The following is a 208,963-nucleotide window of genomic DNA, read 5'->3' as shown; positions in this document are numbered from 1 at the left end:
GGGACCCGCGGCCAGCCGCAAACACCTGTTTGTTGTCAACCATGTGTCTGCAAGCTGTACTCTTACCTCCATTATGTGTATTCCAACACAGGGGAGACGTTTCTGTAGAAAGTCGCCTGCCTACAGTCGGAGGATGAATACGCCACTGCAGTGCCTGTGTTATTCTGAATTACGATGCAGGCACGCCGAAGCGAACTTCACGTCGTAATTCGGAATAACACAGGCACTGCAATATCGTATCGTTGTATAAACCCGTCGATAACTGCGTTTGTAACAAAAATAAATTTGTTGATCAAAATGATTATCGATGGATACGTTATGCAGGAAATACGCTAATGAGCGAACACATGACCACCACGGCAGTCCGGGAAGCTGAATGCCGCCAGGTACCGCTTAGTGTGTGTACATATTGTAGTAAGTGTGAGGTGTCGAGATGGCTACTATTGGCGAGAAAACTGCGCTACTAGGATATTAGTTGAAAAGACAAAGGCACCACATCAGCTGGGGGGGGGGGGGGGGGGGGGAGAGTAGGTGGTGGTTGTGAAGGGTGGAGAGGGGGGTTACGCCAGGGGGGGATTCCTTCGAAATGGAGAAAGCTGCACCCCTATACTCGGATCTGAAAATCGCAACACCAAGGAGCAGTTCTGCAACTGAAACGTAAGTTTGGAGGCGTCTTTCTGCTTCAGAATGATGATGTCTGATGATGTCTATCCAGATTTAAGAGCAGTGCCAGTCGCACAAGAGTGTGGCTAGCAGCGCCTCTATGGGGATGCAAATCAGGTTTCCTTTAAATACTTTCTGCAACGGTCGTGAGCGTTAATTACCTTTGAAACTGTCCGCCCCCGGTTGCTGAGTGGTCAGTGCGACAGAATGTCAATCCTACGGGCCCGGGTTCGATTCCCGGCTGGGTCGGACATTTTCTCCCCTCAGGGACTGGGTGCTGTGTTGTCCTAATTATCATCATTTCATCCGCATCGACGCGCAAGTCGCGAAAGTCGCGTGAAATCGAAAAACTTGCACTTGGCGAACAGTCTACCCGACGGGAGGCCCTAGGCACATGACATTTCATTTATCTTTGAAATTGGACTTTGCCAATTGATGTTTGTCACTGGGGCTGAAAGAGGTTGTGTATTAGGGCTACAAGAAGGTCCATGTTCTTTCTGCAACGTTACAGGAAAACTTGGCCGAAATGTTGCCACTGAACATCATTGTTGCCACAGGTGGTCACGACGATCTACTACGGAACCAATAAGATTGGACTCCAAACGGCCACGTGGAACTAGAGAGAGGAAAAACAATTGTGTTTGGCGTATAGCTCTGGCGTACCGTACTGCATCTGCAGCGGCAGCTTATGTGGTAGTTGGCACCACACTGACACAATGAACTGTTACAAAGTGGTTGCTTCAAGAACAGGTCCGAGGTGGATGCCTTGTAGCATGCATTCTACTACCCACAGATCAGCGACATTGGAGAGTTGAGTGGTGTGAAGCGAGAACTCAGTGGAGCGCAGCAGGGTGGAGGTGTCGTGTGTTTCCTGGTGGAGGCTGGTTCCACCTCGGTGCCAGTGATGGCCGGGAGTCGACTAGGAGGAGGCGACTTGAGAGCCTGCAGCCGACCCGCCTGCCTGCTAGACACGCGGGACCCACACCCGGGGTTACGGTCTGCAGTGTGGCTTCGTGTGAAGGCTGGATCACTCTCGTGGTTACTCCATGCACCCTGACTGCTAAGTTGTACGTCAGTCTGGCGATTCGACCTGTTGTCCTCAGAAGCGACCTCCGAGTTCTGCTTTGCTGCCGTGAGGCGATAAGCGAATGAAGTGTTTACTGAACTCTGCATTCCGTTATAAATTCCCCAACGTTATTCTTATGCACTTAATGATACCAAGGTAATGCTGTTCCTTATCTATATAAACGATTTCGGAGACAATTGATGAATCGTCTGAGGTTGTTTGTAGATGGGCTCTGAGCACTATGGGACTTAGCTTCAGAGGTCATCAGTCCCCTAGAACTTAGAACTACTTAAACCTAACTAACCTAAGGACATCAGACACATCCATGCCGGAGGCAGGATTCGAACCTGCGACCGTAGCGCTCGTGCGCTTCCAGACTGAAGCGCCTAGAACCTCTCTGCCACTTCGGCCAGCTTGTTTGTAAATGATGCCGTCATTTACCATCTACACTCCTGGAAATTGAAATAAGAACACCGTGAATTCATTGTCCCAGGAAGGGGAAACTTTATTGACACATTCCTGGGGTCAGAAACATCACATGATCACACTGACAGAACCACAGGCACATAGACACAGGCAACAGAGCATGCACAATGTCGGCACCAGTACAGTGTATATCCACCTTTCGCAGCAATGCAGGCTGCTATTCTCCCATGGAGACGATCGTAGAGATGCTGGATGTAGTCCTGTGGAACGGCTTGCCATGCCATTTCCACCTGGCGCCTCAGTTGGACCAGCGTTCGTGCTGGACGTGCAGACCGCGTGAGACGACGCTTCATCCAGTCCCAAACATGCTCAATGGGGGACAGATCCGGAGATCTTGCTGGCCAGGGTAGTTGACTTACACCTTCTAGAGCACGTTGGGTGGCACGGGATGCATGCGGACGTGCATTGTCCTGTTGGAACAGCAAGTTCCCTTGCCGGTCTAGGAATGGTAGAACGATGGGTTCGATGACGGTTTGGATGTACCGTGCACTATTCAGTGTCCCCTCGACGATCACCAGTGGTGTACGGCCAGTGTAGGAGATCGCTCCCCACACCATGATGCCGGGTGTTGGCCCTGTGTGCCTCGGTCGTATGCAGTCCTGATTGTGGCGCTCACCTGCACGGCGCCAAACACGCATACGACCATCATTGGCACCAAGGCAGAAGCGACTCTCATCGCTGAAGACGACACGTCTCCATTCGTCCCTCCATTCACGCCTGTCGCGACACCACTGGAGGCGGGCTGCACGATGTTGGGGCGTGAGCGGAAGACGGCCTAACGGTGTGCGGGACCGTAGCCCAGCTTCATGGAGACGGTTGCGAATGGTCCTCGCCGATACCCCAGGAGCAACAGTGTCCCTAATTTGCTGGGAAGTGGCGGTGCGGTCCCCTACGGCACTGCATAGGATCCTACGGTCTTGGCGTGCATACGTGCGTCGCTGCGGTCCGGTCCCAGGTCGACGGGCACGTGCACCTTCCGCCGACCACTGGCGACAACATCGATGTACTGTGGAGACCTCTCGCCCCACGTGTTGAGCAATTCGGCGGTACGTCCACCCGGCCTCCCGCATGCCCACTATACGCCCTCGCTCAAAGTCCGTCAACTGCACATACGGTTCACATCCACGCTGTCGCGGCATGCTACCAGTGTTAAAGACTGCGATGGAGCTCCGTATGCCACGGCAAACTGGCTGACACTGACGGCGGCGGTGCGCAAATGCTGCTCAGCTAGCGCCATTCGACGGCCAACACCGCGGTTCCTGGTTTGTCCGCTGTGCCGTGCGTGTGATCATTCCTTGTACAGCCCTCTCGCAGTGTCCGGAGCAAGTATGGTGGGTCTGACACACCGGTGTCAATGTGTTCTTTTTTCCATTTCCAGGAGTGTAGTAAAGTCATTAGAATATCAAAACCAATTTGCAAAACGATTAGAAAAGATATCTGTATGTTGCGAAAATTGGCAGTTGACCCTAAATAATGAAAAGTGTGAGGTTCTCCACATGAGTGCTAAACGGAATCGGTGAAACTTTGGTTAGACGATAAATCAGTCAAATTTAAAGGCTGTAAATTCAACTAAACACCTAAGAATCACAATTAAGAACAACATTAATTGGAAAGCACACATAGGAAATGTTGTGGGTAGGTGAACCAAAGACTGCGTTTTATTGGCTAAAGATGCCACAGATCTACTAGAGAGACTGCCCACACCACACTTGTCCGTCCTCTTCTGGAGCGCTGCTGTACGGTGTGGGATCCCTACCAGACAGAATAAACGGACTACATCGAGAAAGTTCAAAGAAGAGCAGCACATTTTGCATTATCGTGAAACAGGGTAGACAGTGTCACTGACACGATACAGGATTTGGGACGGACATAATTAAAACACAGGTGTCTTTCGTTGCGGCAGAAACTTATCACGAAATTTCAATCACCAGCTTTCGCCTCAGAATGCTAAAATATTTTTTTACGCCGACCTACACGGGAAGAAACTATCATCATCATAAAATAAGGAAATCAGAGCTCGCTCAGAAGGATATAGGTGTTCGTTTTTTCCGCACGCTGTTTGAGACTAGAATAATAGAGGATTATCGTGAAGGTGGTTCGATAAACCCTTTGCCAGGCACGTAAATGTAATTTGCAAAGTATCCCTGTAGGTGTAAATATAGATTAAGGGTTTACTACGAGTGATATTACGGACTTAAAAGGCCGTCTATGGTTCTTGCACTTTGTAAGTAGCCTGTTTATGTTTTTATATTGGTAACGCCACATAGCGCTCGGTATGAAAATCACTGGCTGTGCTGTGTGCAGTCTGTGGCTAGTTTGCATTGTTGTCTGCCATTGTAGTGTTGGGCAGCGGCAGCTGGATGTGAACAGCGCATAGCGTTGCGCAGTTGGAGGTGAGCCGCCAGCAGTGGTGGATGTGGGGAGAGAGATGGCGGAGTTTTGAAATTTGTAAGACTGGATGTCAATTATGACTATTAAGGTAAATACATTGTTCGTTCTCTATTAAAATCTTTCATTTGCTAACTATGCCTATCAGTAGTTAGTGCCTTCAGTAGTTTGAATCTTTTATTTAGCTGGCAGTAGTGGAGGTCGCTGTATTGCAGTAGTTCGAGTAACCAAGATTTTTGTGAGGTAAGCGATTTGTGAAAGGTACAGGTTAATGTTAGTCAGCGCCATTCCTTTGTAGGGATTTCTGAAAGTCAGATTGCGTTGCGCTAAAAAATATTGTGTGTCAGTTTAAGCACAGTCGTGTATAATTGTTCAAAGGGGACGTTTCATATGTCGACCCTTAGCCGAGGATACCTCACTGGAATCTTCAGATTTTTTTTTCTTCTTGTAGTTTGTGTAGTTGGTGTAGATTTTGTTTATTGCTAGCGCGTAATTGTAGAGAGAATCTCCTTTGTAGTTGCAGCCTTTCATTCTTGTACAGTAAAACAGTTGTGGCATGCATGTAGATTTGCACCAAGTATTTCGCAGCTGCGCTTGCAATTAACTAGATATTATTTTCAGTGCTATGTTAATGTGTTCTCTTATTTTTGCTCTTCAAATTGTGCTTTTCTGTGTTATCGAGTGAAATATTGTGACAATAATGGCGTGTGAAAAACGTAACACTAGGCTCCAAAGTAAATTGAGAAATGACAGTGAAAATGAAAGCAGTGTGTTAGCGCCACCGTGTAATGAATTAACTAATGTTCAAAGTAGTAATTTGGTAATTGTGCATAGGGAAATGGAGCGGGCGGCAAACAATGGCGTAGGCAGTGAAACAATTAGTGAACAGGGAAGCATTATCGATCGATCGGTCGGCAACAGCTTGCCTCAGGAATCCGAAATGACAGGACACAATTTCGCAAATACTGTAGACTTAGGTTTTGGGTCCTCACCGTTTTCTCAAATGAGTCAAGACACATTTTCTGCTTGTCAAAATGTGAATGTTGCCGGTGAAAATGCACTGCCAAAAAGCATAGAGAAACAGATTCCAGACACTAATACATTATTATTGCAATTAATGCAACAAATGGAGCAAAATCAGAGACAAATGGGACAAAGGCTTCAAAAGTTAGACACAATGGAACAACACCAGAGACAAACACAGCAACAGTTAGACACAATGGAACAAAATCTTCAAAAGTTAGACACAATGGAACAAAATCAGAGACAAACGCAGCAAAAGCTTCCAAAGTTAGACACCACGCTTGAACAAACACGTGAAGATTTAACTACTGAGTTACATAACATCGAATCGAAATGTCAAAAAGTCTGTAATGACGTAAAAACACAAATTTGTGAGCATTTCCAACCTATTTTTTCGCGTCATGAAAATGCATTACAGAATCACGAAGCAGCCATAAAAGAACTGCAAACTATTGTTCATGAAAATCACGACACCTTGCAAGCTAAAATTGACTCAGTTGCATCTACTGATTCGGTTACGCAATTTGCAAAAACTCAAGAAAACTTAAAGGACACAGTAGATACTATTTCAACACAAATGGACACTCTGAAACTTGGTTCAGAAAAACACACTGAGGAAATAAGTACACTATCAGAGAAAGTAGCCGAACTTTCGGATCAGTTCACTAACTTATCTGCAAAGATAGATGATGATCTGAATGACATAAGACCTGTAGCCATCACTGACACAGAAGAGTATGAACAAATTAGAAAATTCAAACAAAATCAAAATCAAACCAATACACAGTACAAAAGAGAAATCCGGGAAGTGCAAGATCAGTTGACTAAGGTAATACAAAAATTACATATTTCAGAGGACACTCGCGCTCCAGTACGGGAAGAGGGACATAGAAATACGGAACAACCACAAAATAATAACACAGGGCATTTGGGAAATTATGAAAGAAATTGGCAAGGCGCATTGGACTTTGAGATGGAACGGCCGACACGACGTAACAATGAGCGATGTGCGACTCGCCGACACGATGATTTCGACTATCAGCTGTTCATTACTACACGTAAATTCAAAACATTTAAGAATTCTGCGAACGACATTCATCCACAAGCATGGCTCCATCAATTCTCTCATTGTTTTCCTCCCAACTGGTCGTTAGAACACAGATTAGAATTTATGTGTGGCTACTTAGAGAATGAACCAGCTGTAAGAATGCGATTGGTCATTCACGATTGTCACAGTGAAGGGGATTTTTATCATGCCTTCCTCTCAGCATATTGGTCTCAAGCTACACAAGACCGAGTAAAACATAGCATCATAATGATGAAACATTTCGAACAATCTGAATTTTCCAGTCTTGTCAAATATTTTGAAGACATGTTGCATAAGAATCAATATCTTTCAAACCCATACAGCCCTTCAGAACTCATCCGAATTTGCTTACTGAAATTGCCTGAACACTTAAGAAATATTATTTTGGCAGGACGTTGCAAAGACGACATTGAAGCTTTTCAGGGCCTCTTACAAGAATTAGAAATTGACACAGACAGTCGTGGGATGCGAAAACAGGAAAACAATCAACACAGGTCACATCCGTCACAATTCCGTGACGACAGAAACAATAACTGGACACGACAAGTCTATTCTTACAACGCAAATCGTGAACAAAACAGACACCACCCATATGACAACCACTGGCAGAGTAATAATAGTTACAGAGAAAGATCGCATTTCCGAAGTAGTGAATATGACCGAGATTACCTTAGAAACGGACAATTTGGCAACCAGAACTATTATTATCACGGGAGACAGAATAACTTCAGACGCAACGGTCCACCGTGCAGTGATAATTCAGGGAGAAATTCTCCACCACTTAACCGACAAGAAAGAAACTACAGGAACTACCAACATGACGACAGACGAGATAATCATAACGACAGACCTGAATTTCATCAGAACTGGCGGGATTCAAACAGAGCAGGGCACTTTCGACAACGTGAATTTGTAGAAGCTAGGTCTCCTAATCCCAATAACAACGCGCGTCAACAAAGGAACAGACAATGACTCGCACCGCAGGCAGCCGCGTGCGACGGCTGGCTCAGAGAAAAATAACATAGACGCTAACCTTGAGAAAAATTCCAGTATTCTTTACCGATTGATACCACATGATAATTGCGTTAAAGTTGAAACTCTGCATGCTGGGAAGAGTAAAGGTGTACACTACATTTCACATGTAAAACCGTTTATTGAAAGATAATCTGCTTTTTAACTTTGTCTTTCCCATAAAACGTTTCACTTCACATTTCTAGTATGCATTGTCAGACTTAGAAACTGTTACCATGCAACAATGTTTGAAGTTAAATATCCAGTCAAGAACCAAGAGAAATTATTTAAACACAAATTACGAATGCATTGTTATTGTGAACAGACGACAAAGTGTTATTGTGTGTGTACATTCTTGCTTGTTAGTTGCACGATTACGTAACGACCATAAGGCTGACATACTTAGAACATGTACCTGTACTGCTAACGAGATTTTAATGCAACATTTTGGTTTACTTGAAAATACATTCTGGATTTAAAGTACTTCCTGTGAAATACCAGATGACACAGTGGTTAGTTTATGTGACAGCTACACGATTTTATCACGTCGCTACTAATGAGTGACAATTTACAATGTTGCTTTTGCGGTGTATCTGTTTTATATCTGCACAGTTTTTATGAATTCTTCTGTAAAGTAAAGCATGTTTCAGTAGTAACTTTTGTGGTATAGCTACAATGAGACAGCCTTTTCAGTAGCACAACAATACGTTACAACACTGTACTTTCTTCATTACGGCAATAAGCTTAATAAGTAAGATATCTATATGCAAAGCATTTCACTTTTGTTTATCATGAGGTAAGTACATTGACTTCTGCAGAACTTAGCTTTCGGAGGACAATAACTACGACACTTCCACAGAGATTATCCTACAGCAAAACGCACATTTAGCGCTACAGGACACGTATTTGAGTGATTAATTTTGTACTTAAAACATTTATTTTTAAAGATATTTGAAGTACAATGATACAAAGGTTTTCTGTGATACATTTCATTCCATTGCTGTTATCTCTAACACCTGAGGGTATAATTACATTAATCCTCAGGGGGGTACACGCTTACTTTGTGTACCATGTGTTTGGCAAGCACAAAGAGCCCTAGCTAGTATGGTATTTGCTTATACAACTTTACACATCAGTACCATATTTCTCTAACACATAAATTACACAGCTATATGATCATTTAACTGAGAGAGACAAACATTTTTTTTACTACATCAGTGACAGATGTTTATGTAATTACACCGTTGGATAACTTCACACTTACGAAATTGTATTTTGTCTGTACTGTGTGAACCCTTCATATTTTTCGGAACCATTGTGATACTATGAGAGCTTTGAATGATGTATTTGGTAAGGGAGAATGATTTTTAAGGTACGTTTGCGGTAGATGACACTTCTGACATGAGCAGAGAATTTTCTCTAGGTTTTGAAATTATTGCAGGAAGCTACGACGTTTTTGAGATTTGGCTGAGTTTTTATGATGTTATTATTACGATGACGATGTGTATTATGCTGTAGACGTATGTTTATGATTAATAGGCTGATGCTATATGAGTCTTTTGATTATGCTACGTATCTGTTATGATGAAATATTGAAGAAGTGTCGACAAATAAGGTAAGGAATAATGAGTAGTGGTTAGGGACTCTGGTTTGTGAAAAAGGATGTTGGAAACCAAGAATCGTACTTTAAGAGTTATGAAATGTATGTAAATGCGTGAATGTATTACAATACCGACTAAAATTTTTTGGACAATGTTATATTCATAGGATTTTGTTTCTACACATTTGCAACGCAAATTCTTGACCTGTGAAATATTTTTATATGAGACTGTCACTGTAGCAGAAACTGCTGTCGTAAATATTTCCGTAAGAAAGTTAAGTGACCACCTGCACGTAATGCATCGTGGGCACCCAGCTGTGTCAGACGCCTGGAGAAAAAGCCATTAGTGGTGCCTTTTCAGCGGCACAGGCAGAAAAAAAAAGGGGAGGCCATTATCCTCGCTATTGACATACCTTTGTAGAAAGCATCGCAAATACGACACGCTCACACTTGAAAACATATGATTATACTGTGGAGCTCTTAATGTATGATATTTACTAAAATGGCTAATGAAACGATGAGAAACATTTCACGGCTATTGTCTTGCTAGTTGAGAAAAATGCCATATGGCTTGCTTTATGTATTTATTTATTCGTTTTGTTTAATATCAAGTTTCTAGCTGCAGCAGCATTGGTTAAAATAAAATTTAATAGATGTACTAATATAAATACTTTATGCCTACAGATCCAGTAAATGATTTTATGATCTATTCAAAAAAACGAAGGAGCATAAAAAGACGTTTCCCTTCACAGGAATTGCATACGGAATTTTCTTTTCAACTACTTGGTAACTTTTTTGGTAGAATAACTTCTTGTGGTGCACCACTTTAATTACATAGACATTAAGATGTGAATATACATTTCCCTTGTCTGCATTATTGTCTTCAGTATAATGTTTTTTTCTGCTTGAGCAATGTCATGTTTAGACATAAGTTATTTCATTTGCTGCTGCTGTTTGCCAGGCATAGTGTTACTGAATTTGACTTTGTGTTACTCTTCTAAGCCAGTTTTACTACGGATTTATTTTCCTTGTTTGCTGCACAGTGCCTTATATTAGTTGTAATATTGCAATTGCTTTGCCTATTTAAATTTTTTGTCATTGATGTTTGTGTTAATTGTTTTGTGCTGCTGCATTGCCTCGTCCCTCAGTTTAGCATCTGAGCTCAGTAGATTTAATTTAGCTTAAGAGGGGGTAGCCTATAAGAGAATAGGTTGCGATCACTTTGAAGAAATGCATTGAGAGGTTATACAAGAAAAACAGAGAAAGCATGCTTGCATAGGATTTTTTTGGGTGGAGCAAATATCGAAATAAGACGAAAGATCTATGGAATGAAGTTTTGGGTTGGACTGCAGTACCAAATGTTACACTGAAAACGAACCCTGTCCTTTCCTTTTGTGTTATCCCACTATGTATTTGTGTACCCTTGTGTATTTGTTTTCTTCCTGTCTCTGTGTAGTTCCATAGAATTTTTTTTTCTTCTAATACTAAGCTACATTCACTATGATGAGGAATACTGTTATCCTCAAATATAATTGGCATTAATAATATGTTACTTACCTTGTAAATATGCTTAGATATTATTTATTCTGTTTTGTTTTAATGCTCATGTGTAAAGTTGATGTTTCAAAAGTCATTCTGATCTTTTATGTATGTACTCATGTCATAATTCCTGTAACACTGATGTATATGTTATTTCGATTCTTTTGTAAAGCTTGTACTACAAATGTTATCTGTATTTTTATGTTCTTTAATGATGTATTTTGTACCTTGTAATTGTATTCTTATGTTATAAAATTGTAATTGACACCAGTTCATCATATTATTAACTTGTAAGTTCCATTTCACTGCACACATTTCTGTTGGTCATAGTATATGGACAATATGTGAGAAGTAGGGACTGTTAGTGTTTGCACATGTGTTAATAATTCAGCAAGGGACTGGATAATAGCATTGCTGGTTCTAAGGACAATTCAAAAAAGTTTGTGAGTGCACAAGTGGTGGTTATGAACTAGCTATATTATCCGCAAGACTCTTCAATGGTGATTGTGCACCTGCACAGTCACAACAGATGGCTGCTGGCCATCTCTACAAGGACTACAGTGGGTCTGCATCTTTGATGACCCACCAATACCATTATTTCTACAAGGACTACAGTGGGTCTACACCTTTGCTGACTCACCAATACCATTATTTCTACAAGGACTGCAGTGGGTCTGCACATCTGGTGGCCCACCAATACCGTAATCTCTACCAGGACTACAGTGGGTCTACTCTGTGATGACCTACCTACCAATATTCTTCAAGTTCGAATGACTCTGCTGTGGGTTTGCTCTGTTGTGGCCCATTACCTGTCTGCATGTCAAGAATCAGCACTGTCTTTCCGTTGGAAGGACAACACTACTTCTTCAACACTGCATGGAAATCCACTACTTCCATGTGCATTTTATTTTACTGCACAGACTTTGAGAAAAACACTGCAATTTTACTGTAATGAATGATCAGGACTGTCTTTATGGACTGTAAGAAAATTTTAGCTTTTGACCAACATTGTATTAATAAGTGTGTGCATTTGATATTGTTCTTACTGTAATTATGAAAAATTTTTTCAAATCTGTATTGGCCAGTGTCCAAAACAATTTGTAGAATTTTTGTGGGGAGCATGGGGGCTATGTAAGTAGGCTGTTTAGGTTTTTATATTGGTAACGCCACATAGCGCTCGGTATGAAAATCACTGGCTGTGCTGTGTGCAGTCTGTGGCTAGTTTGCATTGTTGTCTGCCATTGTAGTGTTGGGCAGCGGCAGCTGGATGTGAACAGCGCATAGCGTTGCGCAGTTGGAGGTGAGCTGCCAGCAGTGGTGGATGTGGGGAGAGAGATGGCGGAGTTTTGAAATTTGTAAGACTGGATGTCAATTATGACTATTAAGGTAAATACATTGTTTATTCTCTATTAAAATCTTTCATTTGCTAACTATGCCTATCAGTAGTTAGTGCCTTCAGTAGTTTGAATCTTTTATTTAGCTGGCAGTAGTGGAGGTCGCTGTATTGCAGTAGTTCGAGTAACCAAGATTTTTGTGAGGTAAGCGATTTGTGAAAGGTACAGGTTAATGTTAGTCAGCGCCATTCCTTTGTAGGGATTTCTGAAAGTCAGATTGCGTTGCGCTAAAAAATATTGTGTGTCAGTTTAAGCACAGTCGTGTATAATTGTTCAAAGGGGACGTTTCAACTTGCTTGCATAAACTGTGATAATAATTAATTTAATGCATGAAACTTCCTTGCACATTAAAACTGTGTGCAGGACCGAGACTCGAACTCGGGACCTTTGCCTTTCATGGGCAAGTGCTCCACCAACTGAGCTACCCAAGCACGAGTCACGCCCCCTCCTCACAGCTGTACTTCTGCCAGTATCTCGTCTCCTACCTTCCAAACTTAACAGAAGCTCTCTTGCAAATACAGGAAGTTTGGAAGGTAGGAGACGAGGTACTGCCAGAAGTACAGCTGTGAGGAGGGGGCGTGAGTCTTGCTTGGGTAGCTCAGTCGGTGGAGCACTTGCCCGCAAAAGGCAAAGGTCCCGAGCTCACTCATCAAACAACAGCGGACAATTGATACACTCGTTAATATTTCTGTCAAACTGATTTCATGGCTAGTGCATGTCCCACTAAGGTCTCGTTTTCAAGACCCAACGTGAAATGCCTTCCCCTTGTTTTCTAACACAAGATTTACTAAGAAGATAGTAATAACTCAACATTATTGTAAAATGAATAGAGCACATCCACAACTCAAAATATCTACAAAAATAATAACAATAATAATAATACCATAACTACTAATGAGTAAATTTTCCATAAAATAACTTTTTTTTGCTAATTTTTCGCTGTAAATGACTAGATCGTACAATCAATGCTTATTCCCAATCTATTCTGCCATACGTACAGATGTAGTGTACAAAGACTCAGAAAAAGCTAAACTGCAACAATAAACAGTGGATTCAGACCATTATCTTTCTAAAATTAAGTTCAAAGTCATCCCAAACAGGAAACACAGCATGAAACAAATTAAGGGTCGGAAGTATAGCACAGAAAAGATATTAAAATCAGATGAATTCACAAAAGCAACAGAAACCATTCAGACACAAAGCTGGGGGGATATCAAGGAAAACCTCATTACTACAGCTGAACGGATAGCACCTAACAAAAAAAGTAAAAAACATGCCTGGTCGTCGCTGGAATGTGATGCCCTCATTGAAACGAGAAAACAGGCATGGCAAAATTGGCAATCACAGAAAACAGAAGAAAGTAGACTGAATTTCATTACAGTTAGAAAACTGGTAGATAAAAATAGAAAAAGGATTAAGAAGACACATGAAAACAAAACTCTCCTCCAAATTGATGAAGAATTGGCTAAAAACAACACAAGGAGCTTTTACAGAACTTTCAAACAAAGGTTATCAAGATACAAAGCACCCACCCTCCAATTTCGAGATGTAAATGGGACCATCGCTCACAACAACACGGAAAACTGCAAAATACTAGCAGGCTACTTTGAGAAACTCTTGAATTGTGAACCCATCCTTGAAAATTTGAATCCATTCCAAACAACCGTGAGAAGCCGGATTCAGAACCACCGACGACTGAAGAACTACAGAAGGTCATCTCAGAACTTAAAAACAACAAGGCGTCCAGAGAAAATCAAATAGGGGCCGAACTATGGAAAAAGGCTGACAAAAATGCAGTTACATCCCTAAAGTGTGTTTTCGATCAAATCTGGAAAGAAGAAGAGATCCCCGCAGAATGGAGAACAGCTCTCATCCACCCTATCCACAAGAAAGGTTTGAAGACAGACCCCAACTATTACAGAGGAATATCACTGCTGGATATAACTTACAAGATTCTTTCTAAAGTCCTTTTGAACAGGGCAGAGCCGCAATTGGATCCGCAAATCGGGGAATACCAGGGAGGTTTTAGAAAGGGTAGATCATGTTCGGAACAAATACTAAACCTCAAAAACATCATGGCTTACCAAAAATCAAGGACAAAGACATACGTAATCTCCTTCATTGATTTCAAAAAAGCATATGATTCGATTGATAGAGAATCTCTGTTATCAGTCCTGGAAGAAATGGGTTTGGATAAGAAAACAACTAATATTATAAAAGCGACCCTTACGAATACATTTTCGAAAGTTAAATTTATGGGCGAACTATCGGAACCCTTTGAAATAAAAACGGGAGTGCGACAGGGTGATGGGCTCTCACCGTTGCTGTTCAATTGTGCGCTTGAGAAAGTAGTCAGAGAATGGAACACAAATATTAAGAGTGGTATAAGACTGGATTGCAAAAAGAAGAACCTTAAAGTAAATTGCATTGCTTTTGCAGATGATATGGCCCTGTTTGCTGAAACAATGGAAGAAGCACGGGAGCAAATCCTTGAACTAAAGAAACAAGCAGCTAAAATTGGTCTTCACATCTCCTCTGAAAAAACTAAGATATTGACAAACATCAACCACTCATGTAAATACCTCAAAGTTCAAGAACAGAAGATTGAAATAGTAAAAGAATTCAAATATCTCGGAGAATGGATTACTTGGAATGCTGGGGAAAGCAAAGCAATGGAATCCAGAAAAAATAAACTTGAATTGGCCTTCCAACTAACAAAAAATACAAACAACAAAAAATCCCTTTCATAGGGGTCCAAAATTACACATTACAAGACAGTGATTAAGCCAGAAGCACTGTATGCAGCAGAAACACTTAACATGAATTTCAAAGGCCAAATGGAGAAACTTGAGATAAAGGAAAGAAAAATTTTAAGAAAAATCATTGGGCCAAAATTTCAAGACAATAAGATTATATACATTAAAAATGAAACTCTCTACAAGAAAATTGAAAAACTTTCAGATTCTATGCGAAAAAGGAGAATAAATTTTTATGGTCATCTTCTCAGAATGAATTCCAACAGATTAACTAAACAAATCTTTGACTTCTTCCGTAACCGAAAAACGAAGCCCAACTGGTTTAAAGAAACTGAGAAAGACCTAGTGGAATTAAATATTTCAGAAAAATTCACTTATTGATCGAACTGCTAAATTAATTACTAAAGATGAAAACATAAGGTTCCAAGACAAATCCACACAAAAGTCCAAATCCTTCATCTCGGAAGAAGAGAGGAGAAGAAGATCAGAAAGAATGAAGAAATACTGGGCCCTAAGAAAAGAACAACGCACAAAGAAATGATTGATCCAGCGTACCCCAAAGAGGGTGAAACGAAAGAAGAAGAAACAGTGCAAGAAACAACTAACGAAATGTGACTGACAGACTCTCGAAAAATATATATATAAAGAAAAGCACCAAATGAAATAATTACCTGGACAGTGCCGTAACAGAAATATAAAAGCAAAGAATGGATTGTCTCGTCTTTACAAGTAAAACGCAAACTGTAATTGTAAAACGAAAATTGTTATTTTGTAAATAAAAGTCTATATACGTTCCAAAAAAAAAAAACTTCGAGTCTCGGTCCGGCACACAGTTTTAATCTGCCAGGAAGTTTCATATCAGCGCACACTTCGTTGCAGAGTGAAAATCTCATTCTGGAATTATTTTATGCCTGTTTGTTTTTAATGTTGTTGCTTTCTTTTTTCTTACCTCAATTTCTTTGCGATATAACTTGTGGCTATTTAATTCGCGTGAGCTGCTATGAAATTTTATTGTATGTATGTCTATTATCTTTCTTTTCTGCGATACATTCTTTGCTTTACGAATAACCCTCATTGCCTTCAGATGTAGCGTCTGTGACTTACATAAGACGTCGGTCAAAGCCGTAGAGTAGAAAAATCTCTGCAGTGTGCACTGCGTGATGCTCACGTTGTCAACATTAAGCAGAAATTATCACGTGATCTCGGCATGACTGTTTTTAAGAACAGTTCATCTTGCCCATTGAGTCCTGTCAAAATGTTCCACAATGCATTTCAAATGGTGGCATTCAGTCAAGTCGTCAACAGACCGTCACATCTCGTCACATCACGGCAGGTCAACGATATTCGGGAAGAAAATGTCGACAGTTTCATTGTCTGCTAACATCGTAAGTTAACCTATTTTGCCGCACTCACGCGTGTTATAGTAGTGGATATTGTGCTTTGTATCTTCTTAATATTTCTTTTATTATTGTGCTTTATTTTCGTGGCAAATTGTAAATGTTTCATGCCGACTTGGAGGTTTTTTGCAATGGATGTTTTTACACAAGCAGTGTGAGATATCCGAAAGCCACAAAACTATTTAGGTTTGACAGTAACAGGACAGATGCTCACTTTCCCACAGCACAGAAATGTCGACGTTTTGAAATGTTGTTTCACGTCTCAGCACAAACGAAACCGATCAAGAACATACCTTATGAGGTTTTCTTTGGCCATTAACAACTTTGTTTCCTCAGTTGCAATACTGCACTCTCACACGGACTAAGCGAATTGACGTGACATGACGTGACAGACAGTGTGAACACACGCTGACGTGACGGTGCAGTGAGACGACGCCCGCTCATTTTACTCATCTAAGCTGAGAGAAGAATTTATTCCAGGTATCGAATGCAAATTGTTATGGTGTCTACAAAACGCCTGTCCCAAATACACAGCGCATACGAAGGGTCTCTGCCGGTACTAAGGATATGGCGGCATTCCAACTTTGTGGGACGTTTTACGGACAGACCTACGCCGCCCCGAGGTCACGTGCGCACTGTGGCAGTGTGTGTCGACAACAGAAAATCAAATCCGTGCATCCGAATGCTCACTCTGTGGTCGAAGCGGAGGGTGAAATGGGACACTAGAATTTATTCATTGCTTTTTTACCGTTTGTGTGTCATTAAATGAGGCGTCTTCATCGTCCTTGCGCCAATGAAATTCGTATCCTTAACTGTGCAATGCTGTCACGTTATGTTGGTTTCTCATCTCCCTGGAACCGAAATAGTAGAGACTGCACGAATTCGAGCTGCCGATACTTTGATTCATTTCACTGTCGACTTTGGCAAAGGCAAATTCTCGTACTTTTCTGTAGTATGGTACATATGACACATGGACATGTTTCTCATTTAAACCTGTGTATGATGTGGGTATTCCTTTTGCCATGGTGTCACATTTTCATGCTATGAAGTGCTGTTTACACCCTGTAGACACAGAAAACACTGATCTTCCAAAGATGTATTTGTAAGTGTATTCACAGAAAACATAGTTATTCCACAGATGTATGATTTTATGTACCTATGATCTTCCTGTGAACATGTGTCATCGTACAGGGACATACAACGGATGCTATTCATCTTTGGCCATCAGTCAATCAGTATCTCCCATAGTATATTTTCAGACCAAATTCCCCAAACATGTAACGACTGTACTAATGTTCATTCTGTGGCTCGATTATTTAATGACTGGAAAACATATTTGCTACCTGTTTGTCATATATTTAGACGATTTTGGATTTTCTGCATGCTGCACATCCATTTCAATAGATCTCAACGATGACTTCACTTAATGTCTAATTATACCGAATGAATGTGATAATGACTTAAGAACAAAACCATGATATTAATATAGGACAAGGAAGTCTGTACAGTCAGAAGGCGGAAGTATCATTCAATAGCTGTGATCGTCATTGATTAATGCTGTGTTTCATTTCGGTGATATGTAATTTACAGCAGTGAGCATCATTTACCTGTGACCTCTTACACACTTGTGCATCCTATTATCTGATAGGTTCGCCGACGACGAGTTCATCTAGCAGGCTACACATGTGCAATATCTCGCTAGCAATGTCAGGAGCTATTGTTGCCAGTAATTGGTCACAAAATACACCAGCGTTTTATATAGCAATTTTAATCAGTAATTCGAACGATACAAAGTCTGGAACACCTGCTATCGAAAATTACCTGGAGTGATGAGCAAAATCTGGCATGTCGATTAATACCCGCAGAAAAACAAGAGTTTAAATGCATTAACGTTCTTTTAGGATGTTACAGACTCGAAACTGTAACATATCAACTAAAATAGTGTGCAGACTTAAACTACTGCTCTTCTTCCTTTTCCCTTATCTCGGCATTTCTAACTAGGGCTCAGGATTAACCCATTGCAGCTTATACGTATTATGGGTATTTTATGCTGTACTACATTGTTGTCAGTAAATTTTTCTCAAACTTTCCCTTGAAAGAACTACTCGTGACAATTCAAACCTATTCGTGAAAAATGCGTGTTTCTCCTAACTCATACATATTTTTAAAGCATCATATCTAGGAACCCATAATGGAGAGCAATAATCGTAGATGCAAGTTTGCAGAAAAATGCTCTACAAAATTTATTGACACTGCTTCTACCGAAATTTCCACTGGAAAGTAGACATATAGGGAAAAACATTTTGTCGCGATTTCGGCTGGTTTTTCGAATGTGACCACATGCACACGTCCGCTCTAATGTCGAGACCTTAGATTTTACAGCAGGGGTAAGTTAATATAACATACTAAAAATCTGGAACTGCCGGAATAAATGCGATCGCGGATTAATGGCATTGAGCTACAGGTTGCTCGGAATTTCCGGTTACAAACTTCTAATACTTGCAGAGGGGAGTGGGTACATAATATTTTGAACAAAAACCCGTGGCCGAAAACGTACGGTTTGTGTTCAGCTGTTGAATTCATCCACTTCTACTTGAGGAATTGTATTATGCGTTGTTGTGTGGTCTTCAGTCCAGAGACTGGTTTGATGCAGCTCTCCATGCAGCTATCCTGTGCAAACTTCTTCATCTCCAAGTACGTATTGCAACCTACATCCTTCTGAATCTCCTTAGTGTATTCATCTCTTCGTCTCCCTCTGCGACTTTTACCCACAGCGCTGCCTCCAATACTAAATTGGTGATCCCTTGATGCCTCAGAGCATGTCCTGCCAACCCATTCCTTATTCTAGTCAAGTTGTGCCACAAATTTCTCTTCTCCACAGTTCTGTTCAGTACCTCCTCATTGCTTATGTGATCTACCCATCTGATCTTCAGCATTCTTCTGTAGCACCGAATTCCGAAAGCATCTATTCTCTTCTTGTCTTAACTATTTATTGTCCATGTTTCACTTCCATACATGGCTACATCCATACAAATACCTGCAGAAACGACTTCCTGACACTTAAATCTATACTCAATGATAACAAATTTCTCTTCTTCAGAAACGCTTTCCTTGCCATTGCCAGTCTACTTTTTATACTTCGATCATCATCAGTTATTTTGCTCCCCAGATAGCAAAAGTCTTTTACTACTTCAAGTGTCTCATTTCCTAATCTAATTCCCTCAGCATCACATGATTTAATTCGACTACATTCCATAATCCTCGTTTTGCTTTTGTTGATGCTCATCTTATATCCTCCTTTCAAGATACTGTCCATACCGCTCAAATGCTCTTCCGGGTCCTTTGCTGTCTCTGACAGAATTACGATGTCATCGGAAAACCTCAAAGTTTTTATTTCTTCTCCATGGATTTTAATTCCTACACCAAATTTTTCCTTTGTTTCCTTTACTGCTTGCTCAATATACAGATTGAATAACATCAGGGATAAGCTACAATCCTGTCTCATTCCCTTTACACCCACTGCTTCCGTTTCATGCCCCATAACTCTTATAACTGCCACCTGGTTTCTGTACAAACTGTAAATAGCATTTCGCTTCCTGTATTTGACCCCTGCCACCTTCAGAATTTGAAAGAGAGTATTCCAATCAACATAGTCAAAAGCTTTCACTATGTCTACAAATGCTAGAAACGTAGGTTTGCCTTTTCTTGATCTATCTTCTCAGGTAAGTCGTAGGGTCAGAATTGCCTCACGTGTTCCAACATTTCTATGGAATCCAAACTGATCTTCCCCGAGGTCAGCTCCTACCAGTTTTTCCATTCGTCTGTAAAGAATTCGTGTTAGTATTTTGCAGCCATGACTTATTAAGCTGATCGATCGGTAATTTTCACATCCGACAACACATTCTTTCTTTGGGATTGGAATTATTATATTTTTCTTGAAGTGTGAAGTCTTGAAGGCCTGTCTCATACATCTTGATCACCAGATGGTAGAGTTTTGTCAGAGCTTGCTCTCCCAAGGCCATCAATAGTTCAAATGGAATGTTGTCTACTCCCAGGCCTTGTTTCGACTTAGGTCTTTTAGTTCTCTGTCAAACACTTCACGCAGTATCATGTCTCCCTTTCCATCTTCAACTACGACCTTTTCCATTTCCGTAATATTGTCCTCAAGTACATCACCCTTGTATTGACCCTCTATATACTCCTTCCACCTTTCTGCATCCCCTTCTTTGCTTAGAACTGGTTTTCGATCTGAGCTCTTGATATTCATACAAGTGGTTCTCTTTTCTCCAAAGTTCTCTTTAATTTTACTGTAGGTAGTATCTATCTTCCCCTCAGTGAGATAAGCCTCTACATCCTTACATTTGTCCTCTAGCCATACCTGCTTAGCCATTTTGCACTTCCTGTTGATCTCATTTTTGAGACGTTTGTATTTCTTTTTGCCTGTTTCATTACTGTATTTTTATATTTTCTCCTTTCATCAATTAAATTCACTATTTTTTCTGTTACCCAAGGATTTCTACTAGCCCTCGTCTTTATATCTACTTGATCCTCTGCTGCCTTTACTATTTCAACTCTCAAAGCTACCCATTCTTCTTCTACTGTATTTCTTTCTCCCGTTGTTGTCAATTGTTACCTAACGCTCTCTCTGAAACCCTCTACAACCTCTGATTCTTTCAGGTTATCCAGGTCCCATCTCCTTAAATGCCCACCCTTTTGCAGTTTGTTTAGTTTTAATCTACAGTTCATAACCAATAGATTGTGGTCAGAGTTCACATCTGCCCCTGGAAATGTCTTACAATTTAAAACCTGGTTCCTAAATCTCTGTCTTGCCATCATATAATCTACCTGAAGCAGTCCAGTGTCTCCAGGCCTCTTCCATGTATACAACTTTCTTTCACGATTCTTGAACCAAGTGTTAGCTATGATTAAGTTATGATCTGTGCGAAATTCTACCAGGTGGGGTCCTCTTTCATTCCTTACCCCCATTCCATATTCACCTACTACTTACCCTTCTCTTCCTTTTCCTACTATCGAATTCCTGTAACCTATGACTATTAAATTTTCGTCTCCCTTCACTATCTGAATAATTTCTTCTATCTCATCATACATTTCATCAATCTCTTCGTCATCTTCGGAGCTAGTCGGCATATAAACTTGTACTACTGTGGTAGGCGTGGGCTTAGTGTATCTTTGTTACAATAATGTGCTCACTGTACTGTTTGTAGTAGCTTACCCGCGCTCCTATTTTTTTATTCATTATCAAACCTGCTCCCTATTTGAATTTTGTATTTATAACCCTGTATTCACCTGACCTGAAGTCTTGTTCCTCCTGCCACCGAATTTCACTAATTCCCACTATATTTAACTTTAACTTATCCATTTACCTTTTTAAATTTTCTAATCTACCCGCTCGATTGAGACGTAACACATTACAATTATTGGGTAACAGTTCGAAAGGAAGCATAACGAAACATCCACTTATCACTATAATACATTAGTTTGTATCAACACACTACACCCTTCCTTACACGTCGGTGATTATATACAAGCATCGGAGTCATGCTGGCTTTCATATTCTTTGCAGCAACACCCTCATACTGAAATTTTTAGATCGCTATTTACAGCTCCTCTCAAAATACGGAAAGTAAAGAGCTGGCCGTAGAAGCGATTTGCTTCACGGTATCGAAGATGAAGAAGAGGTCACAGCTCTTAAGGTAAGTGCTTTAGAGCACACGTTTGCTAAGGCTTTTTTGTTTCGAATGATTGCCGCTGGAATATCCGCGAATATCGAATGTCCCTCCTGAGACACCCTCTGCATTTGTGTCTGTCAGGTATATTGTAGCGCAGAGATCCAACACAAACAGTAGCCTGGCAGAGTCACTTCAGGCTATACAATATAGTTGGCGGCACTGCTGCACCAACTGGTTGTCACCAACCCGACACCACAGCACCACAGCTATTGATTCGTTCAGCACAGCGTTTTCGAATTCAGATCATTCGTGTGCCGCGCAAGGTATGATGAAGATAAAAATGTCGTCAGCGTCAAAGTAGGTGCCATCAAATTCGTACCTTTTATTTCCCGATTCGCATATCGGAAAAACCCAAGCCACAAAAGGCAATCGATATGACTAGAAAGGCATGCTGTTATGGCATTGACGACAACACATCAAAGTTTTCTATATTGTTTGTGAAAGACAATCAATAGTTACTGTATTGGTTCTGCCTATGAAGGTTGTAATGTATACTGACTATTGTGGAACAGGGAGAAACAGAGAGAGAGACAAAACGCTAAAAAACTATCTGCTTTTCGAGCACATATGTGATTCATACATGTTAAATGGCGCAAGACAAATGTCACGAACGACATACGAACATTTCAACTCATTTCCCACCTGATCTGGAGGCGAGTAACTCACACCGCAAAAATTCGCAACTGCGACTGGTTACCATCACAGCTGTCTCCGCTCTCCTGCTGACTGGTGAATTATTCTTACCTTTACGCCGAGAAAACTTCCTTGTCCACACTGAGAACTGAAATTCAAATCTCGTGTTACCGATTTCTTTAAAAGAAAACTAGTAACTTTGAATTCTCTTTTTATGCAGGTGTCTATTACAGAACAACCATGACTAAAGCCGAAAAGGAGTAAATAAGATTTTAGAGCCGCGTTTGTCGACCTTTTCCACTCTTTGGCACACCAACTTACGTTTCAAACTTTTGTGACACCCCTGCATATGACCACTTTATGTAGGTGCAGAAAAGCGAACACATTACGTTCATACAACATGCTTGTAATAATGATGAGTGATTTCTTACAAATTCAGCTATTCCAAGAAATGGTTTGGCGATAAATTTTTTGTTGTCAAAATGTTTTATCTGCGGACCACGGGAACAAAAAGGACTCTGCCCGAACACGCTTTGAAGGCACAACGGTTCCGACCGGCCGCCGTGTCATCCGAGGCTCACAGGCATTACTGGATGCAGGTATGGATGGGCATGTGGAGAGCACACCGCTCTCCAGGCTGTTGCCAGTTCTGGTGACCTGTGTCGCTGCTTCTCACCCGAGTAGCTCCTCGACTGGCCTCACGAGGGCTGAGTGCGCCCCGCCTGCCAACAGCACTCTGCAGACCCGGACAGTGACCCACCCAGGTGCCAGACAAGCCGGACAGCGCTTAACTTAGGTGATCTGATGGGAACCTGTGTTACCACTGCAGCGAGGCCGTTTGCTGGAAGACCAGAAGGCGCTGAGGATCCTACGACACACCTGACGTGTATTTGTGTATATCGCGACATGTTGCATAATCGTTCTAAAAATGTGAACTTTACTATTAATCTCTTTGATTAAATTAAGTTGTTCCTATGCGTTAATGATCTGCCAAATAATGCTGTTCATGAAATGGTCTCTGTGCTCTGATAATTTTCGTAGCAAACAAACAGATCGTGAAATGAAAATATCTCACCTGGTAATTTAACTGCTTGGAAACGCAGTGCTTGGTGCTCTCTGCAAGCCAGTTGCGAATTTCTGACTACAGTTGCTGAGAGTCCAGTGCAATGCTCCAGACAGCAAGTAAACTATTTCACACACACCACTGAGTGAGGCAGTCCTTAAATGAAAATGACTTGGATCGAGGTTGTGGACAATGCTCGTAGATGAAATGTCCCTTTAACCACCTTTTTTAAAAATTATCTGATGTATTATTACTCGTACGCAGTTCATATTACAAATTTATTGACGCTGACAAAGGACGAAACCGATACCAACCTCTCACTCTCACAAACGTTAGACAGATAATCAATAAACATGAAAAATACCTCACAGTGAAAATTACAGAATCTTTAATGAAAAATCTGAAGTTCCCTGATGTGGATGTCTCATTCAACAGTGAATCTAGCTACGTGCGACTGCGGTGTCACTAAATAAGTAATGTTGCCTTCATTCCCCCTCATACTCTTCCCTGATCTCATTTCATTCCAAATCACTAGTCAAATCTTGCTCCCCTGTCTCACAATATCCAGCCACAGTTCACTTTAACTCAGACGCACCCACGGCCACCTCCACGCCTACTCTGCCACGAGTCCCCTGCTCGGCGCCTGCCTCGCTACCCCTCTGACGTCACAACTCCAGCGATCCTCGCTGCCAGCAGACTCTGGCCAAAGACTGCCCGTGAAGAATAACAGACTCAAGATTGTCGTTTGGCGTCTCAGACACACATAGTACGTATAAAGTACTGAAATGCAAATGAAAAACTCACAGAAGGTCGGAAGAAGAGTTTTAAGGAAAATACTGGGAGCTAAAAGAGATGATAATGCTGAATATAGGTTAAGACCTGAGTGCTGTACTTGAAAACTGAAAAACTAAGTGATGTAATGTAGAAGAGAAGACTACAGGTTTTTGGAGGTATATTCGGAATGGACAACAACAGACTAACCAAACGTATATTCACATTACACTATAGCTACAAATCCTAGCCCACATGGTTCATAGAGAGTGGAAAGGACATGGAAAACGCTGGAATTACAATACACACAACAGAAAACAGAATACATTTCAGAAAGTCAGTACAAAAGGCAGAATTTCAGGAGGAAAAGAAAACAACTAGACGAGAGTGGACTCAACAAGAAAGGGAACAACACTCTAAAAGGAGGATGGAAATCTGGAAACTAAGGAAATCTAATACAATGAAGAGTAGCCAAAGTTGATTCATCGTACCCTCCAAATAGGTTATTCGAAAGAAGAAGAAGAAGGAGAAGAAGAAACTTACAGTAGACTTATTTCACAATCTATTTCGCTATCCCACAGCCTCTCCAGCCAGAATTTTGCTCGAGGATGTTTACACATGTCAAAGATGGTACTGAAAAATTCGTCTGCGTAATATTACACGAAAATAGTAGTAAGCTAGGAAGTGGTATAGTATACTATAAAGAAATATATAGCGATAACAGAATATGCAATATATACATGTTAAGTGCGTATATATGCACTATAAAGAAGTTTTGTAAGTAGCAGTGCTTGTCGCTCATAAATTAATTTGCAAAAATCATCGCACATTTCGCGCTCAGCTGCACTCCAAATATAATGCTGATTACACTGGTGCTCAGGTGTATTTAGAATGCGCTACATTTCGTTTGAAGGCAGTGTGCACAAGTTAAAGAAAATTGTCCACTACATTAGTGTGCACTAGTTGTTAAGTCATTAATTGTGGGAAAAATGACACTGACGGCATTTTTCTTTGCCGTTATTCTGCACAAAATGTCGTGAGACTGGCTGAGATTACGTCGTCTTTTTGTCGTAGCAAATGTGTATCGAAGCAATGTCTTTTCGTGGTTTTCGTACACGAAGCTGCTGGCACGAGTGTTCACAGTACGCTGTGTAGCTCATGCTGGAGTGTCTTCCAGCACTCACTCACAACGCTGTAATATCTGACCAGGTGAGAGCGTCGCACCCTGACTGTGTGGGAGGCGGCTGAGGGCGGACTCGGTGGGTGCCGTACCTGTCCATAATGAACCCTGTGACAACTCAGAGCCAGACCGCTCACAAAAGGTACTTCCACGTCACTTTAACAAAATGTCTGTGAAGCCACCTAAAATCACGATAATCGATTTGGCATGCCGTCGTAAGGAAAACGTCCATAATACGTCCAACTGTCTCACAGTGCAGAGAATATCTCTACTCGAGTCCATCGATGTGCTGTTTTCGCAAAGTACGTGTATCCTGTTACAACACAGTCAAAGAAAATAAATCTTTTACATTTATCTAAAACTACATAAATTATGGTGAACTCTCAGATTAAAAAACAAATAATAACAAGCATTTCTTACGAATATTCAAATTACGATATACATTGCTGTGTCGGCAGTGACATGTCAGACAGAATAATCATAATGGAAATCGGTTTCACGCTGTGAGAGAAAAGAAACATTAAAATACAGTAACCACTACACGTACAATGCGTTGTGAGAATATCAATAGGCAAACATTGCCGTCTGCCTTCTTACTGTTCACACGAGCATGCGTCTGCCACTCGTGTTGTTATGCAAGCGTACAATACTGATTTCTGCAGCGTGTATGTTTTTACATACTCGAGTAGATGCCCATAAGGATACAGGCTAAAGGGAGGGAAAGGAATGAAATGTGAACAATATTTTACTTCTGTAGGGAAAAAAAAAGAAATTATTACATCTGTCTTTTGCCTCTGAGTCACAAAACATAAAGCAAACGAAAATGTGTTCATGAGACCTTAACCTATGCACGTGCCAATTACTTATAACTGCCCCAAATGCAAAATTTAAGTGGTATCAGGAAGAGTACGTAATATCTATGAAAAAGTAAAGTCAAGGTGCAGAACGAAAACAATTAAGAATTTATCTCTTTCCGATGAAGTCTATTATCTAGAGGCGAAAAAGAATGAGATATTGTATTCTCCTGTAACTGAGAAAAAAATACACTAGCGCAAGCAAAGTCAGAAATTCATCAAAACAAGTACATCGTAATAAGCGTCTTCAAACCTTCTCATTGCTGTTCACAAAAAAATGCATATTTTTGAAACAATGAGTTTATCTTCCTGTAAATTCATAGCCTTCTATTATCGTTTTGCAACAGCTTCTCTCAAACCATTAAAGTAATACTCGTCAGAGATACACACCAAAACATAATCAACAAAGCATGCAACAAGACGAAAATCATCGTGTAGTCCGTGACAATACCTAACATCAATATGCCACTTCATGTCATAAATAATAAACGTCTGCATAATAATCATAAAAAGATCACTATTCCCACTTCCTATTATCTCATCGTATTCTCATTATAAAAATCTATAAATCATTCCTACACATACTTCATCTATAATGAAGCCTTAAGTCTTCGCTTCACATACGACACCTACAATAAAATTCTGACAGTGAATGAAGAAATCCTGGTTATATCTCAGTCTTTGAGTATCTCAGTGCAAGACGCTTAAATTGAATATCTCCTCCGATTACTGACAGTACGTGTTATACCTGTGAAAAAATATATACTCTACCTGTTTTATCAGTACTGTCTGGAATCCGATGTTGCATACTTCTGTACGTTAGCTTGTAAGAGAAAATGCTTTATGACGCGCAAAATTCGATTTATTGTTTCTCGTGTTGCTTTTATCTTCTGTGATGCCTTTGTCATTGACTAAAAAAATCATTGCTGCCTTCTTTTACGTAATCTCTGCTTGTAAAATGATGTAGTGTAAAGGTCGGGGTGAGTTATGTTAGAGCATGACGTGATGTGTGCTCTGTTGTATCTATTACATAAAAATAATGACTGTGAATATTAACATACAAAGTGGTTGTACTTATAGTACTGTTTGAGAAAAAATTGTTATTTTCATGTACACATACATGTCAGTGAAAGAAAACCTGTAGAAAAAGGTTAACTACTACTCGCAAACGGTTGACGTCATAAGAGAGTGAAATACGTGTTGTCAGGACATAAGTGTTATATATTAGTATGGTGTAGTCATCTCAAGGAAGAGTAGAAAGTCAAATAATTATACAATGAAAGGTTTTATATTGGTGAGGTGATGGAAACCTCTGGAAACTTTCGTTCTGAGTGTTTCAAGATGTACTACGTTCGGAAGTGGGATTCGTCGACTCCGAAATCGTCCGTTATACAGGAATACAAATATTTGACACCTGTTCTTTGCTTTAGAAGACAATGGGTGCGCTCGAACTAAAACTTTTTGTCCAACTTTGAATTTTCTATTGTGACTTACGTTCTTTATTAGCATTTTCCTTTTCTCAGCTGCCTTTTTTGTATTAGTAATTGCAATGTCAATCAATTCACGATGACGTAAACATTGTGACTTGGGGAGAGAAACAAGTTCTTTTATTTTGTCTGGCGGATTTTTATTCTTCAAAAATAAATGTGACGAGAGCAAAGTTGAATCATTAGGAATTCTATGAACGGTGTGCTGAAATATCTGTCCCATTCAGTGTGTTGTTTGGTTCGTCTGTTGCTGCTTCACAAGTGTCTACCTTGGCTTTGATTCTTCACCTGTATTGGCGAGAGCAAAAGATGTGTCAGTGAAAAATTGTGTATACCATTGTGTATTGTTTGTGCGTGGAAAAAGCTCCAATCTGTTAATTTCCTGTTACTCGATGGAAATGCTCTGCTGAAACTGTACTGTTAATCTCTTGAATTAAACAAAGTTGTCCCTGTGCTTCAGTGGTCTGCCAAATAATGTTGTACATGAAATGGTCCCTGTGCGCTGATCATTTTCGTAGCAAACAGATCGTGAAATGAAAATGTCTCACCTCGTAATGTAAGTGCTTGGAAACGCAGTGCTTGCTGCTCTGCGCGTGCCAGTTGCGAATTTCTGACTGCAGTTGCTGAGAGCTTACTGCCGATGCTCCAGCCAGCAAGTAAACTGTGTTGTACAAACCACTGAGTGAGAGACTCCTTTAAATAAAAATGACTTGGACCGAGGATGTGGACAATGCTCTTAGGTGAAGTATGCCCTGACAAACAGTTTTTACATTAACTGATACATTATTAATTCTATGAAATTTATGTTACAACATGCATTAACATTGAAAAAGGACAACATTGATGTCAAATGCTTACTCTCACAATTGTTAGAAAAATAATTGACAGACATGAAAAAACCCTTACAGTGAAAATTAAAATATCTTTAATGAAAAATTTCAATTCCCTTCACATGGCTGTCTGATTCAACAATGAATCTAACTACGCGCGACTGCAGTGCCACAAAATAAAAAAATGTTTCCTTTATCCCAGCAGCGATGACAAAAACGAGCACGCCTTCCAGCGACACAGTTGCCCTGAGGAAAGACTGCGAGCGAATAATGATAAGCGATTCAGAAGTGTCTCTCAGCGTCTTAGCCATACGTAGTAGGTACAAAATCCAGAAGTGCAAATAACAGACTCCCAGTAGACCTGTCCAGTGACAGGTTTGTCCTCCTGCTCTTTCTCGGCAGGTTAAGCTGTCTGTTTTGGCTGCCACCATTTACTCTGTCACCTGCTGGGCTTTAACTCCAAATAAAGATGAGCTACTGGAAAACTGGCGTTGAGAAATGGGCAAATAAGTACTTCAGTCTTTCATCTGGCAAGCGATTACATCTTATTAACGATTTTAATATTACATCCTGGAACCTGGAATGCTGTCTACAGATTCCTGTATGAAATGTAGCAATGGGCTTGTTCGCCTTCTTTTTATCAGCAGGTTAATGAGCATCCGATGGGTGCCGCCACAAATTTCTGGGTAGCATCTGGCTACTCGCTGCTGCTGCTCATACGGGAAACAGCCGCGCTTCAAGCGGCCAGGAGCGGGAGAAGGCACTGCTCGTACGCGAATTCAGCTCTGCGCATGCGCACGAACGCGCTGGCAACTGCTCACAGGAACCTCGGGCTTGCTACGTAGTCGCCGCCGCGCGTGCGCAGTGACTCCTGTTTGCTGGCGCTGCCTGGCAGCTGCTCAGACGGACGTAAGCAGCCGTAGCAAGACGAAAGGCCGCACAAAAAATTGTCGCCAGAAATAGAAAATACTCTTTTCCGTTACAGATGTGACACAGGCTGAACTTAATTTATCAGCATATGACGCGGAATGTACAAAGTAGCTGTTTAGCGGAAGAGTGGAACTGTTTTCTGGCAACACTTCGATGGTTAATTGTGGTTGTGAATGGCGGTAGCTTTCTAGTTTCATTTCTTTCAGCTAAACACATATCTGCAAAGAAGAGGGATTTGCTTCCTGAAAGCGGAGGGAAAGCGTGATGCATTACAACTGTAACAACACTCATGTTGCCACTTTTCCAGATGTCGATGAGTCTTCTGTCACTACTTTGTCTGTGGGTGACGTTGACCTTTCCACAAGACCTGCACTTTCCAGCCGATTGACTCAGGTAACAATGGACACTGAGCCACCCAGAGTGATAATGTGTATTACCCTGTATAGAAATGTGGGTGCAGATACTGACTCCAAATCCGCCTCTTCACGCCTCTCAATGAAAGCGTTCTTTTAGCGGAAATTCAGAGACTGCTTTCATTGTTCTCAGTATACTCACTGTGAAATACGATCGGATTCTTTACATATCAAACGAAACGTACCAACACCGAAATTCGAATTATACACTTTTAAGACCTTCTTCTCGCTACCTTCTTTATTATCTTTCTAGACGTGAATTTCTGCGATGTTTTGGGAGCGGATAGTCCAACTTGGTGAAGCTACAAATTCTTTCGCTCCTTATATCGTTAGCAATATCAGAAACCATGTCATACAAGATGGTGTTTCTGTCACTGATTGACTTTTCTATTGCCTCATAGGAATAGGTCCAAAGTGTGTATATTAAACGTCGTGATTATTAACGACCGGATTTCACGTTATTCTGCATCTCCCTATTCATCGGATTGCTTTCCACCAGGGCTACCAGTATGTAAGCATTCCTTACCACACACTTCTCAGCACGTTCTTTCATCCCATACAGCAACGCTTTCCGTACTTGCGGCATGGAAATTTTAACTCTTAAATTTATTTCGGAAACATTTGCTGGTCATCTACGTCACTATCGTTGGCCGTTTCTTTACGAGAGTAACTGCCTGCGATTTCTTCACTTCGGAGAACCAGCAGTCGGTTTTGTGGAGCATTTCAGTCCCAACGAACCACATACTGCACCACTTAAACGCTCATCTGAGAGGTTAACAACTATTTTGTTCTTCACACAGTCCTTACAGGTGTTTGCCTTTGATGCGTGTTTCATTTCGATGCATTCAGTTGGCGCCAATCCTAAATCTCCGTAGCAGGCTGCGAAACATTCACGGCACTCACTATGACCTGGGTGGCGAGACTGAACGCGAAGAATTTTTTGAACACGAATGACGCTCATGAGGTGATGGTACAGATTTATTTCCTACTGGGAGTTGTGTAGCTGTGGCTGTGGATAAATGACGAAACGTGTAAGCAGTGGGCGTGGTGGGAATTGTGTACGACGTGAGATCGACTTAACGGCACTACTTTGAGTTCTGGAGGACACGGTGTGTGTTTTGCCGTAACCTCTCACACCTCACTACAGCCGGCAGCTGGGTACAGGAGTGCGCTGTGTCGCCTCTACAAAGGGGGTCCAGCACCACGGCGACGGTGTGGAACATTGCGTGCGACGTGGTACGACATGATTAATGCAGTTACTACCGCAATATTGGGTATAAATAGCAGAGGAAGCGAAAAAACAAGACTAAAGCCAACAGCCGCTCGCCATCCAGAGTAGCTTAACTTGGGTCGGCGGGCGAGAATCGGTGTATTCAAAGAGGTACGGCCGTGTGGGCGTCTCTCCACACATACAGAATTCACAACTGTCGGCCGAAACCGGGCAATATGTTATGCAAGGATGGCCGCCCTGCATTGTGTAGGATGCGGCAATGAAGTTACGTGTGTAAGTGGTGGGGAAGTGTTGGTCTGTTTCTACTGTACTCCACTCCGTTCCACCCCCGATTGGATTCAGGAGTTGACACTGGCGCTAAACTGGAGGCACACGCTTTTTGGAAAATGCCCATAATGCAGAAATATCTCGTGTTGGCACTTAAATGAGAAATGGAAACGCGGTGTCCTATTTGCTGTGCCAATTTTCATGTACTTTGGGTCATAAATCTGAATGAACCTGTGAATTTGACAATTGCACTCAACCTCTGTAGTATCGGTACAACCATATTCGTTGTAGGTCTGTTGCCGACAGCACGGGTGTTGCTTCCTTTCACGGCAGTAGCAGGCTGTGTGTGTCGGGCGGTCTGGCTGTGTACTCGGCTGGAAGCTGGCCTGCCGTATGCTGGAAACAGCGTTAGATCAGGGGGATTTTGTAGCGACATACTTCGAGTAATGAAAACATGTCCGTATTTCACATACTTCTGTCTAGTTTGTTATTGTTATGACACTGCGTATGGCTGACGTTTGCAGCAGAAATTTCATATTGCAACATAACGTTTTGTCTCGTAAGTGAAACAACTGTTATCAAAATAGTGTTTAGTGTTAGTGCACCGTATACGGCCATTAGGTAGATGTAACCTGCTGACATACAACTGCGAAATTATTGGTAGATCGGGGGAAAATATCTTTGTAATTTCGTGACATTAACTGCCAGCCGGACGCTGGTGTCTCCGACCACGGCTGAATTTTGAATTGTTGAGTAGAACTGGAGCTCGAATCGCCAAAGACTGTTGCAGATTTTATATGCTAAGTGATAATCCCGATTTATTTTGAGCCTCCCCGTCGCGTGGCCGGTCTTCTCTCTCTCTCTCTCTCTCTCTCTCTCCCCCTCTCTCTGCTCGCAGCGCCCCTACCGCCTGTTCCCGCCACGCCCGCCGCTTCTGCGCATGCGCGGCCCTCGGCCGGATTCGCTGCCCACATTCCGCGTCGCGCCCCCACCTACGACTTTCCCCGCGGCGTAAATGTCGCCCCCTGAACCTACTTGTACGTGGATAAAAGTGCCGTAAACGTGTTTGCCTAAACCACCAGACCGAATGTTTACGCAGGTTTTCATTGCGTACACAGTAACCTAACATGTTACAGGTGTGGATCGCTTCCCACAAAGAACTGTTTCTTTGGCTCGAGTTCCATGTTGACATTCGGATCTCGGACATTTCTGTACTGTTCTCGCGTGCGCCGAGGCGCATTTGTATGGAAATCAGTGCCTTAAACTCACCGCTGTGATCCTACAGCTTACTGTACGATGCTCTTCAACTTCTTCCATTGATACCCACGCTTTTAGTACTGCAGAGGAAATTTTAGTGCTGACTGCTCAGGTAGTCTGAAGCCTGTTTCTCGTCGCTCTTGCTAGGCAGAACGACCTTCCCACCTTTCTTTGTATTCCTGTTTACAGTCGTCTTCAGTGATGCTGTAACGGCCTTGTGATCGCCGATTCCCAGTTCTACCCCAACACATTCGAAAAGTTCGAGTCTCTTTGTTACCGGCAGGCCTAAGATGTTATGTTCACCAGTCGCTTCTCAGCTTAATGGCTCGAGGTAGTTTTTGGGTAAAGCACTTGGATCAATTTATTATGATTCTCTGGGCCTACCACCATTCTTAGCCACGTCAGTCTCCCTGTATAGATGGCAGGATAAAGTTTGCACCTAAAACTATAACATGGCCAGCAAATTCACGCGAAATATTCTCCAGGTTCCCCTCAAACTGTTGCGCCACTTTTGCTGCTGAGTCTATGGAAGCATCTCATTACCACATTTGAGCCAACCTTAACACTTCTGTTGATACAAATTATTTTACATTCGGGATTTTCATTGATTTCTCTAATGAAATCCTACTTTTCACTGCTTTAAACACCAGCGATCGACCTCTCTTTACGACCTACGTTTCGACCGGAATTTAGAATCTCGTTGCTACTGACTTCGCGCTTCACCCAGCTTTCCGTCCCTACTGCTGTGTGACCATTGTTACTGCTTATAAGCGAGACTAGTTCTGAGAACTTTCCGTAGACGCTGCTGCACTTAACTAATACCATGTTGAGACAGTGAGAACAATTCAAGGCCAAGTTCTCCAGATTATAGCGTGCTGCATGCGTGACGGCGCTGGATCGGTTGCAATAAACACGTCACGAGTTGCGCGGATTCTGGGAGCAATGGCCGCCCAACGTCGGTCTGTTGCCAAAGGACGAAAGACCAGACAGAGCTCTTAACAGACGAGTAGTCCAAAGGTATTTCTCGCACCGTCCCTGAGGACTAACCTGGCATGGCCTTTTACTTACCAAATATTCTAGAGTCCTCTGTTCCAAATCATTGATACATGGGAAGCATGCCAGTACAAACGGCAGAATTTCAGCTCCGTTCTCGATTGGTTCCTCAGTTACAGTAAGCCTAGCGTGAGAATGAACCTTGTCCACTACAGTTGTGAAGCAGCTTTTTGGAAAAGGAGGACAATGCAATTTCATAACCTCAATACAGTTCAACAGAACTGTATAAAAATTAAATTTTGAACGGAAGTACGTGAAGGATGCGCTCGGCACTTCCGCTAATCGTAAGTGGAACTGATACTTTGAGCTAGAACTTATGAAAGCTGTTTACTCTTGTGGACGTGAAGTTTTTCACTCGATTTCAAACATTCTGATGAGACTAGAACACATTCGCGACTGCAACAGGAAAAGGCTGGAACACCTGTGGTACTCAGACTTACCTCCGTCACACACCAGAATGGCTCTGAGCACTATGGGACTCAACTTCTGAGGTCATTAGTCCCCTAGAACTTAGAACTAGTTAAACCTAACTAACCTAAGGACATCACACACATCCATGCCCGAGGCAGGATACGAACCTGCGACCGTAGCTGTCTCGCGGTTCCAGACTGCAGCGCCTAGAACCGCACGGCCACTGCGACCGGCACACACCAGAATGCATCTGTGAAGATATCATTTCAGACGTTTCTGATCGGTAAATTGTTTCAGAAAGGTGTTATTTGTCAATTTTTAAGCAGTTTGTCACAAACTCAGATGCGTTAAATTTTATGTTCATTTGCATTATAAATACAAAAGCAGTTCTGGTACAGTCATTGTTTCCATGTCTAAAGATAAGGATTAACAGTATCAAGGGCCAACATTTTAATCTGAGTCATTAGTTTTGTAGACTAGTTGCGTATATAAACTACATTCAAAACGGCCTGCTCTCTCGCAAGCAAATTGTTTGATGAACTGGCTACAGGGGATTTCGCATCGTGTAGCGTGTCCTTCACATACATTTTTATGCAGTTCTGCTGCACTGTGTTGAGATTTACGCATTTCGGTATCAAATTTCAACAATTTCTCAGATACCACACAGACACTTTAAACGACGAGTTTAAATAAATACGAACACGTTTCAAAAGATATCTCTTTACTTTTATCACAAAATATATGCTGTGAATGCCGTTGTGTTTGGTGATGGGAAGAACGCAGATGGAGTTCTGGGCTGTTTCCCTTGTGCTGAAGCGTGCCGTACCGTTGTAGTGGGCCTTGTAATACCAGAGAACAACAGACGAAGGCCGTTAAAGGAGCGATCCGAATTTTCGGCAGTCGCCGTTCTTCAGCGCGCTCTAGCGCCGTCACCGCTCGCTGTCAGAAAATCAGACCCGATTGGTGCGTTTTGTAGAAGAGTTTGGCTGCTGTAATTTTGTGCCGGGTTTCAACTTCGAGAAACGCATAGTCTTCTTGGAACCGACCAAAATCTGAGAGGAGAGTCAAAATTTTGAGGCTTTCTGGATCTTTCGTTGTAAAGCCGATCTCCTACAATGCACCAAATACGAAATTCGGATTTAGCATCACAAAACACGTAATTATAGAAGCGCTGAGAAATGATGTTCCGCAGTTTCGTTATGGGACAACCTCCAGTTTTCTGCGCTTCATTCAGTTGCAGAGGTGAAAACAGACATACACACAACGTTGTATTTTAAGAATCTGCCAATGGAAAGACGTCTAAAACTAAACTCTGGAATATTTGTAGTTATTTAGCTCTTTTACTTTGTAGATTTTTCCACTTTCTTCGAAGGAGGTGCGCTCAACAGCGATAATGTTAATTATTTTTCCACTTCAGCTCTAAGACATTTTTTTGCACAATCAGATATCCGTTGCGTCATTTGAATTACATTACAGTTACGAAATTACGGTTGAACCTTTCTTCACCTGATTGTTCTGTAGTCTCCTAGAGACTGTCGCAACATGTAAGAACTGTTCTATAACTGGCAATGGGAGAAAAACAGAATATTTTTCCTAATATCAGCCTTTACTGTGCAGCTGTCAGTAAACATATTCAGGGCTCATAATATTTCGTAATTATTTTCTCATGTAGGGTGTGGGTCGTGCAGCACTGCATTCAGACTCAGTTCTGGAGACGTATTGTGCTGGAACAGCTGGAGGCTGTCAACCACAGACGTATCAGTAAAAACACGAAATGTAGAAATTACCCCAAAACTAATAACATAACAAAATATTTAAAAGATGAAACGATGTAAACAATCATGGTGGCAAGGTGGAAAATGTGTTTTGCATTATAGCACAGCACTGTAGCTATCAACGCAGCGCGCGAAATCACAAATTCTCCAGTTCCTGCATGGTGAGTCGTTTCAAGTATTTTACTCGTAGTGTGTAAACGAATCGCACCAGGGAGCGTGCTGACATGTGTAGTTGTGAGTAATTCATGAAAGGGTGTGTTGCTGTTGTGGTTTAGTGAAGCATAGTTATACTTGGAATCTTTCATTTGTCAGTCGTTAACTTCAGTTCCTCTTTTTTGGTTTTTGACAGTTCTGTCATTTACTAATACTAAATAGGTTGCAGAAGAAACGAACCTTCCGTCCTCAGTGGTAGGCCAACATATTTAATTACCACTGCCCACTGTCAGATAGTGTAATTGTCGGGATATATCTGTGAAAATACATCATTTCAGAAGTTTCAAATCGGTAGATGATCTGAGACAGGTGTTACCTTGTGAGATTTGGAACAGTTTTACACAAAGTTGGATGCGTAAAATTTTGTGTTCATTTGCTCTGTAATTACTGTAAAACTGCTGGTACAGAGATTCTTTGCGAGGCAGAAGATAAACATTAACAGCATTCAGGGCCAACATTTCAACCTGAGTCATTTGTTTGCAATCAAATAGCATTTGTAAGTTTCATTGAAAACGCCATGCTCCATCGCAGGCGAGTTGTTGGATGTGGTGGTCAGACTGGATTTCGCATCGTGTAGCGTGTGCTTCACATACTTCCGATCAAAATTTAGTTTTAGAACAGTTCTGCTGCCCTGCTCTGAGATTAACCTATTTACATATCAAAATAAATTTTACCAGTTTCTCAGTACCAACCAGACATTTACATACACCAGTTTAAACAGGAACACGTTTCAGACTATTTGGCGTCCGGTTATTGAGCGATATGAGCAGTGAATTGCGGCGTGTTTGACGATGCGAGGAAAGGGGAGGGAGTTCTGGGCTGTTTCCCCTCTGCTGTAGCGTGCTGTGCCGTTCCAGTGAGCCGCAGTAGCAGACAACACCAGGTGGAGGGCGTCAGGCGCGTGCCGAACTTTCGGCGAGATGCACAACATGGCTCTCTGTTACCTCCACTAAGAGCGTTTAATATCACGGCGGAGGCGTGTAAGATTGTGTCTGATATGGAAGTCATAGTTGCACACAGAGCAACGAAACGTCAGCTTACATGTGCCACATGTGGGGAAGATGTGGCAAAAAGAAGCACTCGAGTTAACTGCGATACTTCCGCATGACGTTTCTCCTCTGTTTTCAGTACAACTGCTGTTTCTAAGAAACTCATTTAAATTGAAAGTGGCAGCTATGGAAAGTTTTAAAAAGAAAATATCGGTAACGAGACGGTCTGTGTGGGTAGGTGCCACGCATCCATTTGCCGAGGATTTGCCAGGATTACAATGGGCAGTTGAACTTGCTAATAACCTGGACTGCGGGAGCAACACATTGAACTAAGGAGCATTCAGAAGTATTTGAAATTATTGGCTGCAATAAACATATGTAAAGTTGTACTTCAAACCAGATAAACATATGTTTCAAGTAGTAGTAAGAAGAGTCTCGCGGAAGAATGAAATCAGCTCAGAAATGTTGGGATCCTATTTATGCAGGAAGTTGCAAAGTAGCAGAAAATATTGGAATATCACCTGAACCGAATGTAATGATTGATGAAGGAGAGAAACGGCACGGCAGAAGAAAACGCTTTGTAGATGAAGCAGCAGGGGACAATTTAAACCATAGCTCGACGAACAGTTTTCAGCTAAATGTTTGACACGTTATTACACAGCTGTAGGGAACTTGACTGTAGCGCGTGCAGCCACACGCAACACGGACACATTCCGTTTCCCGTGGAACTACGTAAGCGAAAACGATTCCCCGGTCCAAGAGCTTGTGGGAAACGACGAATCTTGCTACAGTGTAGACGTTAATAACGACGGTCTCGGAGAAGAAATTTTACTGTTGAAAAGATTCGTGAAGGCAATGTTGTGTCTGAGCATTTCTTCTGCGCCTTGTCAGTACTCTTTGTGAGTGAAGTGTGAGTGACGGCCTCACGGACTGTTCTGCCGTTTGCCTGCTGGCGCCTCACAAGCAGAGAGGCCGCTGACAGTTGTGGCAGGAGTCACGGACTGGCAGGGAGCGGCGAGCTGCGTCAGCTGCGGCCGCAGGGAGTGAACTGAGGCGACAGCAGCTGAGTTGACAGCCGTACACTCTCCACTACTATTACTACTATTTACTCGATGTATGAGTGAAGGTAAGTGTAATTTTATTACCTGTAGTTGCACGACTTGCGTCACCGTCTCAGCTTTGCCGTTGTGACCGATGAGTGTCGAGACTGGTGTGCGTCGTTGCGAAATTGGTTTCGTGTGCTGAAACTCGGGCCTCGGTGTTCTGTCTCCAATACAACTAGAATTACTTTGCTCGTTGCAATCTTTTACCTCAAGTAGAGACAACAGTACCAGATAGAGGATTTCCTTCACATTTTGTAAGCGTGTCATGTTGTGGTCTGATTGTGTTTAGTTAAATGTAGACTGACTGTATGGTTCCAGATGATAGTCGCATTATGTGGTGTGAATACTGCTACTATGTCATTGTTATTGAACACAACAGGTACGGTAGAGTAGAATGTTTGCTGAATATGGAGAAGTAAACTGAATCTGATATCAGGAGCGAAAATTCTGGCGATAGAACTGATATAGCGTCAATCTCGGTATGTTGCAAATTAGAATAGTGTGATGTAGCACCTTGTAGAGTGGTGTGAAATACTTTTCAGCGATCAGATATTATAGAGCAGTTGTGATTGTTCACAATGAAGTGTTGACTTTTGCCATGTTTAGTCTGGAAGTGTACTCGAGACATTTTTCTTGACAGAAGGATTGTCCGTTGTTACCTGAATTATTTTGCTGTTATCTGGTGTTGTCTCAGTTTTGCTACAGCGTTGCTTAGAGTATTTGTGTGCTGTATGCTACTCGAGGAGGCCTGAAATTAGTGAGTCACGATAGGATTGAGTTTTTTGCTTCTTTATTTAAAAAATATGACGATTGCTTTTCTACAAATTGTTTCAGTTCCTGTTTTTTTGCACAGAGTTCGCTGGACGGGCTGCCTCATGACAGCATCTCCACCAGCCGCCTCCTGTCGTACTGCCTGGCGAGGTCCAGCGCTGTCTCCCCACCAAGAGTTGTGGCCCCCCTGTCGGCCCCCGCGTCGAGCAGCGCAGCCGCCACTTCTGCGTGGCCATTGAGTGCCGCCCAGTGCAGCGGCGTCGCCCCATGGTCAGTCCTGGCGTCCACCGCCGCCCCCGCCCCCACCAGCAGCCTCGCCGCCTCGACGTCTCCCCTGTGCGCTGCCCAGTGCAGGGCGGTCCAACCCCTCCACTCGTCCCTCGCCTCCACGTCGGCCCCTGCGGCGATCAGCGCCCTCAGCTCCCCCACTGCCCCCAGCTTAACCGCCTGGCCCAGCCTCCTGTTCCTCTCCTCTGCAGAGAGGCTCCTGCACAAAACACACAAACTGCCACTCTCTGCTGCAAACACACAGCGCACAGAATGAGGAAAACAGCCACACGAGGAAACAAGTGTTGCGAATACAAATCTGTCCTGAAACAAACCTACCGTATTCCCCCTCCCACAGTACAAAACAGTGCACAATTGTGTGTATGTATTAAATTACAGTACATCTGTTCTATCCCCCTCATAAGAAAATCTTCATTCATCGTCCATTACAAATAGCATTATACAACCTCTGAAAGAATTACATTGTGACATTTTGTCGCACTCATTCCTGCAAGTCAGCTCGTTTGCTCTCGGCACGCTACACCTAACCAGTCGCTCACCTCCACTAGAGAACAGCCTTCTTGCAGCTGATACTGGTCTCTGTCTGCAGCTTCACTGCCAGACGTCACACACAAGAAGAATCCCATCTCCTGGTTTTCAAACAGACACTTTCCTGGTACGCAGGCAAAAAAATTTCACTGCAGTTACCGGCAGTTTTCTTCATTCACCCTCACCAAACACTGAAACTTTGTGACACATAGACAACAATTAATTCAAAACGTGGGAGATAAACACCAACTCGGCAACACCACCCCCTAAAAAAAACTGTGTGTGTGTGTGTGTGTTTGTTTGACATTTTATGGCCTCATAGCACATGTATTTAACATGTGCTATCATGCTCAAAATCATCTGAACGATCTCAGTTGTCGTCCATCTTCATGTTTTTGCGGCGTAAGGACTGTTCCATAAAGTTTCTGGCGTGCAGCCGCATAAATTAAGTGGTTCGGTCCTCGGGTTTAAAAGGACGGACCAAGTGCAGCAGCGTCACTCACCACAGCTCACTCTGGAGATGGCGGGACGGTGTTCGGCCGAAATATTAGGAGAAGAGGATGAATTTATGCGGCTGCACGCCAGAAACTTTATGGAACGATCTGAATTGTGTTTCGCCTGATTTGTAATCCGTCCTCATAACATTGTTCCTCTGCTCTGTTTTCGGTACAGTCTTTGCCTGTACAAAATGTTCACTGCATGAGGCCACAAGAGACAACTGCTCTGTGTCATTATCGGTTTCCTCCTTTAAATGACACGACGAAAGTTTTTTCACTGCGCTACTATCCGGGAATGCAATCTAACAAGTAAAGACGAAATATCTCAAGTATGGTTTCAGTCACAAGTAACAAAGAGTGTGCAACTTCAAACTCGAAATGATCTGCCATAAAGTTGTGTGTTTCCCGGAGATTCGAACGCAGCACTTAATCGGATGGTTAACTGAGCGCAATCAAACGTTAGAAATCGTTATTTTTAACCAGCAACGAGATGATAGACTAAACCCAGGAGACGAAAGTGTTTTGTGTTATGGGCATTCGAAACCAACCCCTATCGACACGGACCTCTAGTCACGCGTAGACGTTATATAATGATTTACTTCATAAGCAGCGAAATGTGCACATGTCTGTATTGTAAATACAATTATGAAAATTTTCCGCTGACTAGGAATCGAACCCTGGACACACAGTTGTTGACTACATAGACACGTTAACTGTACTATCCTCTTTCACGAGTAGCTGTGAGTGGCATGTTTGAAACTGACATGATAGGACGAAAAGCTGCGTGTCTGACTAGGGAGTCGAATCCAGAACCCACCATTATTGTTGATAAAGCGCAGAAAGGCATTAAAAATCATAATAATATCTCACATGTATTTTCGTGTGGATGTGATGCAACTTAAAGTGCCATGACAGCATTCGAACCCCACAGACATGTCTTTTGTGAACGTCTTTATAGCTTTGCAAGCAAGTGGAAACAATGAAGCAGTGGAAATGCATCACTGCAAACTGATCAAACGCGACGAAAAGGGAGATCTGAGTGCACCACCAATATTTTCTACATCTCAGGCTGTGATAGAGTCAAGTCCCCTGTGACCTGGCACAGCGATTGGCTCATTCATTAAAAAAATGGCATAAGATAGATAACTGGTGACTGAGTTTCGACCCGGCATGACTTCCTCCTCTGTCAGGGCCCAGTCTGTACCGACTCTCCTCCAGGTTACCAGATGTGGGAGAGCTGCTACTTCTGTTGGATGAAAATGACTGCCGGATGTAAAAAATTCTACAAATGGTTTCACTTATGATTTCAGGTGTGCCGCAGGGGAGTGTTGTAGGACCGTTGCTGTTCACAATATACATAAATGACCTGGTGGATGACATCGGAAGTTCACTGAGGCTTTTTGCGGATGATGCTGTGGTATATTGAGAGGCTGGAATGATGGAAAATTGTACTGAAATGTAGGAGGATCTGCAGCGAATTGATGCATGGTGTAGGGAATGGCAATTGAATCTCAGTGTAGACAACTGTAATGTGCTGCTAATACACAGAAAGAAAGATCCCATATTATTTAGCTACAATATAGCAACTCAGTAACTGGAAGCAGTTAATTCCATAAATTATCTGGGAGTACGCATTAGGAGTGATTCAAAATTGAATGATCATATAAAGTTGATCGTCGGTAAAGCAGATGCCAGACAGATTCATTGGATGAATCCTAAGGAAACGCAATCCGAAAACAAAGGAAGTAGGTTACAGTACGCTTGTTCGCCCACTGCTCGAATACTGCTGAGCAGTGTGGGATCCGTACCAGATAGGGTTGATAGAAGAGATAGAGAAGATCCAATGGAGAGCAGCGCGCTTCGTTACAGGATCATTTAGTAATCGCGAAAGTGTTACGGAAATGATAGATAAACACCAGTGGAAGACTCTGCAGGAGAGACGCACAGTAGTTCAGCACAGACTTTTGTCGGAGTTTCGAGAACATACCTTCACCGAGAAGTCAAGCAGTATATTGCTCCCTCCTACGTCTCGTCAAGAGACGGTGAGGATAAAATCAGAGAGATTAGAGCCTACACAGAAGGATACCGACAATCCTCCTTTCCACGAACAATACGAGACTGGAATAGAAGGGAGAACCGATAGAGGTACTCACGGTACCCTCCGCCACATCATCTAACTTAAAACTAACTTACGCTAAGGACGACACACACGCCCATACCACAGGGAGGACTCGAACCTCTGACGGGGGCGAACGGAGGAAAGTATCGACACCAAGGCATCAGACGTGACGAAAAGGGAGATCCGAGTTCGAATCGCAGTCCAGCACTGATATTTTCCACATCTCATGCCGAAATAAAATAAGAATCAGCTGCCCAGTGATCTTGCACGATGAGTGGCACATACATCAAAAAACAATCTCGCGTAAGAAAGCATACTGGTGACTGACTTTCAACCTAGCATGATTAGGCGTCTGTCATGGCTCTGTTTTGAAATTTGTAAGACTGGATGTCAATTATGACTATTAAGGTAAATACATTGCTTGTTCTGTATCAAAATCTTTCATTTGCTAACTATGCCTATCAGTAGTTAGTGCCTTCAGTAGTTTGAATCTTTTATTTAGCAGGCAGTAGTGGCGCTCGCTGTATTGCAGTAGTTCGAGTAACGAAGATTCTTATGAGGAAAGTCATTTGTGAAAGGTATAGGTTAATGTTAGTCAGGGCCATTCTTTTGTAGGGATTTTTGAAAGTCAGATTGTGTTGCGCTAAAAATATTGTCTCAGTTTAAGCAGTCATGTATAAATTTTTCTAAGGAGACATTTCATATGTCGACCCTTAGCCGAGGATACCTCACTGGAATCTTCTGATTTTTTCTTGTAGTTTGTGTAATTAGTGTAGATTTTGTTTATTGCTAGCACGTAATTGTAGAGAGAATCTCCTTTGTAGTTGCAGTCTTTCATTGCTGTACAGTAAAACGGGTGTGGTACGCATGTAGATTTGCAGCAAGTATTTCGCAGCTTGCAATTAACTAGATATTATTTTCAGCGCTATGTTAATGTGTTATCGTGTGAAATATTGTGACAATAATGGCGTGTGAAAAACGTAACACTAGGCTCCAAAGTAAACTGAGAAATAATAGTGACGACGAGCATAGCTTACCAGCACCGCTGTGTAATGAATTAACAGACATTCAAAGTAGTAATTTCGTAACTGTGCATAGGGAAATGGAGCGGGCGTCAAATAATGGTGTAGACAGTGAAACAGGTAGTGAACAGGGAAGCATTATCGATCGATCGGTCGGCAACAGGTCGCCTCAGGAATCGGGAATGGCAGAACACAATATTGCAAACACTGTAGACTCAGGTTTTTGGTTCTCACCGTTTTCTCAAATGAGTCAAGACATTTTCCGCTTGTCAAAATGTGAATGTTGCCGGTGCAAATTCACTGCCGAAAAGCACTGAGGAACATGTTTCAGACACCAGTGCATTGTTATTACAATTAATGCAACAAATGAGACAAAAGCTTCAAAAGTTAGATGCAATGGAACAAAATCAGAGACAAACACAGCAAAAGCTTCAAAAGTTAGACATAAAGGAACAAAATCTTCAAAAGTTAGACACAATGGAACAACACCAGAGACAAACACAGCAACAGTCACATGCAATGGAACAAAATCTTCACACCACGCTTGAACAAACACGTGAAGATTTAACTTCTGAGTTACATAAAATCTAATCTAAATGTCAAAAAGTCTGTAACGACATAAAAACACAAATTTGTGAGCATTTTCAACCTATTTTTTCGCGGCATGAAAACGCATTACAGAATCACGAAGCAGCCATAAAAGAACTGCAAATTATTGTTCATGAAAATCATGAGACCTTGCAAGCTAAAACTGACTCAGTTGCATCTACCGATTCAGTTACGCAACTTGCAAAAACTCAGGAAAACTTAAAGGACACAGTAGAAAGACACATGGAGGAAATTAGTTCATTATCAGAGAAAGTAGTTGAACTTTCGGATCAGCTAAATAAATTAACTACGAAGGTAGATGATAATCTGAATGACACAAAACCAGTAGTCTTTAATGACACAGAAGAGTGCGAACAAATTAGGAAATTCAAACAAAATCAGAATCAAATTAATACGCAACACCAAAGAGAAATCCGGGAAGTACAAGATCAGCTGACACAGGTAATACAAGAATTACGTATTTCAGAGCACACTCGCGCTCCAATACGGGAAGAGGGACATAGAAATACGGAACAGCCACAAAATAATAACACAGGACACTTCGGAAATTATGAAAGAAATTGGCAATGTGCACCTAATTTTGAGATGGAACCGCCGACACGACGTAGCAATGACCGACAGGCGACTCGCCGACATGATAATTCTGACTATAAGCTGTTCATTACTACACGTAAATTCAAAACGTTTAAGAATTCTGCCAACGACATTTATCCACAAGCGTGGCTCCATCAATTCTCTCATTGTTTTCCTCCCAACTGGTCATTGGAGCACAGGTCTGTAAGAATGCGATCGGTCATTCACGATTGCCACAGTGAAGGAGAATTTTACCATGCCTTCCTCTCAGCATATTGGTCTCAAGCTACACAAGACCGAGTAAAACATAGCATCATAATGATGAAACATTTCGAACAATCTGAATTTTCCAGTCTTGTGAAATATTTTGAAGATGTTGCACAAGAATCAGTACCTGTCAAACCCATACCGCCCCTCAGAACTCATCCGCATTTGCTTAATCAAATTACCTGAACATTTACGACATATTATTTTGGCAGGATGTTGCAAAGACGACATTGAAGCTTTTCAGGGACTCTTACAAGAATTAGAAATTGACACTGATAATCGCGGAACGCGAAAACAGGAACACAACAATTACAGGTCACATCCGTCGCAATTCCGCAATGAAAGAAGTAATAACTGGACACGACAAGACTATTCTCACAACACAAATCGTGACCAAAACAGACACCACCCGTATGACAACCGTTGGCAGAGTAGTAATAACTACAGGGAAAGATCACCTCTCCGCAGTAGTGACTATCACAGAGACAATCAGAGAAACAGACAATATGGGAACCAAAATAATTATTATCGAGGGAGACAGAATAACTTCAGACGCAACGGTCCAGCGCGCAGTTACGATTCAGGGAGAAATTCTCCACCACGTGACCGACATGAAAGAAACTATGGAATCTACCAACATGATGACAGACGATATGATCATAATGACAGACCTGAATTGCATCAGAACTGGCGAGATTCAAACAGAGCAGGGCCCTCTCGACAAGGTGAATATGTAGAAGTTAGGTCTCCTAATCCCAGTAACGACGCGCGCCAACAAAGAAACAGACAATGACTCGTACTGCAGGCAGCCACGTGTGCCCGCTGGCTCAGAGAAAAATAACAGACGCTAACCTTGAGAAAAATTCCAGCATTCTTTACCGACGTATACAACATGATAATTGTGTTCAAGTAGAAACTGTGAGCACTAGGAAGAGTAAAGGATTGCACCACATTTCACACGTAAAACCGTTTATTGAGAGATAATCTGCTTTTTAACTTTGTCTTTTCACTTTACATTGCTACTATGCTTTGTCAGACTTATAATCTGTTAACATGCAACAATGTTTGAAGTTAAATACCCAGTCAAGAACCAAGAGAACTTATTTAAACAGAAATTACGAATGCATTGTTATTGTGAACAGATGACACAGTGTTATTGTGTGTGTACATTCTTGCTTGTTAGTTGCACGATTACGTAACAACTATAAGGCTCATATACTTAGAACAATTACTAATACTGCTAATGAGATTTTAATGCAACATTTTGGTTTACTTGAAAATACATTCTGGGTTTAAAGTACTTTCTGTGAGATACCAGATGACACAGTGGTTAGTTTATGTGACAGCTACACGATTTTATCACGACGCTACTAATGAGTGACAATTTACAATGTTGCTTTTTCAGTGTTTCTGTTTTATATCTGCACAGTTTTTCTGTATTATTCTGGAAAGTGAAACATGTTTTAGTAGTAAATTTTGTGGTATAGCAACAATGGGACAGCCTTTTCCATAGCACAACAATACGTTACATTATAGTACTTTCTTGATCACGGTAAGGTACGTAATAACTACGGTATCTATACGCAAAGAATTTCACTTTCGTTTATGATGAGGTGAGTACATTGACTTCAACAGAACTTTGCTTACAGAGGATGATAACTACGACACTTCCACAGAATTATCTTATAGCAAGACGCACATTTAGCGCTACAGGACATGCATTTGAGTGATTAATTTTGAACTTAAAACATTTATTTTTAAAGATTTTGGAATTACAATGATACAAAGGTTTTCTGTGATACATTTCATTCCATTGCTGTAATCTGTAATACCTGAGGTTATAATTACGTTAATGCTCAGGGGGGTACACGCTTACTTTGTGTATCATGTGTTTGGCAAGCACAAGGAGCCCTACCTAATATGGTATTCGCTTATACAACTTTACACATCAGTACCATATTTCTGTAACACAGAATTACACAGCTATCTGATCATTTAACTAAGAGAGAGAAACATTTTTTTTTACTACATCAGTGACAGATGTTTACTTAATTACACAGTTGGATAACTTCACACTTATGAAATTGTATTTTGTCTGTCCTTTGTGAACTGTTCATATTTTTTTCGGAACCATTGTGATACTATGAGAGATTTGATGTCGTATTTGGTAAGGGAGCATGATTTTTAAATACGTTTGAGGTAGATGACACTATTGAAATGAGCAGATAATTTTTTTAAGGTTTTTACATTATTGCAGAAAGCTACGACGTTTTTGAGATTTGACTGAGGTTTATGATGTTATTTTTATGACGACGATGTGTATTTTGCTGTTGAGGTATGTTTATGATCAATAAGCTGATGCTATATGAGGAATTTGATTATGCTACATATTTATAATGATGAAATATTGAAGAGTCGACGAATAAGGTAAGAAATAATGAGTAGTGGTTAGGGACTCTGGTTTGTGAAAAAGGTTGCTGGAAACCAAGAATCGTACTTTAAGAGTTATGAAATGTATGTAAATGCATGAATGTATTACAATGCCGACGAAAATTTTTTGGACTCTGTTTTATCAATAGGATTTTGTTTCTACAGATTTGTAATGGAAATTCTTGACCTGTGAAATATTTTTATATGAGACTGTCACTGTAGCGGAAACTGCTGTCGTAAATATTTCCGTAAGTTAAGTGACCACCTGCACGTAATGCGTCGTGGGTACCCAGCTGTGTCAGACGCCTGGAGAAAAAGCCATTGGTGTGTGCCTTTTCAGAGACACAGTAGAAAAAAAAGGGAGGCCATTATCCTCGCTATTGACATTCCTTTGTAAAAAGCATCGCAAATATGACACGCTCAAACTTGAAAACATATGATTATACTGTGGAGATATTTACTAAAATGCCTAATGAAACGATGAGAAACATTTCACGGCTATTGTCTTGCTAGTTGAGAGAAATGCCATATGGCTTGCTTTATGTATTTATTTACTCATGTTGTTTAATATCTAGTTTCTAGCTGCACTGCAGCAATGGTTAAAATAAAATTTAATAGATGTACTAATATAAATATTTTATGCCTACAGATCCAGTAAATAATTTTATGACCTATTCAAAAAAACGAAGGAGCATAAAAAGACATTTCCCTTCACAGGAATTGCATATGGAATTTTCTTTTCAACTACTTGGTAATTTTTTTGGTAGAATAACTTCTTGTGGTGCACCACTTTAATTACATAGACATTAAGATGTGAACATACATTTCCCTTGTCTGCATTTTTGTCTTTAATGTAATATTTTTTCTGCTTGAGCTATGTCATGTTTAGATATAAATTATTGCATTTGCTGCTGCTGTTTGCCAGGCACAGTGTTACTGAATTTGACTGTGTTACTCTGCTAAGCCAGTTTACTACTGATTTATTTTTCTTTTTTGCTGCTCATTGCCTTATATTAGTTGTAATACTGTTGCTTACTTTGTCAATTTGTATTTTTTTTGTCCTTGCTGTTTGTGTTAATTTGTTATGTACTGCTGCATTGCTTCGTCCCTTGGTTTAGCATTTGAGCTCAGTAGATTTAAGTTAGCTTAAGAGGGGGTAGACTATATAAGAGAATGAGTTGCGATGAATTGGAAGAAATGCATTGAGAAGTTATACAAAAAAAGTACAGAAAGCAGGTATAGATAGGACCTTGTGGGAATAATGATGAACGAAGGGAGATCTCCAAGAAAAAAAAGGTTTTGTTTGCAAAATACTGCAGTACCAAATGTTACACTGAAAACAAACCCTGTCCTTTCCCCCTGTGTTATTCTGCTTTGTGTTTGTGTACTCTTGCATTTTTGTGTTTTTCCTGTCTTTATGTGTTAAGCTAATAAGACTTATGTTGTAGAATTTTTCTAGTACTAAGCTACATATACTATGATGAGGAATACTGTTATCCTCAAGTATAATTTGCATTAATAATACGTTATATACTTTGTAAAGATGTTAGACATTATAAATTCTGCTCTGTTTTAATGCTCATGTGTGAAGTTGATGTTTCAATAATTATTCTGATCTTTTATGTATTTACTTATGTCATAATTCCTATAACACTGATGTATATGTTACTTCGATTCTTTTGTAAAGCCTGTACTACAAATGTTATCTGTATTGTTATGTTCTTTAATGATGTATTTTGTACCTTTGTCATTGTATTTTTATGTTATAAAATTGTAATTGACACCAGTTCATCAAATTAAGTAACTCCTAAGTTACATTTCACTGCACACGTTTCTGTTAGTCATAGTATATGGACAATATGTGAGAAGTAGGGACTGATAGTGTTTGCACGTGTGTTAATAATACAGCAAGGGACTGGTTAACAGCATTGCCAGTTCTAAGGACAATTCCAAAAACTTTGTGAGTGCACAAGTGGTGGTTTATGGACTTGCTATATTGTCCGCAAGACTCTTCGATGGTGATTGTGCACCTGCACAGTTGCAACAGATGGCTGCTGGCCATCTCTGCAAGGACTACAGTGGGTCTGCACCTTTGATGACCCACCAATACCATTATTTCTACAAGGACTACAGTGGATCTACACCTTTGTTGACTCACCAGTACCATTATTTCTACAAGGACTGCAGTGGGTCTGCACCTCTGGTGGCCCACCAATACTGTAATCTCTACCAGGACTATAGTGTGTCTGCTCTGTGATGACCTACCTACCAATACGCTTCAAAATTTCGACTGACTCTGCTGTGGGTTTGCTCTGTTGTGGACCAATACCTGTCTGCATGTCAAGAGTCAGTACTGTCTTTCCATTGGAAGGACAATACTACTTCTTCAAGATTGCATGGAAATCCATTACTTCCGTGTGCATTTTCTTTTACTGCTCAGACTTTGAGAGAAACACTGCAATGTTACTGTGATGAATGATCAGGACTGTCTTTATGGACTGTAAGAAAATTTTAGCTTTTGACCAACATTGTATCAGTAAGTGGGTGCATTTGATATCTTTGTTATTGTAATTATGAAAAATTGTATCAAATCATTATTGGTCACTGCCCAAAACAATTTGTAAAATTTTTTGTGGGGAGCATGGGGGCTATGTAAGTAGGCTGTTTATGTTTTCTTATTGACAACGTTACGTAGCGCTCTGTATGGAAATCACTGGCTATGCTGTGTGCAGTCTGTGGCTAGGTTTGCATTGTTGTCTGCCATTGTAGTGTTGGGCAGCTGGATGTGAACAGCACGTAGTGTTGCGCAGTTGGAGGTGAGCCGCCTGCAGTGGTGGACGTGGGGAGAGAAATGGCGGAGTTTTGAAATTTGTAAGACTGGATGTCAATTATGACTATTAAGGTAAATACATTGTTTGCTCTCTATCAAAATCTTTCATTTGCTAACTATGCCTATCAGTAGTTAGTGCCTTCAGTAGTTTGAATCTTTTATTTAGCTGGCAGTAGTGGCGCTCGCTGTATAGCAGTAGTTCGAGTAACGAAGATTTTTGGTGAGCTAAGTGATTTGTGAAAGGTATAGGTTAATGTTAGTCCGGGCCATTCTTTTGTAGGGATTTTTGAAAGTCAGACTGCGTTCTGCTAAAAATATTGTGTGTCAGTTTCAGCACAGTCATGTACAATTTTTCAAAAGGGACTTTTCAACTTACGCTAAGGACGACACACACGCCCATACCAGAGGGAGGACTCGAACCTCTGACGGGGGCAGCCGTGCAGACCGCGTGGCGAACAGTGGAAAGTATCAACACAAAGCCATCAGACGTGATGAAAAGGGAGATCCGAGTTCGAATCTCAGTCCAGCACCGATATTTTCCACATCTCATGCCGAAATAAAATAAGAATCAGCTGCCCAGTGATCTTGCACGATGAGTGGCACATTCATCAAAAAACACTCTCGCGTAAGAAAGCATACTGGTGACTGACTTTCAACCTGGCATGATTAGGCCTCTGTCATGGCCCACCCTATAAGGACTCTCGCGCAACATGTAGCAAAGTGACGTCTCTTATGTCCGTTTGGAACCACAGTGCAACACTACATTTTTCGAATGACGTCACCAGAGGTGAAGATGTGCTGTTCGTACTTCTTAAATTGATTGCCTTATGTGAGAACCTAGCCCCGACCATCACAAGAATCATTCCAAATAAACACCTGTCTGCACAGAGCATTGGTTCATGACTGTGTCGTAATGAAGGCCTTTCCACACTAATGGAAAATTCCGATTCCATGGAGGTCGATTAAAACTTGTTCGAAACGTTTCTTTGTTGGTCCATATCGACAGTCAGTGGGCAGCTTGGCTACCTAAGGCGTGCTCCTGACTTGGTTCTGTTATCGCCGAAACAAGATCACGTTAAGAGGCAGCTGCACGAACGGGCAACACGGTATAGTGCGCAGATTTCTGCAGGATGTGCCTTTCCACTTGCGGTTCTACGCTCATAGTATTTCGGGTCTATTCACAAATTTTTGTAAACCGAAAGGCTAGATATTGAACATACTCTCGTCTTTGGTTTCGAAATTGCATTTCGTCTCGCATAATTGCATTCCTGCAGAATTTTATGGGGAGAGTACTGAAGCATGTAAGCAACCAGGATAGATTATACCTAAAAACTGGACAAGTTTTTGTCAAAACTTAAATCGTGTTTGCAGGTGCTAGTAACATAATAATTGGTTGGATGAAAACGTGCACTTTTGAAATGCAGCAAACAGCTGAAGTATTGTTCTGCGAGGTGATTAAGGCCCACCTGCCAGGAAGGTGGAAATAAAATAAAATCTGAAACTAATAACATGTTTTAGTCTACCGTACTCAGATCAATGTATTTTACTTTGCTTGATAGCTCCCGGCCACAGAGATCAATTTCCTTTTCGTTTGAAGTGACAGCAATAAACGAAGAGGGGACAGCAAACTCACTAAACGTAAACGCAGGCCACGTGGAGATTAGCCACCTCCCCAACATAACTCACAAGGAGACGGTACGACGACGTGGTCGGGGATTTGTCCGAAATTTTGCGTGGTCAAAGACACCTAACACCTCACGTGGTTAAAATATTAGGACGCACTACTTGGAAAATCCCGAGAAAAATCGGTCCAAAGTTTCTAAGGTGCCTTATGAGTATAAAATGTTGGTCCAGTGCCGAGCCGCCATGTGGTATTATTTTGTGAATAGGAAATTTTCTACGAACTCCAGACTACATTCTATTAATCTGGCTGATTCCCCTTCGCGTACCACTTGCAACCTGATTGACACAGATGAACATCAATTTGTCTGTGGAAATGCAAATAATATATGGTTGTCCCTCAGAAGAAAATTAGCAACTATGCAGAGAAAACCGCCGTATTTGATAACGCCAACGTGGCTTTTATTCCCGGAAGAAGAATTATACCCCACCTCAAAGAAAAATGCCGTCAACTGGTTGAAGGGACACGCGGTATTTTACCCGCTGTCCAGTAAAAAAAGGAGCAAAGGAGATTTTTGGACGTACATCTCCGACCGGCATCACAAGCTACTACGCATAAATAATTACTATGATACATACACCAACTTCCTCAGAAGAAGCATCATGTGAACTCCATTTTCGATTATGCGATTCAGAATATGAAGAAATGAGAGACAACTTAATCTTTGAAAAACAAATATGATCAAGTGACGAATGTCACTATTTGGTTTAGGCCTTGATTTCTTCTAAAACATCAAGGAACCTGTAATTAATTTTCGTTAGTTTTATTGCGCTCGATGAAGCAACAGATCTTACAGATACAGCCCAAGTTGTGATATACATACGAGGTGTCGATAACGCACTGTGAAACAGAGGACGTTTTGGACTTAGTACCTTTGCAAGGGACTACTACAGGTGCGGACTTACTCCAAGCTGTCGAGCAAGCGATTGATGGTGTCGGTATGGATTGGAATCTGTAAGTCTCAAATGGTTCAAAGGGCTCTGAGCACTATGGGACTTAACTTCTGAGGTCATCAGTCCCCTAGAACTTAGAACTACTTAAACCTAACCAACCTCAGGACATCACACACATCCATGCCCGAGGCAGGATTCGAACCTGCGACCGTAGCGGTCGCGCGGTTCCAAACTGTAGCGCCTAGAACCGCTCGGCCACCCTGACCAGCGGTGAGTCTCAGTGACCACAGATGGAGCACCATCAATGCAAAGCCATCGGAGAGGACTCATAGCACGGATGCGCCAAAGGCTAGGACGCACAAATGAGACGTATGGATTCATTGCATTCTGCATCGAGAGGCGCTTTGTGCAAAATCAGTAACGTTAGCAAATGTCATGCACATTGTTGTGCATACTGTAAACTACCTGAAGACACATGGACATAAGCATCGCCAGTTTCGGCGGTTCTTGCAGGAATTAGGAGCGGAGTACGGTGACATAGCTTACTATACTGAAGTACGCTGGATCAGTTGAGGTAAAATGCTGAAAATATTTTTCGATTTACGTTTGGTCATAGTAAAATTCTTACATGAGAAGGGAAAAAATGAACCTATGTTGGAAGACCCTTGTTGGATATCAGACCTTGCATTTCTTGTGGACATTACGTCTCACATGAACAGCCTGAACGTCAGTTTGCAAGGTGAAAATAATTTAATTTCTGACATGTTGGAAAAAGTAACTGCCTTTGAAAGGAAACTTGCGCTTTGGGAGCGCCAGCTAATGACAGAAAATACTGCAGATTTCGCGACTCTTGGACTGGTGCATGAAAGTGCTAGATTTCAAGAATACGTGTCAATAATTGGAAAAATTAAGGAACAATTTCGAGCACAATTTGCAGATGATACGAGTTTGCCTCCTGCCATTCGCCTCTTTGCTCGACCGTTCTCGTCGTCAGTTGATGATGCACCAAATGACCTACAGATGGAACTGATCGACCTACAGTGCAATACAAAACTGAAGGACAAGTTCTTTGCAGTGCGAAGTACAAAAGAATTCTACAAAAATTTTTCACAACAAGAATTTCCACACCTGCACAAAGATGCCGCGAGACTTATGTCTATGTTCGGGTTGACATATATTTGTGAAAGGTTTTTCTGGCTGATGTAAATGAATAAATCAAGGTTTCTATCAAGCATAAGTGATGAAAATCTTCACAACTGCTTGCGTTCGTCAATGAGCTGATCTTTTATGCCCGATATTAACTATATCATTTCTCATGACCAGTGATAAATGTGTTTGGATTTATTCCTTTCATAATAAAAAGTTATTGTTTACTAACTGTGCATTATTGCATCATTCTGCTCCATGGTACATTATTATCAGGAAAATTGCTCATTAAACCGATTGTTCGAATGTATACTTACATTTACGGTTTTTTTTTCTTTTTAATGTGTGAAGGGCTACGCTCAGCTGATGTCGATAAACAATAACCTTCATCTAATTGTCGGTTATTATGCATATTTTAGACGGAACTGATACTAGTATTGAAATAGCAGGTGATCGAGAGGCCTGCGGTTATTATTCTGTTCAGAGGTCAGTGAGACAGAAATTATGTGGGTGTAACTGAGGGCACCGAGAATTAGTTATAGGAAACCTTGCATTAGTTTAATGTTATTTGAAATCACGAATAAGGTTCGCTGGAAGTCGCTGACTGCTCTCTCTCTTAAATACTAGATCAAAAACATTACGCGTATTTGCGTGCCGTCAGTCAAGCTGCCTTAATAAAAACGCACGGTTGTTAACTGTATTACTTTTCTTACTGGGTTAAACTGGTAACATAAAAGTAGAAGTCTCAATGAGTAGATTGTGACAGTATTTTAAATGTTTTAATACGCAAAATACCTTCCCATGGTTGGCTTGCAAGCTGTGGAAAGAGCACTAGAATGCGCTGGTACAGAGTACCCCAGCAAGTGGATAAAGCGACATCTATGCATAGAAACATGCACTACATGAATGCTGACGGCTGCGGAATGCACGCTGTGACCCGGAAGTTGCACATGTGCAGGAGCACCACACGTGTGCAGAATTTCTGGCCGGCCCTGAGAAAGCAGAATTTATTACTATCTTAGAAAGCAACAGTAGATCATTTTTGGTTAACCCGGACTGGCTCAAAATTTTGGATACTGTATTGCAACTCTGGATCATGATCCATTCTTTGTGGAACCGTATTTGGTACCTTTTTCTAAGAAACAGGCTGTGCAGAATGAAACAGATAAGATTATGGAATGAGGAGTGATATAATACAGTAACAGCGAATATATCAGTTCACTTATCATTGTAAACAAGGATGGAGGAGTACATGTGGCCATTGGTGCACAAACTGTGAACAAAGTAAAAAGAGAGGTTCACAGGCCTGAAAATCTGGACAAAATGTTGCAAAAATTTCATAATGAGGTATTTAACCAGCTTCAACATGACTGCTGGCTATTGGCAAATCCCATTAAGTCTAGAATCGCATGGATATAAAGCAATCCTGTTTACCGGGAAATGTTATCGATACAAAGTAGTTCCATTTGGACTGAATACCTCTCTGGCAGTGTTTATTAGAGCTCTGGACTGTGTTAGGAGAGGAGTTGAGTTCCAGGTTAACTATTTATGTAGATGATTTATTTATCTCCAATGAAAACTGGCAAAAAAGCTCCAAACTGTTGCTTTTCAAGCAGGAGGCATCACTTTAAAATTATAGTGAACATGAACTTGTAAAATTAGAAATTAAATTCTTGAGCCATATTATTACTACTACCGGCATTAATAAGGACCTCGAGAAAGCTATGTGCCTTAGAAAAATTTCCCCCACCAAAAAATAGGAAACAGTGGTAAGCCTTTTTAGGTTGGTGTGGATTTTGCAGAAAATTTGTTAAGGGGAAACCCTTCAATAATCCACACTTGAACAATCTATAAAAAGATTTAGTGCTTTTGTTTAGACAGATGGGAGTCAGCAGGATTGTGAATCCTTAAAGATTAAACTTTGACAGGATAATGTTTTATATCACCCAGTACTGTCAGAGACTTTCAATATGAATACTGACAGTAGCACCTATGGGATTGGTATTGAAATTTTCCAGGAGATAAGTGGTACAGGAAATTTAGCTCTTAGAACTATAGCTTTTGCCAGCAGGGCATTTACAGGAAACAAAAGGAACCATACCATATCAGAGGAGGTAACCTTGGCCATATTATGGGACCTAAGGAAATTTATAGATTGGTGGGGTTTTAAGATCATCACACATTGACCACAAAGCTCAAACATTCCTTAAAGGTTGTTGCCTTCTAAATGGCAGGCTCACCCAATGGGCTTTATACCTGCAACAATTTAATTATGAAATCTGCTATGTAAAGGGTACAAAAAAATTATGTGGCAATGAATTGTCCCAATGGTACAGATGAAGTACCCAAGGAATGCAATGGAGATGGAACTTTCCAAATTAATTACATGAAGAAGATCAGGCTGAAATGAATTTGAACAGATTTGCAAAACCATGCGATATCATCAAAATGAGCAACCAAATTGGAAGAAATCTGTATAAGTAAATTTTGATTTTTAAAACTATCTTGTATAAGAGGAAAGGCTTCATTACTCAAGAATGGATGGTGTGTTGGCCTACCCAATTTGATACAGATGTCAGATTATTTTCACTAGCATTGGGCCAAAGGAGTGTCTAGATAAACTGGCTAGCGTTATAGTTATTGCCAATAGTATGAGTCGAAAGGTAACTGAACGTATTAGGTCTTGTGACATCTGCCAGATAGCTAAGGTAACCAATAGAACTAATCATGGTCCAATGCAGAACACGTTACCTAAAGATACCATGGATATACTGCCTGTGGAGTTGTATGGACCCCTCCCCACAACTTCTGGTAATTGTAAATGTATTTTAGTGATTTCGGAAGTATTTTCTAAATTTATAAAATTGTATCTCCTGAAAAAGGTGACAGCAATGTCAATATTCGATAGGATGATTCAGTATTTGAGAACCATTGGAAAACCCAGTGCAGTACTGCCCAATAATGGCCCCAATTTATTTTCAAAACCTGGCAAGATGGAATGGAGCAGAATGGTGTAGAAACTAAATATATTAATGAAGACCTTGCCTCATGGGTTTACTGAGTTCACACCTGGGGAAATTCTGCTCAGTACTAAGAGCAAATGTTTAAATGAGGAAAAACTAGAGTTCCCACCGTTTACAGATTTGGGATTAGCCCGGAAGAAAGAATTGGTAAAAGAAGAAACAAAGCCGAAACGAGATCTAAAATGCACAATAGCAACCTGAAGTTTGCCATGTTCAAAATTGGAGACTGTTTTTCTGAAGACCCATGAATAATTAAGTGAACTTAACCACGAAATTTCTAAATTTATGTATATATAATGGGCCATTCACAGTACAAGACACACCTCACAACAATGCCTACTATTTAATCTACCCAGAGTCGAAGAAGATCCATGATGTCCATAATGTAGTGGATCTGAAACTGTATGTGCCTAGGAATGAATACATGAAGAAATCATACCAGACTAAAAATGTATATTATGCTGTAGATGAAATAATGTATCTATCTTATGAAGCTACTATACTGTATTTAACTGTAATTTATGTTCTTATAAAAATGCTGTTACCTATGTAAAATTGCTGTTACTATCTTAGAAGTTCCAGATTCTAAAACCTGTTGTAAAATATGTGATACCCTGTACTGAAAGGGCTACAAGCAAATGTTGCCAAATTGAAAAGGAATGTGGAATGCCTTTAATACAGAATGGGCAGCATAGAAGACTTGCCAAAGTGGGGAAAAAAACTATGTCTGTAATAGACTGCTAAAACCCAAAATGGGCAGCCAATTGATTAATGTGATATGTAATTTGTTAATGTTGTCAAATGCAGTGCAAGATGCTATTGCAGGTAGCAAAATTATTTTATTTTCATATCTGTTAGTGTTGTATGTGTTTTGCTACAGTTTTCAAAGAGGGACTGTGTTTCAAATAAAGGCAGTAAGAAAAGAATAGTAGGTTCAGTTTAAATATGTTTGTTTACATAAATATCAAAGAATAGACTACTATTATTAGAATCAGCATTGATAGTTTCCTCCTTTGTAAATTCGAAATCATGCTATAGGATGTGTTGCATGTACAATGTCAAATTGCTTGTGATATATGTAGGGGGTATACTTGTATGTGTATACCTACATTTCTTGAATGCTTACAACATGCTACTGAATATTCTTGACAATACAGATAAATTTTGCTTACTACTCAACTTACCGTTTCACAAAATGAGAATCAGATGTGACAGGTGTACATAATTTAATAATGTTGCTTATATCTTGTTTTGGTAATGAAGTGTATACAGTGTATAGTGTTTCAATGTGTTTTGCAATGTATTCTTTTCATGCTCAACTCTGGATAAAGTGATTATTATTTTCGACTGCTTGGTACCATTAAGGTGTTATTGATGTTTGCCTAGCAGGAATCTTCAATGAACCCTGGGGCATATGTAACATCCATTTTTGACCTACTTTGTATTGATATTTCTATTTGTAGAGTTGCTTATGTAGAGTGCTGTATCTGTCATATGTAGAGTGTTTTGCCTGTCACGGAAAGTCTTTGACAATGTATACATATTTCAGTTATGTTAACTTTTTGAACAATGTTCAATTTATGCTTATGAATGTAAATAACTACTGGAATGATTGTTATATAATGTACTGTAAATGACTTGGTCCATAGTTAGGGAACGCAGGGTTGAATGTAAAAGATGTGGGGAAGCCCTACAGCTACGGAAGTAGCCTGGCGGAAAGGAAAAGGAGTGGTTAGCGCAAGCTGAAATGTGTCCTTTGCAACGGGTAAGGAATGAGGCCTGACCAGTGCTGTGGTTAATATCTCGCTAGCAGTAGCGGAACATTGTAGTTCATATTCTTGGAGTGTTGAGGCAGAGGAACTTAAGAGTGTTATATATGGACCTCGGATGCTGCATTTGGTAATACCATTATCATGGCATTGTTTTCGGCCCTGCAAAAATATAATTCAGAAGATCTATAACAGGGCGAGGCCAACAGTACTGCCATGACTACATCACTGCCATATTATCAGCCACTGCAAATCAGGCCACCAGTGACACCAGCTTTCCACCAAATTGTTTATATTTGGCACTGTAAATGAACTAGGTATTTGTGAAATTTGGTTGATTTTAATAACAATCGTGGTGTTGCTAAAATCTCTATATTACACCTGTGATTATCCCAAATCACAAACCTTGAGAATCCTATCCTAGTGAATTTAATTCCGAGTGTGCTAATTTATTATGAAAAGACTATTAAGCAGCCGTAAAAATAGTTGGGATTGCTTTCTAATGTGTGGAGTTATTGTGTTTCAAGTTCAGTTTAATAATTTGAGAAATACACCACTTCCAGTGCATTTTTAAATCGATCTCCACTAATTTTCTTAAATACTTTGCCTTACTTAAAAGCTGTCCAAAAATAGTAAAGTTGTTAGTTAAAAGAATAATAATACTGATTAGAACTGAAAAAGATTATTAATTGTTGCATTTATGCACTTTGATCAGAATTACAAAGTTTTATTACTGTTCATTCCATGAGAAGGTGTTTGAACTTGAATTTAATGGTGTTGGCATTTGCCCACCCAACTATATATTGAGAAGGTTAAAAGACTACTTTTCAAAGCACATTTGTTATTTGAAGAGTTATAGTTTGTTGTGCTTCACTTAATGAATAATTATTGATGAGAATACTCACCATTTTCCATACACACTTGTGAACATTTGTTAATGAGCATGGCTGTTCAAACCATGAAACTAAGGCCCTCATGTACTAAACTAGTTAGTTAATGAAACAAAGCAAAGGTCCCTCCACAGCCAATGTAGTTAGATTTGCATTCTGTTTAATTGCTTCAAACTGGGCTCAATAAAGAAATATTTACTGCATTAGCTACTTAAATGCAAGCTGGGTAACGTAAAGGTATAGAGACCGTGTACTAGCAATGATGTTATATGGTATGATCATAATAGACCTCCTGATTTAAATCAATCATTTCATGCTCTGCCCTGTTTAGTATTGCTATTAGTTTCATGTGTGTTGGTGACTGGTTCTATTAACTGCTGCATCTAGTTCATTCAAGGCAGGGCTTAACTTTTAAACTTTTAGGTGCCGTAAGGCACCCCCTTTTACCACTCCCCACTGGCCACAGAGAGAGACTTGTGATAAGACTTACAATGAGAAATTCTTTCTTAAATACAGTTCTGAAATTCAGGTTTTTAAACCATAATATCTTATAATCAAAAACATAACACCACAAGGTGCCACCATCTGCCGTACCAGTGTCACTTTGCTCCATAGTTCTGCTTCACATGTATTGGCACCAAGTCATACTCACGACATCACGTTTTCAGATGCTGCCAGCCACAACGTTCAAACAGTTTTTTGTAGCTGCTCTATGAACGTGTGTTCAGTATTTATCAACAAGGCATTTAGCAGTTAATGACTGAGATATTCCTGCTCCAGCTGGGTCTAGTACAATTTCGATTTCCCACGTCTTCACGCAACGTTAATTCTGTGAGCATTTTGTACCATAGCAGCCGATCATTGCGTCGCGCCTGAGTTGATAACAATGCAAGATAAAGTTAAAACATTCCCCCTCCCCCTTCCTCGCCCTGAGGCTGCCATAATCTTCCTCCTCTCCTCCCCACATCATGTTACACTGCCATGGGGAAAGACTATATGTAATGTTCTTCAGTCAGATTTTGTCATTTGAAACTTTCATGATAGTGAGTGAAAAAGAAAGCACAAGGTTTACTTATACAGGTAATAAATAAATTCCCTTCTGAATGTAAAATGTAACTAATAGATTAAGAAATATCTATGACTTAACTTTTGCACTTGTAAAATAATTAAGTAGTTCCTATGTTACTAGCCAAAGGGAAAGGTCTTTACCATTTAATTAACATGAGACTCAACGTGTAAAAATTGAACTGAAAAACCACTATTGTTCCCAGAATGAAATTTCCACTCTGCAGTGGAGTATGCGCTGATATGAAACTTCCTGGCAGATTAAAACTGTGTGCCGGACTGAGACTCGAACTCGGGACCTTTGCCTTTCGTGGGCAAGTGTTCTTTATGTTATAATAATCAGGAAATGATAAACTCGTCATAGAGATGACAGATTTGTTCTTTTCCATAAGTCCATAGTGTCTTAACTGAGAAAAACATATTTCATGAGTAGCCGCTGCAAACTGAATATTTATTTATTAAACCACAAACAATCAAAAGGGACCTGTTATTATAAATGTGAACACATTTTCTGCAATCTGACCGAAAAATGTTTTACATGTAGAATATATCTTGTAGGAAAAGCAATCAACGCATTTGGCATTGAGAGAGAATTATTACAAAAATAAACATGCACTTATATTAAAATCAGCTTCACAGTGAAGTCTACAATTTCAGTCAAAGTCACACTTATAACAATCATCCATCTTTGGCGAATATTTTACAAAAATGTCAAAGCTTCTTGAGTTCCATTACAGCTCTGTTAAAATTACTTTTTCATTTCCAATAACATACTGTGTATATAAAAAAATTGGTTTGTACATTAAACCATTATTTAAACAATTTTACTTCAGCGGGCTGCACGAAGATGTTACACTGTTTCAAGCAGCAGTTCAAAACTTCAAGAATCCCACATCTCAGTAGATTTTTAGGTCTATTTGCCGTTCAACAATTAAACCGCTAATGACCAATAAACTGAATCGGTCAGATTGAGTATTGATCTGTTAACTCATTTATGATAAAATTACAGATGATTCCAAATCAAGAATATCACATTAATAATAAATTGTACTGAGCATTAATTTTGAGATTACAGTTTTGTAGTTTGAAATATGAATTTAATTTCCCTTCACTCATAAAATAAGTCCTGTCAACATACAGTATATATCTTTGACCTAAGGGTATACAACTTTGTTTAAATATTTCCCTTTAAATTTTATTACACTTTCAACATAGCGTATTAACTTAAAATGACAAACATCTGTTGTCCTGACAAAAGTCAGTGGCATATGACCAGTCAGTTTATACAAAATATACATTGTGTATTTATTGTTAAAAAGTACCTTTTTAGGATGTATTAATAACTGAACTCCTAGTTTCAACTAAGTTCATACTCAGTGGCTCAAATAAAGGAAGAAAAAGTAAGCACTGTGAAATTATTTCAAACACAATCAATGGAGATGGATTAAGAAAAACATTTCCATAATACAGAATTATCCTCATTATACACTATCACTTCGTGCTTTTGACTGTGTAGGAAGTGCAGAATGATATCCCTTTGCCATCCAAGACACCCATTTTCATATCTAGCTACAGATGGTCCCAGAAGTCTGATGCGTAATGAACTACAAACAGTGCTGATGTAGAGTGAAGATCTCAGTGGTGTCATAATTAAGTTCATTGCAGAAATGCCACGTTCACACTCTGCAATCGACACTGCAATGCTGTTTATTATTGATACAAAATTTTTGAACATTGGTGGCTGTACAAGAACAGTTGGCATTTCTCCGCTTAGTACTGGTTTCAGACCCCGTTTGTACTCCCTCAAGTCCTTCATTATTTCAGAGGGCTATTAATCTTAAATCTTTCACACTTTCGATAAATCTCATTTTCTCCGTAAGTGATCGATATGTTTGTAGGCCAGAATTAGGTGAATGGCCTTCACGTAATTCATAACTTCATCGTAGCTTTCAGATGCATTCACTGTTGATAGCAACCTGGATGACAAATTATTTGCCAAGCTGCGATAAAACTGTTTATCAGGAATCTTAGAAATATTTCTTCTTTGAGAAAGTTTAACACATTGAAAGTTCATATTTTCCAGTGCAATGTTAGCTACATTTGCATGTTGTCCCATTACATCAACCAGACTTTCAAAAACTTTTAATAAAAGTGTAATGTCGTTGTGAGCTTGAACAAGGTTAACACTTGATCTTTGAAGCTGTAGGGATAGATCGGCCAACTCTTCTAAGGCATCAGACATTACAGCTAGGTTGGAGATGAAAGATGTAGATGACAATGTATTACAAAGCCCTTTGTAAGTAGACCGTTGTTTTGAATCTCGTTTCGTGTCCTCTGATACTTCTAAAAAATGACTGTACAGAGCCCTGCAATCTTTCCACACAGCTTTTACTGCCAATAAACTGGAGGCCACCCAACGAGTGTCAAAACACATGACCAATTTTTAAATTTCTTGCTCCAAACCTTTAGCAGCAACTGCCAGCTCACTGCTGTTTTTCAGAGAGCAGCTGAAGATATTTCTAACTTTATCCATGAATATTTTAAAGTGATTAATTCCCACCACTTCTTCTATCATGTCGTGCATGGTGAGTTCTGAACGATGATTCAAACAATGCCAGATGAATAAGTTTCGAAACATCAGCTTTGCAAGGTCAGACTTTTTTCCTAACATGACAGAAGCTCCATTGCAAGTCAAAGCGATTAAATGGTCTTTCAAAAACTCACAGCCTAGTCCTAGTGATTCTAACTGCTTTAAAAGTTCTTTCAAGATATCAGATGCTGTTGTGTCATTTAGCTCAAAAAGTTTCAAAGAAATTGTCATGGTGTTTTCCCTTTTAACAATGTTCTGAACTATACAATCAAAGCTTTTTTGTGTGAAAGAGAAGGGGCTTTATCCAAAAGAAGTGAAAATTTGGAGTCACTTTTTATTAAATTATTTATTAGATCTGATGTCATCTGGTCAGAAATATGAATCACTATATTAGATCAAGCAACATTTGAACATAGTATTCGGCCCATATCCAAACCATTTTTAATTTGGAGATCAATTTCTGACTCAAACTCATAAAACAGTCTAACTTTGCTTGCTTATAAGCTGTCCAAAAACACGCTCAGTAACAACTTCTTGTTCCTTTACCTAGTGTAGATACATTTCTACAAACTTGGCCTTTTTTTAATAATTAACCACGGGGTTTTAGCTTTATAATCTGTACATTGTTTGACAGACCGACAATCTGGCTTTTCATCATCATTACAATTATCAATACTGTCTATAGATGTTTTGTCTGTATCCATATCCACCAACTTATAGAAATTTTCATTTTGTTACAATGACATAGGAGAAGGATTGTCTGCTTTGTTGTTTGCATCGTCTTCTCCAGCCACAGCTGATGTCACGGATTCTACATCTAAACTGTGGTTTTCATTGCTCTCACTAATGTTTTGTCTTTTAGGTTTAAAGAAGTCACTAATTTTTGTAGAGATATACATTACTATTAAACTCTCCTGTCCACTCAGTCACAATGTGTAAATAAACACTACAAACAAACCGAAACAATGCTGTCGGTTCTGAGCAGAACAACAACTGAACTGCAAGCGATTGACCTACATAGAGTGACTGAGTAATATCGTTGAACTTCAATTCCTAAAGTGCCTGTTGGATTGTCTGTTGGCTTCTCTGTGAGGCAGCAATGGCTAACAAGGTAAACTGATTCAAACTGAAAAAGCCGTAGACACGACCTGTCTGAATCGTAGACTACAAAGACTGAATTCACAAACAGACATACAGATAGGCAATTGTAACGTGAGAACCACTTATGGGATTTACATGTTTCTTTCTTTAACTCACAGACATATTCATTTACTATCTATTAGTATATATTTCGCTACTTTAGGCAGCACAAGAAATAAGCTGTGGCTATAATTGTAAGTCAAGTCACAAAAAAGTCAGCTGCCTTCGTGCTCTCTTACAGTACGCTGCATAAACTATTAGAGGAAAATCATTTGATTTTTTAATGAATTGTAGACCTCAAAAAGAACCACGAAAAGTCAGCAAGAGCATATGTTTGTCTTTCACAGTTGAGTCACACTCACACTTTTTCTGCTTTGTGGGTGCTGAAACAGGTGATTTCAGAAGACAAAAATCATAATTATTCTTCAACCTTAATCTTTTATTTAGGTACATCTTTTTGAGCTCTACAGTTTGGTACCACATAATGTGATGTAATTCTTATGGACTACATAATGTATTTCAAGAGAGCATGCTGGCGGAAAACATTTTTACTTCATATAGCTCATGACATTTAAATGGCTGAACAGACTTTCAGAAATATATCTAAGAACCGTCCTGATTAAACCAGCTGTCAAGTAAAAAAACGGCTTTAAAATTGGAACTTTCGTTTGAGAACTATGTTGGGGCAGACAGACAGACAGACAGACAGACAGACAGACAGACTTATGGGTCAAATATATACATGTCCGTTCTGCATCGGGAGTTCAAATTTGCCCCCTGTGGGAGCTCCTCTCTACTGTATAGTGTCAACCATGTTCTAACAAGGGTGCGGGCAGATAAAGACAATGGTCAAGAGTGCCGTGGACAAAGGGATGTATCGGATCGAAAGACTGCCAACTTTTAGTCGTGTCTGTTCCATACGCACTTTTGATTTTTAGCTGTGACATAAATTGCAAATGGAATGAAATGATTTCATGAAAGCAAATTATAAAGACGTTCACATTCAAACACGGCTTACATTATTTATTTCTCATTGACACACACGAGACGTTGCCTTGCTACTACATCGCTGAGGTTGTTAGCAGTTGTAAACAAAAGGCGATATGTACCAATCACAACTCTGGAATGATACTCACTCACACACTCACACACTCACACACTCACACACTCACACACAGAGAGAGTACCTCCTGCCCATCACATCACGTTGGCAACCCATTGTCACGTTCACTTGTTCTGGTGCAGCGGAAAATTATAGTTACGTTTTGATTTAATACTATTTCAAATCTCCAGTGCTGTACTGTAAAAAAGGGAAAAAAGGGAGAATTAGAAGAAAGGGAGTTTCTGGGAGGTGCCAGAACGTGTTCTGACTGAAATTAAGCCCTGATTCAAGGTACATGTTATTGTGGGGATATGCTGCTGTTTGCTATCTCATTGGCCATTTGTTTGACTTCCAAATTAGTACTACATTTATCTGCAAGGCTACGTTTCTCTGTTGTAATGTGAACAGATATAAAGAAAGAGTTTTGTGTGTGTGTGTGTGTCAAGGAAAGTTAGGTTAGCCTTAGCACTGCCTTCTGCTTTATAACATTGTTTGACAAGAATTCCTGATTAGGCTGGTGACTAATTTTAATACATAACTAATATTTAATTAATAAGACTTGCTTTCGTGCTGGAGAACATCTGTTCCTCACTCAAATTTTTAGTGTTGGTTATACTCCACTGGGGTGTTTTGGAAACGAATCCCAGTCTGTTTGTCCTGTTCCCATTAGGCTATCTCACAGTCACAACTTTCTCAAAAATTCCTCTGAGAGGTTTAATGTAATCACTGACTGCCATTTATGGTGGTCGGTGTTACCATTACAAGCACTCCCTTTGGAGGAGCGCTCCTGAACCATTCCACCACACGTGGATGGCTGACTTGCTGCAAGGCTATGCCCTGTGTTCTGTGACATTTGTGCGGTTGCTTCGGTATCTCAGCATTTTCAGCTCTTAAGGAGGGAGGCAGAGCTTTAGCTGGTAAAGACATTTCCAGCTGGAGTACATCACAACCAGACACACACTCTGGAATCAGGTACTGAATTGTAAGGTGTATCCAGGAACAGATGTGCACTCAGATCACAATTCAGTTATGATAATCGCTGGTAGATCATCAGCAGTCGGCTTATCTTTGGCGCGTCCCCAGGCATGAGCATCTTTGCATTTTCGGCTGGGGCGCGCGGGACGGCGAAAGGCAGTCGTTTGGGGCGGCCGGTGAGACTGGCGGAGTTGTGGCTAGGGCGTAAGCACATGTGTGATGTCTGTTACGCTGGGGCTGTTTGTGAATAGTGAAACTCCTGCGGCGGTTACTGGTTGCCTGGAAGGCATTTTGTATAAATTGTGCCAAGCCTCACAGTGAGAGAGGAGTCCGGAGTTGGTGTTGGCCTATATGTTTGTACAAATTGAGGTGCCTGTGTGAGAAGCACGGCGTAGGGCTGTCGGTTGCTTCCTCCTTCTGGGAGCCATCGCAAGCAGATGTTCGCTCGGAATGTGTACAGTTTGTGGTGAGCATAGTGTGAACAAGTTCCCATGGGATGTGCTCCCGGCCTGACTCTTGGCCTATGTTATTTGTGGGCGCCGACCCCTTGTCTGTTACTGCTTTCGGGTGTCTAAGATTTCACAGCAAAACTGTGATTTTGGGGCATTCTGTGTTTCTGGCTCAGCCTCCGCCTAGAAAGGGGAAAGATTTGGAATTCCTTAATGCTGTAGTTTAAACATATAAAAATATTGTATTTTATTCCTGTTTAATGTCAGACAGATTCAAATGTAACTTCATTTATGTATTTGAAATAAATGTGTTGGATTGACCTTAATGAATTATGTGCAATCGAAGTAAGGGATCCAGTCCTTCATTAGTGCTTAACAGTGGCGTGTGGTCCGGGTTGTGACCCCTGTGCTTGGACCAGTTCGTGAACTAAATTTTAAGAGAATTGTTATGAGAATTCAGTGTGTAAATAATAGGATACTGAAGTACACAGGAATGGAACGGGAATTTTAACTTCTTTGAGGCTCTAGACAATGCAATAATAAATGGCAATCACGAAATATTCACATTTGTCTGCGCAATCCATGAGACAGGAGTCATAACAACAGACTGCCAGAGAAACACCATCCAGGCACTACAGAAGCAACCAAGCACCTATAAGTGCAATAGCTAAACAGCTCATGAATAGAACTTATTGAAAAAATAACAACAACATGCAGAAGAACGGGAGACGAAGGTGACAATCTGTTTGAGAAAACTGAATTTGGAGTAAAGGATCGAGGGATAGTGGAAGGGATGTTCAAGAAAAATCAAGAGATCTTTATTGGATTTGCAGATCTTTACATGACATTTGACAACATGAAACAGTGAAAGTGCATGAAATTTTTAAAAGGTACATATAAGATATATGGAACAGCAGGTAACATAGAATATGTACAATAATGAACAAGAATTGGTATTCTGAATTAAAGATGGTTAAAGATAAGGATGCAGGTAATCTCCACAAATGTTCAGATGAACACTGAAGAAACATTGGTGGAACTGAAGAAACTTATAGCAATTTAATTAAAACTGAAAGTGAAAAGGATATCATTTATAAAATTCACTGGTGATATTTCTGTGTTCACTGAAAGTCAAACTGAATCACCAGAATTGGTGAATGTAATAAACAGTTGAATGAGTACCAAATCAGGATTAATGAATGGAAGAAAGAGGAAAGTATTGGGGTGTGGCAGAAATAACATTGGTGGCAAAGTTAACAGAATTAAGGACCACACAGTAGACCACTTGTAGGGACTCTGGTACACTTGATGCTAATTTACACTGAGGGTCAAAGCACGGTTGTTATAAGAAGTAATGTAGCATGGAATAACAGGAGATTCCTCGCAAAACAGTTACTAATATCACAGATAGGCCTTAATTTGTGTTAGACATACCTGAATGTATGCTTGGAGCATAGTACTGCATAAAAATTAATCATGGATTATGGAAAAACAAGAGGGGAATCGGAGCATTGTAAATGCGGTGCTATTGATGGATGTTTAAACTAGGTGAACTCATAACAGAAGAACTATCGAACATCTCTCAGAATAGGTGAGGATAGTGTGATATGAAGAAAACTGTGACAAGTACAAGGGTCAGCAGAGTAAGTTATATTTGAAGGCATCAGGGAATAACTGCTGTGGAACTAGAGGTGGTTGCTGAGGTTAAAAACTGTAGGGAAAGACAGAGATAGGAATGCACGTAATTGTGGACTCTGGGAGCTCATGGCACTGCAAATCTGCTGCTCAGACAGACAGGCACATTGTCAACAGAAGGCAGAGTTTCCCCTTTGCATGTCTGTGGTTACCGAGACTGGCTGTTACAGCAGAGTACAGTGGGGCAACCAAGGTGGTCCACACCCTGGCAAGCTGAGGCTCTGCTGACGTTTGCTTCTGTTTGGTGATTGCCGAGTATATTTCTTGTGACTAACAGAAACTTTATAGCAAATCACTGGGTTCTTTCTCCTCTCTCATTCCTGACAAGCACCAAAAATGGTCTCATAAATGTGTGTGTGTATGAGTCTGACCTCTACTAGGCCATTACAATACATCTAAAGTAATAGACATTTATCTCATCTGACAGTTTACACATTCAGTGCACTCATACTCTCCCCATCACTAAATTTTCTGGGCATGACATTGTCTGAATTATTGAAACTTCCTGGCAGATTAAAACTGCGTGCCGGACCGAGACTCGAACTCGGGACCTTCGCCTTTCGTGGGCAATTGCTCTACCAACTGAGCTACCCAAGCACGGCTCTCATTCTGGAAACCTCCCCCAGGCTGTCGCTAGGCCGTGTCTCCGCAATATCCTTTCTTTCAGGAGTGCTAGTTCTGCAAGGTTCGCAGGAGAGCTTCTGTAAAGTTTGGAGGGTAGGAGCCGAGGTACTGGCAAAAGTAAAGCTGTGAGGACGGGGCTTGACTCGTGCTTCGGTAGCTCAGATGGTAGAGCACTTGCCCACTAAAGGCAAAGATCCCGAGTTTAAGTCTCGGTCCAGCAGACAGTTTTAATCTGCCAGGAAGTTTCATATCGGCCACACTCCGCTGCAGAGTGAATGTCTGTCTGAATTATTGTTGGCATTGGTTTGCTGGTCTTGGTGAATAAGACACTGAACTGTTGACAATAACTATTTTTCCTACCAACCTATTCTTAACTAACCTCTCTCCCATGATACTATGATCTAGTCATGGGGATACCACCTCTGATTGTATGTTTTGATTTTATTCCCAGTTCACTTTGCTGACCCTCATTAAATCTAGACTGAGCATTTACACTTTGCTTTTCAGTGTTTATATCTTACCTACCATATAATGGTGTGTGTGTGTGTGTGTGTGTGTGTGTGTGTGTGTGTGTGTGTGTGTGTGTGTTTTGAGGGAACTCACCGCATTTGAGAGACAGTGGCCTCATCAGGTCGAGGAGTTGTGGGCCGCGCAGCAGCAGGTGTCTGGTGAGGTGCGCTGGCAGAGGTGGCGGTGGCAGCGGTGGTGGTGGCGGTTCTGGTTGTGGTTGTGGTGCTGGTGGTGGTGGTCCTCGGCTCTGTAACGACTGGTGCACTGCACATACAGAGAGGCAGGGTGTGAGCTGAATGGGCGTGTCCTCGTGGGGATGTGGAGGTGGCTCACTATGGCCAGCACTGCTGAGGGACCATCCACACTGGGGATAGGGCTGCAGTTAATACAAATGAATTACCAGTAAGCTAAGCTAATAACAATCAATCGTACCATCCGAGCTTTCCATGGCAGTCGCTCAACCCCATACAACAGGTAGTTCAAATCTAGGTGCAGCCAGAAGGTACATACAACGCCCAATACTTGCACAAAACAATTACAGAATTACTGGACACGTTAGCTCAGGTGCTATCGCCATCAAAACTATCCAAACGGCCTGAATTCCACTCCACCTAAATTGTATGATGATGATGATGAAGTGCCATATTCCTTGACAGAGTGTAGGGGGACGACGAATGCACCCACATAATGTTACTGTCTTGCAGTTCCTCTGATCTCTTTTCGATATGGGCATTTCATGCTACAAAATGATTATTACAAGACCCCACTTGAAGCAACTGATTTGTAACACTGAGTCCACAATCAGACTAATATCACGATAATGTGAATATCGAAACCTGTTATAATTAGATGGCAGCTTGTAAACTCAAGTTTATTGCAATAAATGACTTTTGGAAACTAAGTTTCAACTTGAAATTAAGTGACGAAAACATTTGTATTAAGACTACCATCCAGGATTCCAATTGAGCACCTATTGTCTCTGTTAACTAAGTATGAAAGATCTTAAATATCATTTCAGCCACATGTAAGCATGTGTGTGTGGGTGCATGTTGAAATGTTGAAATGACTTGGCATTGTGTTCGATGATTCAAACCTAGCAACTAATAGGATTGTTAACTAAGTGCAATAATACAATACATATCCAAATATAGCAAAATGAGAATCTGAACTGTCGAGAAAAAGTATTTTGTTCCTTTACTGGGATCTGAATCCACCACCTCTCATTGTTTTCTAACCACAAATACATGTTAAAAATTTGCTTAGTTTTGCTGTAGCAGGATGTGCCAATATATGAACTGGAAATAACCTAACAGAACATTCTGTGTAGGTTGGGAATCTATCCCCGCGTGCTGCATGCACCATCGTTGTTGACTGCACACAAGATGATGTTGATTATCGAATTCTTTTTTGCCACTTGCTAGGAGGTACATGTTTTAACTTTTCAAGCAATCATTTAAAGTTGTGTGTGACAGACTTGAAATAGACACCAGCTGTCATAGCTGACAAGACATGCAGAGGCGATAAAAATTAAAATTGCTTTTCCCCTCTGGTTTTATGTGCACGACACAATGAAAATCTTTGCGGACAACCATGAATACAATGGATGCTAATAAATATGGACATATCCGTGGGAAGAATTTCTTAACACAAAAGAGCTTCATTACACCAGATGTGTACTGTTACATTCTGAGGACTCACATTAGCCTTTGATTTTACGTTTTTTGTCAGGACCAAACATTTTTGTTTTATGAAGGTAAAGTCAAATAGTTCAAATGTCCATCCAACCATCCTGTTTTAAGTTTTCCTTTATTTTCTTAAACTAAGCAATGCAAATACTGTGACCATTCCTTTGAAATGGCACGATCTATTTCCTTTCTAACATTTGAGAGCTGTAGATTCTACTTTGTCTCTAATGGTCTTGCAGTCGATGGGATGTTTGACGCTTAATTACTTCTTTCTTTCTTCCTCCTCAACATTTCCTATTGAATTAAAGTGCCGCATGATGGCTAATTGGTCACATTTCATGACATTTGGCAGTAATCGATTGAGCCATACTGGTAAACCACCACATCAAAACAAACCAACTGCAAATGAAAAAATTATTTCCTGACGTAATTTCTTTGACACACTTACCACATACACGCACAAAATAATACAACAGAACAAACACATTTCCAGAATACAAAAGGACTCACAAGCTGAAAACTTACAAACACACACTGACAACACCACACAGAAAAGAACCAGATGGTACACCATGACCTACACACATAAGCAGAGCCAAAATAAAAAAATACCACACACACACACACACACACACACACACACACACACACACACACACACACACACACACACACACGCGCGCGCGTACACAAACAGATCACAGATACTTCAATAATTACACTCTAAAGTTTCGCAATAACATTCGATCTTTGGTAAAAACATTTGACAGTCAGCAACAGAAACCAAAACATTGCACTGAAACAATCTTTCAGTTCATAGTGCTGTGGAGTGTGGGAAAAAACTGCAAATTGTCATTCATAAGAAGAACACCACCAAAAATGCAATGGGAGTGTAATATGTAAGAAATTGTCCACACAACCTGTAAGTACAGTTCAAAACATTACTACTTAATAGGAAATACCAACCACCAGAACTGTTTATAACCTATAGGCACAGTGACAAAAATGTAAATTAAATAGCTAACATATGTTCATATTCCAGGCCATTGATAACGCCTTGCAGAAAATAAACTTTAAACGCGTATGGCACTAAAATTGTGTTTTATTCAGTTGCTGTCAGATGGTCCATAAGTAAAAATTATCAATATACTGTGATGCACAAAATACTTCATGCAGCATTTTCGAAGGTTTAAACAACAATCCTTATGACCTTCAAGTGTACAATATTCAATAAGTCACTCAAAGATTATTTTATAGCTACAAATAAAAAATTATGGTTGATAAATATACTTATTCCAACCTGCATGACAACACGTCAGACAAAAGTCTATGATATTATGCATGAATCTACTTGTTTCAGTTAAATTATGGGTGGTCCTTTTAGGCTACATGCATCAATGTAGTATGCTACATGAGGAAAAATTATGGACTTTCTTACGCACTTGCAAGGTACATTTTTAGGCCCCCTTTTTCCACATGGAATTTATATGGAGGGATTATCTGTGCTACATAAGCTACATTTACTGAAGACAAGCCTCATCTTTGCCAAGATTGACGGCGTTAATAATAACATAAGAAATTATAATAATGAATGATCTCTTCAAAAAACTATTATAGTGGATAAACATGGCTGCTTAGTAGCTTAATACCACTTCAAACTAAAAAATAAATTCCTTCTGAGATTATAATAAAGGGAAACCACTTCAAGAATAACAATGGATGCATTCTCAAACAACAGTCACTGCCTATGATTGACTTCCTTATATATCAAATGCATCTCTTCTTTTAGTAAAATTATAAGCCTCTATCACAATAATAAAGAACTAGAAAATAATTAACGTTCCTTGACACAATGCCACACTACTGCAGTTATAAATGTGACAATGATCCCTGGAGAACATTGTGGAAGTTTGATTGATACTTGTCGCTGAGTTTATTTTGTACGATCTAGTGTTGGTGTAACTTAAACTCTTACAAGATCACAGCAGCTCAGGTGGGAGAAAACACTTCCTGCACAAATTTCTGTAGCCTACAATAATGCCAGTAGTGCAGCTGACAATTATGTGATTTTATTTCAGTGATTACAAAAACAACTCTAAAGTACACATTAGGTAGCTGAGGCAACTAGTGGCCATTGATATGGATTAACAAGGAAAAGAATGTTTTGTAAAGGTTGTAATGAACCTCGAGGGAAACAGAACACTCATCCAGTGAGGAGCATCCTTCGTTAAAGGCAAAACAGTGGCACTGCATTGAAAGTAGTTTGGTGGTCTGTTAAAATTGCTCTACCTTCATTTTCTTAAGCTCTGTGTTCGAGTCACTGATCAGCCAAACACTTAACAAGTATTAACAGACCCTCTTTGCCTCCGGTGACTTCTGTTGAACAACATAAGGTTCCACTTTCCTTCCTAATCTACAATAAAGCCGACGGTCATTCACTATCTGCTGGAGGAGAGTCGGTGTATGTTGGGCCATGACAGAGGCAGACGTCCGGCTAGTGGAAGCTCACCATTAACCTTTCTTGCACCAGAAATTTTATTTCATTCCTGAAACAATTGTCATGTAAAGTCACGGCAAACTTATTTGAACTTGCAATATTGAAAATGTTGGTGCTGAACTGGGAATCTAACTCGGATATCTCTTTCTGCCATTTTGAACACTTTTCGGACAATACAGTTCCATCGTTTTGTTGGGTCCCTAACATTCCATAGTTATCCAGGTTTCAAAGAAAGGGGAAGGTCTGGTTTTAAATACTGGTTGGGTACAAAAATTTTCACTGTGTGATTTCAAGTTGTAGCATTCGCACTGCAAGTAATATGTGGAAAGCAATAATGATTTTTAGCATTTGTGCTTGCAACGTCAACAATAACAATTGGTGCCAATTTTGACTATGAAACAGGCAGAGAACGTTTTATCCTATTATTTCAGATTTATAAATTTCACTCCTAGTGGCTGGTGGATAAGTATTTGACAGGTGTGTAGCCAGTGGTGATAGCATATACAGGGTTAAGAGTCCCAGTCAGCACAGAACTTTTCCTCGCATAATTTCTAGTTCAGGCATGAGCATATTTCACTGGTGGTGAAATAAACCGACGCTGTGTATCTATATGTGGCTAGAAAACAACATGATATATGCTGGGTTCGAAACGCAGCGGGGGAATACTTTGTTGTATAATCATTTCAGTTTCATCATCCCTCTAGCGGTGAAAAATTTTGATACATAAAATTATAACATTTTATTGTGCTTCATTCACAATCCCTGCCCAAAACAAAACTTTATGCCCCATCATATCAAGTTTGAAAAAGTGCATATGATGTTACATGTGGTTAAAATGATAGTTAAGATCTGTAGTGACCGGATTGGAGTCCTGGATCCCAGTCCATTACAAAAGCATGTAGTCTGAAGCTGAATCTTGCTTTTTGAAATGTCATTTATTGTAATTAACTTGAGTTTACAAGCACTGAGGACCACCATCTCTGGTAAAGGGATTTCTGATATTTACATTACTGTGGTATTGGTTTTCATATGGACGATAATAGACAAAGTGCAAGAAAGTTATGTGGCTGCGTACAAACCAGGTGGAATGCAGTTCAGGAAATTTGGCTGCTTCTGAGCATGGTAACACACGCATATAAATTTGACAGGCACGACACTCGTCTGATTGTGAAACATTTCGATTGTAATTAATGTGATACTTTGATCGTCAGACATCGTTCAAAGCCTGTTTTAAAAACTGGTCTTTGAAAGGTACAGGTAACTAAATGGTTGACAGCGTGTTTCAAATTGAGCTGGAGAAGGAATTCAGTACAGCGGATAGTAAGGCACGGTGAAACCCATGATTTGACAACAGAAAGAGGCTGTGGTTGTGCAACAGTTACATGTCATAACAGTATTACCACATTCATCTAAATTTCATTCATTAAATACGGTTGACAGGAATTTAAGTATTTTTCAAGTGAGCATCCTCACCTTGTAAGCACACATGAAACCATGGGGTAGTTAAAGTAAGCTGTGTCATTCCCCAGTGATGGAAAAACACACACTACTGTGTGTGTGTGTGTGTGTGTGTGTGTGTGTGTGTGTGTGTGTGTGTGTGTGTGGGGAAGGGGGGTGGGGGGGGGGGGTGATGAGCAATGTTTGTGATTGATGATGTAAGTTGTGCTGTGAACTTGCTACTGAAATAAAATTATGTTTGTCCTCCACATACAGTAGGTATGAATGGTAAATTCCGTAAGAATTTGATGTCTATCTAGAAGGGCTGGCATGGATACAAGGGGGAGTAGGATGAACATGGGATAGTGAGACATCCTCCCCAAAAAATGGGAAAACACTATATCACTTCACTGTGTGAAGTGGACACTGTATGAAGTAAAAAATAATTCTGCTTACACCTGGTTTTATACATCTTATTTTAATTATTGTTAAAATCATAGGCACCTGTGGTGTATAAAATTTGAGTGTGACACTATGTATAATTTTGAGAGGTTGGGGGGGGGGGGGGGGTGGAATCAGTGAAAGACAGAGACAGTTCCAGAACCAAACATTGTGTATCTGTCTGTAACTGACACCCAATAGTGTGGGAAGTATGAGGCAGTCAACTAGGTGAAGATCACGACAAGAATCTATTATACATCATCAAGAGAATTTTTAAAATATACACAAAGATTACTGCTAGTAAAAAGATTCCCGTTAACAAAAATTTTTTCAAACATAAGTGCTTGAGTCATTTCCCACAGCGTGCATAACGAGTTTGGAATAATATAATGCTTTAAATTTTTTTCAAGAATGTAAACAATTGTAATATGTTTGTTGTTTAAACAAGGAATTTTGATGTTAATCTTTATTGAATAAAAGAGAAAGACACTGAATGATTTACAACACTGGCTCTATGTTCATTACAATTGGTTCAGGGAATGCACAGTGTCATCTCGAGCACAAGATTTCTGATATGTCAAATAGCACATAAAATAGTACTACATCATCATCATCATCATCATCATCATCATCATCATCATCATCATCTAAGACTGATTATGCCTTTCAGTGTTCAGTCTGGAGCATAGCCCCCCTTATACAGTTCCTCCATGATCCCCTATTCGGTGCTAACATTGGTGCCTCTTCTGATGTTAAACCTATTACTTCAAAATCATTCTTAACCGAATCCAGGTACCTTCTCCTCAGTCTGCCCCGACTCCTCCTACCCTCTACTGCTGAATCCATGAGTCTCTTGGGTAACCTTGCTTCTCCCATGCGTGTAACATGACCCCACCATCTAAGCCTGTTCGCCCTGACTGCTACATCTATAGAGTTCATTCCCAGTTTTTCTTTGATTTCCTCATTGTGGACACCCTCCTGCCATTGTTCCCATCTACTAGTACCTGCAATCATCCTTCATATCCGTAACAACCTTGTTGGTAAGGTAACCTGAATCCACCCAGCTTTCGCTCCCATACAACAAAGTTGGTCGAAAGATTGAACGGTGCACAGATAACTTAGTCTTGGTACTGACTTCCTTCTTGCAGAAGAGAGTAGATCGTAGCTGAGCGCTCACTGCATTAGCTTTGCTACATCTCGCTTCCAGTTCTTTCACTATGTTGCCATCCTGTGAGAATATGCATCCTAAGTACTTGAAACCGTCCACCTGTTCTAACTTTGTTCCTCCTATTTGGCACTCAATCTGTTTATATTTCTTTCCCACTGACATTACTTTCGTTTTGGAGATGCTAATCTTCATACCATAGTCCTTACATTTCTGATCTAGCTCTGAAATATTACTTTGCAAACTTTCAATCGAATCTGCCATCACAACTAAGTCATCCGCATATGCAAGACTGCTTATTTTGTGTTCACATATCTTAATCTCACCCAGACAGTCTATTGTTTTCAACATATGATCCATAAATAATATGAACAACAGTGGAGACACGTTGCAGCCTTGTCTTACCCCTGAAACTACTCTGAACCATGAACTCAACTTACCGTCAACTCTAACTGCTGCCTGACTATCCATGTAAAGACTTTTAATTGCTTGCAAATGTTTGCCTCCTATTCCATAATCATGTAGAACAGACAATAACTTCCTCCTAGGAACCCGGTCATATGCCTTTTCTAGATCTATAGAGCATAGATACAATTCCCTGTTCCACTCATAACATTTCTCCATTATTTGCCGTAAGCTAAAGATCTGGTCCTGACAACCTCTAAGAGGCCTAAACCCACTCTGATTTTCATCCAATTGCTCCTCAACTAATACTCGCACTTTCCTTTCAACAATACCTGAGAAGATTTTACCCACAACGCTGATTAAAGAGATACCTCTGTAGTTGTTACAATATTTTCTGTTTCCATGTTTAAAGATTGGTGTGATTACTGCTTTTGTCCAGTCTGATGGAACCAGTCCCGACTCCCAGGCCATTTCAATTATCCTGTGTAGCCATTTAAGACCTGACATTCCACTGTATTTGATGAGTTCCGACTTAATTTCATCCACCCCAGCTGCTTTATTGCACTGCAATCTATTGACCATTTTCTCCACTTCCTCAAACGTGATCCTATTTCCATCATCATTCCTATCCCATTCTACCTCGAAATCTGAAACATTACTGATCGTATTTTCACCTACATTGAGCAACTCTTCAAAATATTCCCACCATCTGCCCAAGGCATCCACAGGATTCACCAGCAGTTTTCCTGACCTGTCCAAAATACTTGTCATTTCCTTCTTACCTGCCTTTCGAAGACTGCTAATTACACTCCAGAACGGTTTTCCAGCAGCTTGACCCAATGTCTCCAACCTGTTTCGAAAGTCTTCCCAAGATTTCTTCTTGGATGCTGCAATTATCTGTTTGGCTTTGTTTCTTTCTCCAACATAACTTTCTCTGTCTACCTGAGTTCTAGTATGTAGCCATTTTTTATACGCCTTCTTTTTCCTTTTACAGGCTGCCTTGACTGTGTCATTCCACCAAGCTGTTTGCTTCCTCCTACTTTTACACACTACTGTTCCAAGACACTCTTTAGCCACTGTGTCCCTGTACCTTGTCCATTCCTTTTCCAATGACTGTAACTGACTACATTCAACTAACTGGTACCTTTCTGAGATCGCTGTTATGTACTTTTGCTTGATTTCCTTATCCTGAAGTTTCTCCACTCTTATCCTCCTGCATATGGACCTGACCTCCCGCACTTTCGGCCTCGCAATCCCAATTTCACTGAAGATTAAATAATGATCAGTGTCATCAAAGAATCCCCTGAATACACGTGTGTCCCTCACAGCCTTCCTGAATTCCTGATCTGTTATTATATAGTCAATGACAGATCTGGTTCCCCTGCCTTCTCAAGTATACCGGTGAATGTTCTTATGTTTAAAAAAGGAGTTTGTGATTACTAAGAGTTGTTTCCCGTTCCTGTTGGCCTCCATATCTTCTCCAAATTTACCCATAACCTTTTCATAACCTTCTGTTCGATTTCCAATCCTGGCGTTAAAATCGCCCATGAGCAGAACACTGAAATACTACATAAGTATTAAAATCTAAATGAAAAATAAATGATCATTTATCAGTGTTAGTGGCTATTAGACTTGTATGAACATATGTAACTGTAAGATGGTGCAGAAAAATGGTAACTCTGGTCGCACAGCCACTTTAAGCGTCACAGACTATCAGAGATGGAACAGCAACAACAATGGATGGGATAGATTATGTCATAAGGTGTGCCACAGGAGAATGGAAGCCTGTAGTGTTCACTGGGTGGCTATAGTAAAGCCATAGATCCACTGAAACACACACACACACACACACACACACACACACACACAGGGGTGGACACCTGTTCGTCGAATACACAGTAAGGCACGGTATTCTGTGTGTCACAGATGGGAACGTATCAAAGCACTGCGTGAGCTTTATGTAATGCTGAGTACAGAGGCGAACAAAATGAGGTGGGAAGACTCAATTTTATGGGACCAGCTGGAACTGCTGGTAGGTCTGGCCTGTGATCCTGCAAGGTGGTCTCAGGCTGCAAGAGGTGTGAGCAGACAGACACTGGGGCACCGATGCTTACTTCACCTGGTTTTCTGAACATCTTCCATACAAGCCCTCCCAGCAGAGCATTCTTTTATATAATGTGCCTTTAGAGCAATTAACATCTTCCGTGTACTGTCTGGATTTGGAGAGAACTAAGAATTGTCTTGGAATAGTTACTGGCATATGGCTTGCACGTGGAAAGAAAGTGACAGACAACTACGTAACAGCCAAAGCTGTAATACTAAGGTGTGAATAATCATTACTTGGATAGTCTCCTTTACTACACAAAGAAAATTCCACAGGTCAACATCAGCAATATAAAATTGTAGATAAGTTGCCGCCCTCCTCTAATCATTCTGCAGTACACTACCTTGCTCGAGGTGTCGGCTGTAAGTGACTTACTCAGTCATCATCTTCATGCAGTGTGGCACTATTCAAAGGTGTCTCATTGTCATCAGCCACAGAGGCAATGGACAACTTTGGAGACCACTTCATGGGAACAGGGCTACAGCAACCAGTACAGGCTGCCGGTTGCAAACTACACCCATCACGGCGTCTGAGCCTGTGCTGGGCAATACAGCTTTGTGTCCACAGCAGTCTGCCTCATGCTCTATTCACACAGTGAGTGTACCCTCTGTCATGACAGTTGATGCTAAAACCTAAACAACCACTTTCTGTATACATGTAGTTTAATATAATGCCCACAAACTGGCTGTTTGATGATTTTTGTTAGCTAACATACCTGGTAATGAACACTGTTCAGTTTAGGGGTTCACTGAAACGAGGGTAATGATAGCATTGTGAGCTATCGTGAAATGACTGTCTATGATGGTGTATTTTACAGCAGACACACATCTACGAAAATTCAGTGGGAAAAATTACACAGTTGGAAATACACACACCTAGAACCGAGAGACACTAATCAGTGGGTTGTCTCACACTTACCTGGTTTGTGGTGGTGGATCGTACAGCAACCGGCTCACTTCGATCAAGTCTTCCGGCTGCTTCCGCATCGCATCTGCCCACCCCTGCGTGGCCATCACCTCGTGGGTACGTGCCTTAATAAATTCGATGGCTGCTCGCCTGAGGTCACTGCAGGAGTGGCGGACTGCGAGGACGGCCGCGGCCGCCGCGGTCTCCACGGTCAGCTGAGCGGCCACCTGCCGCTCGCACTCCGCCTTCAGCCCCGACGCCCCGTACTTATCTGCTGCGGCCAGCAGCTGGGGGGCCGTGCCGGGCAGCTGGGGGGCCCGCTGGGTGTACAGGTAGGAGACCAGCTGCCTCAGCACCGGGCCCCCGATGTCGGCAATCCTCACCACGCCAGTGCTGGCCTCGAGGGTGTCGTGGGCGAACATCGCCGCGAACACAGGGCTCCTGTCCGCCAGGACGGCCCTGTGCGCCACCAGCCGAGTCTCACCTGCCTCGAGCATCACCATGGCGTCGTCCCCGGCGTCCAGCAGGTCCCCCAGGTCCACAGCCACCGTCTCTGTGATGTCCTTAACTGCTTCCATTGCGGACGATTCTGAAACACGGCAACACGGAGCAGCCGTTTCAGCATACAGGTGACTGACGATACCTCTACGAGTGACAGCCACACCTGTCTCCAGCGACAGTTGATAAATACAGGGTGAGTCACCTAACGTTACCGCTGGATATATTTCGTAAACCACATCAAATACTGACGAACCGATTCCACAGACCGAACGTGAGGAGAGGGGCTAGTGTAATTGGTTACCACAAACCATAAAAAAATGCACGGAACTATGTTTTTTAACGTAAAACTACATTTTTTAGTTGGGACCCCGTTGGTTTTGTTAGCACATTTGAACATACAAACAAATACGTAATCAGTGCCGTTTGTTGCATTCTAAAATGTTAATTACATCCGGAGATATTGTAACCTAAACTTGACGCTTGAATACCACTCCTCCGCTGTTCGATCGTCTGTATCGGAGAGCACCGAATTACGTAGGGATCCAAAGGGAACAGTGATGGACCTTAGGTACAGAAGAGACTGGAACAGCACATTATGTCCACATGCTAACACCTTTTTATTGGTCTTTTTCACTGACGCACATGTACATTACCATGAGGGGTGAGGTACACGTACACACGTGGTTTCCGTTTTCAATTACGCAGTGGAATAGAGCGTGTCCCGACATGTCAGGCCAATAGATGTTCAATGTGGTGGCCATCATTTGCTGCACACAATTGCAATCTCTGGCGTAATGAATGTCGTACACGCCGCAGTACATCTGGTGTAATGTCGCCGCAGGCTGCCACAATAGGTTGTTTCATATCCTCTGGGGTTGTAGGCACATCACGGTACACATTCTCCTTTAACGTACCCCACAGAAAGTAGTCCAGAGGTGTAAGATCAGGAGAACATTTACATTTACGACATCGGTAGCACCTATCATCACAGTGGGTAACGCAAAGTTGTTCAATGCGCTAACAGTTTCGCAAACCGTCGACTTTTACACGCATGTTCGGCACAAACTGTTCTCCTGGTTTTCTGACGACCGACTTTCTCTCTCGTGGTATTAATCGTGTTTCGACGTCTGAGCTCCTGGTTCGGTTCTCGCCTGATTGGTTCGTGACTGCAGTCCAGAAAGGACTGGCGCTTCGATCGGGTGGTCTGTACGACCGGCAGAAACCTTTTTGTTCTAACTTAATCAGATTTTTACGTTTTGCACAAACTGCAACACCGTTACAGGTTTTCACGCTAATTAAGGCCGTGTAAGCATGGTCTCTTCCGAATGTAGTTTTGACCAAAATGCGATTCCGGTAGCCGGTAGCTGGAGTCCAGAGTTTTTCTTTATCGTGCCTTTTGCGTTGCTCTGCAGATATTTCCATAGCAAGTTTGAAACGCGTACGTTTCATAGGCAGCGATGGCGAGCCACAGAATCTCTGACCAGAGAGCATGTAGTCAGTGCAGTTGCGAGAGAGTAATAGCGCGCGAGAGTTCAGTTCTGCTGCGAGGCAGTAGTGGTACGTAGCGAGTCGCGAGAGCATGTAGTTGCTGTTGCGAGTTAGCAGTTGTGTGTGAGGAGTCGGCGGGCGTCGACATGGCTCTATGGTCGACATTCAGGACGAGGTATATTTTTTAAATAAGGTAATGAAGCAGCTTTGCGCACATCTGATAATGTAATGGATCTTAAGTGTAATTAATTTGTTCAAGAATCGCCCCAATAATAATTTTGTTTTCAAACCAAGCATTTTAACAAAACAAAGAATCCCTTTTTGAAATAATATTTTCCTTGCATTTCCTTAAAGAAAAGTCTCCCTTAAATTAAAAAAAAATATATATATTTGCGATGCATTTCCTCCAAGCTATGCGAAAAATAAGAGCAGATGCAGTATTACTGAGGTAAGAATTTGAGTTTAATCAGGGCCTAAAGATCGACATTTCGGTCTATTTGTGTTTTCATTGTCACTGAGATTTCATTTTTTATTGAATTCATATCAGCTGAGATTTCATTCATTTTTTGTTGAATTGACTTAACATTTTTGTGGGGAGGTTACACTTTGCTCCATTTATATTTAAACATTGTCTTTCAAATGTCACGGGGGAGGTTACAAGTTCCATACCGTGACAAATATTTCTTTATACCTAACCCAGAGGTGAAACAGCAACTTTCATAAATGCAGCTTTGAAACTTTTTAATGCAATGAAATATTTTCTTAAAAATTTTCATCCCCTATTCCACTCCTTTAGGGGTTGAATTTCCAGAAACACTCAAACACGTATTTTTTTATTTTCTGACTGAGAAATCAAACACTAGTTTTTGTAGTTCTAGCTCCAAAATTACCTTAATAGAGACATTTCTCAAAAATCCTTCATCCCAATTTCACCCCCTTATGGTTGAAATTTCGCGCAATCTTCTTACACGCACCTCCTGGAGATTTCCAGTTTCGGTTTGGGCTGGGCGATGATGGGTCAGACGGGCAGGACATTCCCTTTTATGCAGAGAGATTATTAATTAATAATCATACAGTAATTTTTGCTCACGAATTGACCTGGTGACCGATCTCGAGTTATTTTCCGTCCAAGCTTATGGCTGATGCCGTTTATTTATTCCATACTTTTATCTTTCGTTACTGTGTAAAACCAGTCGCACAGTAACAATTCGTTTACAAGTGTATCTGGATTTTTTCGTATTTTCATTATTCCTCGGAACATACGCGTTCCCAATGTAACTGGGAAAATTAGGCGCACGCCTCATGTAAACATCCTAATTAAACGGAAGTCCAGCTCCGTTATAACTTGCGTAGTTACAGTTTAGCGCAAGCCGCACCTCGACACATGTTCAGTCATTCTGCGTATATTTCGGGTGACCTAACAGTTATACAACCGCTGTGAAGAACCGTAACCGAACTACACTCCTGGAAATGTAAAAAAGAACACATTGACATGGGTGTGTCAGACCCACCATACTTGCTTCGGACACTGCGAGAGGGCTGTACAAGCAATGATCACACGCACGGCACAGCGGACACACCAGGAACCGCGGTGTTGACCGTCGAATGGCGCTAGCTGCGCAGCATTTGTGCACCGCCGCCGTCAGTGTCAGCCAGTTTGCCGTGGCATACGGAGCTCCATCGCAGTCTTTAACACTGGTAGCATGCCGCGACAGCGTGGACGTGAACCGTATGTGCAGTTGACGGACTTTGAGCGAGGGCGTATAGTGGGCATGCGGGAGGCCGGGTGGACGTACCGCCGAATTGCTCAACACGTGGGGCGTGAGGTCTCCACAGTACATCGATGTTGTCGCCAGTGGTCGGCGTAAGGTGCACGTGCCCGTCGACCTGGGACCGGACCGCAGCGACGCACGGATGCACGCCAAGACCGTAGGATCCTACGCAGTGCCGTAGGGGACCGCACCGCCACTTCCCAGCAAATTAGGGACACTGTTGCTCCTGGGGTATCGGCGAGGACCATTCGCAACCGTCTCCATGAAGCTGGGCTACGGTCCCGCACACCGTTAGGCCGTCTTCCGCTCACGCCCCAACATCGTGCAGCCCGCCTCCAGTGGTGTCGCGACAGGCGTGAATGGAGGGACGAATGGAGACGTGTCGTCTTCAGCGATGAGAGTCGCTTCTGCCTTTGTGCCAATGATGGTCGTATGCGTGTTTGGCGCCGTGCAGGTGAGCACCACAATCAGGACTGCATACGACCGAGGCACACAGGGCCAACACCCGCCATCATGGTGTGGGGAGCGATCTCCTACACTGGCCGTACACCACTGGTGATCGTCGAGGGGACACTGAATAGTGCACGGTACATCCAAACCGTCATCGAACCCATCGTTCTACCATTCCTAGACCGGCAAGGGAACTTGCTGTTCCAACAGGACAATGCACGTCCGCATGTATCCCGTGCCACCCAACGTGCTCTAGAAGGTGTAAGTCAACTACCCTGGCCAGCAAGATCTCCGGGTCTGTCCCCCATTGAGCATGTTTGGGACTGGATGAAGCGTCGTCTCACGCGGTCTGCACGTCCAGCACGAACGCTGGTCCAACTGAGGCGCCAGGTGGAAATGGCATGGCAAGCCGTTCCACAGGACTACATCCAGCATCTCTACGATCGTCTCCATGGAAGAATAGCAGCCTGCATTGCTGCGAAAGGTGGATATACACTGTACTAGTGCCGACATTGTGCATGCTCTGTTGCCTGTGTCTATGTGTCTGTGGTTCTGTCAGTGTGATCATGTGATGTATCTGACCCCAGGAATGTGTCAATAAAGTTTCCCCTTCCTGGGACAATGAATTCACGGTGTTCTTATTTCAATTTCCAGGAGTGTATGTGTGGCATCTGGAGCAGAGAACAAGTTTTCCAAGCATTTCTCAAGAGAACTTTCAGGGATTAACGATCTCTAAAATGTCGCTGCACTGCTGTTACGGTTTTCCGGTAGTGTCAGACGGCGTGCATCGCGTCAGCCCAGAGGGAGCGGCAGGGCAGCCGGCTGTGCTGGGAGCGGAGCCTGTGCGCATGCGCAGCGCCGGTCAGCTGGCTCGCCAAAAGGAGTCAGGCATCACGTACCGCTCACGGATCGGATCGGATTTATTTCAGCCACAGACGACACGAAAAGAAGTTTCATCGACATGGACTTTTAGTAACTTCCAATTTGGGTAGAAAATTCGACGTTGGCTACATAGATTTTATTTCTCATTTTATTATTTTTTGTTATGCAGGAAAGCTCCCGAACCAGATACGCATGTTGGGTGCGACATTACACAAGTAAAGGCAGCAGAATGGGCGTTCTGTTCCTACTTGTCTGCGTTACTTGATGCACTGTTGTTTTTTTTACATCTTCACTCCCCTCCCACACACACACACACACACACACACACACACACACACACACACACAAAATGCGACACTGTAGTTCATCTCATATCTGATACACGTTGTCAATATTTCGAAATTCTGCCGTCCGTTACCGCTTTAACACACAGCATGTGACACAGCGTGTCCTACAGAGACTGGCATTCACGATTTGTGCAGCAGTTTCCGCAGTCCATGGTCTCGTGGTTAGTGTCTCAAGTTCGATTCCCGGCCGAGTCGGTGTTTTCCCTCTCTACGGGTCTCTGTGTTTGTTCAGCCACCATCATTGCCGGTCGGTTTCACCGCCGCGCAAACCGACAAATTCGAGTGAAACAGGTGGTCTTTCTCCTACCGGCCGAGCAACCCCAAACGGGATCATCTCCCGGTCAATTCACTTCATTTTTAGGATTCCAGGCTAGGCGCAAATTGAGACGCATATAGCGCGTGTGGCGCGACGCAGCGCAGCGCGCGTTTTCCTAACTTCAGGTTCAAATGGGGCCGCGCAAACTGCGACGCGACGCGACTGGGACGCGACGCGCGGCGTTGTGGTTGAGGCACAGTTTCTGGCGACGCGCGTCACGCGAGCACCGCGGGAGGGGATGGGGGGGGGGGGAGGGGGAGGAAGGCAGTCCTGCCGTGTGCTCACCCCGGCATGGCGCGTATGGGCGGTGGAAGTATTGCCCGTCCGAAAAATACAGCCTTATGGTATACCGAATTTTATTAACACTGAGTAGTGTTTCGTCTTTCGCCGTTCAAGAGCTCCATCTATTTACGTTACTCCATAATAGTTTTCAGTTGCAAATATCTCTACAGTTCTTTTGGTTTGTTTCTTCTTTTGTCAAGAACAATGGACAGTTCAGTAACTGGTGAGCCCTTAGCCACTGGCATTATCATCTTCTGCCTCCGCCATGTTTTCAGATCGTAAGAAGGGATAGACGATTCATCCTGAGGGTAGTGAATAAGGAACTAAGGAATAATTATAAAATCAAGTGATTTAGAAAAGAGGCAGGAAATTAAAATGAGGGTATCTACTTGCTGCCCGTAATGCTGACGTATCTCTACGATCTGCTGCAAGAAGTCGAAGAGGCGTTATTTCCACAGGTATGACCTCTTTCTGCTTCTGATAAAACGTCGAAGATATGAAGTACGTAGCTTTCACTGTCGTTACTTGGATATAGGTGTAATAAGAGACATTATAGTATGTACCTGTGGACATTACATTTCCACTGCAAGCTAGAAACACTCGAAAAGCAGTCAGAAATAGCAGTGTTTCAATTGGCTCGCCAAGATGAGAAACAGCATTTCAATTGTTGCATGCACATTATTCAGCATTAATAAACTAATTATACAAATGAAAAAAAAAATGGTCGGTATTATTACGAAAGTAGGAATATCCTAAAAGAGTGTGGTGCTTAGATATATTTAATTTGTTGAAATGTGCTGCTGACAAAGGCAGATCTACTTTCATGACAATGTTCTTCGAACTGCAGCTCACAAGGCACACATGGCCAGCGTCTGCATTCCTGTCGCGCGTATTATCCTCCGCTGCTGACAATACACTGACCAGTATGTTGTGCGACAGACCAATTCTTTCCTTTTCTCAGTAACAACTATTTCATTCGCTATCACACAGTTTGCCCAGCCGTAGGTGAGTAACCAGCATCCGGCAGGTGCGTATTATTCCGCCTGAAGGAACGGTCGTCATTATTTTAATACTGCTCAGACAAGAGAAGCAATAAAATCCTTTGGTAAGTTTCCATTCCAGTCCCTCAGTGTTAGACACCAATGGGTTACGGGCATTCGACCAAAACTCCAACATAATTGGTAATTAATTTTTGTGTGAGTTGTTAACCTTTTCTCATTCGAAGAAGCGTCACCATTTATGAGTAACGGACACACTTCTGTTGACAATTTTAATTGTACTTTGTCAAAACACAGTGTAATTTGCGCAAACTCATCTCACAGCAGCTACTGCGGCAGAATCCTGAAACAGAGTCACTCAAAAAACAAGTAACTGGCAATCACAGAGGTCAATAGCTTACGAAAACCTCAGTGTCGGTTTGTAGTAACATAAGAGAAGAAATTTCATTTTTATTTTCATACTAGGAAAATAAAATGAGAGAGGGTTGTAGCCTATCCCCGATGTTATTCAATCTGTATATTGAGCAAGCAATAAATGAAACAAAAGAAAAGTTCGGAGTAGGTATTAAAATCCATGGAGAAGAAATAAAAACTTTTAGGTTCGACGATGACATTGTAATTCTGTCAGAGACAGCAAAGGACTTCGAAGAGCAGTTGAACGGAATGGACAGTGTCTTGAAAGGAGGGTATAAGATGAACATCAACAAAAGCAAAACGAGGATAATGGAATGTAGGCGAATGAAGTTGGGTGAAGCTTAGGGAATTAGATTAGGAATGAGACTTAAGGTAGTAAAGGAGTTTTGCTATTTGGGGAGCAAAATAACGTATGATGGTCGAAGTAGAGAGGATATAAAATGTAGACTGGCAATGGCAAGGAAAGCGTTTCTGAAGAAGAGAAATTTCTTAACATCGAGTATAGTTTTAAGTGTCACGAAGTTGTTTCTCAAAGTATTTGTATGGAGTGTAGCCATGTATGGGAGTGAAACATGGATGATAAATAGTTTAGACAAGAAGAGAATAGAAGCTTTCGAAATGTGGTGCTACAGAAAAATGGTGAAGATTAGATGGGTAGATCACATGACTAATGAGGAGGTGCTGAATAGGATTGGGGAGAAGAGGAGTTTGTGGTACAACTTGATTAGAAGAAGGGACCGGTTGGTAGGGCATGTTCTGAGACATCGAGGGATCACCAATTTAGTATGGTTCAAATGGCTCTGAGCACTATGGGACTTAACATCTATGGTCATCAGTCCCCTAGAACTTAGAACTACTTAAACCTAACTAACCTAAGGACATCACACAACACCCAGTCATCACACCCAATTTAGTATTGGAGGGCAGTGTGGAGGGTAAAAATCGTAGAGGGAGACCAAGAGATGAATACAGTAAGCAGATTCAGAAGGATGTAGGCTGCAGTAGGTACTGGGAGATGAAGAAGCTTGCACAGGATAGAGTAGCATGGAGAGCTGCATCAAACCCGTCTCAGGACTGAAGACCACCACCACCACCACCACCACCACCACCACCACCACCACAACAACAACAACAACAACAACTAGCAAAATCTTGTTTCGCTAGCTGTCGATAACTCAAGAAATTAGTACCAATGGAGTCAAAAAAATAAGAAGGGAAGTATAAGTACTGATATATCGCCAAAGATAAAGTTCCCTGTGTTTACGAATTAGCAAAATACTCTCCTTGTGTGCTATCATTCGCCAATCTTTCGTTTCGATGTCTCAAGCGGTTTAGGAGATACGAGAGATGTTGCGAGTATTTCATTCTCGCGGGCGTGAGATCGGAAGTGAGCGCGCTACGTAGGATCCGTTTAATCGAGATTGGAGGCAGATAGATACCTCCTCCCAAGTCTAAACAAAAATTCAACACGTTGGCTAAATTTCAAACGCAACAACATATGGTGTAACCAAACGCAAAATCGTAGCGACCCTTATTTTTCATTGCAGGCTTTTCGAAGTTTGCGTAGCGTCTAACTATAATGTGTATATCGCAAGAAGTATGACCATTAGCGAGATGATGGGCACTTGGCCACGAAGCTGCCATATAACGCTACAAGCAAGTAAAAAATGAAATATTTTTACTGAGTAGTTTCTGCAAAATCGTTTGAGAAAGAGTACAGTGTGCGCGCGCTTCGTTTCTGGCAGCGTGGAGCGCCGTCAGCCGGCGCGTGCAAAACACGTGCACGCGTCTCGACATGCGTTGGACACGCGCGCCACGCGTGATTCGTGCGCGTCGCGCTGTAGCGTCGTGTCGCGCCTAGGCCTAAAGACGGCCCTTCCTCAGCAACGGGCGGGCTGGCACCAGCGGGGCTCTGGTGGGAGTGCCGTGAACTCGGTGGCGGCAGGAACGCACTGCAGAAGCGTGGAACAGGAAGGAGGACGCTGACCGCCAATCGACGAACCACATTCACCACAAAACCGTACAATTTGTGTTGTCAAAGTACGCCAGCATGTCAACAATTACATTATTTATACGATCTGAAGGAAACTGTTGTTCCACCCGTAAACGGTAAATTTTAAGTGGTTCCAGTGTTTCCTGTTACGAATGTACCGGTATACTCTCATCTGCATAACTGTTAATTCGTTACATCGCCCCTTAGCCGTAGCAATCAAATCTAAACATGAAGTACTAAAAACTAATATTGCGATGCATAATGTAGCAGGAATGAGCTACCACCTGCATTTTCAAACCTAAGGCCACTTTACGGTGTGTGGTGGAGGGTATTTCGTGCACCGAGGCCATTCTACTCTGCGCCTCGCTGGCTTCCCGCCCACCCCCGCCGACTATCGCCAGCGTGGCCGCGTGACGTCACCTCCCGCCGCTGCCGACCCTGGACTGGCGACACGCACTTATCTGCACCCACCGCGCGGACGCCCGCTTCCTGCCGACAAACCGCAGTGCTGCAGTGCCGCAGTGCAAGCGTGTCTCCTCGACGCTTTCAGGCCTGCGGCGAAATGAGCGCGACGAGAAAATTCTAGAAACTGCAGCCTACACACGGGCTTACCGACGATGACGCCAGCCACGTACCACTCGCGAGCGGCACAGCCAAGGCGGAAGGGAGCAGTCAGTGGTACCCTCTGCCACACACTGCCACGCGGCTTGCCGGCACGTACATACAGACTTAGGTGTTAAAGTTTGCTGAAAGTCCTACAGCGGCATGAGGTACAGTGCAGAGGTCTCACAAGTCACATCCAGTATAAACCCCACGCCACGCCCGATTCTGTCAAGACTACAACTCGCACTTATACTACACGTGTAATCTATTACTTTACAAATGCGCCACTGTCTCGAATATTTGACGTTATGCATGGAAGCGAGAGAAACTTTTGACAAGGTTTGAGATAATGTTGAAACTTTGTTGCAAGTTCCCAAGTGCTGTCATTCCCAGACAATGGACGAACGTATCGTGGGTTGTTTGGGCTCCACGAGATGCGATGGCAATCTCCGTATCTGTCTCGTTCAGCGTAATACTTGTCTCGCTGTAAGAGGGCTTTAAACACAAGTTTGGACCTCTTAGCGAGCAGTTTACGCGGATAACAGAGTGAAATACTGAGAATAAAATTTTTGTTGCCTTCAGAAGTCGTTTGAGGAGCCTTATTTAACGAAATGGGTTCATCTACGTAACTATTTGTAAGAGGCTTGTACAGACGACGTGGGCCATTTGTAGTTTGATGTAGGCTTGTCGATATAAACGAATTTTATTTAGTCAAGACGGAGTCCGAAGTATCCTACTTACTTCACCAGAGTACTTTCAGTCACAGTTTCACTTCTAAACATGGAATAAAATTTCCAGAGTGAAATTCCACAGTGTGCACTGATACTGAACTTCTTGGAAGATTAAAACTGGGTGCCCGACCGAGGCTCGAACTCCCGACCTTTCCCTCTCGCGAGCAAGTGCTCTACCACTTTTTTTTGCGTTTTGTTCGTTGTTGATCGTTGTGTTTGGTCGTTGCGGACGTCACATCACATCCGGTATGGTTCGTTTCTTGATCCTTGGACTCAGTTTTTTTATTACAGAGGCCAAACAACTCTCTGACCGAACACGCTGAGCTACCGTGCCGGCTTACCTGAGCTACCGAAGCACAACTCAAAAAACATCTGCTCATAGCTCTACTTCCGCAGCAGAGCACTTGCCCGCGAAAGGCAAATGACCCGAGTTCTCGACTCTCGGCCCGGCACACAGTTTTAATCTGCCAGGAAGTTGCGTGCAATAAAATTTGTTTCGCGAGAGGCCGTGTCTGAGGGAACAAGTAATTTTCTTTCATTTCTATTCTGTCACTTAGTAGCAAGCTGAGTTTATTGCACCTAAATGAGATGTGAAATGCATGTTGCTGCCTTTTCAGATCACTACAACGAAAAAATTTGTTTGTTTTGAGATTAAACTGAGTACATGCAGTCAATTGTAACAGCTGTCTGTACTTTGCGGCTCTTTATACTGAATTCAACTATTAGTACCGGCAATAGTTGCAACATTTTTTGCAAACAAATCTCGCACACTTCAGACAGCACGGGGCGATTGCGCGTCGTCCCCACCTGCTGCTGCGCCCACACGCACATTCACCCGCCCTCCCGTAGGAAAGCGACTGAGCGCCGCCTCGCTGCCCCACAGCCGGCGGGCCGGGCCGGGGCAGCGGCTCTCAGGTCACGTGACCCCTCCGCCGCCAGCAACGCCACGACCTTGGCGCTTCGTGGCAGCGTTTCATTCCCTTCTCCGAGAAGCGAGCACACGCAACGCTTACTGCGACAGAACGCTGCCTAACGAATAAACAACTCCGTCGCTCGCTTCTCCCTACGTCATCGCCTGTATTTTCCGTAGTTATTTTGATTTCAGTCTTAACCGAGAAGCTCATAGGTCACAAGTACATAACGTAATTAATTCGCATGATCTGGCCATTCATCTTATACCGTTTCAGTTGACTGCCTGCTGCCCTGGTGTCCATGCAAGAGCTTAAAATTTTCTGTCTGCTCCTATGTACTGCGCAAAGTACGACGGTCGAAATGTTTATTTTGCAGCAGCAGTTTTTGCAGTAAGCGGTAGTAATTTTTAACAGTTCGTAATAAGAGGGTGTCATCTGTGCTGTGATTGGCTGAGGCAGAACACACTGAGCAGTCGTCGTATCCGGTTTCATACTATCGGCGTTTTGGTGCCACATTTGCTCACTTTGTATTGAAACTTACGTCCAAAGCAAAAAAGGCCACCGAACACTCTATATACCTGCGCAATTTCTTACAATACAACGGCGCAAAATAACCGAACACCAAAACGTCATCCCCGTAAGCTGCAGTTACTTTAGGGTCAAATACCAAGTTTAATTTCCGCCGCTTCAGTGTAAGGCCAACACTGTGGACCACCGCACAAAACTGTTGAGGTCATAGTAGTTTTCTATACTCCTGTCTGAAAAATTTCGTTCCAGAAAAGCCACGTTCATAAACTTTTGCATCAGCTGGAAAGACTGTACTATTCGTCATGTAAAGAGTGGGTATTGCATCTCATACTGTGAGAACAGACCCTACCACACCAATTACTACACTTTTTTCAAGACCTTCCCAGTGACCTCTGCTCGTGTTGAGACAGTATCTGACTGCGTGTCCTCTACAGAGTCCTGACTACTGAACCGACGTAAGCGGTCGTGGGTTCTCTCCTAGCAATTGCTTTCCTGCTCAGAAATCCGCGCCCCGCCGTGGTGTGTAAGAACGTGGCGGTATCTGCTGGACCGCGGCCACACAGGACGGGCCTGGGAATTATTTTTGCATGTTTCATTATTATTCACTATCGTTGTTCGTTCGAGTGTTTAGCTTTGCTGCCACTCGTTCTCGGCCGACGATAAACTGCTACAAAGATAATAAACCTCAAATAAAAATTTGATTCATAAAAAGATAAAAAAATCAGCTCCTTATTCTCATATCAAGTAGACAGACTTTCACCCCAATTAATTCTGACACGACAGATAAAGTACGACAGATAAGACTTCTTACTTCCGAAAGTGATGTACATCGAAGATACCCCTAAAATATAGATACGCTTCTCGTCCAATTTCGCATCGAGAACTTACATTTCACCATGCAATATGCAACAAAGTTTTCCAGACGAATCATTCACAAAATTTATGCCACACAACATTTTCACCGTGTACATGATCATACCCGTGGTCTAGGGGTATCGTCCTTGATTCATAATCAAAACGTCTTCGACCCCGGGTTCGATCCCCGCCACTGCCTAAATTTTGATAAATAATCAGCATTGGCAGCCGAAGACTTCCGGCATAAGATGTCAGCCTCATTCTGCCAACAGCCTTGTCAAAGAGGGCGGAGGAGCGGATAGAGGTTCAGGGCACTCCCTTGTCCTAGGGGTGGGAAACTGCCCCTAAAGGCGGAAGAATCAGCAATGATCAACGACATGAGGATGCAGAAGGCAATGGAAACCACTGCATTAAAGACACGTAACGTGTATCCACAGGACATGTGGCCTGTAATTGAAGAAGTGTCATGATGGTCTCTCCATTGGCAAAAGATTCCGGAATAGTCCCCCATTCGGATCTCCGGGAGGGGACTGCCAAGGGGGAGGTTACCATGAGAAAAAGATTGAATAATCAACGAAAGGATAACGTTCTACGAGTCGGGGCGTGGAATGTCAGAAGCTTGAACGTGGTAGGGAAACTAGAAAATGTGAAAAGAGAAATGCAAAGGCTCAATCTAGATGTAGTAGGGGTCAGTGGAAGGAAGACAAGGATTTCTGGTCAGCTGAGTATCGGGTAATATCAACAGCAGCAGAAAATGGTATAACAGGTGTAGGATTCGTTATGAATAGGAAGGTAGGGCAGAGGGTGTGTTACTGTGAACAGTTCAGTGACCTGGTTGTTCTAATCATAACCGACAGCAGACCAACACCGACAACGACAGCTCAGGTATACATGCCGACGTCGCAAGCTGAAGATGAACAGATAGAGAAAGTGTATGAGGATATTGAAAGGGTAATGCAGTATGTAAAGGGGGACGAAAATCTAATAGTCATGGGCGACTGGAATGCAGTTGTAGGGGAAGGAGTAGAAGAAAAGGTTACAGGAGAATATGGGCTTGGCACAAGGAATGAAAGAGGAGAAAGACTAATTGAGTTCTGTAACAAGTTTCAGCTAGTAATAGCGAATACCCTGTTCAAGAATCACAAGAGGAGGGGGTATACTCGGAAAAGACCGGGAGATACGGGAAGATTTCAATTAGATTACATCATGGTCACACAGAGATTCCGAAATCAGATACTGGATTGTAAAGCGCACCCAGGCGCAGATATAGACTCAGATCACAATATAGTAGTGATGAAGAGTAGGCTGAAGTTCAAGACATTAGTCAGGAAGAATCAATACGCAAAGAAGTGGGATACGGAAGTACTAAGGAATGACGAGATACGTTTGAAGTTCTCTAACGCTATAGATACAGCAATAAGGAATAGCACAGTAGACAGTACAGTTGAAGAGGAATGGACATCTCTAAAAAGGGCCATCACAAAATTTGAGAAGGGAAACATTGGTACAAAGAAGGTAGCTGCGAAGAAACCATGGGTAACAGAAGAAATACTTCAGTTGATTGATGAAAGGAGGAAGTACAAACATGTTCCGGGAAAATCAGGAATACAGAATACAAGTTGCTGAGGAATGAAATAAATAGGAAGTGCAGGGAAGCTAAGACGAAATGGCTGCAGGAAAAATGTGAAGACATCGAAAAAGATATGATTGTCAGAAGGACAGACTCAGCATACAGGAAAGCCAAAACAACCTTTGGTGACATTAAAAAAAGCAACTGTGGTAACATTAAGAGTGGAACGGGAATTCCACTGTTAAATGCAGAGGAGAGAGCAGATAGGTGGAAAGAATACATTGAAAGCCTCTATGAGGGTGAAGATTTGTCTGATGTGATAGAAGAAGAAAGAGGAGTCGATTTAGAAGAGATAGGGGATCCGGTATTAGAATCGGAATTTAAAAGAGCTTTGGAGGACTTACGGTCAAATAAGGCAGAAGGGATAGATAACATTCCATCAGAATTTCTGAAATAATTGGGGGAAGTGGCAACAAAACGACTATTCACGTTGGTGTGTAGGATATTGAGTCTGGCGATATACCATCTGACTTTCGGAAAAGCATCATCCACACAATTCCGAAGACGGCAAAAGCTGACAAGTGCGAGAATTATCGCACAATCAGCTTAACAGCTCATGCATCGAAGCTGTTTACAAGAATAATATACAGAAGAATGGAAAAGAAAATTGAGAATGCGCTAGGTGACGATCAGTTCGGCTTTAGGAAAAGTAAAGGGGCGAGAGAGGCAATTCTGACGTTACGGCTAATAATTGAAGCAAGGCTAAAGAAAAATCAAGACACGTTCATAGGATTTGTCGACCTGGAAAAAGCGTTCGACAATATAAAATGGTGCAAGCTGTTCGAGATTCTGAAAAAAGTAGGGGTAAGCTATAGGGAGAGACGGGGCATATACAATATGTACAACAACCAAGAGGGAATAATAAGAGTGGACGATCAAGAACTAAGTGCTCGTATTAGGAAGTGTGTAAGACAAGGCTGTAGCCTTTCGCCCCTACTCATCAATCTGTACATCGAGGAAGCAATGATGGAAATAAAAGAAAGGTTCAGGAGTGGAATTAAAATACAAGGTGAAAGGATATCAATGATACGATTCGCTGATGACATTGCTATCCTGAGTGAAAGTGAAGAAGAATTAAATGATCTGCTGAACGGAATGAACAGTCTAATGAGTACACAGTATGGTTTGAGAGTAAATCGGAGAAAGACGAAGGTAATGAGAAGTAGTAGAAATGAGAACAGCGAGAAACTTATCAGGATTGATGGTCACGAAGTCAATGACGTTAAGGAATTCTGCTACCTATGCAGTAAAATAACCAATGACGGACGGAGCAAAGAGTACATCAAAAGCAGACTCGCTATGGCACAAAAGGCATTTCTGGCCAAGAGAAGTCTACTAATATCAAATACCGGCCTTAACTTGAGGAAGAAATTTCTGAGGATGTACGTCTGGAGTACAGCATTGTGGTGAAACGGACTGTGGGAAAACCGGAACAGAAGAGAATCGAAGCATTTGAGATGTGGTGCTATAGACGAATGTTGAAAATTAGGTGGACTGATAAGGTAAGGAATGAGGAGGTTCTACGCAGAATCGGAGAGGAAAGGAATATGTGGAAAACACTGATAAGGAAAGGGACAGGATGATAGGACATCTGCTAAGACATGAGGGAATTACTTCCATGGTACTAGAGGGAGCTGTAGAGGGCAAAAACTGTAGAGGAAGACAGAGATTGGACTACGTCAAGCAAATAATTGAGGACGTAGGTTGCAAGTGCTACTCTGAGATGAAGAGGGCGGGCCGCATCAAGCCAGTCAGTAGACTGATGACAAAAAAAGAAACGATTACGGCGCGATTCACTCTTAAGAGCCTGGCAGAAGGTTGATCGAATTACCCTGCGACTAATTCTTTCCCGTTATACTTTCCCACGAGCGCGCGAGAAAAATGCACACTTCAAGACGTTCCACGACAACTTCAATTCTCTTGTTTTATTGCAATGGTCATTTCACTCTATGCAGCGAAATATTCTGGTATTAGCAGGGCAAAACTGGTGACTGAAATTTCGTGAAAAGATCTCGCCCCGACGAAATGGTCTTTCACTTATTGTCATCGCAACTCGCGTGTCATATCCGTGGCACTTTCTCCCCTACTTAGTAATAAAACAAAACTAACTGTCCTTCTTTGGACTTTTTCGATGTTCTCAGTCAATCGCATCTGGTAAGCATCCCTTCTCCACAGCAAACATTCCGAAGGAAGAGACGTCAAGGGATCACCAAATTTAGTAGCGTGGTGTCGGCCGTCTCTCCAGTAGCTCTATTGTATCTAAGTGTTCTGCCAATAAAATGCGCTCTTTGGTTCGCCTTCACAACAACGTTTTCTATGTGTTCTTTCCAATTTAAGTTGTCCGTAATTGTAATTTCAGTCGGTTTTGCATAAAGCTTAACACGTCATTATGTAGGATCAGTTGCCAGTATTCGTACAAACAAGTTACCGTCTCCAAATCATTTTGCATTTGGTTTCGATGATCTGCTGACCTTACCAGACGGTAAATGTCATTTTATACAGTCTAAAATGGCTGCTCACATTATCTAGTAAAGCAATTACGTACGTCAGGAACGGCAGAGGGCCTTCAACACTTCCTCGGAGCACCATAGATGCACCTTCTGTTTTACTCGATGACTTTCCTCGAATGGCTACGAACTGCGACCTTTCTGCGAGGAAATGACGAATCCAGTCGCACAACTGGGAAGGCACTCCCTGGACACGCCGTTTCAAATGGTTCAAATGCCTCTAAGCACTATGGGACTTAACATCGGAGGTCATCAGTGCCCTAGACTTAGAACTACTTAAACCTAACTAACCTAAGGCCATCACACACATCCGTGCCCGATGCAGGATTCGAACCTGCGACCGTAGCAGCAACGCGGTTCCGGACTGAAGTGCCTAGAACCGATCGGCCACAGCGGCCGGCGACACGCAGTTCGATTACAAGTTGCATGTGAGGCCCGCTGTCATGAGCCTTCTCGAAATTCATAAATATGGAATAGATTTGAGATCCTCTGTCGACAACGCTCATTATTTGGTGTGAAAAAAAGAGCTAGTTGTGCTTTACAAGAAATTTATTCTGAACAAATCGCTTTCTTTGAGGTAACTCATTTTCAAAATTATTCTGCAGAATGATTCCAGTGATGTGAGGCTGTCTTTCATCGCATTACTCCCATTTCCTTTCTTGAGTATTGGTGTGACCCGTGCGACTTTCCCGTCTTTAGCTACGTATGTTTCTTCGTGTGAGTGGTTGTACGGGGTTCATCGGACGTGGCTTGATGCTGACTAATTACTTTACCAAAGTAGAATGTTCAACAAGTAGAAGATTAATCACCTCTAAAGTATCACTGCACTGTTATGTTCCACAACAACGTCTGAAGCAAGAGATCAAACTGGTAACTGTACCCTTCAGCATCACTCAGGACGGCTGTAAATACGCATACAGAGGCCGGCAGGTTATGTGGGGGGTCAGCATGAAAATATCACCAGCGGCTGTCTTGAGCTCCAGTGGGCAGAGTTCGGCAGCACTGTGCGACACGCTTCCGGCACGGGTGCGCCGGCCAGAGTGGTGAGGCAAACACAGCTCCACTGCAAAACTACGCGCGGCCAAAACCCCACAGCAGAACTAAATTAGAGTAAGGAGAGCCTTATGTGCAGCATTCAACGAATTTAGAAGTCAAATCCTGTCTACCAACTTGACAGGATGTACTGGTACCAGGAAGCTTTAGTCCCACTTTAAGTGAATAAATAGGTCGAAACCATCTGTCCACCCCAACCCCCCTGTTTTACACTTCCCTCCACTACTAAATTGGGGATCCCTTGCTGTCTGAGAATGTGTCCTGTCAACTGATGCCTTCTTCTAGTCAGGTTGTGTCACAAATTTCTTTGCGCGGCAATTCTATTCAGTATCTCATTACTTACGTGATCTACAGATCAATTCTTGTGCATTCTTCTGTAGCACTGCAATCTAAAACCTTTGTTCCTTTCCTGTCTGAACTTTTGATCGTCGACATTTCACTTCCAGAAAAGGCTACCACTAATACTGTCAGGAAAGACTTCTTAATATTTAAATTTATATTCGAATTTTAAACATTTCTCTTCTTCGGAAACGCTTTTCTCGCCCTTACCAGTGTGCATTTTATATCTTCTCTACTCTGTCTACCATCAGTTAAGCATAACTAGGAAAGGTCACCTACTACTTTTAGCGTCTCTTTTCCTAATCTAATTTCCTCAGGATCGCCTAATATGATCTGGCTACATTGTATCGCTTTTGTTGTTGATCTTGTATCTTCCTTCCACGACACTGTCCATTACGTTTAACTCCTCATCCAATTCCTCAGAAAACCTCAAAAACTTGGATTACAGAGAAAAGCCCAAAATACTAAACGTCCTTTTCCAAAACTGTTTCACTGACGAATATTAGTCCGTTGTTCCGCCTTTAATAATCGCACAAACGTCAAATTAGCAGATATCGAAAGATGCGACCATGTGATAGAAAACCAAGTGGAATCGCAAGAGGAAGTGCTACTGCGCTTTTTCTGAGAACTGTCTTGAGACGCTATTTCGGGAACCCACACACACTGGGAATGTTTTGGACGATTAAACTACAAAGTGACCTGACTTTATAGATATTGCAACTGTATGGACAGGAATTGATGATCTCTATTTCAACGTAGGGACGATGCTTACTGAAGCTAATACATGCTTCACGAAGCCTAGGAGAATATGTATGATGGATATAGTAGATAAGCAGGTATTAGTATCTTAAGGCAATGAATAGGCATCATTTAATTTCGATACGATGGACGTGAAGGAATTATGGACAAGGTGTAAAATAATTGGAAATTGCTCTCTGAAGCAGTACGAGCCGAGTGAGTAGATTAAGGGCAGTTTAATCACAAAATTGCGGAAAATCCAGAGCATACAACTTCCATGTCATAACTCACTTTGCCAAGTACCTGAGAAAATTCTAATCCCACGGCAGAGCTGGGGTGTGATCCAAAAGGAGAAAGTAACCTACTTCCAGCCGCTTTACGGTGTCTGGTGGATGATACTTTCAGCACCAGGGCCTTTCTGTGCTCTGCCGGCGCGCCGCCTTCTCTGCCGCACATTCCCCTTCCCCCGCTCCCCCCCCCCCCCCCCCGCCCAACTGCAGCCAGTAGTTTTCCGCGGGTGTGGCCGCATTGCGTCAGCTGCTCGGGGAAGTCCCGGCCTCTGTGCAGCCCGGGCTGGCCGCAGCGGGCGCAGAGGTCTCCACCGGCGGACGGCCGCTCCCTGGCGGCAGACCGCTCTCTCCCGGCGGCTGTTCTGTGTGTCTCCCCAGTGTCCAGGCTTGCGGACACAGTGTTTACTTCCGCGCCTGTCTGTCAACAGGACGCCAGCGACACTCGAGTATTCTGGCTGTTGTGTCGTTTGTGCTCCAAAAGAGGCTTCCAGCGCGGAAGCTTCACTCTTGCCAGCTGAGCTAGCCGCCCACGCCTTACGACACAACTTTAAACATGTCCAGATACGCAAGCTTCATCTGTCGCGCGTCACAAAATTAAAATGTCAGCAAGTTTTACAACAGTATACGCAACCCCGCAGCGTTCACGGTTCATTCTGTTACCTCCTTTATACGGAAGATATGCAAGCGTCACATCTGACACACTAAAAAAACTTACAAAATTGCAATTTGTGATGTTTTTCCGATAGACAATCTGTCTGCGTGTGAGAAACATAACCTCAGTAGAAACGTTACCACCGATCTGTGGTTCATCTAGCTTGGAAAGAGTTTTACATTTATTGTGAAATTTATTCCCATTTCGCGAATCCGAATTGACGTCCGCTATTTGCGAAACATGAAACGTTTTGCCGGAGCGGGACTCGAACCCAAATCCCGCACAAACTTCCATGTGCCACAAACGGCTCACGTAAATACAGATTCGTGAAATGCGAATCCATTTCGCTTTATTTACGCAGCTGTAATCGTGAGACGAGAGAGAGTGTATGCATCTCCCAAGGGCAGTGTAATGTGATACAGAGATGGTATTGACACAGCCATTGTAACCATCGAGTTCTATTTGTTTCAGAATATCTAGGCGTTACTGTAGCTCGATTAAGGATCTAGTTGAATACACTGGAATATGCAGTTGGAACTATCGTGCATTGACGGAGACTATTGGGTTAAGATTTCCCACAGCAGTCTTGTCAGGGCGCGAACAAGCGGATACGTCTGTGACGTGGCCCACTTATACTTTGATAACGATTTGTCTCTACTTCGAAATTACGCTGTCTGCTTCGCGAGCGGTAGTTTCAACTCTCATTTCTTGCACAGAAGGACGTTTCTAAGGCAACCTGTAATTTTCTTTCATTTCCATTCCGAGCTCAGTAGCAAACTGCACTCGTAAATGACGCTAGCAGGACGGTGTCGTACACATTGATGTCTTCTGATGTCACTTAAACGATGTGAAAACGGCGTATTCCTTATAGGTAAAACACAGCATATGTCGATAATTTTGAAATTCGTCTCTGCTTGTACGTATTTAAACTGATGTCTGCATATAACTACCGAAAAGAGGTATCACGTTTTTGTGAATAAAGTTAACACACTAGAGAGAACAAGACGGGCTGCATGTCGTACAGACAAATGTGCCCGCCGATATGCAGCATGTAACACCATAGCTCTAATGCTGTACTGATTCATTTTGCCTTTTGTTTTATTTAATGTCAGATCGTTGAGTTTCTGTAAATGATGTTTGATTGAATCGATGACAAAATTGTATAGTCCTTTCTTTGTAAAAACTCTGATGTCATGGTTTGATTCTATGCAATGTAGTGTATCTATCACTTACATTCTTTGTCTCATTCGGAGGGAGACGAAACTTAAGGTACATAATTGTAATTTTGTTTAAATAATTTTCTGTAGAAATGCCAATATATGCTAATGTTCTGTTTTTTTAAACGTTTGTTTGCTGTTATGTAAACTGCTGACCTTCACTTAGGATTCTTAAGTTATTTCATATGTAAAAGGTGTTGTGGTTCCCCTCGGGAACGGAACTTTGTAGCACGCGCTAAACGTGGTGGGCATGGACAGAAAGGTGGAACCAAGAGTCAGTCGGGGCGAGCTACCAAACTGTCAACTGCTCATGTAAAAGTTGTGTGTTGTGCTGGTACCGAGAGAGGCTTTCCGTGGCGCTTTCCAATGCCTCGGATGGATGGATAAAGAGCTGGAACTATTTTTGAATTGATATCTATCATCTCCACCAAGAAATGACAGAGTCCAGCAGTTCTACCTGCAAATCCACCTACCTACATGCAATCGCCACCACATTGCGCAGCCACTGAAAAGGAACCAAGGAATAGTAGAAGTGTATGGTGAAGGATCAGCTCATTGGATGTTTTAGTGTGGGCAAATACAAGGTAACTTATACTCGAACTCTTATACCTACCTTGATTTTTTTATCCGTAGTCACAACCTCTTAGGGTCCTTCCCATGCTAAAGTGATTACGGAGTGTCTTTATTGAAAGAACATTAAAGCTCAGTGTTTTAGCAGAACTGAGTAAAATAGTAAATAATGCTTGCTGAAAGTAATTTCTCTATTAAAACTACTTATTAAAATTTTATTGCCAACTTCTAAAGTCCTCAAAACTGAGGCTTATGAAGTTTGCTTAGTAAATGATGACAGTGCAGTCTGTTGAAAATCAACCAAAGGCGAGCTATTGTCTTATAACCACATCGAGTTGTGTTCTACTGCAGTAAGAGTTGAGAACTAATACCATTGGAGGTTACATGTTCATACTTGTTAAGGCCTTGTTTCTTTAGTGTATTGAAATTGTGTTTAGTATGCTTTGCTACAGTGGTCATGATTAAGGGACCCTCTCCACTCAAAGTAGTTTCTACTATTCTTGCTATTCAAGTGAAATTCTGTACAATACTGGGTTCCTCTTGTGTATTAAAAGTGACCTTTAATGGTGTAACAGGAGCAACAGTTTGTCTATTGTGCTCATGCTAGATAACGATTCATAGAAAGACCACTATCTATGAAAACAATAATTTCTTTATTCAAAAGATAGTGAGGAGTAATCTGTTAGTTAATTCCATTTAATTTTCATTTTAAGTAGAAAGGTGCTTAGTAGCGAAAGACTTAATCTATGCACAGTAACTAAATTTGCTGTGGACCATATCCATATTTCATGTCAGGAATTTGTTTGAAAAGTAATATTAAACCTATGTCCAATTTACGATTCTACAGTGAATATTAGTAGTAACGATATTGAGAGCACTAAGTCTTCAAGGTAATAGTGTGTTTTGTTATCTGTTATATTTAGGCAAATAGTTTGTTCTGATTTGGTAGCTCCAACCTTAACGTGAACATGATGTATTCAGGTGCCAGAGTTCATTGCACTCGCGTGTGGCAAAGTATAGGTTGTGTTGGTCCGTTACAGTTACTCATACCTGTTTTGTTGAACAAGAATGTCAATCATTCTCTTGCTTAATTAGGCTGGCGACCGTTTTCTTTATTCTTTGAACAGTGTAGATCGGTAAGATATTGTTTGTTACTGTTTAAATATTTACGTAATTTTGTGTTTCACTTCCGATAAACCACCTCCGTAAGGTACAACACGGTCAACATAACAAAATTCCTGTCAGAGGGTAACACTGCTCTGCTTCTTTATACTATAATTGCTTGAATAAAAATAATTTCATTATACGAACTGCCTCCAGTTTTGAGGTTATACCATAACAGTAGCTGTATTTGACGGAAGTGTTATACGTGGCTTTTCCGGGACAGGACTATTTGCTCTTTTGGGGCATAGTACGTAATATAACAAATTTGGTATCTGATTGCACACGCTACGTACAACCGGTTGCAGTGTTACAAGCAGCCTGTGTCGGCAGCTTCGGCAGCATTTGGTCTGGACTGGGGACACGCCACGACGCTGCAGAAACAGTCTGTGTGCGCCTTGCGCCGCCCTGTACCACGTGTGGAGCAGCCGCCACCGGCACTCTTAAACCTGAACTCCAGAAAGTAAGTTGCTTATATACGAACGCTACTGAAGAAGAGAATGAGATAATGTTTTCCTAGCAGAATATATGAATCAAAATCAACTGAAAGTATTAGCGCATTTGTGGACGTCACGGACACACGCACTCTGAGAATAGAGATTGGCCAATGGCGAGTGTCTCAGAAACAGCCATTCAGCAGCGATCCGGTAACATTCTCGCTCGCCACCCTGTCGTGACACGGGAATATTACTATCCGTGAGTTCAGCAGCGCAATTCGCGTGGAAGGGCTGAACAAACTGGCACTCGCCACCCCACTGCGTGGTTCGGCCTCTGCCAGCCCGACTGCCGTCCCTCCACTCCTGAGGGCGTGGAGCGGCTCCCACTCCCTCCCTCCCGCCCTCGTCACTGCGCTCAGCGTCCCGGGCAGTTTCCCCGTCGGCGCTATGCGACACGGCGTTTTACCGCGGGGGAAAATGCGCGGTTTGCCGGCAGGGGAAGCTGTCAGGGCGTAGGCGGGAGCGCGCGCATTTCCCGCCGCGGGTAAATTGTTCGTACGAAGCGCTGTTCCACAGGACACTTTCTCCCGGCAGAAAACGCGCGGATTTTCGGTGGCAGAACCGCTCGACCGCGGCTGCTCGCGCACCGACTGTCAGTCTGCTGCGTGGGGCGGGACAGGGTGGACGACGACGTCGTTTGGCTGTCGCTGTGCGCACTTCCGGTTCTGAAACTATACGGCTGCTTGAGCAAGAAGAGGAGGAGGACACCAACATTTTCGACGAAGAAATGGCTGCAAAGAAGAGAGGAGAGTCTCTCACCTAGTAATGTTGCCAGTTTTAGAGTGTGGTGATTTCGACAATTACCTAAGAATGGATGGAGAAACTTACCAGCACTTGCTCTCCCTTCGTGAGCCCTTTACTACAAAGACGGGAGACACAGATGGGGAGAGCTGCGGCACCGCATGAGAAATCAGCGCCAACATTAAGGTACTTAGCTACTGGCCCTACATACCGTCATCTGCAGCACAGTGTTGCTATTTCACAACTGGGTCTCTCGAAAATTATGCCAGATACTTGTGCCGCAATTTTCTATGCTTTGATAAATGAACACATGGAGGTAGGTTGTAAATTAAAAAAAAAAGGTTGACGTTATATGTAGCTGTGTTTTTCCTTTCCATGTTACAGTTCCCAACGTCTCAGGATGGATGGATTTACAATGCAAAAGAGTTCCGAAATGTCTTGATCATATCGACGGCGAACACGTGCGCATTAATCGTCCCTCCTCCTGGAGAGTGGTAACTACAATGGCTACTGCAACATGGTGCTGCTTGCAACAGTGAACGCAAATTACGAGTTCACTATGGAGGCTTTGGAACCAATGACGGGATACCTGATGGTGGCGTTGTGCGAAACACAGTATTTTGCAACAAACCGAAGAAAAGTATAAGTTAAGAATACCGTATGAATGTTGTGTCATAGGTCACAAACTGCCGTATGTTTTTGCAGGAGAGATGCCTTCTGCGTAAGGCACGATTTTATTGATCCCTATAGTCTCAAGGTACTAAATTCTGAGAAGGTGGTTTGCTATTATCCCCAATCCCGTTGTCGAAGAACTGTGGAGAACGTGTTTCCGACTCTCTCTTCCACATTCCAGTCCTTTAAAAATTGATAAGAAAATATGCAGAATGCGGTGCCTGCCTGCTGTGTACTCTGTAACTACTTACGACGAAGATGCGGCCAGCTCTACGCACCACCAAGCACGTTTTACGCACAAAACCCGGAGGAAAGTGATTTTGCTGAAGTAGAGGTACCATGTTCTGAATATTGCCACTAATGGATGTGGGGAGCAGTCCCTTCAGGAAAACTAATAACAGAGTAGTCTACGCCTAATCTTGCCGTTATTGCACTGGAAATGACAAAATTCTACCGTCGTTGTAGACTGGACGTGAAAATTTACGCTACTCTTTAATCGTGTCATTTGAACCTCAAGTAAAGAAGTTTGTAAGTGACAGCGTCAGTGGTCCATTCTTTCGTAACAAAGGATGCTATTAACGCCCAAGCACGACTGCGGCAAATTTTTTGCACAAAAAGCCACACAGAACTCGAGGCGTTTCGGAGAGATCCCTTGTGCTTTGCTTTGTCAGCACGCCATGGACTTCTCACGCAAATTTTAACACAAGAACAGCCAAACAAAGCACTGCAGCGTTGCGTAGTACAAAAAAAGTGTTGTGTCTGATAGCTTCCCTTTCATCAGCTAATCTCAAAGCAGGAGACGTGACGTCACAGATGAAAAGAGAAGTATGCAATATTTGATTTCACGAAGCAAAACATCACGACAACACTTCGAGAATCCGCCCGCTGCTAATCCAGCCTTCGCCTCAGTCTAACCGAGGTGCAGGGGAGCGCAGGAGGTCTCTCGCTCACCACAGCGTTAGTTCCATAAAACTGTGAAAATACCGAAATGAAGAAGGTTGTATACATAGAAGAATCCTGGAGATACTAGAAGGTATCAGATAGATTATATAATGGTAAGACAGAGACTTAGGAACCATGTTTTAAATTGTAAGACATTTCCAGGAGCAGATGTGGACTCTGACCGTAAGCTATTGGTTATGAACTAGTAGATTAAAAACTGAAGAAACCGCAAAGAGGTGGGAATTTAAGGAGATGGGACCTGGATAAACTGACTAAACCAGACGTTGTACAGAGTTTCAGGGAGAGCATAAGGGAACAATTGACAGGAATGGGGGAAAGATATACAGTACAAGAAGAATGGGTAGCTCTCAGGGATGAAGTAGTGAAGGCATCAGAGGACCAAGCAGGTAAAAAGACGAGGGTTAGTGGAAATCCTTGGGTAACAGAAGAAATATTGAATTTAATTGATGAAAGGAGAAAATATAAAATGCAGTAAATGAAGCAGGCAAAAAGGAATACAAAGGTCTCAAAAATGAGATCGACAGGAAGTGCAAAATGGCTAAGCAGGGATGGCTAGAGGACAAATGTAACGATTTAGAGGCTTATCTCACGAGGGGTAAGATAGATACTGCCTACAGGACAGTTAAAGAGACCTTTGGAGAGAAGAAAACCACTTGTATGAACATCAAGAGCTCAGATGAAAACCCAGTTCTAAGCAAAGAGGTGAAAGCAGGAAGGTGGAAGGAGTATAGAGGGTCTATACGTACTTAAGGACAATATTCTGGAAATAGAAGAGAATGTAGATGAAGACGAAATGGGAGATACAATACTGCGTGAAGAGTTTGACAGAGCACTGAAAGACCTAAGTTGAAACAAGGCCCCGGGAGTAGACAACATTAAATTTGAACTATTGACGGCCTTGGGAGAGCCAGTCTTGACAAAACTCTACCATCTGGCGAGCAAGATGTATGAGACAGGCGAAATACCGTCAGACTTCAAGAAGAATATAATAATTCCAATTCCAAAGAAAGCAGGTGTTAACAGATGTGAAAATTACCGAACTATCAGGTTTAAGTCACAGCTGCAAAATACTAACGCGAATTCTTTACAGACGAATGGAAAAACTGGTAGAGGCCGACCTCGGGGAAGATCAGTTTGGATTCCGTAGAAATGTTGGAACACGTGAGGCAATACTGACCTTATGACTTATTTTAGAAGCTAGATTAAGAAAAGGCAAACCTACGTTTCTAGCATTTGTAGACTTAGAGAAAGTCTTTGACAATGTTGGCTGGTATACTCTCTCTCAAATTCTAAATGTGGCAGGGGTAAAATACAGGGAGCGAAAGGCTATTTACAATTTATACAGAAATCAGATGGCTCTTATAGTCGAGGGGCATGAAAGGGAATCAGTGGTTGGGAACGGAGTGAGACAGGGTTGTAGCCTCTCCTCGATGTTGTTCAATCTGTATATTGAGCAAGCAGTAAAGGAAACAAAAGGAAAATTCGGAGTAGGTATTAAAATCCATGGAGAATAAACAAAATCTTTGAGGTTCGCCGATGACATAGTAAATCTGTCAGAGACAGCAAAGGCCTTGGAAGAGCAGTTGAATGGAATGGACAGTGTCTTGAAAGGAGGATATAAGATTAACATCAACAAAAGCAAAACGAGGATAATGGAATGTAGTCGAATAAGTCGGGTGATGCTGAGGGAATTAGATTAGGAAATGAGACAAAGTAGTAAAGGAGTTTTGCGATTTGGGGAGAAAAATAACTGATGAATGTCGAAGTAGAGAGGAAAGCGTTTCTGAAGAAAAGAAATTTGTTAACATCGAGTATAGATTTAAATGCCAGGAAGTCGTTTCTGAAAGTATTTGTATGGAGTGTAGCCATGTATGGAAATGAAACGTGGACGATACATAGTTTAGTCAAGAATAGAAGCTTTCGAAATGTGGTGCTACAGAAGAATGCTGAAGATTAGATGGGTAGATCACATAACTAATGAGGAGGTATTGAATAGATTTGGGGAGAAAAGGAGTTTGTGGTACAACTTGACCAGAAGAAGGGATCGGTTGGTAGGACATGTTCTGAGGCATCGAGGTATCACAAATTTAGTATTGGTGGGCAGCGTGGAGAGTAAAAATCGTAGAGGGAGACCAAGAGATGAATACACTGAGCAGATTCAGAAGTATGTAGGCTGCAGTAGGTAGTGGGAGATGAAGCTTGCACAGGATAGAGTAGCATGGAGAGCTGCATCAAACCAGTCTCACGACTGAAGACCACAACAACAACAAACTGAAATGAACGCAAGTGCTGCGTTTCATCGCCACAACCATGTCGGGATGACGTCACGGGTTCTGATTCGCAAGTGGATTACAGGACACGCAATGCCGACACACGAAATAGCGCCCGACGACTGGTTGCTTTATAAATGAGTTAACGCGTGTGATATCCTACGTTACGCATGTATGAGAGGAGTTTGGGAACGGTTTGAAATTATTCTTAACGTGTGTTCGATGTGGACAAGTGCTCTCATTCTGAAACACAGTTGGATTACAGTGTGGCTAGTTGACACTCTTTTTTAAACAAAAGAAAATCTCTCACGCGACTAAATGTTCGACATGCCAATCTCCCAGTGCGCGCGCATGTTTATGTGCGTGTGTGTATGTGTATGTGTGTGGGGCGGGGTGACATTAGAGGAAATTATCTCAAGTGTTTGAAATGTTGTCTGAAGTTGGTTCCGGGTCGCTAACTGCCATCATTCTGAACTACTGGGTGAATGACGACCACGTATTTCAGAACTGTGAGTTACGTCATATCGAGACACGCCAAGTTTCCAGCTGTGATACATCCCATTTTCTTAGCAATCATGGAGACCACAAGAAGAACTGCACCACAAGATGATTATTTCTACACCAAGCCAGGTATTTCCATCGCAGCTCTTCAACATATATCAGAACAACCATCAGATTTCATAAAACCATACTCAACATTAAGTTCAATAAACTATGTTTGGCTTATAAAATTGTACCTAACTATATAACAATAACTGTAAACAACATGTCACCAGCAGCACAGCAGACAAAACGTAAAGCAGAAATCATGTGAATAAAGCAAGAAATCCGGTCTCTGTATTCCAAAAACTGACTCTGAATATTGAATTATACAGATTGCATATAGAACTAGCTAATCACATAATGAACTAATGTACAGGGTTAGAGCATACACAGATACCATAATAGGCAGGAAACAGACAATCCAACAAAAGAAACTCACAAGAATGTTACATCACACAAACACCCACCAATACCACCACCAATACAACAAACACACCTTTCACAAAACAGTGATTAATCTAATGGACATAACATTATCTGAACAAGAAAGCAGCCTACTTGAAAAGAGTCCCAAACATAACACAGGACAGTAGAAAATATAACAGCAACTGAAAACATCATAAAGCAACAAGAAAGGCTAAACACACGTGTATTCAATGCAAACCTAACAAGAGAACTAATTGCTGAAGAAATAAGAAACATAATCAAAGAGAACGAAACCACCATAAAAGAAAACACTAGGACTCCTGAAGAAAAAACCTACAGAATGCTACAGAATAAATTAACACAAGAAAATGCCATCATCACAAAATCTGACAAAAGTAATTCAATAATAGTCATAAACAAACAGGAATACATTCACAAAATATTAGAACTCATCCAAAGCAACAACATCACAGAATTAACCAGTGACCCAACAAACCGATACCAAAGTGAGTTACAGAAAACCCTGAGAAACAGAAACAATTTTCACAGAAACACAGATTAAAAAATGATACAGTAAAATCCCAAGGCCCCCACCCTAAAATCATTGCCTTAAGTTCACAAACCCAGAATACCCATATGTTTGAATAAACTTCACCAAAGCCACAAAATACCACTTCACCAAACACACTCTGCTACAGACAATATACAAATACACTGACAACAGAAGTCTTAGACAAAGTAAGAAATGAAAACATACCAAACACAGCAACATTGGTTTCATTTGATATAATTTCAATGTACACAAACACACCCCAACAGAAGAAACCATCAACATAATAGAAAGAAACCTCCAACTGCAAGGAAACATACCCGCAACAAACATACAAGAAATATTATCCATACTCAGGCTCATCACAGAACGAAACTACTTCACATTCAACGACAGATTTTACTCTCAACAAGATGGACTACCCATGGGATCCCCAATCAGTGGCCTCCTACCTGACATTGTCCTCAGTCAGATGGAAAAAACAAATCTTTGACAAAATAGTAATACCAAAACAGTACAAAATAATACACTCCTGGAAATTGAAATAAGAACACCGTGAATTCATTGTCCCAGGAAGGGGAAACTTTATTGACACATGCCTGGGGTCAGATACATCACATGATCACACTGACAGACCCACAGGCACATAGACACAGGCAACAGAGCATGCACAATGTCGGCACTAGTACAGTGTATATCCACCTTTCGCAGCAATGCAGGCTACTATTCTCCCATGGAGACGATCGTAGAGATGCTGGATGTAGTCCTGTGGAACGGCTTGCCATGCCATTTCCACCTGGCTCCTCAGTTGGACCAGCGTTCGTGCTGGACGTGCAGACCGCGTGAGACGACGCTTCATCCAGTCCCAAACATGCTCAATGGGGGACAGATCCGGAGATCTCGCTGGCCAGGGTAGTTGACTTACACCTTCTAGAGCACGTTGGGCGGCACGGGATACATGCGGACGTGCATTGTCCTGTTGGAACAGCAAGTTCCCTTGCCGGTCTAGGAATGGTAGAACGATGGGTTCGATGACGGTTTGGATGTATCGTGCACTATTCAGTGTCCCCTCGACGATCACCAGTGGTGTACGGCCAGTGTAGGAGATCGCTCCCCACACCATGATGCCGGGTGTTGGCCCTGTGTGCCTAGGTCGTATGCAGTCCTGACTGGGGCGCTCACCTGCACGGCGCCAAACACGCATACGACCATCATTGGCACCAAGGCAGAAGCGACTCTCATCGCTGAAGACGACACGTCTCCATTCGTCCCTCCATTCACGCCTGTCGCGACACCACTGGAGGCGGGCTGCACGATGTTGGGGCGTGAGCGGAAGACGGCCTAAAGGTGTGCGGGACCGTAGCCCAGCTTCATGGAGACGGTTGCCAATGGTCCTCGCCGATACCCCAGGGGCAACAGTGTCCCTAATTTGCTGGGAAGTGGCGGTGCGGTCCCCTACGGCACTGCGTAGGATCCTACGGTCTTGGCGTGCATACGTGCGTCGCTGCGGTCCGGTCCCAGGTCGACGGGCACGTGCACCTTCCGCCGACCACTGGCGACAACATCGATGTACTGTGGAGACCTCACGCCCCACGTATTGAGCAATTCGGCGGTACGTCCACCCGGCCTCCCGCATGCCCACTATACGCCCTCGCTCAAAGTCCGTCAACTGCACATACGGTTCACGTCCACGCTGTCGCGGCATGCTACCAGTGTTAAAGACTGCGATGGAGCTCCGTATGCCACGGCAAACTGGCTGACACTGACGGCGGCGGTGCACAAATGCTGCGCAGCTAGCGCCATTCGACGGTCAACACCGCGGTTCCTGGTGTGTCCGCTGTGCCGTGCGTGTGATCATTGCTTGTACAGCCCTCTCGCAGTGTCCGGATCAAGTATGGTGGGTCTGACACACCGGTGTCAATGTGTTCTTTTTTCCATTTCCAGGAGTGTATATTGGTACAGATACATAGATGACATAATTTGCTTAATAGATGAACCACTGTCTCGCATAAAAGAACTTCATGATAAACTCCATCCACCCACAAATACAATTCACCATAGAAACACAAACAGATGAAAAACTTCATTTCTTAGATCTCACTATACACAAGAGAAACCACAAACATGAATTCACAATCTAAAGAAAACCCACACCCACCAGCACCATTATTCATAACCAATCCAATCACCCCATATCTCACGAACAAGCCAGCTTCAGATATTTACTTCACAGGCTGAACAAAATACCCACAAACAAGCATGACTACACACAAGAACTGAACACGATAAAGCAAATTGCAAAGGAGAATGGATATGACGCAAAGAGAGTAGACAAAATAAACCAGAAAATACAGAAACAAACAGCACATAACCATCAAACACACACATCACACAACAAATCAGCAGGCAGTAAGCAACAAATGGCACATAATGACTTGCAACAACAAGGTCACACACAGGGTGGGTAATATACTAAAGAAACAAGGACTCAACATAGCATACAGAACCAACAACACAATACAGAGCAGACTCGGAAGAAATACCACCAACACTGACAAATACAGCCAGTCCGGCATCTACCAACTTACTTGCAACTGCTGTCAATCTGTATATGTGGGCCAAACATGCAGGACCTTCAGAACCAGATATAATGAACACCTCAGAGCACTGAAAAGCAATAGCACACACTCAACATTTGCAGACCACCTGGTAGCACACAACCACCACCCAACAACTGACCTTCACATCCTAAAAACTAGCAGCAGCCTATACCAAAAATTAGCTACAGAGGAAAACTACCACATCCAAAAATCAAGAGCCCAAGTAAGTAAAGTACTCAGTAAATACACATCACTGTGCAACAAAACCCTCTTCGCTACAATAGAAGAACTATACAAGTAACACACACACACACACACACACACACACACACACACACACACAAAATCCTCTCTATCTATCTATCTATCTATCTATCTCTCTCTCTCTCTCTCTCTCTCTCTCTCTATCTATCTATCTATCTCTCTCTGCCCCAGTACTCATATCTCTCTCTCTCTCTCTCACACACACACACACACACACACACACACACAAACCCACACACCACTAACGCCAAATGTAATTGAAGCTCGCGCGCCTCACCCAGCAGAACACGCTACGAAACAAATGAACGCCACACAGCCACAACAACACGTAATGGCAGCGAAAACTCCGCCCATGTTTTGACAAACTGCATTGCCACGCGAACAAAGGCACAGAAGTAAGCCTATTTACTTCCCCAACAATACAGGGAAACGTACCACAACTTCAAAACTGTAAGTTACGGAAAGAAAACGCGACACAGTCTTATTTCCGTTCGTAAATGCATAACAAACAAAAAATCGTAAGACAACACACAAATGTAATACTTACTAATATAAATCCACCCGATGACGGAGGTTTAAACCTTCGAAACGCGTCGTGGAAATAAATAAAACGGTGACTGGTAACAGTGAACTTGTTGTTTCATTTAATGTCAGTAACAGTCACGGTAATGCCTAACCTAAAAATGTTCGCATTTAAAATAAATTACGTTTTGCTGTTTGCAGATGACAAGTTGTACATTGTGTAGCAAAACAGCTACCAAAATAAGTGGACAATAATATCATGTAACGCATGTTACTCATGATTACACCCACTTTTCGCCAATTAAGTTATAAATGCAACTTTTACATAATGTTGTAAACGACACAAATGTTAATATGTTAAGAACAAATTTACAGTTCAAAATGGTTCAAATGGCTCTGAGCACTATGGGACTTAACTTCTGTGGTCATCAGTCCCCTAGAACTTAGAACTACTTAAACCTAACTAACCTAAGAACATCACACACATCCATGCCCGAGGCAGGATTCGAACCTGCGACCGTAGCAGTCCCGCGGTTCCGGACTGCGCGCCTAGAACCACTACAAATTTACAGTTAAAAACAGACATAGAACCCACTGACTAAAGCACAAAAGTGCTGAAACATGTATGTGTGAAATAAAGAAAAAAGGTGTCTTGCATAAGGCCGAGCTTCTCATCCCATTTTCTTAGCAAGCACGGAGACAACAAGAAGAGCTGCACCACAAGAGGATCATGTGATACTTTCCTTACTGCGTGTCAGATTATACCTCTTAATCAGTACATTACAACATTTTAGATGTTTAAAGCCGGCCGAAGTAACCGAAATACGGAAGCTATAATTAACGAGTTCCCGTTATCAGCTTTCGTAACTAGGGCGCCATTATTCTCCAGTTTACGATTAAAACTTTTCACGGTTCTATGACGTAATGCTTTGATTGAGCGACAGACAATTCATTTCCTAAGATTTCACAGAATTCTTAGCCTAACCGCGTTTGAACATTCTTTGGCGTTTTGGTACACTCCAAACCTAATTTAAGGCCTGCTATGAAATTGTCTACCACGTGTGGTTCTTTAATCGCAGGTGCGATATTGAATTTCAGCCCTTTGGACAGTAACTGGGTCTTAGCTGTTGGAAATATTATATAAGTTTTACTAATAACACGTTCACAGAACGTGGGTTTAAAACTTTATTATTCGAACATCCTTGTTGGTTACCTCTGATAACACCCTTACACAAATTTGACGCTTTTTCGCATGACTTGCAGCGTGTTTCTTCTTTCTGTTTACCAATGAAATCATTGGCCAGTGCCCAAAAATCATCTATTCGATAATTTTAAGACTTCGAATAGTGCATCAATATTTCAAGATACAACAAGTAAGCTTTCTCGTTTAACCCATCTTTCTTTGTATACAATTCCGCAATTCTGTTATTGAGGATCTGAGCTATGAATTTCTTTTTGAAAGTAGGCGATTTGTAATATAATTTTCCTACATAATTGCGAGTACTAGCATGGCCATTTCATTTATTAACAAGTGTAAACAGAATAACGTGACCCCGAAGTTTGTCAGCGGATATTCGATGCCGCAAAACACAATCTTTCTTTCCGTTGAACGGACAGCATGGCTCTTATCAGAGACCCACCTGAGAAGAAAGTCGCATGTTCTAGGTCAAAATGCGAGTAGATTTTTGTTTTGTAGAACATCTTCACATCACGGTCGGTGCAGCAGTGTCCGCAGTCCGTGGTTAGCGTCCCAGGTTCGATTCCCGACAGAGCCGCTAATTTCCTTCTCTCGGGGTCTGGGTGTTTGCGCCGCCCCCGTAACTTCAGCTCATCTCACCGCCGAGCAGATGGGCCAAGTCGAGTGAAACGGGACGGCTTTCTCCTACCGGCCGAGCAACCCCGGGAGCAAATCTCCCGGCCAACACCGCCGCCTCAGTCCGTTTCCATGCCTCCGCAGCTCAGTCGGTAGAAACTAAACTCTTGTAGGACCACTCGTGTGTGTGTGTGTGTGTGTGTGTGTGTGTGTGTGTGTGTGTGTGTGTGTGTGTGTGTGTGTGTCCGCGCCAGTCCACAGACAACTTTTACTATATATCTAAACAGGAACGAAAAATTTATACAATTACTGTTGTCAAATTATGCCAACATGTACACTTCTGTATGATTTATACAAGCTGAAGGAAACGTTCTTCTGCCTGAAAACTTCCTGTGGCGTACACATTTTACGCCCCAGTGTTTTCCGTATCAGCGTGAAACATCTTTCAAACGATATGAACCACACAAAATGCACCGCCATGAATGTACCTGTATACCCTCATGTGCATAACCGTAATACGTTATAGTGCTCTTTTCCAACACACTTCTCATGTATGAATCAAATCTAAACATAAGCACCACAAAATTAATGTCTTGATGGGGCATGCAGTAAAACTAAGTAACCACCTACAGATTCAAACCTCACACGACTTTGCGGAATATGGAGGAAGGTACTTTTTGTTCACCGAAGCCGTTCTTCGCTGCGCCGTGACGTCAGTCTCGCTGCTGCCCCCCCCCCCCCCCCCTTCCTGCCACTGTGTTTCTCACTGCAGCCGGTTTCCACCAGCCTCGCCGCGTGACGTCACCCGCTGACCCTGGACTGGCGACCCGCAGTTGTCTGCACTGTGCGGACGCCCGCTTCCTGCCCACAAGCCGCTGTTCCGCCGTGCCAGCGCGTCTCCTCGAAGCTTCCAGGCTTGCAGGGAAATGACGACGACGAGAAAAATCGAGAAACTGCGGCCAATAAAGACGCCTTACCGAGGATCACCCTACCCACGCGCCATTCGTGGGCGGAAGAGGAACCTAAATTTTTCCTGTCTGTTCCGTTGTGCTGCGCCGAGTACGATGGCCAGAACTTATTTTATGGCGGCTGTTTTTTGCAGTAACCCTTATATATTTGCGCTGCTCACTTTCGACAGTCCCAGTAAGTGGCTGTTGTCTGCGCTCTGATTCGTTGATGCAGAGGAGACTGACCGGTCGCCGTATTCGGTTTTACACTACCGGAGCACTGGTGCCACATTTAGTGGCTTTGTATTGAAGAAAGAGCAAGGAAAAAAGTCCCTCGAAATCTCTTAGTTAAATATACGAATTCTTACAATCTAACCGCAAGCTGCAATTACTTTAGGTTCAAATACCAAGTTTAATTTGTGACGCTTCAAACTAAGCACAGTAAGAAACTAACTACAGTAAGGTCCGCACTGTGGATCACCACACAAAAACTGCCAAGAGTGGACGCCATCGTTTTCTTTAGTCCTGTCTGAAATATTTCGGTCGAGAAAAGTCACGTTAATAAATCTTTGCGTGAGTTTATAAAAAACTGCACCGTTCATCATGTAATGAATATATTTTTAAAGCACCTACATGAAAGAGGCTACAAAGGTGGTAGTAATTCTCTTTTAGCCAATTTAGAGACTAACCGTCCATAGATATATTTTTTATGTTTTACGTCCATCTAGGTGGTAACGATTATTTGCATATTTTTATGTAAACAAGTAAAAAAGAGGAAATAATTTGTACACGCGGTAAGTATAAAGAAATACGCAATACTAATTTCTGTAGGAGAAAAAGAAAGAGAAACAGCTGTTTGAAACTCATAGATAAGGAGACAAAAATCCCTGACTTGCCGGTCGTCTTGTTTCCTTGGAGTTGGCAAAATTTACACGACAAAAGAAAGGAGGCATGAAGGTCGGGGACATATTTTGATAAACAGTAAGCAGAACGACATTTGCTATCAGCAGATTTGCCCAAGTATTACGCATTTTAATCGTCAATAAAAGAGACGAAAATTCATTGTATCTGGTGTGCAACTCAGAGACAAGCAAAGGTCCTGCAGTGCTTTAGAGAACGTTACTTCACCTACAGTGGCATTTCGTAACTTGTACTCCGAATTTTACGTACGGAAAGGAACGACGCTTCAGTGATACTGTAAGTGAACTAAGGGTAGGTAGGGCGTGAATTACAAGTTAATGAACAGCAACACTGACAGCTCACCATACACTAGGTATTTACGCGTTAAAACGCACTTGTGTATAAATTTCTCAGCATTATTTTGAAAGAAGAATAAAGCCACTGATGCAGTGGTTTCCGTACTTGGCTCTCCACATAACGAACTTCAACATCCAATTTTAGAATTCAAACACTTACACTCGACGTATTAACGATACCTGCGTCTTCGTATACGTCAGTTACACGCGGAACTGCATCGTTTACATGTACGTACATAATTAACTTGTGTACCACAGAGGATTAATATGGGTTCAGTAGAAGCAGGCATATACTCATCATTTACGTACATTATCTTTCATTGCTTACGGAAAGATTCCCGACACTAAGGTACACAGTGTATGTACTGGGATTAAAGTCAGCACGTGAAGTGTAACCAAGCGTGTTCAGAAAGTACCAGATTCTGTGAATTAAATATTAGGCGCTGCAGTGATTAATTGTAAGGGCACGGAAGTACTTTGATGGTTAACATTTCGCGGGTGTTCCTGGAGGCACATTACGTGTACAGATATTACGTACGTTATTGAAATAATCCGTAAATGCAATGTTGTCAACCAGAGTGACTAAGAATTTAAAGAATTCCTGGCCTTGTGTAAAATGAGCAAGGGGATCGAGATCATGAGTTGGGCTGCTCAGCACCGTACTGGTGCAGAAACTAAGGACGACGGGTAAAAGGCGAGACAGAGGGCTACCATGAACGATTCACTCGTTTCCAGAATTCGAATTTTTCCGCAGAATTAGATGTACGAATATGATTGCATGCCATTACGAATTCAGCGCCTTGCCAAAATGCCGACAAGGCAAGGGAAGACTTTTCGTGTGTTGTAACATGCGAGGTATTTGGCCAAATGTGGCAGGTGCAAAAAACCGTGTAAGGGGTGGGGGGGCTGAACGAGATTTCTGTACGCAGTCCACACAAGTCAACAGCACGCAAAAGCCACGAACTCTGAACACGGCAGCAAAGTGTGTGGAAGACAGTGCGTCGGCGGTTACACTCCAAACCGTACTGTCCGGATCCTTTACAACAATTAAAAGCGGACTGTTACGGCCGGCGCCTCCACATTTGCGCCACATTGCAGGGCAGGGCAGGGCAGGGCAGGGCTGAAATCGTTATAGGTACAGAAAGCTGGCTTAAGCCAGAGATAAATTCTGCCGAAATTTTTACAAAGGTACAGACGGTGTTTAGAAAGGATAGATTGCATGCAACCGGTGGTGGAGTGTTCGTCGCTGTTAGTAGTAGTTTATCCTGTAGTGAAGTAGAAGTGGATAGTTCCTGTGAATTATTATGGGTGGAGGTTACACTAAACAACCGAACTAGGTTAATAATTGGCTCCTTTTACCGACCTCCCGACTCAGCAGCATTAGTGGCAGAACAACTGAGAGAAAATTTGGAATACATTTCACATAAATTTTCTCAGCATGTTATAGTCTTAGGTGGAGATTTCAATTTACCAGATATAGACTGGGACACTCAGATGTTTAGGACGGGTGGTAGGGACAGAGCATCGAGTGACATTATACTGAGTGCACTATCCGAAAATTACCTCGAGCAATTAAACAGAGAACCGACTCGTGGAGATAACATCTTGGACCTACTGATAACAAACAGACCCGAACTTTTCGACTCTGTATGTACAGAACAGGGAATCAGTGATCATAAGGCCGTTGCAGCATCCCTGAATATGGAAGTTAATAGGAATATAAAAAAAGGGAGGAAGGTTTATCTGTTTAGCAAGAGTAATAGAAGGCAGATTTCAGACTACCTAACAGATCAAAACGAAAATTTCTGTTCCGACACTGACAATGTTGAGTGTTTATGGAAAAAGTTCAAGGCAATCGTAAAATGCGTTTTAGACAGGTACGTGCCGAGTAAAACTGTGAGGGACGGGAAAAATCCACCGTGGTACAACAACAAAGTTAGGAAACTACTGCGAAAGCAAAGAGAGCTCCACTCCAAGTTTAAACGCAGCCAAAACCTCTCAGACAAACAGAAGCTAAACGATGTCAAAGTTAGCGTAAGGAGGGCTATGCGTGAAGCGTTCATTGAATTCGAAAGTAAAATTCTATGTACCGACTTGACAGAAAATCCTAGGAAGTTCTGGTCTTACGTTAAATCAGTAAGTGGCTCGAAACAGCATATCCAGACACTACGGGATGATGATGGCATTGAAACAGAGGATGACACGCGTAAAGCTGAAATACTAAACACCTTTTTCCAAAGCTGTTTCACAGAGGAAGACCGCACTGCAGTTCCTTCTCTAAATCCTCGCACAAACGAGAAAATGGCTGACATCGAAATAAGTGTCCAAGGAATAGAAAAGCAACTGGAATCACTCAATAGAGGAAAGTCCACTGGACCTGACGGGATACCAATTCGATTCTACACAGAGTACGCGAAAGAACTTGCCCCCCTTCTAACAGCCGTGTACCGCAAGTCTCTAGAGGAACGGAGGGTTCCAAATGATTGGAAAAGAGCACAGATAGTCCCAGTCTTCAAGAAGGGTCGTCGAGCAGATGCGCAAAACTATAGACCTATATCTCTTACGTCGATCTCTTGTAGAATTTTAGAACATGTTTTTTGCTCGCGTATCATGTCATTTCTGGAAACCCAGAATCTACTATGTAGGAATCAACATGGATTCCGGAAACAGCGATCGTGTGAGACCCAACTCGCCTTATTTGTTCATGAGACCCAGAAAATATTAGATACAGGCTCCCAGGTAGATGCTATTTTTCTTGACTTCCGGAAGGCGTTCGATACAGTTCCGCACTGTCGCCTGATAAACAAAGTAAGAGCCTACGGAATATCAGACCAGCTGTGTGGCTGGATTGAAGAGTTTTTAGCAAACAGAACACAGCATGTTGTTATCAATGGAGAGACGTCTACAGACGTTAAAGTAACCTCTGGAGTGCCACAGGGGAGTGTTATGGGACCATTGCTTTTCACAATATATATAAATGACCTAGTAGATAGTGTTGGAAGTTCCATGCGGCTTTTCGCGGATGATGCTGTAGTATACAGAGAAGTTGCTGCATTAGAAAATTGTAGCGAAATACAGGAAGATCTGCAGCGGATAGGCACTTGGTGCAGGGAGTGGCAACTGACCCTTAACATAGACAAATGTAATGTATTGCGAATACATAGAAAGAAGGATCCTTTATTGTATGATTATATGATAGCGGGACAAACACTGGTAGCAGTTACTTCTGTAAAATATCTGGGAGTGTGCGTACGGAACGATTTGAAGTGGAATGATCATATAAAATTAATTGTTGGTAAGGCGGGTACCAGGTTGAGATTCATTGGGAGAGTGCTTAGAAAATGTAGTCCATCAACAAAGGAGGTGGCTTACAAAACACTCGTTCGACCTATACTTGAGTATTGCTCATCAGTGTGGGATCCGTACCAGGTCGGGCTGACGGAGGAGATAGAGAAGATCCAAAGAAGAGCGGCGCGTTTTGTCACCGGGTTATTTGGTAACCGTGATAGCGTTACGGAGATGTTTAATAAACTCAAGTGGCAGACTCTGCAAGAGAGGCGCTCTGCATCGCGGTGTAGCTTGCTCGCCAGGTTTCGAGAGGGTGCGTTTCTGGATGAGGTATCGAATATATTGCTTCCCCCTACTTATACCTCCAGAGGAGATCACGAATGTAAAATTAGAGAGATTAGAGCGCGCACGGAGGCTTTCAGACAGTCGTTCTTCCCGCGAACCATACGCGACTGGAACAGGAAAGGGAGGTAATGACAGTGGCACGTAAAGTGCCCTCCGCCACACACCGTTGGGTGGCTTGCGGAGTATCAATGTAGATGTAGATGTAGATCAATTGAGGATGGACATTTCGCCCCCACGCTGATATTCAGCGACAAAGCAACTAACACTTTACTGAAAAAGTTTATCTCCGCAATGTGAGCGAGTGGAGTACTGAAAAACCTCAGGTAATTTCGGCGCATGAAGGAGATTCGCCGAGGGTTAATGTATCCTGTGCTGTGTGACAGGCGAAGCTGAATGGGCCGTTTTAATACTGTGAGACAACTGTGCCGGGTACATCTTACCTCGATATGTTGCAGTTGTGGTTGTTTGGACTACTCATTCCTTCAGGGAGCATCGATGTTTGTTGCTACCTAAACGACGAAATTTCGCATCGCTGGATTGGCCGTAGGCGGTTAACGCAAGTACTGATCAGCTTGCAAAAGCACTTAGCAATGGATGCTTGAAAATCTGAAACTGGTCACGGGTTTGTGTAATTAAACTGTGTGTGTGTGTCGTAATTGCGGTTGTCTCCTATATTTAAGTCAATGTTTCTAATTGTACTACAGCCCTGTTTCCGTTAATGTTTATTTTCGAAAATCTAGCGATTAAAATAGGGTTTCATTGCACTGTGGCTGACTCAAATGAACTTGAAATATTAGCAGAAGACCACTCGATCACTGATTACACAAAATAGAGGCCATACTGGATGTTACCGAGAACTCGCGCCACAGGTATGTATGCACGATGATCTTCAGAGCCATTTTGTTTCTGTTTAGACCACTCGGCCAATGGGTTTGCGAAAATTTGAAAGGGCGCGAAACACAGGAACGTAACAGTGAGACGCAGTACAAAAAAACAGACAAAAAAAAACGGTGGACGGGGGAGCGCGGTCTGCGCTCGTCCGGAGAGTGGGGGCTGCCGCGGGGCGCCGTGCTGGCCGGCCGGCTGCACAGGTGTGGACCTGCCTCCACACTAGGGGCAAGCGGTGCCCAGCACTGAACCTGCCGATTCCAACTGTGCATCACCAAAACGGACATACAACACTCTTCGAAATCCAACATGCGTGAAATACGTGCCACACAAAAATCGTTACTGTAACATTTCATTTCTTTGGCTCCGCTGACTAACAACCATACTGTAACCTGACAACCTGTACCAGAACTCTGGCCAAGCAACGGATCACTTCTCCACAACACACTTTACAAAAAATAACATAGCAGCCACGCGTTCTGTTGTATCCGTGAGTGTGTGTGTGACGTCACGCAGCACACCATTACGCCACGGGTCAATGTGGACGGCCGCTATCAGCAGCTGCGAGCTGCTCCAGTTTAGACAGCCGCCTGTACTGGAAATACGGGTACTTGCAGAGCCTTGATGCTTTGAGAAAAGTGAAACACACGACGGAAGTCTGAGAAAACTGCAGATTTTTTTCACTGATTAACTACTAAATGGTTTATGACCACATGGGCCACCAAGGCGACAGCGAAATTTTCACGAACCATTTTTTTTCTCCGTCTGAGACATTCAAGTACCGGGTGCTCGTAAGTAAAATGCAGCTACTGACCGAAGTCCACTGTCGTCTGTGAGTATGGTAAGGCAGCGAAACACTGTAGACATGCTAATGCGTTAACGCAAAACCAGTTGGCGCCGGAGGAAATCAATTCCAATGTCGGTTACCAGGTGCGAATCTGTCACTGTGCAACACCTCGCGGAAGTCTCCGGTGCTCATACTGAACAAGTTCTGCAAGTGGCGGTTAATAATATCGACATTCTGCCTTTCTCACTTCTTTGTCCCTTCCTGTGCACGTTCCGTTCCCAATCCATTACATATGGGAACATTTCTTTCCAGTGTAAATCGGTTCCGCAAGGGCGCATTAGCATACCAAGTTTCGCTGCCATACAGCAGTTACAGCCCACGATGGACCTCTGCGAGTGGCTCAACTTCAGACTACAAGCACACAGTGGTACAGCGAATGATGGACATTTGCCACGCCGGGCATTTGCCACACTTGCCCCTTCGCCAGGTAGCTTGACTAGCGATCCCTCAGGTTAGGGACGCAATTCCTCGTACTACTTCTGTCCGCTTTCGAACCGCCGTCTTCACATCTTACTCGATGCAACCAGTACGTAAGGGACCTCCATCGACATCTCGGGGAAATACAGAGCTGCTTCTCCGAAATCTAAACATTTATAACATTTGGGAAACGAAAGCAATACCGACGACTAAGTCAGTATGTGATTAGTTGTGCCAAGTATAAATACAGATCCCTCTGTCTGTACGGTAGCTTCCTTTCACGCTTACTTATTGAGATAGAAACAGTCTATCGCCATGAGAACAACAAGAACGGAAAGATGTAAAAGAGTGCGAATGTACGCTAATCATTTCTTTTTGGTCACTGCAATGTGCCTACTTTAATTACTACAACTGCATGCCCAAAAGACAATAAGGGAAGAAGAAATGGGTATGTGAACGTTTGAAAAGAAGAACGACATACTCCATATTAATTTACTCTCTAAAATCCGGTATCTCTTGCGGCGAAACAGTTAATAAAGTGTAGCGGGACAATGTTCAAAACATGACTGAAAATACGCTACTAAATAGAGATAAGAACTATGATTGACATGTCATCCAAAGTCTACGTACATTTTTAAAATGTTAGAGATACGGAACTGTGGTAAAACAGAATGCTATGCTTTTAACGTACGTTGTTCTACATTGTTTAGCTCTGGTATTTACAGAGTCACAGAGAAAACATGCTAGGTTTTGGAGGGAAAAACCTTAATTGTAATGATCTGCACTACAACAGAAACAAGAAGCACAACGTAAGGGAAAATAATGTAATGCCTGTTCCAACTCACAAGTGACATTGAAGCAGATAGTTCCTGTCACTTAGGGTGGGCAGAGGTTATATTCGACAACCTGAATAAAGTAATAACTGGCTCCTTTTGCCGACCCCCGGTCTCGTATGGAACAGTTGCTGGACAGTTCAAAGACAACTTGGGCCTCATCACAAATAGGTACGCTACTCATACAATTATAGTTGGTAGCGACTTCAATCTACCTTCCATATGTTGTCAAAAGTTCATTTTCAGACCCTATACAAAACAACTTCTGTAATTGTTCTAAATGGTCTCTTTAAATTATTTTGAACAATTAGTTCACGAGACCATTCACATTGGAAATGGTTACGAAAACACACTTGACCTCTTAGCCACAAATAATCCCAAGCATCACGACGGATACAGGGATTAGTGAACACACAGTCGTAGCGAGGATCAATTCCGTAACAAAGAAATTCACCAAAACTAAACGCTAAATATATCTATTTATAAAAGCTGCTAAAAAATCGGTAGACTTCTTTGTAAGAGACACTCCCCAATCCTTCCAAACTATGTAAGTGAAGACCATATGAGGCTTAAAGGTCAAAGAAATGTTATCAACAGCACTCGAGAGATTCGTACCAAATAAATTAATAAGAGACGGAACTGATACCCCATGGTACACAAAACACGACAGAAAGCTGCCGCCGGAGCACCGAAAAAGGCGAGTATAATTTAGACGAACGCAAAATCTCCAAGATTGGTGAAGTTTTACTGAGGCTCGAAATTTGGTGCGAATTTCAATGCAAGATGCATTTAATAGTTTCACGAAAGTATCTCTAGAAATGTGGCGGAAAATCCAAAGAGATTCTGGTCCTGTGTTAAGTAAACCAGCGGAAAGGCTCAGTAAGTACCTTTACTACGCGGGGGGGGGGGGGGGGGCGAGGAGGAGGGGGAGACAAGGGACCCAGCCCTTCGGAGCAGCTAAAATCGTGGCGAATGTCCGCACACCGGTACAGCACGGTTCCTCCTGCACGCAGGTTACCCTCAGCCACGTGTCAGGGCGACACCTCGCCGCCGTCTCCACGCTGAGTCACGTTTACTGCCAGCCCAAGTATCATGTGAGACACCACAGTGTGAAATTTTATGCGGCTACCACATTTTACTGGTGGACAGAACACCTAATGAATTGAAAGCACCAGGAAACACTGTACACATTCCCAAGTCACGAGTGACCTTACTCCCTTATTACTGGATATCTATGTGTCACCTAAAGAGCTGATTCCACACAATCGCGATTAAATGGAGGCTTTTTTAGGAAACTTTTGGCTGCCGCTACTGTTCATCCGTGAATGCCACAGTTTTCTACAATTCAGAAAATCTTATCTCGCTACACACGATACGTTTTGAACAGCTCTTTAATACGGCGTGCATCAATTGCGTTGTATATTTTGTGATAGGCGAGTATAAATACGAAAACCACCACACATAGTTCCACGTCACGAAAGTGAAGGGCATTTATAGCACCGATTCCGGGTTACTTATTATACATAAAATTCGTGCAACTTTTATCAAATCATCCTGTCCGTCACGTGTGACGACAGTCACTTTTCCGTGACGTCACGCGTTCTTTGCTGGCAGTGGATGAGGGGAGCACACTCAACAGTCGTCGTGTTGAGTTTGCCAAGAAAATTGTCAATTTTATGGTTTTGGTATTCAAATTTGCGTTTTACGACGATGTGCAGTCTGACATGGCATTTTTGAACTCTTCAAGACGGGTCGTCTTCAGTATTTTGTCATGCCGAAGTGTCTGTAAATGCGACGTCAGTGGCCACCGACGATTCCGAAACTGTGACTTACCATCAATAACGGGTAAGGCTTCTATAACAGTATCTGGCTAAACGAAATAATGTTTACTGAAGGTTTCTGTCAAACATAATTAGCCAATGCCCCCACAAATGTTATAATTCTGACGTGATTCAGCCCTCTGACGGAAACTAACAACAAATCTACCTCGACTCTCGCAATTGTTGCACTGGAAATGGCACAAATTAAATCCAGATTCTGCCGCCGTTACAGGCTGCACGTAGAAATCTACACTGCACTTTAATCGTGTCATTTCAACGTCAAATAAAGAAGCTGGTAAGTGACGGCGTCAGAATCACCGACATTCATTCTTCCCTCACATAATATACGACTGAAGCGCAGGCCGCACAGAACACGGCGCGTCTCACAGATCGCTGACGCGTTCCTTTGTCGACACACCGGGCTCTCATCAGACAAATAGTAACACGAGAACAGCCAAACAAAGCGATGCAGCGTTGTAGAGTGCTAAAAAAAAATTTCATCAACAAATCACAAACGAAGAGACGTGACAGGGCGATAAAAAATACGAAATGTTTATTTCGTGAAGCACAAAAATTACGATAAATTCTCAAGAATTCGCCAACTACTACGCAAATGGTCGCCCGTGTGTAATGAGGGTGTTGGGGAAAGCTACAGATTGCTCGTCGGCCATAACCTTAACTCCAGAACATTGTGAAAATACGGAAGTGAACGCGAGTGCTGCGTCTCCTCGCCACAAGCGTGTCGGCGTCACGCCACGAGTTGTGATTCGCGAACGGATTACAGGATCCGCAACGCCCACGCACGAAGCAGCTTCCTACATCTAATTACTTTGCAGACGAGTTTACGTGTGTAACATGTGACGTTAAGCATGTAAGCGAGATAAAGTTTAGAAACGGTTTGAAATTGTTCTTAACGTGTGTTCGAAAGCAAGTGCTCATTCTGAAATACTGGGTGAATACAATCTGGCTAATTTGCGCTCCTTTTTAAAGAAAAGCCCGTTTATCGCGCGTCTAAATTTTTGACACGTCATGTCTGCTGATGTGTGGGCCGTACGACGATGTAATTCTTGCAGATACCCTACGGGGTGTGGGGATACTGTCTGCAAACTGCGTCGCGAATAGCTAGGTACCGATAAACTACAACGATACGTCTGATGTCTAAGTTGACTCCATGAACAGCGACAACGTGGCCGGGGTAGTGAGGCGGGGGGGGGGGGGGGGGGTAGCGGAAAAATCTCTCCCGTTTTTGTAGTCTTGCGAGCAGTTTCTTGGAAGTCGGTAACTGCCCTCATTCTGAAATACTGGCTGAATAACGTCCGCGTATTTCGGCGCCCTTAGTCACGTTACCTCGCGACGCGCAATGTTTCCAACTGCGGTACTTCTCTTACTGTGTGACAACCGCAATTTAAGATTATACCTCTGAATGAGTACATCTTGACAACATTTTAGATGTCTGAATTCGGCCACATTACGCGAAACATTAAAAAATAAATTTCTCCCACGCCTGCAAGCCGCTACACGCCTTGTCGCACTAAAACTCGCTTACTGCAAAGTTCTGCGTTTGATGGTTTTCGTAAACTTGCGTCCTACGAACATAATCAAGAACGCGAGGTTTTCATTTTAAATGCCTGTTCTACGTGAATTCCGTGGAAATCTACACTGGCACATCGGAACACAAGCCGACTGAATGTGGCGTTATTTTCCATTCGTTCCACGTTATTCTCGCTCAAGTTTTCATAGACTGGTGCAAGGCCACAAGTAACGACCAATAAATCACTGAACACTCAAGACGGTAATTTAACACACTGTTAGCCACCCCCTTTGTTCGTAGCGGTCGTAATTTTTCAAAGTAAGACAAAGTATTAGACAAGAGCAGTAAGTGAGTTACGCGACAAAAACCACACAAAAGCGTGCAGAACATCCGCCGCTCCCATAAATTCCTGCCTTACCTTTCTGAGGTATTCCCGTGGAGACACAAGATACACGAGCTCTGTCTGGGCAGGCAGGACAACGTGGCACGCCGCTTTCCTCCAGGCTGCTGCGTCACAACTGGACCGCACAGACAGCCGGCTGCCCCCCCCAGCGCTGACGTCACGGGGCGGCGTTGCCAGCTGGCGCGGCAGGCGAGGGAACGGCTGCAGCAGGGCGTCTACGTCTGTGTCGGCACTGCCGGACCGCCTGCGTCCCATCCACGCCACAGTCAGTTATCTCGAACCGCGCTATACAGCTGGCAACACACACACCCTTCGCCTGGCGCCCCAAAAAACCGGATTTCGTCAACCGATTTCCCAGTACCGCTTTTGGTGAACGCAAAGATGGAACAAAGACGCTGCATTTTGGTCACGGGATGAGGAGAGGTGTGAACACAACATCTTCCGTCATCGTGCTGAGTGCCAGTGACTTACGCGCGAGCTTCGCGATTTGTGTCGATCATTTGCTACTCCAGAAACGACGGACGAGTGTGACAAGTTGTCGTTAAAGAAGGTTACAGGGATATCAATGCTGAGATCATCGGTGCCTGGGCTCACGTACTACTGTAACTTAAAATAAGTTACACTGAGCACGACACACATTTACCCTCAACGTGTGGACCAACTGAAATCTTTCTGTGATTTCGTTGATACTGGATGCGGGAAAGTTCTTGGTAGTATTAAAACTAGATGGTTGTCATTGTTGCCAGGAGTTACAAAAGTTATTGACATGTATGAACCTTTGAAATCTTGTTTTCTATCTCAGAATACATGTCCCACGTTGCTAAAACAAATTTTCGAGAACCGACAGTCACTTCTTTGGCTTCATTTCACACAATGCCCATTGAAAATGTTTTTTTTAAATTCAATCCAAAAGTTGGAAATAACCACAGTTTCAGCTTGCTTCAAGAAATAATACCATTTTAATTAACTTGGAAAAGAAGGTACTTTCACTCAGTCAAAATACGAGCCTTTTACCAATTCTAAGACACTTTTGTGACTTGTTTGGAAAAGTAGAGTTCTCCACCTCAACCTCTGAAATCATCTCATTGGATAACACAAAAAAAAAAAAAAATACTGTTTCTTGGGCTGAACTTTTAAATTTTCTGATAATTCTTAAGGCAGTAGACTAATGTGCAACATTTCAGACGAGATACGATGCGTGAACATTGTATCCCAGAAATTTGAGCAATTGGAAAAAGCTAATTTGGAAACAGTTAAGAGACTGTGTGATATATTCCACACACTTAAAAGTACAGGTACTTCATGTAAAAATATAGACACGCTTGTGAATTTTGCTCCTGCTGTACTATACACAAATATTGTTGTGGAAAGAATATTTTCAACTGTGAAGTCCCTTTGGAGGGTGGAATGTGTAGTGCTAGAACCACTTCATTCCCCATACGAGTTGTGTGTCTCATATTAGAGGCCAAAAACGAACATAAAATTCTTTGTCAAGTACAGAGTAGAGGTGCTCTTATTCAGTAGTTGTACTGTCTAATTATTGGATTTATAGTGAATTCTTGCAATGGGCCTTTGTCCTCAGAAGTTGACTGCCGACAGTAGTTGCTCTCTGTCCCAGTGTACTTAAAAGCAGAATAAGCAAGCATTCTTCAAAACTATATAATGTATGGATGGTCTGTGTCTGCATCAAGTAAATCCTACCCCATATTTAGCAGATTGGGTTCCGCATTTGGAGGCTGCATTCGAGAGAGACGTACCATATGTCGAAGTTTAAGCACCATTTAATATTTTCGTGTGTTTTAATTCAGACATAAATGTCGAGTGGCTCTTTACATACCACCTCATAGAGCCACTCTACTTCCTAGTCAAGCTCCCTCAAATCATTCAGTTTTTATCTTCCCTTAATAGCGATCAATCAATAAAATTGTAATATGTTGTCTTGTGTATCCAGTACGAGGATATTTCATTCCTTAGCTCATACAACAGCCTGACAGGTAGTGGTTTTCTCGGCTATTTTTCCAGTACTTGAACGAATTTCAGCCACAAACTAAGTTTGTGTGTGTGGTGCGTGCTCAATGAAACGAAAACGAAAATAACCTCTCTTTGCCTGGTGGCTGTTGGTATTTGAGGTCAGGAACAGGTTTCATTCGGAACACCGACTTTGCCATTAAATCTGAATTTTGCGGAGAACAGGTAGCCTTCATAATGGCGAGACCCTTTTGCACAGGATTTCGGTCACCCCAGGGACCTTATGTCGATGCTGTGACATTGTTAGGGTGTACTAACATGTAAATTTTATTTTCTACAGATCTCACACAATTACTTCATTGTGGTTGATCAGCGTTGTTGCTTGCTTTATGAAACAGTGTCGTCTTTGATGCCTGTTTTGAATTTTGTGTGAAGTGTGTTTATGGTACTTTGGGAGCTTTTCGTCGTAATCCTTTTCATTGGGGAGTTTTTTAAATGTAATTAATCCTCGGTGTGACAATGATTTTGCGCTGGGAATTGCGTGTGAAGCTCATTTTCATTCTATCAGGTTGCTTGTGATGAATACTCTTGTTTAGCCAGTGTGATGAACTTAATAAAAATTCAGCATGTTATTTAAGTGTGTTTCAGGTAGTGTTTTTTCTGTATAAGATTTTCATTTGCGTTATTCGAAAATAGTTACGTTAGTCGCTCCAAAAGCAGTACGAGGAGAAAAGAAAAAAAGGTGGTGAGGAGTCAGTATGCGAAATGCCCAAAAAAGAGACTGCGAAGGTACAGAGACGTGTAGGAGATAGATTCTCCCCAATTTTAGCCACGAAAATGTGCAAAATGAAACAGTAGGTTCCTCCGATGCGAGAGAAATGAGTGAGCCAGACTTCAGTGGTGCAGCGGAGATGTTTAGATTTAGGATGCGCACAGCCTGCTCCACTCACAGCTAGCAGTGTTTCGGGTCGAGTGCACAACTTACTAAGCGTGAGTGCGGGCGAGGCTGAAGCAACGATAAGTGAACAGAGGACAGCAGTGCATGTAGCTCTGAGCAGAACATGACTGGACAATTTGGCCACGCTGATAAAAAGAGTAAGCACACAGCGAAGAGTTAAAGGCAGACTGCAGACTTGCTGGCGTCAAAGGAGGAGCTGAACTGAGATTTAGTTGCCGAATATGGCACCTTAACGACTACAGTAGAATCACTGAGCTCAGAAATTGATGATGATATGGAAGAAACGTTCAGAACTTAAAATCAAGGGCGACACTGCGCAATTTGAAGAAGCTAAGGCCATCGGTCTCTAGACTTACACACTACTTAAACTAATGTAAACTAATTTATGCTAAGAACAACACACACACACACACACACACACACACACACACACACACACACACACACACACATGCCCGTGGGAGGATTCGAACCTCCGGCTGGAGGGGCCGCGCAATCCGTGACACGGCGCCTCAAACCTCGCGGCACTTGGAGAGGCAGGAAACAGGTTAAGTGGGATAGAAGTAGAACAGAAAAGAGTGAGCGGGAAAGGCTGGTTGCCAGGTGGCTAGAACAGGAGCATGGGGGATGTGACTGATGGTGATCATAGGGAATTCTTTAATCTACTAAAACGAATGCCCATGTTCACTGGCAACATACAGGGTGGCGCACGAAATGTGTTACCATTTTGTTTTTGAATATGAACTTTGTCAATACGATCTGAAAGGAACATATACTACAATGAAGAGCCGCCCATGGAGATTTGTTCTAACTCAGCGCATACTGAATATGTCCGCCAGTTCGTTTCCGACCTTCCTTCAAACGAATACTGAAGTTAGTGATTACCTACGGCACATGTCTTCCGCAATTTCAGCGCAAGCTTGAAAAATAAGTTTTCTGAGCTCCATTAAATCAAGTGGACGTTTCGGGGAAATTTTTTCCTTTAGGTACCCCAAAAAGAAGAAAGTCACATGGATTGAGGTCTGGACTATGAGTTTTTACACGAGCATTTCGACGTACAGATCATTTCACTCAGGCTTCCAGCTCGCTTCAATGACGGACAAAATTGGCTCCCCAATGGCGGACATATTGAGCATGTGCTCAGTTAGAACAAATCTCCATGGACGGCTCCTCATTGTAGTATATGTTCCTTTCAGATTGTATTGACAATACAGTTTATATTCAAAAACAAAATGGTAACACATTTCGTGCGCCATCCTGTATGTAAGCCAAGTACGGACATTATCGAGACACTTTGGAGGGAATAAACAGCAGGAGTTTTGGAACTGGAAAGTACAGTTAAGGAAACGCTCGATGTTGCAAATACAGTACATGCACAGAAGCCTTAGGCAAATCATAACAAATAGCTACAGGCAATCCACTTACACTGGAATCATTAAAATTTTGTAGGAATCCACAGTACTTGCGAGCTGAAATTAGGAACAGCATTCGGTAATTTTGAAAGAGAAAATGGGAGCTCAACTTGGAATCGACCGAAGTACAAGTAGGCACAACTGTGGATGAATAGGCCGGCTCGAAAAAGTGCAGAAGAAATCTGCAGCAGAAATCCTGCGTCTGTGATGTAACGAAAACTAAGATGCACTGCGATGAAAAAAGAAAAGAAAATGAGAATGAGAATTGCCCGAAACTACGGAAGACGCTGTGCTAATACGATGCTAAACAGCATCTTCTACATTTGCATCTACATCTACATCTACATGCTCTGCAAACGACCGCGGCAGAGAGTAGGTCCCACAGTACCAGTTGTCAGGGTTTGTTCCTGTTCCATTCACGTATGGAGCGCGGGAAGAATGACTGAATGCCTCTGTACGCTTAGTACTTACTGTAATCTTATCCTCACGATCCCTATGTGAGCGGTACGTAGAGGGTTGTAAGTATATTTCTAGCATTACCATCTAAAGGCAGTTCTTGAAACTTTGTTAATAGACTTTCTCGGGATAGTTTGGGCCTGTCTGAGTCTGGAAGTTCAGTTACTTGCGTACTTCCGTTACACTCCTACGGGTCAAACAAATCCATGACAATTCGTGCTACCCTTCTCTGTATACGTTCAGTATCCCTAGTTAGTCGTATCTGGTGCGGGTCCCACACACTTGAGCAATATTCTAGAACCGGTGGTACGAGTGGTTTGTAAGCAAAGTCCTTTGTAGGCTGACCGCTCTCCACCAGTAAACTGAAGTCTGTCACCTGCTTTACCTACAACTAAGCGTATGTCTTCATTCCTTCTCATACCAGGTACTTTTTATGTGTCGGCCAACTCCAACAGTGACTCCATGATATAGTCTTGGAATACTATTTTTAATTTTCTGGAGGCACAGTTTTACATTTATGAACATATAAATCAAGTTGCCGTTTTTTCACCGCTCTGAATTCTTATCAAGATCTGACTGAATATTTATGCAGCTTCTTGCAGACAGTACATTACAGATAACTGGATCATCTGAAAAACTCTGAGGTTACCATTATTATTAATACACTACTGGCCATTAAAAATGCTACACCACGAAGATGACGTGCTACAGACGCGAAATTTAACCGACAGGAAGATGCTGTAATATGCAAACGATTAGCTTTTCAGAGCATTCACACAAGGTTGGCGCCGGTGGCGACACCTACAACGTGCTGACATGAGGAAAGTTTCCAACCGATTTCTCATACACAAACAGCAGTTGACCGGCGTTGCCTGGTGAAATGTTGTTCTGATGCCTCGTGTTAGGAAGAGAAATGCGTACCATCACGTTTCCGACTATGATAAAGGTCGGATTGTAGTCTATCGCGATTGCGGTTTATCGTATCGCGACATTGCTGCTCGCGTTGGTCGAGATCCAAAGACTGTTAGCAGAAAATGGAGTCGGTGGGTTCAGGAGGGTAATACGGAACGCCGTGCTGGATCCCAACGGCCTCCTATCACTGGCAGTCGAGATGACAGGCATCTTATCCGCATGGCTGTAACGGATCGTGTAGCCACGTCTCGAACCCTTAGTCAACAGATGGGGACGTCTGCAAGACAACAACCATCTGCACGAACAGTTCAACAACGTTTGCAGCAGCATGGACTATGAGCTCTAAGACAATGGCTGCGGATACCCTTGATGCTGCATCACAGACAGGAGCTCCTGCGATGGTGTACTCGACGACGAACCTGGGTGCACGAATGGCAAAACATTTTTTCGGATGAATCCAGGTTCTGTTTAAAGCATCATGATGGTCGCATCCGTGTTTGGCGACATCGCGGTGAACGCACATTGGAAGCGTGTATTCGTCATCACCATACTGGCGTATCACACCGCGTGATGGTATGGTGCGCCATCGGTTACACGTCTCGGTCACCACGTGTTCGCATTGACGGCACTTTGAACAGTAGACGTTAAATTTCAGATGTGTTATGACCCGTGGCTCTACCTTTCATTCGATCCCTGTGAAACCCTACATTTCAGCATGATACTGCACTACCGCATGTTCCAGGTCCTGTACGGGCCTTTCTGCTTACAGAAAATGCTCGACTGCTGCACTGGTCAACACATTCTCCAGATCTCTCACCAATTCAAAACGTCTGGTCAGTGGTGGCCGAGCAATTGGCTCGTCACAATACGCCATTCACTACTCTTGATGAACTGTGGTATCGTGTTGAAGCTGCATGGGCAGCTGTACCTGTACACGCCATCCAAACACTGTTTGACGCAATGCCCAGGCGTATCAAGGCCGTTATTACGGCCAGAGGTGGTTGTTCTGGGTACTGATTTCTCAGGATCTATGCACCCAAATTGCGTGAAAATATAACCACATATCAGTTCTAGTATAATATATGTGTCCAATGAATAACCGTTTATCATCTGCATTTCTTCTTGGTGTAGCAATTTTAATAGCCAGTAGTGTATTTCGTCTTCCGTAGCGCTGTGGTGTGATCTCGGAGCTGTGTTAAGGGCAACTTACAGTTCACAGGAGTTTCTGCAAACGTGACGTTATTTTGACGCCATAAGTATTGCATTCATGTGGACCGGGCTGTGGATAAGGGAGAGATGTTGGCAAGAATTAGCTCCGAAACTTACTGAAAAAGTTGTGCCAACTGCTCTTGCTAATACGCCTTCGTTAACATCAAAAGTGAGACCACTTGCTGATTTACAAGCAAAAAGAATCTTAAGCCAGCCAGCACAGAATCCAATAACCCGCTCATTAACGTTTCTCAAGAAAAGTTACTTTTTTTAAAAAAATCTGAAAACTGACGTGTAGAGTTGGTCCGTAGTCAGAAAAAAAGGGGAGGGGCAGTCATTCTAACAAGTGAGGTAAACGATCAGCTCACTTACCTTGTGTCCAGTAAGTAAAGCCTTTTCGAAACCTCAACATAGCTAGCATCTCTCGAAAACACGCCACTATCTGTAGCATTTTGTGTAATAAAATCAAGAAAAGCGTAATATAGGTGGTTGAAGAGAGCCTTTAATGGGAGATTTTTGTCTGGGAAAGAAGTGGCCTAGAAAAACTAGCCCGTAAATTGTCTTTTGTACACTTCACATATGGCTAAATTTTATGTATAGCTGAGACTACGTTACCTTTTTATTCTGTGGCAAATGTGTCGTTCAGTTCTATGCTTTTTATTTTGAATGGCAATTTGCTTTTCCAGATGATCAACGTGTGAATATTTATTCACATTTGCGAGTTTCACACTTAATATGTAGATTTGTAAATTATTGACAATGACAACCCAGACCTGAGACGCACGCCTCCAGAGAAAGGGAACTACTGTATGTACACAATGTCTAATATCTAAGAACTAACTGCAATTAACTTAATAAAGAAGTCCCAGAACCTTTGCAAACGTGAAGGTGAGATGGTAGGACGCGAGTCACCTCCGTAGCTACCCTCTGCTCTGTAACTCAACGCTTACAACCGCTGCCTCACAATCAACCGCTGGAAGATCAGCCCCCGCACCGTAAACTGACTGTAATGAAGGCTTTAGCAGCCGATACGTCCTTATATGACGTCTGATAACACATCAGAAAGAAAGTGTCGTGTTTTAAAAAATCTTCCATGTAGAGCTGCCCTGAAACGGTGCTGTTTCATAATACGGAATTTAGGACCTCCTATCCAGTAGCAGCCATGACAAATGATTAGGTTTTTTTATGGATAAATAATTATAACAGTCACGTGCAAATGTCTTCAACTCACGGGGTAACAGTGTGGTAAGTTTCTTTTTTTAACCATTCTTGACGGCCCACATAAAGTCTTGTCTTCCGCCATTTCCTTTTTTTGTCTTCACAGGAACACAGCCGACCAATCGAGCAGAACCGTTGTTCCAGCTCCAAGTACTGGAGACGCTGTCCAATGCTCGTACTGCATGCCTGGACTGCACACTTGCGAAGGGCGTTTCACTTTTCCAATACCTATGTACCCTAAAATGTATCACAGAGTTTCGTGGTGTGCAACTTAATGACTCCGAAATGCACCACTTACGCTTCGCGGAAACTGAATATAACCTGGCGTCTACAACGACTGCTGTTTCCCACCAACCACAACACGGCACAACTGAAGTCATGAGAAAAGTTACTGACTTCTAAATGACGGGAAAATTCTCCGTACAACTTCGTATGCATTACGTAGCTAAAAATGAAATTTCCATCCCGATGACAAATTTATTACTGTCTTCATTTGCATACTGACGAGTGAACCATCATTTGAATTCTGAGTTCCGTATAACACTTTACAGGTTTGCATCAGAAGATCACGTGATCAGAAACACCTAAAGAGTGAATAGTAAAGATATTGTTTTCCGACGCAGACTGAATGCACATTTAACAGCACATGACGATTCTTGCTGCACGAATTTCGTGAAAGGAAATACGGACCAGTACTCTACGAGATGTGTCCACACTAGGAATAAGAAAACACCGCACCTGTTGCTACCGCTGGCCATCTTTGACCGACGACGAAAACGCCGGATAAACCACTCACCAAAACGCAGTATGCGTAAAATACGTGTAGTAAGAAGGACTATTTAGTTTGTTTCCATCACAGCACATTCATACACTTCACCAAATCACAAACTCTCCCGTTTCAGTCTCAGCTGCAGAAACGTGTCAGCACACCCCGCCTTCCAAGCAACAATGTGGGAGGAAAACAAACGTCAGTGTTGTGTTCTGCCTCTGTACTGAGAGTAGAGAGAGAGTCCCGTGAAACTACGACACAGGTCAAGGCCAGGGTGTGGCATCGGCAGGACACTCGGTGGGGAGTCTTGTTTTACGGTACGTGGTTGTGCCCTAGCAGTTTTAAGATTTTAATTTGGAAGGCATGATATATACCGCAAAGTGCGTTGAATGTATTGCAAGTCTGGACATCGGAATATACTCCGTTCATCACATTAAACTTCATGTAAACATTACACTATGTACTCTTCCGCGTTTGCTGGAACCTCTTTGGATTTAGTTTCAGGTGGAGCAGATGCCAAGCGGTCACAAGTGCAATCAAGTACGATGATGAGGGTTCGTTTTATGCTGTGCCTATCGACTTGTGCTGTAATACGGGACTACAGCTTTACCGGCGCATTTAGCTTTGACAGCACTGGCCGGGCAAGTGGTCCAGCTAACGTGCACTGGTGTGAGCAGTGGCGGTTCAGACGTAAACAGAGACGAGCAGAGGACAATACAGCTTTGGATGTGAATTTTTAAACAGAAGGAAATAATATATGGCAAAACTCAGGCGATTTTCTCTTTACGTGACCGGACGGAAAATATAACATGCCATCGTTATTAGCGAACATAGTATTTTAATTAAAAGCAGGAGTGATGAAAATTCGTGACTAACGAGGGTAATTTTTCCACATGAGCTGCGTGTGGCGTAAAAGCGCAGTTTAGTAGCGCAATGTAGTAAAATACGTAAGCCACTGAAGGTATCGGAGTCAGTTGTCTGGTAATCTCTGAACTCCTACCACATCGGCCACCTCTGAACACACTTCAGTACAGCTACGTTGATAACGAGTCTATCAGAGACAGAACCCCAAGCCAGAAAAATGTCCACATTTCCTCCTCCTCCTCCTCTTTCGTGACGTGCTGTTCTGCAGTTCGCCATCGTTAGGCAGTCACGTGTCACAAAGCTTCGCGCATTAGTTGCAGTACGTTTGACAGCGTAATGTCTTGTTATTTCTCGCGACAAATCCCTTAACTTGGCTCCATATCAATTCTGCCGGGTTCAGACTGCAGTGTTACGACCACAACTCTAAAAATAATCCATTTGTACAGCGTGCTCGACGGCGTCAAAATTGTCTTCCATGTTCCTGCGCCATTTATCACTCTGGCTCATGTTAGATCACATCTGTCCTACAAAACAATGGGCATATGCGAAGAGCGTACTTGACTTTACAATTTTTCTCCAAGAAACTTATTTATATAACGTTTTATCTTCAACCATCTTTTACAATCTTTTATAAAATATCGGTAATTGAGAATTTATACTTGCAATGAAAACCAGAAATTTTCGTGTGATACGTAATTGTGAACTACAAGATCTGCATTTCTCTTAAAATTGGTGACTCATGAGTTAATTGCCATATATGGCGCAAAACCATATCAACCAAAACCACTAAAAGCAAACGCAAAATATAACTATTTACAACAGCAGATAAAAATTCTGCTTGATGCTTTCCTAAGAGTGTCTCCATTCCTCCCAAGCTAATTGTGTAAGTGTAGAGAAGATATGGCTCAATTTCACAGATACAGTATCGACAGAAATAGATTCATACCGCCTAAGTTAAGAGACGGGACTGATCCACCATGGTACACAAAACACGTCAGATCACTGTTGCATAAGCAACGAAAAACGCATGCCAAATTCAGAGGAACGCAAAATCTCGAGGACTGGCTAAGATTCACGGAAGTTCGAAATAGTACGGACGTCAATGCTAGATGCTTTTAATAGTTTCCACAATGAAACATTGTCTCAAAATATGGTAGAAAACCCAAAGAGATTCTGGTCGTATGTAAAGTAAACCAGTGGCAGAAAACAGTAAACACCGCCACTGCGCGATAGCGATGGAGAAGTTACCGATGGTGGCGCCACTGAAGCGGAGTTACTAAATACAGTTTTCCGTAATTCCTTCACGAAAGAAGACGACGTACATATTCCAGAATTCGAAACCAGAACAGTTGTTAGCGTGAGTGACAAAAGTAGATAGGTGTTGCGAAACAACTCAAATCACTTTACTAAGGCAAGTCTTCAGCTCCAGATGATGTAGCAATCAGGTTCCTTTCAGAGTATGCAGACAACACCGCCTTTCTTATGAATCATATACAACCGCTCACTTGACGAAGGGTCTGTTCCTGAAGACTGGAAAGTAGCAAAGGTCACACCAATATTCAAGAAAGGAAATAGGAGTAATCCATTTAACTACAGACCCAAATCAATGACCTCAATTTGCAGTACGATTTTGGAGCACATACTCTACTTTAACATTATGAATCACTTTGAAGAAAATGACTTATTGATACATAACCAACACGGCTTCAGAAAATATCGTTCTTTATTCCCATCAAGTATTGAGTGCTGTCGACAAGGGATCTCATATCGATTCGATATTCCTAGATTTCCGGAAGGCTTTTGATATCGTTCCTCACAAGCGACTATTAATCAAATTGCGTGCATATGGAGTATCGTCTCAGTTGTGTGATTGGATTCGTGATTTCCTCTCCGAGAGAGGTCACAGTTCGTGGCGATAGACGGTAAATCATCGACTAGAACAGAAGTGATATAAGGCGTTCGCAAGGTAGTGTCATAGGCCCTCTGCTGTTCCTGATTTACATACATGATCTAGGAGATATATGAGCAGCCCCCTTGGATTGTTTGCAGATGACGCTGTAATTTACAGTCTAGTAAAGTCATCAGTCGATCAATTCCCACTACAAAATGACCTAGAGAGAATTTCTGTATGGTAAGAAAAGTGGCAATTGGCACTAAGCAAAGAAAAGTGCGAGGTCATCCACATGGGTACTAAAAGAAATCCGAGTAATTTTGGGTATACGATAAATCGCACAAATCTTAGGGCTGTCAATTCGACTAAATACAGAGGAATTACAATTACGAGCAACTTAAATTGGAATGACCTCATAGATAATATTGTGGGGAAGGCGAAACAGACTGCGCTTTGTTGGCAGGACACTAAAGAGACAGCCTACATCACACTTGTCCGTCCTCTGCTGGAATATTGCTACGCGGTATGGGATCCTTACCAGGTAGGATTGACGGAGGACATCGAAAAAGTTCAAGGGACGGTAGCTCATTTCGTGTTATCGCGAAATAGGGGTGAGAGTGTAACTGGTATGAGACGCGAGTTGGGCTGAGAGTCACTGAATCAATGGCAGTCTAGATTGAGGAGAGATCTATTTACGAAATTTCTCCAACTTTCTCTCCCGAATGTGTAAATATTTTGTCGACACCCAACTACGTAGGAAGAAATGATCATGATATTAAAATAAGAGAAATCAGAGCTCGAACGGAAAGATATAGGTGTTCCTTTTTCCCACGCGCCATTCGAGAGTGGAATGGTAGAGAAGTAGTATGAAAATGGTTCGATGAACCCTCTGCCCAGCACTTGAGTGTGAATTGCAGAGTAACCATATAGATGTATATGTAGATGTGATGAGTTTCATATTTAAATGCTTTAGGTATTCAAACCAAACAAAGAAAATTACGCACCACATGGAGCGTAGAACCACCGCCCGCCGGCACACACGATGGTCAGTCTACGACCCTGTCTATCACGCCACGCATACAGTCAACACCTCCCTTACTTCTGATACATAGTCCTACTCGAAAAAAAGTCAAAAGCTGATTTTTGTCTGTAATCTTGTGAAGAACATTAACTACCTGTTTCTCGTCATTAACGGTGTTCCACGCGCGTGTTTCACTACGAAGCAGGAAGCAGTGTCGTCCATTTTCGCGGTACGTATGAACAGCGAGACAATCAGAGCACAAGTACTGGTTACAGAGACTGTGACTGTACACAATTTAAGAAAAAAGTTACGTAGGTAAAGTACGATTAAGATAGACGTTGATGGCTGTTAATACGTCAGAATGTCTGGAAGGTTCTTCCGCACTGACATACTAATAAGCTACCGAACACTTAAGTTGGACCTACTTCCAAGAGCGGAGCACCACCAGTGGTAAGAGAGCTACGGCTGCTGACCAGTCAGCGCGCTTGCGTTTGTTTACATCTGGTTTGCTCTTATGATGAAGTACATGCTACACACGAACCCCGTAGCCCCACCCTTTATTTCGCATTCACGTTCATTGTCCTACCCGTCTCACAGCCATACCACCTTACTCCACACCAACCTAGACCTCTCGCTGTGCTACGGAGTACTGAAAGCTTGTTCCCAACAAATAAGTAGGAGTCTCAGCCAGATATGTATTTTTCCTGATAGACTGAAATACGCTGGTGTTCAAAAACTGCGTAAAAATGAGGGGTCGACAGAAGCGTCCGATCTCACGCGTCGGCTTTGACCCGTGACGTAAGAATGTTGTGTGTGACGTCATGACGGCGCGGAGTTTGGTTTGTGAGTGTGGCGTGTTTGTAGATGTCGTCGTGTTGTGGTTTGTTGTGCTCTGGTGGTACGTTGAGGGTTTTCGTTTGTGTGGTGTAATGGGCTCAGTTTGCTTTTGATCATTATCCAGAATTGTTTGAGTGTCGGCTGTGTTTGTGGTGGAATTCGTTTCAGTGAATTAACGATTTTGTGTGAAAGTTAATTCAGTGTTCGCTGTACATCGTGTGGTAATTTTAGTAAAATTAATCGGTTGTTGTTTTTGTTCAGGAATGGATATGACGGATAAAATTAGGAGTGCACAGGTCAAGGGAAGTGTTCGATCCCAATGTGTGGCTGCGTATGTTGGTATTGGTACTGGGAGATGTTTTTCGAGCTATATAGGCCAAGGAAAGTGTTTGATCTTCATTTATGGGATCGGGAGCTGCTGTTGAGCTATATAGGTCAAGGGAAGTGTCCGATTCCAGATGATATTGTGTTTAGTGGTATTTGGAGAGTTTTGTGTTGTTTTGTATTGGGGTGGGTGTCTAAATTAGTTTATATTTAGTTTGCCCCCACCCAAAAACACCCCATTTTCCGCGCTTGTCCCGTTAGTCTCATTAGGCTTTTTGTGGAAAGTGTGTGTGTTTGTTTTTCGATGTATTTTCGTCCTCATAATGTGTATGTAACGACTGTCGACAAATCTCTCCAGTCCAGACACGTTTGACACACCTGTACCACCACGTACAATTGCTACTGTTAACCAGCCACTACCATGTGAAAATGTGTCATTCAAATCAATGCTGAAATTCAGTCTGCAACCACAAAACACAGACGGTCCATCTAGCAATGCGTGTGCGGCAACAGATTTGATTGTATTCTTCTTCTTGTCAGCGGCGGCTGTTGACATTTCCACGTCTTCTATAGTCTTATATACTGTCTGTCTTGAGCGACGCCTCCACCGCCTTCTATACTGCTGCTGTCGCACACGCAACTGCATTGAACGCTGCCAAGATGCCGTATAGAAGGCGGTGGAGGCGTCGCTCAAGACAGACAGTATATAAGACTATAGAAGACGTGGAAATGTCAACAGCCGCCGCTGACAAGAAGAAGAATACAATCAAATCTGTTGCCGCACACGCATTGCTAGATGGACCGTCTGTGTTTTGTGGTTGCACACTGAATTTCAGCATTGATTTGAATGACACATTTTCACATGGTAGTGGCTGGTTAACAGTAGCAATTGTACGTGGTGGTACAGGTGTGTCAAACGTGTCTGGACTGGAGAGCTTTGTCGACAGAGACATCATAGCCTACAAAACATATCATGTTACTGAAAATGCTAATAAACACTTCGGCAAATCAGCATATATGTCCCCATCACCCTTTGTTAAATTCCTTGAGTCATATTTGAAAGAAACGCAACAATTGAACGCATATGTACATCAGTTGCGGCCGTACGACGGTTTTGCATTTGGTTGGGCAGGCGAAGTAATTAAGTGGTATAACAGGTCTTGTAGAAGTTCGTTGATGAGGAAGAAACAATTATATTTGTGTGGACCAACAAATGTTGGAAAGTCTACATTTATTGATCGTGTCATTGGTAAATTTGTCGGAGTCTTCCGACCTATGTGTTCCGAATTCGGATTTGGTGGTTACAATTCTTCTATTCATCGTGTCATTTTACTTGATGAATTTATGTGGGCCAAGTGGAAGAAGTACGCTGATATTTTGAAGGAATAACCAAACATCGCCCATTAGGATATTTTGTCACCTCTCAAAGGCTTTTGATGGTGTGAATCATGAATTTCTTCTACACAAGCTTAAGTACTGTGTCATGAGTGGGACAGTGCACAAATGGTTTAATTCATATTTAACTGGAAGAATGCAGAAGGCTGAAATTAGCACAACAGATTGTCTGCAAAAATCAACAGAGTCCTTTAACTGAGGAGGTATCAAGAATGGTGTCCCACAGAGTTCAGTCTTGGGTCCCTTACTGTTCTCAATATATATTAATGCATGCAAAGCTAGTTCTTTTTGCTAATAATACAAGTACAGTAATCACACTCAAGGAAATTGTAAATAATGTCTTTCACGAAATTATTAAGTGGTTCTCTGCAAATGGACTCTCATTAAATTTTGAGAAAAAAGTATATGCAATTCTGTGCAGTAAATGGCGTAACACCATTGATAAATATAGGCTATGAAAGCAAGTCTATTGCTAAGGCAGAGTATTCAAAATTTCTGGATGTGTACACTGATGAGAAATTGAATTTGAAGAAACATCAATGATCTGCTGAAATGATTCGGTTGAGCTACTTATGCTACTGGGGTTTGCAAAATATTGGTGATGAACATCATTAAATTAGCCTACTATGCCTATTTTCATTCACTGCTTACACATGGTATCGTATTTGGGGGCAGTTCGTCACTAAGAGGAAAAGTATTCATAGTATCAGGCTAACAGATGGAGCCCACCGAAGATGACGTTGCGGACATTTATTTAATGAACTTGAGATATTCACAGTACCTTCGCAGTACATATATTCATTTATGACATTTGTCAATGACTCACCCCAATTCAAAAATAACAGCAAAGTGCATAGATACAACACTAGAAGAAACGAAGATCTTCACTACTCTGGATTAAATCTCAGTTTGTGACAAAAAGGTGTGAATTATGCTGCCACAAAAATATTTGGTCATTTGCCAAATAGCATTAAAAATCCGGCAGATACCTAAACAACATTTAAAAGAAAATAAAAGTATTCCTGAATGACAGCTGCTACTGAATAGATGAATCAGTAGACATGAAGTATTAACTATAAAAATATTTACTATTTTGTATAAAGAAAACTTATGTTAAAATGACACATCCCACATCATTACGAAATGTATTAATGCTCTATGCAACAAGGATTAATGTATGTATGTATGTACGTATGTATGTATGCAGACCAATTTGTCAACACAACCCATATTTCAGGGAAGTGAGGAGGTGGCTATCGTATCAGCCCTTCTTTGTGGAAGTTTGTCTACAACCACCTGCATTGCTACATTTCATTTACTTCCACAAAAGACGATGAAATTACTCTTAACGTATTGATGTCAAGAGATCCGCTTGCTGTGATATAAACTGTGTATTCCTTTCTCTACGCAACAGCAACACACTTTCTACTGTAGGCAACTACAGATGTAACAATGCGTTCTTCTTGAAGCCACAACAGTTTAATAATTCCTTATTTCTCGTAATAAAGTATTACTCAGCAGCACCCGTTTGGTTTGACAAGAACATGTGAATCTTCAGTTTCTCCCAGCTTATTTTTTGATGGAACAGTCCACAGGTGAACTGCCTGTTCGTAGTGTCCAGCGTGCACGCTATGAACCGAAAGTACAGCTATGGACTGTTCCATCAAGAATATGTATAATAGTCGAGTTCTGCAGTGAGATTTGTAACTAATACTCTGTATTTTGATATCGTTCTGAGCAATGACAAACACTTATCAGAAGAGATTCTGAGGATGGCTGGTTTTACTGCCAAAGTGTTTCAGTGCTGGTCCTTTACGTGGGGCACTGCTTCACGCATCCAGATACCCCCTTAGCAGGAAACCGACTACTTTTTTGGTAAGTGTACGGCACAGTCACTGCCTGGAGATGCACGATTATTAACAGAATTTAAGACTGAAGCCCCTAACGCCGGGAATTTTGACAACATTTCCAGCAAGAGGATCAATTTTAGGTCAACGTAAGAATTCATTGATTTCTGCACTTACACGTATAGAACAAAGACGAAATGGAGGGTAACATTATCTGTCTTACTGACTACCCAGCAGACTACCTTGTCACCAAAAACATTGCTCTAGAAAAGTGAAGATATAGAAATTAAATGGAACAGCGTTCTGTACTAAAGCACATTTGCGTGACTTAACGTGCTGACGACTGCTAATGCAGGACTGGGAGAAAGACGCGAACAGATTAGTTGTACTAAATTCGGCAGTTTTCGTGGAGCTGACTGCTTCGGGAAATATCTGATTCAATGCTCCACTATGGAACTGTCAAAATGCGTCTCGCTTGGTTTGATTTCAAGCCATTAGGAGTAGGATCAGACTGTCCCTAGGTCTACGCAGTATCCTGACGTAAAGGAATTGTTTAATTCCTCAATAATCGAAGTTGCCATAGCATCTTATCTACTTGCACAAGCAGTGTTCCGTCATTCTGTTCTGTTATTCCTAACACGCAGAATAATCCTTTTATGGATCACATGTGTAAAAATACGAACCTACATTTCGGGAAAAAAAAATTCAACAAAATGGCGCGAATACGAGTATAAATCTCGTCCGAGCCTATGCTTTTCACTCATGCCTAAAGTCCGTAGAACAGCAGAATTAATAGGAACGTCGGTAGGACTTTAAAATAATAAGATTTGTAATACGAAATTCGTTAGTATTTTGAGAGCGTAATAAACGAACGCGGTTTGTTTTATACGCGATAGTCTCCATAGTGAACCTAAATGAAACCTTACAGCTGCCATGACTTTGCAGAAACAAACCAAAAGAAAACAAAGAAAATAATTCAACACTGCGGGAACGCATGAAAACAGTCGTCCTTACCTTATTAAGTGTGTGGGTGTAGCAGAAGAAATTCTCGGCGCAGAAACAGCAGCACGAAACCCCAACGCAGAACGTCACACTGGACACGACTCGCTACAAATGCGACAGACGCCTGGGCTGTGGCACGCAGTCAGTGCTGCCAACGGCTGCGAGGCCGGCAGGTACCAACTGCAGCCTGCTACGGGGGCTTCACACAGGGGGCAGCGCTTGCAGGGACCCTGCGCAGAACATGCGAATGTAATACGAAGACTGTCGTCCCAATTTTGTTATTGCTGATAAATTCAAAAAAATAAAGTAATTAAATTTCATCATTTTTTCACTTGCTATTGGCTTTTCTTCATAGGTAAGACAGACTCTTCGGTTAATTTGGCGCAGCGTACAAACCATGCTTACAGGTGTATGAAAATCTAGAATTTTCCAAATCTATAAAGACTCTGGTAAAAACTGTGATAATTGACAATAAAATTAGATTTTTTATCTAAACATAAAGTTTAAAATGTAACAGCTTACTCATTTTTTCATAAATTAAGTAAACTCTAGAGCTTCATACAGCTGTAAGTATGGTTTGTATGCTTTGCCAAATTCATAGTAGAATCTCTCTTACTTATGAAGAAAAGTATACCTATAGCAACAAATGCAGCCAATAGTGGGTGAAAAATGTTGAAATTGCACATGTAAAAAGAAAATTATTTTGTTATGTTTTTGAACTTCCACTGCTATGAGTGTGATTTCTGAATAAAATGTCCTGTGGTGCCTCTCCTGTTACAAGTCGGGCCGTTTGACGTCCTACTCCCTTAAAGACAGCACAGCTGTTCATGTGCCCAGTATGTGCGGCGTTCCTTGTAAATGTGGCAGCATTTACATGCGTCAAACAATTCACATTTGCAGAGCGTTGTATTGAGCATAAGATATTAAACACAGGGAGCTTGTCAACTTGACCATAACTGACCTTTACTTGGAAAACGGACGTGAACTACAGTTCGAAAACACGAGAGTCCTAGCTCACGTATCAACATACTGGGATTCCGTTATAAAAGAGATGAATGAGATTAGCCGGCCGTGTGGCCGAGTGGTTCTAGGCGCTTCAGTCTGGAGCCGCGCGACCGCTACGGTCGCAGGTTCGAATCCTGCCCCCGGCATGGATGTGTGTGATGTCCTTAGGTTAGTTAGGTTTAAGTAGTTCTCAGTTCTAGGGGACTGATGACCTCAGAAGTTAAGTCCCATAGTGCTCAGAGCCATTTGAACCATTTTTTGAATGAGATTAGAGTGGACAGCAACAGTTTTAAAAGAGACGAGGGGAACACAGTTGTCAGGGCGTGGGGGCGGGCATTGTATGTTGAAAGGAAACAACGGTGGACGCTCGACGTTTTCAGAGAGACGGGAGCGGCAGCTTCAAACGTTTCGCCGGCCCCTCGTTCCAGATGACATCATTCGGTCCCGCGGCGGGCCAGCGCTGCTACACTATGTGACCAAAAGTATCCTGACACCCCCAAAAACATACGTTTCTCATAGTAGGTGCAGTGTGCTGCTACCTACTGCCAGCTACTCCATATCAGCGGAACTCACGAACTTCGAATATGGTCAGGTGATAGATGTCACTTGTGTCATACGTCTGTACGCGAGATTTCCACTCTCCTAAACATCCCTAAGTCCAATGTTTTCGAACGCAAAGGGACGCGTACAGCACAAAAGCGTACAGGTCGACCTCGTCTGTTGACTGACAGAGACCACGGACAGTTGAAGAGGGTCGTGATGTGTAATAGGCAGACATCTGTCCAGACAATCACACAGGAATTCCAAACTGCACCAGGATCCACTGCAAGTACTATGACAGTTAGGTCACAGGTGATAAAACTTGGATTTCACGGTCGAGCGGCTGCTCACAAGCCACACATCACGCCGATAAATGCCAAACGAAGCCTCGCTTGGTGTGAGGAGCGTAAACATATGACGACTGATCAGTGGAAAAACGTTGTGTGGAGTAACGAATCACAGTACACAATCCGGCAATCTGATGGCAGGGAGTGGGTATGGCGAATGCCCGGTGAACATCATCTGTCAGAGTGTGTAGTGCCAACGGTAAAATTCGGAGGCGGTGGTGTTACGGTGTGATCGGGCTTTTCATGGCGGGAGGGGAGGCTTGCACCCCCTGTTGTTTTGCGTGGTACTCTCACAGCAAAGGCCTGCACTGATGATTTAAGCACCTCTTTGCTTCTCACTGTTGAAGAGCAATTCGGGGATGGCGATTGCACCTTTCACCACCATCGAGGACCTGTTCATAATGCGCGGTCTGTGGCGGAGTGGTTCACGACGGTAACATTCGTGCAATGGTCTAGCCTACACGGAGTCCTGACCTGAATCCTATACAACACCTCTGGGATGTTGTGGATCGCTGACGTCGTTCCAGGCCTCACCGACCGACGTCACTACCTTTCCTCAGCGCAGAACTCCGTGAAGAATGGGCTGCATTCCGCAAGAAACCTTCCAGCACCTGATTGAACGTATGCCTGCGAGACTGGAAGCTGTCATCAAGGCTAAGGGTGGGTCAACACCGTTTTGAATTCCAGTATTAGCGATGGCTAGTGCCAAGAACTTGTAAGTCATTTTCAGCCAGGTATCTTGATACTTTTGATCACATAATCTAGTTAACCGCCTCTTAACAGCCAATCACACAGAGGTGCGGAATTACCAATAGAAATGTCCATCACAGAAAAGTAACTCAGCGACTCAGAAACTATTGGATTAGAGCAGGCTGTTTCTCGCACTGGAAACGATGAGACAACTAGCTGATAATTAAGTACTGGTCAAACAAAATGTAGAATGATAATGAGACTGCATGGTAGGCTAAAAATGACTGATGAAAACCAGTTAGCAGTTCATTACCATAGCACCAGCACTGGTGGCAGACATTCAAACAGTTGTCTGTACGCTGTCAGTTTGGATGCTCCATACTCAAGGGACTGATTTCATGTATCAGGGTTTGACTTGCGATTGCAGACAAGTGTATGTGATTTTGACCACTACCAGTATCCCCTGTCTTTCTGTTTCTTTTTTTTAATGAAGCACTACCTGTATTATTATTGAGCTTATAGAAAACAGGTGATTATACAAAAATGCAACTGATGAACAAAGAAAAGCTGAATACAGAAGACTAAGGAATTTAGTTAATAGAGAGTCTAGGAAAGCAAAAGAAAATTTGAAACTTCCTGGCAGATTAAAACTGTGTGCCGCACCGAGACTCGAACTCGGGACCTTTGCCTTTCAAGGGCAAGTGCTCTACCATCTGAGCTACCCAAGCATGGCTCACGATCCGTCTTCACAGCTTTACTTCTGGGTGTACCTCGTCTCCTACCTTCTAAACTTTACAGAAGCTCTCCTGCGAACCTTACAGAACTAGCACTCCTGAAAGAAGGGATATTGCGGAGACATGGCTTAGCCGCAGCCTGGGGGACGTTTCTGGAATGAAATTTTCACTCTACAGAAATGTGCAGGGAAGTGGAATAAAATATGCAAAACGGAAGAAACTGATTTAGCCTACAGAAAGGCAAATCAGTTTTTTAACAAACGTAAAACAACACTCTTAGGCACAATAGAAAATAAAGAGGGGAAATTGCTGTTTGGTGAAGACTTAGTGAAGAGATGGAAAGAATACATAGAGGAGTTGTACGCCGGAACACCTCTTTCCGAGGAAGTAATAGGAAGAGAAGAGCAAGAAGACGAAGGTGACGAGGGAGAAGCCATTCTGCAAGAAGAATTTTACAGAGCTCTAAAAGAACTACGAGACAACAAAGCAATGGGTATTGATGACATCCCTGCAGAACTAATAAAGAACGTTGGTGACAGCACGAAAATGATGCTGCTCAAACTTATTAGGTCCATCTATAACACAGGAGAGATACCGACAGACTTCGAGAAATGTATCATTGTTCCTATTGAAACGGAACTTGTTGTACCGTTCCAATGTTTTATTAAATTGCTAGCACGCAGAAATTACTAACAAGAGTTTCTTCTCTTGCAGGTAATAGCTGGTGTCCAAAAGGAGGGAATGGACTAAACAGTGTTATTTATTGAATTTTTTTATGTTGTGTACCACGTTTCCCATTTTCTTTTCCTTAGTGCGGCCTGGACGGTATAAATGAGTGAATGTGTGAACTAGCAGAAAGCTTTAGGCACAGATTGTAACACTGCACGAATGGTCGTCCTGGCTTAGGGTAGTACCAACCCCCCAAGTGCGAACAAGTTTAGCAGAGACCACGTTTGCAGGTCACGGCAAAGATGACACGTAGGCGCGCGTACTGGCTCTGTCAGGTTGACACGCCATCCACACCACGTTTGTAAGCGGAACGGTTAGGCGAATTCGGTTGGAAGAGCACTTGTTCCTGGGTCGTGGTGCGGGACAGACATGGAGACGCAGCTCCCGTTTTGGTAATGTTAACATAGGTATTAGATTGTCTCAACTCTGCTCTGTAATGAAGTCCAGATGTTGAAATCAGGTGCGAGATTACCACTGAACACCATAAGGGAATTGATTTTCTTAATTTACTCGAATTTCAGTAGACCTTGCGTCAGTGACTTGTTCAGGCAACGCACCATGTGCCTTAAGCTCACGGTCACGTTACTGCCCTGTGCTTAACGGAAATTCACTCATTCAATGTATTTTAATCTGCTCTTCCATTTACAGTAATGTTTTGGGGATTTTTATTTATTTTCCATATGTTGTCTTTGTGAATTTGCTTTCGCACCACGTGGTCGGTTGGAGTAACCGCCGCATTGATAAATTGTAGTTTCGGTCTGAAAATATATTGTGCACGATGAATAATCATACGATAGTGAGCGAGTGTGAAATAGGGAAGGGATAATCGTGTGTGTCCATATTTTTCTGGGTTTCTGTTGGCTACTGAAAGTTGGCCATGTGGGTTGAACTGCATTGCAGTGATGTTTCTTGTGCACCCCCATAACGATTTGATTTCTTGGCGATGTTGTGCGTTAAGTAAAATACTCGTGCCACTAGGAAAAGTGTCGGATTTTAATGCTCACTGGTTTTACTCCGTCCATCATAAAAAATAGGTGGCAGTGAGTACCCCAGGCGAATTCTGGGTCATGAAAGCAAATAAAAGCTGTATATTGCCTATTAAGCCCTGTATAGGTACCTTCTGTAGTGGTTCAAAAAAAATGGGTTATCCGTTGCGTTCAAATTTCTACCGGTCCGTTAAAACCTTCCGCTAGAAATTATTAATACCCAGCAATAACTCGCAGGGGCCAGTAATTTCGTGGACCACACGAACTTAAGAAACCATTTACTACAGATGGTAGCTTGCAGGAGCGGTGGGACATGTCAAAGCGACGGTAATCTACCTACATAGGTATACTTTTACCACCACCAGTACTGGAAGGTTATGTTGCACGTGGCGACCCCGCCTGGATATCGAGTCACAGGTCCTTTTGATCAGTAATTAGGTTGCATTAAATTAACAAAATTGAATGAAATAATAATTTTTTTTCTTGTATAGTGGAGCACAATTCTGCTTGTGCTGAATAGAGCGTTGCTTCTATCTATGTTGTGTTCTGCTGATTTTGTTGTGTCTTGGCCTATAGTTGAATTTACGGGTGTTTTGGTACATGAGATCGGTTAGTTAGATATTTCTGGGTTATTTTATTGTACGTTGTATAGTGTGTAGAGGAGAGTGATTAAAACCGTAAACATAGGTAATGAGTCAGATTATTACTAGAGTGCGCGCGAAAAGCATAGCAGAGATGGATATGTTGCACGACGAAAACGGTGGTGTGTGCAGCACGCAGGTATTGCCGACTGGTGCGGAGTACCAAACCGGGGCGAGCTGACCGCGGGCACAGAGTAACAGAGTGCCGCGGGCCACGGACAAACAGTGGAGCCTCGTGCGTTCGTAACGGGACTCGGGCCGCAGGCAGGCAGTGCGGAGGCGGCCTCGGAAGCCACCAGCACGAGTGAGGGTGCGACTCAGGAATGTGCATCCGAGCCAACTTTCACAGCACAGGCTAGCGCGGGAAATACGGGCCACGAGAACCCACTGCTAGCAAGTGTTTTGCAATTCATGAAGCAGCAAGCCGATCATCAGAAGAGGGTAAATAAGGCGTTAGAAGACTCAAATAAGGCATTACTGGACTCAAACAAGGCGTTGGCGTTATAATATAATTTGACCTTACAAATTAATAACTCATATAAGGCATTACGCGAGGAAATAACAAGAAAATTAGATGAACAGATAGGCGCAATTAATAGCCTTTTCGACGAACAAGAACGCAAGCTAGGGCACCAACAGGAACGCCTAGAAGCGTTAGAAATCCGAGTCGAAACAGCCACTGCTGGAAACCAGGCACTGGCTGACTCCATGTTAAAGGGGATACAGTCTGTGCAAACCGAAGTCAGCGAGGCCACAAGCAGACTCGAAAACCGGGTCACAGTGCTTGAAAGTGACCTGTCCCTGCGAGAAATAGTGCTTCCTTCCGAGTCGCGAGTTAGAGAAGTATAGGAGAGCGTCTGCACGGAACAGAGAGAAGTGGTTGCTCGTGTGAGCGAACAGGTGGCCGCTCAGGGTGAGCAGCTAACGGCGCAAGCAGACGAGACTGATAGGGTCATCAGTCAGGTAGGCGTCCTGACGAGTGCGGTAGAGGAAATCGCGCTGAATAATGGAACGGACTCGGATAGGACACGGCCAGTACCTGTCGCGGAATCCGCAGAAATTCAGTCACTTCTGCAGTTTAAAAGGGTGCAGGCTGATATTAAGAAATGCAGTCGGGACATGATAGCTGACCTACATAATAAGCTGCAGGAAAATCAAAGCGCCAACGGCAGTAATTCTGTTAGTAATGCGGCTAAGGGAGCAGAAAGTTCCAGCAGTGAACGTAGACGCAGAGAAGAAGAGGAATACCGTGATTTTGAAGGGAGACTCGGTAATTTAAGGCGTAATCCGGAGCCGCCTACTCGGACGACTCATCATGGTATGAATTTTGATACTGACGAGGAAGAATGCAGGAGACACTTTGTCTCAGTGCAAACTTATTTTCTTTTCCCCGACCCGACCCACGACGTAGCGCCCTCGATGTGGCTCAATCAGTTTGGACACTCGCTCTGCCTCGCTCCTGGGGAGATGTGCTAAGAGTAAAATTCGCGCGCAGTCACCTGAGAGGTGAAGCGGCTACCCCGATTACAAATAATGCTTAAGGACTGTCGAACGTACGAGGACTTTAAGGCGGCTTTCCTCAGCGAGTTCTGGTCTCGGAGCATGCAAGAGCGGGTGAAATTGGGCAACTTAGCGCGAGAGAACTACGTAGACAGTACGTTCAGACGCCCGGTAGAGTACTACCAAGACATGGTCAAGAGCAATCACTTCCTTGATGCGCCGTATGATCCTAAGGAACTCAATAGAATCTGTCTTACTAAACTCCCGTGCAAATTGCGTAAAGAAATTACAATTGCGGGAACAGGCATGGACGAAGTTAGTGGCTTTCAGAACCTGCTGCAAAAGTTGGGTACTGAAAGAAATATAAGTGAGCAGCAAAACGCCGTTAGGTTTGAAGGTAACCGCGACGAGAATGTCGGGCGAAGGCGCAACCAGAGTTGGAGAGTTTTCCGGTAATAATAATCACGGTCGTGGCCATGACAGGCGTGGGCGTGCCTCTTGGAGCCCGCGACAACGCAGCAGAGGCTGGGGACGCCCTAGGGAAGAGCGGTTCCACCGTAACGAGCAGAATTCGTGGCACGCAGCAGGCGGGAGGTCAGAGGAGCCACGTAATTCCCGCGGTAATACGGAACGCGAAAACAGGGGATCAATATCTGGCAGACTTCCAAGGAATCCTGAACGAAATTCCATATGGGACGATGAAGCTCAGTCCTACACTGGTCCTGAAGAATCAGGCACCCCCCAACAGAATTAAGGAACTGGTAGATTGGCCACCAGAAAGGCGGCATCAACACAGGGTAGTGGTAGAGTTAGCAATTGCAAATATCAGGAAGGAGGCGTTAAGTAGAAAAAGGCAACAAAAGGGACGCATTAGATAATAAGTACTGGAAATTGGTAATAAGGTTCTCGTGAGGACTCATAGATTATCCAAAAGACACCGGCATATTAGCAGTAAGTTTTTCAACGTGTATTCAGGACCCTTTAGGGTGAGACGTGTCGCACATCAGAACGCCAGTGAAATCGAAACTGTCCGGTCTCGTAAGCCAAGAGGGTTGCACCACATATCCAACGTCAAAAAATGGATAGAGTAAGAACTAGGGACAGGAGGGTCATCCTGTACAGGCAACCATTTAGTTTAGTGTAATCATAGAACTCCACAACATCTTAAGCAATGGATTTGGTACTCTTCTTGCTGTCCTTGCCTGGTCATAAGCTAGAAGCTAAGTGGAAAAAACGAGTGTCGAAGGAAGATATTCGTACGCTATGGTGGTGATTTGCTCTGGAGAAGCGAGGATCACTCGTAAGGGAAACGAGAAGTAGTTACGCTGGGAAAGGTAGACCTTTGCAAAGTATATTGATGGGGAAACGCTCCATAGATGCGCTTATGTGGTAGTAAAGGCTCGCGCCAAGGTAGCGACGGGACCAGTTGTCGGTTGCAAAAGGCACCGAATTTTTTTGTGTGGTTGTGGTATTTGTTTTTTAGCGTTGTGCAGAGACGCAGCGCTATGAAGTGTTACCGACTTATGTGGTGGTGACTTTGAGAGACCCCGAGAGCAAGCTGAAGTTGGTAAGGAGTATGTGACAGACCATAGCAAGGATAATCAGACGGAGGCAAGTTAAGGTTCCTGGAGGTAAACCATCCAGAGGAATGAAGGCACGACTGAATGAAGAGGAAGCCCCAGGGAGGTAACAGGAGGGAGTACCGACTGCAGTCATGAATGAGATCTTGACGTAAGATGATGATACTCTAGATACAAGATATAAAGTGTGCCCTTAGATTTATAACTATTAGTATGTGGTATGCGGTTTCTGTGCTTGAATGTTTGTTCCCAGGGAATAAACAGCACTAAAAGGGACAAGATGCTGATTAGAATGGCCTCAGATGAAATTGCGAGTAAAGAGGACTGATGTGACGACCCAGAGTTGTTGGTGTAATGTTCTGTGAGTCTTTTCCAAGTAAAAAACAGCCGCAACTTGTTCTTGGCGGACTGAACTTGACAAAACGGAGAGGAAACATCTGAGTCGGGTAAAGCATGGAACTGTAATGAGAGGTAATAACTCCAGGTGGTATCGTTCCAATGAACCTTTATTCTATGTTTTTTCTTGTGATGTGTAACTAGCTACTCAGTGTTTGATGGTGTGCTAAACTGGTCATACCTAATGGATGAGCAGTTACGTCGCCAGTGTTGGCATTGCCTGTGTGTTAAAGGAACAAAAAAAAAAAAAAAAAAAAAAAAACGTTGGGATAATGCTTCTAGCTATCTGTCAGTACTGCTAACGATCTCTCATAATAGTAGATTAGAAAATTTTGATGGTGAAAGGAATATCTAAAACGTTGTGGTGTGACATATGAATGTCTGCAGTAATACTCGAGTAGTTTGGAAATGCGAGCATGCAAGAAGGAAGGAAGATAGAGAGGTAGATCGTGGTGGTGGTGTAGTGGTTTACATAACAATCCCCAAAACCCAAGATACCTGCCCTACTCCACAATCGAGACAGAAGGGTTGCTCCTTTATGGGCACTCAAATATGATTGGTATCTAAGGAAGTAGCCATAAGAATTTGACAGTTGTCAGAGAGAAGTAAACGACCTGTAGCCAAAAAATAGGCTAGCAAATTTTATAAAACGTCTTCCGCACAGTAACGCCTTTTGGAGACGCATTTTTTTCCTGTGTTGTAATTATTATTCACGAATCGAGAACCTGTATTTGAACTCAGTTACTGTAAATTGCCAAACAGATTAGCGTAAGATTTCAGAGAGGCCTGTGTATAAACAAAATGTAATATGTAGAGGTTAAGAATTATTTTGTATTAGTAACTATTTGTCATCCACTGTAAAGCCCTGGTGAAACCTGTAAATAATTAAGATTTGTGTACTGTAGGTTAAATGAGAAATTTACTTGGTGTAATCAAGTGAGGAGATGATGACCACTAACAATTAACAGAATGACGATTGTTCTGTCTGAATGTTGCAAGGCGATGGCGAGAAAATGGCGGCTTACCGAGTCCAGGTGGCAAGGACACGGGAGAACCTGTCCCGGTGCTGCAGCCGAGCGCGGAAGGGCGCGCACGCACGGGCCAGGCGGTGTGAATGGAGCGTTGCACCACCCCCCCCCCCCCCCCCCATCCATGCAGCATAGCCGGGGCGTGGCTCGTCGTCCACGGCGGCCCTGTGCTGACGCACCACTCTCAGCTGCTGGCACGCGCCGACGGCCTCGGGCGGCTACCTGCGGGTATTCACGGCCAGGCGGAGCGGCTAAGCCTTTAACCACTAAAGAGGCCCTGATGTTATCGCTCCGGCGCATCTTGTCAGGCGGCGACTCGCATGCCGTTACGTCTGGATGCAAGAGGCGGCGGTCGTAATGACTTTAGCACAAGCCATTAGCGTTACCGAACTTGGTTGCTGTTTGGTTTGTTTCCAGAGCCAAGAGATGATGGGGTACACACTGAAGGCTCCTAGTCTCATAAGTAACCCCTGTAGTGACTATGGACACGGAAATTAGGGAGAACCCGTGAAAGACTGGCAATATAAAGACAGCGGATTTCGGACTTAGGGCATAAACTCGCCGATATTTAATTAGATCATGATGAACTACACTAGCAGTTTTACTGGTCCGTGATAGATTTCGGACTCGAAGAGGACATAACCTCGCCGATATTTGACTAAGTAGATGGTATCACAATGAACTTCAGTAGCACTTTTCGTGATCCGTGATAGGTTTTGACGTAAAGAGGACTTGGACCCTCCGTTATTTAGTAAAGAAAAGTGTGTCGTGATGAACTTCGCTTGCATTTTCAGTGATCCATGGCGTTGAGGTGTAGACACCGCCAGCAGTGCCTGCTGAGAGAGCTACGAACTGTTCGCCACCAAAAGTTAAGACAATAAACACTAGTAAACCTGCCACGCAATAATTTAGCGGTTGAATGAGGACAGTAGGAAAACTTCAAGCCATAAAGGGACACAAACGTTCAGAACGAGTGTATGACAGGTGATTTAAGTGGGCTTACGGGAACTGCTGTACCTTTAGTCCAGCCCATTCTACTAGCCATGGTGCTTGCAGGACAACAAAGGCAACTGCTTCAACAGTGTGTTCACTGCCAACAGACGACTAGCTTGCCATCAGAATTTCGCAGAAGACAATTGATCTGGGCGCAATAAAACTTAAGGAAACAGCATGTGAGGAATGAGAGTTGGCAGAGTGTAATAGACTACCCCCCAAGTTACTTTGGAAGAAAGCCCTCCCCGACGATAACCCTAGATTGTGTGCGTGTGACTTAACAGTGCCGCATTGACTACTGAAGTGTAGGAAGTGCCAGTGATAACCGACCTAACCAGAGAGCGAGCCCCTTCTTTCAAGTGTTTCTGTATCATGCCACTCAAGAGAGAATCTTGTATCTTATTCATGTGAATATGTTGAGTAAGATGTATAAAGTGTTACTTGTCCTAGGTTAGTCGTGTCATTGGTTTATCCTTCTTTGATGACTTCACAGCAGATTCTCAGCAGAGAGGAAAAGGAGAGGACCATTCGCTTTGACATAAAGTATTATCTCTAAAGTTAGAAGTATAGTAAGGTGCATGTCGTTAGTCTGTCATCTACCAGCCTGACACTGGGGATGTAAGATGGGGTAAATTTTCTGACCCAAAGCAAGATGTACGCCCAATGAGTTAATCAGAACCTAGGCCGACAATGTTTCTCTCAATCCTGTCTGGCCAGAATTAAGTGTGTGTCATGACAAGGCGGCCATAAGCCTCGGTGTAGCAGAGATAAGATATGAAACTTCCTGGCAGATTAAAACTGTGTGCCGGAGCGAGACTCGAAGTCGGGACCTTTGCCTTTCACGGGCAAGCGCTCTACCAACTGATCTACCCAAGCACGACTCACGCCCCGTCCTCACAGCTTTTATTCCGCCAGTACCTCGTCTCCTTCCTTCGATACTTGATTCTAACTGGACCTAAGACATGTGTAAAAGGATATTGTTTTGTGAGCTATTTGTGCCTATGGCCCAAGTAGCTTTATTGCAATCAATAATGAGAATGCTTTATTAAGGGTCTAGTGATAGGCTAGCAGACTCAATAACTAATGAAACTGAAATTAGAGTTTTTATTAGAATTTCTGATAAGACGAATAATAGAAAAAGGTTTGTAGCCCCTGAAGGCGATATATTTTTATTAAGTGATTGTTTATTCATTTTTGATGTGTTGTTAAACAGTAACTGCCACCCTTTCTATAAATGTTTCATCTCACAGTGTCTTGACATAACTAAGAGTGTTTCCATTATGTGTATTTATTTGTCTATGTAATTACGTGAATATTTAGTCATTTAATATTTTGAACAGTACTTCTGTGATGCCTATTGAGAACCACTAACTGTTATGAGTGTTCCAATTCACAGTGTGTTAAAACAATTAAGTGTGTTTCCATAATGTGTATCCATCTGTATTGTACAATTGTGATTAATTACTTAAGGTGATATCGTATCTAGAACCTTCAAGGATGCTCTGAATATTTGTTGCAATAATTCATTGTGTTTGCGTAATGTGTACCCATCTGTATTTTATAATTGAGATTAATTACCTGAGATGATGTCACTTATAGAACATTCACAATGCTGAGATTATTTCAAAATTGTTAAGGCTTTCGTGGCCACTTGTTGACAAACTGCCTATTGGCTTCTGTCTCGGGTTCTTCGGCCGACGTTGATCTAATGATTTTTCTGACGTTTCGCCAGCGCGAGTGGCTGGCATTGTCAAAGCTTCACCCTCCATTGCCGGTGGTGAACTAGAGGCGAGCTCGCGGGCGCAGACTGTATGTACCTGGCGCGCCAACGTCCGAGGGCTTCTCCGCGGTCATTCCCGGTGCGGTTCTCATCTTGCTACCTGCGACGGTCGTTCGCTGCAGTACGGAAAGCCAGGGTCCGTTTACCTTAAGGCTTTCCTCTTTCTTGTTGAAACTGTTCGCGTGTTTTTGTATTTCTACAGCTTCTCTGAAAAAGCGCGTGTGATAGTGCTTCTCTACAGCCAGAACTTGCGTGTCGGAGAATTTTATTACGTGGTCGGTCTCATTCAGTGCGTGCTCTGCCACGGCCGATTTCTCCACCTGCCCCAACCTGCAATGTCGCTTATGCTCTTTGATCCTGGTGTTAATGGATCGTCCAGTCATTCCGACATACACTTTTCCGCATGTGCACGGTATACGGTATATTCCCGACATTGCAAGTGGGTCTCTTTTCTCCTTCGCTGATCTAAGACACTCTTTGATCTTCCTTGTCGGTTTGAAAATCGTCTTTACGCCATGTTTGCGCAATATACGGCCGATTCGGTCCGTCACTCTGGGAATGTATGGCAGAAAGGCCGTCCCCGACATTTCTTTTTCTGGTTCCTTACTTCGTCGAGTGTTTGGCTCTGTTACATTTCTAATATAATTTGTGGAGTACCCATTGCTCCTCAGGACAGTTTCCAGGTGTTGCATTTCTCGTTTGAGGTGTTGCGGCTCACATATTCGTCCTGCTCTCGTTACGAGCGTACTAATCATGCCTCTTTTCTGGCTAGGGTGGTGGTTTGACAGTTTGTGCAGGTATCGGTCCGTGTGTGTCGGTTTCCGATACACGCTGTGTCCCAGGTTTTCGCCGTCCCTTGTGACCAGCACATCTAGAAATGGCCGTTTCTTGTCCTTTTCTACTTCCATGGTAAATGTTATGTTGGCATGGAGGCTGCTCAAGTGCCTTAGGAAGTCACCGAGCTGTTCTTCACCATGGCTCCACACCACCATCGACGTACCTGTACCACACCTTAGGTTTGCAAGTCGCCGAGTCCAGTGCCTGTGCTTCGAATTGTTCCATGAAGAAGTTGGCCACCACTGGACTGAGAGGACTACCCATGGCGACGCCTTCCAGCTGTTCGTAGAAATCTCCATTCCACGTGAAATAGCTCGTGCTGAGACATGCATGGAAGAGCTTTCTGATGTCCTGCGGGAAAATGGAACCGATGTGCTCCAGAGCGTCGCTGAGTGGCACTTTCGTAAATAACGAAACAACATCAAAGCTGACCAGGATGTCGTTTGGTGCAAGTTTCAGTTTCTTCAGCTTCTCAATGAAATGTCCTGAGTCCTTAATGTATGTGTCGGTCTTTCCCACGTGTGGCTGGAGCAGAGAGGCCAAGTGTTTCGCCAGTTTATACGTTGGTGAGCCAGGAGCGCTAACGATCGGTCTCAGTGGAACGTTGTTCTTATGGATCTTGGGTAATCCATACAGCCGAGGCGGTAGGGCTTCTGTGTTGCGCAGGTTTCTCTGTATGTCCGCCGGCAGAGAAGACGCCTTGATTAATCGATTCGTATTCCGAGTGATACGCTGCGTCGGATCTGCGCTTAGTTTTCGGTACGTCGTCGGATGTAATAGGTCTCGGATCTTTTGCTCATAATTTTCGGTCTTCATTACGACGGTCGCATTCCCCTTATCGGCAGGCAGTACCAATACACTCTTGTCGGCGATGAGATTCTTAATGGCTTGTACCTCTTCTTTCTTCATGTTGCAAGCTGGTGGTTTTGCTCGGCGCAGTATCCTGGCTGTTACAGTGCGTATTTCCTCTGCCCTTTCACAAGGAAGGGTCCGAATGGCTGCTTCGGTGTTGGCAATGATGTCCTCCATAGGTATAGTTCTCGGGATGATAGCGAAATTCCCTCCTTTTTGAAGAACAGACACTTCCTCTTCGGTCAATTGTCGTTCAGTGAGGTTGACCACTGTGTGTGACATGTCGGGAATCGCCTTGTCGGTCTGCTTCCGGCATCTTTCAAACTTTTTCTTCTGTCGCTCGGTGCAGCGCTCGAGTTCGTTCTGCATGCTCCTGTGAGTGATGCTGTCGATCTTGTCCCAGTCGTCTCGATGCATTCTGCTACTTAGTGGATAGAAAATGTTCAGAAGTTCCCGATCCGTTCTTGCCAAGTCTCTCCGTGTTGTATGTATTCGCTCACGAAGAAAAGCTCGTTCCATTCTGTCGTAGATACGATGTGCTTGGGCGGTGGTGAATAGGCGCTTGCATCTCAAGAACTTCGGTGTAGCACATTCACCTCGGCACCGTGACAGAAAGGCGAGAGAGGACATCAGTGGCGCTTTCTTCTTCCGTCGTACTCAAGGCGTCGGTACAATCTGCAAATCTCCTCCCCGTAGAGGCATAATACAAAATTGTTAAGGCTTTGGTGGTCACTTGTTGACAAACTGCCTATTGGCTTCTGTCTCGGGTTCTTCGGCCGACGTTCATCTAATGATTTTTCTGACGTTTCGCCAGCACGAGTGGCTGGCATTGCCAAAGCTTCACCCTCCATTGCCGGTGGTGAACTGGGGCCGAGCTCTGGCCGCAGACTATATGCACCTGGCGCGCCAACGTCCGAGGGCTTCTCCGCGGTCATTTCCGGTGCGGTTCTCCTCTTGCTACCTGCGACGGTCGTTCGCTGCAGTATGGGCAGCCAGGATCCGTTTACCTTAAGGCTTTCCTCTTTCTTGTTGAAACTATTAGCGTGTTTCTGTATTTCTACAGCTTCTCTGAACAAGTGCGTGTGATAGTGCTTCTCTACAGCCAGAACTTGCGTGTCGGAGAATTTTATTACGTGGTCGGTCTCATTCAGTGCGTGCTCTGCCACGGCCGATTTCTCCACCTGCCCCAACCTGCAATGTCGCTTATGCTCTTTGATCCTGGTGTTAATGGATCGTCCAGTCATTCCGACATAAACTTTTCCGCATGTGCATGGAATACGATATATTCCCGACATTGCAAGTGGGTCTCTTTTCTCCTTCGCCGATCTAAGACACTCTTTGATCTTCCTTGTCGGTTTGAAAATCGTCGTGTTTACATATAGTCTGCGGCCGCGAGCTCGCCTCTAGTTCACCACCGGCAATGGAGGGTGAAGCTTTGACAATGCCAGCCACTCGTGCTAGCGAAACTCCAGAAAAATCATTAGATGAACGTCGGCCGAAGAACCCGAGACAGAAGCCAATAGGCAGTTTGTCAACAAGTGGCCACGAAAGCCTTAACAATTTTGTACATAGAAAAGTGATAGAAGGAAAGTGTCGAGATCAGTAAGAAGCAAACACAAATTGCAATTGGCATCCCCAATGTGCGCTGCTGTTGTCAGGGATGGTTCAAATGGCTCTGAGCACTATGGGACTCAACATCTTAGGTCATAAGTCCCCTAGAACTTAGAACTACTTAAACCTAACCAACCTAAGGACATCACACACACCCATGCCCGAGGCAGGATTCGAACCTGCGACCTAACAGTCCCGCGGTTTCGGACTACAGCGCCAGAACCGCTAGACCACCGCGGCCGGCTTGTCAGGGATGGTTAGCCATATTAGGGAAAGGAGATCATAATTTGAATGGTAAGGCGAATAATGAATATGGGAAGTATAATTTGCAAGCAACTGCTGTCACCTAATTCGCAATGGAGGAACACCAGCCTTTACAAGGACGCTGGTTTGGGAAGCTCCTGTCGCACAGTGGTGTATAGAGTCCAGCAGCTGGAATGCTGATGGCAAAGCAGAACCACACACCAGGCATCTATAGGAAAGAAGGGACTGCAAAGTGCTTTGCACAGCTGCAGCAGTGTAGGGCGATTAGCACCCCATTCGTTGTGGTGCAGGCACTGAATAACATTAACATGCTGCCAGCACATTTCCTTAAGCTGACGAAGATGGGGAAGCCAAGTTAAGCAAGTATCAAAGACCAGTCCCAAAAAGCAGAATGTCTCCACTACATTAAGTAGTTGGTCATCAAGGTAAAGTTACAGATGGAGATGGCAGTACAACAAAAACAGAAGGGCATGACAAGTCTTGGCAGCTGAACACTGAAACCTGTGAGTGAGGACCCACTGCTGCACCTTTTGTATAACTTCCAGCAGTCGACGTTCAGCCACACCAACAGAAGAGGAGCAAAGGGAAATACAAAAATCATCAGCATGTAGGTAAGGAGATATTGAGGACCATTAACGATGATTAAAAAGATTGGAACGCTCAGGACAGAGCCGTGTGGGACCCCATTCCCTTGGATGTGAGGCGAACAGTGTGAGGCACCAGCTCGAGCTCTGAAATGCGTAGCGACAAAAAGTTCCGTATAAAAATCGGGAGCGGGCCCCAAAGACACCACTCATACAGAGTAGAGAAGATGTGGTGTCGCCAAGTGATATTGTAGGCTTTCGTCAGACCAAAAAAGGTGGAAATGAGGTGCTGACGCCGGGAAAAGACCATTCAGATCGCAGTCTCCGGGTAGAGTAAGTTGTCAGTGGTAGAGCGAACTCGCCAAAAACCGCCCTGGGAGGGAGCCAGAAGACGCTGAGACTTGAGGAGCCAACACAACGGCCAGCTCACCATACATTCAAGCAGCTTACCCAGAACGTTGGTGAGGCTGATAGGACGATAATAGTCCAAATCTAGCAAGTTCTTACCAGGCTTTAGCACTGGGATGATCATACTCTCCTGGCACTGCGATGGGGAGTCGCCATCGCTCAAGATTCAGTTGATGATGACAAGGATGTGGCACTGATAATCCACTGACAGACGTTTAAGCTTTTGGGAATTGATGTGGTCTGCCCCAGGGGTTGAGTCAGGAGAATTGGCAAGGGCACTGAGCAATTCCCACTCACTGAAGGGAGCACCATATGTCTCGGATTGTGTGGAGCGAGAGATAGGAATTGTCGTTTCACCACTGTTTAATTCTCAGATGCTGAGGTGCGAAGATAATGATCCACGAGACATTCTCCAATTATGTGTGGATCGGCATATACAGCTCCATCTCGAAATTCCATGTATACCTGCATGAGTCTCATATCCGTAAAGGCATCTGAACTTGGTCCAGACCTGGGAAGGAGAGGTTCTTGTGCCAATGGTGGAGTTGTATCGTCCCCAATACTACCATCATGCAATGAGATGACATATCTGGACACGATGCTGTTTGAAGGCAATGACGTGCTCTAGAAATCCATGGTGCTTATGATGTTGAAGGGCCCACCTAAAGTCTCTAATGGCCACAGCGATTTTGAGTGACCACCAAGGCACTGACTTCCACTGGGGCAACCTGAGGAATTAGAGATTCAAGATTCAGCTTGGGCAGCAATGGTAGTAATGGTGGTCCTATAAAAAGGAGATTCTACAGTTGTAGTGCACTTGAAAGCATCCCATTCAGCCTTGGTAAGAGCCCATATGGGCAAGTGTCCAGGCGATGCTGGGGTAGGGACAGAAAGAGTGGAAAGTGGTCACTACCACACAATTCGTCGTGAGATCTCCAGTGGATATAAAGGAGCAGACCAGGACTGCAAACCAAGGGATGAACGGCTCAGTATGTGTCATATGCCACACTAAAGTGAATGGGGGCACCTGTAATGAGGAGGCAAAAACTGAGGTGAGTTAGTAGATCATTGAAAACCTTACCACAGCAGCAATCTTGGTTCCACCCCAAACAAAGTTAGGGGCATTAAAATCACCCAGAAGTAGGAAAAGTGGGGGTGGGGGTGGGACTTGAGAAATTAGGGCAGCTAATACATGGTGCAAAACTTCATCGTCTGGAGGGACGTATATATTGCTGATGGTAATTTCCTGCATTGTCCTCACAGCTCCCAAAAGTGTTTCAAAGAGCATAGGTTCGCTACAGACATAGATAGATGCAGACTCCACCTTGCAGTCTGTCACAGTCAGTACATTTTTTGTAGTACCCATGTCAGGCAGAAAGGGCTGGGGTCGACAACACAGGAAACCACGTTTCCTGAAAAGCAATGCAAAACGCAAATGTAATGCTCAAAAGTTGTCATAATTCAGCGAGGTGGGACAAAAAACCGCCGCAGTTCCACTGGAGCAATAGGTAGTCAGTCATTTGGGAATGCATGAAGGGATCAAGGAGAAAGTTTATGCCTCAGTGTCACCATGAGTGCTGGTATCCAGGACTGTTGCGTCTGAAGCGTCAGCAAGATCTAGGACCTTGAGGGATTCTACGATCTCCACCTCGTCCTCAGACCTGGAACTGCTAGGGACTGGTGGTGTTGGGACCACTGGTGAGCCATAGTAAAGTTAGCTTTGAAAAGCGCGCCACAGCACGTAGCGTGAAGCAGTCGCCCTCCTTTCTCTGACGGTGGTGCTGTTGTCGCAATTGAAGGCTTCGGTGTCTCCCTCTAGAGGGAAAGGGGAAAAGTGGGCTGTTCGCGAGGGTTTATGATTTGGCTGTGTGGGCTCTTGTGGAGAGTTTGCAGTTGCGGCATGAAGAAGCGACTTCTCTGCTGGTGCCAGAGGGACAGCGCGCAGACCGCGGCATCAGCGTAAGCGACGCGAACAGCGGCTCCATGGTATGCGGCATTAACTGCTCGTCGCGAAAGGAGTCTTCCTGAGCGTGGGTCTGCGAGGGGCCTAATTTGCAGTTCGGCCGTATGCTGTCGACCGGCGAGGAGGTTCTGAAAATCGGCGCGCCTTCCTGCGTCCGTTGAAATGCCTGGTAGCGGGCGGCTCGGCAGAGGTGTTGCGTTGGTTCAGCCTGGGAGTCGTAACGCACCAGAAGTTGAGTATTGATTGTTACAGATTTTCTGAAGTTTAATTGAATTCAATGTACTTATTCATGTTAATTATATCAACCGTATATTTTGGGGGTTTCCCGCCATTCATTCTCGTCTGCCCACCTGCGGGAAGGTGGTAATATTAGAAAGGGTGGTCCGTTTGTCCCCTTTTGAGGACCAAAGGGGGGCGAGTCAGAGTAAATCTGTGGTTCGGATTGCTTCTTTCCTCTCCCAGCTTACCTACGGGTTTGGTTCAAATGGCTCTGAGCACTATGAGACTTAACATCAGGTCATCAGGCCCCTAGAACATATAACTACTTAAACCTAACTAACCTAAGGACATCACACATCCATGCCCGAGGCAGGATTCAAACCTGCGACTGTAGCAGTCGCGCGGTTCTGGACTGAAGCGGCTAGAACCGCTCGGCCACCGCGGCCGGCCACCTACGGGTTTATTCGACTGTTAGCCTCTGCTATGTCTGTGAAAGTCTAAGGCACCAATGGTTGTACTGTTTAAAATGCAAGGCAGTAAGAGTGATCCATTCTCTCGCCTACCATAACTGGTATTACTAGACTCACATGTAAAAGGTACTCCAAGAAAGAAGAAAAAATTCCTTTTTCCTCGTAGTAAGAACTAGTCAATTGCATAAGGAATTCCTGCTCATCTGGAAGCTCTAACTTACGTAAATTTGTGTTTATGTATATATGGCTATAATCAAGCAAGGTTGTTAATGTATGCCGTAGTGGATTATTTTATATTGTTTATAGCCAGCAAGAACTGTTGTGTGTTTTTTCTATTCAGTACCTTTTAAGGCTTTTACTCAACGTGCTTACGTGTTTTATACAGTTAGTTGGTTATGAGTGTGTTTTATTACCATGCAAAAGTTTGCCATTTCATTACGGGTAGAAATTGTTGCCTTGAAAGGAGAATGTTGTAACGGTTTGCAAGTCTCAACATGTGGTGCTGGAATTGCTGTGGGAAAACATATTCCCAAATTACCAGCAGTTCAAGCACCATATAGGGGGTAGGACGTATGGTTTTACATCACATCGATATACCATCACCTTGATTTTTTGGGAAATGAACCAACTTCAAAGGGCAAGATGTAGGCACCAGTATCAACCATATTGTTTTTCAGTCCCGTATAGATATGCCGAATGAGGTGAACACCCCACTGTTCTAAATTGGTGTGGTGCTTGTCGTCAGATTGCAAGAGAAGGTCCTGGTGGAAAATAATCCCCTCGACCATGTTGTGGGGGACCATGTTGATGGGGGATGACAGGAAGAGGAATATGACTGAGCAGGTCACAGGCGAGCAACGCCCAGGGCTGGGCTCAGGATACTGTCTAATTTAGGACTGCCGCATTTCTCATTTTCGATAATACAGCCACTTCGTCAAACTCGTCCTCCAGGTTCTTGATAAAGAAAATAGAGGCTTTATAGCCAGAAAGCAGTGCCCATCTATTCTGCTGCAGACTAAATAACTTGGCGAACGATGTTCTCTCTTTTCCATACTCCTTTCTTCCTCTCATGGTGTAACTACGGAGGAGAACAATTCAGGATCATATCTGTCAACATTGTAGTTTGCCCTGCCCTTCTTAGAGATTGCTGGCGCCAGTCACCAACAAGAGATGACTTGGTGCACTTTATTGTAGGTCGTGCGCCCTGATGCCACGCACTCTGATCAGGGGGTCTCTCCACAGGCGCCACCCAGCCACAGCAAAGGCCACCTGGCATGATGGCTGTGACCAGGAGTCCTGATTCCCCAAGAAGATGGGCATGTACTGCTTGGCAAATGTGGGGAGTTTGCAGCTCAGACATCAGCAGTGCGATCCCTGTGTTGTTAGGGGGCTAGGACCAAGAGGGTACCTGACAGCTGCCCAAGATGGATGGCTACCATGCTGGATAGTAGATGCAGAGAAATCCTCTATGGTGAGGGGGATGAAAGAGGACAGTGGGGACATGTTGTGTAATTCCTTACTATGCCTGCTGCTGCGTTCCGTCCTCGGCCACTAACTGTTCTGTTGGCACCTACTTTGCTTTGCTTGCAGTGTGCAATGTGTAATGCCAAAGAATCAGATTCAGTGTAACTGTCACCCTTATTTAGCCTTTCTGTGCATAATTCTGATTAAATTTATGTGTGTGTTATCTCTACATTTACACAACACTGTGCTCTCGAAAATTATGGACTACTGCTTTGTATTCGTGGAGGTGACGTCTGATAGCGAGCTAAATGTGTTCCATCAGGTTCACACGCTGCAAATTATGTGGACGAGACAAGAGGAGTTCAGTATCATTCTCCTCCAGTCACTGTACCACAATCCTGTCTTCGTGACAGGGTCATAGTCGTTGAGCAAGACATAAAGCATGAAAATGTACAGGTTATCCGCATTAGTGTACAGGTAATCCTCAGCTGTCATGGTGGCATCGGTGACAGATGTCATGTAAGCCCAGGTGATAGCACCCACCACATACTCCGGCTCTCACTGCGCAGCATATATGGACCCGTGCATCTTTTGGGTAACTGTCCACCTGGACGATGGCATGTCTGGACATGGCCATCAGCATAATGTAACCAAAAGAACATGATTCATCCTACTAGAACATACGTTTCTAGTGATCCACTGTCCAGTCTCGATGAGCCTGCTGCCACTACAGTGGTAGTGACGGTTCTGGCATAACCATGAGCGCCAGAACGAAGAAAAAGAACTCAAGACCAGAGAAGGCAGTGAAACGACATGGGCCAATGGTGCACTGATTAGGGCCGCACCATACCTGCAAGAAGTGTATATAAGCGCCGCTCCTGACAGCCTCGCATGGACATTTGTGGACAGAATTAGCATGGCATAGCAGAGAGTGCTACGAGAACTGATAGTTGTGATCCACAAACTTTGTGACAGACTTGCCTGAACACTGCATGTTACACAAGACTCTGATTTATATTGCGTGTCCCTCATCGTTTGCGACATCTTTGTACATTAAAATTATGCATTGTCAATCTGCTTTAACGAAGTGAAACTATTAAAGTTATTAACTTGAATTGTTATATAGAATTCCGAGAAGGCAGCAACCTATACGAGGCGAGTGGGCAAGACCCAACAGTGGGCGACAAGGATGGGATGGTCCATCGACTTGGCGCTTGCATGTATCTTTTTTAAGTTCCAGATGCTTTGCAGTGCCGCCATCAAAATCAACTTCGCCACTGTCGTGTACACAACGATTTTTGAGTGTCTCTTCCCCCTGATTCACGGGTCCAGAGAGCAAAGTGGCCACAGCACATCAAGACACTGCAGGACGACCCCATTGAGGTGGAGCCTTCGCCTCCTCCGTCCCCTCTCGTCCTACCTATAGAGCTGGATCCGCCCACAACACAACAGTCGCCGCCTTCTACATGTTCTACACCAGGAGGTGGACGCATACCCTTCTGGTGGTGTCCAGGGGGGCCATTTTTGCCAGAGCACAGGCCGGATGGCGGGGTACGGCTGGAAGCTTGATGTCCCCTGCAGCCACAGCTTTCGGCCCATCGTTGCGCCTACACTCATTCATCCCCCACCATGGTCGCACTCAATACAAGACCCCTTTAACCAAGACGAAGAACGCAAGACCAGAGAAGGCAGTGAAACGACATGGGCCAATGGTGCACTGATTAGGACCGCACCATGACTGGATTGACATCTGCGAGAAATGAATATAGGCGCCGCTCCTGCCAGCCGCGGCCAGACATTAGTGGACAGCATTAGCATGGCCTGGCAGAGACTGCTACGAGAACTGATAGTTGTGATCCACAAACTGAGAGACAGACTTGCCTGAACATTGCATATTGCGCTAGACTACTTTATATTGCATGTCGCCCATCGCTTGTGACACCTTTTTACATTAAAGTTAAGTATTGTCAATCTGCTTTATAGAAATAAAACTACTAACGTTTTAAGCTTAAGTTATTGTGTAGAATTCTGAGAATGCAGCATCCATTAGGCACCCTATACGAGACGAGTGGGCAAGATCCAACAATGATGATTTAATCTGTCCACATGCAAACTTGTATCAGATCATGCAGTATGCATATTCACATTCAACAACGTGTGCCAGGTTTTTGCTGTGAACCACTTGTGCTGGCACCAGAATTCTACTGTGCCGCCAGACCACCACCTGCCCTGCTGTACAAAACTCTGACCTCAGTGTTCTGAGATGGGATGTGGGCGCTCAACACATCACTGTCTGCTCGTGGTTTTACTGGTCTTCAGCCACTTTCTCTAGATGCCGACGACACTGGCACGTTCGAAGCCTCTCCGTTTCTGAGGCTATCATTCGTAGGCACTTAGTCTTTCATAACTTGTGATCTTTTATGTAAGTTGTTTTACGCCTTCGCACAGCCGTCAGCGAGGAAGGTCTTAACTTTCTTCTACCTGTACATCGATGTGCTTATTGGAATCATGCATAACAAAAGTCTTTCTCGACACACGTTCTGCTCTCTTCTTGTTATCCTTACTAACACAATTCTCGACCAGTCTTTTAAATACTGTCGTAGTTTGTTTTGTGTTCTGTTCTAACATTTATTTCCTTCTCCAGTAGTTCCCTCATCGCTTTTTGATATTTTATTAGGATTGCGTCCCTCAGGTTTTCGTAACTCTATAAATTGGTATAATTCCTTTTCTGTCACGTACTTTACTGAGATTCACTAATTTTGAATATACTACATACAATATATTTTAAACTTTTTCCTCAACAGTATTTACACTGTGCTTAACGATGTCGTATGTTTTGCGGTGTGCATGTTTGCTTGTCACCTCAAGCAGAGAGGTACCTGGCATTTCTACAGATTCCCGCTGTGGTCTGTCTCTTTAATAATTTTTTTGTATACTTTCTTCTCGTTGGCTGTTAGCATGCACCTCTTCTTGTGTTACATCACCTGCATTACTTTTATGCACGACATTTGGCAAATGCTTGTCAGTTACCAGTTCGTGATATAACTTCAGAATAAGTGTTCTGTCTTCCATGATTAGGTATTACTGTGTGTGAATTGTATAGTCCACCTATGGCGTACGAGGCTTTTAAATGTAAATTGAATCTACAGTTTATGCATGCCCATGGCTGACTGTCCTGGTTCACCAAAGCACGAAGTACTGGAATCTCTGTGGAGCAGGCGTTGTGTTTCCTTAAATTCACATATGGACTTTGTACCAAAATATAAACTTTACAATTCTCCTTTCGCTCCCATATATCCCCTTGAATAATAAAGAAATTCTTATGTCACACAATACCTTATTGTATTACACCTTAATTATATTAAGAAGGCATGTTGAACACTGTCATTGTTGCTAATTGCGGGCATGTATACGCATTGTTCACGTGCAAAATTCATTGTCTTTGACTTTAACAGTAAGTGCATTGGCAATGAAATCAGTATATGGCCCTGTGCATTCACTACAAACACGTAATACAGCTCTCTTGGGAGCCTTACTATGCTTCGCAGCAGGTGCATAAACACACTGCCTGTGTCCAGTGGCCTATGGAGGCACAGTGAGGCTAGGACAGAGGAGCACGCTACTCAGAATGCTGCGTGCTTTTGGCACCACGTCAGTAGAAGCCTTGTGTGTCGTTCTGGGGTCTTGCCGCACTGACGTCATTATCCACCACAGAGCGGCGGTGTGCTGGGTCATGAGGGGTACACACTACAAGATTCCAGTAATAACAGGGGAAAACTTTGCAGACACGAGTCAATTAAATAACAGCCACCTTGAGACCTGAAAAATGGACTGGGAGATGACCGACAAAGGCCATCGTGTTTTCTCCTTCTTCCACAATTTACAGGTACAGCTTAATCAGAAGCATACGGATCCAAGCCGTGCCGTTGTTCACATTGCGACTGCGCTTGAACAGAGTGGGCCTTAGCTAGAGTACTACACGCACATGTGTGGCGTATGGGTCTCCTGAACATGTGACATTACATTCAACACCCTCACACATATAAGGTCTGTAACAGAGCATAACGACATCAAAGAAATGCTACGAGACCCAGACAAATAGTGTGCTCTAAGCAACGCAACTGTTAATGTTTCAAGAACACTGCACGAAATCTACAGACGAGGAAACTCACAAGGCAGATCTCAGACAAGCACATAACAACCACAACAACACGATCCTTGGGAGGACACAAACTCAGACACACCACAGACATTGACGTAAATGCGGGAACAGAAAATGACACAAGCACAGCAACAACATCAGACAAAGACTCATAAGAGGTTCAATACCTAAAACAGACAAAGAAAGATGACTATAAGAAAGGAGGCATCGCATGTGATTTTTTCATTTACCTGATATGCATTTTCAATGCAACAGTTAAAAATGGGAAGGAAAACGACTAATTGAAGAACTGAGACACTCATTACATCTAAGGAATATGCTATATGGTGAGGCGAATCTTTAGGTACTGTGGTTCCGCTCCAGCCTATGACATTGCTTAAAGATAAAAACATCATGCTCAGAGACATACAAGATAACAGCACACATACGACATGTATATGGGTAACTACATCTAGCCATGGCAACACAAATAGTGCAATAGTATGCCCTAGATAAGATCTAATTAGTGTCACTACTCCATAGACAGTATAAACAAATACACTCGCAGTCACTCGTGATGTATTTCATTTAGTAAGGTTTCTGCCAAGGCCCTCCCACATGGAATGGCAACCACACAAATCATAATTTATATGTTATATTTTGTTTTAACAGTAAAATAATATTTGGAGATCATTCCTTTCCCATGTTTCTATTTTCTGTTCTAATTAATATCATTTATTAATACTCTATTTCCTACAACTAATTTAATTTACTTTGTAATTCATTGTTATTACCCTCCTTTTATAGCTCAAAACTAATTTTACTAGTGATGTAGAACAATGCAGTATTATATGTAAAATTTCATAATGCACGACATGCTTTTTAAAATGTGAGGTAGCAGGTCTTTAAATATGAAACAAATGTAATGCAATGTGCACTCACAGTTTTTCGTAAAGTCATCTACCATTATCTGCTACCATCGACAATCGATTAGCATAAATATAAGTCGATATCAGGATCCATTTACGCAGAAATTTCCCCATGCTGAGTCAAGATCTGTACCCACAACACCTGTGACACACTGTCAATTGCAGGGATTTGTTTACAGAAGACGTCGTACGCCACTACACACGACTCGACCTGACCACACGTGCAGGAGGATTGCCTGATTAACATGACCAGCCATCTTGACCATTATGTAGTGACCACCGAAAATTTGTTCCATACTGGATGTCGAATACATATTTCTCGCTCATCACAAGCAGTCGCCTTTACTACTAGGCTGCCTCACCACACGACTGCACGTGTGACTCCCAGTTTCGTTGAGGCGGATGTTCCAACAAATGATTTCCAACAACTACTGCTAGACGACCTCATATTCAGCTCTCGTGGCAGACTGAACCTCCGTCTCTTACAGACGCCATTCATTCAATGGTGCTATTCCAGCTCATCCCGTGAAACGTAATTAGAGTGTCTGCAAAACAAACATGGAAATAAAACTGACAGCTGAAAGTTTGAGCCAAGTGAGGTCGTTTGATAGGATGACCTACTAGTTAAGGCTACTGCTTGTTGCAAATGTTAAACAGGTATTTTACACCTAGCATGGCGCAAATTTGCAGTTATTACTAAATACTGACACGTCAAAAAATAATTTGAAGGAAAAATACAGGAAATCACATAAAAATTAAACTTCATTCTACAACAGTCCATAACTTTATTCTGCTAATGGATATTATTTTTACGTCTTTTCCTTCATAATGACCCATCATCATTTCCTTTTGACGACCATAACGAACTTGTAGATAATTATTTATTCTCATTAAAGTAATATTTTTAGTTACAATGCATAAATGTAGCTGTAACACCCAATTTTATACAAATTTACTTTAGGAGATGGGAAACCACCACTGAAACGATAACTTTCACCCGACACACCTATTCATTCACTACATCAGGCGAGTAAAGGTTGTTTATAGTACCTTTGTCAAATAACTGTGGTCTGAACGGGTTGTAATTCACACTCTGTTCCCAGAGAAATATCTCGAGATACGCTATGATACATGCTTACACAAACATCAAAAATTAACAAATAAAATGCCGTTTCTTGACAATTATAACTTCTATTTTATCGAAAAATACAATAAAGTGAAATTCTGTTTTTGGAAAAGATCACTTGGCTAACGCCCTCATAAGTGGTATGGTGAATGTGGAAATGGTGCATGTATAGCGACAGTACTCACCGCAGGAAAGAGACGGAAGCATCGTCAAATGTGGGAGTGGGGCAGGTAGCTGTGTGCTTTGCAGCTGGAACAGGAGCCCTGCTGCAGTTTTTGTGGCCCATGTGCAGCTGACTGGTGGGGATGACCTCGTTGTCTCCAGTGGCTGGAGTGCTGTGCAGAGACACAGGGTGTGGTCACTCTGTGCACACAGAGGACAGAGGGCAGCCTACTGCAGACAATGCTGCTGAGAATTTGTCCACACACAACTAATAGAACACACACTTTCAACCTCAGTAGTGGGTCCTCTGAGATGAAGGACTTACCCCTGTGCTAATCGGTTTAGCCCCCACACTAGTAGCATCGCTTAGCAAACAACAGGCTGAATAAATTAAAGTACAAATAAAAGGTACATGCTAAGGTCAACATTTAGGTAGAACTGATATGACAACTAGTCATCAGCGTAGTCTAAATACATAAAAACAACATTCCCACAGAAATAAAAATGGAAATAATCTTTACATGTACAACTTGTACCATTATCATCAGATTGTATCGGTAGCTGTTAGCGACTTGGCTGTAGGATGCACAGCTGCTAAATTACAGAAGAGCAAATTCTGAACTGTGCACCAAAAGAAATTTAGAGAAGCAAGGGATACAGATGTGTGATACTGTGCAGCTATTCCCTTAATACGTTTAACTGTCACCAAAATAGGCAAGTAAATATATTTGTTTCACATTGGCCAACGAGTACTCTCAATAAACTAGCGAACATTGAGCAATGAGTAAGATAAAAAAGGCAAACAGAAGCATTCTATACATACACTTATGCATGATATGTAGTCAGAAGTTGTTATTCGAATGAAAATAGAAATTATGTTTAATTCTTATATTCTATATATACAGTTCTATCAGACTGTGATAAGAAAATTTCCTGTAGAACGAAGGAAAGAGTTGGATTTAAATTAAGGAGACATGGGGTACATAACACAGGAGACAATGCAATGTTGTGTAAATACGCATTAAATCATTATTAGTCATTAAACGTGACTAAAGTAAGCTGTGGTTGCTACAAGTGAGGAGAAGATACAGATCGATGAGTGGAAACTCTATCAGTGATGGAAGCATACATAGGGTGTTCGGAAATTCTCTTTACAAACTACTAGGACTTGTAGAGGGGGGAGAGAACGTAATATGGTGAACAGGAATTTCGTCTGGAAATGTACTGTATGCATTCTACGACAGTTTGAGTTCACGTCTTTAAATCATTCACTTCTGCTTCAGGAAGTGAATTAGGCATGATGCAATACAGTTATTAGGTAACAGTCCGAAAGTAAACACAGCTAAGCATCCATTTATCAGTTCCACACATCTGTTTGCATTAACACTTAAACATTACTTTCTGCATGTACATTATCCTAGCTTGATCTTTTGTTTTGGAGTAATGTGAACACGTAATATTCAAGGGTTAATACAAACAAGGAGGCTTAGCTGATAAAGGAATCTTTCGTTGTGTTTCTTTCGTATTGTTATCTAGTAACTGTACTGCATCACACCTAACTCAGCTGCTCAAGCAGAAGTGAATGAGTTAAACATCTGAACTGAAACCGTCGTGGGAGGGAAACGGTTTGTTTCTGGACATGGATTCCAGTACTCACTCCCCTCTACAAATCATATAAGTCTCTAAAGCAAATTTCTGAACCTACTGTACACACACACACACACACACACACACACACACACACACACACACACACACACGCACACACACACACAAAACATCTGCAAAAAGCAAATATGTGTGAACTATTGGGCATTAGGATTTTATGGTGCATTTGTTAAGTGATACAGCATATAGAAACTGATGATGAGACAAAAGGTCTTATGAATACTCATATTGTGGGAGATGTATCAGTAACTGCAATGTATGGGCTAGGGAATGTCCTAACACTGTGAAGTTCTTTGGGCAGCCTTTAGAAACAGCATAGAGAACCACAAGCAAGGCTGCCAGGTTGGTGACAACTGACAGATGTTCCACTAAGAAGCACATACAGTGTTTTGACTAATAAAACCACCTCTCCTAATGTGCTAGAGAATGGGAATGTCCAAATTACAGCACATATCCTTTGGAACAACGGAACACAGCGTTGTGTGGATCTGCGCATTTTGTGGATCTTTCTGGGTTGCAGAGACTGGTCTGTTGTCTCCTGAAGTGGCCGCAGGCTGTTTGAGGAGTAAGTACCTACAGCTTCCTGCAGACGTACTTGTGTCACGTCCTGCAACGGATGTCTTCCTCATGATTCGATTCAGCACCGCACCCTTCTTCTTGGATTCTAGCACACATCTTAAGACCTGTATCTAATAACGCTCTACTACTTGGGGAGAATAAACAGTTTGTTCTGTGAACCGTAGGTATATTTCAGAAATGAACATAGAAAGTGAAGGAGAAACATAGAAATCAAACTGCAGTAGTTACGTGGAAATAGCGATCAGTCTGACCGTCTTCTGTAGAGCACCTATTTTTTTCCAAGGTTTAATCTTTATGTCATGACAACATCAGAGATGGAAAGTTTTAAATTCTTTTCTGATCTCTTTGAACTGCGCTGCAGAGTTCCTGGTGTTAACGCCGGACAACACGCTTGTTGATCAACGCCATCCTTCCTTTATGCGGCATATGTCGGTTGTAAGTATCTCATTGTGAACACCAGAAGAGACAGCAGACAACAATATATGTAATATTGAGTAAAGAGATTTTGGTGAATTGCACAGCACACAGAATAAAGCCTGCAGGTCGCTGCCATGGCTGCTGACACTACACATCGTTGTGTCTGATGTACATCTGTTGTGAGCAGCACATCACTGTGCCCACCCCACTGCTGATACAGCTCCTACCCTCTTCACAGCAATATACCGCTTATTCAGATACTTTACACCAGAACCTATAAGGCTGTTGCACATATGCAGTTCAGCACAACTAATGGCCGCAAATAATGATAACACCATTTATAAATCCACGAATAATTAAGTTCTCCAATGATTTTTTTAACCTAACCTATCCGGTAATAAACCCAGTTGGATCTAGTACTTCTTTAATTCTAACAGGTGTGAATATTACTGAACTATCAGTTTAACAAGTAACAGCAGAATAATAACAAACACGAATTCTTTACAGACGAATGGAAATGGTAGAAAGCGAGCATGGGGAAGACCAGTTTGGATTCAATAGAAATGTTGCAAGATGTGACGCAATACTGACCCTACAACTTATAAGATAGATTAACGTTAGGTAAACCTACGTTTGTAACATTAGCGGACATAGAGAAAGCTTTTGAGAATGTTGACTGGAATACTCTTTTTCAAATTTTGAAGGTGGCAGGGGTCAAATAGAGGGAGCGAAAGGCTATTTACAATTAGTACAGAAACCAGATGGCAGCTATAACAATAGACAGGCTTGACAGGAAAGCAGTGTTTGGGAAGGGACTGAGACAAGGCCGTAGCGTATCCCTGATGTTATTCAGTCTATATATAGAGCAAGCAGTAAAGGAAAAAAAAAGAAAAATTAAGAGTAGGAATTAAAATCCATGGAGATGAAATAAAGACTCTGAGGTTTGGCGACGACATTGCAATTCTGTCACAGACAGCAAAGGACCTGGAAGAGCAGTTGAAAGAAAAGGACAGTGTCTTGTAAGGAGGATATAAGATGGACATCAACAAAAGCAAAAGGCGGATAATGAAATGTAGATCAATTAAATCAGGTGATGCTGAGGGAATTAGATCAGGAAATGAACTTAAAGTAGTAGATGAGTTTTGCTATTTGGGGAGCAAAGTAGCTGATGATGGTCGAAGTAGAGGGCATATAAAATGTAGACCAGCAGTGGCAAGGAAAGCGTTTCTGAAGAAGAGATATTTGTTAACATCGAGTATAGATTCAAGCGTCAGGAAGCCTTTTCTGAACGTATTTGTATGGAGTGTAGCCATGTATGGAAGTGAAAGATGGGTGATAAATAGTTTAGACAAGAAAAGAATAGAAGCTTTCGAAATGTGGTGCTACAGAAAAATGCTGCAGATTAGATTGGTAGATCACAGAAATAATGAGGATATACTGAATAGAATTGGGGAGAATAGGAATTTGTAGCACTTGACTGAAGGAAGGGATCCGTTGGTTGGACATATACTGAGGCATCAAGGGATCACTGATTTAGTATTGCAGGGCAGCGTGGGGGGTTAAAACTGTGGAGGGAGACCCAGACATGAATATATTAAGCTGGTTCAGAAGGATGTTGGTTGCAGTAGGTACTGGGAGATGAAAAAGCTTGCACAGGATAGAGTAGCATGGAGAGCTCCTTGGAACCAGTCTCTGGACTGAAGACCACAACAACAACATTAATGTAACATGAGAAATCAATGAAAGCATCGCGAGATATCAGAAAATGTCTGTCAGTGATGGTGTATTTTGCTGCACAGATACACGTAAAGGAGCTGGAAATACACGCACACACACAGAACTACACAGGACTGGACAATGTAGACATGTAGCTTCTCTTGTATTTACCTGGTTTCTGCTGGTGGCTCAGACAGCAGCTTGAGCACTTCAATTAAATCTTCAGGCTGACAATGTAGCGCGTCTGCCCAGCCCTTCGTGGCCATCACATACAAAATATGAGTCTCTATGAAGGCGGCGGCGGCCTTCTTAAGGCTGCTACAGGAGTTCCGAATAGCGAGCACAGCTGTGGCCACCGCAGTCTCAACAGACAGCTGTGCGGCCAACTGCTGCTCGCACTGTGCCTTCAGGCCTGACAAGCCGTACTTATCAGCCACGACCAGCAGCTGGGGGGCCATTCTGGCCAGCTGCGGGGCCTGCAGGGTATACATGTAGGCCACGAGGTGGCGCAGCAGCTGGCCCCCCACGTCTGGGACTGCGGCCTCCAGCGTGCCGTGGCTGAAAACAGAGGCGAACACGGGACTCCTGGCGGCCAGGACGGCCCTGTGCGCTGCCAGACGGGTGTCGCCCGCCGCCAGAGTCACCACGGCGCTGCCTCCAGCGTCCAGCAGGCGCCCAGGTCCACAGCTGCAGCCTCTTTCCCCTCCTGGACCTGTCCTGCTGTGGGCGATTCTGAAACACAGCGTCACTGAGTAGACCTTCCCCCTTGCACAGCACCCTCCATGTGAGAACATGCTTGAGCCACAACTGGATCTGCGTCAACCATCACTTCCTAACATTAAAAGAACCAGACTTCGCCATACCCCTGGTAGTACCATGCGGGTCATTTTTGACCCGCAGTAGAAAACCACCATTTTGTTCGTATTTGGGTGGTATTTTAAGCGTCTTCATGTTGACTATACGTCTCTAAAATGAACAGTACGTAGTCAAATATAAATTTTCTCTAAGTAAACGTTTTTTTATTTTAAATGTTACAGAAGAAATTCCACAATCTTTCGTAAATTTGGTAAAGCAATGTTGTAATGTTATTCTTTATAAAAAGATTGAAACAGAATCAAAACATATTGTTTATGTGAGTATTAATAGTATTTTTCCTTTTATAGAAGAATAAGATAAGTACCAAATATTTGTGAAACATTCTAAAAAGCAGTAGGTGACTAAAATGCTCTGCATTTTTGTCGTTATTGCAATGAAGGAAATAAAACATAAGAACAAATAACTTCAGCCTATAATTATAGATATTTAAGTATATTTAAGAAAAAGGACGTGACAGAATTGCCTACTCAGCGATTCAGAAAGCCGACAACAGTTTTTGCTCGGCATCTTTTGCACACGTACTTGTTGCACTTGACGTTTTATTTCCCTTTGTTGTTTTGTTGTCTGCAGGAAACCTGAATTTGAGAAGATCTTCTAATTCCTTATTGGCCACTGGCAGTATCAAGTGCCTGTAAGGGGAGACTGACTTTTGTCTGCAGTGTGTAAGAGGCAGCGAGGTCATCTGCTACTCTGAGGATAAGGTCCCGACGTGATATCTACTCAGAGTTACGTAACTTAAAAATTGTGCGAGCGTTAATCATGGCGAGGTCAAGGAAGAGACACTTACAGGGCATCGTTGTGTAACAACTCGGAGACTGTAGTATCTAGCGATTTGGTCAAAAACATCGACTCCATCCTTAGTGTCATTATAAAACTTCACTGTTTCTGGAAGTTACTTCTCAGTATTCTCATTCTTCTGACATCCAGCATGCATGTTACTCAGGATACGGATATCTTTTACGTTTTCCCATCGTAATCTGTGAGAAGACGGTCGCCTGACTTGTGAGTGTGTTGCATACAGTGTGTCGTCTCCACTTCAGTGCTCATCTGCCTGTTTAATGGAGGTGAGGAAGCTGTCAGTCGTGACGTTCCATAACGGCGACGCGACTGACATCTGCTGCAGTGTAAGAGAACTGTTAGCAGTGCTCCAGACAGTAGTGTAGGAGGGGCGTTGGGATTCTGCACTGTATAATATGTTGTCTCGAATGAAACACAGCCCACAGTTGCACTAAATTTTGTTTCTTTTAAATCTGGACCCTGGTTTCTGCTATAATAATATAGCCTTCTTCAGAACTCATACACACAAATAAATGAATAATCTCTTAGACCAGCAGCTGTGTCAAGACCAATAAAATAGCTTCAAGAGACATAAGCCTGTTTCGAACATAAATAAAATTACATATGGCAACGTATGTCCTCCGCCACTACCTCTGTTATACTGTCGCTGCCACGATGAAAGTAATGAAGTATAATATGTCACATGTTATTTTGTAGTTTTGCAATGTTACTTCGCGTAGGTCTGCATGTCGCCAGTCCATAGAAAACGGAAAGCCTCGCTGATATAAAGTATCATTCGACAACCGAATAATTTGTATTTAACGTTCTTTTGGCCCAAAGTAAAATGTACCGTAACAGCTCGCGAATAACGTCGAGGCGTGCCCAGATCATATTCAGTGACAGAAAACCGGTATTACTGATATCAATCTGTGCGTTAAATAGTATGGGTCAAAAATGACCCACATCGTACTACTGGTATAATAGATAAATTTTTCGTACTTCTAGGTGAGTGAGCTAGGGGGGATGACATTTTGGTAAGTTGTACAATCCCATAAATGATGAAAAGTCACGGGAGCGTTTGGTCGTGCGATGATTATAGAGGCGGGTAACGTGGGTCAAAAATGACCCACATAGTACTCCTAGTAGAAATATTGTTCTTCACAAGTCAGCACAACAATACGACATTCTTCCTGTGTCCTAATAATGAGTCACGTGAATACCCACATATCCTTAACGACACCATTTGATCCAGCACATCTTAGATTCCACCTTAAATGAAGTGGACAAAGTCATGACGAAACTGTATTACTTATGGTTTGTGACAAAACGACGACAAATCAGCGTCTGAGTACCTGTCGTGGATGGCCACGTACTCTAACACCTTGTTGCTTATTTAGGAAATAAAATCGCTGGAGGAGTAAGGAGCGAGGAAAAAGTAAGAATCAGAACAAAACCTAGAAAAAAGATGTTAGCCTCTAAAACTGACTGGTAACACACCAGAAAAATGCTTCCAAAAGCGTGTTTGTAGTGTTGCATCTTGTAAATGTGAGACCTGGACTCTATGATATAAGGAACTGAAAAACGGAATACTTTTGAAATGTGTTGTTAAAGGCACACCATGAAAAGTCAAAGGGACTAATAAGATAACAAACAACGAAATCAATAAAATAATGCTGGCTAGAAGGGGTTTGTTGATTATCTGTTTAGGTGCAATGGACATATATATATCATCAGAAAAATACCAGAGGAAGTCCACGGTTGAAGTTCGAGAATCAAACTACGAGAGATGCCTGCTGCCACATCCACACAGAGGTAGCAAAATCATGGGATAGCGGTATGCACTTTCACATATGGCGGTAGTCCGGCATACAAAAGGTATGAAGTGGCAGTTTATTGGCCGAGCTGTCGATTGCATTCAGGTGATTCACATGAAAAGGTTTCCAGCTTGATTATAGCCGCACTACGGGTATTAATAAACTTTGAACGCTGATTAGAAGGTGGAGGTAGACAAATGGGACATTCCATTTCGGAAATCGTCAGACAATTCAACATTTGGAGATCCACGGCGTCAGAGTATGCCGAGAGTACCTCTCACCACAAACAAGGCAGTGGCCGACGGCGTTCATTTAGGGGCCGAGAGCAGCGGCGTTTGTCAGTGCTAAGAGGCAAGTAACACTACGCGAAACAACCGCAAAAATCAATGTGAGACATACGATAAACGCATCTCTTAGGACAGTGCAGCGAAATTACGTTAATGGGCTACGACAACAGGTGACCAACGTGAGTGCATTTGCATAACAGCACGACTTTCTCTGTAGCCCCTCTCCTGTGCTCGTGATTGGTTGGACCCTAGACGACTGGAAGACGGTGGTCTGATTGGATGAGTCCCGTTTAAAGTTGGTAAGATCTGATTGTAGAGTTCGAGGATGGTGCAGACCCCGACGAAGTCAACAAGACATAGTGCAAGCTGGTGCTAGCTCTATACTGGTGTGGACTGTGTTTACATGGAGTAGACTGGGTCCTCTGGTCCAATTGAGCCGATCATTGACTGGAAATAGTAATGTTTGGCTGCGTGGAGACAATACACGATTGGGCTGCAACTATGAGATAAGTATTTGATCGCTAAGTATCAAAACATTTGATTACCACATGAAGCTACAACAATTCCAAAACTTTTCTGTGTCTAAGGCAATTTATATATTTCCCCTCACTTTGCAAATTTGCCAATATTGTACATTCAACTTTATTTAGTATACTCTGCCAAAGAGGACGGTGTCTTCTGTAAGTACTGTTTGTTTTTCGCTATGACAAATCTGGTAAAGATAGTAATCAAAATGTTACAGCCCTGGAAAACTCCAAGTTTCTGGTGTGGAAGCATGATCAATATTTCAACATCCAGGCGTGCAGTAATTACTATATAGCTACTCTAATCCATGGTCAAAATTTTGTTCACATGATGATGAACAAGACAAAAGATATGAAACATCGCCAGGACCAAGGCTTGGTGGAGCAGGTGGGAAGGAAACAGAAAAGGGCTACACCCTCTCATCGATGTGGTGATTATCTGTGGATGTCAGGAGATTGCATTAAGGCCCCCTTAATGACTTAGATCCTACTGAAGTTGACAAACAAGAAGACAAGTACATGGGTAACTTTCGTGCAATTATAAAGCATGTTTCAGAGGACAGGCCTATGACTGTGCTGCATCTATGTGGGGGAATTCCTGTGGGGTTTATGCATTCATACAACAGAACTACCCTTTAGCTGTTTATTCTCACTTTGGAGCTCATAATTTCTGCAAAATCCATCTGTTTTTCGTTATTGAGTATCCCAGTTGAAGCAAAAAATTTTCTTAGTTTCATTATTGTCCGTTCGAAAGGCAAATTAACTGTTTGTCACAATTTATAATTACAATCTGACTATACCTCCTCTGCGTTTCAGAACAAAATACAATTCTGTGGATTTGGCTCCACCTAAATCCCTGGAGCCGGAACTAAACATTGAAATGACCAACACTCGGTGAGAGCTGTTTTCCAAATCAGAAGCCTACTTCTCGCCGCTACATCGTCGTCATCGATGGCGTATAGACAATAGCATGAATCAGCGAACTCTCGTCGATGGGAACTGTCCACAGTGATCCCTGGGTTTCCTTAAATATTTATTCTCCAGGAAGAACCATGCTGTCCCGTTCTAACTCGTGACCGGATACAGGCACGGTCTTGCGATAAGGCCAGCGACTTCTTACTTTTGCCTGTGGAGATATTTATTGGTAGTTCTTGGTGCGCCTTCTGAAAATCTTGCGTGGCTCCTATGGACTGCATGAGTGTTACATTCTGTGGCATACATGGTACAACCGTAATTCATGTTGCCACTGCCCGCCCTTCTCCCCCAAAAGTGCATCTAGGCCGGGGGGGGGGACTGGATCCACGATCCACTTCTATTCATGTGGGATGAATGGGATGAGAGTGTGACGAATTGTGGCTGGCCACAGGAGGTCTTGGGTGGGGGAAATGGTAGATGGCGCAAAGAGAGTCGCGTTACAGGCGTCTGGAGTGCAAGAAGGAGTTATGGCACCCATTAGTGGTTTGGATCCATGATGGGCGCATACTTCATGGATATGCCAGCAGCAACAGCCTCTTCGCAGCAACTGGAATTCAAACATTGCCTGCCCAATCAAATGGAGAATAAAGGAAGGGTGTCCACAGCTGCACTGGATCCTGCGAAGAAAACCTACACCATCTATTGATCCAAGAAGGTATGGGGCTGTTCTGATTCTAGGGAAAATGGTGATTTGTGAGGTTGACCATGTGGACTGATGAAATTAAATTGAACAGCAAGAATCAGAATTCTGCTGATGATAATTGGGGCCATTGTCAGTGACCAAGGCTTTTGGGACGCCTTTAAGGGCGAACTACCATGAAACAATCTGGATCGTCTTCACTGAGGTTGCGAATGGCATGAAAAACACAAAGCAGAACCCACTGCTCACATTCAAAATCAGAGGCCACACAGATCCAAGGAATGGGCCAGCAAAGTCCAAATGAAGACAGGACCAACGAGTCCCCATAGGAGGCCATGGAAAATACTGACAGAGGCACAGCTTGCTCGTTTTGACATGTGAGGCACTCTTTCACCATTCTCGCATTAAGTGTCTTCACACCCAGTGGATGTATTGCTAGGAGAGTCAAAATGACTTCCCAGTGCCATAGGGTTCTGGGAATGAGGACCTGAGCGCAGCCCATCACGACCTTTATGAGCACAATGTGATGCAAGGATAAAGACTTTTGCTGCGTGCTACAGAAGGCTTGGAGTTCTGGGTACACGGGACATTACTTTGTCAGCAGGCCATCTTTCTGTTGTATAATGCAAAACCTCTTGGAGGACATGGCCTGTCACTGTGTTATCCCACAAGGCGTGCATCAATTTTGGAAGATAGGTCTTTGATGATGGCAGCCTCACTGTCCTCATGAAAACAGACTTCTGGATCCTCATGAAATTCTGGGTTCTGGCTGACATGAAATCGCGATAGGATATTGGCATTGGCAGGGGCGGCATTAGGGTGATATTGGATACCATAGGCATATCCTGAGAGAAACAGAGCCCACAGTGGCAAGTTGCTGAATACTTGAAGAGAAGCATTAGAGGCTTATGATCTGTCATGAGTGTGAAACGGCGGCTATAGATGTAGGCATGGAAGCGTTTGCTACCAAAAATGATGACCAAAGCCTCCTTTTCTATGTGGTTCCTCTATCCTGCTGTACGTGTCTTGGATACAAACGCAGTGGGTCGCTCCACGCCATTCTCAATATGGGACAAAAGTGTGCCAGTCAGCATCGGCCACTAACACCAATGGTTTCGTTGAATTGTATGCCATGAGACAAGTAGGTCGAAGAGGGCCTTCTTCAGGTTTTGGAACACCTTATTATATTAAGATGGCCACTTCCAGCGAACTCTGTTACAGAGCGAGTGGTGTCAGAATCGCTGAAGCATGGGGCATGAATGGTCTATAGCAGGCTCGCTGACTTAGACTTCGGCTGGAATGCATCTATTGAGGCCAGTAATTTTTGGATGGCAGGCACACAATGTGGTGTAAGCCATATGCCTGATATCCTGACGATGTGTCCTAAATATTCGACCTGGTGGATGGAAAAAGAACATTTGCCAAGATTACAACGAAGGTAAGCTTCTGTGAATGGGGAGAAGAGCAACATCAGCTGTATACTTTCCAACAACCAGAAAATTGTCAAGGTAGCTCACGGTCCCTGAGACGTCCTTTAAGTGTTGCTCATCCCCCCCCCCCCCCCCCCCATGAACCATGGACCGTGCTGTTGGTGGGGAGGCTTGCGTGCCTCAGCAATACAGATGGCCATACCGTACGTGCAAACACAATGGAGGGGTATCTATTGAGAGGCCAGACAAATGTGTGGTTCCTGTAGAGGGGCAGCAGCCTTTTCAGTACTTGCAGGGGCAACAGTCTGGATGACTGACTGATCTGGCCTTATAACACTAACCAAAACGGCCTTGCTGTGCTGGTACCGTGAACAGCTGAAACCAATGGGAAACTACAGCTATAATTTTGCCCAAGGGCATGCAGCTTTACTGTATGGTTAACTGATGATGGCAACTAGCTCTGCAGATGATGGAGAAGTTTATGAAATGTATGATGAGATAAAAGAAATTATTCAGGTAGTGAAGGGAGATTAAAATTTAATAGTCACAGGTGACTGGAATTCGAGAATAGGAAAAGGGGTACATAGTAGGTGAATATGGATTGGGGATTAGAAATGAAAGAGGAAGCTGTCTGGTAGAATTTTGCACAGAGCATAACTTAATCATAGCTAACTCTTGGTTCAAGAATCATAAAAGAAGGTTATATACATGGAATAATCGTGCAGATACTAGGAGGTATCAGATAGGTTATATAAAGGCAAGACAGAGATTTAGGAACCAGGTTTTAAATTGTGAGACATTTCCCGGGGCGGATATGGACTCTGACCACAATGTATGGGTTATAAACTGTAGATTGAAACTGAAGAAACTGCAAAAAGGTGGGAATTTAAGGAGATGGGACCTGGATAAACCGGTTAAACCAGAGTTTGTACAGAGCTTCAGGGACGGCATAAGGGAACAATTGACGGGAATGGGGGAAAGAAATACAGTAGAAGAACAATGGGCAGCTCTGAAGGACGAAGTAGTGAAGCAAGCAGAGAATCAAGTAGGTAAAAAGACGAGGGCTTGTAGAAATCCTTGGGTAACAGAAAACATATTGAATTTAACTGATGAAGTAAGAAAAAATAAAAATGCAGTAAATGAGGCATGCAAAAAAGAATACAAACGTCTCAAAAATGATAATGACAGGAAATGCAAAATGGCTACGCAGGGATGGCTAGAGGACAAATGTAAGGATGTAGAGGCTTACCTCAATAGGGGTAAGGTAGATACTGCCTATAGGAAAATTAAAGAGACCTTTGGAGAAAAGAGAGCCACTTGTATGAATATCAAGAACTCAGATGGAAACCCAGTTCTAAGCAAAGAAGGGAAAGCAGAAAGGTGGAAGGAGTATATAGAGGGTCTATACAAGGGCGATGTACTTGAGGACAATATTATGGAAATGGAAGAGGATGTAGATGAAGATGAAATGGGAGATATGATACTGCGTGAAGAGTTTGACAGAGCACTGAAAGACCTGAATTGAAACAAGGCCCTGGGAGTAGACAACATTGCATTAGAACTACTGATGGCCTTGGGAGAGCCAGTCCTTACAAAACTCTACCATCTGGTGAGCAAGATGTATGAGACAAGCTAAATACCCTCAGACTTCAAGAAGAATATAATAATTCCAATCCCAAAGAAAGCACTTGTTGACAGATATGAAAATTACCGAACTATCAGTTTAATAAGTCACAGCTGCAAAATACTAAGACGAATTCCTTACAGGCGAATGGAAAAAGTGGTAGAAGCCGACCTCGGGGAAGATCAGTTTGGATTCCATAGAAATGTTGGAACACGTGAAGCAATACTGACCTTATGACTTATCTTAGATGAAAGGCAAACCTACGTTTCTAGAATTTGTGGACTTAGAGAAAGCTTTTGACAATGTTAACTGGAATACTCTCTATCAAATTCTAAAGGTGTCAGAGGTAAAATACAGGGAGCGAAAGGCTATTTACAAATTGTACAGACACCAGAAGGCAGTTATAAGAGTCGAGGGGCACAAAAGAGAAGCAGTTGTTGGGAAGGGAGTAAGACAGGTTTGTAGCCTCTTCGTGATGTTATTCAATCTGTATATTGAGCAAGCAGTAAAGGAAACAAAAGAAAAATTCGGAGTAGGTATTAAAATCCATGGAGAAGAAATAAAAACTTCGAGGTTCACCAATGACATTGAAATTCTGTCAGAGACAGCAAAGCATTTGGAAGAGTAGTTGAACGGAATGGATAGTGTCTTGAAAGGAGGATATAAAATGAACAGCAACAAAAGCAAACGAGGATAATGGAATGTAGTCGAATTAAGTCGGGTGATGCTGAGGGAATTAGATTAGGATATGAGACGATTAAAGTAGTAAAGGAGTTTTGCCATTTGGTGAGCAAAATAACTGATGATGGTCGAAGTAGAGAGGATATGAAATGTAGACTGGCAATGGCAAGGAAAACGTTTGTGCAGAAGAGAAATTTGTTAACATCGAGTATTGATATAAGTGTCAGGAAGTCGTTTCTGAAAGTATTTGTATGGAGTGTAGCCATGTATGGAATTGAAACATGGACGATAAATAGTTTGGACAAGAAGAGAATAGAAGTTTTCGAAATGTAGTGCTACAGAAGAATGCTGAACATGGGTAGATCACATAACTAAGGAGGAAGTGTTAAATAGAATTGGGGAGAAGAGGAGTTTGTGGCACAACTTGACAAGAAGAAAGGACCGGTTGGTAGGACATGTTCTGTGGCATCAGGGGATCACAAATTTTGCATTGTAGGGCAGTGTGGAGGGTAAAAATCGTAGAGGGAGACCAAGAGATGAATACACTAAGCAGATTCAGAAGGATGGAGGTTGCAGTAAGTACTGGGAGATGAAGAAGCTTGCACAGGGTAGAGTAGCATGGAGAGCTGCATCAAACCAGTCTCAGGACTGAAGACAACAACAACATAGTACCTCCAAAAAACTGATCTAACTTTGGCGATGCCAAACGGAAGCTATGTATATTGGAGCAATCCAAAAGGAGTGGCTATGATGGTTGTGATTACAGTCTCCTGGGAGCCGTTACGCAGTTTGAGGTGGAGATAAGCATCATGAAGGTCATTTTTGGCAAAGAAGCATAATGAAGGTAATTTTTGGCAAATACCATAGACCCAGCGAGATGTAAAGAGTGTCCTGAAGCACGGGAGTGATATATCTGACGACCACAGATTGGGCATCCACAGTATCATGGAAGTCACGACAAATGCAGCCAGTGCCTGATGGTTTCTCCACAGTCAAGTTGGAAGGGCCCACTGGCTGTGTGTTACTGGGTTGAGGACGCTCTCGTCCTGAAGATGTTGCAAGTCCTGTTGACACTTATCCTGGTATGAAAACTCGACGCTACAGACCTTAAATAATTTTGGAGCTGCAGTAAGAGATATATGTGACTGGAACCGCAGGATGCTCACTGGCAGAACACTGGTCCTAATTTAACCAAGATGTAGGTGGTGTAGGGAGAGGCCCAGGGCTTGTACTGCATCAGAGGTGGCGCAGAACTCAAGCCCCAAGGCATGGAATAAGTCTACGCTGGATAGTTTAGAGACCTGAGACGCCACAACCATCAGAATCCAAGCTGGAGTTACTGTGGCGCCACAGTAGCGTTTGATATGGAAAGTCCTCTAACAGATACGTCCTGTAACAGAAATGGTGTTGTTACTAAAACTACATAACTTTGTTGTGAAGGTATGGAAATGAAAATGCCGTGTGACTAGGGTCTCCCGTCGGGTAGACCGTTCGCCTGGTGTGCCTGGAGGAGACTTAATGGCTTGTGTAGGCCAGTCGATTACTGTAGCTGATGGCCCAGTGTCAGTCTGGAAGGTGACTGGCTTGCGTTACAACTTAGCTTGTATAGAAAGCAACTGAGTAAACTGCAAGACTATAGCCTGTACCAGTGTCGCTTCTGTAAAATATGGATTGGTAGAATATTCCTTGGTGTCGCCCAGTCACCAGTCCACAGATATAGAAGTGCAGGTGTGGCAAATTTCAGCTTTGTGGGTACACTAACACCTAGTAACTCAATTCACCTTGTGGAAATGGCATTGAGGACTTTTACAGACTTGGGCTACAACCAATGTTGCAAAGCTTCCAATTTGGGTTAAGTGGCTAATACCAGAGTTGGGTCTTCGATAAAAGCTGCTGCTGTGGCAGCCTGCTCAGAAGCTCGAATGATAGGAAGTCATTAGATGAGCAATGGATCTTTGAGGTACAGAAGATTCTATTGGAGGTTTTCATCAGGAATGTCAGCTAAAATCTTGTCACAGATGAGAGCTGATGCACAAGGGATGCATTGTGGCACATGGGGACCAGCATTCCTGGGACAGACCCCGGACCCTAGCTATTGATTTAGGAATGTAGATTCTGACAGCTAAAGAACTTGCATTGAGCCGCAGCAATGTGTATCTGAGCATTGAAGTTTTAAACAACTTTCATGCGTTCATGGGTGGACTATGGGTGCATGGTTTATGCATTGGCGAGGCCTTTCGATTTGAATTGACACTGTCCACCTTGAGGGGCTCCAGTTGGCCACAGGTCGCTATAGGGCCAGTCCCATACCAAGCCTATGTGCTGAGGCTGGGGGGTCACCAGAAGCTCCACCGAGTGCATCAGGCATGCAAGTTCCTCACAGCTCCAACTTCACCCACACTCTATAATGTTGCTCATCCCCCTTATTTCGAACCGTTGAAGGGCCACAATGCCATTTGCGATCCACGTGCACCATGTGCTGGAGTCCCTCTGTGTGGAGCCAGTACTGCCCCAAATCCAGGATTTTAACTGCCTGCTGCCTTGGTTACTGGAGAGACCCAGAGTGATTTTAGATTTGGGGCGCTACAAGAGAGATTACACTCCTGCTTCCGCTTTTAATGACATATTTTCTGACATTTTACCTGGGCACCACAACAATATAGCTGTTTTTATGCATGTATCGCTACAGGGGGATCCTGTTGGTTGCTCTGTTTTTTTGACAGATCTTGTCCTCAAGATCGTACTGCCTTAAGCGTTTACTGTCTTTTAAGCAGAATTTTATGCGATCTTGCGGTCATTGGAGTAGGTGAGACGTTCTTCCAGTGATAAATTTCTTGTCTCATCCGATTTTCTAAGTTCCCTTCACTCTGTGAAACGTTTGTACTCAGCAGGGAAGCTAGTCCCTCCTCCATCTACAACGACTGGGGATTTAGGTGTCCTTTTGCTGGGTACCAGGACACATCGGAATTGCGAGGAACGAAAGGACAGATCTGGCAGCCAAGAGGATTGTCTTGATTCTCAAGTATTACAGTGTGCCATCCTCCTGTATGCTATCACCTCGATGTTGAGCTTAAGAGTCTTGCATCTGTGGGAGGGTGAGTGGCTGGAGGAGACTTTGGTCCACAAAGAAAGCTCTGTTCTGGAGAACAGATGTAGCGTATGTGCATAGGAAACACGACAGAACCCAAAAGACAAGTGCTGCATTCCACTTGGTAATGTATGCAAGAGTTAAGAAGAATCAGGATACTTGTATAGAATTCTTTGACCTAGGAAAACCGTTCTACAGCGTGATATGACTAGAAATACTCGGAAATTTGGGTATACAATAATATGTATAGGAACACAAAAGAAACTATAAGAACGGAAGACTATGAGAAAAGAGATATGCTTAATGAGGGTGTAAGGTAGTGAAACGGTGTTTCTCCCCCACTGTCTAATCTGTACATTTAGGAAACCGTAATGAAAATAAAAGACAAATGTAGGAGTTGGATTAACAGTCATGGTTGTGCCATGGGGAAGATTCGCTTAATACATTACTGTCAGTGAAGATCAGGAAGAATTATGAGGTCTGTTGTATGGAATGGGGAGTCAAATGAATGCAAATATGTACTTAGTGTGAACAAATGAAAGATTAACGTAATGAAGAATACCAGAAATGAGATTAGCGTTAAATTTAACGTCAAAGTCTGGGATCACAAAATAGATGAAGGAATTTTGCTTCCTTGAAAGCAAAATTACAGATGAAGGACAAAGTAAGGCGGATTTAAGAGGCAGACATGCAGAGGGAAAGATGGCTTTCCTGCATCGAAGGTGTCTACTACAACCAAACATAAGGAAAATATTTCTAATATTTTACGTCCTGGTATGAATTTTCAACATGGAACGCGAGATAACCAGTTCTACTCTGAAGGTAAGAGGTTGGCACAGGGTGGAAGTTGCGACAGTGCATCAGACTAGGCAGAAGGTAAATGACACAAACTGAAGAGGTACATGAGATGCTCAAATGTCACTGACATTAGACTTGCAGTGTATTTCCTACAACAAATAACTCCCAATATTTTACATGAAAGTTATGAGTCACCTGTCTGTAACCACTGGGTAACTCAACCAAACCATCCTGCCTTCAGAAATAAGCATCACATGATGTGGCAGTACATCATGTAAACAGCTGAAAACCTACTCTGGGGAAATAGATGGAATACATAGATTTCACTCATGTTTTAATGCAACACTTCACCACAGTATTTGTTTCATCAAAATGAAATACACCATCATATGAACTCTTTAGAAAAAGGTGCCCTACACAAAATTCCAGGGAACTCTAATCGGATGTTACAAATGTGGAGAACCTCAAATTATTAAAATAATTAATTCATACAATCAAATGTATTGAATGCTTTGCAATTAGGAATAAAAATAATTTGGCTTTCAGAGGAATATTCCTATCTTTGTATTTGTGTATACCTTAGAGCGTTGACACAGAAATTGTTTTTCTGTAAATACCTTGTGTGATTTGACTAAAGCCTTTGTGCTGTTCAGCCTGCTATTAGCAATTATAAAATCAGTAACTCATCAGTTAACCGGCTAAAACCTTGTCTCATCACAGGAAGTTTCTGTGGCATCAGGACAAGGAGTTACATTTTTGTATAGCCTAGCGTCCCCTCATGCTTCGAATTTCTGGTAACAATCTGCACACAGCAGGCATTAATTAGGTGTGAAATTAAATTAATGCTCACAGACGACACCAACGTGGTTACTTAAAATTTATGATCTACAGACATCAATTATGTCCCATTCTTGAATGACATTTTGTTTACCATGTGGTTCCTTCGAAAGAGTGTACATATCAACTACATATTGCTACGAAAATGTAGACCAACTTGTAGTTACTTTCTGTAACGTACTGTTACAGAAAGTAAATAGCAATAATTTGATGGACATTCACTCAGATGACAATCGTAATAGGGAACATTACATATCTCACACTGTGAAGAGGTAACTCGACGGGGTTTGGTTTATTATTGATTTAGTAATGTTACTAACAAGAGAATCATAATGCTACTGGTATAGTTGTAGCATGTGCCACGTAACTGGTTCTTACAGGCATACCTGTCTTCCTAAAATAACCATTATTTCCAAGAAAAGAGAAACTAGTATGTTGTTCAAAATAAATTGAAGGAGTAAGTGCTACAAGTTATCTATATAGATGGGAATACTTAACACTCCTTCAAAATTTACTGTTTGTGCCCATGTGAAGGTTCTATGGAACTCTGTTTTACATGAAAGCAAATCTTCAGCTGAACCACAATGATGACATCCACTATTAATTAAAAAATTCTGCCACTGATGAAGGGACACGTTGGAAGCAAACGTACCATAATTTTGAACCCATACCTCAATGAATTTAAACAGATAAGAAACATGGATATAACGTAGTCAGCACAAGCATTACAGTTTCTGATGGATACCTCCTGAGATGATTACCATTATCAGATTCCTGTTTTTAATTGGTTACATAAATATTGTGAACGTGAGAAGGTTTTTCTGTAGTCAATATAAATTTATGGAAGGCGGTGTACAATGTACTACTGTAATCCTGGAAGACATGTCAAATACCTGTATACCACGACTACTTATGTGAAATGATGCTGTTTAGCTTCGTCTATTCATGTGTTATATTGATCTAGATGGAACCACTAAACCTTTATGAAAATAATTCAGAAAAAGGCTATGATTACCACTCTCAAGGCCTACCAACACGTATGTAACACATATGTAAACTGTATTCCAACTCGTACCGACTATAAAAGCAAAAGTAATAATATAGAAACATAGTGAAGTTAGAGATTTTACACATAATAATCAAATGATCCAAATCAGTTATTAAATCATCAGATAAGCCTAGCAATGAGATAAGTTTGCACTGCATGAATTTCTTGAACCATGAAAAGTTTCTGGAAGTAATGGAAAATAATGACACTTACTCTCATTGTCAGTTCCAAAGTGGTAGACTGTGAGTACAGGATCGAATCCTGAAAAACAAATATATGAAATACGTAATGAAAATATTGAATATGTTTTTCATTACCTACTAAAACTGGTTATTCATTATCATATACAGACTTACGTCAATTTACACAAGTAAAATCTTTACCTGTACTGGGATGAGAGTCGCTATAGTCGGCAGCTGTGAGTACGGCGACAAAAATGCAGATGAACCAACTAACGCTTCTGCAGAACATGATGTAAGGACAATGCTGTCAGGCCAAATAAACAACTGCTGGAGAATCCGTAAATTTATGTGTAAATATATCTCCACAATTCATTTACTTTCAACAAACTGGATTGAAAATCTAAATTAATATAATAACCTAATTTGGATTACGATGGTTAATGGGGAAACCAGACTAGGAGGTTCGAAAAGTCTAGTTTTTATAGTATAAATCGTTAAGCTAACTATCCAAGAATACTCTGTCAAAATTTCAAAGCAAAATTCGCATTCGTACAGAAGGAAATTCTTCCGATATAAGATTTATCAGGGGATGAATTACTGCAGAAATGTGTAGATGTCCACACACAAAATGCTAATGAAACTTTTAATTCCACTATTTGGTGATTAGCTCCCAAACACTTGCACTCCGGATTATAAGTGGTTGATTTGGCGTCGTATTTAGCAGCTGGCTTATTCAATGAAGGAAATTCATCCCTTCTGATGGCCATGAACGAGGCAGGAATTGTAGGAGACACGTAAAGCTTCAGCTATGCCGAACAAATGGGTAACCAGCGCGTATGCTGGCAGAATCTACGTAGTTCATTGAATCGAAGGAAGGTCGGGAAGCTAGGAAAGCACTGCAGCAAGCGCAAAATGAAGCCTGTGAGGAAGAAGAATGATTACGATATGGCGCTGGAATCGCAGATCAATTGGTAAGCATTTTACACTATTGTTGACTTCCATGAATTTCCAGTTTCCAAGAATTGATTTCTCAAACGCGTTCATCTCCAAATGACTATTTTCACATTTGCGTGCAGTCTAACTCAAAAAGTATTCAATCGATCATTATTAAATGTGATAGTATGATTGTGTATAAAACTACTAATTATATGAACCAACTTATGAGGAGATGTCATGATGTCACGGGTATTTTTCTTCGCCTAAATGGAGAAAAAAACGTGAAAATCACAGTTAATTGTTCCAACGCTTGCACAGTTTTTAATTTTCATTACTTTCACCTGCATTCAGGCTCATATTCTTAGAAAATAAGTTAGTAATGTAAATTCAAATCCTTTCTGATTTCAGATGAAAATCGGAATGGCTACACTGCACGTAATTGGAGAACTATACTCACAATCTTCAGCAGATATCACAGGGCAACTTTGTTATTTTGGCTGAAATTAATCAAAAAATTAACAAAAACTCACGGACTTCGAACATCGTCTAGCGATTAGACGTCACTTTTATAATACGTCTGTACGCGAGATTTCCACACTCCTACACATCCCTAGGTCCACTATTTGACATGTGATAGTGAGGTGGAAACGTGAAGCGCCAAATACAGCACAAAAGCGTACAGGCCGACCTCGTCTGTTGACTGACAGAGACTGCCGACAGTTGGAGAAGGTCGTAATGTGTAATAGGCAGACATCTATCCAGACGATCACACAGGAATTCCGAACTGCATCAGGATCCACTGTAGCTACTATGACAGTTAGGCAGGAGGTGAGAAAACTTGGATTTCACGGTCGAGCGGCTGCTCGTAAGCCCCACATCACGCAGGTAAATGTCAACCAAAGCCGCGCTTGCTGTAAGGGGCATAAACATTGGACGACTGAACAGTGGAAAAACGTTGCGTGGAGTGACGAATCACGGTACACAATGTGGCCAGCCGATGGCAGGTGTGGTTATCGAGAATGTCCAGTGATCGTCATCTGCCAGCGTGTGTAGTGGCAACAGTAAAATTCGGAGGCAGTGGTATTATGGTGTGGTCGTGTTTTTCATGGAGGGAGCTTGCACCCCTTGTTTTTTGCGTGGTACTATCACAGCACAGGCCTATATTGATATTTTAAGCATCTCATTGCTTCTCACTGTTGGAGAGCAATTCGGGGATGGCTATTGCATCTTTTAAAACGATCGAGCACCTGTTCATAATGCAGAGTCTAAGGCGGCAGTAGAAGACAATAACATCCCTGTAACGGACTGTCCCGCACAAAGTCCTGATATGAGTCCTATGGAACACCTTTGGGATGTTTTGGAGCACCGACATCATGCCAGGTATCACCGAAAAACATCGATATCTCTCTTCAGTGCAGCACTCCATGAAGAATGTGCTGCCATTCCCCAAGAAACCTTCCACCACCTGATTGAACGTATGCCTGCGAGTGTGCAAGCTGTCATCAAGGCAAAGGGTGAGCCAACACCATATTATATTCCAGCATTAGTGATGGAGAGGCCACGAACTTGTAAGTTATTTTCAGCCAGGTGTCCGAATACTTTTGATCTCATTGTGTATTTTCAAGGTCAAAATCTTACATGAGTCATCTCGCATATATTAAGAGAAAATGAGGCACTCCCTCATACATTACTCACTCACTGTCTTTATGTACAACAAAGCATTTGCACAGCATTACACAGAATGTTACCAGTTTCCTGTATAGTGGTAAAGTCGAAACCAGTTCACAATAATTGTACAAATCACACCAGTTGTGAAAGTGCACTGTGTCAAGAATGCGAGAGAAGAGCACTGGCAGAGATACCAACATTCTGGTACATTTTGAAAATTACGGAGTACACGAGGTCTTGTCCAGGCTGGATTTGAGGGACGTTCATCAGTCTGTTAGTGAAGTACTGGTGCAGGAAAGAGAGAAGAAGGTACCGCGCGTTTAGAGAAAGCTGGTTTCTGGTACCAGAGAGCAGAGAAGGGAACAGTCGGCAAAGTGCGGTCAGCTACGACAAAAGGCTGCAAATACAGAAGGGTCTGCTCTGCATGGCGACTGCGTCACAAGAGGGCGACTTCAGTGTCCTCTGCTCCACAGGACGCGCCCAGTGGCAACATGTGACCCCTTTCTCAAGCTTCCCAAATGGCTGTGGGGTACATTCAGCAGAGGAATGAAATCGTACCCTGTTAACGGATTTTTCTAGATAGAGCCCCATATGCTATGCAGGGTTCTGTATCTACATCTACATCTACGTGATTACTCAGCTACTCACAATAAAGTGCCTGGCAGAGGGTTCAATGAATCACCTTCAAGATGTCTCTCTACCGTTCCACTCTCGAATGGTGCGCAGGAAAAACCAATACTTAAATTTTTCTGTGTGAGCCCTAATTTCTCTTGTTTTATAGTGATGATCATTTCTCCCTATGTAGGTGGGTGCCAACAGAATGTTTTCGTAATCGGAGGAAAAAACTGATGATTGAAATTTCGTAAGAAGATCCCATTGCGACGAAAAACATTTTTGTTTTAATGATTCCCACTCCAATTCACATATCATTTCTGTGGCACTATCTCCCCTATTTCGCGATAATATAAAACGAGCAGCCCTTCTTTGAACTTTTCAGGTGTCACCCGTCAGTACCACATGATGGGGATCCCACACCGCACAGCAATACTCCAGAATAGGGCGGACAAGCGTGGTGTAAGCAGTCTCTTTAGAAGACCTGTTGCGCCTTCTAAGTGTTCTGCCAACGAATCGCAGTCTCTGGTTTGCTCTACCCACAACCTTATCTATGTGCTCGTTCCAATTTAGGTTATTTGTAATTGTAATCCCTAAGTATTTAATTGAATTTGCAGCCTTCAGATTTGTGTGAGTCATCGCGTAATCGAAATTTAGCTGATTTCTTTTAGTAATCACGAGAATAACTTCACAGTTTTGTTTATTCAGTGTCGATTCCCATTTTCCGCGCCACACGGATATCTTATCTAAATCATTTTGCAATTCGGTATGGTCATCTGATGACATTGTAAGACAGTAAATGATAGCATCTTCTGCAAAGATCCTAAGACGGCTACTCAATTTGTCTCCTATGTCGTTAATACAGATCAGAAACAATAGAGGGCCTAAAACACTTCCTTGGAGAACGCCGGATATTACTTCTGTTTTACTCGATGTCTTTCCGTCTGTTACTACAAACTGTGACCTTTCTGACAGGAAATCGCGAATCAAGTCGCACAACTAAGGAGATATTCCATAGGCATGGTTGGAAGAAGCTTGTGAGGAACAGTGTCGAAAGCCTTCTGTAAATCTAAAAATAGGAATTCCCCGTCGACAGCACTTATTACTTCCTGAGTAAAACGACCTAGTTGTGTTTAAATGAACGATATTTTCTGAGTCCATGCTGATTATGTGTCAATAGATAGTTTTCTTCTCGGTGCTTCATAATGTTCGGATGTACTGGTTGGTCACATAGGAACTGCAAGAACTCATGCTAGTTTCCAGGACAGCAGCTGGGATGTAGCTATATGTGTATACATACAGGGTGACTAACATAAAATTTGCGGATATGGAAAGTGCTGTTGATGCGCAGTTATCACAGAATGTGCAGGTAGTCAGGGGCCCGTATTGTTGGCCCATAAAAAGTTTGTAATAATATTTATAGAATGTATTTTTTGTGCAAAAGTACACTTTTTGAATGGAACAATTCTTATTGACATTAAGAAACTAAAAATTGCGTAAATTATAATGTTAGTTGGTTTGTTGCAGGATTCTAGTGCAAACTGCTTACAATATAAATACTTTGGAAAGTTGTCACACTGTCACTTGTACAATACCTGTGGTAGTACACACTAAAGGGCAACACAAATGCATGCACTAGTTATGTGCATTCTGGGCCATAACGAGGTAACTGTCCATCACAGGTTGTGTTCAAAATGACCACCAGCAGTGGCAGAACACGTTTCCTATCTGGTATGGAGCGACTGCTGCACACTTGCTAGCGTTTCGTTGAACATCTCCGAGCAGGCTGCAGTTATGACTCGTTGCGTATAATCAAGTGTAGTCGGTATGTCCTTGCAGACAGCGTCATTCAGCTTTCCCCACAGAAAAAGTCTACAGGCGCTCAAATCTGGAAAATGGGGCACCTAACGTACTGGTCCTCTGCATCCAATCTAACGTTTTGGAAACAATTTGTGAAGAGATGCTGTAATACTCCACGCACTATGTACTGGACAGCGTTTATACTGGTAACACAGGTTCCTCTCTGTGTGCAGAGGAAAGCCTTCTAGTATCTGTGGGAGATGGTTTGTTAGGAGGCTGTGATAGTTGTGCGCATTCAGTGTTCTATCTATGAAACGCATGCCTATGATCTGTCGGTTTACTATCCCACAGCAATGTTTCCACTCCCCTGAGAAAGCCAATGGGGATTGTCAACACACCAATAGTGCACGTTTTGGTGGTTTACCTGGCTTCACCACTAAACAAGGCACGTGATACATATGGAGTACTAGTCGCAATTCCCATGTACAGAAGTTAACACGATTCTTATAATTGATTCCATGGAGCTCTTCATTGAGGTAGATGTAATGGGGATGGAATTTAGACTGATGGAGAATGTGTAGGACACTTGCCTGACCCATGTCGCTTACACATGCGATTGCACAGGAGGTAATGTGTTGACCAACAGCAACAACAGCAAGAACATTAATGTCCCGCTCTTCTGTCATCACTTGCTTCATTCTGTTACGTTCCCTAGTTGTTACACTATCACTTTCACAAAAAACGGCTCTGACCACTATGGGACTTAACATCTATGGTCATCAGTCCCCTAGAACTTAGAACTACTTAAACCTAACACCCAGTCATCACGAGGCAGAGAAAATCACTGACCCCACCGAGAATCGAACCCGGGAACCCGGGCGTGGGAAGCGAGAACGCTACCGCACGACCACGAGCTGCGAACATCACTTTCACACAACTGATTGGGATCCTGTCGCATGCACTGTAACAGAACAAACTGCATTCTTCCTACACTCTCCATGCACCATAAGCATGTCAGCTTTTTCTGCACTGATAAATCCCATGAGCTATTGCTCAGACTCTCACGTAGTAACTGATAGCAGTGCACTAAAGGAACACACAAGCACGCTCTAAACCAACATAACAACATCCATCTAACGTCTACCCAGGTTGAATGGCACAAAGAAGTGTCAGTGTGGAAACTTTTCACAATGTCATATCCCATAAGTGGCTCGCACTAGACTTCTGCAGCAAACATCACTGAAATTCTAGTTTACCCTATTTTCAGTTTGTTACTGGCAATAAGATTTGTTTCATTTGAAAAATTGCAGGTACAGAAAATACACTTTCTAAGTGTTATTACAATCTGTGTATTGGCTAACAGTACGAGGCCCTGGCCTCGAATTCATTCTGTGAAAACTGCACATCAATAGCTCTTTCCAAATATTTGCAGTGCAAGCTTCAGATGGTTCACCCTGCAGTCGCCATACAGAGCACCACAACATGTAAATCAAAAGAAGAAAATGGTTTCTTGCCCTTGACATGTACGCCACCCAGTATTATAGGTGTGTTGTGGGAGTATTATCAACTTGTTTAGTCATCACGTTTAATAGGGGCTACATGTCTGGGTGGGTATGGTTGGGGAGAGGTTGAAATACATAGAGAAGGGAATGGAAGAGAAAGGGGCAGATGGTGATGGATGGGGATAAAGAGGGATGGAAAGAGAGATGGAGCACCAAGAGATGAATAATGAGAGCTTTATAGTGTGAACTCACGAATCCAGTCGCAGATGATACTCCACAGGAATGTAATTTTATTAGAAGCTGGTTGTGAGGAACGGTGTCAAAAGCTATCTGTAGGGCTAGAATTATGGAATCAACTACAGGTCCTCTGTCGATAGCAGTAATTACTTTGTGTGGACAAAAAGCCAGTAGGGTTCCATAAGAAAGATATTTTCTGAGTCAGTGTTGTCCATGCGCCGATGATTCAAGGTACTTTATAAAGTTGGAACAGCCGGTATATTCCAAAATCTTACTGACTATAATGTCCGTGATATGGGTGTACAGTTTAGAGTACCAGTTGTATGTCACTGTTCCCACAATTTCACTTGCAAACCTGTATGGCATATATATTGCATACATCTCTGCCTGCACACTGTCTTCATCCATCTCCTCCTCACCCGTCTGTCCACTCCTATACCCTCATCATTTTCCATCTTACAACTACTCACCTACACTATCCATCTGGCTCCTGCAACCCCCGTCTCAGTTCATCTCATTCTCCCTCTACCTCTGATTATCTCCTCCATTTTCTCTCTCTACATCTCCTCCTCCTCCCTCTCGCTCTGTCCATCTTCTCTATCCGCTCTCTCCATTTTCTCCTTCCCCTTTTCTCACTGTCCACATCCTCCTCCCCACTTTGTCCATAGCCTTTCCATCATTCTCCCTCTCCATCTCTTCCTGCCTCCAATCTGTTATTCCATCTAAATCTGTCCCCTCTCTATATCCATTTCCTCTTGCACCCTCTCCCTTTGCATTTCCCATCCTTCCCTATCCATCTCCTCCTGGCCTCTTTCTCTTATCCATCTCCTCCTGCCAGTTTTTCCTTCCATTATCTCCTACACCTCTCTACCTTTCTGTCCTCATCTCCCTCTTCTCCAAACCCATCTCTTCTTCACTGGCCACTGTGGCCGAGCAGTTCTAGGCGCTTCAGTCTGGAACCATGCGGCTGATACAGTCGCACGTTCGAATCCTGTCTTGGGCATGGATGTGTGTGATGTTCTTAGGTTAGTTAGGTTTAAGTAGTGCTAAGTCTACAGGACTGATAACCTCAGATGTTAAGTCCCATAGTGCTTAGAGCCATTTTGAACCATCTCTTCTTCCCTACATTTTTTCCTCTCCTCCTGCCCATCTCTCCCACCCATCTCCTCCTGTCCCCCACTTATCTACCCCAGCCCCCTCTCCTCATTCATCTACTCCCGGCCACTCAATGTTCACCTCCTACCACTCCCATTTCTCTTTATGTCTTCTCCTGCTCCCTTTCTCTCGGTCCATCACCTCCTATCATCTCCCCCTGCCTGCCCCTGCCCATCATTTCCTGGTCCCTCCCTCAGTCCATCCCCTCCTCTGTCCATTTCGACATTCCCCAGCCATGCCCACCCACATATGTAGCCCTTACTAAACATGTCGATAAAGCAGGCTGAAAATATTCCCACAACAAACATATTGTGGATTGCAGCTTACACATCAGGGACTTGAAACCAATCACTGCCCCTGATGTCATGCAAAGAAGATCGATAAACCAGGTCAGTTCTACTTGATCCCAACACACTGTTGTTCAGTACAGCCTACGCACTGTAAAACCATTTCGTACAGTCGATCAGTAGGCTTCACAGCAAAGCAGGTTCCTAAGGCCAGCCACAACTATACAAACACAACATGCCTATTATACGGAGCAGCTGATATGGCATGAGCTGACAAAATACAATATGGTCCATATTGCTACAAGACAAGTTGTGATGATGCTCATACAGTCATGTAGTTTGTTTGTTTGTCATATTTCGGTGAAATAGGTCCAGGGGTTTAATGGGAGATCATAGGCAAACACTACGTGAACAAAAGCATCCGGACACCCCCATAAACATAAGTTTTTTATATTAGGTGCATTGTTTGCTACGTACTGCCAGGAACTCCATATGACCGACATCTGTAGTCATTCGTCACCGTGAGACAGCAAAATGGGGCGCTCTGCGATACTCACAGACTTCGAATGTGGCCAGGTCATTAGGTGTCACTTGTGTCATACGTCTGCACGCGAAATTTCCACAATCCTAAATATCACTAGCCCCCCGTGTTTCCAATGTGATACAGCACAAAAATGTACAGGCCGATCTCGTCTGTTGACTGACAGAGAGCGCCTACAGTTGAAGAGGGTCGTACTGTGCTATAAACAGACATCTGCCCAGACCATCATACAGGAATTCCAAACTGCTATAAGGTCCACGACAAGTACTATGACTTAGGTGGGCGGTGAGAAAACCTGGGTCTCGTGGTCGAGCGGCTGCTCATAAGCCAAGAATCACGCTCGCAAAACTGTACGAGGTTAAAGTAAAGCACGATTTCTATTTATCTTGTTGTTACTGGTCTGTTGAATCTAATAAAACATGACCCAGACGTGTATCTGCAGTGGAACGTCCAGAGAAGGAAAGGTTGTTATACAAGTAAATTTGTTTACTTTTCATTAAGAATGTAGAAACGTTTATGTCATTGTTGGTTACCATTAGTGAGTTGTTTCAGTCGTTCCCTAACCTTCAAACGAGTTAGTTTTCTGTACTGTTCAGTGAAAGAACACAATAAGAACAGTGTATTTAAGTAAAACCATATAGTAACTGTTATAGTTCGTAGATTATTTCTGAAATAGGGATGTCTTTCAAATTTACGACGTATGAATACGCCGATATAGTGTTTATTTATGGAAAATGTGATGGCAATGCTACGGCTGAAATTAACGAATATCGCAGACGTTATCCATCTCGGAGGATTGCGAATGGACGAATCATTAGTGGGGTATTTCGAATGTTACAGGAGACAGGTTCTCTACCTAGCGTTCATAATCAGTACGAGAGCTCGACACGTGAAGACAATGATGAGGATATTATGGATGCTGTTCAACGTAGCCTGTGTACAGTACACGGCGTATCTCTCAACGACTAGGCATTTCACAATGTAAGGTATGGTGTACACTGAAGTACAATAATGTGTGTCTCTACCGTAAACAAAAAGTGCATCATTTACACCCGGGAGATCCTGCCCTCCGCTTGGAGTTTTGCAACTGGTTAAAAACCAATCGACAGTTACACAAATACGTTTTATTTATTGATGAGGCACTGTTTACTCGAGATAGTATAAACAATTTTTTTAACGAGTACGTATGGTCTGAAGGAAACCCACAAGCAACAGTGCAGCGCAATTTCCAGCAGCGATTTAGCATAAATTTGTTGTCTGGTATAATCAACACTCACTTTATTGGACCATTCATTTTCCCAGGACGTCTAACTGGCATGTCGTACTTACAATTCCTTCAAGAAGAAATGCCCCACTTGCCCGAAGATATTCCACTTGCTACGCGACTGCAAATGTATTTTCAATATGATGGCGCGCCTCCACATTTCACCAGCGCAGATACTGCACATTTAAATGAACATTTTCCCCAGAAATGGGTTGGTCGTGGTGCTACACGTCTGTGGCCACCCAGATTGCCCGATTTAACACCAATGGATTTTCGTTTATGGGGATGGATGAAAGGCATAGATTATGATGACAAAGTCAATAAACGTGAGGCACTACTTGGTTGCATTATGAATGCAATAGACGAAATTATGAACAAGTCTGTGAAACTGAAAGGAGCAACAAAATCTGTTCATACACGTGGAGCTAAATGCACTGAACTCGGTGGAGACATTTTTGAACATTTATTGTGATTGTGATTGTATTGCGAAATTTTATGTACTTTGTACAAGTTTCTTAACAGTGAGCTTCGTTTTTTTTTCGGTTTAACACGAATTCACGTGTGCTGTGGTATAAATAAAAGCAGATTATGTGACACATTCATACAGTTCCAGTTAACGCTTTTACCACAAATTTTCCAAAATTAAATTCTCTACAACTTCTGTTGAAAACTTTCTGTAATTGTCTAGAATTTAAAAAAAACTAATTGGGCGAAGCAGTTAACAAATTAAAAATTTTACGAAATTACGCCTTTGCTTCTCTGGATATTCTGGAAAACTGGGACATGTTTTACTATATTGATCAGACCAATAACAACAAAATAAATGGGAATCGTGCTTTACTTTAAACTCGTACAGTTTTGCGACGGCCTCATGTTAACGAAGTTGCTAAATTTCAGGCAAAATTTTTATTAGCCGTAACCCTGTAACCAAACATTTGCATATCTTCGTGAATCCCCCTGTATATTAGGACTGTATGGCAGTATTTCAGCAGATCTCTACTGCTTCAGTTGTCGAATCTGACAAGTTTGCATCAAAAGTAGCAGGCCCTCGGGAACCTGTTTCTGTGGCACACAACATGTAACAATAATTAGTGTGGCCAGTGGCGCCATTACGTAGACTACGCCGTAAGAATCAGTAGCTGCTGAAATGCGTAGATGACGTGAACCGATACCGGAATGCATATCAAGAGCTATTGCGCTAGAGGTGGTAGAAACATTTGAGAAAATTGTATTAAAACTCGGTACCACCTCTAGCTACTCTCGTTTTCATAGATACCGATTTTAAGGAGGGTACCATTGAGAACAGGAGACTGTCAAGTCGAGGAAAGTGATACGCTCAGCACACCGCACAGTGCTGGAAGAAACACATAGAGACTTACCAGATGTGTGAGTTCTGCTCTGTGCCGCTGCAGCCAGTGTAGTGGGCTGTCGTGAAGACAGCCTTTTATCCATATCTTGGCCACTGCTGGACTGGGTTGACACCTCCCACCTTCTCTGTCCCCAGCCTGCCCTCTGCTCCAGAACCCCTCCCCCTCTCACCTCTGCCCCCCCCCTCCACCAGCCCCTCATCAAACTTTCTCGGCGTCCGACGTTGGAAGTATTCTTGCGCAACGCCTCGCAGCACTGACCTCAAGGGCACGTGATAATTATGGCAACCGCCCTGCTGCTCATTCTGACCTCGCGGCGTCTTCCAGTACGACTCCACGGTAGCCAGGTACCTGGTCACCGCAGGGTGCTCACATCAGAGCCCGTTCCAGTCCATCCCCTGACAAGCACGCCATGAGGATGCAAATACCGTCAACACTGCGTGTACCCTTGACAGTGGCCTCCATTCGGCTACGAAGGAAATACACGGATTTCGTGTGATATGCACCAAATGATGACTACATATGTAGAGCTACTAGTCGGGGGTGAGCTGCGATCACACGCTGTTCCAGGAACTCGCAGACTCGCATTTCTATGGGACTAAGATCGATAGATTTAGAAGGGCTATTAAGATGTGATCGGGGTCCTGAGCGTTTGTCGAGAGGGGAACGTATCCATTCAGTCCTGTGAATGTGGCTGTTGTAATCTATCGAAATGGGAGTGTCTACAGCAAGCTCATCAGGAAGTGTAGAAGTGAGTGGTAAGGTGGTAGAACAGTAAGCAGGGCACATGGGCTTCTGGAGTGGAATGTTGGCCTCATTTGTGGACACAAAAATTTATTCTGACGACGTTAATTAAAGTAGAGCACTGTTAACAACACAATGCTTAATTAGAATTTGCAATTTGGGATGATCTACACCGGTTATTCAATTGAATAAAAGCAATGATAATAATTCAAAACATAATTTTAAAGAGAAACAGCCTCATGGCCACAACTTTAAATTAATAAAAAATTACTTTACACAAATGTAACCGTATCATAACTACAGTTCTGAGCTCACTAATCACTTGTGAATATGAAAAATTACAATTTGTAAAAGCTATTTGCTTTCAAAACAAATACTCAAATAGCAAGGTCTCATAAACACGTGAATTAACTATTATGGAAAACATTCGCCAATATGATGTTACAATAGCCTGAAAGATCTATACAGCAATCGGCACCCTCTCGACGTTTGGCGTTCACATCGGCCGCGCGTCTCAATTCCGTGCTCGAGAGCTAAAGTGACACCAGCAGGCAGGAGGGCCTGCACAAATCAATAACGGCTTCTAGATCACACAAACCCAGTATTAATACACAGTTCACTAAATTCCTAAAACCAACAGCCAAGTACTGGGTAGCGCCAAACGCTGGACGAGATGTTAAACGTTATAGTGTGCCAATCCCAGCTACTGTTGAAGTAATAGTTCATTACACAGTCTCCAATGACGTCAAATTTCACTTGATAAATTTATAAACCACAACTAGTTCAAGGTGATAATGATCAGACAATCCGCACACATCGTTAAAAAGCAAAGCGCCATTTGAAGATGCAAAGTTGCTACTATTACAGTTGCCAACGACAATGAAGTTGGCAATTCCAATTTAAATTGGCGGCTCGAGTTTTATACAGAGAATAAGCTTTGACTCATAAAATTGACGACTTAACGTATTAACAATAATAGTAATAAAAGGAATCGCCGAATATCGGCCACACTTGTAAAGCAACAGAACCAGTGCACAGTGCAGTTAGACGGACTTGCAATACCAAGTATCCCACATCCAAGTGGTTGAAGGAATGACTATCGGAAATCAAAGAGGCTACACGGAGCAATGACATCCAAAAGTTCTACAACAAATGGCTCACCATTTACAGTTAGTCCAGGAGCTCGCCGTTAAGTTGCACGCCAGGGTAAATTCCCGCTCTCTGCTCAGGATTCCAGACAGACCCGACTCCTTCGACAGAGCCCGTGTTGGCCGGTGACTCCTTCCGCCAGACCCAGGCGCCGGAGTGTCAACACGGTGCGTGCCCGCAGTACACGGAGCGTGCTGCCTCCTTCCCCCTCGCACTGCCTCCTCTCCTCGCGAGCCGCGGCCGTCCTAATTAGAGGACGCTGGCCAACCTGGACGCCTCAAAGTGCGTAACATCGACAGAGAAACTATCCAGCCGGGAGCATGGCAGGAAGCCACGGCTCAGTAACGGCAACAACTGCACACCGAGAATGTACCAAAGTACACACGGTGGTCCACGTTCACGGTAACCTGAATGAACGGGCCTGAGTGACGGTACACCGAACACCGCGACAGCTGACTGAGCCGCTTCCAGCGTGAACTGCAGCCTCCACACGTACCGGGCAGAACGCCTCGTTGCTTCTTCGGTGCACTCAGGGCCTCTCGTCACTTGACGAGAGAGCAGACCTGTGATACGTCGGGCCAAACTGCACACCTCCAGCCGGCCACTGCCCAGTTCCAGTGCTGTCTGGCACAGCTGAAGACCTGCAGTCTCATTTGCTGCTGGCTACCAACGCTAAATGTCCAGTGTATACGGTTCTCTTAGCAAAGTTCACTCGCAAACTTGTCGAAATGGCCAGACACACAGTGACAGCAGCAATCAATAATAGGTTTGATGCCTGCTGTCATTAACGGGGTGTGACACTCGTCTCGCTTTTTACGATCACTGTTCCCACGTCGCATTACATGGAGGTGAGCGTTAAGGAACGTCTGGCAGTCCGCTTTGGTATACACTCAGATCAGCCACCTTTATTCAAGTTGTAGTCCTACCTCATTATACAACTTCCCTTGATTGTTTCTGATAAGGTCGTCAGTCTTTTAATTTCTGTATAACTACAGCAATCTATAGCCATTTGAACGTAATTACTTTATTCAAGCCTCGTTCTCCTCCCACAACTCTTACCCTCATTGTCCACGTATCTTTCCACAATGAAATTGACAATTCATTATTGCGTCAAGACGTTTCCTATCAACCAGTTTCTTCCTTTAGTCAAGTTGCGTCATAAATTTCCTTTCCCCCAAGTCAGTTAAGTACTCCCTCACTTAATCAAATGAAAGTATATGGTTCCAGAGATCTCTTCAAGTCTGAAACACCTGTGATATATATATATA

General features: G+C 42.7%; 2 protein-coding genes across 4 annotated transcripts; both read right to left on the bottom strand.

The window, feature by feature from the left end:
* Positions 1 to 39,393: 39,393 nt before the first annotated feature.
* Positions 39,394 to 146,644, bottom strand: LOC126426740 (ankyrin repeat domain-containing protein 23-like). Of its 2 annotated transcripts, none has more exons than XM_050088710.1 (4): positions 146,506 to 146,644; positions 80,759 to 81,335; positions 70,200 to 70,370; positions 39,394 to 39,878 (listed from the first exon to the last, which is right to left on the bottom strand). In XM_050088710.1, exons 2-4 carry the CDS (start codon positions 81,322 to 81,324, stop codon positions 39,494 to 39,496), a joined length of 1,122 nt encoding a protein of 373 aa, XP_049944667.1. In that variant the 5' UTR covers positions 81,325 to 81,335; positions 146,506 to 146,644; the 3' UTR covers positions 39,394 to 39,493. The 2 variants fall into 2 exon arrangements, with proteins under 2 accessions (XP_049944667.1, XP_049944668.1); XM_050088711.1 differs by lacking the exon at positions 146,506 to 146,644 and adding an exon at positions 128,426 to 128,562.
* Positions 146,587 to 194,767, bottom strand: LOC126426741 (protein roadkill-like). Of its 2 annotated transcripts, XM_050088712.1 has the most exons (5): positions 194,635 to 194,767; positions 194,465 to 194,512; positions 179,024 to 179,584; positions 174,496 to 174,645; positions 146,587 to 146,723 (listed from the first exon to the last, which is right to left on the bottom strand). In XM_050088712.1, exons 3-5 carry the CDS (start codon positions 179,341 to 179,343, stop codon positions 146,684 to 146,686), a joined length of 510 nt encoding a protein of 169 aa, XP_049944669.1. In that variant the 5' UTR covers positions 179,344 to 179,584; positions 194,465 to 194,512; positions 194,635 to 194,767; the 3' UTR covers positions 146,587 to 146,683. The 2 variants fall into 2 exon arrangements, with proteins under 2 accessions (XP_049944669.1, XP_049944670.1); XM_050088713.1 differs by lacking the exon at positions 194,465 to 194,512.
* Between the last annotated feature and the right edge of the window lie 14,196 nt (positions 194,768 to 208,963).

This window comes from Schistocerca serialis, chromosome 11 (assembly GCF_023864345.2).
Source record: "Schistocerca serialis cubense isolate TAMUIC-IGC-003099 chromosome 11, iqSchSeri2.2, whole genome shotgun sequence".
NCBI classification, from domain to species: domain Eukaryota; kingdom Metazoa; phylum Arthropoda; class Insecta; order Orthoptera; family Acrididae; genus Schistocerca; species Schistocerca serialis.
Note: the sequence above shows the minus strand (reverse complement) of the source record. Positions and strands in the feature narration are given on the sequence as shown.

What these genes read in the sequence shown, in the direction of transcription:
- LOC126426740 (XM_050088710.1), bottom strand. Translation starts at nt 81,324, where the DNA reads ATGGAAGCAGTTAAGGACATCACAGAGACGGTGGCTGTGGACCTGGGG. An exon ending in GATCCACCACCACAAACCAG is followed by an intron (nt 70,371 to 80,758) that starts GTAAGTGTGAGA and finishes CTGTATGTGCAG; the next exon opens with TGCACCAGTCGTTACAGAGC. An exon ending in GCCACTGTCTCTCAAATGCG is followed by an intron (nt 39,879 to 70,199) that starts GTGAGTTCCCTC and finishes TGTTTTGTGCAG; the next exon opens with GAGCCTCTCTGCAGAGGAGA.
- LOC126426741 (XM_050088712.1), bottom strand. Translation starts at nt 179,343, where the DNA reads ATGTATACCCTGCAGGCCCCGCAGCTGGCCAGAATGGCCCCCCAGCTG. An exon ending in GAGCCACCAGCAGAAACCAG is followed by an intron (nt 174,646 to 179,023) that starts GTAAATACAAGA and finishes GTCTCTGCACAG; the next exon opens with CACTCCAGCCACTGGAGACA. An exon ending in GCTTCCGTCTCTTTCCTGCG is followed by an intron (nt 146,724 to 174,495) that starts GTGAGTACTGTC and finishes TGTTCTGCGCAG; the next exon opens with GGTCCCTGCAAGCGCTGCCC.